At 38.0% G+C, this 288,358-nt stretch overlaps 1 protein-coding gene across 1 annotated transcript; it reads right to left on the bottom strand.

The window, feature by feature from the left end:
* Window positions 1–46,456: 46,456 nt before the first annotated feature.
* LOC129236982 (carbonic anhydrase-related protein 10) lies at window positions 46,457–190,339 on the bottom strand. Its single transcript, XM_054871326.1, has 8 exons — window positions 190,243–190,339; window positions 91,028–91,075; window positions 71,591–71,727; window positions 67,293–67,484; window positions 67,004–67,166; window positions 60,751–60,905; window positions 49,275–49,406; window positions 46,457–46,547 (listed from the first exon to the last, which is right to left on the bottom strand). The coding sequence occupies exons 1-8, from the start codon at window positions 190,337–190,339 to the stop codon at window positions 46,461–46,463; spliced, it is 1,011 nt and encodes a 336-aa protein (XP_054727301.1). The 3' UTR covers window positions 46,457–46,460.
* Between the last annotated feature and the right edge of the window lie 98,019 nt (window positions 190,340–288,358).

Genomic DNA, 288,358 nt, shown 5'->3' with positions numbered 1-288,358 from the left:
GAACAGCATAATTTTTTTCTAAGAGAAGCGCTTTAGCGTCATTCTTAGACACCATTCATGGATTTCCTTCAACTGTCTTTTACTAGCAGCTATTACTTCTCTTTGCCTTTTCTTCATATTGTTTATAATAATGAGTGTTAGGAAAGCGAACTTAGCGTTTTATGCCTGTAAAAGAGCTTTAGGTAAGACCTGGGGAATTAAACCTAAGGTTGCTCATTGGCTTTATACTGCTGTCGTCAGACCCATTCTTCTATATGGAACTGTTGTCTGGTGGTGTTGTCTAATTTATTGAATAAGGTGCAGAGATCAGCGGAATTAGCAATATGTGGCGTAGGCCGGCTCGATTTGTGGGGAGGCAAAAAAATCGCCCATTGCTCTGTGAAAATCATATTCTAGGGATCAAAATAAGAAACTTTGCCGAAGGAACCATACCTCTAAAACGAATTCTGATGTCCCCCAATTTGGGTCGAACTTTTTAGTTTCTTTTCTCATGTAAAAGCCAAAAATGGTGATATTTTCAAATGATTGTATGGGGAACCCCCCAGGGGAGTTCCAGAGGGTGTGCCACTGGCATGGATCGGCCGTCCAAAGTTAGTGGGGGTCGGTCATACATTTGGACTCGATTGGAGCACTCTAAATGGGTCAAAGTGGGATTTTTCGTTCGACCCAAATTGGGGGACATCACAATTTGTTTTAGAGGTAGGGTTCCTTCGGCAAAGTTTCTTATTTTGATCCTTAGAATACGATTTTCACAGAGCAATGAGCGATTTTTAAATCAACCCGCCCCAATGTGGCGTCATGAAAACCACGCCGTCTACGGCTTTGGATATCACATTATATCTGCCACTCCTAGATCTCTTCTGCAAATACTCAGCGGCCTGTTCTGCTTAAGGCTCAGAGCGAGCTCACAATGGAAGACTGTCACACATGGACATTCAACCATCTTAAACTCCTATACGGATATAGTCATATATGGGCCACTTGAGACACCTCCATAAAGACATACTTACATACATAAACATAAAGACATGCTTGCATACATAAATATATAAATATGTAAATCCAAATATTTACAATACGCGCGAGTTCTAAAGACGTGACATAAACGTAAACAAAATGCAGGTGTATGTTATTAAAGTTTCAAATTCGGCATGTGAACGGATCACAAAAAGCGTTCTCACGAAATGCCAACAAAAAACATATATTGTATTTCTAATGTTAGTTTTTTGTAAATTGTTTGTTTGGAAGCGAAAATAAAGTGCAGTTGAAGAAAACTACCGAAGAAGGAAGACTTCTTTCAATTCAACACATAACTGGCGACGAGGAAAAGAAAAATAAATTCGATCATAAGATTAATCCAAAGAAGGATTACTTCAAGCATCAAATTAAGCTTACAAAATTCGAACATCAAATTAAGCCAAGGAAGGACTAATTCGAACATCAAACTAAGCCAAGGAAGGACTACTTCAAGCATCTAATTAAACCAAGGAAGGACTATCAAACTAAGTAAGATACCTTTATTTTTAAGTGCAAAAAAAAAAAAAAAGTTTGAGCGCAAAAATATCAACAAGCTAAAGTATAGCACCAATGCAAATGAGTCACATGTAAATGCTGTAAGAAAAAAAATAGAACTGTGCGTTTCATTTCTTAAAACTTTGAAATTAACTTTTTATGCAAACGAGTAGCAATGTCGCATTCAATCTAAAAGAAGCTCGGAATGATAACAACAAATAAATAAATACGTACAAGTGCATATAATCGAAAGATATTTAAAAATAAACTCACACACTTTCTCTGAACTATACCAACAGAAAAAATACACATATATCTAATTAATTACTAAATAGAAGTAATTAATTACAATAATAAAAATCAATCAGTAACAATAAAAAAAAAAAAAAAAAAACATGGATGAAAATACAATAAGAATGTTTACTCTTGTATTAAACTGTATAAAACAAATAAGTGAGTTCAACGGCAAAGATGTTGATCAGTTGCCTGACTTCTTTACACAAATAGAGAATATTCTGCCGTCAGTGTAAGCGTTTGACGCAAATAATAAAAAGGTGTTGTTCGATTACATTAAAAACAAGTGTGTAGGCGACACACGAAAAGTTTTGCACCGGCACACAAATACGCGAAATTGGGCCGAATTAAGAGAAATTTTAAAAAATAACTTTGGTGAAAAAGAAAATACCAACAATTTAATGGATAAATTAAAAATGTTAAAAGTGTATGGTACTATTGAAAACTATCACTACAACGTTACTCAATTAGTAAATAGGTTACATAACAGAAACCTAACGCATAACGACGGAATTTATACGACAAACGAGATCAACAGAATAGCTTTAAAAATTTTCAAGGAAAATTTACCAGAGCCGACGAAAACGATGATATATGGGAGGAATCCGGAAACTCTAGAAGCAACTTATAAAATAATTGTAGACACCAGGCAACAACATTATACAGCGTATGGACCAACGGGAAAAAATTATAGCTTTAGACAAAATTTTAGTGATAACGTTAGAAACAATTACAACTTCAACCAAAACCAAGACGCGAAAAATCGAATTAAAAGTAATGAAGTTCGAAATTATAATAGTTATAAAAATAATTACAAAAAATTCAATTGCCCTCAGAGCTATGGTCAAGGCAGGGACGAAACAAATACTTACAACAGAAGAAGTTACAATACAGGAAATACTGGTAACTATAGTGGCAATTACTATCAGAACTACAATAGGCAATACAATGAGCGAAGTGATCAAAATCGCACGCATTCAGGCCAAACTAGATAAACTAATCGTAGCAGGTTCGATAAACCAGAGCCTATGGACATAGGTAACACACAAATAAATTTTTGCGAAACGGGAGTAAACAGCTTCCCTATATAGTGATCGAAACTCATATAAGAAAACTATATTTTATAATAGACACAGGAGCAGAATTCAGCATGATTAACGAAGGAATATGTAATCCAAAATGGAAAACGAGTATAGAAGCTATAGTAACCTCAATGACAAATGAATATAAAGTCAGAACTTTATGTACAGTACCAAGCTTTAAAGAATTTAGAGAAGAAAATTGCACATTCCAATTTCTTGAATGCAATTTTAATAAGAACTTTGACGGACTTTTAGGAAATAACATTTTGAATAAGTTGAATTGTAAAATTGACTACTCCAATAGAACGTTAAGAACTAATAATGCTGTAGTACATTTTTTTATGAATAAAGAATAAGAGCTTTATATGAACAGAAGCTACAAAGGAAATATAATAGAAATCTTTACAAATTCAGTAAAAGATAATAATGTCTGCGAATCCATAAACACAGACCATTTAAACGACGTCGACAAAAATAAATTGATAACCATTCTAAGAAAAAATAAAATAGTTTTCTATAAGGAAAATGACAATTTGACATTTACTAATCAAGTAAAGCATCGTATAGACACAAAAAATGATATTCCAGTTTATTCAAGAATATATAGGTATCCAGAGATACATAAAGATGAAATAAATAAACAAATCGAACAAATGCTAGAACAGGGCATAATTAGAGAATCTGCCAGTCCTTACAACAGCCCTATTTGGATTGTTTCAAAGAAGCTGGGTGCGTCAAATGAACAAAAATGGCGCCTTGTAATCGACTACAGGAAATTGAACAGCGTAACTACTGAGGATAGGTTTCCTATTCCAAATATGGAAGAAATATTTGATAAATTAGGAAGATGTCAGTATTTTACAACGATCGATCTAGCTAAAGGATTCCATCAGATAGAAATGGACAAACGAGACATACACAAAACAGCATTTTCTACAGCAAATGGACATTACGAATTCCTAAGAATGCCTTTCGGATTACGTAATGCTCCTGCAACTTTTCAAAGACTAATGAACCAAGTATTAAAAGAATATATTGGGAAAATCTGTATAGTTTACTTAGATGACATTTTAATATTTTCTACTAGCGTAGACGAACATTTAGAATCACTAACTAAAATTTTAGCACGTCTGAAAGAAACGAATTTAAAGGTCCAATTGAATAAATGCAATTTTTTGAAACAAGAAACAGAATTCTTGGGTCACCTGGTAACAAAAGAAGGCATTAAACCGAATCCAAAAAAAGTGGAAGCAATAGATAAGATTCTACTTCCTAAAAACCAAAAGGAAATTAAATCATTTCTTGGAATTACTGGTTATTATAGGAGATTCATAAGGGATTATTCGAAAGTTGCCTATCATATAATAAAATACTTAAAGAAAAACGTAAAAATTAATTTGCAAGATAAATATTACATTGAAGCTTTTGAAAAACTAAAGTTGCTGATCAAATCTGATCCTATTTTAATACATCCAGATTTCAGAAAAGAAGTCACACTGGTTACCGATGCAAGCAATGTTGCGCTCGGAGCAGTTTTAATGCAAAATAACAAAGTTATTTGTTATGCGAGTAGATCACTTAATGGTCATGAGAAAAACTATAGTACAATAGAAAAAGAGTTATTAGCTATTGTGTGGGCAACAAAATATTTTCGACCATACTTATTTGGTAGGAAGTTTACAATAAAAACCGACCATCGACCTCTTGTTTGGCTGAATAACTTAAAAGAGCCAAACTCTAAACTACAAAGATGGAAAATAAAATTAAATGAATACGATTTCAACATAGAATATATAAAGGGAAAAGAAAATGTTATTGCAGATGGTTTGAGTAGAATCGTTGTCGATGCAGAAGTCAATTTAAATGAACTATTTGAGGATGATTTAAATACCGTACACAGTGCAGAGACTGACAGTACTTACTTCATAAAAATAACAGAAAATTCAATTAACATATTTAAGAATCAATTAATTTTGAAATACGCGCAGAAGGAGTCAATAACTAAGAGAATATTATATAAACAAAAAATTCGAACCATAATAAATGTGACATCGGAAAGTGACATCTTAGAAATAATGAGCGTAAACTTACCTCAAAAAGGTTTGACAGTAATATATTGCCCTGACAATAAATTATTTTTACATTTTCAAGAGTTATACAGAAACTATTTCGCTAGCAATTCAAAGATGAGAGTGCTGAGATCGAATATTATACTGAAAGATATAACAGATAGAGGAGAACTTTTAACATTGATCGAAGAAAAACATTTAGAAAACAATCACAGAGGCATAAATGAAGTATTTGAGGAAATAAAGAGAACACATTATTACCCCAAGTTACAGGTAGAAATAAATAAATACATTAATAATTGCGAAATATGCAATAAAGCGAAATTCGATCGCAATCCTATTAAACATAATCTTAATGTTACAAAGACTCCAGGGAAGGCTAATGATATAGTTCACTTTGATATTTGGTATCCACAAAGAGGCATAATGTTCCTTACAAGTATCGATAAATTAACAAAGTATGCCACAGCTCACCTATTAAATGACAGAACATGGGTTTCCATATTAGATGCAATCAAACAAAGAATCCAATATTTAGGTAAGCCAAAAACTCTAGTAACAGATAATGAACTAGATACGACAATGATAAGAGAATTCTTGAAAGATAATAAAATTGAACTACATTTAACTACAACCTATAACAAAACCGGTAACGCAGATGTAGAAAGATTGCACTCCACACTAAATGAACATGTTAGAATTTTTAACGCTGATGCGAAAAATGATGATGATTTAAAAGGAAAGGTCTTCAAAGCAGTAATTTCTTATAACAACACAATACATTCGACAACAAGAATAAGACCGATTGATTTTATAAATAACTTGCTGTCTGAGCAAGATGTGAATAAGTTTTCTGAAAAACTACATAAAGAAAAGGAAGATAAAATAAAAGCCTTGAATAATAAAAATAATAGAACTAATGACCAGAATTTCGAAAATAATTATATAAAAAACTATAGAGTTAGTAAATCACAGCCTAAATATAAAAAAATAAACAACTTTCAAAGAGAAGGGGACCATTTAATTTCAAAAAAAAAGAAAGTGTGTGGTAGTTCACGGAACCCGCACGATTGAAGTGAAACTTCTTTTATCAACAAATCAATAATTTAACTATTATTTCAATATAATGCATGCAGAAGTCATGGAAAGCATGGAATGGAATTTTATTAAACAGAATTATTTATTTATTTTAATATAAAAAGAAATGAATTTATTGTACTCAATTACATTTGGTTCTCGGCATTGTCATTATCATTATTGGATTCGTTTTCCAAAAATGAAACAAGGGCTTTATGGTAACTGAAATACGTAAAAAATGATCTACATTCTAATCTATCAAGGTATCGATGAAATACTGCATCAATGGTAGTTCCGCATCTTGTTGTTGGTACTACAAATTATCACTTATCGTACAACCGGAGGATTCACTGTCACGGTGTTCAACAGTAGCTCTTAATTTTTTACGCTCCAAATACTCACGTTGCCGTTCAGCACCTGTTTTCGGTTTCCGTTTTTGTTGATTTGATGCCATATTTAACAGAAATCAATCAACAAAACAAAATATGTTTGTAAGATTTGCTCAAAACTACACACACACTCTATGACGCGTCTCGCGTTACTAATATAATATTGTGTTTGGGATAACTGTCAACTGTTTCCACCGAAATGCGTTCGCAAAGTGTATGGTCTTTGGTATGGTAAACAGATTTATGATACATTATTTTGCGCCGACAGCACAGCGCGATAGCCCAGCGGCTAGCAATGTGGGCTTCCGATCCGAAATCCTTGGTTCGAATCACAAGAAATTTTTTTTTTTTTTTTTTTTTTATGCATTTATTTCATTTTGTTTTATGATATGTTTATGAGCAGATTTTTTTCATGGCAGAAATACACTCGGAGGTTTGCCATTGCCTGCCGAGGGGCGACCGCTATTAGAAAAATGTTTTCATTAATTTTGCTTTCACCGAGATTCGAACCAATGACCTCTCTGTGAATTCCGAATGGTGATCACGCACCAACCCACTCGGCTACGGCGGCCGTCAATTAAATGTCATATTTACAAATTACATTCGATAAGAATGCAATAATAAACGACCGCATTACATTCACGACGACACGCCACGCCAGTCTTTTAACAGATGGCGCTGGCATAGCGTGAGTTTTACGTAGTTTAGCGTAGTTTTACTCCTCACAGCGTTTCATCCACGCCACGCTTTTAACAGATGGCGCTGGCGTAGCGTCACATATCGATGAAACGCTATGGTTTTACTCCTCACAGCGTTTCATCCTTCGAGACAAAAGAAGTTTCACTTCAAAAATAATAACTTCAAAAAAGTTTACAAAACACAAGTAAAACGAAAATTTAAATTTCAGGATGAAAATGTTGACTAAAGCTATGACATTAATTACAACGCTGGTAATCATCAACGCATTACTTCAAATAAACCAGATAGAAAATGAAGCAGGATACGCAAGAATACAAATAAGGGAAACAGAAATTGTTAATAAAACAGCAACAATTCTTCATATTATTCATCCTAAAGAAATAATATATCTAATCGATAAAATAGAAAATAATATAGAGAGTAACTTAGACCAATTTAATATAGATGGTAGAAATATGCTTTATGGAGAAATAAAAACAATTAGAGCCAAAATAAATACTCTGATTCCAGTAACTAGCGCTAGGAAAAAACGGGGTTTAGTTAATATTGTAGGCACAACTTACAAGTGGTTATTTGGACTTATGGACGAAGACGACAGAGAACAAATATTAAACCATTTAGAAATAACAGACAAAAATAACCATAATATTATAAAAACTGTAAACAAACAGATCCATATTAATGAGAATTTCAATGAGACTATTAATATATTAAAAAAGGCTATAGAAGATGACAGAACAAAAGTATTATATGCATTTAATGAATCACGGTTAACAAACAACAGAATAGCCAAACAAATGTTATTTACAGACCAAATGCTCAAACTTAAATATTTAGAAAATAAAATAGAACAATTGCAAGACAATATAGCGTCTGCGAAATATAATATTTTGCACCCTAGTATTTTATCGGCGGAGGAAATTAAAACATTTAACATAGATTTTTATAAATTAAAATTAGTTGAAATGGGACTTCTAACATACAAAGATGACTCTTGAATATTAGCAATAAAGCTGCCCACTTCATACATTAAAGGAGATTTAACATTAATAACTCCATTACCAAACAAAAATTTTTTAGAAATAGCAGAAGAAAATAAATATGTTGTCAATATAGATAACAAAATGTACGAATATAAAGAAGGCGTTAGTTTTAAGAATCTGAAGAAAACAAGCATTTGCAACTTAAACACATGTAAATTAAGATATAATAATAAAACAATTATAGAAAATATTGGAGAAGATACCTTAATTATCAAAAATGCGTTCGATATGAAAATAAAACAAAATTGTGATAACCGAAATATCGTAATAAAAGGAAATGTTTTGATAAATTTTTATAACTGTAAAATTGAAATATGTAATGAAACATTCTACAACACTAAAACTATTGTAAACGAAAAGTACTTCTATCCAGAAACACCATCTAATGAATTGTACTTTGAAAATCAGATAACTTTCTCAGATATCCTCATTAACCAAGAAGATAATATTTCAAAAATAGACGAACTGAAAATGCATAAAAATGCAAGTTACGCAATAAATGCACTGATCGTGATTTTGATAGGAATTATTGTAATTTATATTATCTATAAAAGAAATAAAGCTAAAATAAATGATAAAATTGTAAATCTAGAATTAAACATACAACCTGCTTCAACAGAGACTGTTGAAACTAGGGGTGGTGGAGTCATATATGGGCCACTTGAGACACCTCCATAAAGACATACTTACATACATAAACATAAAGACATGCTTGCATACATAAATATATAAATATGTAAATCCAAATAAACACACATACGTACATACATATGAAGACACTTTACGCGCGAGTTCTAAAGACGTGACATAAACGTAAACAAAATGCAGGTGTATGTTATTAAAGTTTCAAATTCGGCATGTGAACGGATCACAAAAAGCGTTCTCACGAAATGCCAACAAAAAACATATATTGTATTTCTAATGTTAGTTTTTTGTAAATTGTTTGTTTGGAAGCGAAAATAAAGTGCAGTTGAAGAAAACTACCGAAGAAGGAAGACTTCTTTCAATTCAACACATAACTATATACCCAGTGATTATGACTATCCCCCTCCCGTTCTCTGCTTCGAAAGGAATTTCCTAACGAAAATCCCTTCTAGACTGGAATGGCTTGAAGACGATCCATCATACCCGTTAAGATCTACACGGACGGATCTAAAATGGACACCGGTGTAGTTTAGGATCAGGGTTATATTGCGAAGAGCTTTCTATCAGTGAATCTTATGAACTACCGAATCACTGTGTTTCTCAAGTAGAAATAAACGCCTTATGAAGCCTTAAAATGGTTAGAGATAAACAGAATATCAGCAACAGATATCTGCATTCAGACAGTCAAGCAGCTCTACGAGCCCTGGATGCACTCCAAACAACATCAAGGAGTGTCTGACGTTGTCACCAATCTCTAAATGAGATGGCCAAACAATATCGTATAATCTTATGCTGGGTTCCAGGCCAAAGAGATATACCACGTAACTGTAGGGCTGACCATCTTGCAAGAGAAGGTACCTGTATGCCAAACATAAATAATTTTATGGGGGTACCTCTCGCAACTTGTAAGCCTCTTATTATGGACGCACTAATCAGTTATGCAAATCAAAGATGGATTAGCGTTAACACCTGCGAAATTACTAGGCAAACATAGTCAAGGCTAAATCTACGTCTGTCCAAAAATATAATATTATAAAATTGATGGGGACCTTAGTAGGGGCCCTCACAGGACATTGTCTCATAGGAAATCATGTAAGGAGATTGGGCGTTTACATGCTTGATTTCTGTCGTAGCTCTAGGAATGAGGAAGAGTTGAAAACAATTCAAAACCTTTTTTACGCATGCCCGGCTCTAGCCAGAAGCAGGAAGCGATATTTAAGATGCTACTTCTTAATGAATATGGATAATATATACACTTTAGGTATCAACAACCTTTTACGCTTTGTGAAAAGCTCAGTATGGTTCAACATGGAAAGGGAAAATGTAGTCCAGCCCCTGCGGGTCACAACGGACCCATTTCGTGGTCTAAGTGGCATCGCTGTATCTATGCGCGATGCTGCTGTCAAAACTAATCTAATAACAATGAAACAAACCAAAAACACTAAAATATTCCACCAAACAAATTTCTACGAAGAAAAACCCTTCAAAACTCGCTTGACAGCTGATTGTCAATTTTGCAGCTAACCTGTCACATATAAACGGGTAACTAAATTTTTCTGGATTTATTCGTAATCCCGGCATATGTGAACGTACTTTAACTGCCATGGAACCAACTTAGATTACGATCACAGTAATCATAATTTTGACTTTTTCAATGCTACGATTGTTGCAGGCGTAGTTTAAGTTCATTCGATGTACGATTACATTAATTGCAGTCTTGTTTTCTTAGCTTTTGGCAATTATTGGAATCATAATCATTTGGCAATCGTAATCCTTACCACTCAGCGCTTTTATTTTCTTAATACTAATTGATTCTCTAAGTTTGTGTATTCAAAATCGATGTACCTTCTATGCTGTTTCCCTAATTTAGGAGCACCAAAAATTCCATAGGAGGAGGCGATTCACTTTTGACGCCCATAGCATGCAGAAAAATTACAATTAACTTGCAAGAAACTGCAAAATTCCTACAGAAATCCTAAAATAGCATGCAAATGTACCGTTACTGGTGTAAAGCTTCACTAACCTCAAGTTAGTTGGAGTGGCCACACTTTGTAGTTGGGCCAATTTCATACATATATGCCAGTCATGCAGCCATGAAGACTCTATTTGAATTACGTGACTTAGCACATTTGACTTCCGCATCAGTGGCGCTCGAATTCGGCTTTCAAAGTAATAAGAAAAGATGAAAAAAGTCATTCAATGGGAGGCAATATAGGAATACAGCAATTAAAGAAAAAAGAATTATAAAAAATATTTAAATTTTCAACCACACAGGCAATTGTATTTTAGCCAAATTGAATTGCATGCTTTAAGGCGGACAAGCAAAATCAAATCGGAATGCAAGTATCACACATACATAAATAAATATCTGAAGCTATAAAACAAACAAAAACAAAAAACAGAATATTTGTGGTGTTGTTGCTGCTAGTGTAGCTGCACAAAAACAAACAACGCAAACACTGCAAAAACAACAAACAGAAAAACTCTTCATTTCCCCTTGGCTTTTCGAGTGCCAAAATTTTTGCTCAACGCGTATTGCATGTTTACAGGCGTTTTAAAATTTATTTAGTTTACGCCCTTTAAATGCAGCAAACGTAGCGCATATTTCTTCAAATAATCGCAGGTTTTTTATGTACCGCTGCCACTCTAAGTGCGCTTTTAAGTACCTCAGCTGCAGTTGGTCGATCCGCGCGCTGTTTTTTGCTGTTGTTGTTCTTATTGGCGTGCATAAATCGCATTCCCAAAGTAATTTTTGCTCTTTCAACATCTGCCCTCACTTGGACTTCGTTGGACGATTTACTATAGTTTGTTGTTGCTTTTGCAATCTTAGTTTCGGCCGCCATTTAACTGACTTTGAAGTGGTCAGTCGCCATCGGAGGAGCCCGCAAGCAGGTGAAGGGGAAAACAGTTGGTACGAAGAATAGTAATGTAAATGAAAATAGTAGGCGGGTGAGTACTACGTCAGTGGCGGCAGCGGCAGCCGGTTGGTAGGCATGTCTCTCGCGTATTTGTTGGCAATTCAATAAACGAATTTATTAGCAGCGCACGTTTGGCTAGCCAAAGCAATAACGTACGTTTTTGTTACTGTTTCCGCAATGGATTTCGCGGCTTCTTCTTATTGTTGCCTATCTGGTTGCGCGTCTCATCGAATTTTGCCCCCTATTTACATGAATGCTTATGTGAGTGCGTTTGTGTGTTTTTGTGCCCAAGAATTTAAGTGAATTCTTTTACGCTGCGAATTTAATGAAGTAATATTTGCATATATTTAGGCGCGCTACATATGTGCGCATAGAAAAACCACTTTAAAGCACACAATGGAAAATGTAAGATATCGCAAGTGTAATAAAATTTTAGCAGTCGCTTTTTTGCTTGGAGTGCCGCTTTAAACCGAGCTACGCATTCTCTATAAAACAAACAACTAAAAACATATTTCATCTACACACGCACACACACACACACATACACAACGAAATGAAATATCTACCTTGTGCGCTCTCTGAAGACCTCAGGCCATAAATTCTTTTCTCACCATATTAACATTTCCTTGCCTTCCGGTTTCCTTTTCACTGCCCCGCCTACTTTTAGTATCACACCGCTTTGGTCTGTTAAAATAACATTTCAGAAAATGTGATTCCCTCGTCTCTCACACTGCAGCGTCGAAAAACGGCCAGTAGCTTTGTGGCGCACACTGTGAAGATAACAAATTTTCGCCAGCACAAATTCAAGCGAAAAACCATAAAGCATATTTTTGGGCGTGCGGCCTTTGTGCGCCATTGCCTCTTGTCTGGCATTTCAAGTAGAATCTGTTGATGCAGCTGCCACTTTCCCGTTGGCCATTGTTGGCTGCTTGTTTTTATTGGTTTGTTGCAACGTTTTTGCCATTTGCTGTTGTTGTTGCTGGCATCAACAATTTGGCGCCATTAGTTGATGCCTTAAAAAATTCAAAATGTTAATAAAATATTCATAATAATCCGGATTCATGCTAAAAATCTCATTGCTGCCCAATACAAAGGGAAGCAGCAGCGGCTGTGGCGGCTAAGGAAGATTAAGCAATGACAGAGAGTAAATTCAATGAATGGGGGGCGTAGTTTATATTCTGTTTTTCTTTTTATCGTTAAATTGTTTTAAAGTAGAACTTTGCATTTGATACGGCTGACCTGCGTTTTGCAAAGTCAGCGGCAAAACAAAAACTCCGCCATTCACTCTAGATTTTGTGCACGAAATTTGAATTTGGATTTGGTTATTGCCACACGCGTCAGCCTCAGCAGTGGGTTTGCTATTCTTATTTTCATTTCCCCTCCTTGGTATGTGCTGAGAGTCGTAACGGAAGTGAAAACGGGAAGTGTGCGCTCATTCTACGTGACGGAGGCGCAAGTGGAAGTGCTAAATAAATTCACAAAGCGACTAAATTGCAAAAGTACACCTGCACTGAATTCCTGCTATTCGCAACAAGATTTTTTATATTTACATCAGTTTACACTCAGGTGGCATTGTACGTGGGAAAGTGGACAGAATAGTTATTTTTTTCGTTTGCGAAAATAATGGGTATATTTCCCTGACAATTACCTTGTCAAGAAAGGTATAGGAAAATGTTGGTTTATGCGGCAGATAATAGTGCAGGTGATGTCTAGGCGCAGCAATGATAAATACTTTAATATGGAAAGCCCTTTGGTCTGTTTTGTTGGTTGGATATTTTCACCTATTTGTGATGCTATCTTTCATAGAGCTCATTTTGCAATACTTACTTACACTCCTCACAGCCAAATATCACCAAGGTGGTGTAACCGTTTTCTGCCTAGTGCAGGACATTTACAAATAATCTGCTCTGAACTTTCAGTGTCCATTTCACAGAGTCGAAAGATGATAGTCTCAGAAAGGCCAACTTTATTTCAGCGGCATCTCAGGCTGCAGTGACCTGTAAAGTAACCAGCTAGAAGTCTTAAGTCTACTCTGCTGAGTGAAAGTAGGTTATCAGAAATTCTTCTGTCCGGCGTTAACAATTGTTTCGCTTGTCGCTGACCAATAGAATTTCGACAGTATTCCACGAATTTCTTCTACTCCCACCTTCTGAGAATATTGTTAATATAGCCCTTTGTAAGTCCACAGAAAGGCTCAAGACCAATTAGAGGCCTCTTTTTTAGCCAGATGGTGCGCTATTTCAATTCGCTCATGCCCCTCGTGCCCAGGAACCTAACCTAATATAATACTGTTTCAAGTTTTGTAAGGTTTTGAAGAGGTTCAGGCAGTCATATACCATTTTTGATATGATTACAGTTGATAAAAGTGTCTTAAAAGCCACCTGACTATCTGAAGGTTTGTAAATGTGGGTTGCTCTCAATTTGCTACTGAGACGTTCCCTCATACATATCTCAATGGTGTATTTCTGCCTGGAAAATTGTTAGGTAAAAATCCACCGGAATTGATTTTTCCGAATTTAGGTCCATTGTTTTCCGCCCCTGTTCTACCATTTTCTAATTTCGACTCATCAGTATACCATAACTGTGATCCAGGTTTGAAGATGACAAATTTATTTTTCCAGGCCGTACAGTCATTAATAAGAACTTGAAAGTTCCCAAAGCGAATGGGTTTAGGGGATAATGCATCCATTCTGTGAAGAATAGGAGTAGGAAGTCTTCTCAGATCTTTAGATGTCCTTTCATAGCTCCACTTTTTAGGTCGGAGTTGCCTTTTAATCTTAAAGCGCTCAAACGAGCTTATTAAGATGGAAAGTGGTGGTATGCATAGGAGCCCACCTAATGCGTCAGTTGGGCAGGGTTTTATTGCTCCTCTTGTACCAACGCAGATAAGGCGGTACAATTTGTTGGGATCATTTACCCCTTTTCATTGCTTAACTTTAGGCCACGAAGCTAAGGAAGCGTAAGTGACTATAAGTTTAGCAAGTGTAGTGAATGTCCACTAAACCAGTCTGGGGCTCAGTTCCCATGCTTTTCCAAAAGAACTTGTGCAGCCACGGAATGCTCTTGTGGCTTTTACAGTAACTTTCCCAAGATGAGCGTTTTGTCAAGGTTGATGCCAAGGTAGTTCGCTTCTGTGGAGAGTTGAAGAGTCGATTCATTTGGGACAGGACAGGATTGGACAGTTAATGTTGATATTCCATATCCTAGTACCTATGTAGATACCTATGAAATGAGACTTTTTTTTCAATTTCAAACATTTATTAACAAAATATGTTTACAAATTTAATCTTCAAAATAATAGCCATCGCGACACATTTTTCCTATCTCTCAGGCAGTTTGCGGATGCCGCGCCAAAAAAATTGGCCGTCTTTGGCCGCAAACCAATTATCGAGCCATTTTTTGGCTTCTTCGGGAGAATTGAAGTGGTCCTCGGAAAGTGCGTGGCCCATCAATGCAAACAAATGATAATCGGAAGACGCCAAATCTGGTGAGTAAGCCGCATGCACCAGCGGTTCCCAATCGTACGACTCTACCAATTCCCGGGTCGCTCTTGTTCGATGTGGCGGTGCATTGTCATCAAGAAAAATTACTTTGTGACGCCGATCGGCATATTCTGGGCGTTTTCGGTATATAGCGCTGCTCAAATCGGCCAATTGTCGTTGGTAGCGTGCACCGTCAACTGTTTCACCCGGTTTTAATAGCTCGTACCAAATCATACCACGCTGATCCTAGAAAACACACAACATTCCCTGGCGGCCGAAGCGATTTGGTTTGGCCGTTGTTTTTGGCTTGTGGCTGGGCGGACCATACGATCATTTACGCTTGGGATTGAAGAAATACACCCATTTTTCATCACCCGTAACGATTCGATGCAAAAAAGACTTCCTTTTGAACCGGGAGAGCAGCATTTCACAAGTGGTTTTTCGGTGCTATTGTTGCCTTTCAGTCAGTCCATGCGGCACCCATCTTCCGACCTTTAAAATCATGCCCATGTCTTTCAAACATTTGGAAATGGTTGGTTGGGTCACTCCCAACTGCTCTGCCATCATTTCTTGCGTTTGACCATCATCTTCATCCAACAATGCTTGCAATTCGGCACCGTCAAACTTTATCGGTGGCCGGCCACGGTCCTCGTTCTCCACGCTAAAATCACCACTTCGGAATTTTTCAAACCACCTGAAGCACTGCGCTCGACTAAGAGCATGTCCACCATAAGCTTCTATAAGCATTTGAGGAGCTTGAGAAGGGGTTTTCTTCAATTTATAACAGAAAATCAACGATGTCCGCAAATCGTAGTTTGAAGGGACGAAATTGTTGACAGATGACAGACGAAAATAACAAGACATTTGAAAGTCTCATTTCATAGGTATCTACCAGCAAACGCAGTCTACTATGTATACTACCAGGTCATCAGCCTGTGGAAATCAAAATTGTTCAGTTTGTAGAGAAGTTCATCTATTAGTAGTGCCCACAGAAAAGGAGAAAGTACTTCCCGCAAGGGGGATGGGTTTAGGTACGTCCTTTTGACATAGGGCATCGTTGATTGCCTTATTGTCTAAAGCTCCTGCCAATAAAGGCGCAAAGTCCGATTTGTTTTGCTTCATTAGGCTTTTCAAAAATAGTTGCAACACTGTATATTGCAGTCTTAGTATATTTTTTTTGTTGGTAGGCAAATTGAAATCTGATTGGGTTGTACTACTCCAAGATGTTTTCCATTGTTTTGAGAAAAAATGAGCTAAGGCTAATCGTTCTGTATGACTTAGGCAATTTTTGTTTCGCTGGTTTTCTGAATTCAATCGTGGTACCCTAAAGGACGAATTTCGTTCCGGTCGTTCAAAATCGGTGTTGAGCTAAGATGTGCGTGCAGAGATATGAGAAGAACGTTTTTGTTGTTATAGCAGCAATACTATGTATATCACCGGTCGTCTTCGTCTAACTCATCTAAAGGTAGGCCTAGGGAACTGGGTCCAGCGGGAGAGGGGTGTTAGATGAGTGGGTTTAGTGGGACATGTGAACAGGTGGTTAGTGTCGTGAAGGGTGCCTTTACATGCCGGACATATGTTAAGTAGGATAGGCAGGAGTTTAATCTGCTAGAATATTCCCAGAACGTAATTATGCCAGTATTATGCGGGCCTCGTGGGGAAACTGGAGCTCTTCATCTATCTGCTATAGGTAGTGGTTGGACTTCGATTACGGCATTCGGTGCTCGGGAGCTTAAAAAGGTGGTAATGGTCTCCGTTGGCTCTACGTTACCGTAATGACTCGGGTTTTTTCCCGACCAAGGGCTGCCGCCCCAGTAAACTAGCACTGTCTAGTGAACCTTTTATATTACAAGAACGTCATGTGGCATGCTTGACTATTAGTTCCACTTACATATAGTATATTCAGTATTGCATGTACCGTATAAGTTTACAATCACGCGATAATAGGACAGGTCGGGAGCATCGAAAATTGACATGCACAGATGCACTGATCTTCATGAACAAAATTTCGAAAAAACAATAAAAAATATTTTTGATCATAAATACTCATTTTTACTTGTTTATCTCAAGGTTTAGCAACCCCCCTACTTCCAGATATGCAGTCGGCAATTTCCATATTTAGTAAATGGCAGTCATTACTTTGGCTTTAAGTGGCTTTCAATAACGAATGTAAAATACAGTTGCTTCTTCTTCCATTCATAATTCGAGTGCTTAATGCCAGTATTAAATTATTTAAAAAGTGCACACAAAAAAACAAAAACAAAAAATTACATAGTAAAATAGTAAAAGCTCACATTTACAAACACTGCATGAAAGCCTGTAAATACCGAGTGTACATTTTCATAAAACCCGCATGAAATTTTAAAAATTATTGGAAATTAATTAACATACTTTCCGCGAAACAGCGTAAAGGACGAATTTGAGCAGCGCACGCTTTGTGAATTCGAGAGCAGATATGCCCAGCATTTTCGAACGCGACTACCCACTGTAGGTGGGTGTGTGTGTGTGTGTAACTACAAGGCAGCGCAGCCATTTACCAAACGCCTCATTACAGCTTCATAACTCTTTGGATAATGTAATAAATATTTTGCAGCCCATTATTGTATGCGCGGATTAACACCTTCGTTGTTGTGCATTTTAATTAGTTTATACGCCAAAAATGCGATGCCCGTGCGAGTGTGTGCGAGTGGTTTTGGGCGCTGCTCAAGTGCACAATGGACAGCGGCAGCGATGCATTTGTGCGGAAAACATGTGACATGTGCTACGTGGCGTGCGGCATGCGGCATGCGGCATGCGGCCTGTGGCATGCCACACAAGTATTATGGTGCAGCAACTTGTAGTGGCGGTGAAATCTGCCGTTGGCTCAATTTGTTCGTGCGGCAATTTCTCCGCACATTTTGCGTGTCTTCAACATGAACGAGGCGTGGTCTGGCGATATTTTCACGCACCATCGACCAAATGCATTGTTTTAAAGGCATGCGTATTAGGGTGGACCTTAAAAAGGGTAATCTGTTTTTTTTTTTAGTTTTTATAAATTTTAATTCTTTGATTTTGGTTTGTACCAGCTAAACCGCTAGCATTTACTTCACTCATTGAAAATTCACCAAAATCGCCACCAAGAAAAAAAACGAAAAAATATCAAAAATTGCGAAAAAATTATATAAAAAATGTGAACTAAAAATTTCCAACATCTGGCATTCCTCAGAGTATAATTTCATAAGTTGAATGAAATTAGCGACTACAATGGCTGGCTAGGTGGTTCTTCTGGTTTCTCGGCCTTTAGGCTGTCATTAACTTCAACCCTTAGTAGAATGCGATTCTTTTCTTCACCTCTCCTAATGACACTGCTATTCTCCGTATCATCCTCATTCTCTGGTTCATCAACTGCATCAGTATCTTTTTCTCAAATGCTGTGTGTACCTATTTTTTCGATCGCTTGTGTCTCTTGCTGCTACTGCTGCAATTACCGTTGTTGCAAGCGTTATCAGACTTGTCGGACTGAACTTCAGATTTGGCGGCTTGAGACTAATTTTTAACCAGACTCATTGAATTCAGTTGTTATTCCACTGCTTATTTTGATTTCATTTCGTCTGCGGCACCTTTCATTTTATTTGCTTCCGTGACGTCTACTTTCTGAACAGTGTATTTCTTTGTCTTGTTCCTTTCAGTTTTCTTCTTTTCAGATAATTCGGTGTCTTGTTCAAGCTGTTCTCCATCAATTTGATCGATCCCTCTTTGCTGTTTTATTATTTACTGCAGCACTGCTTCGTGGTTTATTTGTCCTCTTCCTTGTGTTTTCTCTGCTCCTACAATGTGTGCCTCATATATTATAAAATCCCCATCTGGGTTGTAAATAATAATGCCTTGGGTTGCTTCTTTTAACATTTCCTTAACAACGTCTAATTGATCTTCAGTGTCCCTAGTTTCTTTTTTTATCTGTCTGATGGACTTCGTCCTCGTCAGTTTCCCCCATTACGATGCTTAAGATGGTATTTTTCCAGCGCGCATCCATCTTCAGGGATAACTCCGTGGACATTTGAGACATCTGTTCTGAGATTTTACCGACAGCAAGGATATTTCTGATGTTATTTGTGACGAGAGTTGTGATAAAGTAGCCGTAATATCGTTCCAGTCTATTCCTGGTGGCGGTCCAGGATTCTCTGCCTTCTCTTCCATTTTTCTACTGGAACACATATTCGTCTATATCGACGATCTCTGCCTCCATAGCCTCGCGCAGCCATGTTGGTAACTCCGCCTTGTTTCTAGTAGTTAACAAGCCACAATGTTCCAACTCTTTTTTCAGTTGCTGAATCTTAAGTCTTGCCATCTTCACAACCCTGTTCTATGGGACCTTAATCCTACTTTTGACACCAATTGTTAAGAATTTTCTACGTATTTATTCAAAGAAAATCTCGCACAATAGTTCCTCTGACTTCGATCACTGAATAGTACTAATAATCGCAAGGAATATGTAATCCAATAAAAGTTCTGTCATATTATTTAAATTTTCGTGAGCTTTTTTATTTTTACAGAACGAGAAAAGCGGTGGCTTTATAAAATTTAAATATTAGTTTTTAAAGACCACCCTGATATTTATAATATTTGTAGCTTTGCATTTATTTTATTAAGCCTTAGTAGTGAGTCTTTAACCTTGTTTTCAAATTTGGAAATACAAGATTTAAGTGTTAATTTTTAAGGACAACCCTAATATGTGCACACATTTGTGTAGATATTTTTAATTTCTTAACCCTTGGCGGTGAGTCTTTAAACTTGTTTCAAAATTTTGACATTAAGATTTTAATTGTTTGGGGACCACCCTAATATACACATACTTACATATGCATTTGAATTTATTTTCAATTTCTTAAACCTTGGTAGTGTGACTTAAAATTATTTAAAATTTTGAAATACAAAATTTAGATGTTAATTTTAAAGGACAACCCTAATATGTGTACATACATGTGTAGACCTTTTTAATTTCTTAACCTTTGGCGGTGAGTCTTTAAGCCCGTTTAAAAATTTTGACATTAAGATTTAAATTTTTTAGGAACCACCCTAATATACACGTGCCTACATATGCATATGAATTTATTTTCAAATTCTTAAGCCTTGGTAATTAGTCTTAAAATTTGTTTTACAATTTTGAAATACAAAGATTTAAATGTAAATTTTTAAGGACGACCCTAATATGTGCACATACATGTGTAGATATTTTTAATTTCTTAAACCTTGGTAAATCGTCTTAAAACTTGTTTTAAAATTTTGACGTTAAGATTTAAATTTTTTAGGGACCACCCTAATATTAACCTATAACCTACATATGCATATAAATTTATTTTCAATTTCTTAAACTTTCATAGCGAGCCTACAAACTTATTTAAAAATTTTGAAATGCAAGATTTAAATGTTAATTTTTAAGGACAACCCTACTATGTGTACAAACATTTTTAGATATTTTTAATTTCGTAAACCTTGGTAGTGAGTCTTAAAACTTGTCTAAAAATATAAAAATATTTTTTTTTTAATTTCTTTAGGACCACCCTAATATACACTCAATTTCTTATACCTTCACAGCGAGCCTTCAAACTTATTAAAAAAAAATTATATGCAAGATTTAAATGTTCCTATTTAGGGACAACCCTAATATGCATACATATTTATTTTCAGTTTCTTAAACCTTCGTATCGCGCCTTAAAACTTATTTTAAAATTTTGAAATAGACTTAAATGTTCATTTTTAAGAACAACCCTTTTATGTGTAGACATTATTAAATAAGCTGCTTGTGTGGTTCCGTCATCCGACAGTTAAGTAGTTTTCTTCCTGTGATCCACGCTGGCCACATAAGTCATTTTGAAGAAAATTAAGTTTCTACTTCAAACAGTTTTGACAAAACTTGCGTCCTCATCAAATCCCTGCAGAAATCATTTTTGGCATACCTGCACTCTTTGGCCTTCATATTCTATATGATAAGTAGCTTGCGAGTTTCGTTCTCGTGGCTTTTTAGAGTGCTTTTCTAATTTCTGATTTTTTGTTGTTGTTTATGTCAATCAAAGACCCAATAAATACAATTCGCTGATCGTTTGTGCCCAAAGCCCAGTACTTGCTCGTACTCGTATACTTTCTTGTAACATTTCCTTTTACATTTACGTATGTTTCTCCCTGGTTTCGTCTTTCCCATGAGACTTTTCGTGAATAAACTTTTTGAGATGTGGTCGGACCTTCGCTGAGCACTACATCTTCTTCTACAGCACTACTATTCCCAGTCATCAGACTGAGCAGAAGAAAGTGCAGGTTCATAATTGGGATCTTGAACTGAGTTATCGCTGCAAAAATGACGAACTTCCTGATAAGTTGACTTTTCATCGCGAACAGCCTCACTGCGTTCAAAAAAAGACATGCGGCTTTCATCGTTGATCTTGGCTTGCAAAGCCTAAAAGACATTTAACTGCCTTCATCACCAAAAAAAAACATTAATTAAGTAAGTCATGCATTGTGTTTTGTACACATTTCTCTTGCCTATCTTATTGTCTCTTTTAACCATATTATATTTTTGAATTTTTATTTAGTACAACATTTAATTTTGGTTTTCCTTCTGGAGTCTTATTGTCTTAACTGAAATCATTTTCAAAGACTGGTTCAACTAGAATAGCCTAACTGTATTTTGCATTCTCTATTGTATCTTATGATGATATAGTTTTCTTTAAATTATATCAACAACAATGCATTAATACTTGATGCAGAGAGAAGTCATGTGCTTCAAAATTCTTCATTTGCAACAATCACTTAGCTTTACTTTGTCTCTTAAACAAACTCCCTTGTTTATCGTAATTCATTTTATAAAAAAAATGTGTAAAAACAGCTTAAGGCATTATCGGCTATTTATAAGTAAATAAATTCAAATTTCATGGAAATATTGGGTAGTCGAAAAAGTCTTTTCGTATTTTGTCAATAGATGTCGTTGGAGTCATCTATCTCCAGTGCGACCAATCACATTGTGTCATATCATATGGTGTTAGAAAGGTGACATTTTAAGCTTCATTTAACCAAAAAAAAATTGAATTCGGAGAAGTTGAAAAAAAGTTATAGCTGTTCAACAATGAGTGAAAATAATGAAGAAATTCGCTACATTTTGAAATTTTTGTATAAAAAAGGGAAGAATGCTATGCAAGCCACCAATGAAATTTGTGAAGTTTACGGAGACGATGCTGTATCAGTTCGTGTAGCACAACAATGGTTCGCTCACTTCCGTTCTGGAAATTTCGATGTGAAAGATGCACCTCGCTCCGGTCGACCTATCGTTGAAAAAGTCGATGAAATTATGGAAAAGATTGACTAGGACCGTCACATAACCTGCCATGACATCGCCAAGGCACTAAACATTCATCATCAAATCATCATTTTGAACCATTTAAAAAAGGCTGGTTACAAAAAGAAGCTCGATGTTTGGGTACCACATGAATTGTCTGTGAAAAATTTAATGGACTGAATTAACATCTGCGATTCTTTGCTGAAACGAAATGAAATCGAACCATTTCTGAAGCGAATGGTAACAGGAGACGAAAAGTGGATCAAATACGACAATAATGTGCGAAAAAGATCATGGTGCAAGGGTGGTGAAGCTCAACAAATGGTCGCAAAGCCAGGATTGACGCCTCGAAAGGTTATGCCGTGTGTTTGGTGGGATTGGAAAGGAATCATCCACTATGAGCTGCTCCAGCCTGCTCGAACGATTGATTCTACACTTTACTGTCAATAACTGATGAAGATTGAAGCAAGCAATCGAAAAAAGACGGCCAGAACTGATCAGCAGAAACGGCGTCGTCTTCCATCAGGACAACGCTAGGCCACACACATCTTTGATGACTCGGCAAAAACTAGGAGAGCTTGGCTGGGAAGTTTTGATGCATCCACCATATAGCCCTGACCTTGCACCATCGGACTGCCATTTGTTTCGGTCAATGCAGAGCTCCCTTAATGGAGTAAAGTTGGCTTCAACAGAAGCCTGTGAAAATTACTTGTCGCAGTTTTTCGCCGAGAAACCACAAAAGTTTTACACTGATGGAATAATGTCTCTAGAAGAAAAATGGCAAAGGGTAGTCAACCAAAATGGTACATATTTGGTTTAATAAAGTTCGTTATAAATATAAAAAAAATGAGTTGAAGTTTGATTAGAAATACGAAACGACTTTTTCGACTACCCAATATTTTCGTATGTGTCTAAGCTTATTATAAATGTAATGCGCCGTCATAACGGCTTAGGTCAACAAGTTTTTATTAATCTCCTTAAAAATATTGTTGGAGAAATGGGTATTTCACATAAATGTAAAGTTTTGTTAATAGAATGTGATAGGATATACATATAACTCAAATCGCCATACATAATTAAGTCGACTTAGGCGGTTATCGATTGTGGCCACAGTTTTAACTTCTTAAATCATGGCAGTGAGCTGTAAAACTTGTTTCAAAATATTTAACTGATGTGTATTTATTTTTCAAGTACCACCTTAATATTCATTTATACCCATGGATTGATATGTTTTGCATGCATATTTGTTGTTGCACTAATGCATGCGCGAAAATGTTAGGTTAATTTATAAACGCCATTTTGCAGCTGTTTATTTGCATGTATTATTGCGGTTTAGTGGCCAAAATTTTATAACAACACCAAAAACAAACTAATATCCCAACTCGTACACTAACAATCGGCGCGTAGTCCTTTGTGTCATGCGCTCAATTTGAAACTAATTACATAATTTAATAGACATGACACTCGTCGTCATGCTCGCCAACTGTTTTTCAAATATCATTCGCCAAACGAGTGCAGCGCCTCAATTATGCTTATAACACTTTTAGGCGCACACACACACACACACATATGAGCCCGTACAGCGCAGGTAATTGAATCGGTTGACTGGTGTGTGCCTAGCCATGTGTCAGTGACATTGGTCCGGTGAACTGAAAATTGATATCTGCCATTGTGCAATTGAACTTGCCTACGTCAGTTTGGATTGCATAATTTTAGGTGTTTAGGTAATAAATGAATGCGTATGAAATGTTTGTTTCTAGAATATTTACATATTTTGAAAATAGTTAAATGTTTAATGGCTTTCAATGAGATGTGTAGAGTCTCAATAAAGCAGCTAAGGCCACGTTGATGGTTTCCGACTTCATCACAAAGAGTTTTTCTTAAAGCGTAGAATTTTAAAGGCACCCCATAAAAAAGAAACAGGGTTCAAATTGTAGCAGCAAGGCGGCCACTTGAAATTGAAAATATCTTGCTTTTTGGTCTGGTGCGCAACCATTCGAAACCAAATATCGCTCATCACCATTTCTTTGATTTCGGAGCTATAAAAACTTAGTAAATGGGTCCATTAGGCTACTACTACGGCACGTCGTCCGAATGGATACAAACGTGGCAGCGTTGAAAGAATTCGATGCGGTACCTGCTGTTGGTAGCAGAGGAAGGAGGCCTTACTCTTGAAAAGATCAGGTGCACTTGATGCGTCCAACTGGCAATGGTTAGCACGAGAACGTGATTATCGCGTCACTTATGAAGAAGAAGAATGCTAATACAGGGTGGGCCAAATAAGACCTATTAATGTTAAGGGGGGGGGTAAGGGATAAACGCTAAAAAAAACACTTTTTTCATGAATTTATTGTAGCGAAACGGTTCAAGTCAGTTTATTAAAAGTTGTTGCATATTATAAAGTAACATTTCAAGAATATTTGATAAAATTTTCATGTAAAAATATTGCAAAATGAGCGAATGAGAGCACATTTACGTAGACGTCTTTTCAAAAATACATTTTGCAGTAGTCAGCATATCTCAGCGTAGAATCATCTGAAATCAAAAAAATCGAATAATTTAGTTAAAGTATGAGTTAAACTTCCCCCCAACGTTTTTTTGACGATTTATTTTCATTTTCAGCCATTTGGTAGTCGTTTGAAGTAAAAAGTGATTTTTGACGAAAAATGCCGCCATTTTGTAGGTGTAAAACCACCTTAATATAAAAAAAAAATGGCGAAAAAAACGTTGGAGGGAGGTTTTTTATATGTAAAATATGTGTGCAAAATTTCAAAAGGATCGGTTGAGTAGTTTTCAAATGCCAATGGCTACGCACTTTAAAAAAAAAAGGTTCGAGAAAACCGCGTTTAAAGTTTGTAACGGACTACGCGCGCAACTGCTGCGTCTCGGCAGATGTTTGAGGCGGCTCGGCTTTATGCTCTATAACTTAAAAAGTTTTGCTCGGATTGACTTAAAATTTTAACACGGTATTTTTGAAATGTTTTACTACAATAACATGCAAAAAACAAAAAAAAATCGATTTTTATCCCTTAATCATTTATTTTGGTTAATTCTTTAAATACATTGAATATATTTTATGGAAATTATGTATGAAATGTTACATCAGGCAAATGTCCACCATTTTTCTCGCCACAAAGGTTGGCTCTTTTCTATTACACCACATAATGTTTCTGGTTGAAGGCTCAGTATTTCGTCGCGAATATTTTGCTTCAGCTGTCTAATAGTCTCTGGTTTATTAAGATACACTTTATCTTTTAAATATCCCTATAAAAAGAAGTCGGGCGCAGTCATATCTGGCGTAAGAGGTGGCCAAATGAAATCTGAATTTTTGGAAATCAGACGTTTGCCAAAAATTTCACGTAGCAGGTCCATAGTTTGCCTAGCAGCATGCGCAGTTGCTTCATCCTGTTGAAACCAGAAATTAGAATACTGCTCCGCCATTGGCCCCAAAAAGTTTTCAATCAATGTTCTGTAAAAAGCTCCTGAAATCGATTTCGACGTTTCATCCACATTTTCGAGGAAATATGAACCGATAACTCTAGTGGCCATAACACCGCACCAAACAATACATTTAGATGGGTGCAACTGATGTTGATGTGTTGCCCTTGGATTTTCAGAGCCTCACAATCTACAGTTTTGTTTGTTGACATAACCATTTAAATGGAAATGCGCTTCATCCGACATCAAAACATTATTTAAAAAATCAATTTGTGTGGCTAATTGTGTTAAACGAATAGCGTATTGTAGTCGTTGTTGGTGGTCTTGCGGTAGCAGTGCTTGCACAATTTGAATTTAATATGGGTACATCTTAAGATCCAACTTTAAAATTCTACGCAATGTCGTTCTGGAAATGCCCAACTGAATGGATCATCTGCAACACTCTGCCGCACAGTTTCCACGTTGTCTTCAGTGCGAATATTTCGATGGGCACCTCGTCCAGGACGGTCGGCCACTGAACCCAGTTCCTCAAAACGACCGACCAAACTCCTAATCATGAAGGCTGTGCGAGCTGATCTGGAACTATTATTATTATTATTATTATTATTATTATCATTTATTAAAATATAATTAATATTATAGATTAATCTAAGATAAAAGCTCTAGCTACCAGGGCTATCGGCTTGAATCTGGAATCAAAATGTTGCCGATATTTACGCTGCATTAAAACAATTGATCGTTGACAAGAATAGAAGAACTTTATAACTTATATATTCTAATTAATAAAATACTTCCCAGCACTTTTTGATGTATGTGTACTAGGGCGGGTCGATTTAAAAATCGCTTATTGCTCTGTGAAAATCGTATTCTAGGGATCGAAATAAGAAACTTTGCCGAAGGAACCATACCTCTAAAAGGAATTCTGATGTTCCCCAATTTGATTCGAACGAAAAATCCCACTTTGACCCATTTAGAGTGCTCCAATCGCGTCCAAATGTATGACCGACCCACACTAACTTTGGACGGCCGATCCACCCATGCCAGAGGCACATCCCCTGGAACTCCCCCATACAATCATTTCAAAATATCACCATTTTTGGCCTTTACATGAGAAAAGAAACTAAAAAGTTCGACCCAAATTGGGGGACATCAGAATTCGTTTTAGAGGTATGGTTCCTTCGGCAAAGTTTCTTATTTTGATCCCTAGAATATGATTTTCACAGTGCAATGGACGATTTTTTTGCCTCCCCACAAATCGACCCTCTCAGATATGCATTTTAACAGTGCTTTAATTTTTTTCATGTTTTCTAAAAACACTGAGCTATATAATTTAAAGGTTATCAGGCTAAAAAATAAACTAAATTGGTCTTTATACTGAATTGCAACCTCTCTCTTTCTCTTGGCTTCACTGTCTGTGGTGGACCATTGCTTCATCAACAATCCTTCTTCAATTCTGTCTCTCTCTTGTCTCATCTCTTTAATTACGAACGTTCATCTTTTTTAAGTCTGATTCGACGTCATCAAGTCATCTCTTTCTTGGTCGGTCTGTCTTTCTTCCTCCAATTGGACGCAAAGTAAACACCCTTTTTTGGATTCTTTCGTTGGGCATTCTTATAATGTGGCCAATCCATCTAATCCGCTGCGCTTTAATAACGCGTACTACATTTTCACTTACTTTACTGAATTGGAACCACTTCATCCTTATTTGGTAAATGCACGATTCTTCAATTAGATCGATAGATTACTTCGAGGCTTGCACTTCGACCTAATGGTATTTTGTGCCCTCTGCTCATCACAGTACCTCATGTAGACCCAGTTCCTTTATGAAACTAAGGATAGAGCTGGGTTGGATTGAGCGTATGTGCCTTTCTTGTGCCTGTAGTTTGCCAAGGAGTCTCAACCTTCTCCGCGCTATAGCGCTATATTCAAGGAGGAGATGCATTGGAGTCTCCTGAGATTGTTTGCAGAAATGACACGTATCCGTAGACCAAATCCCGATCATGTGCAGATGACTACGCAGTACGCAGTAGACGACAAGAATGCCCGTGAGCATTCTCAGCTTGTCCTTTGGGAGGGTTATGTTGGTCTTTTGGTTGCATAATTCCAATAATGATCTCGCCTGGCGTAGCTCCATTTGGTTGGCAGGAAATATGATAGTGATGTGAGGTTACATGCGCATATAAGCCGGTTTGCACCCGGCAATAAACTTTGTGCCGGTGAATAGAAACAAACATTCTGAATTTAGAAGTAAAATTAAATCGTAAGTGCAAGAATAGTTTTGAAAAAGATAAGAATATTTCATATATGAAAAAGGATAAGAATATTTCATGTGCCAGCTAACCCCCCTTAGTCTTAGCTCTTCACTCCTAAGTTTATCCTTAATGGTGTGCTGCTCCATGGCAAGGAAGGAGTCTGGTGTATTAAAGGCGGGGCCACAGCCTCTCTTGTCAATGCGTCCGCTACTTTGTTTCCAGTTATACCCCTGTGTCTTGGGACCCACATTAACAGGACGCAATTGTGCGTTCCTAGTATATTAAGTTTCTTGATACACTCAAGAACCAGTGCGGACTTAATTTCAATGAATGATAGAGTCTTGAGTGCCTACTGACTGTCGCTCAAAAAGGCAATTCGCTCATTCCGGAAATTTCTGTCTAAGTTTAGCTTTGAAAATAGACAGATGGTATACATCTCGGCTTGAGAGACACTTGAAAAACGACCCGTCGTCACAGAAAGCTTGGTTTTGGGGCCATATATTCCAGCGCCTATGTCTTCTGGTGTCTTCGCGGCATCTTTGTACCAGGACAGGGTACACTCCTGGAGTTTCTTTTAAAATGCGAGACTACCCCAGTTTTACATATCGTTCAGTTCAATTCTGAACTTCAGTTGAAAAATGCTTTAAAATTAATTTTATTTTGCAAATCCGTTTACTAATAAAAATGGGCCTTTCATTTTATAAAGATTTTTGCTTCGTGTTTTTTTGTTTCCTTACAAAGCGACCCACTCTAATGTGCAGACACTCATATATAAAAGCTTCTATATATTTCACATTGTTTTTGTATTATTTTCTATTACACGCACATTTATAAATTTATTTATAGTAAAAGAAACTAAAAAAACATTTTAAATATAGAAGCATCGCTGCCACTCGGCAAATCAGCTACGCGTTAAAATTTTAAATTTTTAATTAGTTTTTGCGCAAATAACCGCAAAGAGATTTTTCACGCCAATTTTAATTTGTGAAATTGAAAATCATCTGAAATTACCAAATGTTATACAACTGTTTAACGGTCATTGGCAGTCTGCGTCAAACTCCAGCGAGCGAGCGACCACCACTGCACGCATAGGTTTGTACGCTTGGCTGTGTGTGCGTGTGCGTGTTAGTTGGGGTGCAGAGGAAATGAATATAGCGCCGAAATTAGTGGACTGAGGGGAGCTTACAATTTACTAACGGAAATTACAATTGCATATTTTAACGATTTCAGGCCAAATATTTGGCGGGTGTAGCTAGCGCCAACGTATGTTGATTTTTAGTGATTGGTTACTAGCGGGGATGGCCGGTGGAGATGGGCTGGGTCTATTCGGCGTGACTGCGGCGGAAATGTTGATTAATTAATGGCTTTGAATAGTATTTGTGTTTGTATTTAAATGAATGCATTTCATGATTTTATATGCCTTGCAAAGAGTTTGCATTTTGAAGGTTTGTACGCGAATCGACTAAAAGTTAAACATGAATTTGAAATATTGAACATCAGGTTTTTTTGTGTATATTGAAAATGGTAAATATTATTTTTGAGGCAATAAAGTTTATTAATGTGTTATTTTGAAAATCAGTTTGAAAATAAATATTTAAAAGTTAAAAGTAATATAAATACGAGGGTTGATATTTACAAATGTGATTTTGGGACTATAGTAGAAATGCGCTGGCGCAGAACGAAACTAGTAAGCTCCTGTAAGGAGGAGATCAAATCACTTGGGGGTGCGGGTAACATTTCTCTGATCTGAGTTCCAGGACATAGGAACATAGAGAGAAATGAAATTGCTGATGAGCTTGCCAGGAAAAGGACTGAATTAGCCTCAGAGACTTCCTACCCGGGCATCCGGCACAAATTATTTCTCAAGAAAGCGCAAAAAAGATGGAACTCCATTTCTTCATGTGCTATTTCGAAAACCCTTTGACCCCACACGACGATCGGCACACACCCGAGAAAGCTAGGGCTACCATTCAACCCCCCTTGCAGAAGTTGTGGGGACATTTCAGAGAAGGAGACTGTTAAACTCTGTCTCTGTAAATGTTCGGGTTTAGCAGCTAGACGATTAAGTTCACTGGGCGCTCCTTTCGTCGACAGCCTGGGGCAGTGCGCTAACCTAAATCCGATCAATCTCCTCCATTATATAAACAGCTCTGGTTGGCTGTAGATATCTGCCTGTTGGAGGATTCATAATGGTATGAAAACGGTGATTTAGTGTTACTTGAGGAGTGCCAGACTGGGATTTTAATAATTTAACCTACCTACCTGGAAATTCGCAGCTAATCAGGGAAGCGATGAGTTTGTGTCAACTTCCATTTTTGTTACACAATGCCAAGATGTGCACTATAAATAAGAAGAAAAGTTCGGTCAGCTAATCAAAACATCAGCGCAGTCTTTGTTGAGATGTGCTCCTTTAGACTCCCAGACCAGTTTAGCGTCTTCCAAGCTGAGATCTATATTATAGACAAAGCTGCAAAAACGATGAGACTAATGGACTTACTTCCGACAAACCTTACCGTTTTTGTTGACAGTCAAGCAGTCATCAAGGTACTGGCCTCAGCTTGCCCCAACTCAAGATGTGTTACGGAATGCAGGAGGTCACTCTCGCTTATCCACCAACACAACACCACGCTTTGCTGGGACCGCGGTCACTCAGGGAAATGAAAGAGCGGATGAATGGAAAGGAAAAGCTCTGAACTGGACCTTCAGCGAATGGTTCATTCAGTATTCCTCTAAACTGTGAATAACTTGAGCGTAATCGCGGAAACCAGTAGAAGTTAGTCTCTGACTCCAATTTGTAGAGTCTCCATGCGCTCCAAAACTTAATCTTAAAAGGACACAAAGTCTGTTTGGATTGACCAGATCAACTACCAGAGTCCTAACAGGTGTTAAAATGAGTCACTGCGCTATTAGCACCCTAGCCAGTAGAATGGGTGTACCTCGCAATGACTTCTGCAGGAGTTGTTGGGATGAAGAAGGAATTGAGTCGGAACGGAAGTGTTGTCCAGCACTTTAAAGAAGCTGTGTCAAATATCTTTGCGATTATTTCTTTGAAGTCCTGGGAAATTAGCAAAATATCTCACTGGAGAGACTAGTCACCTTCTTAAAAAGATTTAAGTGATTTAAGCAACTTAGTTAGGGGCTGGAAATCAAATGCAGGTATCACAAAGGGCCTTAGGGCCACCGAATGTCTTGTCTTAGACAAGCAACCTGGCTAAGCTAACCTAACCTTGTAGGGATTTTAAAATTCTTAACCTTTTAAACTTTTTGTTCGTACTTACCTTATTCCGTTTGAGCTTTTTATCCCCGTTAACTCCTAGTAAAAATTTGCACATGGAAATCTGCCGAACATTCAAACCCTGAAAGTGCCCTTTTTAATTTAAATTTTATGTAAGCTCATATAGGCTCCTTAAAAAGAGGGTCAAAGGGACCCACCAGGTAGGAATTAGGGGGTTAAAATGCTCCGTAATTTTTTTTTAAGTAGCAGTTAGAAGGTTAAAATTTAGTTGTAGGCCCCTGTAAAAGTAATGACTTTTCAACTCGATTTATGATAATATTTCAAGTAAATTAAAGGCGATTTTTAGGAAATCTATTTGAAAAATCAAAGATGATATTATAATTAAAAATTAAGTTTTGATAATTTGTATAACTTATCACCTATTCGCTAAGATCATTTCGCTTAGTATTTAAAATTTTCGTGCAACTCTTATAAGTGACTCTGTGTGCTGATATTTGGCCTACGAACATAAGAATTCGTCCATTCACTTTTTCTCAAAACGACGTTGCTCCATGGCAAGTTCTGTAACTGCCGCAGCCCTAGTAATAAATTATTAAAAGTGTATTTTCAAAATATATCTGGACTTCGGACTAAATGTTCGAATATATACTCGTATATGAAAAGTTCTTCCCTAGCCTTTGATATTTTTCTATTCCTTTAATCTTCGCTGAATGAAAACTTTTGACCTCAATCTTTATGATGTTTTCCATGAAGACCGTGACCCTATCAAATCTGGATTTCCATTGGGGGTGGTTTTCATATTACTGTTCGGTGAAAATTTAGGGCATCATTGGTAACACTAACTAATACTGACACAGTCATCTAGCAGCTTTGTGTACGTGTTCCTGACTCATCTAGAACCGTTTATGTGTGCGCATCGTATATTCCGCCAAATAGTGCTGAGGGTTTTTTTTATATTTCGCACACGCCGACAATGATGTGCCATTATCAAGCATCGCTGGTGACAGTCATCTTTGTGATTTTAATTTATGTCACTTGAGTTGGTCCCCACTTAGAAACTCGGCTGCTTTTATGGCTTCTGACAACAGCCTTAACAGAATTTTAGATTTAATGCTTATCTCCAATAATCTCAACTACACTTTGAAGGTATCCCATATCTGTAATTGATAAACATTAGGTTCCTCTTTCTCTTCCCTGCAATCCGTTGAAAAAATTAAGGACTTGGGCATTATTTTTGATTCTAAGTTGGATTTCACTAGCCACGTTAACCGCGATATAAGACGGCCATATTCGATGCTAGCATTCGAGCGCCGAAATTGTTCTGCATTTATTAGCCCACGCATTCTCAATACATTGTATTGAGCTTTTGTTAGATCAAGATTAGTGTATGCGGTTATTTGAGTATTAGAGTATACGCTGTTATTTGGAGACTACACCAAATAGGTCTCTCCAATCGGGTTGAGAGAGTTCAGAAAGCCTTTCCTCGTTTTGCGCTCCTATCTTTAAACATTTCAGCACCTTTAAAGTGATCAACGCACTTAAGTCAGCGTTTGATCTAGCTCTCGAAACATTTCTGGAGCTCAGAGAAAAAATCATAGGGAGCCATATCAGGTGAATTCAATGGCTGTTGGATGGTATTCGTCTCATTCTAGATCAAAAATTCGCAGTATAATGATGGCACTGTGTGACGTTGCCCTATTATGGTGCAAAATCGACGAGCTGTTTTCCCACACATCCTTTCATTTTTGGCGAATTGCTTCACGTAAACGTCTCAAAACACCCAAGCAATAGCCGTAATTAAATATCTGACCTTCTGGAAAAATTTGTTGAGTGCAGTACCTTTGCAAGGCATAAAAACCGTAAGCATGGAATTTTTTGGACTGAAAACGACGTTGTTCCTCTAGTCTTGGTACATTCGGAGCTTTCCACTCGTTCGCCTGATATCTGGATTGCGTGTCGTACTCATAAATCCACGCCATGTCTCGAGGAATAATGCGTTTGATGAATGTTGAGTCGGATTGAGTCATGGAAATTAATTCTTTGGCGATATCAACGCGGTCTCTTTTCTGCATGAAATTCAGATATTTTGCGACCAACTTTGCAGCAACATGGCGCAAACCCAAAACATTAACTACAATATCCATAACCAATGTTCGAGTCCTCTGTTAGCTCTCTGAGGTTTCTTCTTTCACTTTATTGATGTTTTCATCAATTTTCGTTGTCAATGGCTTGCCACGACGTTCGTCATCCTCGATAGACTCACGATCGTTTCTGAAGTGCTCATGCCACTCGTAAATGGCTGCTTCCTTTAAAATATCATTGCCGAAACAGCTAGCCACCATTTCTAAGGTTTTCAAACCATTGAATCTGCATCGCATTATTAACGTAAAATTTGATACAAACTCATTGTTACAAATTTAAATCCACTATTAAAACTGTAAAAAGTCGAAAGCACTGAAAGAGATGGATTCAAAAAACTTTTTTTTTTCATAGAATGTTAATATAAGCCTTTAAAAATATGTCAAAAAATTTTTAGAACATACATTTAAGTATTTCTTATATTATAGATCGTCAACCGTGACGACTCTATTCTCTACGTTCGAGCGCTGGGAGAGGTAAATTTACGTTGTATTCAAACTTTAGACGCGTTTTTCTCAAACTATATTTTTCGATTTTGGCGTACACGATAACTCGAAAAATTATTGACCAATCTTCCTAAAATTTTGCACACATCTTTTTTATCATATTACTCTATGTGAATTTACAAGTTTTCGAAAACTTTTGGAAAAAATAATTTTTTCGAAGCAAAAATTGTAGGAAAATCGCAACAAAATTCATTTTTTTTAAGCATTTTACTCCGCGAATTTTTTTTCCATTTTTTGTAAGTCATATAGATATTATGACTTTAAAAAACAAAAAAAATTTTGATTTTTTGTATTCAGGTCACTGACGCCGATGCTACAATGTCCGCCGCGTGAGAAGCCCCGTTGCCACCTTCCTGGAAGAATTGAGTGTACATCCGCCATTTTAAATGATTAAAATAAAAAAAAAAATTATATTATTTTAACGTATAAATAAACTGTATGCCAATTTTGAAAAAAATATATTGGCTTCTTAATTTTAAATAATTTTAATGAAAATCAGGGAAAATATGACCGTTTACAGGTATCTGTCCGCCTAATGTTACACGAGTCTTAATGCTTCAAAGATTGACTACGCACTATCCATCTACGGACACGGTTCGGCCTTTACAATGAAAAAATGTCTACACCTTATCATATTTTAATGAGAAAAAGTTTAAGGGAATTTCTGACTACTCCGCTAAAAAATTTGTTTGCAGAAACTGGTCTATCTACGATTGGCGTCAGAATAATTGATTGCACCCGTCGTTTACTGCCGAAATTTTTATGTTCCTCAAATAGCCGTCTGGCAAAAGATGCAGGCAACGAAAAAACGGCAACCAAGATTTGTAACTGTCATTTGTCGTACCTGTTAAATCTTCTAGGAGACCAACAAACCCCAACGTTGAAAATACTTCTACTCGTCCATCTTGGATAACGATAAAAACCCTGCAGCTGCCCAAAGGCAAGCATTCCAAAAGAAAATTTTAATACAATATTTGCGAAGGAAAAAGAATTTTACAGCAGAAATGGGTGGAGTTTTATGTTGACTGATGGCTCCAAAACGTCCCACAACACCTCTTTCGCTGTAACAAGAGAAAATGGAGATATTATCCGCGTAGATATACTACACCCCATATGTTCCGTGTTTACTGCCGAACTATGTAGCAGCCATACTTGAAGCAGTGATGTATGCCAAGCGCAGTAAGGGCAAGTTTATCATTTGCACCGACAGTAGCTCATGCATTGAAGCTATTGAATACCCGCTCAATGATCAAAATGAAATAAATATCATTCCCTCCCAGAAAAATCAGACTGACGTGGACTCCTGGACACGTGGGAATCAAAGGCAACGAATCTTCAATTACACAACGAAAAAGATTTCTTCGCTGCAATTGCAAGGGAGAGATACAGATAGCTAATTGACGACTCTAAAACTAACAAACATCACTATTCCGATATCAATCCATCCAGAACAAAACTCAATCTTCCCGCTGACATTTCTATTCCAAAGATAAAGCCTTTCATTCGTCTACACCTCGGATACACCATTTTAACACATGGACACATTTTTCTACGTGCCCCTCCTAGCAAATTGCCCATTTTGCGATGAGTATGCAGCGATATTACACATATTGTTAGAATGTCAAAACATCGCACACTGCAACACGCAATTTGGCGCAATTGATCCTCTTAACCTTCTGAGAGTGACAAACACTGGAAACATTAATAAGCTGTTTAAGTTTCTGAAAGAGACTGATCTGTTAAGACGAATATAATATCAATGACTAATCGATTATATTGTATGTACACCTATTATTAATTTAGAGACAGCCGAAGGCCTTTGTTGCTAGCGCTGCTAAGCAGTTATTTGTTAAATAATAAACATTACTTTACCTTTAGTAAGATGCCGGAGTTACTACACCAACAAACCAGCGCATTAATTTCCGACTTTAACAATAATTAATATTAAAAATGCTGGCTGTTTTGTCGAGTTCTTTCTTTGTTTTGTGATGTGTGTCTTGATGTTTCGACTTTGACTGATGATGTAGTGACTTAACATTTTAGGCCACCTCCGAGCGGTGGATGATTTTTAATGAGTACCTTTTTCATGCCAGAATAAACTCGCAGGTCAGCCATTGCCTGTTTCACCAAATATTTATAATACAATAATATTTATAATATTATTATTATAAGCTTACATATTACCTTACCCCTACTTGTACTTACGCGTACTTTTCAAATTTTCACTACAAAAAAAAAAAAAAACTCTCAAACATTTTGGCATAATTTTCTTTTTATTGTTTTTTCGCTTCATTTTTGCCAGTGTAATATATGCAGCTGCTGGTTTTTAAAATTTTTAATCCTCTTACTTCGGACATATCCTCCTTGTTTTATTAAACAAATTTCGCTTTAAACCATCAATCGGTTGTATTTATAACAGTTTTCGCGCGCACATATAACTTCACTCGACTTCCTTCCTTATTTCATAGATCTCATTTTATGTTCTTAACTATAATTTATGAAATAAATACCAACTTATTAATAATTTAATTAACTCGTACCTGGTAACTCAATTCTATGCCCATAATTTATGCATTGCCAATTTTTTACAAGTGTCCAGTAATTAATGGCATATTAATTACGTTCCTTCAACTAAATAATTATTTATTCGCAAATATATTTCAAGATTTTTTTTACATTAATTCATATTTATTGACGTTATGATGCATTTAACTATGAAATTAATCAACACACACTTAAAGTTTCAATTTTATTGACTTGCTTCAATTGTTTTTGGTTTTACTTTTTGGTTTTCATTTAAACTCTTCAAATATTTAACACATTTGCATGCACCGACTAACGTCTGCAGCCTTTCATCTAAATTCTAAGCCTTATAATTACCAGCTAATTGTAATGTTTTCCAACTAAATTCTTCTGCTTTACCAAATTTCATTGATTCCTACTGATAAGTGACTTTTGATGGCAACTTCTCTTCTTCAAGTAGTTGAGAGTTTTTTATGTATAAATTTAATTAAAAATTTTTTGACAATAAAAATATACGGTAAGCTCACCCCGCCTCCAGCACAGAGTGCTTGCAATTATTTTTATTAAATAATAAATGTGACTTAGATTTATTTAGCACTTAATAAATACTCTAAATAGCAGCAAAGTAACTACAAAAAATTAAAAAAACCTTGACATTCACTCTCATAGTGCGAAAATATTTTCTAATGCCCGAATACTCCGGTTTTCTATGGGTGCTTTAGCGAGAGAAAAGACAATCAAAAGTTACGACATTTAATAAGCTGCCATATGCTTTAACCCTCCATTCTTCCACAGTGCAAAAATATTCTAAAACCACTTTATGGAAACTTATGAAGAAAAACTTGCGCTTGTTTTCCTATAAAATGCAATCGATGCAGAGTTTGTTGGCTCTGAAAAAACTGACTCGCATGGACAATGCGTTTGACAAAAAATGCTTGAATTCTCGCAAATAGAACAAGGTTTTTGGAATTGACTCATCTTGAACAAATTTCACGCCCAGTGGAGTAGTAAATAAAAAAAATTGTCGGTTCTGGGGCACTGAGAATCTTCGTACCCTGCCACTTTTTGGTGTGATGTGCGCTAGAACAATATCGGGCTATTCATTTTCGAAGATGCCGAGGGCTGTACCGTAACTGTCGATGGTACACGACGAATTTTCGCAGCCATTCAACGAGGAAAATCAATTGGAAGATTATTAGTGTCAACAGGCAGACGCATAGGCTGTCTTATCCCTAGTTTTGAGCAAGAAATACTCGCTCTCACTCCGTCTAAAGTTTTAGAGCCGTCTGTATAGATGTGAAAAGTTCTATGGACTTGATTTTTGACTTTTTCAAACGCGATTTTTTGGGCAGTGGCTCATCTGAGGCCTCCCATTCGGCATTTTGACGCTTAGTTTTAAGTTCATGTTGGAAAAACCACGTTTAATCACCAGTTACAATTTTGTGAAGGAAGTTCTCGTCTTTTCTCACTTCTTTAATGAGGTCTGTCGAATGTTGAATCCTTAGCAATTTTTGGTCCTCAGTTAATATAACTTGAGCGGATTGAAACGTGCACAGACCTTTCGTAAGCCCAAATGATCAGTTAAAATGCGATTAGTCGATGTTTTGGAGATATTCAACGATGATTTCGGTTCATTTTTTATAAATTTACGAACAATTTCGATGAAGTTTTCGGTGATTTTGGGCGGCCCGTATGTTCATTCTTATTTATGTCCTCACAATCATCTCTGAAACGTGTAAACCACTCAATAACTCTGGGAGACAATCATCGCCATAAACGTTTTTCATCAATTCAAATGTGTTGGTAAACGTTTCACCAACCTTTCACTGGAAGTCAGCTTAAGATGTAATCTCCAATGCACTAACTCATTAAAAAATGTCGCCATCAGAAACATTTTTATGACGTTTATTTTGGACCTCACCTTGTATTTACCTAATGAGCAGGGTGCACGATGTACAACCCAAACATCGCACGATGAGTTCCGCGGCGGAATGGCTGAGGTCAGAAGGACTGGTAAAGCAAACCTGGCGTAGGAGGAGTCTGATCTTTTTATGGGTGTCAATCTTGGACTGCTACTGCTTATTGGTAGTCCAGGCCGGATTAGATTTTAAGACTGGGCTGGCGTATTAAATGTAGTGGTTGATGACGTGAACACACTTGGGGTCAACGGTATTAGCCTTTAGCCCGCTTAGGGTGACCAGCTGGCGCGCCTGGATGCCTTGAAGATAGGCGGGTAAGGTCGGCTTCGCAGGATAAGGAGAGAAGATCGGTGTTCTGACCGTCTGATTCAATTTATTGCCAATATTGTTGGTGCCCTAGGTCCTGCTAGGAATTCAAGGAAACAATGATGATGATGACGCTGTAGTTAGTTAACAAACTAAACGCCATCGAAACCTTTGCTTTAATATTCTCCTGTGTGTTTTACTCTGTCGCGCGACAGGCGAATTTACTAGTAAAATATTCGGACTTACCAGTTTTAAAAGTGTGTTAAGATTTTGCAGTGGCGAAAATGCAGCGATCGTGGGAGCAACGTTACTCGATCAAATTTTGCGTAAAGCTAAACAAAACGAGTACCGAAACCATTGGGCTACTCATGCAGGCTTACGGGGACCAATCTCTGTCCAGTGCCCAGGTAAAACGGTGGCACAAGTCGTTCAAGGAAGGCCGGGAGGACGTCAGCGATCTGGAAGGCTGATCATCTCTTTCGACTCTCGAGGCATCGTCCACAAGGAGTTTGTACCTTCAGAAAGCACTGTATATGCGGCATTTTACAAAGAAGTGCTCCTTCGGCTGAAAAACCACGTCGCCCGGGTTCGGCCCGACCTCGTCAACAATTGGACCCTTCATCACGACAATGCGCCGGGCACACCTCCTTCCTCTGCACCTCTGCATTGGCCAAGATCGGGGGTTCCGGTGCTTCCCCACCCTCCCTACAGCCCAGACCTGTCCCCTCCGGACTTCTTCTTGTTTCCGCGCCTGTAAAGAAAGCTGAAGGGAAGGCGTTTCGACTCCATCGAGGCGATCCAAAAAACTGTGACAGCCGAATTGGACGCGATTCCGGCGGATGAGTTTAAAAAATGTTTCTTGCAGGGCAGGGACCGCTACCAGCGGTGTATTGACACTTAAGGATCCTATTTTGAAGAATATTAGTTGTACAGGGCCCGCCATCTATCGTTACGGATTTGAACTAGGTATTATTTGAAGAATGGTAACACTTAGCTGTCATCTTATTTGACAGAAAATTAGTTTTATTCTTCCGCTGAACGAAAATGGTTGTGCAAACCGACCACCCAATGCGTTTTCGCTTCGCTTCATGGGCTTGAGATCGTCTTGAAGAAGATGAAGACTTTTACCGAAAAATCATCTTTTCGGATGAAGCTCATTTTCATCTCGGCGGGTATGTTATCAAGCAAAATTGCCCCATTTGGGGCTCAGAAAACCCGCACGCACTCGAAGAAAAGCCGATGCATTCACAACGAGTCACTCTTTGGTGAGGATTTTGGTCGAGAGGCATCATTGGTCCATTTTCCTTCGAAAATGAGCGAGCAGTGGCCGTAACCGGGCCATGTTGAACGAATTTTTGTTCCGAGAAATTGAAGAGGAGGATATTGGTGGCATTTGGTTCCAACAAGATTGCGCTACTTGCCACACAGCGAATGCTACGATCAATCTTTTGCGCACTGTCTTCGAAGATCGCATTATCAGCTTAAATTCTGATATCGTTTGGCCGCCTCAGAGCTGCGATTTGACGCCGTTGGATTATTATCTTTGGACAAGTGTTGCCATTTAGACCAGTGTTATGCCAACAAACCAGCAACAAATGATACACTGAAGACCAACATACGCGACGTCATAGCTGAAATACAGCCGCATACAATCGAAAATGTGTTGAAAAATTGGACCGATCATATGGGATGGTGCATAACTAGCCGAGGCAGCCATATGAATGAAGTTGTGTTCCATCATTAACCGGAAGGATTGTACTTCAAAATAAAAAAAAAACAGTTAGGAAAAATATTGAGTTGTTTCTTTTTTATAGCATTTTTAATTCCGTAAAGTTATATGGCGGACCCTGTATAAGCCAAAAGGTTTAATAAAACTGCTTAAAAAAAATAAGGTGCATTACTTTTCAATCAAACCCTGTATTACAAGATGTCTACTACAAAGAAACGTAAGCGTCCAGCTCCATCCGGTAACACTAACCACCAATAGGTCTAAGTGATGGCTTTCAGCCAGCCAGGTCAACCTAACCTAACCTAAATGACATGCAGTTGATTGTGAAGCCTCAGGGCCCATTTAGAATAGGGCAAAATCAAGAAGAAGTTGCTTGGGCTATTAAATATTTTCGCACTCTAAAAATGAACAAAAAAAAAAACAAAATATGAATCGCTTGAAATGATTCGCTGGCTGTCTAGCTAAATACTATAATACACATATACATATACATCTACATCGATATGCAAGCTATTTGTTGTAGTAAACGAGTTGTAGTTATGATGTTATGACGCTATGACGATATTTGTAGTAATCATTTGAGGTTTAACAAGTGAATACAATTATTGAATATAAGATTAGACCATAACTTCTGCTTATTGGAGGATTTCGGTAGTTAGTTTATTTTTATTTTTATTTTTAAATTATTTTTTTATTTATGGTATTTCACTATAAGTAGTTTGCTTGCATAGTATAAGTACATATTTACGATGTCCATTATTTTTTATTTTGCTAGTTATTTTGTAGTTATTGTCCGCCCATACAGTATGCATATGAATAGTTTTTGTTTGTTTTTGTTTTTCTTTTTCTTTTTTGCTTGTGTGTGTAATGAGTTCTCTTCTGCTATATGTTCGTAATTATACGTTAAACTGTCTGTCTGTATGCCGTAAGTGCATACAAGTGACTTAAGCAAATACTTATAGTTTGTGGTAATTAATAGTTATTGCAGCCATACTCGTGTTCCGTTAGTGCTCATTTATTATTTCACATTATTATATAAGTATATGTGTTTACATGTATGTGTGTGTGTTCATATATGTACAACATATCATATGAAGCTTATAGAGTTGGCTATGCGTCAGTATATGTGCCTGCTGCAGCACCATTCATTTGTTGCATATGTAAGCGCGTATTTCGTGTGGGTGTGTGTATTTCGTTAATTATTGTTTTTGGTTGGGCACAGTATTGCCAAACTGAATTGAATTGCATTTTAATTTAATCACAAGAGCAGCGAATACATAAATAGAGTATGCAAATGTGTCGCACATACACACACACACACACACACACAAGCATATTCGCATACATACACATATGAGCCGTTTTCTTTGAAAGTGGTGTAAGTCGATTTTTACAAAAAATGAGTTAATGCTAAAAATGAATACAATTTAGTATGAAGTTTTCATTTATAAATTTTTTCCAAAAAAATCTGTTAAAATTTTAATTTTTTTATCATTACAAATTTTCATTACAAATATTCTTATTGTTGTTGTTGTTGTAGCAGTAATTTTACCCCGCCAGTGTGGTGTAAATCACTGGTCGTCTTCGTCTAGCTCCTCTAACGGTAGACCCAGGAAACTTGCTGTTTCGACAGGTTGGGTCCAGAGAGGGAGAGGGGTGTTAGATGAGTGGGTTTTACATATGTTGGGGTCAATTCTAAATAGGTAAGAGTTTAACCTGCTACAGTATCCATCGGGGAAGTATCTCGGGGAAGTTGGAGCTCTTCGTCTGCAATGGGAGGTGGCTGGACTCCGATGACGGCATTCGGGGGTCGGCAGCTTAAGAAGGTGGTAAGAGTCTCCCGATATATATATATAATTGGCGCGTACACCCTTTTTGGGTGTTTGGCCGAGTTCCTCCTCCTATTTGTGGTGTGCGTCATGATGGTGTTCCGCAAATGGAGGGACCTTCAGTTTCAAGCCGACTCCGAACGGCAGATATTTTTATGAGGAGCTTTTTCATGGCAGAAATACACTCGGAGGTTTGTCATTGCTTGCCGAGGGGCGACCGCTATTAGAAAAAATGTTTTTATTAATTTTGCTTTCACCGAGATTCGAACCAACGGCCTCTCTGTGAATTCCGAATGGTAAGCACGCACCAACCCATTCGGCGACCGCCGTACTTTTAGTAATTTAAAAAATGGCGCTGAAATTGACCGTCCCGAAAAATTGGACCAAGACGGTGTTGTCTATTTTGGCTCTTCTATTTGTCTCTATTTTCCGAACGGCAAGCGGTTTCTATGAGGAGCTTTTCATGGCAGAAATACACTCGGAGGTTAGCCATTGCCTGCCGAGGGGCGACCGCTATTAGAAAAATGTTTTTCTTAATTTTGGTGTTTCACTGAGATTCGAACCTACGTTCTCTCTGTGAATTCCGAATGGTAAGCACGCACCAACCCATTCGGCTACGGGTGCCGATGAATGTCGTTAATTGTTTGTTTGTACACTGTCCGATCCAGTAATTGTCGGTCTGTTTTGTCCTGGATCTTGTCCGCGCAATTGAGAAGGTGCCTCCTGATGTCCCTGAGAGGTGCCTCCGGATCAAGCAGTTTATTATGCTCCTTTACAGGGAGCATAAGGGCCTCGTCGTATAGATGTTGAAGTGGGGGCATAAAGAAACATCCTGCCGCAGTCCTAATGGCAGTGTTTTGACAAGTCTGTAGCTTCGTCTACTGCGAATCACTGGTTCCAGGTGACCAGACAGGCACAGCATAGTTTAAAACTGTTGCCATGGCAGGCGGTTTTACGTTACCGTAAACAGTGAACTAGCCCTGTCTAGTGTACCATACCTTACAAATATTCTTCTTCTTTTTGATTGGCGCGATAACCGCATATGCGATTTTGGCCGAGTGGATTGTTGCATATGTAGAAGTCCAAGAGTCATTGATTGCCATTCAGTTGGAAATGGCCAGGACGATTCTTCTGCATATGGTGCGACCAGCTCACAACTTCCAGGCTTAGCCCAAGGATCCTCTGGGTAGCTTCCGAACATCCATTCGAGAGTGAGCTAATGTGAGAAGGCGAAGCAACCCAAAATAGCTGGTTGTGCGCTAGGTTTGGGGCTCGCTACGTAGAAGCCCCTCCTAATGAAAACGAGGCCTCGGATGAGAACTACCTATGCTGCTGACGACCACTGCAAACAAATTAAGGATCACGATTTGAAGGCATGCACCTCGCATTCTCGTAAGAACAAAGGCTGCGATGTAGGGGGCAAGGCAAGAAAAACATGTGACCTTGCGACGTCTACAAAAGAAAGTAAAGTATCGATCGTTCCCACGACAGTAGGTTCTATGTAACCGGAACAACTCGGGTTTATATCCGGCCAAGGACTGTCGCTGCAGCAGCATTCCCCCTATATGTATTGGCCAACAGAGGAGGTGTTGTGTGCCATCAGAACAACGCAAGGCCACACACATTTGTAGTGACTCGCCGTCTGTGTGCTGTCTCAGCACTTGTTTCACCTGGTCTAGAACCTAACTATGCGACAAACCTTCGTTAAGAGAAAAGACATTTCTTGGGGCTTGGGCGGCAGTCTAGAAGATCTAGACTATGCGGACGCTATTCCCGCACAAATACGGGAAACGATGTTGCGCCAAAAACGAAGGTGATGTGCTTCAATGTCACAGTAGCTCAATCTTTGCAAATATGCAGTAGAAACATCGAAGAAGTAGAAGAATTTATTATCTATAGAGTTTCATCAATAAGGAAGGCTGATATATGTAGCCGAATATCAAAATGCATTGCAGTGCGTGCCATGTTGGACAAGGTGTGAAGGTCAACACATATATCTAAGCCCACTCCGCCAAAGTCTCGTAAGTGGTTATCACACCAATCAAGAAGAAGAAGAATGTCAAGTCAGTTGTCTATTGCGGATGCGAGACTTCGAACGCGTGATTAACACCATGTACAAGTTTTGATCAACCGCAGCCTTCGTAGGGTCATGCGTATTTTTATATCTGGGCTATGACAAAAGAAAACGCCTGCCCATCGTAAAACTTCGGAAATGGAAATGGATTGGTCCGAGGAAATTCTATGGAGATATTGGCAAAGCAGCTTCAGACTAGAAACCGCAAGGAAGTCGCTGATGTGCCAGACCATAGAACACGTGGAGTAGACTAGTCGAAGCAGGTGCGCTACAAGCAGGCCGCCCTTGGAGACAAGGGAAATTTCTAGCTTCAAACATATTTAATTATAAATTGTTTATGCAGGCTCTATGTTCCACGTAGGAAGGACGGGAAAATATATTATATATATACATACATTTGCTCAGTCCGCCAAGAACGTTGTAGAAATTATCTCCTACAAATTTTTGTATTCTGGGCACTTTTATCTACCTATTTTGGAAGTATAGAGTGTACTATAAGAAAAAAATGATTTATTGTAAGCCCCTAAAGGCTATTATCCTTTCAAAAAACGCTGCCGAAAATATAAAAAGTTTATTTTGGTCAAAATGAAAAAAGCTGATTTTGTTTCTATAGAAACCTTAGAAGATGCGAAAAAATATGAGTGGTGAAGAAGTAGATTGGTTGAATGTATGGTGGATAAGGGTTTGAAAAAACAAGCCATATTCAATAAAACTTCATTTAGTGAGAACGAGGATTTTAAATCAATACATTTTTTGTTTAACGGGGGTCATTCTCGACCCATTACATACGAAAAATTCACAGGTATGATTGATTTATTACCCTCCAATACATCATAACTATTTTCGAATATTGGATCATAACGAAAAAAGATAAAATATATTGAAAGTAAGAGCATAAATAATTTGTGTTAAATAGTAAATATTGAAATAAAGCCTTTTTACTTTATTTTCTTTTTTTTTTTTGTTGCGAAGTATTTAAAAAAAAAGGTCATAAAAAAATGGTTTGTTTCCATTGAGATCCCGCAGTTAATATTTTGCATATGTAAGATTTTTACGCTTTGCTGACTTTGAAAGTGAGATAAGTTTTTTAGCAGTCACTAAAACTATAAATTTTTGTTAGTCACATTAAAAAAAAAATATTCCATTATAAATTTCTTTTAATTTAATATTGAAAAAATGCAAAACTAATGTAATCACATATGTATACATTTCCATATTTTTCAAATTATTCAAATGCGAAACCTTAAATATCTGCATATAAAGTAAAATACAATAAAATACACTTACACCACTTCCAAAGCAAACGGCTCATATTTATCTGTATGTGTCTCATATGCAACTGTACACTCATCGAAAATTATAATGAAAAATTGTGTGAAATTAAGCAACGAAAAGAGGAGAAGTGTTTGCATGAGTGTGAGTGAATCGCTCGCTCATTTCCACGCTTGTAAAATTGGTAGCAACAGTTGCGTTTGCTGCGATAGCACAAAATTACCAACTTCATTGCTGTGCCGCTCTGTCTGATTTTCATAATAATGAATTCGATTATTATGGCGTACATTTATTATCGTACGAAAATTACCGACACTCACCGCGTCAGTACTAGAGCATGTTGTTGTTAGTGTTGTTATTGTATTGTTGTTACAATTAAATTTGTCACTTGCTTTGCTATGGTTACACTCGTTACTGCTGTTGCTGGTGTTGTAGCATTTGTGGGCACGACCGCTGTGTTCGTAATTATTTTGCTTGTTGTTGCTGTTGTGTATGTTGCTGTTACTGCTACTGTCGTGAGTGTTACTGTTCGCGTCGTTGTTGTCGCTGCTACTATTGCTATTCCTGCTGCCGTTGTACAAATAATTGCTGTTCAAGTTATCGAAAATGTAGTTATTCCTGCCACTATTACTATTACCAGTACAATCACTATCGTTATGATGATTATTATTATTATTATTACGTGTATTATTATCATTTATTTGCATATGTCCTCTGTTGGGTCAACGAATCAATAAGCCAGTATCTGGTGACCAACGATTCGCTCTGTAATACATATCCTTGTACATGGTCGGACATGAATTTTGATTCTGCAAAAACAAAACAAAAATGTGGTGAGCGAGTTTGGTAATTTAGTAATTGCGTTATTTGCGATTTTTAAAAAAGGAAGTTGTGCGTTTTGCTGAAAATATTTCATAGTCAAAATTTGTCTTCATAAGCAGTAATACAAATATATGCAGCCCTAGCACTGAATCCCACGTGGCATAATTTTTGTAGATTCACCGATGAAAGCATCACTGAGTTCGAATGACTATCTCGTAAGCTCGAAATTCGTAGAGTGAAATTCGTATCACTGAGTTTATTAGCAGCGCCATTTTGTAGATTTCTCAAAGAATTTTTTACGACGTAGTTTAATAGTTGGAGAAAAGTTTCGAGATAAAATACAGAAGGAGTAACCACTTTTATTTTCCCAATTTATAAAAATATGGTTAATTAGTAAAATGTTAGTATTAAATTAAGAGAAGAAAATACATTTTAAGGAAATTTGTTTGCAAGTGATTGCAGCCCGTGTGGAGTTGCCTGATCTCCCATCGGGGGTGTCTCAGGTGGTGGTAAGGGAAGTCCTGGCGTCACAATAGTGGCATTCCCACTAGGGTTAGGTTCCAACACTCGTGTGGTGACTCAAAGTTGCCATCTGGAAACCAAACTGGCTCGGGAGGAGTCCCGAGCAAAAACCGATAAAGGTATTGGAAAACGAAGCATTGATTACTCCAGGTGGAACCCGCTTTTATGAGCGAGAGCGCTTACTAGAGGAGTAGGGGGTTGAAATTGAAATTTGAAAAGGTCGAGCCAAGGAGCACCAGGAGATTTGATGGCTCCTAAAACACTCAGGCTAAAAAGCCCATTGTATTTAGAGCTTTAGAAAGAGAGTAAGGCGAGGAGGGAAAGGAGAATGCGACTGGCGAAGCTCAAGCGTTAGAAATCTTCATGTGGTTCTGTCGGCCCTTCTGCATCTATGTCTCACATCTGTGTACCACGATCCTCCAAGGTACGAGCGTCATTTCGGCGCCAGCCAATCCCTTTGTTCCGCCAAGCCACGGTCTAACACTGCCGCCTCGACAAAAACTCTAACTTAGTTGTCTGCCCAGCGAAAATTACGTCAGTGGAGGATGATGGACCTTTGCCCGAGCACGTTTAAAGGTGTGGCCAAGCCATCCTATAGCGAGAGGGCTGCTGGCCCACGACCTGTAACGGTCATCGGAAAAGTGTGGCCTGACCATCTGCTGACTGATGCAGAAATCAGATACTGCAAAAGCCGGCTGTTGCGTCAGGTTGTTGCCTCCGATCCTCAAGCCAACGCGAAAGGCTATGAGGCAATGAACGGCACCATAAGGGTGACGAGCGCGTCGCTTGCCAACTTCAAGTAAATCAGAACCGCAGTCAATAACGTGGCACCCATGGGGACCACTCACACATACCCCACATAACAACAGTGCAAAAGCCCTGGGTCTTTAGGGGCCGCCTCTGTGGCTTTAGCGGAGGAGTTCAGGAGTTCGAATAGACCTCGGAGCGGTCTTGTAGTATCATCCCATCTCACTGTGACGGGTCTTGAGCAATTCTGTTGCCCAGACCTGGTAGCTGCTCAGGCGTGTTATAAGGTAGAAGAGGATGGCTGAGGTTTGTGATTGCATTTGCTTATTTTCCTTACGATGCGCTGGAAGCGCCACCGCCCGGGAAGGTCACCAGTCTCGTGAGATTCTGTAAGCGGTATAATCTGGGCCTTGTTCTCTGTTACGATGCTAATTCCCAGCATACAATCTGGGGCAGCAGCAAATGCAATAAGCGGAGCTCTCGGCTATCCGAGTTTATCGCTTTCTCTTGCCTAAATATACCCAACAAGGGCAGACAGCCTACATTTATTACTGCTAGAAGGCAGGAGGTGATTGATCTCATCTTATTAAGTTTAAAACTTGGGTGATCAATCAGGAACTGGATAGTCCTTGCCGAAGATTCGTGGTCGAACCACAGGTATATTGAGTTTTAGTGTGGCGAGGAGGCAGAAATACCATTGCTCTCTAGAAACCCAAGAAAAGCAGATTGGCAGAAGTTTGGGAGGGCGTTGCGGGGCTTTGATGTGATGACAGCCTCGCAACACTAGGGGTTTCCTTTTAATTAAGCAACTTCCACTTAAATTCCTTCTCATCTGGAAGTATGCAGTAAATTGCGTTTATGCTTATCATTTCATTTGCTGGGCAATTTTTTACATTAGGCTTTTCCAATAAGAGCGACTCCATGAGTCGCCGAGCCTCAAAGCTTTATAAATTTATCGGAAGGTGTTTAGGTGTACCACACTGAGGTACATAACAAGCCTTATGAGCTATAAAGCTGAAATAAATAGTCACGCAAAGGAGCTCAACCAGAAGCTTAGGCATCATTTCCACTCTCCTCGGCTCACCCACACTCCCTAAGCTAGTCAATCTGTAATTTGAATCTTGAAAAATGTTATTATATAATACGAGTATATCTCTTTTTTCAATGTGTGAATGCAATTTCGGCAATATAAATGCGGTGCACAGGAATATTTAGACTTTTTGTAATGAATTCACCCATATTTGGCCTATAAGACTCAGTTGAATAATAGTACAAAAGTAGCTGCTTCTATATTCATGCTCTATGTTCATGCTTGAGAGGATCTATTGATTCAGTTTGAAATGCAACCTAAAGTTGTCTGAGGTGATACGACACTCTTCCAGCGAATTCGCGGAGCATAATATCACAATTGTTATTGTTGTTGCTTTGTTGTTTTTTTTACTCACCTTATTACGCTTAAAGTCTATGTTTGTCCTTACAGTTCTATGATGGAGTCCTTGTACGGGACGCGCATTATTACCTAATGGAGCTTTCGGTGTACTCTCGGAGCCTTGCATCAGTCGTCGGAGTTGATATAACTGTGGAAAAATTATAAAACAAAATATGCAAAACTTTTAATTGGATCGAATTCTAGGTTACTGAATATGGGTTTTTGTTTTTAATTAAGTTTTTAGTTATTAATTAGTAATAAAGGACTAGAGAATCGGGGGCTAGAATAGAAGCACAAATTAGGAACTCTTATCTCCCCGTTCCGCTGCATGAACTCACCCTTGTTTCTACTTTAGCGTATACTGTTTCAAGGATAATGCAGATCTTTGACTGCTATAATTTATGACATGTTAAGGGGTTACAAACGTCCAGAATTTTCCGAAAGATATTTCAAAAGCATAGTAGTTTAAGAATATACTGTTAAATTTTTATGCGGAAATTCCCTATATTATAGTTTCTACAGCCCATTAGCGCGGTCCGCGCGCTCCTGTACCTCAAAGTTTAAACTCGTTTTTCTCGAAACTACTTTTTCCGGTACGGTTTGTATGATAACTCATACAGTTTTTAATATTTTTTGATGCGTTTTTTTTAATATTTGAAAGTGTTTTCTCTATAGATTTGATTTTTGATATTTTTATTAAAAAAATTTATAAACATAATTAAAGTGTGGCATTTATGACGCGTACTTTTTTTAAATGCCGTAAATTGCAAAATTTTTCCAAAAAGCTGGTTCGACAGACTATAATTACAACTTTATTTTACAAAAAATGTTTCAACTTTTTACAGATCCATCAACATATCCAGGAGAAATGATGCAGACCATGGAAAAACTTCTTTTTCATTGTACTTTGGGTCACGTGATTTTTTATTTACTAATTTTTGTAAAGAAAAATGAAAATACATGTTTTTATAAAGTTTAAGTACTAATAAATAATGTGTAAATTTTTTGTATATTTATTTCTACTGTTATCTCTTCTAAAAACAGTTTTTCTTTTAGCGCTTTTTGGCGCTGCTGGACGTATGTAACCCTTTAATTATACATTTTTGCTTAGACAACTGATACTACAGGTTTTGATAAACTTAGTAATAGAGCCATGCGTTGAAAATGAAAATGAAAAAGGGAAGAGGTATGCACTTCGACCTTAAGATCTTTTATGCCCTCTACTCATCACATCCAAACCCAGCTCTTTCAATATACCTTAGAAGGCGTTGGTTGGATGTAACTGGACAAGATATAGGGACATCAACTGTATGTTAGTTGGCTAAATGACAGTCCAGAGTATTGTTTACAAGCGCGGAAGCATTTTGGCGAGAGTAAACGCGAAAAAAGAAAATCAGTAATGGATTTCCAAAGTAATAGTGTGATTGCATTATATTTGGCTGGAAAATCACATCCAGCGATTGTTCGTGAGCTCGACCACCTTAAAGTATATAAAGTTTTTGTTTATCGCAGCATTGCTCGTTACATTAATACTGGTAGCACCGTAAAACGTCATGGAGGTGGTCTTCAAAAGACTGCAACGTCACGTGGAATGGTTCAAAGAGTGAAGAAGCGACTTGAGCGAAATCCCCGACGAAGTGCCAACCAAATGGCGAAAGAACTGAACTAAAGAAAATATCTGACTGTAGCATCCGCCGCATACTGAACATTTAAGTTATCGATTGGCTACCACGAGGCAGAACCCGCCATAGGAAATGGTTTGGGCCGCTGTAATCGCAGACGGGCGTCAAGGTAAATGCGAAATATTATCGGGAAAATATTTTGGAGGTTGCTTTAAGGCCGTGGGCAGACCATGGACGTTTCAACAGGACTCGGCACCGTCTCACAAAGCTCGAATGAACCAAGGATGTCTAAAAAACAATGTTTCGAACTTCACAGTGTCCATACAATGGCTCTCAAATTCACCAGACGCGAGTCCGATGGATTATTCTCTTTGGGCCATTTTGGAGAGCACGGTCCGAACTAAAAGATTCACCAGTCTCGAGGCGCTGAAAAAAGCCATTGGGCCAAAATACCTACAAGTCACATTCGGGCGATTCGTTTCTGGACCGTCTCAAGGCCATAGTCAAGGTACAAGGTGGTCATATCGAGCAGAAGTAAATTTATTCTTATTTTTGTATTATTTTCACACATTTTCTATTTTGAATTGAATAGAAGTAATTTTCCAAACTAAATTCATGGCCAAAAAGTAATCGAGAATTTGGATAAGCGCAACCTGTCTTAGCAGAGGATTCGTGATGGGCAATTCACGTATACTGCACAGGTCTACAACGGGTTTGAAGCTTGATTCCTCGTGCGCAAAAAAGAAATTGTCTAGCGAGGCAGTGAAATTCCAATGCAAAATACCACTCAGCGAAGTGTAAAGTCAGAGAGATGACGCTACTGGCACGTATCGACGATATGTTTAGTTTGTAGCATCTTTTGAAAGAAGCCACATTAAGTTTCAGCCAGATCGGTCTATTTCTTTGTGTTTGGCATCCGTTTGAATCGATGGAGTCGAGTTAGCTTCCTTTTCCAGCTCACGCCTCAGCAGTTGTGGACGCAAATTTAATGGAAATATGGTTCCAACTCGTTTTATATCCCATATACTCTTCAGATTTGGCTTCCTCAGATTACTATTTTCCCCCAAATTTGAGGCATTAGCCGGCGGCAAAAAGATTTTATTCAAACGAGCTGATAATTGCAGAAACGCATTGCTATATTTCAGATTTGGCTCAATCCTATTATTCGGAAGGGATTAGTAAACTAAAATAGCGTTGAACAAAACGTTCAAACAAACAATTGAGTAGTTTTACGGACGTTACAAATGACTCTCGTTCATGCTCGTATACGAGTATTACGTTCGCTTTGGTGGTCGTTTCGAGGTGTCGCACAATGGGGATTTTTCAGTAAAATCCTAGAAAAGGCAATTTTTGGTCGATTTTAATAATGTTTTTCCTAAAGTGAATATTCTGTATATATATATTTTCCGGTGAATGTTCTTTGTTTCAACTTGAACTGACATTCAATTGGGCTCAGCAAACCCAAAAATGTATATATACTATGATACAAGAACAAAATGCATTAATAGGCGCAGGCGTAGCGGCCATCATCCTAGTTGCCATAGCGCTGAACAGTCGCGGTTTCAACTAGTGTACTGTGCAACAAAAACTCATCATCAAAAAATTCATTGATAAATTCGAGCTCATAGTTCTAAGAGCAAGTTCTTTCATTCATAAAACGAGCCGCCCATATGCTAATTTTCTCGACAATTCGAAAATAGTCAATATTGGAATATTTCGCGTAGAATTATTTGCCAATATTCAATTTTTGCCAAGTCAAGTGCCCGCGGCTCCGTAAATATGTTTGCACCCATATATGTACGTAAATATATGTTTCTAAATGCTCGACAACCGCAGCTGCCTGTTCAAGGTTACTGTACATTAGGCCGGGTCGATTTGTGGGAAGGCAAAAAAATCGCACATTGCTCTGTGAAAATCATATTCTAGGGATCAGAATAAGAAATTTTGCCGAAGGAACCATACCTCTAAAACGATTTCTGATGTCCCCCAATATGGGTCGAACTTTTTGGTTTCTTTTCTAAAACTCACATTCATTCATTTACATATGTTCTGACTAAATAAATTTCTTAAGAGAAAAAATAGATAATATTATAAATAAATAAAAATAAAGAAAAAACATAGCCATTTAGCTGATTTTTTCATGTAAAGGCCAAAAATGGTGATATTTTGAAATTGGGGGACATCAGAATTCGTTTTAGAGGTATGGTTCCTTCGGCAAAGTTTCTTATTTTGATCCCTAGAATACGATTTTCATAGAGCAATGAGCGATTTTAAAATCGACCCGCCCTACTGTACATGCAATGCTGTGCCTATGTATGTGCGCTGTGCCTATGAATGCGCGCTGGATTTCTTGAGAAATTTTACCGTATGTTTTGCTGTGGCGAGGCACATATGTACATACACACAACATATATACATATATCCGCATATATACATACACTAGCAAACCCGGCCCCCTTCGCTGGGTACACTAAAATAGAATAGATATGGTTTAGAACAGAAAATATATGATTATCATATTATTTATTTCTTTATTCTTTATTCAAGCGCTTTGGCATAAACAATATTTTTTGTTTTTCTATTTGTTTTTGAGTAAATATAAAATATAAATTGAAAATCAGGAAAAAAGAAGATTGTTTTTAAATTTCAAATCAACGCATATGAATAAACAATCGTCTTTTTTCCTGATCATCCATGAATTTTTCGTTTCAATTTATATGTTTTATTAAGCATTGGAGCTTTCTTAACCATTATCCATTTAAATTTTTCAAAAAAAAAAACGAAAAAAATTGTTTTTTCCAAGAACACATAATTTCATTCGGATTCCACATTAAATTCTAAAATTTCGTAAGAAATTATTCACTGTTCCAAAATCCACTCCAAAAAAATTCACAAACAATTTTTACATGTTGCACTTACGTTTTTTCCTTATGGCATCCAAATCAGAAAGAAATATTGACACATTGTAACTCACACTGTAAATTTGACAGTTCAGTTCCGCCCCAAGCGTTAAAAAAGTAAGCGACATTATGGCTGACTCAAAAGAACGCTGTACCCGTTGCCACTGCTCCGAATTACAACCAAACTTTACGAAACCCATTTTCAATACTTACTTAACAATGTGCATAAGTTTGGTTTAATTCGGTGCAAAGACACGGCGGGTCCACGTTTTGGCATATATTTCGAGACCCTAGTCATCAATAGGTATGAAAATTACCCCGTATTAAAGCACTTATCAACAGCTTTCATTTGATACCCATATTGTACATACACATCCGAAGGTTACCCGGGTCCACGTTTTGACCTATATCTCGAGCCCTATCCACCAATAGGTATCCAAACTATACAGAAACCATCTTCAATACCTTCTTAACAATGTGTGTAAGTTTGGTTTAATTCGGTGCAGACACGGCCGGTTACCGAACAGACACAAAAAGTTGACTTTATTTTATATATAAGATTTTTTTCAGTTTGTGTCCGAAAAATCCAAATATCTTATGGAACCCTATATTTTTCCAAAATAAAATGCAATCCATGTTACTCGTGGATAATGTAGTTTTCGAATGGTGAAAAAATTTTTAAAATCGGTCCAGTTGTTTCTGAGCCTATTCGTTACAAACAAACAAACAAACAAACAAACAAACAAAGTTTTCCTCTTTATAATATTAGTATAGATATCAATTTTTTGAAATTTTCCAGTGAATATTCTAGGTTTGTCCTTGGTATTAGTTATAACTACAATTAAATATTGTCAAACCGAATTTCAATACACACAATTTTTATTTTTAAAGTTTTTCACAGATGGAGGTATCGAAGGGTGTGATTTGATATAATAAAAAAACTGAAACTCGGGCCTAGATAATCTCTTTCAAAATCATTAACGAGCGTTACAAAAAAAATTAAAATTGGTCAACATTTTATCCTGCAGCCATTTTTGAACAAAATGTGTCAAAAAATACCCACTGCTGATTTTTTACTGGTTTCACCCCCACTGTAATGTTTTACTGTACTTACGTAATATACGTATTGGAATATAACTCGAAAAGTTGTGGGAGTCCCCAAATGAAACTTTCAGGGTCTCTGAGGTGGGATGTTTTTCAAAAATGACACAAAAATGTTTACACCCAAAATTTTTGAGCAAAAAACGTAAAAAAATTTTGCAACATAAATTTTTTTTAAAAAGTGTATTTAATCCAAAAATATTAAAAAGTAAAATAATTATAAAAATATTAAAAATAACAGCAGATATTAGACGTTAAAGAAATCTGTAGCAACATTTTTATCATTAAATCCAATAATTTATCTTAAAATCTTTAAATTTTTTTCAAAATTTGTTCAGTTCACTTCTGATTACATTCAATCCGACAAATAACTTAATTTTCAGACAAATTTACGCCAATTTTCAAAATATATGGATGACTAGGCATTTAATTCGTACTTGGATAATTTAAATTCATGTAGGTTTTTTACTTTACTCGTACATTTAAATGTGTATGTGTATGCACGTGCTGCCCTTTTTATTTTTGCTGATTGCAAACATTAATAAAACTGTAATTGCTACGAATGCATGGGAAAATCGTCCATAAAATGCTTTAAACAAATTACAACCACTTAACACGTAATTACGTTTAAATGAAGCTCGAGCGCAAGCAAGGCAGAAGTGCCACTAGACAGACGCTCTCTCAACTCTGCCACTTAGTTACTTGGAAATGACCGCCACTGTTCGATTTATTGTATTTACATATTTTATTCATGACAAATTGCCGCAATGGCGCTGTTTACGCATAGTGAAAGAAACCAGTTGGTTAAAAAGTTTAATCAAATATGCTTTTATTTTATTTTATTTTATTTTATTTTATTTTATTTTATTTTATTTTATTTTATTTTATTTTATTTTATTTTATTTTATTTTATTTTATTTTATTTTATTTTATTTTATTTTATTTTATTTTATTTTATTTTATTTTATTTTATTTTATTTTATTTTATTTTATTTTATTTTATTTTATTTTATTTTATTTTATTTTATTTTATTTTATTTTATTTTATTTTATTTTATTTTATTTTATTTTATTTTATTTTATTTGCTTTTATTTTATTTTATTTTATTTTATTTCTTGTCAACGAATGCATTTGATTTGCATGTAAAATTTTTGCCATTATTAGCGAAATGGAGTGGCCATGGAATAAAACACACGAGCGTCTCGTTTAAGCAAATTTATTTGAGTGAACAGAATATTTTAAATGACAACAAATAATAGGAATACTTAGAGAGAATATTTGAAAAGTAGTTACGCAGTTCAGTTGTATTACAGAGAAATAAGTGACTATGGTCTAACACTCGGTAATTGCAATTAGAGTGATAAAATGGGGGCAAAATCATACGAAATTTATATTTCACTTATTAGAGCACCAACATGGGTAATAATAAAATTATGGTGAAGGGATGTCCCAATCTGGCGAGAGCCTCATAGTTTTATGTTTCGTCGTGCGTCAGATGGCTTTAGGAGCATCTCATTTATAACAGAACTGTGCTCTCAGGTATGCCTTTGGATAAGGCTGGATACAAAAACAAGCTCTATTTCCGCCGCACGAGTGAACGAAGAACAAGCTACGTCATTGAGCGAAATTCCTTCTGCAAAATGCTGCTGAATCTCAACAAAATTAATGCATGTCTGAAGCAAAGGTTAACTGATGTGGCAAAGTGGGTCACTTACAACAATGTAAAGTAAATGTGGTGGAAAAGCGGTGAGCTGGCGCAAACAGTCGCAAAGTCAGAATTGATCATCAGAAAAACTTTGCTGAGTGTTTGATGTGATTAGCAGTGAATCATTTACTATCATGTACTATGAGCTGTTGCCCTACGGATAAATTTAAGTCATACGAAAGCGCTTCTTGGTCAAAGGTCGTGCGTGGATTGAACAAAGTTTAGAAAAATATTTTTTATGTTATTTGTGTAAACATAAATTTTATCTGAGCCGAATTACTTTGAAGGGGACAAAATATATATCAATGAATAAAATTGATTTTTTCGAGAAAAATAAAAAGTCAACTTACTTTTTGGCCCTACTTCGTTTTTTTTTGTCGGAACAACTAGCTAGTACAGCACGCAGACATTAATTAAGTCCATTGTACTACACTTGGATTCCCTTTTAATTTTCTTTAAATCTACCCGATCTCCGAAGAAATCTGAGTAGAGCCAAGGTGGTCGCTTCTTAATACATCAGTGCCAAAGACCTCAAACCGGATTCGAGCGAAGGCGGGGCAGACGAATAGGAAGTGGTCCGCCGTCTCATCCTCCTCTCCACAAGCTGGGCCGAGTACACTTTCTGAGATGCCTACCTTTTCCATGTGCTACGCCTACAGAAAGTGGCCCGTCATCAATCCAACCAGCTGTCTGCACTCCCTTCTGCTTAATGACAGAAGGGCTTGCGACAGTCGATTGGGCATGACAGGTAACATCAGTTTAGTCCATCGGCAGCCTCTCTCAGTCTGCCAAGCTCGCTTGTGGGTTGTAGTAACCCATTTACTAATCGTGGCTTTGATGGCGGCAGAAGGCAGTGGCAAAACGGGCTCTGGGCCAAAGAAATTCGCCTCAGAGCCCATCTTAGCTAAGGAGTCAGAGGTTTCCCACGATACCCACGTGTCCCGGGACCCATGTTAGCATCAGGCTGTTATGCCTACCAACATAGTTCAGCCTAGATTTAAAGCTCTTGACTAGCCCTGATGTGGTTGGGGGGCTGTCTAAGGCCATGAGCGCAGTTTGGCAGTCGCTGCAGACACATATAGATCTGCCTCTCCATCTGTTTTCTACAACAAAGATCATCGCTTCTTGAACCGCATACACCTCCGCTTGAAACACAGATGCATGCATTCCAAGAGCAAAGTGCGATAGCTGGATTGTGACTCCTTTTAGCTTAGGCAGAGTGAGTCCATCAAGTTTCCTCCTTGTGGTAAAGGGGACAATGCCAGTTTTGGTGGAGTTTGCCGATTTTTTGTACTTTTCTACAAATACTCATAAGGCCCGTTATCAAACAGGCAACGCCGTCCGCATTTGTTTGTGTGTAGACTCCAGCACCATTTAAGGTGGTGAGTGGAGGATCGATTACCATGCACCAGAGCAATGGAGACAGCATACCACCTTGGAGGCAGCCTCTATTAACTCTGGACGACACCAGCATATCTTCCTCCGCCCGCACCATGACGATTCTTTGGGCTAGCATTGAATTAATCCAATTCACCAGCACCCGGTCTACACCATGTCTGCTTGCAGAGCTGGACATACTGTCGAAAGTGGCATTATCAAAAAGCCCCCTCTATATCAAAAAAGATGCCCATAGCGTAGTCTCTTCTGTCGATGACCCGCTCTATCCTAGCAACAAGGTCTTGCAGTGCCGACTCGCAGGATTTTCCGTTTTGATAGGCATGCTGAAATGGAGAGAGTGGGTTAACCTTCAGCGACTTCTGACGCTTACGCAACTCCACTACCCTTTCGAGACTTTTCAGCATGAAAGAGGTCATGTGTTGCACTCCCCAAGATGAAGAAGATTGATGTGATTTAGGTTGGCGCACTGCCCTTGGCAGTCGACGAAAGGAGCGCTTAGTGACCTTAATTGTCTAGCTGCCAGACCCGGACATTTACAGAGTCTCTTTCTATGAAAGGTTCCCAAATCTTCTACAATGGGAAATAAATGGTACATCAACATTTTCAGCTACGAGTTTGGAAATTGAGTGGCGTGGAGTTTAGCATTAACACAGATAACTATGTCAGTCTTGAGATCTAACGGATAATCTCTCTTACCAACAGCGCCACTTTAGACCAATTCCCGTCCTATTGTGTGGCGCAGAAGGTTGGACGTTGACAAAATCCGATGAGACGTCTCTTGGAGTGTTTGAGAGAAAGATTCTGCGGCCGATTTTCGGACCTTTGCACCTTGCTTCAGCGAGCATAGCAGGCGATGGAACAATGAGCTGTTTGAGCTTTACGACGATATAGGCATAGTGCAGTGAGTAAAGATGCAGCTCGTTAGTTCATGTCGTTCGAATGGATACAAACGCTCCAATTATGAAATTATTCGATGGGGTACCAGTTGGTGGTAGCAGAGAAATAGGAAGGTCTTCTTTGCATTTAAAATATTAGGACATAGAGGATGTTGCGTTAGAACGATCGGGTGGAGAAGACCTTGGATGACGACAACATTCGATGAAGCGTCACATGGATTGTTTGAGAGGAAAATTCCACTGACGATTTTTGGACCTTTGCATCTTGCCTCGGCGAGTATTGCAAGGAATGCAGCATAACGGGTGACATAGGAATAGTGAAACGAACAAGTTAACAGCCACTCCGTTGGCTAGACCCTGTCATTCGAGGGAATACAAACGCTCCGGCTCTGAAAGTATTCAATGCGGGACCAGCTGGCAGTAGCAGAGAAAGAAGACGGTCTCGTTTGCCTTGGAAAGATTAGGTTAAGGCAGGAGATAGATTCTGCGAACGGTTTCTAGACCTACGATTTACGACTTTAAGTAACGCATGGAATGAGTTATAACAGCGACATAGGGCTAGGTTCCATTAACTAGGTCATGCCATTCGAATCGATACAAACGTTCCGACACTGAAAATAGATATTCCATGCGGTACGAGCTGGTGGTAGCAGATGAAGAGGAACGTCTCCTTTGTGTTTGAAAAATCAGATGGAAAAGGACTTGGCTTCACTTGGTGTGCCCAACTAGAGCCGTTAAACATGGGAAACTCAGCTTAAAACGCTTAAATGGTTATCGCCCCAATTAATGAGAAGAAAAATGTATTTTATTTACTTATATATGACACTTATACCCTTTTCGGGTATTTGGCCGAGCTCCTCCTCCTATTTGTGGCGTGCGTCTTGATATTTGTTCCACAAATGGAGGGACTTACAGTTTTAAGCCGACTCCGAACGGCAACGGGTTTTTATAAGGGACTTTTTTATTGGCAGAAATACTCGTACACTCGGAGGTTTGCCATTACCTGCCGAAGGCAGCCACTATTTAGAAACACTTTTTCTATCATTTGGTGTTTCGTGTCCGGCGTGTCAAGCCCGTGCACTTCCGAATGTTAGACACGCGTCACGCATTAACTCATTCCGCTACGGCGGTTGCCGAGGAAGAATGTATACTAAGCGCAAATTAAATGCCAATAATTAAGAAATTTGACGTGAAAAGAAGTCCCATGAAGGGACGTATTTATCTTTTAAATATCAGCTACTAAATTTTACTGCGTTTTTCCAAAATATCTATAAAAAAAAAATTGGCGTCGAGAGGTAAAACTAATTAATCAGATCGTTGACGATTTCAGGCGAACAAAATTTTATCTGATTTTTACTATTTACTTGAAAAAGGCACAAATGACTTCAACTGTTGCATTCTATATAAGAATATTTCGCACAAAAAATACATACGCACAAATATTACTAGTCGAGTCCATTCAATTTACTAGTCCCATCAAATACGAAATGTAGTAATTGCATTTATTTGATTAACACCACCGCCAGTTGGTCAGCGCTTGTGCTTGTGTTTGTATGCGTGTTTACGCTTACATTTAATTTTATTTGCCAGTTGAAAATAATACGCAATATTCAATTTGTAATATTTCCAACAAATAAACAAATTTGCTGGCGCGGTTAATTGCGTTCAATTAGCCAGTAATCAGGCGCTTAAAGTTTTTTCCGCCGTTTGCAAATATTTTTGTTTGCTTTTTCTCTCTACTTTACGATTTTTTTGGCTTCGCTCAGTCTTTGGTGTAATTCAACCAACTGATTGTGGCTTAAACAATTCATTTTAGCAATTACTAATTAAAGTCTGTATTGGCAAAGTAATTGAAAGCGAAAGGCTCACCTCTTGTTTTGTAATGTAAATGGGTTTATTTATAATAATCCAGACGGTGCTCTCCCAGCAGCCGGGATGCGTTGTCGATCCTTCGTAGGTGATGTAGTGATCCGTATTTGGCAACAGTGAACGCACTGATATGTGCCGTATGGGCGTGGAGAAACCTAGGAAATAAAAAAAAAATTAAAATACAAATACGGGTGCAATAGACAAGAATAATAGAATACAAAGAATGGGACGATCGGTATAAAAAAAATCTTCATTCGGCACATCTACGTCACGCACATCTAATATACAAGCTATGTTACGTGGCTATAACTTCCCGAAACCATTATTATTATTTTTGCTCTTTTTCAGATAAGACAAGGCGGACTACAACTTAACTCAAGAAATGAAGAGGCATGCGGTTATCGTCGGTATAGGTGCAAATCACACCGATTTAGAAACCTCTAATTATGTTAATTGCGCCCATTCATTCATTCATTCATAACGTTCGCTGTGAATTCGAAGCATCAGGCGGCAATGCAGAATCAGTTGCAAAATGCAAAAAACACGAGAATCCTTCTGACTTTGTCCGATTTGAAGAATTTATTCAGTTCAAGCAATCGTTGACGAGGAGCCTTCAAAATCAATGAGAGCTCTTACGAGAGAGCTTAACCCATTAGCGACCATGGTTGTGAAGTGATGACTTTACGGTTTATATTTTTTATTTATTGCAATATATTTTTAGTAATGAAATTTCCTAGTACAATCATTGCATTGGTATGTGTTGCGTACACTAAACATGTTTTTATATGAGTCGAGCTTGTATGCAAGGTGATATATGTACTAAGATAACTAAATGCATTCATGACTTTTATATTTTTTATTATTGATTCAGTATATATATCGTTCCTGTGCAGTTCACTTTATTCTAAATTTTTGTCTAAAATGTATTATAGTGCTCTTTCTGTTACCTAATGCATATTATTTGATGCACTATTTGAAGACATCAATGTCCAATGTGTAAGAAATTGTATTGCGAGAAACAGATTTATGGCGATTAAATGAAATTTACATTTATAACGGATTCGATACGTGCCATTTTCAAGTCGAATAAGACCGTATATTTTTCTCATTATGGATCTTTCAAATCGCAATAGCTGCTTGATATCATTAGATTTCAGTGTCCAGATTTCAGCACCATAAGAACCGAACGTATCATTCGTGATAAAACCTTTGATCTGAACAATTTTATATTTGCATAGCATATTAGCAGATTTAATTATTTCATCTATTGCAATTGATGTGTCTTTACTCGCTGATAGAACGAATCCTAAGCACCAGGTCAGTCCATAAGTTCGTGCGTTTTTTAAAGATGGTTTTAAAATTAATAAAAAAGATGTTTAAAGCATTTATTAATCAATGATATATTCTCCTTCATTATTTACAATGTCTTCTCAACGTTTAGGCAAATTTTTAATCCGCTGCTCAAAAAATTGTTTGTCTTTGGAGCCAAAATACGCTTCAATATCCCTTTTTATAGCTTCTTTTGAGGAGTAGTTCTTGTTGCTCATATGGGTTTGAAGTCCACGGAAAAGGTGATAATCACAAGGTGCAATATCCGGAGAGTATGGTGGATGCGGCATTAGCTCCCATCCGAGCTCGTTCAGCTTGTCCAATGTTTGCCTTGTGGTATGAGGTCTTGCGTTGTCGTGGTGAAACAAAACTTTGCGTCTATTCACTAAAGACGGTCGATTTTTGTTAAATGCTTCATTCAGGTTTGATAGCTGATGGGAATAATAATGAGCAGTTATCGTCTGGTTTGGTTCCAGAAGTTCATAATGGACAACACCGCCCATATCCCACCGAGTAGACAGGAGAATCTTCTTGCGGTAAAGACCATCTTTAGGTGTCGGTTCTAGTGTTTAATCTTTACCTAACCATTGGCGTTTGCGAACAGGATTATTGTAAAGGACCAATTTTTCATCACCAGTAACGATACGGTTCAAAGAAATTTAATTTTCAAGCCGTTGCAGCAGCCGAGAACACACATTCACTCTCGGCTGAAGGTTGGCTACGGAAAGTCTATGCAGAACCCATTTTCCCCAGGTTTGAAAGCTTTCCCAACTTAACCAGGTGCCTGTGAACTGCGTCATGCGATGAATTTAACCTCTGAGCTATCCTATCGACTGGTAATTTGGCTCAGCTTCCACGATTTCGAGCAAGGCATTGGAGTTAAAGACTTCAGGACGACCAGCGCGCGGGGCATCCTCTACGTCGCAGTTACCACTTCGGAACAGTGTGTTCCTCTCCGTGAACAGTGTTTATTTCTGCAGCAGCAGTTGTTGCATTTTTACCACTTTTATAAAAAGAATACATAATATGCCCCTTATACGCGTTCGAAGATCCAATTTTATTTTTTAACAACACGTGCTTCTTCCGCAACTGTTGAATGCACAATATAGTATCAAAGAAAATATAAATATTTCCGTTATATTCCGCGAATAATTTTTTGTATGCAAAAATCGTACAAAAGTGAAATTATGGGTAAAATACGCACGAACTTATGGACTGACCTGATATTTGAATTCATTTACACTTTCAAAATCAAAATCATCTATGGCTAGATTGTTGGCATCCATATTACGTGCTGAGCGAAGCACAAACTTAGTTTTTTCGGCGTTGACATTCAGTCCTACATATAATTTTTGGTTTTATGTTTATCAGAGTGGACAATGCGTTTTCTTGTTTAACACCAGACAGGACCTGGAAGGGTTCAGACACTTCGCCTAGTCCTAGCAGCTTGCTAGTAGTATTCTTCAACGTGCAAAGAACCAGTTCAATCAGTTTCAACGGAACGCCAAAGTTTCGATTTGCTTTCTGTCTAGACTATCGAACGCTTGTTTAAAATCAATAAATAGGCACTGTTGTGCTCGAATAAGTTTTTAAAAAATTTAGTTTACCAGGAAACCTTGATCAATTGTTGATCGATTGCTTCTAAAGCCACAGTGGTATTCATCTAGTTATTAGTTCATAAGCATAAACTTTGATACGCGCGTACACAATATTTTGTGAACACTTGGTAACCAACGTTCAATAGCGATATTCCTCGATAATTTCGACATTCAGTCTTATTGCCCTTCTTATGTATTGCCACTATTACACTTGTTAGCCATTCATGTGGTATTTTATTATTTTTCCAAATACAAAGATAGTGTATTTGCTTGTGCAAGGCTTGCCCTCCATATTTTATGAGCTCTGCTGGGGTTCCGTCTTCACCACCGTTTTATTGTTTTTTAATTTATTTATTGCTGTGGTTACTTCAATTATGCTAGGTCCGTCAATCAACATTTCAGCGCGGTTTTAGAATCACTCCAATGAATTATCAAAAATACGTTGTCACCTTTCACAAAACTATGGCAGTCGAAAAAGTCGTTTCGTATTATGTCAATAGATGTCGTTGGAGTCATCTATCTCCAGTGCTACCAATCACATTGTGTCATATCATATGGTGTTGAAAAGGCGACATTTTAAGATTCATTTAAACACAAAAAAAAAAAATTAAATTCGGAGAAGTTGAAAAAAAGTTATAGCTGTTCAAAAATGAGTGAAAATAATGAAGAAATTCGCTATATTTTGAAATTTTTGTATTAAAAAGGGAAGAATGCCACGCAAGCCACCAATGAAATTTGCGAAGTTTACGGAGACGATGCTGTATCCGTTCGTGTAGCACAACAATGGTTCGCTCGCTTCCGTTCTGGAAATTTCGATGTGAAAGATGCACCTCGCTCCGATCGACCTATCGTTGAAAAAGTCGATGAAATTATGGAAAAGATTGACCAGGACCGTCACATAAGCTGCCATGACATCGCCAAGGCACTAAACATTCATCATCAAACGGTTTTGAACTATTTAAAAAAGGCTGGTTACAAAAAGAAGCTCGATGTTTGGGTACCACATGAATTGTCTGTGAAAAATTTAATGGACCGAATTAACATCTGCGATTCTTTGCTGAAACGAAATGAAATCGAACCTTTTCTGAAGCGAATGGTAACAGGAGACGAAAAGTGGATCAAATATGACAATAATGTGCGAAAAAGATCATGGTGCAAGGGTGGTGAAACTCAACAAATGGTCGCAAAGCTAGGATTGACGCCTCGAAAGGTTATGCTGTGTGTTTGGTGGGATTGGAAAGGAATCATTCACTATGAGCTGCTCCAGCCTGCTCGAACGATTGATTCTACACTTTACTGTCAACAACTGATGCGATTGAAGCAAGCAATCGAAAAAAACGGCCAGAACTGATCAGCGTCTTTGATGACTCGGCAAAAACTGGGAGAGCTTGACTGGGAAGTTTTGATGCATCCATCAAATAGCCCTGACCTTGCACCATCGGACTACCATTTGTTTCGGTCAATGCAGAACTCCCTTAATGGAGTAAAGTTGGCTTCAAGAGAAGCCTGTGAAAATTACTTGTCGCAGTTTTTCGCCGAGAAACCACAAAAGTTTTACACTGATGGAATAATGTCTCTAGAAGAAAAATGGCAAAGGGTAGTCAACCAAAATGGTACATATTTGGTTTAATAAAGTTCATTATAAATATAAAAAAAATGAGTTGGAGTTTGATTAGAAATACGAAAAGACTTTTTCGACTACCCATTATTTTTGTATCAAAGCTGGCTAGAAAGTCATTCACTTAATACTCACATGGGGACATTTAATTTAGTCTTTAAATATTTTAGAGACTAATTAAAAAATTTGTAGATTATTTAAGAAATTTGCGTTGCATAATTTTACGATTTCCTTTGCTCATTAAATTTTCTCCAATTCGCCTTGCATTAGTACGTCACTTTAAGCCTCGTAAAAAATATTTCTTCCTTGCAATTGCAAAATGTAATCGACCTACCAAGCGCAATTCAGGCAACTGAAGCACAGCTAAATTATTGTTGCCGTCATTTGTTGCAAAGGTGGCGGTAAACTGCTGAATAACGGCGCTTAGGCAGCCGTCGTGCGCTCGGACTATTCCTTCTCTACGTCCTTTTTTTCCAACCATATTCTAATTTTTTTTTTCTTCAACCCACTTGTTTTATTATTCTTTCTTTTATTATTTCCCATTTACTTATTTACCTTTCATTTTTTTGTTGCTTTTTTTACTGGAAATCTTTAGGCGCTGAATTTTTCTTGGCCCAATTTGCCGGCTACTGTTACACCGGCCACATGTTCGCAAGCGGTCAATGCAGGTTGTTATGGCGCAACTTAACTGCCACTTTTACTGTTTGCATTTCTGCCATGCAACAGCACACAACAGCTGGGCGACTCTGTTGATTGGCTTTCGCGTGCTTCAATTTATTACGGACACTGTGACGGAACGGTGGCGGTTCAAATGACATGCGGCGCTGTGCCGTCGTTGCCCGCAGTTGACTTTGGTGCGGCATTTGAGCAGCAAAAGTGGAAAAGTCGGAAGGAAGTGTAGCAACTGTAAGTGTTGCTGCCATGTTATTATATTATGAGCGGGCGTTTTTATTGCATTTGGTAGCGCATAATTTTGCGACGTCCAAAGGTGGCCATCAGGCAATAAAACGTGGCATTGTTGCTCTTGTAGTTGCTGTCCGCGCCGCTGCTGGCACCGCTGAAAGTAATTGTGGACGAGAAATGTTCGTAACAAATCTACAGTCACTTCCACCGTATGTTGTGTTGTATGGCCGCTTTTGTTGTTGCACACTATGAACCATTAAAATGTAAGCACAAAAAAGAACAAAAAAAAAACTGATTTTTAGCTTCGCTTTGGTCTTTTCGCTTTCTAATTTTGATTTCGCATTTCAGGTTGCTGCAACTGCGCTAAGTTGGCTGTGGCCATAATGATTACTGCTTGTGCCGGAAAAACTCGCCTAGAACACAATTTTTAACTTTGGTTATGTACGAAAAGTAAATGGCACTAAAAATCACTTTGGTCGGCCTCTATTCTACGCTCACCTCCACCAGCCCATCTTGCGCTCATCTTTCTGCACAAATTCGAAATTCGCAGGCAAATGCTTGCACTCGTTTGTATTTGAATTGAGCTTTTGCACTTTGTTGACCGGAAATAACTTCCATGCCTTGTTAATTTCTCTTTTTGACACGCAGGCACACACTCGGCCGCATTTGAAACGCAAGTCGTTGACATTTGAAATCCACATAAACTTCCCCTTCATACCTCTATCTCTCTCTCTCTCTCTCTCTCTCTCTTCCACTCTCTGTCTTTGTCACCTGTGAGGGTTGTGCATTTGGTACGCAAACTTACCTCTGTACAAAACCTTATTAAATGTGGTGGTAATGATTCGTAGCTCGGGATTTGGTGTATCACCAATTTGCACCATCAGCGAGAGGCCCACAATACCTTGCGATTTGTGTTGCGCCTCAGACATGTTGTGGTAGAGTTCTTTGTTGAAGCCGTAAATTTGTATCTGTGAACGGCAGTTGAAAAGAAGGTGAAACGTGTTTGGATTAGTAGAAAAGTGAAAAATGCTTGTTAAGCCAACAGCGTGCAGTTGTCTCATTTATATGCACACCTGTGTATAGCACACACTTACCTCACCGGGGAAACTGTAACCCTGTATGTAGTGTTCTGACCCCCGACTGTTCTCCGTGCCGTAGTGTATGTAAATCTCTTCGAATTGATAGCGATAGGCGAGCGGGCCGCCAGTGATGTTCACCGGTTGCTTTGTGTCCTTGTCGACGCGGAAGACAAGCGATTGACCTGTGTTGTGTAGTGTACCGGAAACCTGGGCGATAACAGCCAGTCAACGAACCAATAACACAAGCAGCCAGTTAGCCAAACAAGCAGCCAGTCAAACAAGCAGCCAGTTAGCCAAACAAGCAGTCAAACAGCCAACAAAGTTAAGCATTCAAACAATCAGCCATTCGGGCGTGCAGCGCAGACAGCAAACGATGTGACGAAAATTGAAAAGAAAAGAGAAAACAAATGACTTTGAGCTATTGATTGTTTGCTTTTTTAGACAAAAAGAAAAGAAAAATTGGAACACATGAATTGAAGTTGCCTTTTAAGGAGCAAACTTCATTTAAAGCGCGATTACTGGCTGAAATGGAGACACGTTTTAGTTCGTACTGGCAAAGAATTTGTGCGTGAAAAGATTTTAAGTTTTTTCTTAATGCGAATGAGTACTCAATGCTGGGTTTTGAGGGTTGTGCTAGGGCTATCTTTCCGAGCGGGCAAGATTGGAAAGAGGGGAAAGTCGGCACAGATACAGGCGCCTCTGTTTTCACTGACGGATCCAAGATGAAATCTGGAGTGGGAGCGGGGGTTTTCTCTAAATCATATTTCAGTCTAATTTAAACTGCCGAAAACGAGCAGCGTTGTTAAAGCAGAGGTCTACGTGCAAGGTCTACCTGCAAGCATACAAAATGGTTAGGGATCGCTGTTGGGAGGGAGGCATTAATATTTTTTCCGAAAGTCAAGCTGCGTTCAAGAAACTGTCATCGCCGTATTGCAGCTCTTTTCTCATAAACTCCTGTAAGGAGGAACTCAATCGTCTCGAACGTGCAGGAAACATTTCCCTTATCTGCGTTCCTGGACACATGAATATGAAATTGCCGATGAGCTTGCCAGGAAGTGGTCGACAGAACCGGTTTCAGTGGTCCCCTCGTCAGACATCGGTGTCCCCTTGACCGTTGTTAAAGGCAAACTACACAAGTTCTTTATAAAAAAAGCGCAAGACAGATGGAGGTCTGTCTCATCGTATGCTATTTCGAAAGCACTCTGGCCTTAATACGATATAAACAGGTGATGGGAGTCCCCCGCCATTCAAATTCCAAACTCATTGCGGTGTTCATCGGTCGAGCGGAGAAGCTTGGAATTCCGTAAAACCCCTATTGCAGAAGCTGTGGGGGTCCGGTAGAAATAGAGACTGTTGAACACTTTCTTTGCATATGTCCAAGTCTGGCAGTTAGGTGCTTGGGGTTCCTTAGTGTGCCTTTCGGGGATAAACTGATGCAGTTCCCCAGCCTAGATCCCTTTTCTCTCCTCCACTACATCAACAGCACTGGATGGCTGTAGACTGTTCTCTCTTCCCTAAATTTTTTTTTGCGCAGGTAGTGGTCCACATTATGGTATCAAAACGGCACGTGAGTGCTATTTGTAGTCTGGGCTATTCTTGCCATCTAACCTACCTACCTACTTACTCAATGCTACAAGTAAGGTAGGCCAACTTTCTTCAAAATCAGAATAGAAGAATTAGTTGGTGTTTATGGGCTATAACGCAGCCAAGTACCGCAGCATAAAATAAATAAATAATTGGCGCGGACACGTCTGTTAAGTGTTTGGCGAGCTCCTCCTCCTATTTGTGGTGTTCATCTTGATGTTGTTCCTCAAATGGAGAGACCTAAAATTTTCAGCCAACTCCGAACGCCAAATGCCTTTTATCAAGAGCTTTTTCATGGGAGAAATACACTCGTAGGCTTGCCTTTGCCTGCTGAGGGCGACCGGAATTATAAAAAAGCGGTTTTCTATTATTTGATGTTCACGCACGAAGATTCAAACCTACGCACTCCCGAATGGTAGTCACGCACCAACCTATTCGGCTACGCCGGTCGCATTGCAGCCAAGTAAAAAAAAAGAAGGGGCTTTGGATTAGCGAATGACGACCAACGGTGGCTAATTGAAGTGCATTGTTATTAACGATTCAAGCTACTGATGAATTTCCCCTGGTGTGTGATATTGAAACCAGAGATATCTGCAGGTGCAGCAGAAAAGTGAGAGCCCAGAAGTCTAAATCTTTGCCCGGCGAGAGCAGGGCAGCTGAGAAGAAGTTACTAAAATAATTTCAACTCATCCGCCACACAGGAGAACTTGAAGCTATCCTACGTGTCGTCGCGTGGACACCTACCGAACAATGTCCAATAAGGACACCTACCAAATTCGAGAGCTTCGGCTTCGTTAGCACTAGAAGTCCCCTCGAGCGCACCCGTCCTACCCATTTCCAGAAGGATCTCGCGACTTTGCATGTTTGCGCACTAGCCCAGCGCTCGCTCAGTTGACGCGAGGCCCATTTTTCGAAGAGTAGACCACAGATTCTCAAGGGAACCTCAATACTCTCGTTTTGTGATGAAATCGTCTTTAGCTTATTTTTTGCTGTGTTTTTTATTTCCTCTTTAACAGTCGGTATTTTGAGATCCCCGTGAATTTGGGCGTTGGAGACATACAACGGAAAATTTATTAACTCCCAGAGTATTTTAGGCTGAATTCTCTGTAGTATTTCGATATTTGCGTTGGCTGAAGTACTCCATAGCTGGGCACCGTATGTCCAAGTTGGGTTTGCGACTGGTCTTTTACAAGAGGATTTTGTTATGTAGCGCCAATTGGGATTTTTTGGTTAGTAACCAGTAGAGAGAATTAAGTTTTAAACCCAAAGCTTTTCTTTTGGTGAAGATGTGAGTTTTCCAAATGAGTTTTGAGGCCATATGAATGCCTGTGGGATCTCGATGCCATTGAGCTTTATTGGAGCACAGTGTTCACGTCAGGTTCTAAATGTTACTTGATTAAGTCTCGTATGCTTTGATACACCAATTTTGTAGCTCTTGGGTAAAATTATCGAGAAGTTCGCAATTTAGAGATGCTTTGTTTGCGACTTCGTCTACAGCTAGGGCAACTGTATCATCGGGTAATATTCCGATTATGGCACCTGATGAGGCAATCAGATCATGCGCGAATAGCAGGTATAATATGGGATCTAGGACATAACCTTGACGCACTCCATCTTTTATTTTGTGGAGATTGGTTACTTCATCGCCTTGTTTGACAAAAATTACCTATCGGGAAGATACGAGTTAATAAAGTTATGCCAAAAGAATGTTGGCAAGAATCTGTATTTTTTTACCAAAGCAATATCTTAATTATAGCACAGATATCATATTGACCGAACTTAAACCCCTGTGACTTTTACTTGCCTTCAAAAGTGAAAAGACACACGGAAGGATGGAGAATTGTCACGTTTGAGGAGGTAAAGACTGCATCGCCGGAAGAGCTTAGCGACATACCAGAGAAATACCTTAAGAATTGGAGAAAAATGCTAACACAAGTATAGGTATTACATAAATCTGTGTCCTTGGCCCCCTTCAAATGGATTTCTTGATTAAATAAATATTTTTTGGGAATAATAAAAAGTCGCCTTTTGTTTTCAATAAATTTCATATACTGATTTAGGAGGAGTGGCTAGTTGCTGACTTCAGATGTTTCACCGACTACTTCATCGTTCATATCAGACTGAATTAGCATTTATGCCAGATGGTTCTACCTACTGGGACAGGATTTCGGCAATGAGACGTCGGCTACTTTATGTGAATTTGCAGCTTTAAAAAAAGTTGCAGCTGATTTTAATTCAGTTGAGACTGTGACTAACAAAGGCCTTTTAGGTTAAACAAGTCAGTTTATAGGTGACTTCGTTTAGTTATTGGGAAATGGACGCATGAGAAATTACGAAATATCTTCTATGTCATAATGTCTTACTGTTTCGGGTATAATCAACATTTTATCTAAGAGTCTACACTATTTGCGCTTGTACTAAGACCGGAACAGAAATATGACTCTGCAAAAGATTCTAAAAATGATTACCAATCTATAAAAGTATGCGATAAAATGATGTGGAATAAAAACTAAAGGAGAATAAGACAGACATTTAAAAATGTTTTTCATATGTGCGTACAATTACATAAACTTTTTGAGAAATGTTAAAATATGCCATATATTGAAATTTTTTTCTTACAAAGTAGAAGGGATGGAGGAATTTTCATACCAAGAATTTGTGAAAAAATCATACTTAAAATATAAGTTTTTTTTATAGTAAAAATAGTTTCATAACTTTTCATCTCTTACCTTGTGCTTATCGATGTGCAACGGCCGCAGGTATGGGTCGAATAGTAATTTGTCTGGCACTACGTCTATCGGTGACTGACGTCGCCCTTTATTACACATATTCCATTGTGGATTGATAAGGCCCCAAAAGCTTGGTCCTATAAGAAATAGAAGATATAGCATCAGCTTCAAAAATTTCATTTTTGAATGCAGAGAGTTGTTGGTTAATGTTCGTCTGGTGGCACTTTTAACGCATGTTTTATTTACATCAAGAATTAATATAATTCTCTTTGCGTCAGCTAATATATTTTTAAGATTTTTAAATTTAAATTTTGCTCTTCTGAAAAATTCTAGGAAGAAAAATGTGTCTAGAATTGCGTTTAATGAAAGGCATTAAGGGGTAACACCACTGTACACGCGTAAAATAAACACGATTTTTAAAGAATTTTTTTGTATAGAAGGAAAGGGAAAACAATCACTCTGATTTGGGAAGTTATTACTTATATACTAAAATACAAAACTACAAAGTTTGATCGAAAAATTTTACAAAATGGCGGCATAGGAGACATTTTTGTAATGTGGTTTCTCTTGAAAGAGCTCCGCGGCACGCAGCACAGAGGGTGCAAATTTTAATCTGGAACAAACAAACATTTTTTTTCTTAATCTAGATAAGAATAGCTAGAGAAACACGTAGGGGATTTAAAAAATATTTATTTTTGTGGAATTAGCAAGCATTTGAAGGAAAAAACTCTATTTTGGACTAAAAAAACGGCACTTAAATAATTATAACAATCGTTTAAATTAATCTATCGAAAATCCCCTACGCTCTTCTCTTAAGAAGGTTATTATACAGACGTAGTGAAAAACCTGATTAAAAATATTTAAAATTGTTTGAGTTATGCTGCGTGCCAATTTCAGAAAACGTGTTTTGAGAAAAACGCGTTTAAAGTTTGGAAATTTGGAGAAGTCGTTAGGTAGCAGTCACTAACGCTTGGTTAAAAGCTTAAAATATTTATGAAATAGACTTCGGTAACGTATACAACTTTTTGTTCTGTATTTTAAAAGTTTCAAAGAATTTTTTAAGCTTATAAAAAAAATCAATTTTTTGAAATTTCTACAGTGGTGTTACCCCTTAAAAACTATACTGTTTGATTTTCAACCGGGATGACTTGATTTGTTGGTGGTAAAATTTACAAGAAATACATATTTTTGTCGTAAAATATTCGCCGGGGTTTATAAAAGCTGCTGTGAACTAATACATTGTCATATAGTCGTATAGCCAATACAAATTTTATTCTAATAAAGGGTGATCAATTTAAAGATATCGGATTTTAAATTGAATTAAAACAACCGAAATGCAAATTAATTGGACAATCTTGGTAGATACCTAGGAAATAAGACTTTCAGCTATTAGTCCACAGATGTCGCTTGGAGAATTTTTAAACCTTCCCAAATGTCTTGTTTTTTCGTCTGTCATCTGTCAATAATATTCAGTTCATTATTTGTTACATTTCACACAACAATGCATTTTTGTCGCTCTTAAAAATGACGAATTTCGTGCCTTCAAACTACGATTTGCGGACATTGTTGATTTTCTGTTATCAATTGAAGAAAATCCCTTCTCAAGCTCCTCAAATGCTTATAGAAGCTTATGGTGGACATGCTCTTAGTCGAGCACAGTGCTTCAGGTGGTTTGAAAAATTCCGAAGTGGTGATTTTAGCGTGGAGAACGCGGACCACCGAAAACGTTTGAGGACGCCGAATTGCAAGCATTGTTGGATGAAGATGATGGTCAAACGCAAGAAATGATGGCAGGGCAGTTGGGAGTGACCCAAAAAACCATTTCCAAACATTTGAAATAGTCGGAAGATGCGTGCCGCATGAACTGACTTGATGACAAAGCACCACCACATCGAACAAGAGCGAGCCGGGATTTGGTGGAGACGTACGATTGGGAACCGCTGGTGCATGCGGCTCACTCACCACACTTGGCGCCTTCTGATTATCATTTGGTTGCATCGATGGGCCACGCACTTTCCGAGCAGCGCTTCAATTCTCACGAAGAAGCCAAAAATTGGCTCAATGATTGGTTTGCGGCCAAAGACGTCCAATTTTTTCGGCGCGGCATCCACAAATTGCCTGAGAGATGGGAAAAATGTGTCGCTAGCGATGGCTATTATTTTGAAGATTAAATTTCTATCATTTTTTGTTAATAATTTTTTGAAATTGAAAAAAGTCTCATTTTATAGGTATCTACCGGTAATTATTTTTGAGTAGAGCCATTCATGACATTTATTTTTTAAAGGTAATACCTTTCAAATGTTGGCTTCAACTGCGCCGTGATTCGGCTATTTGTAAACACCAATTTTGAATGACTGGGGGTAAATCGTGAATAACTTTAGTAATGTTGGCTTCCAATGCCTCAATCGAAGCTGGTTTATTTGCAAATCATTTAGGCTTTATATACCCTCACAAAAAAAAATACCAGTCTAACGGTTAGACGCGATAGAAGTGAAACCTTCCGTAAAACAAACTGAGAGAGAATGAGACAAAAGCAGCATTAGGAGCAGGATAATTATAGGTTCATTATAATATTGCTATAAAGTTCATATTTTATTTTCTTCATTTTATTGTTATTCATCCTCAATGTTTTCAATTTCAACAAATGATACGAGTGGCTTATGATAGCTAAAATATGATACAAATGCTTTGGTTTCGATGTTGTCAACATATCTTTGAAATACCGCGTCAATGGTTGTTTTTGATCGTGTTGTCGATTCAGTGCGATTGTTACACATTTTTAAATTAAATGTTGTATTGAGAACGTCAATTAAAGGAACCGCTGTGTCCAATGCAAAATTTACGTTAAAATCGCCACTTAAAATCATTGGAACTTTATCGTAATCTTTTCTAATATAAGTCACACAGACGTACTAACATACACGCAAACATTCGTAGGACGCTTGGTTTGAATTTTTTATACATATGTATGTATGCTATACTATGGCCTAGCCTATGTACGTACATACATATTTGTGTTCTGAACTTCCAGCAAAACAATGCTTATTAATATACACATATGCATCTACATACAACCGCACACACAGGCCACTCACTTTATTCCTGTAAATGCGTATGTCGTCCAAAGCTAAAATTCTATGCCTAGCGACTACAAGAACAAAATGCATTAATAGGCGCAGGCGTAGCGGCCATCATCCTAGTTGCCATAGCGCTGAACAGTCGCGGCGGCGCCGAACAGTTTCAACTATTGTACTGTGCAACAAAAACTCATCATCAAAAAATTGATTTATAAATTCGAGCTCATAGTTCTAAGAGCAAGTACTTTCATTCATAAAACGAGCCGCCCATATGCTAATTTTCTCGACAATTCGAAAATAGTCAATATTGGAATATTTCGCGTAGAATTATTTGCCAATATTCAATTTTTGTCAAGTCGAGTGCCCGCGGCTCCGTAAATATGTTTGCACCCATATATGTATGTAAATATATGTTTCTAAATGCTCGACAACCGCAGCTGCCTGTTCAAGGTTACTGTACATTAGGCCGGGTCGATTTGTGGGAAGGCAAAAAAATCGCCCATTGCTCTGTGAAAATCATATTCTAGGGATCAGAATAAGAAATTTTGCCGAAGGAACCATACCTCTAAAACGATTTCTGATGTCCCCCAATATGGGTCGAACTTTTTAGTTTCTTTTCTATAACTCACATTCATTCATTTACATATGTTCTGACTAAATAAATTTCTTAAGAGAAAAAATAGATAATATTATAAATAAATAAAAATAAAGAAAAAACATAGCCATTTAGCTGATTTTTTCATGTAAAGGCCAAAAATGGTGATATTTTGAAATTGGGGGACATCAGAATTCGTTTTAGAGGTATGGTTCCTTCGGCAAAGTTTCTTATTTTGATCCCTAGAATATGATTTTCGTAGAGCAATGAGCGATTTTTAAATCGACCCGCCCTACTGTACATGCAATGCTGTGCCTATGAATGTGCGCTGTGCCTATGAATGCGCGCTGGATTTCTTGAGAAATTTTACCGTATGTTTTGCTGTGGCGAGGCACATATGTACATACACACAACATATATACATATATCCGCATATATACATACATATATAAATTCACAAATTTAAATTTGCTTATGCCATCCTTCTGTGTGCCTGGTAATGAAGCATTTTCTATACATACATATATATACGTATATCTTTTTTCTTCTTCTTTTTGGTGTCGCTTTTTCGTTTCATCGAGTCTCAAATCACTCCCAACGATTCTAAAGAAGTTTTCACTTCAAAAGTTCAAAGGTGTGATATCAAATGACTTTGGTGGCCAACCCACTCTTCCGAGTCGAGAGATAAATCGCTCACCGAAACGACGACATAGCTGTTTCACGGCTGTTTGGCAAGTAGAGCCGCCTTGCTGGAACCAAATATTGTGGAGTGTTTGGCCTAGCTAGTCTCTTCCTATTTGTGGTATGTGTCTTGATTTTGTTCCAGAAACGAAGAGACCTACACTCTTAGGCGGACTCCAAATATTAGGTGCGCAACTAGGTTCACACTGTTTTTTTGATGAAAATATATACAACTTTATTCTGAAATAAGAGGCCGAGGCGTTATCATGTTGTAGAATCACTTTTTCATGCCTCCCCGCGTATAACGGCCGCTTCTCGCGCAGTGCTCGCCTCAATCGCATCAAATTAAGTCGATACCGAACCCCACTCATTGGTTCGCTTGGTTTTAACAGTTCATAATAAATAACACCAACATGATCCCACCAAATACATAGCATAGCCTTTGCAGCGTGAATATTCGGCCGAGGCGACGACGTAGAAGCATGGCCGGGTAGTCCCCATGACTTTTTTTCTTTGGATTGCTGTAATGAATCCATTTTTAATCACCCGTCACGATGTGATCAAGGAAACCCTTCATTTTTTGCCGCTGGAGCAGTTGTTCACAGGCGAAAAAACGACGTTCAACATCCCTTGGTTTTAGCTCACAAGGAACCCAAGTCCCCTGTATCTGAATCATTCCCAAAGCATGCAATCGCTTGGAAATGGATTGGCGGGTAACTCCTAATACTGAAGCAAGCTCTTATTGCGTTTGTCACGGATCCTCATTGAGCAATGCCTCCAATTCAGCGTCTTCGAAGGTTCTTGGCCTTCCTTCACGCAGACGGCCGTGAACATTAAAATTACCGTCTTAGAAGCGACGGAACCAATCTCGGCTCGTTGTTTCCCCTTAAAGCAGCATGAGGATAATATGAGGATAACACGTCATCGCACCGAGCTCAAATTGTGCTGGATTATTTGACCAAAACTAAGTAAATCCCGTCGTGCAAGCACCGTATTCACTTGATATGGCTCCGTGAGACTTCTTTTTGTTTCCCAAGTTAGAGTTACCACTTCATTGAAGAATATTTCAGTCGATAGAGGAGATAAAAGAGAATACGATGAAGGAGCTGAAGGCCATCCCTGGGTTAAACGTTGGTACATCTGTGTTGCTTCAGGCCGGCCATATTTTGAAGGAGATGAATTAAAATTTGCCTGAAATTTGCTACTTAATTTGCCTGTAATGCAGCAACTTCGGTACAGTTTGCAGGCAAGGCGAAGATATGCGCACGCCAAGAAAGTGTATAAGTTAACAAACTCGAAAATTCTGGGACATGGCGAGTGGGGGAGTACTGATGCGACAGGAGTGGCTCTCTTATCAAATGATGTAAGCAGTGGGTGGTCACAAGCAGATGCTACGTTCGACGTATTGCATTAGAACAGAAACTTAGAGTCTAGTACTCAAATGGCCTGTCGACGAATTACTTATCGGCAGTACGGGGGATCGGTACTTTGACGGTAGGAGATTTAGTTCGGGCTAGAGTCCCACACTGACGTGGTGAGGTAAACGCCAAAAAAATTGGGTCTAAAAAACGCCCCAAAGAGTAGACACCAAGGAAATATAACGCCAAAAAGTAGGCACCAAAAATATATTTCCTACAAGTTTGCACCAACAAACAAGCGCCAAAAAGTAGGCAGTGTTTTTTCTCATTAGAAATTAGCAACCACAAGGAAAAACTCAAGAAAAAAAAACCTATAGTGTATCTAAAACATATACAAGGTATAGCTCTCTCTCTCCTTTTCCTGTACCTTATATCTTTTTTCTCTTTCGCGGAACGAAAATGCTCAAAACGTTGCATGGCCTTGAAATTTTACTCTCCATTCTCGCTCGTCCATCGACGCCTAAGAAGTTTCACTTCAAAAACCGTTTGATCGTCATGCTACTTCAATCCACAGCCCCTTTCCTTCTTTTTTCCCCCTGTTTGGCCCCTCTCCCTCAATTTTTCCTCTATATAGCATTACAATCAAAGAATTTCATTTTTTTCCAAGTGGGCTCTTACACCAACATACATTTACCCTAACCTAACCTAACCTAGCCAGTCATTGAACTACTTAAATTCGCTAAGTTATAAATTTAAACATTTTTTATTGCAGTCAGTTAAAATTCAATGCTCGCCCTTCAAATACTTTTGCCACTTTTAATTACTCCCACTTTAAATGCCGTCAATGGCAAATGGCAAGCAGAATCGTCGTGGTGCTATCGCCAATGTGAAAGTCAGCCGCCAGTGTGCGGAAGTTTATCCAATGCCAGTTGATGGATTTGCTGGCCGCGAATAGTTGCTTGCCAACTACACCGCAAACTCCAACAATTGCAGCGACAACAACAACTCACAATCTGACTGAGGTGAATGAAAGCGCGCTGCCATTTATTATCCTTTCCCATCAAAGTGAATGCGCGTATAAATAAAATGTCATGAAAGTATATTTTGTAAATATTGCATGCCGATGTTTGTGCAGTTATTGTAAGTACAAACATGTACGTATTTGTTGTTGCACATAGCGGAAATATTAAATTTTTATTCATTGCACGCATATCCAGCTGTCATTCCTATCCAATCCAACAGCCGTTAGTCGTTCAGGCTCGTGTGTTTGTTCGTCATTCACTCCTTTCAAATGACCAGCTGTCTGTGAGTTCGTACGTTGAGATTTCAGTCATTGTGTAGTTTGTATACACATGTAAATATGTGCATGTGTAGGTACGTACGCCGCTCTGTGATTGCGCTTACATGCGAACTTTTCGACAGGTCACATGTCATTCATGTCAACTCATTGCGGCTGAGCTCACTTCTGGTAAATGGTAAATGCAGTTACGCACATACACACACACGCATACACACACACATACTTGATATACTTTCACGATATGTAGCGGGTGTTTTGTTGTTGTTTGTGGTAAACTATTTTTTGTAAGCTGTAAGCAAATACAAAACGTTAATATTTTCGCTTTACTGGCTTTAAATTTAAGGACATTCAGTGTTTATGACTATTTTTTGTCAAATGGCTACCTTTCGCATGTAGAGGCCTTCTTTGGCGGTCGCGAAGGGATGGTCGAATAATTTGTATAGTATTACTAATTTTTCCGGTAAAATAACGCTAATAACCCACCCGAGGCCGACTTATAACTAATTTGTGAGATCGGTGACCTAAAGGACTAACGCTATTTTATTTGAAGTTTTTTAATTCTTTTAGAGCTTACAAATATGGTTATTATAGCGTCAAATTGGCGCCTAAGTTCTTGGCATCTAATGCCCATAGTTTCATTTCGAAGGTAATTTGATATCAAATGGAGTAATCCAGAGTGTCCAAGAATGAAATAGGTTTTGGAGCCGGAGGGTACACAAACGATAGTGATGAGTATCATTAGGCTTTGGGAGGAATGGTAACTGTTTCTGCCATTCTGAACTACCAGAACAGATAATTGAGAGTAGCTGGAACGGGGTAACAGATTGAAGTCTTTAATGAGAGTCAGGCTGCCTTGCAGGCCTTGGAGAACTCTAGGTAAACCTCAAGTATTGTTCAAGAATGTAAGAAGAAGCTTAATTCTGTTGCAAGACACAATAAGCTTGTTCTTATATGGGTTCCAGGACACCGCAGGGTTCATGGAAATGCAATTAGCGATGAATCGGCCAACTGGAGATCAGCGGTTACCCACAGTGACCAGAACCAATAATCGAAATCCCTTCTGCGGGAATCACGAATTAGATCAGCGATTATGCATGCAATTTACATAAGGAGCGATGGTCCGGTCTAGAGCATTGCTGAGTTCAAAGTGTTTTGTGACAAGTCCGAACAGAAAATTGTAGAACTTTCTTCTAAAACTTGAAAGAAAGGACGATCGGTTGATGGTCGGTATTATTACAGGACACTACCCATGGGGGCAGCATATGACCACTATTGGAATCATTGAGGACCCGATGTGTCTGTCTTGCTTGCAGTAGGCAGATATCAGGGAGCACTTTCTCTGTGAGTGTCGTGCGCTTGCTAGAGCAAGGCTAGGAAATTTGAGTTCCGAAGTCATGAGAATGAGTCAAATTCGTTCTCTCAAAATGGAGGATGTTTTCAGATTTGCCTATAGAAAGTTATCATAGGACTAGTTATCTCTGTCTTTATCTCTGATCTATCCTATCTACTTCTTTCTGCCACTTCTCTCCTTTCCTCCTTGATTATCCTTGACCTTTTTACTCTCCACAGCTTTGAATGCAATGGGATGTTTAGCCAGAGTGTTTTAGGAGGTACCAAATCTCTCGGTGCTTCTTGGCTCGCCTTTTCAAATAAAACAAAATGTTTAAAGTTCAAGCTTTAGTTTCATATAAATTGAAGTTTTTTACTAGACTTTCGGGAAAAGGAGGGAGAGAAAAACTAGTTTAGGAACTAGTAAACTAAAAACTAGTTTTACTCTGTTTCAACGCCCAAATTTCGCAAACCATGAAATGAAGTGTACTTTTGGGCACCAGAAATGTATCAAAAAATAAATCGTAAATCAGTTTTGATCGAAAAACATAATAAAAAAAAAATCGAATAAAAAAACGATCTAACACAGGTCTATCGAACTCAGTACACTAAAGAACGATTTATATTTTTACTGCATTCACTGACTGTAAAGTGTCTATGCAAAGGCACTATCCAAATCTCCACCCTTGCCGCCAAAACTGATTGCATTTGGGAGCAAAGAATATGGCTCAGTGGATAAAACTTCAGATCATGAGAACCTTGACGGTAATGTAACAGATGAATATTTTACAGTCCCTAGCCATCTGAGAATTTATGAAATTACAGCTAAGCTGAGAAAGTGAAAAGTCTAATAGTCAGGGACTGCGAGTAGCCTATTAAAGGACGCACTAAATGGAGTATTTAATTTGGGCAGAGAAAACTTACGATCCTTCACTGGGGTGTTCTTGGTTTCGCCATGACTCTGGGTAAACTAAACTTTCTCATAGTTGGCTACTTAGATGTTGTAAACTTTAAATCATTTGAAATACGCATTAAAAAAGCCTGAGAAGGTGGTAAAATTTATTAAATACCTCTATATATAGGGCGAACGCCATGCGTCATGGATAATATTTGAGATTGCAGAGTACAGGGGCATTGTACCGGATACATTTTTAGGAGCTTAAGAAATTAAAATGATAATATAAAACACAAATATTGTTGGAATCAATTTTTTATTATAAAGGATGGTTAAGTTTCAAGGGGTGGTGTTGATTTTGAATAAATACAATTTTTTTAGAAATTATTGTCATTTCTCTTTACTATGTTAAAATTGCTATAGCTCAATTACACATGGAATAAAATATCGCGACCTCGGCGGCACACATCCATCCGATGGTCCAAATTTTCGATGACGCTGAGGCTTAATTGAGGTTCTATGCCGTTAATGTGGCGAATTATCTCATCTTTTAGCTCTTGACTTGTTGCTGGCTTATCGATGTACACCTTTTCTTTCACATTACCCCAAAGAAAGAAGTCCAACGGTGTCAAATCACATGATCTTGGTGGCCAATTGACATCACCGCGACGTGAGATTATTCGGCCATCGCGCAAAAGAGCCATTGTTTCGTTAGCTGTGTGACAAGTGGCACATCCATATCTTCCAATTCGGGCCATAAAAAGTTCGTTATCATCTCACGATAGCGAACACTATTCACAGTAACTGCCTGACCGGCCTCATTTTGGAAAAAATACGGCCCAATGATGCCGCCGGCCCATAAACTGCACCAAACAGTCACTCTTTGTGGGTGCCATGGTTTTTCGGCAATCACTCTTGGATTATCATTCGCTCAAATGCGGCAATTCTGCTTATTGACGAATTCACTGAGGTGAAAATGTGCCTCATCACTGAAGATGATTTTCTTCCAAAATTGGTCATTCACTGTCGCCATTTCCTGCCACCATTCTGACCATTGACGACGCTTGAAATGGTCAAGAGGCTTTAGGTTTTGAGTCAATTGTACCTTGTAAGCGTGTAAATGCAAGTCTTTATGCATAATGTTCATCAACGATGAGCGTGAGAGGTGCAATTGTTGGGCACGACGACGAGTTGAGGTGAACGGCTCTTAAACCACACTATCACGAACAGCAGCAATATTTTCTGCAGTACGAGCTGTACGAGCATGCACTGGTGTTTTCACATCTCCTACAGACCCGGTTTGCTCAAACTTTTGCACAATTTTTCCAATTGTACGCACATTTGGACGGTTCAATTGACCGAAAAATCACGAAGTGCGCGATATGCATTTTGATTTGAACGCCCGTTTTCATAATAAGCCTGAATAACTTTAACGCGTTGCTCGATTATGCCTCTTTCTATGGTTCAAATTGAATTAATCTGAAATTGAAAAATGTCACATCAAATGCAGAAAAAAATTTGACGTATAGGTGTGTTTCACATTTAACATCGGGCCTTAAAATTTAACCGCCCTTTATAAGTAATTTGAAAGGTGAAGTTAGCTATGGCAGTTATTCTAATGATGTTTGGCTTTGTACAATAAAATAATAAAGACATTTCATATTTCTTTTTTCTTTCTTGTTTTAGTAATTAATAAATTTTTGGGGATTGCTTGGACCTAGTGTTATCCAAGAGATTTACGGTGCCAAAGATTTACGGTGACATATACCTAGCGCAGCGAATAAAGACCCGTCGGCGTTTTTGAAAGTAGCAGAGGAAGAGGAAGTTTGCCTTTGCGTTGGAAAGATCAGCTGAAGGACTTGGCTTCACTTGGCGAGTTCTCTGACGCCGGTTAGCACGAGAAAGAAACGACTGGCGCGCTTTGTTAAACTTGGCCAAAATCGTTACTGCGCTATTCATGAAGAAGAAGAAGCTTTGACGTTCTGCCGATAAGCCAGCACAAATTTTTTTATTTTAAATTAAGTTTAGCAAACTTTGGTTTTGGTGTGGTACAGCACAGCTTGGCGTCTAACTTCATGCCCAAGTACTTTGCAGTGCAGGCATGAGAAATGTCTATAGAAAATATACGAACGGGTTTGAATAAATTTTTTTTTTTTTGTAAAATTTACGTTTCCCGATTTAGTTACATTAAGACTTACTTTCCGCGTTCTAGTCCAATTTGTTGTTTGCTTAATCAAAGCGCTCTCGTTTTCACCAATAGCGAGTACACAGGTATCATCTGCAAATATCGTTATTTGACAGTATTTTGGAAGTGATCAGATTTCTTTGTGTACAACAAGTCCGGAATAGGCCCAAGTATGTTGCCGTGAAGAATATGGTCTGTCCATGTTTTATGCGAAAACATCGATCGTTGATATAAGAAACATTATTGGTCAGTTAACTGCATCGGAAGACACTACGTCTTAAGTTTGTACATCAGTCCCTCATGCCAGGCTTTATGGAAAGCCTGTGCTACAGGTGAACGATATGAAGTGTTACCTATTCAAAACACCATCACTTTTTTGTGCTAAATTAGTTTTTAATGATTTCAAAGACAAAATTGCTAAAAAATGATTACAATTTTAACATATATTCACTTCAGCTCGATATGACCACCTCTTGCCTTGACTATAGCCTTCAAACGGACAAAACATAAGTTGCATGCTGCACGAATGTGATCTTGGGGTATTTGGGCCTATTCTCGTATAATCGCTTTCATCAGCGCATTCATAGTGACATATTTTTTAGTCCTCACCTTGCTCTCCAAAATGGACCAGATGAAATAGTCCATCGGATTTGCGTCTGGCGAATTCGAAAGCCATTGTGTGACGAAATGAAGTGTGGAACATGATTTTTTAACCATTCTTGAAGCCCAGTCCTGTTGGAACGTCCATGGTCTACGGCACTGATAAAGCATAGGCTTAGCGTGGTTTTAGAAGTGGCAGATCTACCTTAGGAGCCATCCAAGATGTAATAGTTAGCGTAGAACATGCCCAGGCAGGTAATCGATACTCCAAACGCTTAGTATTACTAGCTACACTGGATATTAGAAATGCTTTCAAGAGTTTAAGCTGGGACGACGTAATGGAAGCCTTAAAGGTAAAATTCAAGATCCCGAATAATCTATTGAAGATTATTCGTAGCTATCTCAGCAATCGCGTGCTCTTATACGAAACGCGAGAAGGGTGTAAGACTAAACAAATAACAGCAGGTGCGGCCCAAGGATAAATACTCGGACCTGAACTCTGGAATATAAGCTACGATGAAATCCTTCAAATAGAGATGCCTGAGGCTGTGCATTTAGTGGGATACGCAGAAACACCGACGAAGCCAAAAGGAAGTTAAATCAGGTGATGATCCGAGTCCACACATGGCTAGAAGATCATGGATTAAAGTTGGCCACAGAGAAAACAGAGCTAATCCTTCTAACGAACAAACGTATCTCATTAGAAGTAGACTTACAAGTACTTGATGCCACTTTGTCGACAAAAAGAGTGGTCAAGTACCTAGGAGTGACATTAGACACAAGACTAACTTACTGGGCGCATATAAACAATGCTGCCACAAGAGCTGCCAAAGTAAGCGGCATGTTAAGTAAGCTCATGGCAAATCTTGGAGATCCAACGTAGAACAAGCGAAAACTTTTAATGGACACGACGAACTCGATTCTCTTAACGGATGCGAAATATGGGCAGATTCGCTAAGGGTGCAATGCCTGCGGAAAATTCTGCAATCTGTGCAACGCACCTGTGCTCTCAGAGTACCTTCGTCATACAGAACAGTATCTGAAGCAGCGGTGTTAGTTATCAGTGGAACCATCCCTATAGATATTCTAGCACAAGAGCGCAAACGGAGATGGGAGGCAAAAAACACAGGAATCCCAGTACCACGCTTCCCCGATATTAGAGTTCAAACGCTCACACTTGGCAGGCAAGATGGAACTCTGAACGGTATGGTAGATGGACAGCGAGACTAATACCCGATCTAAAAAAGTGGGTAGAAAGAAAGCATGGCGAGGTTAACTATTACCTCACACAGTTTTTGTCCGGACATGGGTCCTTTCGCAAGTATTTGTGGCGAATGGGAAAAGTGAGCCAACCAAACTGCATATATGGAGATACTGAGTATGATGATGCGGAGTACACTTTCTTTAAGTAAAATCGATCGTTTTGAGTGTTTATGAACTGCTCAATTGGGACATTTTTTTTTATCAGAAAACACAATGTTAGGAAATTCGCTACGTTCGTGCTAGCGCAACAACTCCTTTGCTGGCGTTGTTGCGGTTTTTTTTTGGTCCACCTCTATAGCGTTTTGCATTGCTACCAGTATCATTATAACGTTTTATAGTGCGATACAAAAACATTTTATTCACTTTGAGGTGGCTGAGCTCACGAACAATGGCTGGTTGTGATTTTCCAGCCAAATATAACGCAATCTCACTATTACGTTTGAATGCTATCACAGAGAAAAAAATTCAACAAAACTGAGACCCTTTTGATGGCTTATAAACAATATATTGAACTGTCATTAGAACAATTTTGACGCTGATGTCATGAGCTGTTTTACAGTTACAGTTTTACAAGCAGTGTGAAGTTGGTAACACTTCATATCGTTCACCCTGTACATCTACAAAAATTGCGGAGCGGATGCTATTTTTCTGTAGAGCTTCTTCTATCGTGTGGACTATTTTATAAACTTGGTCTATCGTAGAAAGTTTTTCTCTGAACCCAAACTGATGTTTTGATATGAATTTTGTTTTCCCTTGTTCACTCTACTCAGGAGTAGAGTAGTAGCTGGTACTAATAGTTTGTACTAATTATTTTCGCGATATCATTGTTTTAGATGTGAGGAAAATAGTTTCCCTAAAATAGTTTCTCACAGCAGTGAGAGTAGTGAGATTGGGTGATGAGGCTGCTTCATTGGCACTTTTCTCTGGTTTAGGAATCATAATTTCAGAAATTTTCCATTGTAGTGGAATATATTTTAAACTGATGCGTGCATTCATAATCGTTGTTAGCTTGATTAATGTCTTAAATGTTAGGTTTTTAAGAATATCAGCTGTTGTTAGGTTGAAACCGGCACTCCTTTGTTTTCAATTTAGACATTTGAACTGCTACTTTCTCGGGTGTAATTGGTTCACTTTCATAGAATTCTTCGAACGCTGGAGGTGATGTGAAACTACTAAAATTCCGACTATTAACAAGAGTGCAGAAGCTTTGTATGTACATATAAGCCGCTAATCAGGCATTTTTTACATAAGATTACGAGGTATGGACTTTAAAACATCAGACATAACACAAATATAATCCACGTTGCATGGCAGATGGCGCATATCGAGGAAAAATTACGAAGAGCTCGAATACTTATAGAAATAGAAAATGCAGTAAGATGTATGAAGAGTCAAAGAATAAGAAAACCGGGTGAGAATGCCAAAAAATAAAGCTACTAGCATAACGTATCACAGACCATCGGTGGAAAAAAGTAGCAGAGAAGGACCGCGGAAAGGGAGGCTGCACTTTGTGGTGATCTAAAAACAATGAGTGACGCCAATCGGAAGGAGCTGTTTAATGATCGAGTTATATGAAGGAATGTAGCTGCGGAAGCTATAGTTTGCTAAAGACTGTGACGCCAATGATGATGCTAATGATGGTGGTGTGCAGCTGACGGCGATGATGATTGATGAGAATATTTATTATTTCTACTAGTGTCAAAATATAGCGCAGGTGGGGAAATACCCAAATACTTTTTTATTTTATTTTATGTTGTTTTTAAAGCCAGTTGTATGCTTGGAAAGTTTTCTTTGAATCACCCTGTATATGGTTTTCAAAACTTTTCTCTAGGGTAACAAAAATACAATAAACTGATGAAAAAACCCCTTACCGTTCTCCATTTCGTAATTTCTAATACCCTATGCATACATACACATATACATACACACATATACACATATTACATATACGTACAACTTGACAGCCCGCAATAACTGTCGATGTGCACTGATGTTGATTGATTTTATGGAATGCGTGAACACTTGTAACCGAAAAGCAGTTCAAAAATAAAAACAAAAATATGAAAAATGAGGAATGACATAAGTGAAAGTCAACAAAAAGTGTAGTTCTGTAGCCAGTAGGTGGCCAATGAGCAGCAAGAGGCAATGAACCTTGCACACATCGGTAATTCTAATTGATTAAAATGCGTGACACTACTTGGGAGAGTATGAAAAGCTGTTTGTAACAAAATATTGAACACCGTTTGCATACGGCAGTGGTGCAAGAGGTCATTAATATCACAATCGGTTCACAGGGAATTGTCTAAAAAGATGGCCTCACATATCTTGGCATTTGATTCGATGCAAAGCTAACGTAGCTGAATGGGTTGGTGTATGACTACCATTCGGAATTCAGAGAGAACGTAGGTTCCAATCTCGGTGAAAGACCGAAATGAAGAATAAGTTTTTTTCTATTAGCGGTCGCTCCTCGGCAGGCAATGCCAAGCCTCCGAGAGTATTTCTGTCATGAAAAAGTTCCTCAAAAAAAATATCTGCCGTTCGGAGTCGGCTTGAAGCTGTAGGTCCCTCCATTTGCGGAACAGCATCAAGACGCACACCACAAATAGAAGGAGGAGCTCGGCCAAACACCCAGAAAGGGTGTACTTGCCAATTATATATATTATATATACGTATATAAGGCTAACGTTTAAGCCACACACTGAGTATAGAGAACGCTGAAAAAGTAGCAGCGATGCTATCTCGCCTCTTGGTGAACTAATAAGGAGGGCCCAGACAGTAACGTAGAAGAAGTCAAGTAGTGAAAGAGAGTTGTTGGCCGAAGTGGCAGAGTCGGTGAAGCAATCCGTTGCACAGATGTCGGACCTTACACTTAATTCCTTCTGTGCAAAGCTGGCTAGACAACGACATGGGGAAGTGGACTTCCACGTTAAGCAAATATTTTTATTTATACTACATTTTATTTTACTTATTTATTGATTTTATTTATTTTTTCATTTACAAAGCCAATGAATATAATAGATTCTTATAGGCTAAGTAGACATATTTCAGAGTTAACAGGCATTAAAAAAGTCCTATTAAACTATTTGTAATAAATATTCAAAAATTTCAATAGGTTTTGAAAAATCTATTTCAACATATTTAGAGAGATTTTATTAAACTCAATTAAGGATCTAGTAGTAGAAGCATTTTGAGCATAATTTCACTTACATGTGACAGGGGCGTGCTGGATATAAGTGGCACCTTTTGTGCCGCAGTCCTGCTCTATCAGACGTAGACTCACCATTTTAGGTAGACAATTCTTAAATCAATTGGAAGATCTTAGTTCTGTCGAAATCAAGGATCTTCTAAAATTTTTGAAATGTACACACTGGGCTTAGGAGAGATATGAAAAAGTTTTACACGCGGCATCACAATGGGTTATGAGCCTGATTGTGACCCATAGTTGACACCTGCTTGAACCTAACCTAACCTTAAAAGAGGTTATTTGGAAACACTTATTTATGTTCACCTGTAGACGATTATTGACACACCAGTTACTGAAATTATCTAAATCAACTTGCATCAATTCAGAATCGAGAAGCTAGTGAACGCCGAACAAATCTTAAGGGGTTAGGTGGGTTTGAAAATTTCAAAAAATCGATTTTTCTTTTGTCTCATTAAATAGTACAGTATGTTTAAAATACTCTCCTACAATTTGAAGTCGATTCGAGGAAGATTCTAGGAGATAGACCCTTCAGAAGTTCCGCCCATTAGCCCACGTCAGTTGAGCGCTTCGCAGGTATACGTGTTTATCTCAAAACTCTATTTTTTAAGTCGGTGGACACGATATCTCCAAAAGTTATGAAGCGATTTAGTTAAAATTTTGTACAAATCTTTGAAATAACATTATCTAGTTATTGAACGAAGGATTTTTTTTTAATTACAATTTTTTTTTTAGCCAATGTATGTCGAAAATTTCACTAAAAAATGTGTTTCTTGGTTCAAAGCCTGTCAAAAATTCAAATTTTGATTTTTTTTTGTCCTTCGTACAACAACGAGATTTATCCATGTACTAATGAAATCCGTTTTGTTTTTTGATTTTAGATGAACCAATAATGAGTTATGCTGTCCACGGCAAGAGCATTTTTTTTGAGACGTCAAGGAAGACGAGATACCAACGGCTGAGTTTTCGAAATTTTTAAATAAAAATTTCGCAAAATTGAATTGTTTTAATAAAATATATGATTTTATATACTAAAAAAATAGACAAAATCTTCTTTTTTTAAACCTCTGAAACCCACCTAACCCCTTAACGTCATTTGCATAAAGCAGGACGAGAATCAAGAGCAAATATCATTAATAAACAGAAGAAAAAAAAGAAAAAAATTGTGTTTTTTTTAATTTTATTTACATAAATTCGGGCATGAAGACGAGCCATGCTGCCCCCGCTTGTGCAATTATTGAAGACACAGAACATAATTTTTTGTCTGTCCGTAGTTTGAAACCGAATTTGACTTTGACTTGAATTTGAACTTGACTTGAGCACTTAGGGTTAAGAACCTGGTTGCAATTACGCTTAAGTCCAAGGAAAACTAGTCCGCTGTTTGCAATGTAAATTCATTACAAAATTGCGCTAAATTAATTTCCTTAGAAAGGCAAGCAAACAGAGCAGGAGTGGGTTTTTAGTACAATGAGCCGAAAGGAAAGATGCACGGTGGACTTTTGCACGTTAGCAAATTTTGTTTCATATTAGGCGAGTTCTACCATCAAGAGAATATTTTGACTTTCCGCTAATAGACATTCACTTATATATGGAAGATTGTTTACAATTGTCTGATTAACTTGTTCAAGTAGCCTCATTTGAAATTATGCTTTTGAAATTTAGTTTCTTTATAATGAAACCTGCCTAATTCGTCTTCTTCAGGTGAATCCATTACAATTTCGTTCAAAGCCGCGTCCAGATTTGGTTGGTGTTATTAAAATTCACTATAAAAACGGTGAAAATTTGGCAGAGACGGTTCGTAAAACTCGAACATTTTAGGTCATCGTGAAGCACCTTGTTGGACTGCAATACAGAAATTGGTGAAAAAATTCGGGCTGTTGGGACAAGTTAGTGATGTGAAGAATAAAACCGGTCAGCCGAAATATTGCTGTTGTGACCGAAAGTGTTGAAGATAAGCCAGGTTTGTCCATTCCTCGTCGTTATTTCGAATTAGGCATCCCACAAACGTCATTACACCGGCCGAACTAAGGCCGGCCGATCATCAACATCGTCGTGTCTTTGCTGATCGGGTCGTTGAAATGCATGGAAATGATCCGGATTTCCATCGAAAAATCATCATGAGTGATGAGGCCCATTTCCACCTCTGTGGTTTCGTCAACAAGCTAAATTGTCGGATCTGGGACTCAGAAAAACCAAGAGTTATTGTTGAAAAGCCTCTCTACCCTCAACGTGTGACTGTTTGGTGTGATTTATGGTCCGGCGGAGTCATTGGACCTTACTTTTTCGAAAATGAAGCTGAAGCAACAGTTACGGTGAGTGGATTGCGCTATCGAGAGATGATTAACCATTTTTTATGGCCGGATTTGGATGGTATGATCTGGGCAACGTTTATTTCTAACAAGGCGGCGCTACGTGCCACACAAGCAACGAAGCCATTAATTGAATATCAAAGTAACACCTCTTATTGGAAACCAATTTATAATTCTCTCTTTAATTTTTTTCAGAATGATAAGTTACAAAATCAATCCCACTGCTGTTGGTTCTAAGTTGACCCGGATTTATATCCAACCAAGGACTTGTTATTCCAGCATCATTCCCCGTCCATGTATGGGGAATATGTGTGCTGCTATAACAGCAACAACAAGTAATAAAATTAAAATTAAATATTTGTAAACATATATACAAACTGTTAACGATTTTGAGAAAGTTTACTTGACACGAAAAATATTGCCTGTATATAACCCAATTTTCTTCGTATACTTTGGTATAGCCAAATGAGGCATTTCCTTAAATTTTATGTTTCACTTGATTGAGAGCTTTTAGACTTTAAAATAATAAATCCGCTTTTGAATTTCATTCTCTTTATTCTTGTAATTATGCCTCTGATTTTAAGGAATTTAATATGCAACTCCTTTAGTGATTTTTGGATTTTTTTTTTAATTGTTTACTTACCGGAGATGCCGTCATATGTCCACCATTCCTCCCAGCTGGCTTTGATTCCTGTAAAAATAAAAAAATGAATTATTGAAATGTGTGGAACGTACTTCGAAACAATTAAGGTTTTTATAAAAAAAATTGTTAAAAATATTTAATATATGCGAAGGGTGATCAATTAAGGCGTATCAGATTTTAAATTGAAATAAAACAAGGAAACTTCAAATTGATGGGGAATCTTTATTATTTTTGCGTACAACCATTCATGACATTTATTTTTTAAATATAATTCCTTTAAAACGTTGGTCGCAACTGTTGGCCGTAATGCGGCATCCGTAAGCTCCAATTTTGAATGACTCGCTGGAGTACTTTTGGTTGATATTTCGTGGATAACTTTAGTAATGGTGGCTTCCAATGCCTCAATCGAAATTGATGGGCCTCATATATATATGGGCCATAAGTTGATCTGGAAGAGCGATTAAAACTTTTCAAAGAGCGCCGGTTTTCGTTATACATGTTTCCGATACGTTAATGTTGTTCAGGCCTAAGTCTTTCCATGATAAAATGTTACAGAATTCTGAAAAAAATTGTATATTTCGTTTGGCAGTAGTCACGCCTAATCTGTCAATAACACTATCTGATCCACCTTACACCCCTGCAATTTTAAAACAAACTAAATATTCAAAAAGTTATCGCCTAATGCGGGATAGTAAGTGCCCAATGGACTTGTTTGTAGTTGGGGATAAAATACTTTATTTTTGCGTTGCAATTCACTTAGATCTTAGTGGGTATCTGTTTACTTACTGTGCTACTGGGGGCTATGCCACAGAAAAATTTCTTTCACTCACACTCCCGGGATTCAATTACTTATGCACCAAAAAAGTATGCACAAAATAATAAAGCAGGCGGATCTGCAAGACGTATCTGAACTGGTCGATTTAATGAACAAATATCTCCAGGATCGCCAGGTATTAACTCTTAAAGCAGCAAGACTGATAGAGGGCAATTCAAATACTAAATTACCTGATAAACTTGGATCAGCGCTGAAAAAAACTGCGACTCGTCAAGTGGCAGACTTAAGAAGGAAAGAAAAAGCAACTGGATTCAAGCAATGCTTCAGCATCCAAAGAGGCAATCACAAAGCCAAGTACGAGCAGCCCTCTGTGCAAACTCACAGCTTCAGGGAAACCAGAAAAGTGACTGGTCATACTGATGCAGGTTATCTCATAGCAGCTGCTGCTCAAACCAGAGGACCCGAAGCAGGAGCTGCTGGATCGCGCCAAATGAACTCAGGGGCGAGAAAACGCGGCGCTGCTGAAATAAGCACTGCAGAAGGCAACTATGCCAAAAAGCTTTCTATGCAGCTGTACTAACTAATTTTAACTTCAGGAGACCTGGTATTAGCAATATCATGACCGGTTTAAGACTGGGTATTCTACCCAAATCTTTCCGTACAAACTATGATCTCACGAGATGAGCAGTGAAGAGTTGAGGAACTCCTTGAAGAGGATATGTATAAGAAATGCAAATCCGAACTTAAATTCCTGGTTACACAGGCCAAGCTTAATGCAAGTCAATTATGCAACCAACGAAGTTACCAACTGACGGAGCCAATATATCGGATGTGCACCTAATGACGGCGTACCCATCACAAGCAACTGGTGTTGAAACAAAAAAAGTGCGTGTAGCGTATTACACATAACAGAAGTGAAACTTTCAAGGCAGACAAAGAAAGAGGGAGAGACCCGAGAGAGAATGAGAGAGAGAGAGAGAGAGAGAGAGAGAGAGAGAGAGAGAGAGAGAGAGAGAGAGAGAGAGAATATATATCTAAATAAATTCACAACATTTGCAGAGAATACAAAGAGACAAAATTTACAAAAAACGGAGAAGGGTCGACCGGTGTAGGTAAACGCCGGACACAAACCGTGGCAACAATGCGCACTACTCCGAGCGCTTACCACCCGCACAAACGTAGCAATTCTAGGACCCCAGCAACAGCACAAATTACCGCAAGGCAATACCAATAAATCTGACGCCGGAATGGATACCACTTTATAGTACGCACAAGCACTAGCCAGGAAACGGAAATAAGTTCCAAACAGTAGGCACAAAAAAAAAACCGCCAAAAAAATTGGGAACAAAAAACGCCCCAAACAGTAAGCACCAAGGAAATATAACGCCAAAAAGTAGGCATCAAAAATATATTTCCTACAAGTTTGCACCAACAAACAAGCGCCGAAAAGTAGGCAGTGTTATTTCTCACTAGAAATTAGCAACCACAAGGAAAAACTCAGGAAAAATAGCTTAAGCGTATCTAAGATATATATAAGGTATATATAATATATATATAAAGTATAGCTCTCTCTCTCTCCTTTTCCTCTACGTTATATCTTTTTTCTCTCTCGCGGAACCAAACTGTCCAAAACGTTGCATGGCCTTGAAATTTTACTCTCCATTATCGCTCGTTCATCGACGGCTAAGAAGTTTCACTTCAAAAACTTCTGAAGCTCATCTTCATCTATAATAGAAGTCTATGTACACAACTGTGGCTAGGAGGTGAAAACTGGGAGTCTATTAATAATATGCATAGATGACCAGTCAATAAAAGTAATCAGGAAGATGGATATTTTAAAGATCTGGCCCGATTTGTGTCGTGTGGATAATTATAGAAACTCAGGCTTAAGTGACATCGGAGGTAAAAACACCCGCAGAAATTGTGGAAGGCTCAGATAACAAAGCAAACAGTAGTCAAGCCGACATCAACACTGGAATAAAAAGCCGGTTGACGTATTGGCAAAGACAATTGAAGGAATGCCTGTGAATGCGAGGTCACTATAGATGTCTCACTGCTACTTTACGAAAGCGAGAGAACCGGCGACGTTGACAGCGAGGTGGTAGCGTGACAAACACCTGGGTAAGAGTATTTCATCAAGGGAGAAAATAAAACTCAATACAATGGGATTATTAACATTTATTGAGGGAGTTGGGTTCAGAGTAATACTTCCAATCCATGAAAGGGGTACAATGAATCTTTCAGATCGCAGAGCTAGGTCCCTTCATAATAATACATATAAAAATAAAATATTTTTTTCCAGGATCATTTACGGGATTTTTATATTATAGGCGCGTACAACCGACACATAAGCGGATTGGGCTTGCTGGATGGTTTGAGTGGACGGAGCTGGAGTGGAGTGATTCATAAGAAGTCATGAAGGGAGACAAACCATCAGAACACTAATAAAATTACACTACCTAACTTTAGGTCGGAAGTAGCAGAAATAATTTTATATTGCACTGCGCCCTCTGAGGGGGGCAAACACCTCTGGGTCACATGCGAGAAAAACTAACCAAAAAGTCAAGGTAAAATCGCAATAAGCCAACCCTGACCATTATCAAGTCCGGACTACCGGCTCTGAATGGAACAAATATTCAATTTATACCTGAATTGTCATCATAAAATGATCAGATTAGAGTAGATTAACGACCAGAAGCTATCAGAATTGTCGAACCGGAAGGGTGTTGTGTTCTAGCAACCACCACCATATATCTCGTTAAGGACGTGGCCGATGCTGCGAGAGTTTGGATGGAACAAACAACCATAACATTTTCAAAAATTTTCTCGATGGTACAAAATTGATTTTAAAAGAGGCCTGAGAAAATGAGCGAAAGTTCGCTTTAACGAAAAGAATTTGAAAAAGAAGTTTTCAAAATTAATTCAAAAATTAGCGTTACGGGGAAAATATTGCAATTTTTCAATTTTTATCTCAAAGCCTTTGCCTGTGAACCTTTGCCTTATGGATTGCTTTCACGGCATTCGAGCGTGAGAAGTTCTTTGAGAGCTCGATTTGAACACACAAAAAGCAGCTGAATGCAAATTTTTTCTGCATTGAGAAAATTTTTCTTTGTGGTACTTCAGTTAAAGGTTATTAAAAAACGCCAATTAAATATAATACACACGCATACATAAGTGCATGTTTCATAAAAAAAAATATAAAAAAATATAAAAAAAAATGTCAACATGATCGTTAATAAAGTACGCTGAGTCGATCTGAGTTCATGGAAATAAATGATTTACAAAAAAGCGAAATGACCCAAACTACAGCACATCCTGCAAATAGCAATTACGATATCCGCTGAGCCATTTTGCTACAAGGTGATAACGTACTTTTTATATTAATTCATAAAACTCATTTTACCATCTGCCATTCAATACTTTTTGACGATTAATTTTTATTTTATTTTTTGCCTGCTTTTTGGTACACCTTTGCTGACTATGATGGCACGCGGCAATACGGCTGACTTTCAACAGCAGTCTGTATGAGTTACAAAAGAGCGCAAACATTCGCACATTCGTTTGTTTGTACGTTTGTTTGTGTGTATGCCAATTGTGAGAACGAACAGAAGGCAGTTGAAATCCACGAAGCGGTGAAGTGCAACTTCATTTCAGCGCAAAGAGGAATTGCATTTACAATTATTTGCATACGGTTTTTTAGTGAGTACGTAAAATTTGTCATGTCTATTGCTGTAAGCTTTATTTATGCGCTTTTAAAGCACTCGGTAATTCAATAGCTTTAAGTATTTTAAGCAAAATATTACAACGGCCATGTAACGACCGTCAACGAATTAAAATGTCATTGCGAATATGTTACACGCAGATAAGTGGAAAAAAGCAAAAATATGGAAATAGTACCTACTTTTTTGTTTGAGCGCAATGAAATAATTTGCACAAAAATCTATTGACAAACTGTTAAATAAAAAATGCGTGCTTGTACGTAAAAAACTATGCGAAAAGAGAATTTTTTTCTGGTATTATATTTTATGCAAAATTTTTTTAATTTTTTTTGTTGCTTTCAGCTAACTAGTGTGAATGCTTTAATTTAATTTAAATGTTCGCATAGATGACAGTAAATAAAATAGAAACGAAAAAAAATTTAGTACACAGCGCGTGAGTGACACCTGGGCGTATGAGTAACAATAAAACCCCTCAACACACAGTTCCATCCGCAGGCACGCAAACATGCGAACTAGAAATGCCAATATCAGCGGCAATTGTTGTTTCCGGGATTTCGGGCTATTTTTTAATGTGATTTTGGGATTTATACGTGAACATAAATTTCTTAATTTCAGTAAATTTTCAGAATGCCTAGAGTTTTCTTTTATTCAGTGAAGTACTCGGAAATCGATCAGATGAAAATGTAAAATGTAACTTTTTTAAATTAATGCAAACAGAATATTTAGCTGGAAAAGCAAGGGAGACGTATTATCAGAAGGAAGAAACGAGAGGCCGAAATCCGTGAGTGCGTGTTCAAAAAATCGAATTTTTTTTTTTACATTTTGCGGAGGAAAAACCTACTACGGAGGAAAAATATACTACAAAAATTTCAGACACAAATTTTAATTATTTTTAAAGTTTTAGCTAAAATAAGAGAGCGCGCCGTAGTGTGGATGAAAGCGAATTCGACTTACATAAACAAAAAATTAGAATTTAAACGCGTTTTCCTCAAAACCATGTTTTCGAAATTTCGGGGAATCACTGACTCAAAACTATTCAACCGATTTGGCTAAAAATTTAACCCGTTATTCTAGACACACATATCTAGATCCAGGGCCTCTAAATCATTTAATTTTTTAATAATAAACTATTTAATTTAAACAATTTATGAAGAAAAAAAATTAGATTTTCAGAACTTTTTTCACAAGTCCGCCATTTTGTTTTTGATTTTCTCTTTTTTTGTATATTTTATGTTTGGGACCTAAAATAAAGTCTGCAGAATAATAATATCTTTGAATTATTTATATCAGATGACTTTGGAAGGCTGTGTGTTGCCCCGAACCAACTCATCTTTTCTTTAAGGACTCCACTTTGACGTCAAAAATTTTAAATAAATTAATATAAAGTTCGGCGGCATACAAAGGCTTCAAGACCAGTGCGTTTTCCTGCAAGAGCAAAGACGGCTATCTGGTGGCTGACATCCAGAGCGAACTTCAATTATGAAAGGAACACTTCTCGAACTTGCTAAATAGTGACAGCTGCGCATGTCAAACTGAATGTGAATATCCCGTTACCAAAGCCACTGGATCCGACGGACTGCCGGCTGAGCTATTCAACTTGGCAGCGAGAAGTAAGGTAAGGTGCATGCATCAGCTTCTATACAAAATATGATCGGATGAAAGTATGCCTGCCGATTGGAATTTAAGTGTGCTCTGCCCAATCCATAAGAAGGATAATCCTGCACTCTGTGTCAATTTCCGCGGAATTAGTCTTCTAAATATCACCTATAAAGTCTTAGCGAGCGTACCGCGTGAAAGGCTGAAGCACACCATCAACCAACTAATTGGACCTTATCAGTGTGACTTTAGACCTGGAAAGTCTACCACTGACCAAATATTCACAATACGCCAAATCTTGGGAAATACCCATGAAAGGAGAATCGACACAACCAACTAATTGGACCTTATCAGTGTGACTTTAGACCTGGAAAGTCTACCACTGACCAAATATTCACAATACGCCAAATCTTGGGAAATACCCATGAAAGGAGAATCGACACACACCATCTTTTCGTCGACTTCAAAGCTACATTCGACAGTACGGAAAGGAGTTACTTGTATGCCGCAATGTCTTTTTGGTATCCCCACAAATCTAATACGGCTATGCAAGATGACGTTGCTCAACACCAGCAGCGCCGTCAGAATTGGGAAATACCTCTCCGAGCCGTTTGATACCAAACGAGGTTTCAGACAGGGTGACTCGCTGTCGTGTGACTTCTTTAACCTGATGCTGGAGAGGATCGTGCGAGTCGCAGGACTTAATCGCTCAGGCACAATTTTTTATAAGAGCAAGTGCTACTTTGGACTAAGTAGGTAACTGAGCAGTAAAGTCCTCTCTCGACGAACAAAACTAACACTCTACACGGCTCATATCATGCCCGTCCTAACGTATGGCGCCGAAGCGTGACGATGACAACATCCGATGATGCGTAACTTGGAGTGTTTGAGAGAAAGATTCTGCGCAAGATCTTTGGACCTTTGCACATTAGCGACGGCGAATATCGCAGGAGAAGGGACGATGAGCTGTACGAGCTTAACGACGACGTAGACATAGCACAGTGCATAAAAATCCAGCCGGCTCGTTGGTGGGGGGTCATGTCGTCCGAATGGATACCTGCGCTCCGGTTCTGAAAGTATTCGATGCGGTACCAGCTGGCCCGAAACTTCCACGGTGGTTTTTTTATGACCTGGGGTATTTGAGCTATCGTGGCAAGACTCCAATTTGTAGAATTTTGCATAAGATGAAAACAGGAAATTACGTAAAGGTTTTTGTTATTGTTTTATTGCATTCTCGCGAAGAAATTCACGGAGAGTCTGGGACGTACCAACGGGACAGTAATCCAATCCACAGCTCTAAGTTTGCAAAGGAAATTTTCGCGCCGAATGGAGAGACAATCCAATCCAAAGGAGAACCTCTGTAGTATTCTTGCAATCAAGTTTATAACGGCACCGCAAGTTTATTAGTCCATTGCAGCTTGAAAAGGCTGTGCAAGAAAATAGGCCAAACATCTTCCTTAGTTACTCGTAACTCGATGCCACGACGACTAGTGTCAGTTACAATAAATAAAAGGATCACAGATGGCTCTAGGACCGACCACGTTTTCGGCGCTGCTGCCTACGTGGAATCCAGCGACTCAAAACTGTTGGAATGTACACATTTGTGTTTCAAGGGGAGGTGTATGCTATTCAAGAAGCGATGAACTTTGTTGTGGAAAACAGGTGGAGAGGCAGATCTGTATGTGTCTGCAGCGACAGCGCGCTCATGGCCTTAAACTACTTCAAGGGTAGTTGAGTCCTGTAAACCCAGGCTGAACTATGTCGGTAGACATAATGGTCTAATGCTAACATGGGTCCCGGGACAGGGGGGTATCGCGGGTAACGAGACCTCTGACAATTTAGCTAGGATGGGCTCTGAGGCCAACTAATTGGGGCGGGAGCCCGTTCTGTCATTCCCTTTTGTAGTTATCAAAGCCATGGTTAGCAAATGGGTTACTACCACCCACAAGCGATCTTGGCAGGCTGAGCGAGGCTGCAAATGGACTAAACTGATGTCCGACCGACTGTCGCAAATCCTCCTGTCATTAAGCAGAAGCGACTGCAGACAGCTGGTTGGACTGATGGCGGGCCTCTTTCTGTCAGCGAAGCACATGGAAAAGGTAGGCATCTCAGACAATGTACTCTGGCCAGCTTGTGAAGAGGAGGATGATGCGGCGGACCACTTTCTGTGCATCTGCCTGGCCTTCGCTCGAATCAGGCTCGAGGCCTTTGGCACTGATATGTTAAGAAGCGACCACCTTGACTCCTTGGCACCACTAAATCTACTCAGATTTCTTCGGAGATCGGGTAGATTTTAAGAAAAGGGAGCCCGAGCGGGGAACAATGGACTTAAGGGTGCCCGAATGTTGTTAATGTTATTATTTTATGGCGGAAGGTAAAGAGATTTAATCTCTGATTATTTTATTACAAAAAAATTGTATTTCAGTGTAATATCAATATTTTCGCTTAGTGGAATATCGGGATTTTCAGTACTAAAGTAGAGGAATTCCGCGAACTGGATATGTTATCCTGTAATTATCGAGATTACCACCACTAGTGCGAACTTTATGCCACAAATTAGCATTCTTTCACCAATTCATAGCATCTCAATTCAACCCAGAGCTTTGTTTGTTTAACTCTATTTAGTTGTTGCAAAATCGAGTCGCTTGTAAAACTAAATATTTGCACAGATTTTGTGAAAATTCAACTGCATTGTAATCCAAACATAGCGTAAAGGCAATAACAATTTTCTTTTCAGTTTCATTGTGCATACGGACATACATACATACATACAAATGTACGTGTGAATGTCTGTACATATATAGAGTTTATCTGTTCATGTGTATGTATTGGTTTTGCAGATGAATTCGCAAATTATATAATTTTAGTTTGTTTTGCGCTTCAAATTGTTTTTGTTATGCTGCCAACTAAAAATCAACAGAAATTAATATTTCATAATTTTGTGAACTGGCATTGAATGCGGAAACGAAAGTGCTTACATACTCGTAAATGACAACAACAGCAATGTTGCAGTCATTGTGATTATTTAATCGATTTATATTTTTAGAGCTAAGTGATTTGCATGCTTTCCATTGTTGTTGTTTTTTATACGCTTTTTCAATTAGAGCCAAGCGGTGATATTTCTGAAAACGATGTGATTTTAATCGCAGACAATTACTCGCACAAAAACACAAAAAAGAAAAAAACAACAAGGAATGACATAGACATTTATTAGATTATTAAAAAAAGTTTGATTTAAAATCCTAAAATTTATGTTTTTTTAAGTTTTTATTATTTTAATGGGATATCTTATCTTTAAAATTTGAAAACGAGCTCATTCTCGAAAAAGCTTATTATTTTATTAAATTACTTCATTTAAGGGGTTAAATGTATTGCATAAAATTATGTACTACAGTGAAACCTCTCTTGAGCGGACACTTACCGCCAGCCGAAATGTGTATGTGTTTCATATTTCATTTATGTGCATAAGGTAGTAGCCCGGTGTGACAGGTTCAAAAAATCGAATTTTTTTTTACATTTTTCGGAAGAAAAACATCTTAAAAATATACTATAAAAATTTCAGACAGAAATTTTAATTATTTTTAAAGTCTTAGCTAAAATAAGAGAGCGCGCCGTAGTGTGTATGAAAGCGTGTGACACGCCAGCAGCAGCTGCTCTGACCGTCCCCTCTTTTATTGTCGAAACTTTAAACGCGTTTTTCTCAAAACCATGTTTTCGAAATTTCGGGGAATCACTGACGCAAAACTATTCAACCGATTTGGCTAAAAATTTAACCAACATACAATTTAGACACACGTATCTAGATCACGGACCTTTAAAACATTTAACTTTTTAATAATAAACTATTTAATCTGAACAATTTATGAAGAAAAAAAATTAGATTTTGGGAACTTTTTTCACAAGTCCGCCATTTTGTTTTTGTTTTTTTTATTTTTATGTATATTTTAGGTTCAGGACCTAAAATAAAGTCTACAGAATAATAATTACTTTGAATTTTTTATTTCAGATGACTTTGGAAGCCTGTGTGTTTCCCCGAACCAAATCATCTTTTTTTAAGGACTCCACTTTGACGTCAAAAATTTTAAAGAAATTTATATAAAATTAACTTAAAAATTTTTTTTTTATATGCTTCAAAACACCAATAAAAACATGTAAAAACTTTAAAACGATCGCATTTTATTTTCTTTTTAAAAAAAATTCATGAAAAAACGTCGAAATTTCGGTCATTAGGACGGACTACTACCATAAGTGCATGTAAAATATTATATGTAATAGGTAGGTAGGTTGGTACGGTGGCTGTTGCAATGACACACTTAGACCTTTCATAGGTCCATTGTGATACCACTGGAACTTATCCTTACCCTATGGGTTCCTTTTCAAACCATCCAGTAGCTTTAATAAACGAGCAAAGCTTCGTTAGTTTTAGATGCGCTATGCCCGGTACATCAGTTAAAAACGTCGTATCAAGAGTGCGGAGCCTCCTCATAGCTAAGCTTTCACACTCACATAAAATGTGTCTGACTATTTTCTCTTCTTCTGTATTGAGACATCTTCTACAAAAATCGAAGTACGGGAGTCCTAACCTTCTAGCGTAGCTGCCTATTAAACAATGACCAGTTAATACCCCTATCACTTTTCTTATAGCTTCTCTGTTAAATCTTAACAAGCTTTTCAATCGACCGCTGTTCCATTTCGGCCATGTTTGTCTGCTTAGTTCGCATGTTGTGAGGTTTTGCCAACTTGCATCTACAGGGTTGCCCATATTCGACCGACCCGTCGGGCAACCCTGTATCTTTTGACAGAGACGTCAGATCGCTTAATGACATACCGCGTTGGAATCGTCAGTCCAAGCAGATTTTTACCATGGAACAGTACACGCCACGCGAGCGCTACCAAATTGTTGAAATTTACATTCAACAAAAGAAGTCGAAGAAGAAGAAGAAGAAAGAGCGTTATCGCGATATGATAACCACTTTTGTGATGCCAATTATTCGTCGAAAGCGTATGAGGCAGTTATGGTTTCAACAAGACGGCGCTCCACCTCACACGGCTCGCACCACAAACAATTTTTTGAAGAAATTGTTTCCTCGTCGTTTGATGTCGAAAAATGGCGATTTTGACTGGCCCTCGCGTTCGCCCGATTTAACGCCACCTGACTTCTTCTTGTGGGAATATTTAAAATCAAAGGTTTATATTAATAAGCCAAAGACCATAGAAGAGCTCAAGAACAACATCCGTGAGGAAATAGCCGCTATTCCAGCCGAAATGTTAGCTCAAACTATGGAAAATGCTGCAAAACGGGCAAAATACGCCGTACAGGCTCAAGGCGGCCATTTGAGAGATATCATATTCAAAAAGTGATGTCAACAAATCTACTTGAAACTAATAAAATGATTATTATTGTCAACATCAAAAAAATTGTGTTTTTCTTTGATTTAAAAAAAAAAACACATGGGTCCGTCGAATATGGGCAACCCTGTACCTTGTTGATGGTTTCCCTATCTATCAGTAGTTTACAAGTGGCTAAAGGCATGGGTATCAACGCCTTATCCAGTTGGATATCGAGCGTTGTACCAACTCGAGCATGGGGAGTACTTGCAAGGCGATAATATAACTTGTGAGGAATGAAATTGCATTTTGAATTTTCTGAGCATATTTCGGGACCTCTTTGATCAAGGTTTACAGCTAAACACCCGGAGATTAATTGACATACTTCGCATTTTCGATGGCAACAACTAATTAAGGGATTATTGGAGGGACTCCCATATATAGTTTTGATAATCCCGTTAATTATGATTCCTTAGATTTGTAAGCTAGGTCAGGCTGACGGGAGTAGGCAGAACCATACGGAGAAAGACTTCGCGCCACTTAGTGCCTTAGGTTTGTGTCAACTAGTGAGAAAAAATGCAGCTTTTAATCCACTAAACATTTTTTTCACATTTTTGGATCTGCCATGAAAATAACTAAAGAAATCTTCTTACACAACAAATCACAACTTATTAAATATATTCCATTAAACCTTTTTTTCATAACAATGCCAAATGTCATCAACCACATCCGAAGCAGGAACGAGACAACAACTGTATTTACGATGATGACAACAATCTTCAGAAAACAGTTAGTTTGCAATAAAAAAAATCGTAAACTGCAAATCGCTTCCATCCATTGCAAATAGTATCACATAGAACTTGGCACCGCGTAAAAGCAAAACCAAAAGCACAGCAACAACTTGAGTTGAAAAATTCGAATGCAAGAAATAAAAATAAAATAAAACAATCAATTTTAGGAAGATGTTGCCAAAGTCAGCAGTTTCGCATCTCGACAGCCTGACGCGCCAGAAAGTCTGGCGCCAGCAAAGTTTTTAAGTACTTCCTGCAAGCCAGTCGTCAGCCAGGGATAGAAGGAGAGAAGAAAAGAGTGAGAGATGTTAGTATGGGGGAAAATTTGCACGGACTTGCGTTGAGAAGTGAAAAAGTTATTGTTTTGTACGTAGCATTACACATACGAGACTGCTCTTAAACTGGTGAAAAAGTGACAGCTAGCAGTATACAGCCAGTTGTTGAAGGGAAAATGAAAATGTTTAATGTAAGTTTTAAAACAGCAGTATTTATTCTCTATAAGTGAGCAATAATCACAAATATACTATTTTTTTGTCCTTGAGTATCTTGGATAAATATTCATAATCATCAATATTTTTGTAAAAAAAGGTTATTTTGTTTATTTTAATGGACTATGAATAAGTTCGTGCGGTTTTACAACAGATGGCGTAACTTGATTATTATTCCATCGATCCACATTTCCAAACATTCATTGGAGAGCTACTGTCGTAAGGCACAAACGTCAGTATAAGTTTTTTATTTGAAGCGTAAACAACAATATTTTTACCACACTTGAAAATGTCGAGTTTCGTGCTAAATAATGTGTTTTTGCGGGGAATTCTTCTTCATTATTTTAATATGAAGAAAAAAGCAGCCGAAAGTCATCGTATCTTGGTGGAAGTTTATGGTGAGCATGCTCTAGCTGAGCGAACGTGCCAGAAGTGGTTTGCACGCTTTAAAAGTGGTGATTTTGGCTTGGAAGACGAAGAACGCGAGGGTGCGCCGCCAAAGTTCATGGATACCGAATTGGAGGAATTGCTCGATCAAGATCCGGCTCAAACGCAAGAAGAGGTTGCAAAAACTTTGGGAGTTGATCAATCAACCATTTCCAAACGTTTAAAAGCCATGGGAATGATCCGAAAGGTAGGCCATTGGTTGCCGTATGAATTGAAGCCAAGAGACGTTGAACGCCGTTTTATGGCATGCGAACAACTGCTTCAACGGCACAAAAGGAAGGGTTTTTTGCATCGAATTGTGACTGGCGATGAAAAGTGGGTCCATTACGACAATCCAAAACGTCGGGCAACGTATGGATACCCTGGCCATGCTTCAACATCGACGTCGGCGCAGAATATTCATGGCCTGAAGGTTATGCTGTGTATCTGGTGGGACCAGCTGGGTGTTGTGTATTAAGAGCTACTGAAACCGAATGAAACGATTACGGGGGATGTCTACCGACGACAATTGATGCGTTTGAGCCGAGCACTGCGAGAAAAACGGCCGCAATACGCCGATAGACACGACAAAGTTATTTTGCAACATGACAATGCTCGGCCACATGTTGCACAAGTGGTCAAAACATACTTAGAAACGCTCAAATGGGATGTCCTACCCCACCCGCCGTATAGTCCAGACCTTGCGCCATCCGATTACTATCTCTTCCGATCGATGCAACATGGCCTGGCTGACCAGCACTTCCGTAATTACGATGAAGTCAAAAAATGGATCGATTCGTGGATTGCGGCAAAACCGACCGAATTTTTCACAAAGGGAATCCGTGAATTGCCAGAAAGATGGGAAAAAGTAGTAGTAAGCGATGGACAATACTTTGAATATTAAATTTGTAACCATTTTACGTCAATAAAGTTTCAAATTTCGAAAAAAAACCGCACGAACTTATTCATAGTCCATTATATTTGTCTTTAAGTGTATTGGAAAATTATAAATTTTGTATTTAAAAAAAGGTTTTTCGTTAGAAAGAATAAAAATAAAAAAAAAGTGTTAGAAAATTGAATTAAAAAACAATTAAAAGTACAAAAAAATGTTAGCATAATTTATTTAATTGATCCTAAAAGTAAAAAAGCAATTGTTGTTAAATAATTTTTAGAAATTATTTTAATAAAAAATAAAAATAAAAACAAAATTGTTAGACATTTTTAATAAAAAATAAGAAAAAAATTATTGTTGTAAAAATGATAGTCACAGTTAAAAAAATAAAAAAAATAAATTATTGTTAGAAAATTTTTTATTAAAACTAAAATTAAAAAAGCAAAATTATTAGAAAACTTTTTTAATAAAAAATAAAAATAAAAAAAAAGTTGTTAGAACTTTGTTAAAAATTAAAAAAACAACAAATAAAATAAAAAAAAAATATTTGGAAAATTTATTTAATAAAAACTAAAAATAAAAAACAAATTATTGTTAAAAAATTAATATATTAGAAATTTTTTTTATAAAAAATAAAAACAAATTGTTATAAAATTGTTAGAAAATGTTTTTAATAACAAATAAAAATAAAAAAATGTTCGACTCATTTTTTATAAAAAACAGAAATTGTTGTTAGAAAATTGCTTTTTATTAAAAAATTCATTGCTGTTAAAAAACTTTTTAAGCATTTTTTAATACCAAATAAGAATAAAAAAACAATTATTTGATTAGAACATTCCTAGAAATTTTGTTTAAAAATTGTTAAAAAATTGTAAACCAATTTTTGTAATAAATATATTAGTAAAAATAAGCCAAAAAACTTCATAGAAACATGTTTTTAAAAAAACAAAGGAAATTGTTGTTAGAAAATTGTAAGACATTTTTTTAATAAAAAATAACAATAGAAATATAGAAAAGTGATTTTTTGAATAAAATATAAAAATAAAAGTAATTTTTTTTTTAATGTTACACAATTTTCTTAATAAAAAATTAATATAATTTTTTTTCTAATAAAAAATCATCACCTTTTTTGTAATGAAAAGAAATAGTTCAAAAATTGTTAGAAAATTTAAAAGAAAAAAATATAAAAATAAAAAAAAATTGTAAGAAATTTTGCTTAGTAAATATAAAAATTTAAAAAAATTGTTGTCAGAAAACTGCAAGAAATTGTTTTTATTAACAATGAAAAATAAAAAAGAAATTGTTTTTAGAAAATTATTAGAAAGTTTTATTTTAATAAAAATTCAAAATAAATTTTTTTTAATTGTTAGAAAATTTTCTTAATAAAAAATTTAAATATTTTTTTTTCCATTTTCGATTAATAAAAAATAAAAAGAGTTGTTCAAAGTTGTTAGTAAATTAAAAAAAATATATAAAAATAAAAAAAAAAATTTTGGAAATTTTGTTTAGTAAAAATAAAAATATAAAAAAAAATTGGCGTTTGAAAAATGTAAGAAATTTTTTTTAATAACAAATAAAAATAAAAATTGTTTTTAGAAAATTATGAGAACTTTTTTTGTTTAAAAATCAAAATAAATTTTTTTAGACAAAAAGTTTTTAATAAAATATATATATTAAATGGAAATTGCTCACATTTTTAATAAAAAATTATATGTTAACAAAGCTTGCTCAGGATTCCTCTTTAATTGAAAGTCATTTATGCAAATAATTATAAATTATAAGTACAACAACAACAAATTCAAGTACTCATGGGCAGTAAAATAGGAGCTTGACATTTTGACCAGTTTTGGCCTACCATATTTTCTTCTGTTTATTTAGATTTTACTAATTTTTTACAAAAGTTTGACTCATTATTTAACAAAACAACGGGATCCCTACAAAATGCTGTATATCAAAATTCTTTTCGTACGAAATACTGTAAATTAACGTAACAAAATTCTGCAGTGACAAAATTGTGTATTGACGAAATTCTGTATTGACGAAATTCTGTACTGACGAAATTCTGTATTAACAAAATTCTGTATTGAAAAAATTTTGTGTTGACAAAAGTCAACGAAAAAAGGAGTTCTACGCAAAAAAACGGTGGATTGCGTAGCCGGAGTCGGACTGATGAGGGTTATTTTTTTGAAGCGCGGCCGAAGGTCGCCCACGCGAAAACGAGTTCTACGCAAAAATACTGTGGATTCTATCGAAACTGAAGAAAAAAAGTGCGCACTTTTTTTATAAAATTTGTTGAATTTCTTATCATTTACTTACAGCATTTCGTCAATACAGAATTTTGTCAATACAAAATTTCGTCAATACAAAATTTCGTCAATACAAAATTTCGTCAATACAGAATTTCGTCAATACAGCATTTCGGCAATACAGAATATTTTTTACAGAATTTTGTATACAGCATTTTGTAAACAGAATATTGTATCATACAGCATTACGTACCCAACCCAAAACAACATATACATAATTTTTTCAAACTTTTTGTAAATTAGAGAATGTCTCAAATTTACAAAAAAATTTCAAAATTTTTAACCAGAACCTTTGGAATCATTTTTGGTATGCAGGTTCATAGCCGACAAATTGCAAGTCTGAGAAATTGTCAGTTGGATGTGGCTACAAAATACTGTTAATTTTGAAGAATTTACCTTTGCAGACAGTGTTTCTGATTTTCCTCCATACAAGGCACGTCCGACAATTTTTTTTATATGGAAGAAAATGTCTAGCACTGTCGGCAAAAAAAGTTGTCAAAAAACAACTCTATTTTGTAGGCATTTTCAACTTGCACTTTGTTAGACTCAACATAAATGGGCTGTAAAATTGCATATCAAAAAGTATTCTAAAGATTCTGGCTAAAAGGAATTTTGATGAAAAATAAAATAAAATTTTGGTAAAAATTTTCATAATTTTGCATAACGAACTAAACTTTTATACAAAAATTTATAGCCTCTAAAAATAGAAAAGTATATGGGATTTTTATTTAAGAAAGTATAAAAACTATTATATTTGCTTAATATTAAGGGGTAAAACCACTGTAGAAATTTCAAAAAATTGATTTTTTTTTTATAAGCTTAAACAATTCTTTGAAACTTTTAAAATACAGAACAAAAAGTTTTATTTTTATTTATTAGTTACCGAAGTTTATTTCATAAATATTTTAAGCTTTTAACCAAGCGTTGGTGATTGCTACCTAACGACTTCTCCAAATTTCCAAACTTTAAACGCGTTTTTCTCAAAACACGTTTTCTGAAACTGGCACGCAGCATAACTCAAACAATTTTAAATATTTTTAATCAGGTTTTTCACTACGTCTGTATAATAACCTTCTTAAGAGAAGAGCGTAGGGGATTTTCGATAGATTAATTTAAACGATTGTTATAATTATTTAAGTGCCGTTTTTTTAGTCCAAAATAGAGTTTTTTTTTCAAATGCTTGCTAATTCCACAAAAATAAATATTTTCTAAATCTCCTACGTGTTTCTCTAGCTATTCTTATCTAGATTAAGAAAAAATAAATTTCCTTGTTCCAGATTAAAATTTGCACCCTCTATGCTGCGTGCCGCGGAGCTCCTTCAAGAGAAACCACATTACAAAAATGTCTCCAATACCGCCATTTTGTAAAATTTTTCGATCAAACTTTGTAGTTTTGTATTTTAGTATATAAGTAATAACTTCCCAAATCAGAGTGATTGTTTTCCCTTTCCTTCTATACAAAAAAATTCTTTAAAAATCGTGTTTGTTTTACGCGTGTACAGTGGTGTTACCCCTTAAATCAGGACAAGAAAATTGTAGACTTCTACGCTAGTTCGGAGATGGTTCGATTTACTGCGGGGTTGATGATGGGTATTTCACTGCGGGCTTCGCTGGCGGCAGTCCACATCAGCGTTGTGGGTTGGCAATTGAAGTCAGAGCTGAACTACAATAAACTTGAAATTTATGTGTTGTTGTTGAGGAAGAAAGCAGCAAAAAATTATATAGAAATGTGTGAACGTAAAACTAAATATACAAAAACAATAGCTTGAGCAAATGTAGTAGTGGTAAAAAAGGAGCGAGCAGCTAAAATATTAATAGCGCACCAAGCTCAGCTAGGAGCAGGAAAATCTAAAAATCGTATAAACGGAAGCACAAACAAAGTCGCAGACACTTCCGCAACCGGCGCACCACATTAGCCCAGTGATCTGCCATAGTGACGACTCAGCTGATGGCGGCGTCGCAATGTCGCAATGCCGCGTTGTGCTAGTGACGCAGTTGTGGCGTCTATTGTTGGCATACAGAGTTGCCTCAATGCTTGGCTGACTGCGAGCTGGTTGGCACCTAAAATTTCTTCAACTCAAATGACAACTGGCTTGTGAATGAAGCTTTGCAGCTATTGAGCAGTTGTTATTTTTGTTTTTGTAATCCATATTGTTACGCTGCGAGTGTTCTTGCACTTTTTCGATTTTTCCTTTTTTTTACTTATTTTTACCCCATGCGCAACGTTTGTCTACTTAGAGCTGAAAAGTATGCTATTAAATTGGCGACTAACTGACTGCGAAGAACGCAGAGCGGAGTGATACTGCGCCAAAAAGAAAAAAATGAAAAGAAAAAAAAAAACAACTCACCCCCCAATGCGGCAACACAACAACATGGCGCGTACGACTATGTAGCAAATAATAAAAATTTATCAGCGTCCAAATTGCTGTGAAATAGCACTTAGAGAAAAGAGTCAAATGGTAGATAAGGAAAACAAAGGAAAATCGAGCAGACGCTTAGGGGTCACCCGGCAGCATTCAAAGTGGCAAAGATGAGGGCTGTTTTCCACTCCCTGCATGCCCCCTGCATTCGTTATGCTTCGCTTATTTTTTCGCCCCATTCATGCATACATACGCACACATACACATACACATACACAGTCATACAATCGTGCACATAAACTTCGTGTGTGCCTGTGTGTGCGCTGCTGTTGGTGCATATCTTAGCCTAGTTATCAGTTGAGCATTCGCAGTTTCGTCTAATAGCAGCCTCGATAGCTTCATGATAGCATTGGCAATGTTTTTGATGTTTGGGTTGTTTCAATTGTTGTTATTGCTGCTATTTATTTTGAGTGTATCAGGTTGCACTCCATTCAATTGCTTAAATGCATGGCGTTTATTTATTGTCCTATTTGGCATTTTTCGCCATTTCGGTTTAGCGCTAGACGATGACGCCAATGACTCACCGTATTTGGTTGGTTAGCCGAGGTGGATGAAGCGGGTGGTTCGAGAAGGAGTGCGGAAACACAATTGGCAGTGCTTGTATGTGTGTGTGCCAAATGCGTCGGTGAAGCGACTGGTTGGGAAGCGACTTTGCGCTGCCGCGCGCCAGTGTGGCGCCGCAGTTTTTTGGTTATTGATGGTTTTTGCCGCCGCTGCTGCTGCAGTCAACTGATTGTGAGTTACGTATTTTCGTTATTTGCCACATTTTGCTGCAGCATTTATTGTTGCATATTTTGCTCGTTTGTGGCATTGTGGCATTCACTTTGCACCGTTGCAATGGTTTTTGCCGAATAGGTTTTATTTGTCATTTGCAATATATTTTCGGTCGTTTGCACTAGAACAACTGCAGTGTTTACAATCATTTACTCTTTTATGTTCACTGTTGTTTTTTGTTTTTTCTCTTTTAATAAATGAATTTTTAAAGCAAAATGATGTTAGTTGTCCTTTTATTTTTAAAAACCATCGTAAGCTTATATGCAATTCAATGTGCAAAATGTGAATTATAATTTGGAAGTTGACAGTTTACTACAAAAGACAATTAGCTTCCATATTTTTTATTCTTAATTAAGTCGTTTTTAATCATAGCCAGGCAAGTAAATGGAAAGTGGTGGTAGAGGTTTTCAGCTATTATTTTCAGTTAAGTTTTGCAAATGAGATGAGAATGAGAAAATGCGAATATTTTTAATGCCATAATAAGCTAAATTGTGGCAAGTAAAGGATGGAGTCGAACTATATAAGTGGTGCGCTCGCATTCAACGAAAAGTAATAGCCACAGCGACAGTGATACTTTTATATAGGGTCCGGCACTCGAAGTGTAACTAATTAAAATGTCCATAAATTTAGTTTGGAAAATTAATTTTATTCAATTTAAAGTAAATAATTTGTGAAAATAATACAAAATTAAGAATAAATTTACTTGTCCTCGATATAACCACCTTTTGCCTTGACTATGGCTTTGAGACAGTCCTGAAATGAATCCCAAGCTGTTCGAATTTGATCACGGTTTCAAAGCAACCTCCAGAATACTTTTCCGATAATATTTCGCATGTATTTTGACGCCAGGCTTCATGAAAACGATTAGAGAGCGCCCATCTACGGTTACAGCGGCCGGAACCATTACCTGTAGTGAGTGATGCCTCCTGATAGCCAATCGGTGGCTCAAATTCTCGTATGAACGGTCGGTCAAATAAACCTTATCATTTTAGGAGTTTACGAATTGCTCAGTTTAAAAAATTATCTCTTCAGAAAACACAATGTTCGGAAATTAACCGCTTTGGGCCAAGCGAAACAACTCCTTCACCCAGAAAAATAACATTGGTTAAATGTAACAATTTCCGTGGTTAATTTTACTACCATGTAAATTGTTGTTGCAAAAATTCTCAGCTAACTGCAAACGTTGGTCAAAGTAACAATTTTTTTTCGATTAGTGCGCGCTCTGTATAATTTGTTGCTGTAATTTTAACAATTTTAGCTTGTTTGAAAAAGTTAAAATTTTCCTTACATTTTGTTGTTGTTTTCTTACCAACAAATATGGTAGAATTAACCAATTCAAAAATTGTTACTTTCTTCACTTACTATTTGTTCAGTAAAATTAACCTACGTAAATCGTATTTTTTTTCTAATGTTATTTTGTTAGTGTGATTTAACTGATCTTATTTGGTTAATTTTACAATAAAATTGTACATTTGAAAAAAAACTAAATCAACCATAAACCTTGGTTAATTATACCAGTACCAATCAGTTAAAATATTTCTCCCTGAAAATGCCTTTTAACAATTTCAATAGGTTATTTTGACAGTAGCAAATTGTGCCACTACTATTCCTTGTGTTAAAGTAACCATTGATACAGCAGTTAAAAAATAAACGATTGCAATAATAGAAGCGGACCATGTTGCTGCTGTTGTTATTGTTTGTAACGGAACTTCGCCGACGCTCGCTGCAATTGCTCAGTTGGTTGAAAACTTTGAGCAAGCCGGTTGAATGTAAACTGTGTGTGCAAGTTATAAAAATGGAAAATAATATTTTGGAATCTGCAGAAAAGAACGGACTGGAATCTTTATTAGACTCTTGGGGATTCAGCTACATTTTACAAATATGAATTGGTAGGTTTATTAAAAATAACTTTTGTAAATTAACAAAAATGCTGGTGAAACGGCGTCATGCAACCATTTCGTTATTTGGCTTTGGTTGTGTTGTTGCTTTTATTGCTCATATAAAAAGTGTGAAAATAATTGCATGCATCGATTTCTAAACTTATTAAGTAAATGTGTAATATTTTAACAAATCGTTGATGAATCTATAACACTTGAACGGCTAAGATATTTGGAAGAGCAGGACTTGACATACTTATTCCGGGAACGTAAGTTAGGAGAAAAAGTGGAGTTTCGTTTCAAGCTTCAGCAATTCTAATAGGTTCTATGGTAACTTGGCACTTGAGACATAAAATAAAACTTGGAAGAAAAGAATTTGAGCACATTTCTATTAAAATTGAAGAAACATTCAATGATGACAAGGTTTGTCTTTTATTTAAAACGATATTTTGATATTTTTATTTGGATATTTTCTACATAGGCAGTTTATTTTAATTTAATTGGATCGCGGCCTTCAGGAAGATTGTATGACAAATATTATAATACTGCAAAACGTTTAAAGAGAACGGGTGAATTTGTTTATGAAAAAAGCAATATAGGTAGTGAATCCACAAAAGCTGATATTTCAAACTGTGGAGAAGAAACAGGTATACTGAAGCCGAATTTTTCTACGTCTTATGTGTAATATTATCAACATTTTGATTTATTCCTTAGAAATTGCAAAGGCTCAAGAGTGGCTAAAAATTTTTACGGAGCCGTGGAATGACGTGCAGGAAAATTGGCGAAAGTGTTTTAAAAAACGAAGACAAGAAATTCTAAGCACAAACGGTACACAAAACAGAATTTTTGAAGCCTTACAAAATTGGAAGCTCTTTTCACATTCATTGGGGTATAACCCCAATACAATATATAGTAACAGTATCAATCTATTTTTAGATTCAAATCGATTTTAGTTATTTGCATCCACATTCCACATCCATCGTCGATAAATGGAAGACCTTTAATCTCAAAACTTGCAACAATTGGAAACAATAAAATCACAAGAAAAAGGTTTGCCAAGGCATTTACTCAAACATATATTTATTTATATTTACATATCTTTACTATTTCTAAACATATACATAGGTTCAGAACAGATCATTGCACTACTGCTTCATGTTTTGCTGCGTCCAACAATAAAACGAAAAGCAAATACCGCAAGAAAGATTTACCGGTCTACTATCAAAGATTCGCAGATGTCCTTTATTCTTTATGTTGTTACGGCAAATGATGTTGAAAACTGTTTAAACAAGCTGAAGACTTCCCTTTATGATCGCGGGGAGACCTTACAACCAATAATTATTGCAGTTGGCTATAATTTATGTGACGCTAAATTTTATGTTTACTTTGATGAAATCAAATATGAGATGCCCTGTTTTTTGAGTGCGTTTGATACTTGCCTTAAGACATTTCATGCCCTTCATTTAAAATACCCCAGTGATAGCTTAGGATTTTGGTTGTTTGTTCAAAAGTATTTTTATTCGATAAATTTAGAAGGCGACAAAGCATCCCAAAATGTACTGTGTTTAATTAACGATCTTAAATAATATGTTAAGAAAACTTTGTCAATAAGCGTATATATATGTATGTATAATAATTCAATATGGTATCGTGCTTTTTGTGTGAACAAGTTTTTCAAAATGTGGATTTTCTTGCAATCCACTTTAAAGTTTTACATAATTTGACATCTTCAAGCACCTTCTTTGCAGTCACCATTTTCAGGGGCCATTTAAAAAACATTTTAAAAACATAGGGGTTTTAAAAACATTCGATCCTCCAAATTGAAGTCATTTTTTAAAAGATGTTTTGTGCAAAACGAATAATGCAAACGCCATATAATTTTTGTAAAGACTGTTATGGATAATTAAAAATATGGTTTAAAAGCTTTTACTATGCTACATATTGTTTTTACAAATTAAGTATGTTTAGTTTTCCTGAAAAAAAAATTTAATGTACTTTCTTTATATAAAGGTATCTGAGAGAGATTACTGAATAATTATAATTTAGTTATAAAACTGAAAACTTGTGGTTAAAACTACATTAAAAAAGCTCGAAGAGATTTGTAAAAGGTTCTGATTTAACCTTTTTTTTATTTGTACGTACACTTATATATTTATGTTTAAAACGTGATCTTAAAGACTGTTAGGGATAACTTAAAAAAATCTCCAACATTGTTACTTTTTGTGAATTATTTTTATTAGAATCCATTTAAAAAAGACAAAATAAATTTTCCTGAATAAAATACAAATACTGTTTTTATCTTTACAACGTTGATGTTTAAATCAAAACGATATAGAGTAGAAATGTAACTATAAAGATTCTAATTGTATAATAACTATTCTACAAAAATTTTATTGTACCTAAAATTGTGGTAATACTAAACAATTAATATTGTTATCACACAATTTATATTGTAGGATTACAGTATACATAGTACTTTGACAATTTTAATTGTTTATGTGCCACAACTTCAGTAACAATACAATTTTTATAGTAATGTAACAGTAAAAATAGTTAATTCTACAATTTTTGTGGTTATATTACAATTTTTACATTAGTTTTTACCAACTTTTGTGGTTAGGTGGGCATTACTATAATATAATATAAGTTAATTTTACCAATTTTTATAGGTTGGAGCCATACGAACCTACTTTTGTGGTTAAGTGAACCAATTTCACATTGTTAAATTTCAACCATTTTTTTTGGTAATATTAACAATTTTTAACCACAACTTCAGTAAGGGTTGCTAACTATTTTCTATTGGTTGGTTTCACCCATATTTATAGGTTGGAGCCGTTTTAACATAGTTTTTCGGTTAGTTTTACCAATAAAATTTTTTGAGTATTCGCTTTCTCAAGTCTGACTTGTTATTGCTTTGGTTTGAGATCAAGCGCCTTTTGGATCTTGTAAGGCTTGCCTTTGAGATTGTTTTTCAGTATGCGGCGGATGCTACGGTCAGATATTTGTAGTTCTTTTGACATTTGATTGGCACTTCGTCGAGGATTTCGCTCAAATCGCTTCTTAACTTTTTAACCATTTCAAGTGATGTTACGGTTTTTTAGTTACCTCCTCCAAAACATTTCGCGATGCCACCAGTATCAATGAACCAGTAATGGTGCGGTAAGCAAAAACTTTATTTACCTGAAGGTGCTCGAGCTCACGAACAATCGCTGGTTGTGATTTTCCAGCCAAGTATAATGCAGTCACTCTATTATCATATGTTTGAAATCCATTACTGATTTTTTCGAGTTTACTCTAGGGCAAAATGCTTCCTCGCGCTTGTAAACAATACTCTGGTCCGTCATTTAGCCCGTGCATCAGCTGCGCGAGCGGTCAGAAGTTTGTTACACTCCGAGTGCCGGACCCTGTACAGGGCTACTAGTTGTCCAACATTTTTAAAAGCGGCAATAATAATCGGCTTGGAATTAGCTTCCGTCCTTTCTTATCCAAAGTGACGAACTAAGAAATATTGTGTGGGAATTTGAAGTGAATCCGACAAATACTTTTCGAGTTATTCAACAATTAACAAAGGGCGCTCGGGTGCTCCAAAGCAGATAGCAAAAAATTAAATGCGTTTTTCTTTAGACTTTTTTGAACAGCTGATCAATGTAACCTAAAAGCCACATGGTAGGTAGGTAGGTAAGATGGCAAGAGTACCCCAGGTACACTTCAAGTAGTACTTACGTGCCGTTTTGTTCCATAATGTGGACCACTATCTGTGAAAAGATTTAAGGAAGAGAAAAACCGTCTACATCCATCCAGTGCTGTTGATCTAGTGGGGGAGAAAAACGGGATCTAGGCTGGAGAATTTCTTCAAGCCATCCCCAAAACGCACGCTAAGGAATCTCAAGCGCCTAGACGCCAGAGCCGGGCACTTGCAGAGAAAGTGCTCAACAGTTTCTTTCTCTGCAGGATCCCCACAGCTTCTGCAAAGGGGGTTGTACGAAATTTCAAGCTTCTCCGCATGATTACCGATCACCCAGTGACCAGTGAACACCGCAATGAGTTTGGAAATTGAACGCCGGGAGATTCCCATCACCTGTTTATATCGTATTGAGGCCAGAGTGCTTTCGAAATAGCACACGGTGGGACAGACCCCCATCTGTCTAGCACTTTTTTTAGAAATAAATTGTGTAGTTTCGTTTTAACAACGGTCAAGGGGGCACCGATGTCTGAGAAGGGGAAAGCTGAAACCGGTTCTGTCGACCACTTCCTGGCAACCTCATCGGCAATTTCTTTTCCCTCTACATTTCTGTGCCCAGTAACCCAAATAAAGGAAATACTTTCTGCAAGTTCGAGACGTTTAAGTTCCTCCTTACAGGAGTTCACCAGAAGAGAGTTGCAATACGGCGACGACAGGGCCTTGATCGCAGCTTGACTATCGGAAAAAATGTTAATGCCTCCCTCCCAACAGCGATCCCGAAGCATTTTGCATGCCTGCAAGATAGCGAAGACCTCTGCTTGAAAAACACTGCTCGTTTCTGGCAATTTAAATTAGACTGACATATTGTCTGATTTAGAGAAAACCCCCGCTCCCACTCCAGATTCCATCTTGGATCCGTCAGTGAAAACAGAGGTATCAATATCCGTGCCGACTCTCCCCTCTTTCCAATCTTGCCTGCTCGGAATGATAGCCCTAGCACAACCCTCAAAACACAGTTTGAGGATGGAGAGGTCAATGCGAAGAACAGAGAAGGATGCTACTGCTTCAAGATGCTACTGCACAACTACTGCACGACTAGCACAAAATATTATTGAAAATCATCATTTGTTTGGGCTTCTGACTACTCTTAACCCTTTTATTGAAGTAGTTTGCGATGCTCTCGTAAGTAGTGAACCACTCTCCAATAAGGGTTGGCTGCATTGATCGGAACAGATAGTAATCCGAAGGTGCAATATCCGAGGAATACGGTGGATGGGGCAAGTTTTCTCAATTCAGTCCCTCTAAACATTTCTGGACCGATTTAGCAACGTGTGGCCTGGCGTTGTCATGCAGAAAAATCAGTTATTTTCTTCCAAATAAATTTCCTGTTGACTCATTGGTCCGAATCTCTCACGTCTTGCGATATAGCTATCGTTAAATAAATGCTTCTTGTCTAAGTAGCCTGTTTGTAGTGCTTTGGAAACATCACTCATCAGTTATTTTGTCTCATGAATTTTTTACCCCATTCACAACTTCTTGTAAGCCTGGTTTTACAAAATTACATCGATGATTTCTCACCATTCTGTTTCCAATATATTCATTGATCTCCATCCGCAAATGACCCTTGAATGGCTTGTTTATTGCAATGTCAAGTATCTGGAGGTAACCAGTGATTCCTACTGGAATCATTTTTTGATCAATCTTCCTCTCAGCAAGATAGTTTTTCATGTCTTTAGCGCGGTGAGTACTGGCTTAATCCCAAACTAGTAAAACTCTATTCTGACCCCTCAACAGTGGTGGCAGCAAAAAACCAACCCACTTTGTTATAATTACTTGGGTGCAACAAGAACACATTCTGTGCTTCTGTCCGGCATTATTAAGAACGCGTTTAAAATGCCTCGGAGCCCCATTGTTTGAGGGTCTGGAGGACGTCTCAAAAGCGATTCTCCCAGCTCTGCTTAGATTCGCCAAAAGCGCTGACATCCTACATGATGTCTACTTTCAGTATTCATAAAGGTCGGTCTCCATCTGGTATCGCTAGGGACCAAAAGATCTATGCGTGGCTTATTGCCAACCAGGCTAACCTAACCTAACATTGGGTGCACCAGGCTTTTTCACTTTAAATGACATAAATTCCTGAAACTCGTTGAATCTGGTCTTTTATACCTTTAGTGATTAAAAATGGCGATACTTTCTTTCCATCTACACGAATCGCCAAAATACAGGTAACACGTGCACTATCGTAACCAGTAGAAGGAACGTGAATTGACGAAAAGGCCTTGCGGTGAACTGCCGTTTGAGTTCCTTGGCCTAGGAATATTGCGGTCTCATCCATGGCAATCATGTTGGAGATTAGATTAGTTAGTGTTTCGAAAAATCGATGCCATCAATAAAAAGCTTAAACGGAAGTGCACGCCTAACAACTTTATTGTCTTCCAGCTTAAACAATGCTGCTGATCTTCTTAGAGACAGTTCATATCGTTTAAGGAAGTTGTCCAACCAGACGATGCTTTAAATTTTTCTGTGGATATATCAAATTCAATTGCTGTTTCAAGGGCAAATTTTTGTATATCAGACCTACGCACAACCGAAGCCATTGCTCTCCTGCCTGCAATCCACTCCCAGATGCAATCTTCCAACTCAGAAAATAACGACTGCCGACCTGATCCAACTTTGCATTTTTTCTCATTTCGTTGGTTCACCAGTTGACGCAGGTAATCGTAGTCTGCATGCCATTTACAAACCCTACGGAGATCCAGTATCTTCTCTTTACAGAATGCTACAAGATTTACACCCCTGGAGTTCTCCACTACTCCCTTTTTGTACTCGATGGAATAGCTCTTTCGTTTTGTACTCATTTTAACTGAGGTTACAAATTATTCACTTTATTTTTAAATAAAATTACATCATTCCACGAACAAACTAAAGAATATTTTACACTACATTACCCAGAAGTCTAGAGGCTAAAAGGTTAATAAGCAGCTGCCGAGCGCTTCAATGACAACTCGCTTTCTGCAGAGTTAACAGCTTATTTTCATAAAAGAGATAAGAAACAAAAATACAAAGCAGGAAAGACATAGACAGACGAAGAAAGTAAAATGCTAAATACTTAATTTTAACTTACCAGACGAAGTACAGCAAAACAAACAAAAAATCAAGGAAACCAACGCGTAGAACGGAAATTAAAGCAACGACAAACCAAAGTCAGCTAAAGAAACCAAAAAGAAAACAAAATTAAAAGTTGACTGACAAACACAAACACAGCCTCATACAAACGAATAAATCTGCATACATGCATAATGCAAACATGCGCTCATACACACTCACACACACACACACGCACTGATACAATGTCAACACGGAAGTCTGAAGAAACGATTAAGAAATGCAAAACGAATTAAGCAACAGCGGCGAGTAGCGCGAGTGTCTGCAGGAATAAATGAGCGTCAACTTATGCAGACGTGATTATCTATAGACGCCCGCAGCTCAGTACAGCAGCAAGCAGGACTTAGGTGATAGTGAGAAAGAAAAAATTTGAAAAATCATTTACAACTCACACCCACACCCACACACACACACACATTTTGTCTGAGAAAGTCATACGCTTTAAGAAAAGTCAACAAAGTAATTCATCACTCGACTGGAGTTGCGCTGAGTTGACTTTGCGATTGCGATTGTGATTGCGAGGCTTATCGGCGACGGTTAAAAACGGAAGTGGAAGTAATAAATTCACCACACTCTCACGCCACACAAAGCCTAGACCATAAACGACGCTATTAACTAGAAATACATTCATATACTCGTAGACGCATAGCTGCAATACAGTAATTAATAACGCTACACATATCAAACGCCTAGGTGTATGCCTCTGTGCATGCCATGCCGTAAGCTGTGTGCGTGTGCTTGTGTGAGCATAGAAATTTTAATTAAAATCGATGACATAACGGTAATTCAATATCTAAATGTCGCCTATTAATTTCGAAGCACATTTCCCCCACTGTATTGAGCCAATGTCAATATTAGACGCCAAACGCTGCCAAACACCATAATTCAACGCAGACCTAATGAAAATGAAAGATGGATGACTGGGTATGGGGTTAATGACGGAATGACGAACTGTTATTGATGTGATGAGTAGGGTGGGAGGTTTTCTAAAGAAACGTACGGTAGTTGGGGCGATAATAATGCAGCCGAAATAATGCCATTGATGGTTTCCTATAGTTCGTTCTCATATTGGCTGGTCAGCTGTGATGGATGTGCCTACATATGTAAGATGCAAGTATGTACATATGTGGCAAGGAGGAGAAACTGGGCATGGGGGCGCAGAAAGCATAATATAATAGATAGTGAAAGTGGGTGTGGCAGGAAGTGATTGGAATGCGTACAAAGCCTCGCATGTATTTATATCTCGACGATACATATTTACATGTGGCTTGAGGGCAAAGTCTGTGCAAACACTTGCGTGAATGTGGTATGTGCTCATTTCTCAGTTATGTAAAGGGTGATCAGATTGGAGGTACTTTTTCTAATAGGGGTTTTTTTTACAGATCACGCGTGACTACTGTCAAACTAAATACATAATTTTTTCCAGTATTCAGTGACATTTCGTAATGGAAAGACTTACACCTCAACAACGTTTACAAATTGTATATTACAAGTTTGTACGAAAATCGACGCTCTGTGAAAAGTGTTCATGTCGCGCTCAGGCCAAATTATGGTGTACATAATTGTCCTACAAATCGCGCTATTCGGCAAACCATTGGCGAAATTCAGAATAATTTTATATTATTGGATGATACTCGCCCGAACTGAAGAAAACATTGCGGCTGTAAATGAGAATTTTGTCTAAGACCCGGAAAAATCGATTCTGCGTCGATTTCAACAACTTGGCCTATCTTATGAAATTACTTAGGCGAGTTTACTTAAAGATTCCGATTTGAAAGCACATAAAATACAGCTAGTCCAAGATCCGAAGTCGGCCCATCTTCCAAAGCGTCATAACTTCAGTCGTTGATCTCTTGAAAAAACTCGCCGAAGATCCGCATTTTGAGACCCGAATTTTGTTCAGCGAAGAGGCCCTTTTTTGGTTTAATGGCTATGTCAATAAGCAAAATTGCCGTATTCGGACTGAAGAATAATCCGAAGCCGTTCAGAGACAGCGATTAGATCCATTAAAAACAGCCGTTTGGTGCGGTCTATGGGCTGGAGCATTACTCCATATCATCGGCTCATATTTCTTTAAAGACGAGTGACCAATGGCGAACGCTTTCGCGCCATGATAAACGACTTTCTGATGCCGTATGCCGTAAATTGGAGTCCGTGATCTCCACAAGATTTCTGGGCAAGATTTTTGTACCTTTGCATGTTGGCGACGGTGAATATCAGAGGCGATGGAACAATGAGCTGTATGAGCTTTACGACGACATAGACAAAGTGCAGCAAATAAAAATCCAGCGGCTGCGTTGGCTGGATCATGTTGTCCGATGTGCTCGGTCTCTGAAAGCATTCGATGCAGTACCAGCTGGTGGTAGCAGAGAAATTGGAAAGCCTCCTCTGCGTTGGACAGATCAGGTGGAGAAGGACTTGGCTTCACTTGGGGTGTCCAACTAGCGCCGGTTAGCATGAGAAAGAAACGACTTGCGACCTTCACAACATTTGGTCCCATCAAGATGGCTCCACTTGCCATACAGCCCATGAAGAAATAGATTTTCTGCGTTGTCGTTTTGGTGAGCGATTGATCTCTCATCTCGGACTAGTCAGACAAGTTTGTCCATCAAGATCGTGTGATATCACACCTGTGGACTTTTATTTGTGGGGGTATGCAAAGCCTAAATGCTTTGTGGATAAACCAGCTTCGATTGAGGCATTTGAAGTCAAATTACTGAAGTTATTCACGAGATACCGACCGAATCCTCCAGCGCGCCCTTCAAAGTTGGTGTTTACGGGTGGCCGAATTATGGCGCAGTTACGGCCAACACTCGAAAGGGATTATCTTTAAACAATAAATGCGATGAATCGTTCTACACAAAAATACTAATGATTGCTCGATGAATTAAAATTTTCGTTGCTTTATTTCAATTTAAAATCCGATACCTCTAATTTGATGACCCTTTACATGCGAGTGTACGTATGCACGCCTAAAAGCACATTGCGTGCCAGTAGCATTCATTGCTAAGTAGGTGTGTCTAGTGACTATAATACGTACGTCTGCTCGAGGTTTTGTCTGTCATTTGTTCGCTTCATTTTGTTCATTTTATCATTTTATTGCCTCAATAGCAGCTCTTATAACTCTGAGCCATATTTACTGGCACGTAGTTGGTGTTGTTGTGACTGCTATTTTGTCTGCTGACACATCTGTGTATTTATTTAAAGGTATTTTCCAGTTGTTGTAGTTGTTCTTCTGCCCTCAAATGTGTTTAAAGTCTCACATTAGTTTGCTTTTATCTGGAAAGTGTTTACGCAATAAACTAAATTTGTCGAATTTGTCGATACGTAACTGTGTACGAGGTGTGGCTAATAAATAATGAGATTTACGCTGAAAACTAATTTAGTTTGACTTCTTATGTACACCTCTGTTCACAGTAATAGCAGCGCAACATATTGCAAATTTTTAATTACTTATTTACTTTTATTGTTTTTTTTTTAATTGCCAGAATTAGGAATTAAAAGCTAAGTTAAACATTTTTTTTGTTTATTTACATTGTAACTAGTTAAGAAATTATAAACTAACGAACAATTTGGATATAATTTTGTGCAATACAACTAAATTTAATAATGCTCTGCCCAAGGCTTGCAGAGAAGTGGGCTACTTTTTTCGTTTCAGCCTTTCTTTTCACTTACCGGGATCAATTAGGGCTGAGGCTTCGCTATTCACATGGTGGCGTAGTCTTTCCATGTGAGACTTAGCGTTTATGTTGATCGAAGTGGCAACTGATTCGATGCCAAGGTCGTGTTCGATATCGGTGTTACGGACGTACCAAGGTGCATTAACAGCGCATCGCAGTACCTTATTTTGGAATTTTTGTATAGATTTTATATAGGTTGGAGCTGGGCAGCCCCATAGCTGGATCAAATAGGCCCGAATTGGTTTAAGCACCTGCTTGTATAAAAGAATTTTATTGTATAGGGATAAGGCTGCCCATAAACCAGTACATATTTCTAAATCTGATTTCTAACTGTTCTTTTTTCTTTTTAACGTCAGCATTCCATCTAAGCTTGGTATCGCGGGTCATACCTAAGTATTTGGCGTTGTTGTGATACGGGATTTGCACGCCGTTTATGTACTCTGTGGGCAAAAAGTAGGGTGAATTTATTTGCCAAACTTCGCGGGATTAAAATTTCGCTCTAGTTATTTTTTTCCTGAATTGGCAGCACTGTTAATAACATCTGGGCCAACTTTCATGTGAATGTCATTATTAGTAATATATTTACGCTTGTGTTTACCAAACGACCAAGAGTGCATTTTTCGATTTTTACAATGTCTGATTTGATTGAGCAGAGAAGTGCCATCAAAGTTTGTCTGCGGAATGAAATTTCGGCTGCGGAAACGTTTAGCATGCAGAAGGCATTTGGTGATTCGACCATGTCGCAGAAAAATGTTTATAAGTGGTACAAAGACTTGAAAGAGGGTCGAGAACGTGTTGATGACTTGGAGCGCTCCGGACGACCATCGACGTCAACAGATGACCAACACGTCAATAAAGTGAAGGAGTTAGTGCTCAAAAATCGTCGGTTGACTGTTAAAGACCTTACTGATATCATCAGAATATCAGAAGGATCTGTGAAAACCATTTTGAAATACCATTTGGGACTACGAAAAGTCAAATCTCGTTTGGTACTGAAAACTCTCAATTTCTTGGAAAAAAATCGTCGCGTTGATGTGTGTGAAACAATGCTTTCAGACTATCAGGACAAGCTCAAATGCATCATTACGGGAGATGAGACTTGGATTTATGCTTACGACCCTGAAACAACCGACCAATCAAGCGAATATCGTGTTAAGGGCGAGGCCAGACCGAAAAGAGCACGTCAAAGTCGTTCAAAAATAAAGGTCATGATGACAGTTTTTTTCGATTTTCGTGGTGTGGTGCACTATGAATTCCCTCCACCTGGCCAAACTGTTAATAAGGAATTTTATTTGAGCGTTATGCGTCGTTTACGTGAAGCAATTCGTCTAAAAAGACCAGAATTATGGGCCAACAACTCTTGGTTTTTGCATCACGATAATGCACCGTCTCACACTGCACTCGTTCTTCGTACCCAATTCGCCAAAAATTCCATGCATATCGTTCCGCAACCACCGTATTCGCCTGATTTGGCTCCGTGTGACTTATGGCTATTCACAAAACTCAAGAGACCACTCCGGGGAACGCGTTTCGAGTCGATTAAGGAGATAAAAGCTGAATCGAAGAAGGTGCTGATGGCTATACCGGAAATGGACTATTTGGCATGTTTCGGGGATTGGAAAAATCGTTGGCATAAGTGTATTTCCTCGAGAGGGGATTATTTTGAAGGGGATGAAATTGATTTACAAGAATAAATAAAGATTTTTCATTTCAAAACCAAATTAACCTTATTTTTTGCCCACAGTGTATAGTGCCAGATATTGGATTTTCTTCTGTGTGAAGTCTAAATGAACCGATTTTGTTTCATTTAGTTTTATGCGCCATTTAATGGTCCACTCTGAGATTTTATTTAAATAAATTTGAAGGTTTTTGATTGAGTTTGGGTTATGGGTTTCTCCTCACATCATGGGAAAAGAATATACAGAATGGGCCCCAGCACGCTGCCCTGTGAGATGTGGCTTTAAATTCCTTAAGTTCGGAATATGTGTCTTCGTATTTTATTCGGAAGAAACGATCCGATAGGTACGATTTTAGAATATAAGAATATTGTGTTGGTAGAAGCGCATTTATTTTGTTGAGGAGCCCACTGTGGCAAACTTTGTCAAACGCCTTAGACACGCCCAGAAAGATGGCAGAGCACAGCTTTTTTTTCCTCAAAGGCGTTTTCAATGATGCGAGTAATTCTGTGCACTTGATCAATGGTAAAGTGTTTTGTGCGAACACCAAATTGATGCACTGGTATTATATTTCTTTGCTTAATAATTATGTTGAGACGTTTGGGTAAAAGCTTTTCCATCAGTTTTGATATGATTGGTAGGAGCGAGATTGGCCGATACGATGTGACATCATGCGTTGGCTTCCCTGGTTTATTAAACATGATTATTTCAGCAGTTTTTGAATATATAGAGATGTGGTGCAGTTTGAATGTGGCGTTCATTATTTCAGTAATCTTGGATATTGTGCATCGAGGAAGTTGTTTTAGAATTTTAGCAGTAATAAGGTCATACCCAGGCGCCTTTTTTGATTTTAGCTTATTTATTTCACCAAGCAATTCGGAATCCGTAACAAGGGGAATTTCGGCATCAGCTTCATAGTTAAGTGGCTGCAGTCCAGCTGCGCTGGATGTGCCATATGGCTTAAAGATGCCTTCGAGGCACTCAGCAAAAGCATTAGCTTTTTCTTGATTGCTTTTGGCCCAAGAACTGTCTTCTTTTTTGATTGGTGGGTGCTGTGTTACTGGCTGTGAAACGATTTTTGTGCCTTTCCAGAGCGCGTAATCATTGCTGCTCTCGTTTGGTAGGCCCTTTAGATAAGTACTCAGAGATCTATTTTTAAAATTTGTTTACCTTCTTGGAAATTCCTTTCATAATTATAGTTAGTAATTTTTTGTCGGATGGACGTCTTTGTTTGCTGCCATCGTCTACGTACCTAGCGTTTTTCTGCGACCATATCTTTCATATCTTTGGTAACGTTGATGTAACAAACGTTTTTTCCGAAGTGCTACTCCAGGCTCCCTGTTGTATGAGTTTAGATAATTTTAATATTTCATCATCTAAATCGGAAGTGTTGGTAATTTCTGCATTGTGATTATCCGCGGTTAAGACATTCTTAAAATATTCCCAATCGGTATATTTTTTCGTTAACGTAAATGGCAATTTCTTGATAAGCGCATTTTCGTTTAATGTTAATTAAGTTGGAGAATGATCCGAGTTCATGTCCAACCCGCTGTCTATGCGGATATAATTAGCTGATGATTAAAAAATATAGGGCGGGCCATGCAAAATTTTCTTTTTGAATCGGCTATAAAAAAAAAATAATCAATATTTTTTCAAACCTCTTTTTTTATTTTGAAGATTGAACATTGTCATTTATGAATAAAAAATAATATCGTTCAAATGACTGCCACGACTGGCTTTACAGTAGGCCATTCAATCAACCCAATTTTTAAGCACATTTTCGATTGTTTGCCAATCGTCTCTGGATGGTTCGCATAGCATTTGTCCTTAACGGCTCCCCACAAAAAATAGTTCAATGGGCTTAAATCACAGCTCCGAGGCGGCCAATTGATATCGGAATTCAAAAACGGTAGCCAAAAGTTCGAGTGTAACTTTGATAGTGTGACAAGTTGCACCGTCCTGTTGAAACCAAATGTCGTCCATGTCATCCTCTTCAATTTTTGGAAACAAAAACTCGTTGAGCATGTCACGGTAATGCTCGCCATTTACTGTAACCGCGGAAGAAGAAGAAGACTCACCACTTTGGAAATAGATTTTCAATATTTCCCAATTTTGTTCAAGCGTATAGCGTCCCATTTCGTAATTGTCGAATCTTTAAGTAAATTGTGAACACATTTGACATGTCATTTGTGATATCATTCTCAAAAAAATAGGTGGTTCAAAAAGCAAACGCTATATGGCCCACCCTGTAATTATATATATATATAATTGGCGCTGATGGGTGCTTGGCCGAGCTCTTCCCCATATTTGTGATAAGCTTCATGATGTTGTCCGGCAAATGAAGGGACCTAAAGTTTTAGGCCGACTCGAAACGGCAGATATTTTTATAAGGAGGTTTGCCTTTGCCAGACGAGGGGCGACCGTTATGAGAAACAACTGTTTCATTTTGGCGTTTCGTGCACGGAAATTCGAACCTACAGTCTTACGTTAGTTTCGGTAGGATGTATGACGTTTTCATTCCAGATAGAGACCAATGGTGAAGTCAAGCGAATCTATCATCGGGGTTCCCGCACATTTTCTACACCGATGCATCCAAAACCAGTGATGGTAGCGGATCTGGATTGTACTTAGTCGAAGACACTAAGTACTTCTACGCTAGAGGACAAATGGCTACGATATTCTTTACAGACATCTATGCCAGTCTATTGAGTTGGCTAGTAAACTGGTTAGTGAAGGCTCTGCTAGCATACCACTAGGCCCTGAACCCTTTCTAGGTGTCAATTCTACATCGATTCAACTATGGATTAACGACTTCATTAGGTCTACCCATAGAAGACATTGGTCTGAGATGGACTCCTACAGAATAGCCAATTGCTTTGTGAAAGGACCAATCATCAAATTAGCGACCTTTCTCTGCAAGACACGGCAGAGCATTTTCTCTGTAGCTGTCCGGCGTTTTCTAAAATCAGACTTAGGCTGTTGGGTTGCGATGTATTGTTAGCTTAGGATAAATGGCTGCTCTTGCGAGGGACCCATTTGGACAAATATTCAAAATTCGTCCGTTGTGATACCATACAGGGAGAGAGGAGAAGGAAAGGACCCAGGCAGGTTGAAAAAAGGAAGAAAGTGCTTTGGAATTAGAGTTTGATGACGATCAGTGGCTATTTACGGTAAGGTAGCAATCCTTACCCTACCAAATATTAACGGACAAACCCTCTCACTTTTACACAGTGCACAGTACTTAGGGGTAATTTTGGATTACAAACTTAGCTGGAAATTAAACGTCGAAGAACTGATAAAGAAAAGCTCAAATTGCTTTATATGCCTTTAAAAGTATGCTTGGAAGAAGATGGGGTATTCAACCCAAGTATACATTATGGCTGTTATACGACTATTTTATCGTATGGTTCGGTAGTTTCGTGGAAAGCTGTAGGGAGAGATTTAAATACCGAATTACTCGGCAGAATACAAAGATCAGTCTGTGAAATAACGGTCGGTGCAATCGGATCAAGTCCTAGGGAGGCTCTTAATGCACTGACATGCGGTATTCCAATAGACCTACACATTAAGAAGACGGCAACCATGAGTGCATTTAGGTTAAACGAAGCGGGACGCTGGAAGGAAAAAGCTCATGACCATGCCAGTCTACTATTGCGACAAACTCAGTTCACCTCGGTGAGGACTGACTACATCGTCCCGAGGGTAACATTCAATTGGGATTTTGCCACTCTCTTTCCATCTATGGAGGAATGGAATAAGGGATTCTCACTAAACAACTTCGACATGACAGGCTATACAGATGGCTCTGAAATGGATTGTGGTGTTGTAACTGGTATACATTCTCATAAACTTAAAATTGAAAAATCTGTGCGTCTCCGTAATACCAGCACTGTCTTCCAGACGGAAGTACTGGCAATTGGGGAAGTTTGTAGGCTACTAATAGCAGATCCCTCTTTTAAGTTTAATATCGTTATTCTTTCGGATAGCCAAGCTGCAATCCAGGCACTGGATTTGGCGACAACAACCTCTAAACTGGTGGAACAAAGCAGGACAGCCTTTCCACCTTGAGCGAAAACCATAATGTTACCTTAATCTGGGTCCCGGGACATCGGAATATTGAAGGTAACGAAAAAGCAGATGAACTGTCAAGAGGGGGATCTGCCATGAATAACGCTCTTGAAGAATCGGTATTCACACCATTAGGTGCAGTCAAGAGTACAATTTTCCTAAAATACCTCCGAATCGCGGATTGTAGATGGAGAGACCAGACGAAATGCAAAATCAGCAGAACGTTATGGCCCACCTACAACCTCAAGCAAGCCGCCAAAATGGGCATCCCTCGCAACACGTACTGTCACAGTTGTAAGCAACCGGAGAAAAAGGAAACAATCTTCCACTTCCGCAGTGAATGCCCTGCCCTATGGAAGGACAGAGTGTTAACCCTGGACAAACCGCTGTTCGAGAGTCTCGAACAGCTATCTGGCTTGGATGTCAACAACCTAGTAAGGTTTTAAACCGCACAGACTGGGTATAGTCATGCCGTAAATAACTGGTAAACAATGTGGTAACGAGGATGTGGCAATAAAATAGTGCGGAAGGCCTAGTTGGATTCTGGAAGAATCACCACTGAAACCAACCAAACAACCAACCAACGGGACATAGCTACAGCCATAGTGATTAATACTTTTTTTGGTTTTTGTGTTTCAGATAAATAGAAGAGGCTAAATGGGCAACACAGTCCAGGTACAATTTTTCGGGAGGGTCTACTTCGGGGAAATTTAAAAATTTTTAAATTAAATTAATTAATTTTACTTTTTTTTTTATTTTGAAAAAAAGTCCAACCACCGGGACCCCTCAAACAATTTCCAAATAAATAATTGAGACAAATGGAGTAATAACCTTTGCTTAGAAAAAATTGTGATTTCATTTGAAAGCCAAGCTCGCTATTCCAACTAACTGAACTGATTTAATAGAAAATGTTCCATTATTAAATTGAAAATGAATTGTAGAGCAAAAATGCAGAGCATGCAAAGCTGCAGAGGTAACTGTAATTGAAAAGAGAACAGAGCGCGAAACAATACAATTACACCAAAAAAAGAGTGCTCACCATTTCAAAGCTACCAAATTGGGGAAAAAGTGCAGTACGCAAAAAATGTAATAGTAACCAAAAACAAATCGACTGCAGTACACACACACACATAAGTGCTTGTGTGCTGCGTAGGTATTCACGGATGTGTATACGACTATTTATTCTAGTACAAAACTACTCCATCTGTATGTACTCGTACGTAAGCCGATTGCCTTGCCACCTCATGTCGTCTGATGAATGGCGACTAGCACGCGCGTGACCTTTTCCACGGCAAACGCCACTGCAATGGTCAACAAAATGAGAATTACGAAGCAACATATAAAACCAATGGCTAAAGTGGAAATAACAACAAAATACCAAAAATAATGTAACTCACGGTTGGCTGGTGAATGTATTCCTGGCGCACTTTCACAAGGTGTGTGTTTTCACATATTTGGTTTCATGTACGTATGTGTGTGTGTGTGTGCGTGTGTATGCACAGGATATTCTCATGTTGCCGGCTTGGTAATCGTGGCACACAACGGTCACTACTTGTAATGCTCACTAAATTGTGCAACTAACAACATTTTTTTGGGCAGCGAGAACAACAACAATGTGGAAAACATCAATCGCAATAATTCACACCAACAAAAAGTAGGCGGATACGTACAAGCAAATAGTGCATAAACTAGTGGCAATGTATTGGTGAGATGTTGATGTTGGTGTGATGAGTATAAACGGAAAGTTAGAGAAGGTTGCCAAGTGGTGTTTTGATCGGCTCTCTATTTACTGTTCTTTTTGTGATTCAATAGATGAAACTTGTCTTTATTATTTTATTATTTCTATTGATTTACATTCTTCTTCGCGCAATAACCCCTTAAGCGATTTTGACCGAGTTTAACAAAGTCGTTTTTTTCGCGCTCATCGGCGCCAGTTAGAAACACCAAAGGGAGCCAAGTCCTTCTCCGCCTGATCTTTCCAACGCCGATTAGATTAGATTAGATTGGGGGGGATTGGATAAGCCCAAGCACTCAGTCAAGAGACCATTGTACAACACCCGGTTAGATTTCAGTTGAAAGAATAGAGGTAGGAAAGATAAAAAGTGGATGGTATGACGAATTTGTTTGAGGTCACTTTTCCACAAATCTCTTGGACTCATTGATGAATCTTAAGAGATCCGGAAGAGTATGAACTTTACCCATACTCAGTATATTACAACCCAATATTCTAAGTCTGATTCTGGAAAACGCCGGACAGCTACAGAGAAAATGCTCTGCAGTATCGTCATCCTCAAGACAGGATAGACATATCAGACATTTTCACCCAGCAACAGGTTCTCTATAGAGCTACGTATAGAGCCCGACGAGAATGCAATGCTCAATGGATGTCCATTTTCAACCAGTAGCTCGCTTTCTCCAGGCCCTGATTTTCAATCCTGGTCGTCTTGGTGGTGAATGAGTTTTGGGCCTGAACATCCGATGCCGATGCCGAAGCCCACATCCGAAGCGCGGGTACCCCGTCCAGAGAAATCCTGGTTTCTACTAATTTTTCCATTTGTGGAGTGGCCCTATTTATGCTCTTCAAGGGAGCCACTGTTGAAGAGGAACCCGTTATCGACAGTTCATGTCTAGATCCGTAGTGTTCTATTTTAACTCAACAATCACTCTATTTGTCATCTGACAGCAAGGGATCTTACTGAGTTAAGTAGCGGATGTAATTCTTCATCACGCACTAATGGTCCTGGCTTAGTAGGGGCTATGGAATTGGAGAAACCGTTTGTATTGCGCTTATCTATGCCCTGTGCCGTCCTCATAATAGTCATAGTCAATCCGTTTCGTTTTTTTCTGCTAGCACCAGTTGGTACCGCATCGATTACTTTCAGAACCGGAGCGTTTGTATCCGCTCGGACTACAAGACCCATCCACCGAAGCCGCTGGATCTTTATTCGCTGCGTAATGTTTATTTCGCCGTAAAGCTCATAGAGCTCATCGTTCCAACGCCTGCGATATTCGCCGTTGCCAACGAGTAAAGGTCCGAAAATCTTTCGCAAAATCTTTCTCTTAAACACGCTTCATCGGATGTTGTCTTCATCCAAGTTTCCACGCTATACGATTGGACGGACATGATGAGAGGCTTATAGAGTGTTAGTTTTATTCGTGGAGAGAACATTCCTAATCTGCTGTAATTCTCACACCATCGACTTTTGCCACATTTTTGATTTCCATCAGTCTGAGAGAAGTTACTTGGAATTTGATATCCTTCATAGAGATTACGATATTCCGGTTCAGTTCCATTCCACAGACGGATAAAAAATTGGTATTGGATCAGGATCTGGAATTTTTGCCCAGAAACTCCCACTGAGAGAAGCTTACAGAGTACCAGAATACTATAGTTTTCTAAAGTTGAGTTCTAAGAGAACGGCGTGGCAGCGAAGTTCCCTCTCTCTCTCTCTCTTGCAGAGCGCAACCCAATGATCGGTTAAACTTACGAGAGTACATCGATACTTCCAAATGATGCATGATAGGGGTTTGAGTCAAGAATTAGGGAATAGAGCCAAAACATTCAAGCTATTTTGAGGTTCTTATATTCAATAATTGAGACAGAGCTTAGAGCAGCTACTAATAGTAGGTGGGTTAATTTGGACAGGTGAAGGGTATGTTAAGTTGGCTCGCACTCAGTGAAAAAGTTTTCAAAAACAAAAAGTACGTCTCTCACAGGCATAGTAACTTTGTTCTAACCATTTTCTTTTTAACTGCCAGAATCGTAGCGCTACATAATAATTTCTTCAGGAGCTATAGAGATGACGAATAAATGGATTCCACTCTACACTTCCTTTGCTAACGACTTGCATTTCAAAGAAGATCTCTAGTGAATAGGTATTATCCGAAGAACTGGGTATGTACAGCTCTAGCTGGAAAGGCTGACAAAACTAAAAAAAAGTATGGAGGAAGGATGAGGATATTATAAAGGGGAGCTATTTTGAATAGCCCGCTATTTCGGTAGATGTCACTTTTGAAGCTGTCATTTTTTGATATTTGACAAGTAGAAACTACGCCATTGAGAAAAATGGAAGGATACACGCTTAAACAACGCATTGAAAGTATTAAAGTTCACTATAAAAATGGTGAAAATTTGGCAGAGACGGTTCGTAAAACTCGAACATTTTTGGGTCATCGTCAAGCACCTTGTCGGACCGCAATACTGAAATTGGTGAAAAAATTCGGGCTGTTGGGACAAGTTAGTGATGTGAAGAATAAAACCCGTGCACGTCGCTCAAGAACAGCCTAAAATATTGCTGTTGTAGCGGAGTGTTGAAGAAAACCCAGGTTTGTCCATTCCTCATCGTTGTCGTTCTTTGGAATTAGGCATTCCACAAACGTCATAACACCGTATTTTGCATAAAGATTTGGGTCTTAGGGCTTATAAAGTCCAGTTAACACAAGAACTCAAGCCGGCCGATCATCAACAACGTCGTGTCTTTGCTGATTGTGTCGTTGAAATGCATGAAAATGATCCGGAATTCCATCGAAAAATCATCTTGAGTGATGAGGCCCATTTCCACCTCGGTGGCTTCGTCAACAAGCAAAATTGTCGGATCTGGGGCTCAGAAAATCCAAGAGTTATTGTTGAAAAGCCTCTCTATCCTCAACGTGTGACTGTTTGGTGCGGTTTATGGTCCGGCGGAGTCATTTTACCTTACCTTTTCGAAAATGAAGCTGGAGCAACAGTTACGGTGAATGGATTGCGCTATCGAGAGATGATTAACGATTTTTTATGGGCGGAATTGGATGGTATTGATCTAGACAACGTTTATTTTCAACAAGACGGACCTACGTGCCACACAAGCAACGAAACCATTGATATTTTACGGGAATAACATCTCTTATTGGAAAACCCTTTAAATACGAGTATATACTATATTCCTTTTATACATAGTAACTAGATCGATGGAGTTAAAAAAATGTTTTAATAGAATCGGGAATCTTTCTTTCCTGAGCACCACAACGATTCTCTTTAAGACACTTAAGAGCCCAGCATAACTAACGACAGTATTGTATTGCTTAACTAGTAGGCTGTTTCAAGGTAAAGCTTCACAGATGTGCATATAAAACTCATCCTTTGAACATTTTTCTGGATCATTGGTTTCAATATTCAAAGGCGCCCTTAGAAGCTCCTTTGAGCGTCTTCGACCCCTTCGATGCCTAAAAGGAGCTTGCAGTCTAGTAAGTCAGTGTTCTTGCTTAGCGCTTGCTGAGTTGATGCGAAACTCGTCTTTCCAATTCAATTCGCGGGCCTCTTGCTAAGCCAGCTCATCAGTCAAGCCGTTTCCTGTAATACCCCAGTGATTAGCTACCCACACAAGCTTGATGCCAAAGTATTCGTACGCAGCCGAAAAACAAGTCAAGTGATAAGTTGGAGTTATTTGAATACCAGTGCACTATACATAAGAGTAGACCTACTGGCCAAAGGTAATTTAATAGTGATACCTCACACTTTTCCATTGACTGGTTTAGTTGTATAGCTGTTGACCCATTTTAATTAACCAAGTACAAAATAGAAAAATCACAGAGCGTACTTTCCATGACACTGTACGGATTGTCTGCATCCATGTTGAATATACTTTGCTTAAGCCTTTGAGCGATGTAGTTGGTTTCACGCTTTTCAGAGTACCTCATCTCCCTTGACTGTAGGCGGAAAAAAAGAAAAACCGCTGAAAAACTTTTGCATTTTATTTTCACCTCATTTTTTCAACTCTCAATAAACCTCGCTTCATTTTATTTCCATTTGTCGCATTTCTTTATTTACCCGTTCAACTCGGTCACCATTGACGGCGATTTGTCCGCGTTTCCAACTATCCATCGATTACTGAGCTCAAATTACTAAATAAGCAAATTTCTTCTGCTGCTAAACACGTGCCTTTGGCGTCGCTGGGGCTCATTGCTATGTGCAGCTATGAGATGATTATTTTGCTTTTATTGATATTCCACATCTTCTCTGCTTTACGGGGTACTTTCTTCTTTGCATTATTTTTTTACGATTTTCCAGCAATTTAATTCAGAATTGATTGATAGTTCTTTGATACTATTTTTATTGTATAATGGCGCCCGGTTGGCTTTGTTTGTGCAAGTTTTGGACACGATTGAAGATTTATTGAAGTTTATTCAATTCCATTAAGTTGTGGTACAGACTTACATATTTACGCATAGGAATATTTATTTAATTACTTGTACAGTGATGGCTGGGTATGAAGAAAAAATTTACATTTAAGTGCCAAAGAGGAATATTGCAAGCACTTTGCTTAATATTCTTTCAGATAAGAACTATAAATTACTTCAATTCATTTTTAAATCATTGGAAATAAAGATCCATTAACCAGAAACTCAATGAAGTTATCTTAGGTGGAAGCCATATGATAGAAGAAGAGCAAGGGCTATTCTCACAAGTATAAATATAATTTAGGAGTGTGCGATCTGCATTGGAATGGAAGCTCCAGGAGTGTACCCTGCACTGGTACACAGATGGCTGGAAGACACCGGAAGGCATAAGCACTTGAATATATGGCCTCAGAACAAAGCGTGCTGTATACCATCTACAGAGATAAACTTAGACAGAAATGTCCGGAATGAGCGAATGGCCATTCTGAGCGACAGTCAGACGGCACTCAAGACTCTATCATCCTGTGAGATTAACGCACAATCGCATGCGACTAATTTGGGTCCCAGAACACAGGGGTATAACTGCGAAAGATGGAGCGGACGCACTGACGAGAGAGACTGTGGCTCGCCATCAATAGTACCCGAGCCTTTCCTTGCTATGGCACAAAATACCATCAAGGAGAAACTTAGGCGTGAAGAGCTTAAGCTAAGGGAGGTTATCCAGCACCAAACTATGGGGCTAGGCCAGCCGAAATCCAAGAGAGGGTACAATAAAAAAATGTTAAAAAAATGCATAACCCGCATAAGAATGCTCACGGGAATTCTTACAGGCCACTGCAGACTGCGTAGTCATCTGGCCATATCCCAGTCTACTGTTTCTTGTCGTTTCTGCGACTAAGTCCAGGAGACTCCAACGCATCTACATCCTCGAATGTAGCGCTATAGCGCGGAGAAGATTGAGACATCTCGGCCAACTGCAGTCAGAAGAAGGGTGCATACGGCCAATCCAACTCAGCTCTATCTTGAGATTAGTAGGGGAACTGGGTTTGGAAGAGGTACTGTAATGAGCAGAGGACACAAAAGGCCATGAAGTGGTAGTACAAACCTCGAAGTAATCTAAAATCTCTACATGCATTTGAGTTAGTCAAAATGCTTGCGTGGATTTTGTGAAGTTCAAGTCCCATCAAGCCAATTCATCTTCGAGAATTTGTAAATGAAATACGAGAAGATTAAGCCACGAGAAAATTTTTTTATCGACATTCATTAAAGTCTTCTGCTAACCCCAAACAATGAATATAACGTAGCTGCCACAAGTGAAAGCACCCTCCAGTTTTCCTCCTGAGGTAATCCACTCAGCACCTCGGTTACACATTTATTGATCCTACTTGCAAGTTGTGGAAGATTTTCGATGACCATTGGTTGGTTCACCATTGTGAGCTTAAGTAACTTAGGTTAGGTTGGGATAAATGGTTGCCTAAAGAGACGGCATACTTGGACGAGGGGCATACAAACGAAATTCGTCGTTTGTGATACCATTGAAGAGGAAATCAGGAGGAAGGAACGAATGAGACAGAAGATCAGTAGTAGTGATTTTGTAGATCACGAACGAAGGATGAGTGTGTTACGGCTGCGTTAAATACTGAATGCTGCTGATTAAGTTCATCATGAAAGTAGGATGGTATTGAGATAATTCCACCCCTCCTTCCATACCCTGACTATGCATGCCACACGGCAATGCCCTTTAAGGGCACCTCCCAAATTCGTTAGTTTTTTTTCGACAACCTGTTCGCCAGCTCATCTGACTCGCAGTTTTCTGTAATGCCACTGTGGCTAACTATCCAGATTAGCCTTATAATAAATCAGATGGATGCGATCGAAAGTAAGGTCAGGCATTCATCCTCCAGTTTCGAATGTACCATCATCGATCCATAGTATCTAACTGCTGCTTGGAAGTTATTAAATCGTGACAGTTATTACAGAAGTGAGCAGCCAATCAGCTGCTTCTTTGATTGTGGTTAGCTCACTTGGAACACACTGCAATGGTTTGGTAACATGAACTTGAGTCTGGTGGAGAGCTCCTACCAGAACACTTCTTTCCGACATCTCCATACACTGCACCTCGCCTACTCTTCTCTTGCTGAAATGTAAGCGGAGAATGTCCCGCTTGGACTAAGCGAGAGTACACATTGAACAGCCACCAGGTGGATGAACCCAAATGTTCTTGAATGTCTGTAAGTGAGATCAAGCCTGTAGCCCGAGCTTCCAAGTCTGATTGTAGCACGTGCGGCGGCAGTTTTGCCAGCGATGTCTACAGGTACCACGTTTAGCATTGCGTTATGCGCTAGATACTTGGGAGATCTTTGAACTTTCTCCACCTTCTTCACCGACATCGTCCTCTCCAATTTGTTCTCCTAGGTAAAGACCTTACAGCCTCTTGTCATCAACCTCTCCAGCATGTCATTGGCAACGACAATCCAAAAAAGTGGTGGGAACACACCACCTTATGGAGTGCCTCTACTTATCTGCCGACGGAGACGGAGACGCCGCCTCACTCCTTCACGATATATGGATATGTGGATATACCTGATCAGGTCGGTTCCGATCCGCACTTTATCCAGATATTTGGGGATGGTGATACTCCAAAAGGACATTATTCAAAGCCTTTCTCATATTTTTTTGAGCTCGCAGAAAGAGAGAGTGGAAAAAGACGTGTAAAATTATTCACCACAAAGTTTAGGGCATGAACGCTGAATCTGCCTTGAAAGTTGCGGTTAATCATTTAATCTGCCATCTTGATAATAAAACGTGGATATCTGCTTTCGAAGCCATACCGAGAAATTAAAGAAAAAGCTTTTGTACTTTTCCAATGCGCGCTTATTGTGCAAACGAAAACAATTGCTTTAGACTAATTGGGATCACCAAAGTAAAATTGTTCCATTTTGGGGATTCCCGGATATAAAGGGTGGTTAAGGTTCAAGAGCCGGTGTTGATTTTGAATAAAATACAATTTTTTGTTTAAATTATTGTAATTTACCTTTATTACGGTAATATTGGTACGGCTCAATTACATATGGAACAAAATATTGGCCAAATAGGCGCCGCGGTCTTGGCGGCCCACCCCCATCCGATGATCCAAATTTTCGATGACGCTGAGGCTTAATTGCGTTAATGTGCCGAACTATCTCATCCTTTAGCTCTTGAATTGTTGTTGGCTTATCGACGTGCACCTTTTCTTTCAAATAGTCCCAAAGAAAGAAGTCCAACGGTGTCAAATCACATGATCTTGGCGGCCAATTGACATCGCCGCGACGTGAGATTATATGGCCATCAATTTTTTCGCGCATAAAAACCATTGTTTCGTTAGCTGTGTGACAAGTGGCACCGTCTTCTTGAAACCACGTATCGTCCATATCCATATCTTCCAATTCGGGTCTTAAAAAGCTCGTTATCATCTCACGATAGCGAACACTATTCACAGTAACTGCCTGACCGTCCTCATTTTGGAAAAAGTACGGCCCAATGATGCCGCCGGCCCATTAACCGCACCAAACAATCACTCTTTGTGGTTCGCCCAAATGCGGCAATTCTGCTTATTGAAAACTGAAGTGAAAATGTGCCTCTTCACTGAAGATGATTTTCTTCCAAAATTGGTCATTCACTGTCGCCATTTCCTGCCACTATTCTGACCATTGACGACGCTTGAAATGGTCAAGAGGCTTTAGTTCTTTAGTCAACTGCACCTTGTAAGCATGTAAATGCAAGTCTTTATGCATAATGTTCATCAACGATGAGCGTGAGAGGTGCAGTTGTTGGGCACGACGACGAGTTGAGGTGGACGACTCTTCAACCACACTATCGCGAACAGCAGCAATATTTTCTGCAGTACGAGCTGTACGAGCATGCACTGGTGTTTTCACATCTCCTACAGACCCGGTTTGCTCAAACTTTTGCACAATTTTTCCGATTGTACGCACATTTGGACGATTAAATTGACCGAAAAAATCACGAAGTGCGCGATATGCATTTTGATTTGAACGCCCGTTTTCATAATAAGCCTGAATAACTTTAACGCGTTGCTCGATTGTGTATCTTTCCATAGTTCAAATTAAAAAATGTCAAATGAAATGCAAGCAAGAACTCGACATTTACGTGTGGTCCACATTCAACATCAGCCCTTGAAATTTAACCACCTTTTATTTTCACTTGCTGCCAGGTCATTGTTTTGACTTTGGGGGTTCCAGTCCAGCGCTTGTCTGCTGATTTCAGTGCCACACTTCTGTAGGTATGGCCAAGCCATCTCCATTTACGTTCTCTTACTTCAGTTACGGTTGGTTTTTGATGGCATCGTCGATGCAAAATGGTATCATGATATCCAGTTGTCTGGCCACCACAATGCGTTTCAAGCAGCGGTTCACGAACACTTGAAGCTTCTGTACTATTTGGGATGATATATTTTTATTTATGTTGAAAAGTTATTTTTCGACTTAAGCGAAACTGTTGATACGACTTTATCTCGAACATAAACTTTGCGAGATAACCTGTTCAAAAGTCGGATCTGCGCAGATAAGGTATTTTAGCAGCCCGAAAGCGTTGAGAACGCAGAATTTCCTGCTAAAGAACGTAGATATCTACAAATTTGTACATCTTTCCATCGAATTCATGCGTTACATATGTCTTTCTGAGGGGCGTATAATAACAAAATTTACTCAACTATTTTTGAACTTTGTTTAAATTAATTTAAAAATTTGTAAAATACGGTTACTTCTGGTCGCTTTCAATTTCTTACAGGGCTTTTGAATGCACAGGCACATTCATCATACGAACTAAAATAAAAATCAAATTAATCGCCATTAAAGTGTGTTTTGCACGGAGCTTACATAAATATTCATATACCTAAATACGTACTGAATAATTAATTAAAATAAATGAGAATAAGGACCTTTGATTATAAAAAAGATGGATTTGATTTGAAGCTTAATTATTTACTACAACTGATGAAACTTTAATAGCAGATATTCAATTGTTAAATTGCAAATTTAATGTATAAAAAATGCAGCTGGAAATGCAAAAATGTGTAGTAAAACTGCAAATTGGAACGAGAACGAAGCAACAGAAATTCATTATAATAAAAAACTAGTGCACCCTTTGTTAAGGTTACCGTTGTTTGTTGTTGAAAAAACTTCGTGTATGAAAATAGTTATAAAAAAGAAACAATCGCAAAGTTTAATGAATTCTAAGTTATTCATTGATTTCCACTAATGTCATGTACGCGATTTGTATTGTTTTTGTAGTAGATAGTATTTTAGAGTTCACAGAGGGCGCGCCAATAATCACCAGTTGCAGCTCAAGAGAAAACTCTTTGAAGATGTGAGGACTCACCAAAATCTATTGATTTCAAATTGTCTTATACAATCGATAGAACCTGTTATCATCAAAATTATAAAAAAAAAATTTTAAATAGATAATAATAAAATAATAAAAAATAATAATAATGATAATAAGATTCTGGCATTGGAACATGACTAAGAGAGCTAAGGACCAATTATTATCACACTTTGCTTTGAAGTTTGTACAAGTATTTGATGGGTTTTTAGGCTGTGAAAGCTTATCTCTTCTCACGAAATCACACCTGAGGTATAAAAATGTTCATTAATTTTATATGGACTACTGTAATATTTTTGGACACACAGTGCCGGTGAAAATAATAGCACCAAAACAAGCAGCTCACTTTATTTCACAGTAAAACTTGACTAAAAGGAATTTGGTTTGCAGTTACTTTTCTCTTGTCTTACTGACAGTCTCTCTGCTTTGGGTGAGGAAAAAACAGAACTAAAAGGATAACGGTTATTCTTAAAAGAAGCAAAATTGAAAGGGGAATACCAAATCGAGCGGTTAAAATAAAAGCTCTAAGCATATGTTTTTGTCGAAAAAAAGCATTTGCGTGAAAATTATCATAGGGTAACACACGTTTTTGTTAGAAAAGGTGTTATTTTTTAAGACAAAACAGATAAAACATCTAATTAATACCTATTTTTCAAATATGAGCCGCGGAAAGCACTGCAGTGAAGAAAAAAGGACAATTATAAAAAAATGCTTGAGAGGGGCAAAACCTTCGCCGAAATAAGTTGGTTACTGGTCTGATCAAACAAAATGATTAGTACTGCCAAGAATTATTATATTATTAACCAAAATTATGGTTATTATATTAGCCAAAATTCTGACGTGAGCTGCTACCCAAAATTCAGAATCGAGCTGTTTGTCAGATATTAATTTTTGACACGATATTCCGTTCACGAATGCTTGCTATTTGAAGAAAAAAGTAGAAGTTTGTTACACAGTGCAATGCACTAAGTCAAATTAAAAAAAAAAATTGGATTATGTTGCACAGTGTAGTGAAAAAAAATATTCGAATATTAATTGAATTTACTACTTAATTTATTGATTTACTGATTATTACTAGATATTTACTATTTATTACTTGACAGATATTTCCAGAAAATTAGTTATTGTTGCACAGTGTAATTAAATAAAATGTTAATAATGACGTCACTGAATTTACTACGGTTTACTAGACAGATATTTCCAAGAAGTTTGAGATTTGTTGTACAGTGTAATTAAAAGAAAAAGTAATCGAAAAATAGTCTCATAACTGCATTTTCTATGTTCTACGGCACAGATTTTCCCAAAAAAATGAATTTTGTTGCACAGTGTTACGAAAAAAGTGTGTGAAGAAAAATCTCGTAGCTGAATTTACTATGTTTTACTAGACAGATATTTCTAAAAAAATTAATTTTGTTGCACAGGGTAATAAAGAAAGTGTTCGAAGAAAAATATCATGACTGATTTAGCTATATACTATACCATATATACATATGTATATATATTATTTTATGACTCAAGTAGATACCTATTTTCAGAAAAATTGGATTTTGTTGCACAGTGTAATTAAAAAAAAGTGTATTAAATTAACAATAAAATTAAAATGAGTTGTAGAATCATCTCATAACTATCTTCGCTACATATTTCATTACTAAAGTAGACAGATATTTCCAGAATAAATGGATTTTGTTACACAGTGCAATTAAAAAAACTAATTGAAACATAATCTCAAAACTGATTTTTTTTATGTTTTACAATATAGATATTTCCAAAAAATTGGGTTTTGTTGCACAATGTAATTTAAAAAAAAGTATATAAATTAATAATAAAAATAAAATGAGTTGCAGAATCATCTCATAACTAACTTTGCTACATACATAGGTATATGTATTATTACTTAAGTAGACAGATATTTGCAGAAAAGTTCGATTTTGTTGCACAGTGTTATTGAATAAAATAATTCAAATGAAAAGTGTTAGAAGAATAATCGCATAACTGACTGTACTACGAGTACATATGTATGTACTTAAATATACAAAAATTTTCAGAAGACTTGGTTCTTGTTACACAGTATAATTAAAAAAAAAGAATAATATAAAAGAGAATAATCTCATAACTGACTTAAATGCATATTTTATTACTCAAGTAGATAAATATTCGCAGAAAAGAGGGATCTTGTTGCACAGTATGAATGAAAAAAATAATATAAATAAAAAGTGTTAGGAGGATAATCTCGAAACTAAATTTACTAACTACAAAAAATTTAGTTTTGTTGCACAGTGTAATTAAAAAAAAATAATCGAAAAATAATCTCATAACTGAATTTACTATGTCTTACAAGATAGATATTTACAAAAAGTTTAATTTTGTTGCACAGTGTAACGAAAAAAGGGTTCTAAGAATAATTTCATGGCTGACTTGGCTATATACATATTTCATAACTCAGTCGATAAATATATGCAGAAAAGTTGGATTTTGTTACACAGTGTAAACGAAAAAATAATATAAATTAAAAGTGTTAGAAGAATAATCTCGTAACTGACTGTACTATTTACTTTATTACTCAACTAGGAAGACATTGGGAGAAAAATTTGTTTGCACAGTGTAATTCAACCAAACAAATAATTCAAGAATAATCTCATAACTGACTTAAATACATATTTCATTACTCAAGTGGATGAAAATTTGCAGAAAAATTGGATTTTGTTGCACAGTGTAATTGAAAAAAATAATATAAATAACGTAGCTGACTGCACTACATACTTTATAACTCAAATAGAAAAATATTTGTATAGAATTTTTGTTACACAGTGTAACTAAAAAATAAATTAAACAGAGGAATTGAATCTCAATCTCATAATTGACTATACCATTTTGTTAGATAACTTTTTATCAACAATAAATTTCGAATATTTGTCATTCCTAACAAAACTTCCGTTTTCCAATAACCTTAAAACAAATATTAATAAGTTATATTACTTGTATGTATGTGTGTATGAACTTAACTAAAATTTGATGAGTTAATAAAATTTTATTAGAAAAAAAGCTACATACTCGTACACACATTTAAATTCAATTAGTTGATGCTAGTTGTAAAAGTTAATAGTAAAAAATCACAACAATAATAGAGATGTGATGAAAATGAAATTGTGTTCAAACTTTGGGGCATTGCAACATTGAAATGCACGCAGCTGCAGAGTTCGTGGTAGGGGAACACACACTAAAATTTGCCATTGCAAGCATCCGGGAAAGTTCGCACTTAATTAAAGCATGAAAAGTTTATTTTTTCAGCTTACACACACAAAAAAGCTTTGGTACATCAGAACCTGCTCACATACATATATAATTGTGTGAAAAAATTAACGCGCTAAGCGCAAACATATCTACTTATTCATGCATACATTCGAGCATTTTTACTATGCGCACACGTACATTTATATAATATATACGAGCATATATAACTATGTATCAGTACAAAAAAACGGGCGTTTGTTGCTCGTGTGTGTGAGCACGGAAATCAGTGCTGACGCATTGGTAGTGTAAACAATAAAATTTTTCGCAACTTGGCTTTCCGGTCATTTATAATAAAAAAAAAAAACAATGAGAAGAGTTTCAAACCAAAAAGAGAAAATTAAAGCCTGGGATGGATTTGTTTTTTAACCCACTGGCAAATGTTCACGTGCTAGGCTTCATCAAGTTTTTAGGCTTGTTCGTTTAAAAATGAAGCTAGTTTTGGTAAAAAATAAAATTTTTTGTGGATTAAGTAATTAAAAGCTGATTAATAGTTGGCTTAAAAATTTAGTAAATTACTACTCCACGCTTGGCTTTTGTTGCTGTGATTACCCATGTAAATTTTTGAACATTTTTAAGCCTTAAATATTTAGAAAATGCTGAGTTATTTTGTGCTTTTCTATGCATTTTTCTACATATTTACTTTGCTACGCCCTATGTAAGGCAGTTTGGTTCTCTTTATTTGTGTGTAAATGTGGCAAAATTCCGTTAAGATCGGAGCTTTAAAGTTAATTTATTTTGATTTAACAGAAAGCATTTAATCGGCATTTAAATTATGTAAAAAGTTTTTTTTTTGTATTTTAACTTGATTTTACTTTAATTAATCAAAATTTTAAAGTATTAGTTTTTCTATTGCTCAATATACGACATTCGACCAACTGAAATTACATTGATGGGGATAAGTTATTAAAGTTTTTTAATAACTTGTATTTTTTTTATTTTAATTTTTTTTATTTCTTATAAATATATTTATTTTAAGGCACCTTACCTTACCACTATACCAGAGGAGTGAAAATTGAAAATCGTTTTTATTCATTAGATAAATTCTTTATTTACAAAAAAACAAAAAAAAAACAATTTGTTTTCAATGACAATAAACAAAAACTGGCGTAACTGATTGGGCTGCTCAGGTCAATTACACAGTCCTGCGAGGGTGAGTTTCTAGAATGGCTGTACTTGTTTCTTGTAGTTTTTTATGCGCTGAAAACGAATCTGACCTTCAAAATGCTCCATCACGTCAGGATTTTTGGTAAATGAAGCCTAAAAGGTCAAAAAATGGCCATTTTAGCCATTTTTGATAATTTTTTTTTTTCAATTTTCGACGGAAAGGTCGCATAGTACAACTCTTTAGCTTTAAAACCCATTTTTTTAATTATTGTACGATTTTTAAAAAAAAAGTTATGACATTTTGAAATTAACAGTTTCAGTTACGTATACGTTGGGTATAACGTCTATTGGCGTAACTGAAACTGTTAATTTCAAAATGTCATAACTTTTTTTTAAAAAATCGTACAATAATTAAAAAAATGGGTTTTAAAGCTAAAGAGTTGTACTATGCGACCTTTCCGTCGAAAATTGAAAAAAAAATTATCAAAAATGGCTAAAATGGCCATTTTTTGACCTTTTAGGCTTCATTTACCAAAAATCCTGACGTGATGGAGCATTTTGAAGGTCAGATTCGTTTTCAGCTCATAAAAAACTACAAGAAACAAGTACAGCCATTCTAGAAACTGAAAAAAGTTAAATTTCGCAGGCCTGTGTTATTCATCACGAGATATGTCGCTATGGTGGGTAGCAGATTTACAAAAAAAAAACAATTTTTCTGGATATTTTATCTGGTTATTGGAAAAATACAAAAAAAAGGATTTTTTCACGTTCTCGCTCGTAAAAAAAAATAGTAAAATTGATTATAAAATTTTAATTCTGCTACCTGCGAGAGCCACAAGTCTACTCAATAATAATAACTACTTTTTGAGAAATTACTAACGCCAACTCGGAAAAATAGTTTCGAGAAAAACACGGGTAACACGCTTATACCTGGGTATCGTAATACAAACCGGTCTCGTTTTAAAGCACTGTAACGTCTAAACTACAACGAATTTCAATATAAGAACTTGCGAGTATATTTTTGAAAGTATAAACTATCATAACATGAAAAAAATCGATTTTTTCGAAATTCTAGACGAGAAAGGTGCCTTAAAAAGTCAAGAAAATATTATTTCAAACTGACTACTAAAACAAAAAAACAATGCAAATATGTACACCTAATTCTCTTTTTACACTTTTTACATGAATGTGATCTAACACAAGTTAAAAAGCAAATAAAAAATACTTTTTACACGAATTGTTCTGTTTTAAAAGGATTTTCAATATTTTATGAATTTTTCTTTAATCTAATAGAGTGAGATTTTTCGACGCTTGTATGAAGCGTTTGAATTAGTCTCAGGCAAAGCCTTTGAGGCTCGGTAGATTTTGCTCTCGACGTTAAATAATTTTTTATTAAAATATATTTAATGAATTAAAATGTGTAAGCACGAAATAAATTCTTAAGTGAACTCTAAAAAGAATTTTCTAATATTGGTTATACCCTCAACAATAAGGGTATAAAACAATATAGTAACAGAAATGTCATCTTTCTGTTATAATTAAAGGCAACCACGAAAAGACCATATAGGAGTTAATGCAGGATGCCTTAAATATAGCCTGGGAGTGGTGTGGAAAAGAGGGATTATCAGTCAACCCTTCCACAACTACTATTATCCCATTTACCAGGAAAAGGGTTCTAAATATACCCATCCTGGTAATAAATGGGAAGTGGAAATCATATTCTGTGACATTCTAGGCAGGCAATTTTTTAGCGATTTGGAAGATGTCAGTTCTGCAGAAATAGGAGATATTCTAAAATATTTGAAAAGCACACACTGGTTTTAGGAGAAATAGGGAAAGCTCCCCACGCGGTATCACAATGGGATATGAGCCTGAGTGTGACCCACAGGACAACCACTCCAACCTAACCTAACCTCAAGTTTATTCTTGCTTCAAAAGTGATGCCCAGATGCCTGTAATGAATAATTCCTACACGGCACCCAGACAGATGTACCATTTTACACGATAGAACAACGCGTTAAAGTTATTGAAACTTATTATGAAAATTGTCGATCTTTAATAAGAAAATAGCGTAAAATTCGTTATTTTTTTGGTGAAAATAATCGATCGAATGTGTAGACAATTCAAAGGTTGGTGAAAAAATATATCTATGGAGGGTAGAAAAAAGACTGGGAGACCAAAAACTTGAAAGAATCTAAATTTTACAAAACAAAAAACAACAGCTGGGCGCTTCTTTTGAAAGAGCGTTTTTATTATATGAAAATTGAGTGAACAAATACAACAACAAACAATTTTTATATAATCACCTTTTTTCACAGAACTGACCTTATCGAGTTTGAAATACCCTGAACTACTTTTATCAGCTAATAAAACTTTTGTATCAAAGCAGCTTCAGATCCTGATGCTTGACAAACTCCTATTCACTACAACTCGGTGGCAAAGTAAAAAGTGAAACGCGAAAGAAACTCTGGTATATCCACTCTGCCACTGCTCCGCACTCAGCAAATCACGAATAAACTGCTAGGTTCTGCATCATTTTCGACCTTAAAAAGCGTGGCAGATCAAAAAATGTGCAGCCTACTTTTATGTTCTAAACTGTGTATTAATGTCAAGCTATAAAGTTCTTAAACTCTCCATACAAAAACTTGGTATCACTATTTTCCAGGCGGACGTCCACGCCTTAGAGCTGTGTGCCAGCGAATGTCTACGGAGAGGCATGCGCGGTGCCAATATTAACATTCTCTCTGACAGTCAAGCAGCTCTAAAATCACTGAATTGCTTCTCATTCACATCAAGGTTGGTCTGTGATTGTTTTAAAATCCTCCACACCTTAGCATCAAGAGACTTGATGTTACCTTGATGTGGGTCCCGAAACATTAGGGGCCCGAAGGGAATGAAATTGCGAACACTTTGGCGAAAAAGGGGGGAAACACTCATTTCATAGGCCCTGAATCTTTCAGCGGGGTAAATAACAGCTTCAAAAGGCGAAAAGGCTCTTAGATCCAGAACGGATAAAGGCAGAAGCAATCCCTCACCTAAGCAGAAAGGACATATAGTACCAATTTACACTGAACTACTAACAGGGCACTGTAAACTTAATTATCACATGAAAAAGATAGGTGCGATAGAAAACGATTGCTGTAGACTCTGCAAAGGGGCACAAGAAACAGCAAAACATGTTCTATGCGGTTGCCCAGCAGTGACACAGCACAGTCTAAATTACCTGGGAAATGGGGCTATAGATCTAAACCACCTGGTAGAAATTAAGCCTACAACAGTTTTAGAATTTACTAGCATTTCCCAGTGGGCTTCGCACCACCATACATAAAATGTTTTTTTTATATCGCAAGAAATTTTTCATATTAAGTTTTCTTTATAGAACTCGTAAAATGTTTAAACAGTTGAATTAGTTGATTTTTTTCAACATACTTTCTAAAGATGTCAGAATAGCCTTTTCTGTACTTTTTTAAAATTTGATTGTGGTGGTCACCTGTATACAGGTAAGGTGAAAGAGCCGATAAAAACTTGTAATTAAACTTTGATTCTTTAATTTCCATTTAAATTTTTTACGCTAAATAAATTATGCTAAAATAAATAAAGTTAAAAATGTTTTTCCAGTTCCTTGAACGCTCCAGTTTTTATTATATTTTCGTCCAAAATTAATATTAACATAATACCCTTACAACCACAACAGTACAACAGAAACGCTCATAAGCGGCTGTGTATTTGTTGTTGTTTTTCCCATACAGACATTTCGTATGAGAGGAAACCATTACTCACATAAAATGTCATAACTCAGGAACGGCTGCACCGATTTCAATCAAACTTCACACAAACCAACTCCTCAAAGATAGAAAAGAACTCTTTGTGTCAATCGGTTCGGCGGTTCTTGAGTTATAAGATTACCAAGGAAATGTAACTTCTTTTTATATATATAGATTAATAGCCTAAAACTGTTTGAGTAGGCTACATGGCTGCACAATAGATCTCTTCAGATCACAGTGCACAAACAGCCAATCAATGTTAATAATAATCACTGTGGATTAATTTCTGATCTAGGTATATGCACCCTACAGGATAAGCCGAGTCTAACTTAATCAAACCTAAAGTGAAAGAAAACGAAAAATTCGCATATCAAGCAGATGGGAAAAGTCAGCCATTTCTTGTAAGGTCTTCAGCTGGAATAGATGATTTTTTGGATGCTTATCAAAGCATGTTAGGAAATAGCTAATTGGGCTTTGTGATAAGCTGATTTATTTTTGCGATAAGTTGATATTTTTTAACCGAAAATTCGTATGTGCCGTGAGACCGCACCTGTAAAGTTTGAGGATAATGTCTTGATATGCCAGTAAGACTTAATGGAAGGAGCTGATTTAAAGTGTATGCCATTTGAACTCTCTTCACCCCTTTCGCATAGGCAACAGCTATAGTTAATATTGCTAATAAATATGTATTTGCTTGCCAACAAATTTAAAAATTCCGAAAATGTTCAATTATTCTCGATTAACTCTTTTTGTTTGGAAATTCTAGCAGGAAGCGCTAAGTGGAAAGAGAATTAGTAAAACTGAAATAACCGAATTAAGGAAGCGCAGTGGTATATTTTATTCTATTTTTTGTTGAGCTAACAATTTGGTAAATTGAATTGTTACCGAGAGCGATGATAAGTGCAGTGTATGAGTGAGATAGTGGGTATATGTGCATATGTATGTGTAAGAGGAAACAACGGCCTTTGCATGGAGGAGGAATTGCGCAAATGATGAACGAACACAGGCGCTTGTAATACTCGTTGTAGCAATTTTTTTTCTTTTCCCATTCTGCACTCCAAATCTCCGCACTAACACACCCATATAGATATGAGCAAAGACAGACATAGCCACGCGCATGTGTATAGGTGTGTATGAACTAACAATTTCATGCACTACGTTTTGTGGTCACGTCATTAGACTCCAAACTCCAAACTCTCTGCGCTCGGTACTCAAATCCAACTTAAAATCCGGCGAAAATGGCATGAAAACGTAAAGCGAGAAACCATGAAATTGTTTTGTTGAACTTTTGTGTATTTTTTCTAATGTTATTTGTTAGTATTTGCTTGGTGTTGTTTTTGTTTTTGTTTTTTTTTGCAAATTCTCGGTCGTTTTTTCTTTTCAACTAGTTTGATGCATTGAAAAAGTTTTCATGTTAACTCATCGCGTGAGCAGTTTTTAATGTTTAAAACGCAATTACAGTCGCATCCATCCGGTAGAACACATACACACACACACACAAACATACACATATGATTGTAAAAATAAAAATAATAATAATAATGGTGGCGTAGTGCATAGATACTGAGACGGGTTTGGGCCGAATTGTTCTCCAAATTGTTAGCATTCGTTTATTTATTCCTTTAAAAAAAATGGGTCTAACTGCTTTGTTAGGCCGCAAATGCAGCTTTAGCAACAGTCTTTTTAGCTCCTCAAGGTAAAGTACTACTGCTGAAAAAGCGCTGATAAAGTTGAATAATATCGACCTTGAATTTATCAGCCCTCTTAGTTTTTTTTTGCTGAAATACTGCTACCGATTATAGAAGACTGAAAACTAATACCCAGTCTTATTCTTCTTTGAAAAGGACGGATACCGCTAAACAAATTTACAGAAATTTTGACCAAATTTTTTCTACAGCTGAACAAATTCACAAAGATTTTGATAAAATATATTTTGCGTTCAACTAAAAAAATGCTGTACAATTGAATTCATCGATATTTTGCAAGAATTCGATCAAGTTTGGCTCGTTGTTCTCTACGTTAGAAAAATAAAAGCCGTTTTTAAGATTAATTGTTATATATTTATTCAGTTCCATGTGAAAAGAATTGTCTTCTTCGTCTAATAAGGCTTAGAAATCTGAAAAGTGGAAGGCTCATCATATCATGAGATCCACAATGCACCTATGCTGTGCAATACATCTTCCTGCGACAGACAGGAAGAGCCTTTGTCAACTTGAAGCTTGCTTGAGAATTAAGTCTCAACAGTACCTCTAATTTGTCATATATAGTGTCAGTCGCAACCAATAGGCCATTTTTTGCATGACAAAATTATGTTTTTTAACTTGAGCGGCACTGATATCAATTTGATCTCAAAGGCGGTTCTTCATTTGGTTTCAATTTAAGAATTCGAGACGCCATAAACCACAAATAAGAATCGATGATGCCGCCAGTACTCTACATATTTACTTCGCGAACAGATTTAGTTTATTTAATTTTCTTTCAAAGCACATCTCCACTATTTGGAAGCGGGTGCTTTCCATTTCAATTCAACCGGGCTATTCGGGTCAGGTTCTTCGATTTCGATGTAACTCAAATATTATGCTCTCTGGTCAAAATAATGAGACACGTATTTCTTTGTTCGCTCGAAAAATTTTTTTTTCAAGATTTATCGGCAATTTTGTTCTTCGGCTCAAAATCGATTTTTTTTTATTATAATATATAATATAAGAATTTTTTTTTAATGCTCACAACTTAGTCAAAAATGAACCGATTTTAATGATTCTGGGTTCAAAATGATCATCATTACTTACACGAATGCCTTCATGTAGAAATAATTGCAAAAAAGTATTTGAACATTTTTTATTTTCCAAAAAACAAAAAGTGTGAAACAGGTTTTTTACTCAAAAATTCATTACCCAAAAACAACTCATTTTAGCTACTGGGCATTCAGCTCAATTGAAGTTTGAGATGTCCTCTTGATTTGGAAAAGGTTAAAAAAAATACACTTTTTGAAATATTGAATTTCGAAAAAATTTCGATTTTGTTTTTTTTTGCAAAATAAAAAATTGTCAACTACTTTTTTGCAATTGTTTCTACATGAAGTCGCTCGTGTAATGACGATCATTTTGAACTCAAAATCATTAAAATCGGTTCATTTTTGACTAAGTTATGAGCATTTTAAAAAAGATTTTCTTATATAACTAAAAAAAAATCGATTTTGAGCCAAAAAACAAAATTGCCGATAAATGCTGAAAAAAAAAATTTTTTTTACCAGAGAGCAACATATTTGAGTTACATCGAAATCGAAGAACATGTCCCGAATAGCCCGGTTGAATTGAAATGGAAAGCATCAGCGTTATTCTGACATTAAACGATTTCTTACGACTTGCCAAACCTTACTGAATTGAAATACTAACACAGTTTTCCATTCTCAGCCGTTAAACTGTGGTTCGATATCGATAGTTCTCATGCAGCTAAAAAAAAAAACCTAGAACACGGTGGTGCAAAATTATTTACCCTATCGAAAAACTTTATTATTATAAAATGGCTATTTGTGCACTGCGACCTAAAAAGATATATTGTGCAGCCAAGTAGCCTACTCAAACAATTTTAGGCTGTTAATAAATCCTAGAACTGCTGTAGACTTAATTTCTACCAGGAGACTTCAGACTGCCTCTACCTTTATACAATATGTTCTGGATCAATCAGTCTTTTCGATTGCCGCATGCCGGTTTGGGCTTTCCAGTATTTGATTAGGCTTTGTTGTTTCCGCTCACTCAAAAACAACAACACTTTTGAATTTATTGTTTACCTCGCAGAAAGGTTCAGGACCGATGAAGGGAGCGTTTGCAGCCTCTTTTGCTAAAGTGTCCGCAATTTCATTCGTGCCGCTCATGTCCCGATACCCACATCAGAGTAACAAAGTTTCTTGATGCTACAGTTTTGAGAATTTTAAAACATTCTCAGACCAACTTTGATTGAAATGTGAAGCTATCTAGCGATTTTAAAGCTGCTTGACGAAGACTGGCACATAGCTTTAAGGCATGGACCTCTGCCTGAACAATGGAACTCATTTTCCCATTGCAATTACCTTTTTGAAGTGTGATCCGACAACTCCAGCCCCGGCCCTGCCGTCTTCCATTTTGGACCCATCTGTAAACTACACCTGTGCGCTCTGTTTTATAGATATTTCATTATTTTTCCACAACGAGTGATCACTGCTGATGCCTTGAAGTTCTTGAATAATACTAGTTGCTTTTCTTATACCGTAAGGCACGGAGAGTTTAGGATTGAACCCAGAATTCTTTCATGACCTGTAAGATTGCCTTCTTTAAGATGAAATAGATTAGAAAGCCTTAAGGCTGCACTGACTGGCGACCCTTTGGATACAAATTAGAGTCTTAATTTGGTCTACTTTTGACCACCGCACCAAAGAGGCGTAGGTGATTATTGGCTCTATTTTTGTCTAACAAGACCATGCCATCATATTTAGTCACAGACCCTATATTTTAGCGTAAAGCCTTTGACACGTGTATTTTGCTCTCAAGGCGATAAATGATTTTTCGGGTCAAGGTTTTATCAAGGATTGCTCCCAGATATCTTATATCCCCGGATAGAGTTAAGCTTGCGTTCCCTATTTTTAGGGTCCGTAAACCTAGCTTCTTTCTTCGGGTGAAGGGTACAACACATGTTTTGTTCGGATTTATCGAGAATCATTTCTCTTGACACCGCAATATCGGGAGTTAGTTGCATGCGATCGGATATATTAGAGTCAAACTTGCCTCTAACTTTAATAACTAGATCGTCAGCAAAGCCCCGAACTTCGTATCCGAGATCATCGAGAGTTTGTGAAAGCTCGTCAATTGCCAATAGCTAAAGGAGTGGTGATAAAACACCTCCTTGGGGGCATTCTTTGGCTGATCGAACACATAATCTTTTCGGCCCAGTTTCAAAGATTATTGTCCTCTTCTTCATAATTGTTGAGAACCCACATTATAATTAGTATATCTATTTCCTCCCTAATCATTCCTTCCTCAATCGAGCTGAAAGCTTTACCAGTCAACGCTTTATCGATCTTTGTCGTAAGGCTATGTATAACAGTCTCAGTCAACTTGCCCGACTGGTAAGCGTATTGTTCAACATGGACAGGTGAATCGCTACGTTAATCATCTCTAATGTAGTATCAATTGTTTTATTCATGGGTTTGAGAGGAAAAAATTAATCTTATCATCGTTGAAACCAGATAATACAAAATCACTTAACGCACTTGCCATCCTAAATCAAATATTTTTGCCCCACTGAAAGAATGCTCCTTCTGCTATTTCAAAAACCCTTTGGCCCCAGTGAAATATACGATGGACTCAGAAAGTCCTTTGGACTCCTCGCCATTCAATTTCTAAGCTCGTAGCTGTGTTTACCGGTCACTGGACGATTGGCACACACGCGGAAAAGCTAGGGTTACCATTTAACCCCCATTGTAGAAACTGTGGAGACCTTTCAGAGAAGGAGACTGTTGTTCTCTATAAATGCCTAGGTTTAGCAGCTAGACGATTAAGGTCACTGGACATTCCTTTCTTCGACAGCCTGGGGCAGTGCGCCAACCTAAATCCCATCAATCTTCTCCATTAGATCAACAGCTCTGGCTGGCTGTAGATATCTGCCCGTTAGAGGTCTCATAATGGTGTCTAATGGACGCTTTAGTGCTACTTGAGGAGTACCAGACTGGCACTTTAACCATTTCACCTACCTACCAAAGAATGTTAATAACTGATCTGTTATGTACAGGAAATCTATGCGCCATTGTTTATTAAAGAAAACATGATATTATAATCTGCACAGACTATAGTAAAACTAGGTTCAAAAATATTTCTACAGGTCTGCTACGCCCGAAAGGCGATCGTTTCAGAAAACATTTCTTGCTTCTTTCATACCCAAGAGCTGAGTTTCGCACCCACGGCTCCAAACTAACTACCCAAATACCGTGCTAAAAGTACATCTGACCACACACGCACACGCACATACACACACCTTAAGTAAGCGTAAATGTACAGTGATTTTCTCGTGTGTGTATATGTGTGAATATTCACTTCAATTAAAAAATAAAAATAAAAAATGTTGCGAATTGCTTTGCATGCCGGTCTAGGCAAGACCAGTTGCCTTGGCTCTAACTGCATAAATAGTCGCCGGCCAGTCGGGAAAAACTTTGTCCTGCTGTGCGATGCCACTTTCTTTCTTCTGCATGTGCAGTTATGTGCTGGTGCTGGTGTGCGCGAAGTTATTCCCACTAAATGGCTAAACAACCGAAATGTGGCTGTCGACGGTCCACGCTAATGGTAACTTTTGTACTTTTTTAGACCCCTACCCCTCACTTGTGGGAGCTTCCACTCACTATCCGCTTTCGGCTGTTGTTTGTTGTTCGGTATTAAAGCATTTTGGTCACTTGGCGGTCATTGCGTTCAGCTGTCTAACCAACCATACTAAATGGTAAGCCAGTAGCCAGCTAAGCCCGTGTGGCCAGATATGGCCTGATAAAAAGGTAAAATGTAGTTTCAACGCGTCGTGTCACGCGTGTTTAGGGAGCACTTTTGTTGTGATAAAGAAACTTATGTTGCTGATTTTGTGTGTATTTTATTTTTATTATTATGGCTTAATTAGCGTTGCGAAAGTCTTATTAAGCTGCTAGCCTAAAGATTCCCTTTGAAATTGGTAAGCGCGCAGTTTTTTGCAGGCCGTCTTGAGCATTTTTTCCATATAACGAATAATGGATATTTCGTTTTTAATTTTAATATATTAGTAAAATAATTTAAATAATTAAAAGAAAACTCCCAACACTGCACTATGGGTCGAATACTACTTTTTCTGTGCAGAATTAATTACAGCTAGAAAATCATGATACTCAAACCAAAACTAGTCAGCAATTCACTAGTAAGTAATAAATTAAAAAAAAAGGAATTTAACCCATTCACGACCATAAATTAAAATTAACCCATTTACCCAATGTCACCCATTAACATTATTATTTTCTTAAATCTAATTCATTTTGTAAATTTAAGTTAAATATGGCATCTTCACTTTCATTAATTTCATCCTCATGGTTGCTAAGATTCAATTCTTCGCAACATAATATCATAGTTCAATTACTTCTGAAGGAAGTGTGGAACGTTTGTGCTTTTGTAAGCATCTATTTAAGAATAGTGTGGAAATTAAGAGATCTGAAGTATCGACAGCCCTATTAAATACGTCTAACAGATTATTGGTGCGGTTGTTTCTTTGCCATCAATTAGGGTCAAAAATAATTTAAATGATACTTCAATAGATTTTCCAGCACCAATTGAAATTCATAGATTTTTTCAAAGCGTTAATTTCTTCTCTCAATGCCAAGTCTTCCTTCCTTTATTTTGTCTCCTTTACGAACTCCAGTTTAATGGGCCGACAAAATCTTACAGATTGCGGTGAGCGATTGGTCAAAATTGGTTTTCCCGAAAAGAGCAGTAACCTTATTGGAATTACTGCAGTAGCGAAAAGAGAGGCACCATTGCTATTCGACGAACTCAACCTTAAATTGAGCTTCACCAGCACTACTATCAAATCCACAGCTTAATAATAATTCAGACTTCAAAAAATCCGGGCTCCCTTCTTCCATTATTGCTTGAAAAACTTCTTTTTACATCTCAACAATTCTTTCAGCCGAATGCTCTAAAATAGATTGCAGTGAAACTTTTACAAGGGTCTCATTTGCTTTGCTATACCCTGAGGTCGGCATTTGAATTTAGCGGCTGAAATTTTAGAATATTGTGGATAAATGTCGCAGTTTCTTAACTTATTTTCGTAGCGTATTGCCTTGTGCCGCTGTTTTGAAAAATTATTTTCAAGAAGGAAAGATAAAGCCTCATCTGCAGAAAGTTGAGTTGGGGATTTCTTAATAGCCGTATTGGGCTTTCCACACTGTCTCTCAGGATTGCAGCTAAATCGGTATCCCCTTGCTTATGAGCCGATGTTGCTGCTGCACGAACAAGAATATTAGTTTCGACTCTCTCAGTTGAAAGATCTGCAGCTTCTTTTCTTTTGCCAATTCTGATTTTTCGCTTAATGGCAGACGCAGACGACCAAAAATGGCAGTAGTGTCGTTTTTGGGAATGCTATTTATCACCAACCCTAACTCCGAATTTAGCCACACATGATTTTGATCGTTAAAGACATTTTTTTTTCTGTGGCATTTTTTCCACTTTTGCGTTAATTTTACAGTAAAAAAATGTATTTTTTGGATTAAATCCTTTTTCATTTCATCAGATTTGTACAAAAAATTACGTCGATTGATTTTGACGCGTGTCTGTGTAACGCTGCTTTTTATTAAGTAAAAATAAAATCCACGCACCTTTGTTTTGAAGTATTTCTAATTACAAAATAACAACGTAAAACGCAAAAGTAAAACGACACTTTCATTCTTATCACTTTTGCACAGCAAAAACGGTCATTTGATTTAATGTTCACTGTCTGAACGAAAAAAAAAGTCAAAAACTAACGCGATTTTGAGCAACCCCAAACTTGCAATTTATTGTACCAAAATTAAATGAGCCAACATATGACCCTGCGCGTTTGAAAGTTAATGTTCTAAATATTCTGAAAAGTAGCGTTGAAATTTTGATGAAGATTTTTTGATTTTTTCCATTAATATACACAAAGTTTGAATCTTGGTTTTGTATGGCTTTTGTGGTGAAATGAACTATTTTTGTAAGGAGACTCTTCAGCACGTTTTCGTGCAGCTAATGCAAGCTGCAAGACCAGCGAACCTCAAGATAAATTAAGAAAATACGAAATACATGACACGGTATAACCACGAGCTCAGTGACTTAATCGTGGCACAAAATATAAGGCGGTTTATAAAGTCGCAGAGATTACGGTGGTATGAACCCGCCCTAAGAATGAGCAGCAAAAGAGCGACCAAAAAATTTTTTGAAGCAAATCTTGAAGGAACAAGAAAGTGAGACCGGCCAAGGCGACGATGGTTGCGAGACATATCACATGAGAATCTCTCAACATAGAGCAAAAGGGGGTTGTCGAGAAGAATGGAGACGTATTATTGAGGAAGCAATGTTTCACCCCGAGCTGAAATGGTAATATGATGCTAATGAACTATTTTTATATAAAAATGTATTAAAATTAAATAAGAAATAAATAAATCGTCGAAACTGGTCCCAGAGCGACGGGGAACTTTGAACTTAAAATTTTGAACCTTTGAAATTTGAAATTTTGACGAATTCTTTGGGCTTTTGTCGAATTTTTTTGGAGAATTGCTGGATAGGCCAAAATTTATTTATGCAATTATAATTCGACCAGCTGGTATTGAAATACTTAGGGAAAGTTCACTTTCCCACTTTTTATCAAGTAAAATGGCAGTCCACTTAAAAGTTCCTATAGGAAAAAACTATTTCATAATAGTTTCTACTTCTTCTTGATTGGCACGATAACCAATAAACCGATTTTGGCCGAGTTTAACCAAGCACGCCAGTCGTTTTTTTCTTGTGCTAAGCAGTGCCAATTTTAAGGTAAAGTCAAGTCCTTCTCCGTCAGATCGTTCCAGCCCAAAGGACGTCGTCCGCTTCTTGTTAAACCATCATCAGCTGGTACTGCATCGAATACTTTCAGAGACAAAGCGTTTGCATCCATTCGTGACATGACTTAGCCAGCGGATCCGCCGGATCTTTATTCGCTAAACTGGGTATGTGCTGCCGTAAAGCTCATACAGCTTATGTTTCCATTACTACGATACTTGCCGTCTCCAGCGTGTAACGTTACAAAAATCTTCTGCAGAATCTCTCTCTCAAACAGTCGAAGGGACGTTCTGCGCCCTATTTATGCTGGTATAGTTAGATCTAAAATATGTATCCCTAATATGATTTGTCAAGTTTTTTTGTTGGTTGGGTTAAAAATGCAGTCGCACCATATAGTACCCGTCGTTACTACGTGTGTGGTGACTTCACTAAAAACATTCTTCCTCTTTTGGATTTTTCCGTCGACCCGGGACTGTTTCCGCATTGCTTCGAGGTAGAAGTCCAAGACGGCGTTTTAAGAAGAACACATCCACTTACTCACCTGGCGTCCTGGATCGTCTGTTTTGAAACCCGTATGCTTAATACATTTCTCAATGCTCATTTCACGCCTCTTTTTTCGGATAATATCGTCAACGAAATTTGCGACGGCATCTCATTTTTCTTCATCTATCATCATTTCTTCTATTATTTCTTTAGGTGTACTTCACATACACCAATAGCTCATTGCGGAGCTGTTCTTCTTGTGTTCAGAGTCCCTTGTTTGCTAAAGTGTGAACTTATGAATTCTAATGTCGGAAAAGTATAGTTCCGGAATTCCTGAAGTGTTGACCTTCCATCACCGTTTGCGTTCTTGTGCTAGAAGATCTATGTGGATGGTTCCGCTGATAACTAAAACCGCTGCTTCTAATACTGTTCTGTATGATGAATCCACTCTGAGAGCGCAGATGCGTAGCACAGATTGTAAAGTTATTCGCCGGCATTTCACCATATTTCACATCCGTGTAGAAGAATCGACTTCGTTGTGTCCATTAAAAGTTTTAACTTGATCTGATTTGACATTCAACGTTTTCCATGCGCTTACTTAACCTGTCGCTTACTCTCTCTCTTGTGGCAGCAAGAATTATGTGCACCCAGTAAGTTAATCTTAAGTCTAGTTGCCCTCCTAGGTCTGTTTTCTCTGTGACCTGTTTTAATCCGTGGTCATCTAGCTATTTCTGTACTCGGATCATCACCAGATTTAACTTTCGGTTTCGTCACTGTTTTACAGCTGCAATGTCTTCTGCGTATCCAACTAGATTCACATCCTCAGGCATCGACACCGTCAGGCAGGATTTCATAGTAGCTAATACTCCAAAGTTCAGATCCAAGTACTCGAAACCCACCGTGTGATCTGATGAAATATATCTATTTTTTATTGTATAAGTCTTGAGCTATGATTCACTATAAATATTGAATAAGATATACCCAGAACTTTTACCTTGGCCTAATATTTTTGCTATTTTCCTCCTTTCTGTCTAAAATTTTTATTATTATTATTTTTGTTTTACTTGTTCACTCCACTTGGAAGCATAGGGTCTCGAAAAGACTCTTCCATCGTACAATTTACGGGCTGATTTGCGCCGCCCCTTGTGATATCGGCATCTGTTAGCTCACACAACATCGACCTTCTCTAAGTATTCTTTGGCCGCACGCGACCTCTGCTGCCTTACGGATTCCAGTCCAGTACCATTCTCGTGATGCTAACTGGGGGATTTCTAAGAGTGTGACCTATCCATCGCCATGTTCTGCGTTTGATTTGCCATAGGATAAACTTCTCACTCGTTTATCTTCACAGCGAGTCGTTGCTGTTTGTGTTCGGTCAGAATATTCTACAGATGATGCGGAGGCATTTGTTTGCGAAAGATTGTAGCCTCTGTGTGATGGTTTTAAAGACCAGCCATCTTTCATTTCCGTACAACAATACTGACTTTACACTAGAGCTGAAAATTCGCAGTTTAGAGCGCTCGAAGAATTGCGAACTCGCCCATACTGTATGTACGAGTATCCGCCCGAACGCTGTCCTTGCTTTGTTGAGCCTGCAGGTGACTTCTTATCTGCTGCGCCGTCTGCCGTGATAGTGCAGCCGAGGTAGTAGAAGCTTTCAATAAATACCAGAGGCTCCCCGTTATTTGACTTGTTTCATTATGATTGACTCTCATAGCTTTGGTCTTGGCGATGTTGACCTCCAGTCCGACACTGCGTGGCAGCGTAACTAGTCTACCCGCCTTCGCTTGCATGTCAGCGAGTTTGTAAGAGAGGAGGCAGATGTCATCGGCGGAGTTCAGGTCCAAATTAAAAATTATACTAAACTAAATTTAATTAATTAAATTATACTCTTATTTTATTACTTTGAATAATTGATTTGAGCCTTAAGACAGCTAATAAATTACTCAACCACAAATTTCAGTCGTGGTCGATTTTCCCACTCGGATCAATTTTTTTTTAAAGAAATGAGTTGAATTTTCCTGTGCTGAATATAAGTGAGTAAAAATTAAAAATCATATCAGGTTTTTTTAATTCAATGAAAATTATTTTATTATGTATAACTACTGGGTAGAAGAGTGACTGTATTAATAGTAGGCGATCCTTGTTTTTGGAATGATTTATTAGTGTTGAGCCAGAGGAAAGTTTATTTGAATTAATGTTTTTCCTTTTTTCCATTACAATACTTCGATTTAAACCCGCATTTGCAACTAAAGAACGCAGACAAAAATTGTACTGAATAAATCTTTTAATTCAACAGAAATGAGAACAAAATGAAGTTCACTGGCTGCTGCCTGATAGAACTGCATGAAATATAAGTTGATGGACTGGGTGTGTGTTAAAGTATATGCATTTGCTCATGTATGGTAGACCAAAGCGCAAGCTCTTATTTATTTAACCTTTGGTAAACAGACTGGAGTATGAGATACACTACAAAATATTGGTCTTGCTACAAATACTGTGACAAATTTTACAATGCATACGGCGAGAAGAAATTCGGAGAAAAAAGTTTCGTTATTTTTGCTTCTGTTCATATGCATTGTATACTCATAAACTATACTCAGTTTTATGCCAAATTTCGTTAGTTAACAATGGAGTGGCGAGCTTAGGAAAATCGCATTGCAGTGGTTGCATTCAAACGTGGGGTAAAAGTCCAAGTGAGATTTGCGAATTGCTGAAAAAACCTAATATTTCGAGAATGTTTGTTTACTGCACGATCAATCGCTTTTCCCAAACGTCTGAGGTGCCAGAAAAAAAGTGATCGTCCTGTGTGCTTCGAACCAGTGCAGCCGCAAAAGCCGTTCGAGAAACAACTCGTAAAATCCCATTAGAAAGCAGAAAATCATGTCCAGGGAAATGAATGTATCGACCTGATCCATGCCAAGACTAATTAGAGATGATGTCCACATGAAAGCCTTCCGTCGCAAAACTGGTCATCTTTTGACAACGGGCTTGTAGAAAATGATGCAAGCAGCTTCTTCGGTGGCACGCGGTCTACGGCCGTAAAAATATTCTTTTCACAGATCAGGAAATTTTCACTGTTGAAGAAGTTTTCAATAAGCAAAACGACAAAATCTATGCTAAAACTTCTAAAGACGCAAAAATGTTGTTCCAAGGCTTAAGCATAGCCACCATCTACCCTCCGTAATTGTTTGGTGGTGAGTGTCTTGTAAAGTCGTTACATCTCTTCATTTATGCGAAAAGAGTTTTAAGATCGGGGCAGAAGTGTACCAGGAGGATGTCTTAGATGGCGTGGTGAAGCAGTTGAGCAGTACTCCTTCAATGGAGAGCATTGCATCTTCCAGCTAGATTCCGTTCCAGCCCATAAGGCAAAAACCACCCAGCAGTGGTTAAAAATCAATATTACAGGGGTCATAGCCGCAGAAGATTGGCCATCTAGAAGATCTGAATCCATTAGACTACAGTTTGTGGTCAGAATTGCAGAAAATTGCCTGCCGAAGACCTCACAGAAATTTGGAGAGTCTCAAACAATCTTTGTTCCGAGCAGCGATGAGAATATCTATGGAAATCTAGTTTGCGTATAAGCAATGATTAAATATTGGGTAGTCGAAAAAGTCTTTTCGTATTTCTAATGAAACTTCAACTCATTTTTTTATATTTATAATGAACTTTATTAAACCAAAAATGTACCATTTTGGTCGACCACCTTTTGTCAGTTTTCTTCTATAGACATTATTCCATCAGTGTAAAACTTTTGTGGTTTCTCGGCGAAAAACTGCGACAAGTATATTAATTTTCACAGGCTTCTCTTGAAGCCAACTTTACTCCATTAAGGGATTTCTGTATTGACCGAAACAAATGGTAGTCCGATGGTGCAAAGTCAGGGCTATATAGTGGATGCATGAAAACTTCCCAACCAAGCTCTCCCAGTTTTTGCCGAGTTATCAAAGATGTGTGTGACCTAGCGTTGTCTTGATGGCCGTTTTTTTTTCAATTACTTGCTTCAATTTCATCAGTTGTTGACAGTAAAGTGTAGAATCAATCGTTCGAGCAGGTTGGAGCAGCTCATAGTGGAAGATTCCTTTCCAATCCCACCAAACACACAACATAACCTTTCGAGGCGTCAATCCTGGCTTAGCGACCATTTGTTGAGCTTCATTACCCTTGCACCATGATCTTTTTCGCACATTATTGTCGTATTTGATCCACTTTTCGTCTCCTGTTACCATTCGCTTCAGAAATGGTTTGATTTCATTTCGTTTCAGGAAAGAATCGCAGATGTTAATTCGGCCCATTAAATTTTTCACAGACAATTCATGTGGTACCCAAACATCGAGCTTCTTTTTGTAACCAGCCTTTTTTAAATGGTTCAAAACCGTTTGATGATGAATGTTTAGAGCCTTGGCGATGTCATGGCAGCTTATGTGACGGTCCTGGTCAATCTTTCCCATCATTTCATCGACGTTTTCAACGATAGGTCGATCGGAGCGAGGTGCATCTTTCACATCGAAATTTCCAGAACGGAAGCGAGCGAACCATTGTTGTGCTACACGAACTGATACAGCATCGTCTCCGTAAACTTCACAAATTTCAATGGTGGCTTGCATGGCATTCTTCCCTTTTTAATACAAAAATTTCAAAATATAGCGAATTTCTTCATTATTTTCACTCATTTTTGAACAGCTATAACTTTTTTTCAACTTCTCTGAATTAAATTTGTATTTGGTTAAATGAAGCTTAAAATGTCACCTTTCTAACACCATATGATATGACACAATGTGATTGGTAGCACTGGAGATAGATGACTCCAACGACATCTATTGACAAAATACGAAAAGACTTTTTCGACTACCCAATATTATATGATTAAATAAAATTTACTTCATTAAGAAAAGTATTAAGTTCATATCTATAACGGACTTAACTTGTTGCAGAACTTATGGCAGGACTAAGTATATAGTTTTCTGAAATCTAAAATAATTTTCCAATATATTTTTTTCTTTCATTTCTCCTTATTCTTCTTTTCTTTTATTTTATCTAAACACTTCCAAAACAAAGTATAAGAAAACACTTTAAATCTGTTAAAAAAAAATGTATGAAGGTTTGGTGAAACTTACCCCAGTATCTCGTTTACGTCTAGAAAAAAATAGGTGTGCCCACCGAAGGTTAAAGTGTGACGGCCATAATTTGACTAATTCGGTCTAGACAACCAAATGCTACAGTCTTTTGTATGCATCTACAGACACTTGTAATAGATGTACACCTCATAATTACTACCAGCACAACAGCGAGTGAGTTGCTCATAATCTGAACAGAGGTTACAAATTTGAGAACTCTTGCACAATGTCACAGTGATAATGAAAATGCTTACACGCACGCTTGAACTCACACGCTTAGCCAAGTTTTTGTGGTCACGATCCTATTGACATTCCACTTGCACATAACGGTACTTACACACATGCGAGTACAATGAGGTCCTTGCAAACAAGTTGTAAGTTGTAAGTTGACTGGTAAAGGAGGAGTGTGAAGCACAATTCGGATAATAAATGAGTCAGAATTAAATGCGAAAGCATGTCAGTTGCAAGCTGAAAAGCGGCACATAAAGATATGTGGGCGTGTGTGTGTGAGCGCAAATGTTAGCAACCTTTGCCTCATGGTGTTACAACATATTTATTTGTGTTGTTGGATGGAGAACAGCTGCCACTGAGGTGCTTTGCATGGCGTTAATGAGTACAAACGACCAACAACGCCAGAAAATGCGAAACGTGCTGCTGCAGAAGGGGTTGGGTATTGGAGGTTGTGGTGGTGCCGCTATTGCTGGTATTTTGCTCGACACTCGAATGTTGACATGATTTAATATTTAATTAAATTAGCGTTAAAATTCACGGCTTTGAATGAGTGAGTGAGCATGCGGAAGTCAAGGTAGTTGACAGGTGTGAAGTCATGAATAGTTGGCTTAGCCTTTTGTACGATTCACTTTTGTTATTTTACAATACCTGCACTAGGATTTGCTAGTGCGACTTAGTGGAAAAGCAACAACTTTGGCATGCCTTATAAAATGAAATGTAGTTGTTCAGAGATACACACCAGGATTAAAAATCTGCTGCGCATACCTATTCTGGGGGCACACAATAGCTCTTCTTCTTTTTTCAATACAAAATATACAAGAAATTCAGGCTCTGCGGATCCAATGTTAATTCTTCAGCTATTTAGCCCATTTTTCACTTGTAAAATCATACACAGCATTGCTATTGCATCCATTTCTAAGATAGGGTATATATAAGTGGTCTTAGAAAAGCGACCTGACATCGCTTTGCTTAGACAAACATTTATTTAGTATGCTACATTTTTTAGAGGATTTTTAAGCGTCGTTCAAGGAGTACAGAAGAGATGATCATATCAAGACTAATGAATACTCTGTTGTGTGGTTCGCTGGGCGGGGGTAGAACGAAATGGAACTTTTTCTTTAAAATTATACAACTCCGCAGTTGACACGTATAAATTCGATGTGGTCAAGAACTTCATTTGTCTTGATGCCGCTATTATCAGCAACAACGATGTCAGTCTTGAAACCAAGCGAGGGCTCTTGCCAACTGGTGCTACTTTGGGTTAAGTATACAACTAAGTAGAAAAGTCCTCTCTCGACGAATTCAACAAGGCTCTCATCATCCCCGTCCTAACGTATGTCGCAGAAGCTTGGACGATGACAATGTTTGATGAGGCGTCACTTGCAGCATTTGAGAGAAAGATTCAGCGGAAAGTTGTTGGATCTCTGCGCGTTGGTCACGGTGAGTATCGCAGCGATGGATTAATGAGTTGTTTGTGCTTTACGACGACATAGACATAGCGCAGCGAATAAAGATCCAGCGTCTTCATTGGCTGTGTCGGGTCGTGCGAGTAGATACAAATGTTCGGGCTCTGAAAGTATTTGATGCACTACCCGCTGGTGCTAGAAGAGGAAGAGTAAGGCCTCATCTGCGTTGGAAAGATCAGGTGGGGATGGACTTGGCCTCACTTGGTGTGTCCAACTCGCGCCGGTTAGCACGACAAAGAAACGACTGCCAGGCTTTATTAAACTCGTCCAATTAAGAATGAGAAGAGTAGTATGCCAACTTTTCTAGAGTAATTAGTTGCGAACATGGAAGATGAGTCGCATTTTGTCAGCTGCCTGACCAAGAGACCACGGCAAGGCAGAAGTAAAGTACCACTATTTTGCTGAGGCTGGTAATGAACGTGAAAAAACTTAGTTACGATTTATTTATATTGCCTAATTAGTTGTGTTTTAGTCTGTTGCACTTCTCTTAAGAACTAACTGCATATATTAAAGGGCATATCAACTACTTAACCTTTAAATTAATTCCAGTAGCCGAAGGAAGCTTTTGAAAGAATGAAAATGTGTTTATTGGCATGAGAAAGTGAGATGTGAGAGACTAATTCAAAAAATGGGGCTGTGGTGTTACTTCTGGAGAATAGTTTCGGAAATTTCCCTTATGGGAACACTTAAATGGAAAACAGACGGTGCACCCCAAGAATGATAGAAACAAGATTGCGCCCATCAGAGAGTGCGTGACGTCACAATGACCGAGTTGTGCAGTGTTGCCAACCATTTGCTCTTCGCAATAAATTCAGTGCTTTTTTATATATCAAAATGCGAAAATGTTTAAGTTGGCGTTCGTTCCTTATTTTTAATTGAAAGCTACCGAAACTATAAGTTAAAAAAAAACTTTATTATTAAACAAAAGCATGTTTAAAAATGTCACTCTGAGAAGATTTTAGTGTTAATGAAAACTTGTTGGTTCTTATAAAATTTGAAAGAGTAATTTAATTTTTTGCTTCTTTTAAGGTTATGCAAGAATATTACATCTTTTCTCAACTCTTCTTATCATTGAAACCCTTTTTACACATTTTTAAAAGCGTTTGAATTTACTGAATGCGAATTAAAACCATAGAGGTGTAATCTTTTCTTCCGGTTCTCAATCGTTAGTGGGGCACAGGGCATCAAGAGGTGTATTCACAATAAAAATAAGCAAAAAAATACCAATAAATACTGAAGAAACCATAACGACATTTTTACAAAAAGAGTACCTTATCTTGTTATTTACATAACCTCAAATATAGCAAACAAGTCGTTCTCTTAACAAAAAAACTCATAACCATAACACAGGTATTTAAAAAACGCACTTTTTAAAATACAATTTGTCACGCATACAAAGTTCTTTAAGTAATTCAATAAAAATTTGGTGTTTTATTTTTTTCACATGGACATTTTGGAGCGTTTTTATAACTAACGCTAAGCAACACTGCAGTAGCGTGAGAGAGGTCTGACTTCTGAAAGCAAAAGAACACCAACAAAAACTGCAATCGCGGGCAATGCGACCAGATATTCAAAAAAAGTAAAGCTAAATAAAACAGTGAATTATTGAACTAATTTTTAAAAAATGTTTCCTTTACAAAATTATAAACATTACTTTTAATTAGAACAAGCTAGAACTAAAACTTCGAGACTAAATAACAAAAAAAACAAAATGCTAACTCAAAAGTAAGAGAGCGGCATCATCCTTCCTGACCTCATATTTTGGGCAATATTTCAAAAAACCAGCTTTCCCCCTTCCCATGCAATTTTTTTTCATACAGTTCTTCACTTATATCTTAATTAGCGGTTAGTATTTAAACACCTCTAATTTACTATTTGCGGTTAAAAGAGTTTTTCGTAGAGTTTTTATACCACTACGGGTTTTCTGCACTCAATTGGAACGCGACCTTTAAAAGTAGACCTGCGATGTAATAAAGGATAAAACTTAATTGGATTTCACATTTTAAAATCCATGCAATTGAATGACTTTCATTTTTCAAATTAAAAGATATGCCTTTGAAAACAATTGACTTCCCTCACGGTACCATGAAATCATGAAAAAAGAAATAAAAATTAAAGTAACATTTGCTAAAAAAAATTCACGAACAAAGTCATAGCAAATAAGTGTCCATTCATGCTATATAAATCTGTGTAAATATTTAGTATGTTTATATGTAACTGCCTAAGCAAATGTATCGGAGTGCGCTGACCATTAACTCACCACACAAACAACTAAGCACATGGACTCGGCATGGTTGAATACAAAAAAAAAAAAGGCAAGTAAAGGCAGCTCACGTGCCACTGAGTGAGTGAGCGCCAAGTGCCTGTGGCTTGATTTCATGCATCGCCAGCACACTCGCACCCACACGCCCACACAGAATAAATAAACTGGCGCACATCCGCTTAAACAAATATACTCTCTCCCCTGCACAAACATATACAAGCAGATGTACGCATATGTATGCATATGTGAGCAAGCAGTGGGCGCTCATGAAGTTAATGGGAGAATTGTACAATGGAGGTGTGCAGTCAGCGTCGACTGGCGCTGAAAAAAGAATGTGGAAAGGGTGTAGGTGGAATTTGTGTAAGCGCCACCATGTCTCTGGGGCGAATTTAACGCAATAATTTGCACAATTTGCCGAAAATGCCTTTAAGCTAAATACCAAGCGCACACTTTCGTATGCACACACACACACGTCGCACCAACAAATAACCATACATTAAAGGGCAAACATTGTATATTACCCAGCAAGCATTTAGGTGTGACTTCAGGTACAAAACTATCGTATTTTTGAATCAGCGAATCAACATTAGAGTTCTCTAGAGGGTCTCAGCCAGTGAACTACACCTAACTCTTTTTTTACAACGCAGATACGTTCCTTAGAAAGGCGTGCAAAAAAAGTATGGTAAATTTGCGGATATGTTCCACAACTTTAAAAAATCGTGTAAGATGAAAAAGTACTAAATATTTTCCCAAAAAACTGTGAAATGAATTCTGCTTACATAAGTATTTATAAAGCAACAACAATTCATTTTTATTACAAAACCAAAAAATTAAAATTATTGTACAGTGAAAATTCAACCCCGAAAGGCAAAACAATACAGGGCCCGGCAGGCGAAGTGTAACAAATTAAAAAGGCAATAAGTTTAGTTTGGAAAATTACTTTTATTCAATTCGAAGTAAAAAAATGTGTGAAAATAATACAAAATTAAGAAACAATTTACTTTGCGACTTAAATTCTCGTATGAACGGTCGGTCAAATAAACCCTATCGTTTTGGGAGTTTACGAGTTGCTCAATTTTCTCGTCAGAAAACGCAATGTTCGGAAATTGACCGCTTTCGGCCTAGCGAATCAACTCCTTGTAAGGCTTGGGTTTAAGATCATTATTCAGTAAGGAGTGGATGTTACGGTCAGACATTTTCAGCTCTTTCACCATTTGGTTAGCTCTTCGTCGGGGATTTCGCTCAAATCGCTACTTCACTTTTTGAACTTGAGTTTACCGTTCGACTATCAGACTGCTACAGCGTCTATCAGGCAGAAGTACTAGCTATAAAAGAACTGACTACATATCTAAATACGCATGCCGTAACAAGCACTACGATAAATATCTTCTCGGATAAACAGGCGGCCATTAACCCAGTGAATGCGGCTATACTAAGATCAAAGGTTGCAGAGGAATTCCGGGCAGCCCTAAATGATATTAGCGTCGTATTCAATGTCAGCCTTATTTGGATTCCGGGGCAAGGAGATATTGAGGGAATTGTAAAGTCGATGAGCTAGACAGGAAAAGTACTACTCTTTAATTTCTCCGTGATAGAATAAATATTGTAGTATCTATGGCCACGACCAAATTAATAATTAAGAGTAACTTTAACCAAGAGCCCAATACGATGATATTGACATCATCGGCCTTAACAACCGCGCTGTTAGTTCTGCCTTCTCCAAACTTTATAAAGAGGCAAAGCGAATGGGTCTGGTGGTGATCGAGGACAAAACGAAGTACCTCCTGTCTTCAAACAAACAGTCGGCGCACTTGCGTATCGGCACCCACGTCACTGTTGACAATTATAATTTCAGGGTTGTAAAAGACTTCGTGTATTTAGGAACCAGCATTAATACCGATAACAATGTCAGCCTTGAAATCCAACGTAGAATCTCTCTTGCCAACAAGTGTTACTTTGGACTAAGTAGGCAACTGAGCAGTAAAGTCCTCTCTCGACGAACAAAACTAACACTCTACAAGGCTCTTATCATGCCCGTCCTACCGTATGGCGCAGAAGCTTGGACGATGATAACATCCGATGAAGCGACGCTTGGAGTGTTCGAGAGAAAGATTCTGTGAAAGATTTTTGGACCTTTACACGTTGGCAACGGCGAATATTGCCGACGATGGAACGATGAGCTGTATGAGCTTTACGACGGCATAGACATAGCGCAGCGAATAAAGATCCAGCTGCTACGTTGGCTGGGTCATGTTGTCCGAATGGATACAAACGCTCCGGCTCTGAAAGTATTCGATGCGGTAACAGGTGGTGGTAGCAGAAGAAGGGGAAGGCCTCCTCTGCGTTGGAAATATCAGGTGGAGAAGGACTTGGCTTCACTTGGTGTGTCCAATTGGCGCCGGTTAGCATGAGAAAGAAACGACTGGCGTGCTTTGTTAAACTCGGCCAAAATCGCATAAGCGGTTATTGCGCCAATTAAGAAGAAGAAGAGCCCAATATGGCATGTAGAGATGAAGGCATATTCGTGACACCTGAGCTACTATGACCGCAACAAAATAAGAAAAAGATAAAGGAGAGGAAGAAAAAGGAAAGGAAAAGGGTGAGCAGCCTTTCAAGAGAGGATATCTAGAAGGTCGTGGCTTGTATAACCGGTCATTGGCTATTTTGCAGACATTTCTTGAGACTAGGAGTTTTCTGCCATGAATATTATAGAAGTTGTAGAGATGAGTTCAGCACTTCCTTTAGGTAAATATCTTTTCAATTCTCTTACAGAGCTGTCTGGCATGGGAATGGGACCAATCCTGCGCTTCATAAGAATCACAAAATAGTTCGACGAAGAAAAATAAATGAGGCTTCCGAGTCGTACAGTGGTATTACAATGGATCTGTAAGGTCTAAGTGAGTTGGCCGTACAGACCGACTACCACCATTACCTAATCTGATCTGTGACTAAAAACCAGTTTTGCAACTATTCATCGTTACTTGTTAGCGTGCACTTTTATTACGGACTGGACCAAATATGCCACTCATCAGTAGATATGTCACGTTACTATATCAGACATGATTAGCCCATCTGTCGGAGTTTACTCAAATAATTAACGACTTCTGTTGGTTTTTTTATTGGAACAAAGTCTATTACTAGCGACGTTTTTTTTGCTTCCTCAGATTGTTTATACAAGGTGGCCCAAAATTAATCACCCTATTGGAAAACTTATATAAGCCCATAAAATTAGACATCTGCAGCATACAAACAGACAAGAAATGGAGCGCTGGAGCGCGTAAAGGTCAAATTAAAGATTTCCGTTACTGAAAATTATGTTTTTTTATATTCGGCTGCCAACTAAGTAATTGCGGATTGTTTTAGAAAATCAAAGAAATTTTTTTCATGGGACTAAATAACTTTATTCTGTAATGTATTGCCCATTTTGGTCAAAGACCTTTTGCCATCTTTCAGGCAGCGTCATAATCCCACGTTCATAAAACTTCTGGTTTTTATTAGCAAAAAACTGAAACAGGTACGATTTGCCACCATCATCATTATTGAAATTTTTACCATTCAAGGAGTTTTGTGAAGATCGAAACAAAAAGCAATCAGATGGTGCAAGGTCAGGACTATATGGTGAATGGGGCAACACATCCTAACCAAGCTGCAATAATTTTTGCCGAGTGGCCAGAGATGTGTGTGGCCTTGCATTTTTGTGATGGAATGCAATATTTTTTCGATTTGTCAATTCAGGCCGCTTTTCTTCAACTGTATTGTTGAATTTCGTTAGCTGTTCAATGTAGATATCAGAATTGATCGTTTGGTTGGGTGGTAAGAGTTCCTTCGTAATCCCACTAAACTGATAACAAAACCTTCTTTTGATGAATATCAGCTTTTGATGTTGTTTGAGTTGGGTCACCTGGCCTGCTCCACGATCTTTTGCGCTTGATGTTGTTGAAAACAACCCATTTTTCCTCGCCAGTTATCAGTCGTTTTAAAAATGGATGATTTTCATTACGTTTCTTTAGCAAATCGCAGCTGTTAATGCGTTTCTTTCAGCTCGTGAGAAATCCATGTATCGAGCTTTTGAACATAGCCAAGTTGTTTTAAATGATTTTCAATGAAGCCTCTCTGCAATCTCAGGTGTTGTACCGTGACAATGCGAATTGATTATTGCTTTGATTAGGGCGCCATCAACTTCAACTGGATGACCAGAGCGTTTTTCATCTATGAGTGAAAAATCACCAGAACGAAATTTGACAAACCAATTTTGACAATGCCGTTGTTTTAAGGCTTCGTCACAATAAACAGCACATAACTTTTTATGAGCTTGCGATGCGGTTTTTCCTTTGCGGAAATAAAAAAGCAAAATATGACGAAAATGTTCCTTTTGATTTTCCATTTTTCAACGAACGCCAAACGAAAACCGAACAAAAAACTTTTTTTACTGATTGAACGCTGAATTGCCAACTGTCAAATAACAAAATATGTTTTACTTTTGTACTGAAGCCATCTATGAGTGAAATCCGCAATTACTTTGTTGCAAGCCCAATATTTAGAACAAAAGTAAAAGTTAAAAACAACATTGGATGATTAATTTTGCGCCACCGTGTTCATTAAAATGGGAATTGACTTTTGAGAAACAATTTTCTAGGTGTTTGTTGGGTACCCCAGGTATTGAATAACCACACAAATAAGCGGATGTAGTTGCGCAAATACGCACACAAACAAACAGACAAACAAATAACAAAGTGTGCGTGTGTGCAGTTACAGTTACTAATATTTACATTTGCGTTTTTTGTAATACATGCACACATACACACATACGTACGGTTGTGCTTGTGTTCGTGAGCGACCGACTCATTCATGGCTGCTGAATATTTACAAAGATACGATAAAGCGACGACTGTGGCGCAGACAGAAGTCAATTGTTTGCGGAGATTTTACAGCAGATTTGCCGATTGTTGTTATTTGTGTGCTTTATTCTAGAATTTATACACATACATACACATTTATATGCTATATGGGAGGGTGCATTGCTACTTTTATTTTATTAGCATTTGGAAGACTTAACGGTTTTTGCAATTCATATTTGTGTGTTGCCTTTGTATGCAGCATTTTTTCTTTTGTATCTCTATGTGTGGAGTGCATAAAGATGACGCGTGTGTTTGCGTGTTTTATGTCATAATTTGCGTTCTAGTTAAAGCAGAGAAATAAGCGGACAAATTACTTGGTCGGACATTGTTCGACAAATGGGGGACAAATGTGCAGGCATTCCAACATTTAAATATGGGCCTTTTGGCTATTGTCCGAAGCTCGCTCTTCACATATTCATACATACATACATTCTGTCAAAAAAGTACCGGGAATTCTTCAATAAAACGCAAAATAATTGTTTAATCATCAAAATTTATTTTGTCGCCTTCAAAATAGGCGCCATTCGAAGCAATACATACACATTTGCCAACGTTTAGTCCAGTCATCAAAGCACCTTTTAAACATGTTTGAAGAGATCTTCTGCAGCTCCCTCAGCGAATTCTCGTTAATGGCCTCTATCGACTCAAAGTGGCGTCCGCAGATTGGCAATATAAGTTTTGGGAAAAGGAAAAAGTCATAGGGGCCAAATCTGGCGAATGCGGTGGTTGTTCGATGATATTTGTCGAGTTTTTAGTGAAAAAGTGTTCATAATACGAGCCTTGTGAGACGGTGCGTCATCATGGTGCAAGATCCATGAGTTTTCTTTCCACAAATTGTGCCGTTTTCTACGCACATTCTCTCTCAAACGGCGCATAACTTCCAAGTCATATTCTTTATTTGCCGTATTTACCGTGGAACCATTTGGGACGAATTCCGAACGAACAACACTATGATTATCAAAAAAAACGAGTAGGAAGACTTTCACTTTTGACCGACTTTGACGTGGTTTTTTTGGGTTTCGGTTCATGTGGATAGCGCCATTCAGCCGCCTGTTGAGTGTTGACTGGTTTGCATCTACCCACGTTTCATTGTTGTTGTTTTTGTTGTTTTAGCAGTAATAGAAGCCCCAGTGTAGGGTATATCACCGGTCGTCTTCGTCTGGCTCATCTAAAGGTAGACCCAGGAAACATGCTGTTTCGACAGGTTGGGTCCAGAGGGAGAGGGGTGTTAGATGAGTGGGTTTTAAAGGGCATGTAGAAAGGTTGTTAGTGTCGTGCGGGGTACCTTCCCATGCCGGACATATGTTTAGTATATTGGGGTCAATTCTGGGTAGGTAGGAGTTTAACCTGCTACAGTATCCAGAACGTAATTGTGCCAAGGTTACGCGGGACTCTCGGAGAAGTTGGAGCTCTTCGTCCACAGTGGGTGGTGGTTGGACTCCGATGACGGCATTCGGGAATTGGGAGCTTAAGAAGGTAGTAAGAGTGTCCTGCTGAAGTTCGTTAATTGCCTGTCTGTACACTGTTCTGATGCGCTGGATAAACGTTGGGTCCGAAATCACTTGCTCAAGCATGTCTTCAGCCACCTTCTTTCGATGAATTTTTTGAAAGAAATTCAACTCTCTTGGCACGAATCGAGTAGCCACGCGTCTCATACGCAATTGATGGTGTAAAATGTTGGGAATTGATTCGTGAGACACGCTAAGGTCACGAGCTACCTCCCTCAAATTTAAATGATGGGTTTCCAGCGTCATTTCCTTGACTTTATCGACGTTTTCATCCGTTGATGGGCGACTAGACCGGGGCAGATGTTCCACGACTTCTCGGCCCTCTGCAAAAGCCTTATACCACTCGTAGACCCATGTTTTTGATCAAACACACTCGCCATAGGCTTTTTGCAACATTTTCAACGATTCGGCCACCGAAATCCGGTTCAAAACACAAAATTTAAGACAAATTCTTTGTTCGAAATTTTTATCCATAGTGAAAACGCAGAGCACACCTACGGTTGACTGATATATTTAAATGCCAAAAACAAGCTAATTAACAGATCTCACTCAAACTCTGCGACACTGTAGAGGACAGATGTACCAACATGCCAGCAAAAAAGAATTTAGACATGCGCGCTTTTTAAACGAAGAACTCCCGTTATTTTTTTGACAGAATCTACTTGCGTATGTAAGTTTTATCTGTATTGTTATTTGATTTGTTAGTGTGCAAGTATTGTATGTTTGTATGTAATTCTTGTTGAACTCTTGAACCAGATAGTGGATTTCAATGAATAACATAAAACAACCGACAATTGTTTCCGTTCTTGTCAAAGCCGACCCCAATTAGAAAAAAACCAAAGATGTCAAAAGCTAATCTATTTTGCCCTTCGTAGGCAAATAAAGCACCTGGTTTGACAGCGAATAGGAAATTTTTAAATTCAATTTCTGATAAGACATCAGAGCCTTTGTATATAAAGACTTTAACTATTGTTGTCACTCAAGGCTATCAATAATTTTTGGCTTCGTAAAAGCACAGAAAGTACTCAAAATATTCGTTGTTCTTTAATTTGTTTTCCTGATAAGTTTTTCCATCCAACTGTTGTTAATAATTAAGAACAAAGAAATTGACACCAATTGTATGTAATCAGATGTAGTGATACATAGCTCTCGTCAAGAACAAAATTTTCCTATCACAGAACACAGTTATCCTAAAATTCGGCAACTCAAGGCGTCAACAAAGTCTAATGTAGGTGGGCTAACTTGAGCCTGATCGAACTTTTTTTCAAAATTAACAATAAGGCCGCCTCAGGAAATATTTTTCAGATTTTCAAGAAAAAAACGGTCAATTATTGTTTAAAAAAATCGAAATTCTTGAAACAAAAAATAAATCTTTCGGTCAGGCACGAGTTTTCAGTTTTTCAAAAGCAGTATAAATTTTATTGAAATCTATCTACCAAGCGGTTTTTGAGCTACAGTGCTCACCAGTTGAAAAAACATAGTTTTATGAAAAACGCATTTCAAGTTTTGCTATCTGCTCCGGAGCGCCCGAGCGAACTTTGTTAATTGTTGAATAACTCGAAAAATATTTCCTGGGATCACTTCAAATTTTCACACAATATTTTTAAGATATTATACTTTAAGGAAATGCAAAAAAAAAAACATTTTTTTTGACTACCCCTAACCCCTTAAGGAGACAGATACCTGTAAAATTTCGAAAAAAAAAAATTTTGTTTATAAAATGTTAATATAATCATTTAAGAATATGTCAAAAAAATTTTAGAACGTAAATTTAAGTATTTCTGTGACGACTCTATTCTTTGCGTTCGAGCGCTGCGAGAGGTATACTCGTAGTTACATTGTATTCAAACTTTAGACGCGTTTTTCTCAAAATTATATTTTTCGAATTGGCGTACACGATAACTCGAAAAGTTATTGACCAATCTCCCTGAAATTTTGCACACATCTTTTTTATGATATTAATTTCTATGTGAATTTACAAGTTTTCGAAAATTTTTCGAGAAAATAATTTTTTCGAAGCAAAAATACTCGTAGTAGGAAAATTCGCCCCAAATTCAGTTTTTTTAAGCATTTTATACCGCGAATTTTTTCCGTTTTTTTTGTGTAATGGATATGGAAATTATGACATTAATAAACAAAATAAAATTCTGGGTCTTTGTATTCAGGTCACTGACGTCGATACTACAATGAACGCCGATTGAGATACCCCGCCGCAACCTTTCTGGAAGAATTGGGTGTACATCAGCCATTTTAAATGATTAAAATAAAAAAATAAAAAAATTATATTATTTTAATGTACAAATAAACTGTTCGCCAATTTTGAAAAAAATATATTGACTTCTTCATTTTAAATAATTTTAATGAAAATCAGCGAAAATATGGCCGTAGGGATGACAAACGAAAAAGATAATATTCAGATCCTAAAAATTTTTTTTCTATTTTGCGTCAGGAAAAATATAGCACAGTAATGCCCTTTGAGAAATGTATCCTTAACCCTACGTTGGCTACCCGGGTTTGGCCAGACTTTTGCGACTTTGGACGTTGCTTTATCATAATTCTATTATAGCTAACGACTTGAGCTTCCAAGTAACTTCCTAAAATTTAATTTTCCATCGATTTGTGGATATAACCTTTTAAAAAAGATCCTTGAAAAGGATGAAAAAAGGCCAAACGCGCGTGGCCAACCGGGGGTTTTAAAAACGTGTCCAATGGATGGTTAATTATCTTTAAAATATCTAGTGGATTATTGAAAAAAATATATATATATGTTAAATATTTAAATTGTCGGCTAATTCGGACGATTATTTGTTGTTCTCAAAGCTCGACCACTTTTATAATAAGGTTCAGTAATATTAATGCGTTGTTCTATCGTGAATTTGACAAATGCCAAAGGTGACATAAAAAACGGTACCATCTAGAAATTATTTAATACTAACATCTCATTTGATGGCCACTTTTGAAAGATCAAATATCGTTTTTCTTGCTCTTTTCTAAGCACACAAAAAAATAAAAAATTGAGCTTTCCTCCTATGAAGTACAAAATAAACAATACTGGCGTCATAAAAATGTTTTTGATGGCGCTATTTTTTTAATGACTTAGTGCATTGGAAGTTACATCCCTAACTGACTTCTAGTGAAAGTTTGGTGTCATTCGGTTGAGTGGAAGCGAAGTTATTGCGTCTAAAGTGTCAGTATGTTCGTGTCATCGGTACAAAAATGAGTTTCGAACAAAGAGCTAATATCCAATTTTGTTTTAAAATCGGTAAAACCGGTTTACCGAAACATTTGAATTGATGAAAAAAGTTTATGGCGAAGATTATCTACTTCGTGCCAGAGTTCATGAGTGGTTTACACGTTTCAGAGCTGGTTTTTCTTGTTCTTTTTTGTTTTTTTTTGGTATGCGGACGTGGGAGGTGGAATCTTCTACAGATATGTATGAGCCCACTCATACGTATGCCCGATTCACATGCGATATTCCCCGGCTCTGTTTGAACTAAGTTTCATAGTGCCTGCGGACTAAACCACCCCATCGCCTCGCTGTTCTGCTTGTTCCCCTCGGTATTACGAGTTAAGATATTCCTTGGAGGCGCCATGATGTGTTTATTCACTCATTTATCTGCGTTCATTATCATCATGTCTCAGCCTGCGCATAATTGTTGAGGCTACCGCAACCATAGTTCCACGTTTCTTCAGATTCTAGCATATATTGTACTAGGCTAGCAGCTGTCATGCTCTCGCCGATATTTGAGCGCCACGTGCTTCGTTCCCCATCAAATCCAGAACATTCTAAATAGGGCATGCTCAGGAGTTTCATATTTTCAGAGATTGGTTGTGAGGACATAAATGACAATGAACATACAGACCACCCAAAATCTGTAATCACCGAAAACTCCATCGAAATTGCTCGTAAATTTACCAAAATTGAACCGAAATCATCGTTGAAATTCATGGAATCGAAGTTGAATATCTCTAAAACATCGATTTATCGCATTTCAACAGATCATTTGGGCTTACGAAAGATCCGTGCACGTTTCATTCGGCTGAGGACCAAAAATTGCTCAGAATTCAACATTCGAAAGACCTCATTAAAGAAGCGAAAAAAGAGGAAAACTTCCTTCACAACAGTGTAACTGGTGATGAAACGTGGTGTTTCCAACATGAACCTGAAACCGAGCGTCAAAGTGCCGAATGGAAGACCCCAGACGAGCCACCACCCAAAAAATCGCGTTCGTAGAAGTCAAAAATCAAGTCGATGCTGATTTGTTTTTGGAGTTCGTGCCAACGGGCCAAACTGTCAGTGCATTTTTTATATTGGCGTTTTGAGGCGATTGTTGCATCGCATTCGTCGAATTCACCCTGAATACCGCAAAGGAGGAAGCTGGTGCTTATTGCATGATAATGCACTATCTCATCGACCCATTTTGTTATTGATTTTTTGACTAGGAATTGCATTTTAACCATCAATTACTCACCTTTTCCACTTGTTTTTAAAGAAATATTTAAAAAATATTTAATTTGTGATAAAATTAATAACTTACTCTGTGGGCAAAAAGTAAGGGGAATTTTGTTGTAAAATAAAAAATCTTTATTTATTCTTGTAAATCAATTTCATCCCCTTCAAAATAATCCCCTCTCGATGAAATACATTTATGCCAACGATTTTTCCAATCCCCGAAACATGCCAAATAGTCCATTTCCGGTATAGCCATCAGCATCTTCTTCGATTCAGCTTTAATCTCCTCAATCGACTCGAAACGCGTTCCCCGGAGTGGTCTCTTGAGTTTTGGGAATAGCCAGAGGTCACACGGAGCCAAATCAGGCGAATACGGTGGTTGTGGAACGATATGCGTGGAATTTTTGGCGAAATGGTCACGAAGAACGGGTGCAGTGTGAGACGGTGCATTGTCGTGATGCAAAAACCAAGAGTTGTTGGCCCATAATTCTGGTCTTTTTAGACGAATTGCTTCACGTAAACGACGCATAACGCTCAAATAATATTCCTTATTAACAGGTTGGCCAGGTGGAACGAATTCATAGTGCACCACACCACGAAAATCGAAAAAAAACTGTCATCGTGACCTTTATTTTTGAACGACTTTGACATGCTCTTTTCGGTCTGGCCTCGCCTTTAGCACGATATTCGCTTGATTGGTCGGTTGTTTGAGGGTCGTAAGCATAAATCCAAGTCTCATCTCCCGTAATGATGCATTTGAGCTTGTCCTGATAGTCTTAAAGCATTGTTTCACACACATCAACGCGACGACTTTTTTCCAAGAAATTCAGAGTTTTCGGTACCAAACGAGATTTGACTTTTCGTTGGCCCAAATGGTCTTTCAAAATGGTTTTCTCAGATCCTTCTGATTTTCCGATCGTATCAGTAAGGTCTTTAACAGTCAACCGACGATTTTTGAGCACTAACTCCTTCACTTTATTGACGTGTTGGTCATCTGTTGACGTCGATGGTCGCCCGGAGCGCTCCAAGTCATCAACACGTTCTCGACCCTCTTTGAAGTCTTTGTACCACTTATAAACATTTTTCTGCGACATGGTCGAATCACAAATACCGTTGCCGCAGCGGAAATTTCATTCGGCAAACAAAATTTGATGGCACTTCTCTGCTCAATCAAATCAGACATTGTAAAAATCGAAAAATGCACTCTTGGTCGTTTGGTAAACACAAGCGTAAATATATTACTGATAATGACATTCACATGAAAGTTGGCCCAGATGTTATTAACAGTGCTACCAACTCACGAAAAAATAACTAGAGCGAAATTTTAATCCCGCGAAGTTTGACAAATAAATTCACCTACCTTTTTGCCCACAGTAGTAGTATGCAGCATTACTACAGGAAGTCCCTAATTTCACGTGCATATCAAATGAAAATTCCTTAGTTGCAATTGCTTCTAAAAATTAAAGTTTTTTCTTTTTATTAACGATTCCAATAAAAAGAAAAAACTTTACTTTTCATATATAACAAAAAATATAAATTATTGTAGCGCGGTGTAGTAGATATGATAAATTATAACTGAGGGCATTCAAACAAAAGTAATGCAATATGCACACAGAAGTACATAAAGCTCTAATATGTTTTCGTACATTTTGAGAATACTTTTGATTGAATTCTCTTCTGCCAAATACTATCTGATTCTAGGGGCATTAACGATATTTCAAGTATCACTACAACGAATCCAATTTGGGTTTAACAAATCCGAACGAAATGCTAATTTCCGTTCATTTAGCATAAAAGAATGGAAAATATAAACAAAAAGGATGGATATTTTTCTTATTTTTGGATTTCCAAAACATGAACAATGGCACGAATATATTCACAAAACATATGCACACAGAGATAATGCCATTATTGCCATATAAATACCAACAGAAACTAATCGCACTAATCTGATGAGTAAGCTTTTACTTGCATCTACCATTTCCAAATATCCGTAGTAGCAGGTGCAAATGTATATGTAGGTGTATGTTTGTACTTGCACTTAAGTATTTGTACATCTATTTGTAAATGTGTAAGTGTTTTTTCATGCAATTATGTAGACTCCATGTAAGTGAGCAGAATAGTACGAGTACCTGTGGGTTGCCGTACGTGGACTAAAATATGGTCAGGCGACTCTCGAGTACGTACAACAACACTTGTGTATAGACATACTTACACACACATACATATGCGCATAAGTTCACTTGTGTAATCCATTGCTTTTGCTGCAGATGAAAGTAGCGGAAGATGAGAATAATCCTTTTGGTATTCTTTGTGATGAATTGCATATCAAATAGCAAATGAAGAAAAGCAAAGCGGGAAGTTGAGAAAAGTTGTACGGTGGACGGTTTGAATAGTTGCGCCGATAGGGGAAAGTGGAATTGAAAAAATGATTTTCTGAGTTGGTAGTTGCTATTTAGTTTCATATTTGATATTTGGTTGTACGCTTAGCGGCAATACAAAGCAAATAAATATGTTCACGAGTGCGTGCAAGTGGTTGCGCTAACCCTGCAGGGCAGAGTCACAAACTACAATAATATAGGATTTTTCTAGTTCAGGTACTGGTAGAGGACGAAATCGTACTAGAACTTCATTGACAAGAAAATTATTAGAAGTAAAATTTACAATTTCTTTTATTTTTTTAAAATAAGAAAATTTAAGACTCGTCTATGGGAGCACCAATTCATTGCATTGACTAGAAGATTACGGGTAAGTAGATACTGATGAATATGATGATTGGAAAACGGTATAACTGAAATTTGTTAGGATGAAGAAAGAAAAGGATCCAGATAGTTGCTTGTGAGGACGATGTAGTCATCCTGATGAGAGGAAAGTTTCACTCGACTATCAGCGCGCTCATGCAATCAGTGTTAAGGGGTAGTCAAAATTCTCACAAAATTGGATTTTTTCTAATTTTCTTAAAATATAATATCTTAGAAATATTTTATGGTGATTTGAAGTGAATCCGACAAATACTTTTCGAGTTATTCAAAAATCAACAAAGAGCACTCGGGAGCTCCGGAGCGTTCGAGAGCAAGTAGCAAAACTATAAATGGTGACACTGTAACTTAAAAACCGCTTGATAGATTTCAATAAAATTTATACTGCTTTTGAAAAACATCGAACCGGATGGAAGGATTTTTTTCTCAAAACTTTCGATTTTTTTAAACAATTAATTGTCGTTTTTTCTCTCAAAAATCTGAAAAATACTTCCTGAGGCCTCCATGTCATTAATTCTACAAAAAAAGTTTCGATGAGGCACAAAATTATCTATTAATAAAACTAATTTCTCTTGTCCGATTGATTTTAAGTGAGTCTCCAAGGACTTGTGATGATCACCGCAAGGGACTTCTGGAGAAACGGACTCCATACAAACAGCGATTAACTTTACAATTATTAGTATTATTATTTTTTAATTTTGCTGAAGCAAAGTCGAAACAAAGTAAAGTAAAGAAATTGATTGGCAAAAAAAATTTTTTCGGGCCTCTGACTACCCCTAACGCCTTAAGGGAACTCTCTACGTGGGCGACCTCAAAAGGTCTAATGGTTAACCCAGCCAAGTCCGCAGTAGTTGTGCCTCCTAGAAGATATAAGATGCCGAGTTTTCAGTTACCGTCCATAGATGGAGTAACACTAATCCTATCGAACGAAGCCAAGTTTTGGCATAACTCTGTACTCAAAGCTTCCTTGGAAAAGGAACACCGAGGAAAGGACGAAGAAAGCTTGTAATGCCCTATTTATCTGTAAGAGGATTGATTGGTAAAAAATGCGGTCTGAAACCGCGTATCAACCATTGGGTGTACAATACTAAGATCAGACCAATTTTCACTTATGGAGCTTATGTGTGATGGGAGGCGGTGCAGACACAATCCTATTTAAAGAATCTCGTAAAAGTCCAAAGACTAGCTTATGTACGAATAACAGCTGCGCTCCGATCGACGCTCGGGTATGGCTGGTAGTGATCCTACATATGTATTTCATCCATTAACATATATGTTAAAGGGAAAGCGACCAAATCTGCTTCCAGTATTAGAGCAGCAGGTACTGAGGAACACTTGAAAGGCGCATCGAAAACAGACTATCTGGTTCCTAAGATAAATCTGAACAAATACTATAAAATACGAATACTCGACCGAAAGGATTGGCAGGCTAGAGTCATATCAGGTGGCAGTATTCACCATATTTATACCCACGGCTCAAAGATGGACAGTGGTATTGAATCAGGAATGTACTCGGAACAATTACCCTTAAATTGCTCCTACAAACGACCAGACTGGTATAGCGTCTTCCATGTTGAGATCTATGCTATAGACCAATCAGCAAAAAGACTGATGGACATACTTCCGGCAGTCCTAACCATTTTTGTTGACAGTCAAGCAGCGATCAAGTCACTGCCCTTAACGCGCATCAACTCAATATGTGTTAAAGAATGCAGGAGGTCGTTCTCGCTCATCCAACAACACAACACCACACTTAGTTGGGTTACCGACCACTCTGGAGTAGAGGGAAACGAAAGAGCGGATAAGTGTGCAAGGATAGGCTCTGAGCTGGACTTTAAGCGAGTGGTGAGGTCATAAGTGTTCCTCTAAACGAGCTGTTTACTGCGATTGACTTGAGTGGGATCGCAGAAATCAACAGAAGGTTGACTCGCTGACTACTAACAGCAGGATCTCCAAAGCGCCCTGACCAAAATTAAATCTTAAAAGGATAAATGATTCAACAGATCAACTACCAGCGTCCTTACAGGTGTTATAACGGGCCACTGCACTATTGGCACCCTAGCTAGTGGAATAGGTGTACCTCACAATGACTTCTGCAAGAGCTGCAAAAGGTCTCACTGGAGGGACTAGTTACCTTCTTAAAAAGATCCAATTGCCTTAAGAAACTAAGTTAGGGAATGGAAATCAATTGCAGATATCACAATGGGCCATATGCCACCGAGTGTCTTGTCTCAGATAAGCAACCAGGCTAATCTCACCTACACCATTTCCGTATAGTACTGAGTTTCCCGTGGAATGGCTGACAAAGGGTTAAAATGCACAAGCAGAAAAAACTGACAGTTTGTTTGCGAATGAAGTGCTTGAGTTCGAATACTCCGAAGACATGGCATTTTTCACCGAAACTTTTTCGCAAAGAGTATAAGTAAATATTTATACCAGTTACCGCGAAGCACGACGAAGATATTGGGAGCGAAATTCTCTTAAATGGCCTACGAGGAGATTTAAAAGCACCAAAGAAGTATCAATGAAAAGTTATTTTATTTTACTCTATTTTACTTTTATTGATTTTATTTTACAGAGTCCGGCACTAGAAGTGTAACCAATCTCAGACAGTCCAGAGTATTGTTTACAAGCGCGCGGAAACATTTTGCCGAGAGTAAACGCGAAAAAAGAAGATCAGTAATGGATTTCAAACGTATGACAATAGAGTGATTGCATTATATTTACAATCAGCGATTGTTCGTGAGCTCGAGCGCCTTCAAGTAAATAAAGTTTTTGTTTATCGCACCATCAATCGTTACAATGATACTGGTGGCATCGCGAAACGTTTTGGAGGTGGTCATCACAGGACTGCAACGTCACGTGAAATGGTTCAAGAAGTGAAGCAGCGACTTAAGCGAAATCCCCGACGAAGTGCCAATTAAATGGCGAAAGAACTGAAAATATCTCACCATAGCATCTGCCGCAAACTGATAAATGATCTAAAAGTCAAGCCTTACAAGATCTAAAAGGCTCATGACCCCACACCAAAGCAGCAACAAGTCAGACTTGAGAGAGCGAAGGAGTTGCTGCGCGTGGCCGAAAGCTGTCAATTTCCAAATGACGTGCTTTCGGACGAGAAAATTTTTTAAATTGAGCAATTCGTAAACTCACAAAACAATAGGATTTATTTGACCGACCGTTCATATGAGAATTTGAGTAATCGATTGGCCACCGGTAATGATTTGGGCCGCTGTAACCGCAGATGGGCGCCTCGCCAATCGTTTTCATGGAGCCTGGTGTCAAGGTAAATGCAAAATAGTATAGGAAAAGTATTCTGGAGGTTGCTGTGAAGCCGTGGGCAGACAAACATTTTGGTGCTAGACCATGGACTTTTCAACAGGGCTTGGCACCGTCTAGCAAAACTCCAGTGAGCAGAGTATGGCTAAAAGACAACGTTCCGAACTTCAACCCGTCCACACATTGGCTCTCAAATTCACCAGACGTGAATCTGATGGATTATTCTTTTTGGACCATTTTGGAGAGCAAAGTCCGAACTAAAAGATTCACCAGTCTCGAGGCGCTGAAAAGACCCATTGATCGCGATTGGGCCAAAATATCTGCAAGTCACATTCGGGCAGCTTGCAATTCGTTGCTGGATTATCTCAAAGCCATAGTCAAGGCAAAAGGTGGTCATATCGAGCAAAAGTAAATTGATTCTTAATTTTGTATTATTTTCACACATTTCTTACTTTGAGTTAAATAAAAGTAATTTTTCAAACTAAATTTATGACCTTTTCAATTGGTTACACTTCGAGTGCCGGACCCTGTAGTTTAAGTTGAGCCAATTTTGGAATGCTTAAGGGGGGAAACCGGTTTAGGAGGCCGTAATTTTGTTGTTTTTGTGATTTTTTTTATCAAGGAAGGAATTATCAGAAATTAGTTAAACTTGGAGGGTATTTTAATCATATTTTTAAGTACACTTTTATATTTTTTCAAGTCATTTCCGCTGTCTACGGACGATCGCCGTCCCAGTATCTTGCGGGTGGCCATTCCTGAAGTTGCAATTTTTCTCTGTAATCAACAACAATTTTTTTTCTTTCAATAACATGTTTCCTAAGAATATGAACCTAATTGGGATAAAATAATATTGAAAATTGCATGTTTTTAAGGCACTTCATTTCTTCATACCATATTTTTCATCTATTTTGCTTAAAAAAAAGTTTTTAATGATAAAATAACACCAGAATTAGGTTCGCTTTGATTAAATTGAATTAAGAATACTCCGAAAGAATTTCGTAACGGTTGGTCGATAACTTTTTGAGCTAGATCGCCCACCAGTTGGAAAAAGTCGTTTCGAGAAAAACGTGTTTGAAATAAAGCAACGTATCGTAAGGGCTACGGTGCCGAATCGACGGGCACTCACTTAAGTGCACATAGAATCGGGAATAAAGCGAATTTCGCTTTGAAATTTTTACAACATTTTTTTGAGTAGCTATACTAACAGTTTATGCAATATACAATAAAAAAAGTCGATTTTTTGATCAGTCTAAACTGGTTTTCCCAGTCGCCCCTCGGCAGGCAATGGCAAACCTCCGAGTGTATTTCTGCCATGAAAAAGCTCCTCATAAAAAATATCTGCCGTTCGGAGTCGGCTTGATACTGTAGGTCCCTCCATTTGTGGAACAACATCAAGACGCACACCACAAATAGGAGGAGGAGCTCGGCCAAACACCTAACAGAAGTGTACGCGCCAATTATTTATTTTTTTTTTATTTTAAACTGGTTTTCCCCTTAAGCCATTATTGTACCTGGAAAGGGTTTCATTTAATTTTAAGAAAAAAACCAAATTAATCAATATTTTAAAATATTATATTTATTTTTTCTAACGTGAATATAATTTTTTAATTTTTCTTTATTTTGTCACTGGTCTAAAACTGGTTATTTTGACAAGATATTGAACTAGAATTTGTTTAGCTAATAAGAATTGATTTTCTAGCTGATTTTTAACTTTTTGCTAATTCATGGGCGGCTAATTATCATCTCGTAAGTCTCACTGACAAGGAAAAGAGATAGGTAAAAGCCCAACTCGTTAAGCTGAAGAGTGAATGGGTGGTGTTCTAATTCACAGCTATCGGGTCTTCTTCAGCTGCATAAGAATTATCGATTTCGATAACTGTGGTTTGACAGCTGAGAATGGCAACTGAGTTGACATTTTCGTTCAGCAAAGTGTTCCATGAATCATTTACCGCCAGAATAGGCTTCAAAATGGTGGCAATATACTTGAAAAAAAAAAAAAAAAAAAATCTGTGCGCGAAGTTCATAGAGCACTGGTGGCATCATTGGTCCTTATTTCATTCGAAATGAGAAAGGAGCTGCCGTTACGGTGAATGTGAGCGCTATCGAACCATGCTGACTGAATTTTAGTTTTTCCAAAAATTAATCAGCTAAACATCGACGACATTTGATTCTTATAACTTGCCATACAGCGCGCTTAACAGTTTCGATTTATTGCAATATTCGAGCCATCATTGACGTCATACGCCAGATTTATTGGAAAAAGTAGTTAAAAATTTGACTGATCGAATGGTCCATGTAACTCGTATCCGTGATGGACATGTGTCGGTTGTCATATTCAAAAAATAAATGCCATGAATTCTAATAAAAAAGTGCATTCCAAAAATATTTCTGTTTTCGATTATCATTTTAAACCCTCATCCTCTTGAACAACGTCGACTAGTATTTTTTCCTGCAGGGATAGTACAAATGTAAGCAATAGGAGCACAGCAAAAACTTTTCTATATAACAAGAATTTGTGTCACGTACAAGGAAGGCAATGTTAAAACGCAGGTGAGCTAAAGGAGAGGAGTTCAATAGAGTGAAACGCATTAATGTGTGGAAAATGGACTGTTATGGTTTGGATAAGAGTGCATTAGGAATGTTGCACAGTGAATGTTTCCTTCAGCGATGTTGAGTTTTTATGAATTTGCTGAAAATGCGTAGAACCTATTCGCAGACGGTTTAAAAATAAAGGAGAAGTGGAAATTTGTTAAGGCTTCTTTTGCCAGCGAAAATAGGGAAATCAAGGGAGTAGCTTTGCTTTAGAAATCGCGGCTCATTATTGCTACACCCTTTATACAATATAATTTAGCTAAAAGTGCACTTGAAATTAATCAGGTAAGGCCTGACTTTTTTTGATTAGATGGGTGAATGTAAATATCAAGTTGTGAATACCAATTCAGAAAGATATGGCAAGAAATATATTCAAGGTGGTGCAATAATAATCACCCTATCGGAAGATTCATAATTTTTGCCAATGGCATCATACGCCAATCATGATTTACACTTGTGAACTAGACAGCTGCATTACACAAACCAACCAGCAACGGAACTGAAACGCAATGGGAATCGGTACGGCCCCTGTCCGGCATTAGACAACAGAGTAGGCATGGACTTCGATCCAACGATCCTCGCCATGACCCTTGACTCCATGCCATCCAGAGTCGTGCTTGACAAGAGATACAGTGTGGAGCTACCAGAGGCTCAACTGTGGTCAAGCTCAAAAAATAAGCCCGGTAAACACTGTTTTCGCATTTTCACGAATGGCTTCAGGACCGATCACGGCTCCGACTCTGGAGTCTACGTGAAATCCAGCGGGACAAAACTGCACTTTTCTCTTGGAATGCATGCCCCTGTGTTTCAAACGGAGATGTATGCTGTACCAGAAGCGATGAACTTTGTTGTGGAAAACAGTTGGAGAGGCAGATCTGTATGTGTCTGCAGTGACTGCTTTAGACAGCCCCCCAACCACTTCAAGGGTAGTCGAGCCCTGTAAATCCAGACTGAACTATTTCGGTATATCGGTGTCGTGATATCGCGGGTAACGAGATCTCTGACTCTTTAGCCAGAACGGGCTCTGATACCAACTTTTTTGGTCCAGATACCGTTCTGCCACTCCCTTCTGCAGCCATCAAAGCCACGGCTAGCAAACGGGTTACTCTAACCCACAATCGAGTTTGGCAGGCTGAGATGGACAGAAGTGATGCGACTGTCGCAGTTCCTCCTGTCACTAAGCAGAGGAGACTGTAGAAGGCTGGTTGGATTGATGACGGGCCCTTTTTTAAGAGCAAAGCAAATGGACAAGGTGGGCATCTCCGAGTGACCTCTGTTTAGCATGTGAAGAGGAGGATGAGACGCACTTTCTGTGCGTCTGCCCCGCCTTCGATCGCATCAGGCTTGAGGTCTTTAGCACTGATGTATTAAGAAGCGACCACCTTAGCTCCTTGGCACCACAAGATCTACTCAGATTTCTTCGGAAGAAAGAAAATTAAAAAGTAAATTCGAGTGCAGCACAATGGACTTGATTGTGTCTGGGTGCTGTACTTGCTAGTCTGTCCCGGCAAAACAAAAAAAAAATGGTACTCGCAAAGGTCAAAAGAAATATTTCTATCACTCTAAATATATTTTTTATTAAGTAAAAAGTTATTCAAAAGCAAAATTAGATGGTTAAATTTGCGCCAAAATATATAACTATAGCTTACACCCGTTGTTTCTCGAGTGTGTCCGTACGAGGTGTGTTCAAAAAATTACGTGAATTTTCTAATTTCGCGGGTTATGTACATTCGACTTTTTTATTGTTTTTTTTTAATTTTGGTATACTCGTCTCGAAGATATGTTCGCGGTTTTAGCAATAAAGCATTTTAGGTTGTTTGTGAGAGGCATAAATAAGAAAGGTGTTTTGCGTGTTCGGCGATTTCAAGAAAAATGTCAACAATGAATAGGTAAATTGGCTTAAAATTAAGGTTCTCCAAGTAATAAAAAGTGAAAAGAGACAGTTATTATACAAGGAACAATGGAACGAAGACTTCAAAGAGATTGATGGCTCGAGAATGAAAAAGAAAGGAGTCACAAATTTTACATTAACTCACAAATATAAAAAAGAACTACCAATTTCTGACACAAAATTGAAGGATCTCAAAGATTTATGCAAAAAAAATGTAATTCCTCCCGGCTCACAGACATTTTTTTTTTAATTTACAAGGAGGAAGTAATCGCGATTGCTTAGATGAACCAGACAGATTCGAAGAAGAGGACGAAGACGACAATAAATAAAGACCATGCTAATAATTTACGATCTTACTGTAATTAAAACATAATTTTATAGTAATAAAAATTCATATTAAATTTACTTATTATTCTGGTGTATTTCTTGAATAAAATAGTATATACCATGCAAAATAAAATAACGTATGAGAAACTTAATAGAAAACATTAAAAAATAAAATAGCCTATCTGATGTATTTGTAGTTTACACCTCTTTTTTGTTCACTAAAAGGATGATTATAATAATAAGAATTGGTCAGTTAACAAAATAGACTCATTTTTATACAGTCTTAAAAAAAAACGTCGAAAATAATAAATATTTACAGACATAACGAGATTTGAGTGAGAGCTACTTTCGACAAAAAGTTTGAAATCCATTTTCTCAAAACATCAAAAAATTTATAGGCTATTTTAATACTAAGGGGACGATTTGTTATTTTAGTTTAGGATCAAAAGAACAACAGCCTCTCTGATGCTTCCTTTCACCCGAAATACCGCAGCACCTAGTGCATCGGTAAGAAAATTGGTGCTCTATGTCAGTCATTCCATGTGTTCACTTGGTCAGTTCGTTTGACAGATATTCCGATCGAACGCAGAGTCAAAAATAAAAAAAAGAAAAATAAAAAAAAAATTATGTATTCAAGTTCGAGCGCTACTCCAAAGACGAGAATGATGACTTGGATATGCGAAGTCGAATTTGAATTGTGTAATGCCAATGGAAAATGCGAATGCATTCATATGAGAAAATAACGAGAAACATACACAGAAAAGCACACTTTTGGGCGCAATGCATGACTGAACAGAGGCATTCACACGCAAAACCAAACCGCACGTAAGGACGCCATTCCTACACATATGAATAGTTTGAGAAGCGAGAGTGCTCTGCTACGTACACGTCTATCTATTTCTTCTTCTACCTTTTAGGTTCTGTTTTTTTTTTTTCAATTCCGTTAAGAAATTGAAGCATGCAATACAAGAAGTACGCCAGTGAGAGTATCTGTTTGCGGATAGATGTGAGCCACTCGTATGATTACATGAGCATGTGGTTGAGTGCATTTCACTTACCGGAAGTGCAAAGCAAAACGATTGCTGAATAAGCGATAAATCCAGAAGAGTACGATGACGACGAGGACGGCAACGGCAACGGCAAGGATGACGGCATGCTGTTGCTTTGGCTGCAATTTCCAGTTTCTTTAACTCCCCAATAGTGGTGAGGGCTTTAGCTATATTGATGCCACTAGTGGCTGGGTAGTTGCCGTTGTAGTTGGTATTAGCGTTGAGTAATAGTTGCTGCCTCAGCAGTGACAGCTGTATGCCATGTGGCGTTGGTATTCAAGAAAAAAAGTCCGAACTGAAGACGCGCACGGTAAATACGTATGCATGCATGCATGCATGTGTGTGTGTGTCAAGTGCGTGCACTGCTATAGGGAAACTATGCAAACATTTCAACTCGGGCACTATTTTTGTCTTTGTATCGGTGGTTTTGTTTGTGTTGTTGCTTTTATTTCTGCTGCTGCCTGTGTTGCTAGCTGCTCACAGTGACACTGGCAGTGACACTCAGCAACCGCAGCGCGAAGTGGCACTTGCTTGCCGCACTCAACGACTCCGGATGGCAGACGGCAGAAGGCAGAATTGAGATGGCAAGATGCAATAATCAGTTAAATTGACTTATACGGATTTTACAAGCCGGTTGACTGCCGCACTTACTGACATCGAAACGCGCGTATGTCTGGTTGCGTGAAGCCTGCGGCGAGTGCGTGCGTGCTTTCGCGCGTCTTTAAATGTATATTTGTGTGTGTGTGTATTTACTTTGTGCCGTCACGCTTGCACTTCAGCTGCACTTACCACATCTGCACACACACACACACACACAGTCGTACAACGAAGGCTAGCAATAGAAAATCACTTTTCACTTATCACTTTTTGTGCCTGCGCGCGCTGCCTGCTACTGCACAGGCCACACAGCAGTTGCAACGAAAGTGCGAATTGGACTTTCAGCTGGAAATGGTGTTGATTTTAAGCCCGGTTTTTACGCTTTTTACGGTTTTTCCTGTTTATCTTTTTTATTTGCTCACTATTTACACTTCATTCCCAACTCGGTGGCGCTCAGTATTTTTTCTCCACATTTTCGTTGCTTCTCCGCACAACCAAAGTGCGCCAAAGCCGGACACCAAAATCCGACTGTCATTTCTGTGTGTACAAAAGCGCTCTGGCACTAACAAAAAATCCACATTTTTAAACGATATATGCCGAAAGCGTAGTAGAATAAGCGCAAAGTGCTATGTAACTGTCAGCCGTTGCAAGAATTCAACTCCTTTCACATGCAAATTTTAATTTCCTCTGCTTGCTTCCTCGACTTTGATGTGGCGCGTTGTTGTTGTTGTTGCGATGATATGTGAGGGCATAAAGTGAATGAATGAATGCGGAATTGGGGGAGAGGGAGGAGGGAGGAAATAGCAAAGCCAAAGAGGTACAAACGCCTGTATCGGCCGAGGTGCTGATGAAAAGTGGATGAGTTGCTGCTAACGCTGCTTTTGATGCTGTTGCTGGTAGTTATTCGCATTTATGTCGCTGCAATTGCTTCTGGCTGGTGTATATCTGTTGTTGCCGCACTGTTGTAGCAGCCGTGTACACAAGTTGCATGCTTCATTTCCGCCAATATTTTCATTTTTTTCTTGACACGGCTGTGTGGCACGTTGAGCAACACTACTGTGGCATGTTTGGCGCCACAGTCGATAATTTTGACCGTGTTTTTTTATTTCCGCTATTCTATATAGCAGACAGCGGTTAGTAGTTGTGCAAACTTCAACCTGCTCGCCACTTAGTTGCACGCTTTTGGTTACACATTTTGGGTTTTTGTGGCATCTCTTTTCACATTTTTACAATTTCTGTTTCAAGTTTTTCTTGTTTTTTGGATTTCCTCAAAGTGCCGTAAATATTAAGTGTGGCATGTGCTGCTGTTGTTGTTGTTGCAGCTAGTTGCCGGCTATGCAAGCGCAGCTGCTGCAAATTTGCTTTGTAGCCGCAGTGGCAGCTGCTGCACTGATGCGCTGGCCAAACTTTCGACCGTTACAAAGTGTGCAACTTGCTGTGCGAAAGTTTGTGGTCAGTTACGGGTATGAGAAGCGTGCAGCGTAAATTTTAAATTTTCTGCAACTTTTATTTTTTTCTCTCTCTACTTTTCTACTCGAGTACTTTGTAAATATTTGAATATTTGAATGCGTGGATGCAACTGGGCAAAAAATTTACTACAAGTTTTACTAATCACAAAAACTTTCTTCTATGTATTAATAGTCACTCGCGCCTAAACGACCAGCTGTCGCAATTCGCCTCGATTTCCGTTTCGCATGTCCTTTTGGCAGTGCGAGCTACGTCAAACTGAATTTTTCATTGCCAGTCGGCGCCGACAAAGGACAACAAATCGGACACATACACCGCACACCAGCATAGCGGCATACAATTGCAAAGAAATATAACGGTTCTACTACATTTCCCACTATTGCGCGCCTGAAAGCGTGCTACACTCATTTGTTTTCTGTTTACACACCGTTGGCGCTCTCACACGTCTGCGTGCGCTCTCTTCACTCATTTCTATTGCTCATCCATTTCATTGCCTAGTTTACGGCGCTCTCTTATACTGTTTGTTTTGATTTTGCACGCAGCCAAACCGCAAATGACAGCCGAAATCGTCTGTTATCAGCCGTCGGTGCGACACTAAGCGCCGGTCACCAATCACCCATACATCGGCACTGTGATAGGAAAGCAAAACAACCGTTTTTTTAGCTGGCTCGTGTGGCTACGGCGGCCTCGTGCGAGCACGTTGCCTTTTCTTAGCCAGCCAGCGAGGCAAGCAGCTGTTGGCAGTTCCGGTACAGCGCCTGCGTCATACCCGATTTCGTTTTCAGCGAATTGCAAAGCGTTGCGTACACGTGCCGCCGCATGCCGCACGCCGCTGCGTCGGTTGTAGGTGGTAGACTAGAACTTGCAGCCTTGTGGTTGTGGTGTTGGACGCAAGCATTCGCCTGGGTGCGCGAGAGTGTCTCAACTAAGCGATTGTGTACGAGTGTAAGTGTGTGTGTTTGTACGTTTTTGCTATTGTTGTGCGCTTGTTTTTGTATTTGTTCATATATTTGTGCAGATGTTTGTTGTTGCTCTTATCAACGCTTTATGCGTGTTTGTTGGCTGCTTAGTGTCGACGTTGGCCGGATCTTATTGGTGCGCCTGCAGGCCTCATATATTTGCGTTTTTTTGCTCGCTTTTGGTGTTAGCTTATGCGCCTTCATATTCCCATTTTGGCATTCATATTTTATTTGATATGCTTTGTCTTTCGCTCCAATTTGTGGCTGTAATGTGCGTATGTATATGTATGCGAGTGTCTATGCGAATGTGTGACTAAAAGTCGAGTGCTTTGCTCGGCTCTTTCCTCTACTTTTACATTGGCAATTTTTGTTAGATTTTATGAGCGCAAATTAGATTGTCAGCGTGAATTGTTAGTCACTGTTGCATGCGTTTGTTCGAACGTAAATTTTCGTTAAATTCAATTTGCAAGAATTTTATCTGATTTCAGTCGCACTTTGCTGTACGCCACACGCTCAAAAGTACACAACACACACACTGAGCCACACTCATACGCCCCTTTGGTTAGGCCAAGTGTGAGTTTCCCTTTAGTTGGTAGCGAAAACTTCCTCCTTTGCACTCTAAATAAAAGCATTCATTTGAAATTTAATGCCTTCCATATTCCACATGCACCTACAAAGCTTTGCCTTGAATTGAATTCAATTGCTGAATCGAATAATTGCAGTAGAAGCCTGCACACACAGACCGAAACCACGTTAGCCAACACTATAATTTTCAATTCAACACAAACTCAATTGAAAAATGTGGCATTAGCGGTGCGGCCTTTAAATAAACCAAAAAACAACAAAAAAAAAAGCTACGAACTCTGACCAAAAGCAATAATTTAAATTACATTATAGTTATTTTGGCTATAAAAACAACAAAGTGAGAACAACAAATTAGCAACACAGCTAAAGCAACATTCAATATTTTATGCAAAATACGTAGCCTTCCACCGTGGCACAAATTCTTGAGAAAGTGGGCAAAACATTTTATTTGGCTGTGCAAGTTTGTCTCAAGAAATTTTCACATTGTTCACTGAAAATACATTTGTAAATATTTATTGTACTGCGTATTAAACCCAAGGCGAATCTATTAAAGGTGGCATCGGTAAATCAGCTGACATATTTTTTTCTTTCGCCGTGTCCACGTGACTGTCAGCCCAGTATGAAACAAGGCGAATTCGTTCTTTGTTTTCTACTTTGCCAATACTTTGCTTTGACAATCAAACGTACAAAAAACTGTTGTTGGTCTAATGCCACCACCTTTAATGAATTTGCCTTCATTAAATTTATCCATTTTGCGGTAATTTTTTAAGTCAAAACTTGTTGCAGGTGGACTGTTTGAATGGAAAAACAAAAAAGACAAAAAAGGAGAGAAACTCGTTTAGAGCTGAACATTTTTGGTTAATCTGATCCAGAGGCAATACATTTATTTTAGACAAGGCGCAAAATTAATCATCAAATTTGGTTTTCGAATAACTGTTTTACTAAATGAAAAAAAATTATTTTGAGTGATAGAATAATTTATTTTGACTTTTACTAGTTCTATTGCTGGTTTGTTTGTGTAATGCAGCTGCCTCGTTCACAAGCGTCAAATATGATTGACATACGACACAATGGGGTCATTAATTTTGCGCCACCTTGTTTATATGTATACGTACAAAGTAGACCTCTCACATAATGAATTGATATCCAGTTATAGATATTTTCTTCCTAATTTTGAGTCTGCTGTTAAGAAGACCATCTAAAATATAATTTATATGTGAATGAGAAAAAGCTCCTCAAAAACACCATTTGCCCTTCAGAGCCAGCTTAAAACTGTAGGCTCCTCCATTTGCGGAACAGCATCAACTCGCACATCGCAAATAGAAGGAGAAGCTCAGCCAAAGACCTAACGGAAATTTACGCACCAATTATTTATTTTTTTGTGGGAACGACTTTACAAATTTGTATCTCGGTTATAAAGGGGTTTTCAATTGGCGCGGGTCGATTTTGGCGCCCTGTGGCAGCCATTTTGTTTTGGTGACATCTGTCAAATTTTTTGTTTATTATTCAGTTGTTTATGCCAAATCATCGTGGCAAGTTACACGATTGAACAGCACGTTCAAATGATAAAACTTTATTATCAAAATGAGTGTTCACTAACGCAAACGTTGCCCGCATTGCGCCCATTTTTCGGTAGACGTGGTGGCCCTTCCAATGACGACATATGGTTCCAGCAGGACGGCGCTACGTGCCACACAGCAAACGCCATTTCATTCCATTTCAACATCTACCCGCCCTTATTGAAAACCCCTTTATATTTTTTTGTTTTTTAGTTTTATTTCATTATATAATCACATTTAATTTTATCACATTTCATTTTATTTCACTAGTTTATTTTAATTTAATTTTAGCAAGCTGAATATTAGTTTTCTTTGCTCAGTTTATTTTATTCTGCTATTTAATTTAACTAAATTGAAATTATTATAATTAAATTTTATTTTATCTTATTTATCTCATTTTATTCCATCTCAACTTATTAACTAAATTTAAAATTAATTAAATTTGAATGTGTTTTTGTTATTTCATTTTATTCATAATTTTTTTTTTGACTTCATTTAATTTAATTCTTATTTCATAAAATTTAAAATTAATTATTTTATTAGGTGCGCAACAGTTCTCGCTGTTTTTTCGAGTGAAAGAGGAAAATCCACACTTCCCGCAAATTACGATTATTCGGCACAAAATCAGACATTTTCACAAAACCAAAAGTAAGTATATGATACCAAAACAAAATCACTAATGTGTCGAAGCAGTTTGCTTACCATATGTCTAAGCTTGATGTTTAGGTTAGCAGACACTGCTGGCGGCATCTATTCACAAACAGCGGGAACTTAGTTGCGCACTTAGTAATTTATCTAAATTTAAACAAATTTAAATTAATTAAATTTAATTTTTTTATTTATCTAATTTTATTCCATCTCAACTTATTAATTAAATTTAAAATTAATTAAATTTGAATGTATTTGATTTAATTTAATTTTAATTTCTTTTTTGTTATTTCATTTTATTTAAATTTTTTAATTTAATTTAATTTAAAATAAATTATTTTAATTTTATTTTATTTCATTCATTTAATTTAATTTTATCGAATATATTTTTTTTACTTTATCTCATTTTATTTGTTTCACTTAATTTAATTTATTTTATTCTCATGAAATTTTATATCAGTTTATTTGGTTGGATTTTATTTTATTGAATTTTATTTTATTTATTTAACATATTTTTTTTTATAATAGTTTAATAATAGTTTTAGCTTATTTCATTTAATCCGATTGCATTTTTTTATTTTAGTTTATTTATTTCATTACAGTTTTATTGTATTTTATTTAAATTTATTCTATTTTGGTTATTTTATATCATTTTATTTTTTTTTTAATTTAATTTGACTTAAATTATTTTGGTTTAATTTAATTTGATTTTAATTTTTTTATCGAAGATTTATTTTGGATTTTATTTTATTCAATTGTATTTAATATTATTTTATTTCATTAAAAATTTAATTTCATTTATTTTTAAATTTTTTGAAGTAATTTGTTTTAAGTTACTTTATGTTTTTTATTTTTTTTTGTTTTATGCTATTTTACTTTATTTTATGTGTTGCAATTTAATTTATTTTATTTTATTGGATTTAATTTAATTTAATTAAACTTGTTTGATTTTTCTTTATTTCACGTTACTTTATTTAATTGAATAACATATAATTTAAATATTAATTTAATTTTTTTTCATTTTATATTTTTTGTTTAATTTAATTACATATTCTATCCGCAACGAATTAAAAAAACTACAGGAGTATGGAAAAGGCAAGAAGGGGTATAATAAAAACAAGTTTACTCAACAGATACGTACTCTTATTAGCATTCCCAATCGTACTCGTTTTCGCTTGCGTATTCATATTCGGAATTGAATTTATATTCGCTTCGTATTCGTGTTCTTATCTGTACCCGTACTTGTACCTATTCGTATTTCTATTTTCATAAAAGCGAGTAACGGACATTAATAAACATTCCTCATTTCATTCGGCTGATGTTTCGTGCAATACACCATAACAGAAGATAACAGCATACCGGCTCAACAGCTAGCTACCTTTAGCGGGCATAATGTTGTTCATAAAGTACATAAAATGAAAATTGTTTGAAAGAATATCGAATTATGAATGTTTACACAATGAATACTAATGCATTAAATTTCCTTGCAAGTACCATTTTTTACAATTATATTTGTGTAAGAATATATATATTGACGCGTACTCCCTTTCTTGGGTATTTGGCCGAACTCCTCCTCCTATTTTTGGTGTGCGCCCTGATGTTTTTCCATAAATGGGACGGCAATTTTATGCCGAAATACTCTTGCAAGTCTATATTTCCTACCGACGGGTCACAGCTATAGTCCCGTGTATTACTGAAGCGCACGACATTCCACATCTATTCGATTACAGCGGCCAAATTATTGACGAAGGCTAGTAAAGAAATTAAACAACAAATGCTTTATTCGCAATCCTTCTTTAATCTGGAATCTGATCTATTCAACTTATTCCTGTCCAATTAAAAGAGTTCAGCCGAGCTTCATAAATTTTTCTTTCAAGCCACTTGACATCTCTGATTCTTTGACTTCCAATAGTGGTTGCTGTATCAATTAGAGATGAGGTCACTTGAATCAAAAAGTTCCATTCACTCGCTGTTGTGTGTTAATGATACCATTGCTGGTCTTATTGATTGCTCGGACCTATTTGAAGTGATAAGTTTCAATAAACTGATAATAATACTTTCGCTTTCAGTTTCCATTTCACGTCACTCTAATTAAAGCTAATTATCAATATCTCGACTCCATTGCAAGAATCCTTCGTGAATTCAGTAAAATATTAAGTAGCTTTGATTTAGATTACGGTCAACAAAGTGATAAGTACACAAGTATCTCCGTCACGAATATTAAAAATTGTAGTCTGATCTCGGTTGTCAACGGCTGTCGTACAACCTGTAGTAAATCGAACTTTTTCGTACGTTCGATGATGAAATATGTAAATAAATTGTACTCGTAAAAATATTTGTTTTCAATGTACTGTTGCTGCTCGTTAATTAATGGTAAATTTTTGGCTTATTTTTATTTATTTATTCATTAATGTCTAACAAAATTCAGAACAGACATTTAATTCAAAACTAAAAAAAAGTTTTAGAATATTTAACGTTAAAAAGAATAGTAAAATTAGATTATTAAAATTAAATTGCAAAAAAATAAATTTTAATTTGAAAGAAATTAATAATTATGAAATTAAAATAACGAATATTTACGAAGTACTATTTTAATTTCTTACATAGCAAATAATTTTTTTACTTGCATTTGAAGTACCTGCTTGACCCAAGAAAAGTCGAAATCCAAAAAGGTTGAGAGTTAATTAAAGTCAACCAACGTTCTAGTTCCACTGGTTGCTTTAGCACTATAAAAGGCCCTACTAAAGCCAACTCGAAAAAACCTTAAAACGACGAAAATGTCTGCAAGGTCACTATATCTATCTGAAAGAACCCGGCAGTCAATTTTGCCATTAACGAAATGAAAGATAAATTACACTGCCTGAGGAGTACCTCCATCACGTAATGGGAAAATACTAATCAATCGACAGCGATTCGAATGATGATTTCGGTTCTGGGAAATTGAGTGAATGTAGTGAGAAGCGCACAACAATATTTTGAATCCTCCCTTTCCCCTTTTTATGGAGTCATTTAGAGTATATGAGTTAGTGAATTGCGATGAATGACGTCTTACAAAAGGGAACATAGCAAGTGAATTGGAAAAGACATAATTTAAGTGCGTGATAAAATTAAGCTTTGTATCAAAGAAAACCCCCAAGTGTCTTATCACACCAGACGAAGCAAGATATGCATTGTTAATATGACAAGAGGTATTAAGGGGGTTTTTAAGCTTAGAAAAAGTGATTTTATGACATTTTTCAATATAAAAAAATAGACTATTCATAAATACCAGGAAAATAAATTATTCAGGTCAGACTGTAGGATGGCCGAATGACTAGAATTTCATATTTCAGCATAAACTTATAGATCATGAAAGAACAGATATCATTAATAAAAAAAAACAAATAACAAAGGTCCTAAAAAACTACCCTGAGGTGATATACTGTTGACTAGACAGGGTTAGTTTCATGAGGTCCGGCATGTGAAGGCATCCCACACGACACTAACCAGCTTTTCACATGTCCTCTAGAACCTACTCATCTAACACCCCTCTCCCTCTGGACCCAACCCGTCAAAACAGCATGTTTCCTGGGCCTACCTTTAAATGAGCCAGACGAAGACGACCGGTGATATACCCTACACTAAAGGGGCTTCTATTACTGTTAAAACAACAACAACAACAACTACCCTGAGTTACACCAGAGATGGCAATAAGCCCCATCGATAACTACAGTGCAGCACCTCTTTATTAAATAGGACAGCTACCTGTGCGCATCAGACTCTCGTTGGGCAGTTACTTTTTCTCCCATAACTTTATATCTATGGGTAATTTTTTCAATCGACTTCCACAGAAATACGCCTAGAACTACAGAGAGTAATAATGTGTAAAAAACATCGTTTTTGTGGAAATTCTGGACGTATGTAACCCCCTAAGATAAGTCCGTGTATAACGCGTCAATTTGATGTCCACTCTGGAAGCTTGCGTGGCTATCTTCAGAAAAAACTGATGAGTTAGATAACGTAGATCTTGCAATTACAAAACCATGCTGTCTAGGTCTAATCAGAATATGACTTGTCTTTGACAAAGCATTTGTTATATCATTTGCTCACCGGTTTTGTTCACCATCCACCCACTGTGCCATGCCAGAGATTAATGCTTCGTATTTCAAGTACACACCCACAAAAATTAGCATAATTAGCGGTTTCAATTGCCGGAATTTTTTACCAGCTGGTTTTTATTTCCCTCTTTCAAAACATTCAAAATTAAATCTGTGATTATTTTCAACTAACCAAAGAAAGGATGGGCTTTTTAGATGTTGGGCAGCAAAACACTTTGGTGGATGAAAGCAATTTAGACATAGAGCTCAACAAAGAAACCAATTTACAGAAGCGCATGGAATGCATACAAATAGAACTGATCATGTGCAAATTTATGTTAATGTGTGTGCATAAAGTTATTGTGCATTTTACATAGTATATGCTCGCATACTACATATGTGTGAATGTGTGTGTGTGCTTGTTAGTGTTTCGCAAATAATTGAAGCGTATAAATGTGCAGCTTTAATGGGTAAATAAAAACGAATTTGTTTATTTGCAATGCTAAATTGTGGTCAAACATAGCTTTTGCATGGAATATTGCCTGCGTTACATACTCACACATGCTTGCATATGTATGGCTATGAGTATTTGTGTTTGTTTATTTATGGATACTGTAATATACTATTTTATTTCTTTAAATTTTTTTTGGTGTTGCCTGCATATTTATTTCAGATTTGTATCTGTGGTTGGAATATTACTTTGCTTAAATATATTTTGAAGCGATTTCGGCCAATTATTACATTCATAATTGTAACAAAAAATGAGAAAAGCCGCAAGCAAAAATTTGGAAACCAGACGAGAACTTTCACTTTTAATGTTAAATTTTTTATATTCCACAAAATATTCATAATTTATTCTGAAATATTCACAGTAGGATATAACTTCGCTGAAATAAACGTATCAAATGTTTTTATGCGTATTTTTATGGAAATATCTACAACTAAGTAAACATAAAAAGAGGGCGACTAAAAGAAGTGTGCGGAGCGGCAAACGAAATAGAATCGATAATCTGGCTTGTGAAGCTGAGGACGACCGCCTTTCGTGGCGAGAGCGGTACAGCGTATAAAATCACCAAACAACTGATCAACCAAACAACTGATCGCCTGTTGCTTACAGCGGAAGATCAACTTGCAAGATGGAAGAGGCACTTTGTGTCGGTATTAAACCATATCTTGGTCGACGACGCCTCATATTTACTGAACACCCCTTTTGGGTGTTTAGCCGAGCCTCTCCTCCTATTTGGGGTTTGCGTCTTGATATTGTTCTACAAATGGAGGGACCTACAGTTTTAAGCCGACTCCGAACGGCAAATATTTTTTTACGAGGAGCTTTTTCATGGCAGAAATACACTCAGAGGTTTGCCATTACCTGCCGAGGGGCGACCGCTATTAGAAAAAACTTTTCCTTCATTTTGGTGTTTCACCGAGATTCGAACCTGCGATCTCTCTGAACTCCGAACGATAGTCATGCACCAACCCATTCGGCTACGATGGTCACTCTGAGTCCCCTTAACAACATAACTCGAATAATAGTCAATGATCTCAGTGTCGACGAACCAAAAGCCACTATAAAATCATTACCGAACAACAAAGCTGCAGGGATTTCTGGCATTCCTGCTGAATTCTTCACCGCGCACCCCGATTTATTTGCAGAATTGGCTCACCATCTCATCAGCAAAGCCTGGGAGAACGAAAGTTTTCCGATTGAATGGACTGATGGTATTATTAGCACAATCCCAAAGAAAGGTGCCCTGAGAGATAGTCATAATTGGCGAGGTATTTGTGTGCTGCGCGCGGTATCTAAACTTGTGGTAAAGATCATCCTGGATCGGGTAAGGGATCACATCTCTTCCTCGCCAAAGCTGGGTTTCGGGCAGGATCTTCTTGTACTGAACAGATAAATGCTGTTACAATTATCATCGAACAATGCGTAGAGCTCAAAGCTGACCTTAATTTGATGTTCATCGATTTGAGCGGCCGTTCAAAGCTTTTGACAGCGCGCACAAAAACTGCCTGTGCCATCGAGATGTTCCCAAAAAACTAATTTCAATAATTAAAACAAATTGTGAAGGCGCTAGATGCCGTGTGCTGCATGAAGGTAAGCTATCGGAGCCATTTGAAGTTCGAAGGGGAGTTCGCCAGGGATGTATTCTATCGCCTGTTATTCCTCTTAGTAATAGGAGACGTTTTTGAAGCAGCCTTAAGCCCTCTTCTCAAGTGCGGTCTTAAATGGACGATGACGACACAACGACTATGCTGACGACATATGCCACCTGACACGAAATGGGTTCCGCGCTTCATAGGGAAGCTAGGTCTGCCGGCACGGATATTGACATACGCTCCCAAATCGAAAAAGCCAGAGGAGCATTCGGGATGTTTTACCCTGTATGGCGAAAGAACAACATGAGTTCCAGTTTAAAAGTCAGACTCTTCAAGTCGAATGCGCTGTCGGTACTGCTGTGCAGTAGCTCTACCTGGAAAATCATCACCGAAATAACTTGTCGCTACAACTGTTTGTCAACCATTGTCTGAGGATTATATTATATTCCGAATTTTTTTGCCAAAAATATTGCCAAACCAGGAATTGCTCGAAGACAGGAATGGAAGTGGATTGGTCACATTTACGCAGAGAAGACGGCAATGAAATGGAAGCCACAGCGAGAGGAAGAGCACCTGGCAGGCCAAGGGAAACTTGGAAAAGAACTGTGGATCGCAAGGCGGTTCAACTCGGGTTAAGCGGGAAGCAGGTGAAGGTTTTATCCAGTAATCGGGCGAGATGGGGAGTAGGTGCTATTCGGGGCTTGGATTAGACGATGGCGACCAACAGTGGTTAATCATGTTTGTATTAACCACTTCAAGCTACTGATGAATTTCACCAGGTGTGTGATGCTTAAGCCCGCAATATCCACTGGTGTAGCAAAAAATTAAGAGCCCAGATGTTTAAACCTTTGACCGACGAGAGCAGAGCTGCTGAGAAGAAGGTGCTGAGATGATTCCAACTCGCCCTCCAGACAGCTTCTGCAGAAAGAACTTGCAGCAATCGTAAGTCTCACGGCATGAACACCTAACGGACAATGTCCAAATTCGAGAGCTACGGCTTTGTTAGCCTTAGAAGTTCTCTCGAGCGCCTCCGATCTACCCGTGGCCAGAACCATCTCGGGACTTTGCACGTTTGCGCACTAGCCCAGCGCTTGCTGAGTTGCCGCGAGGTCCATCTTTCAAGTAACAGACCATAGGTTCTGAAGAGAACTCTAATTCTCTCATATTGCGATAAAGCCAGCTCATCGGCCCAGCAGTTTCCCTCTATACCGACGAGGATCCCTTAATAACAAAGTATTCCGATGCAATCGCGAAGGAAGGCATTCCCGACTAACAACATAAAAGACATTATTTCATGCACAGTTTTTTTGATTCCGCTGACAATATTTTAAGCATTTTTTTAAGTCCTCAGATCTGATATGTTGACAAAATTCTCAGGTTGTTCCTCAAATTATGTTGTATTTAGTAATAAAAAACTACAACTTCTGTAACTGTCCAAAGTTGCTCCTTTGCATTATGGCTTTTTTTGCCAGCAAACTAAGCCCCCCTTAATACGAGTATATCTCAGCAGGTTTTCAATGGCCACCAAGGCACACAAATTTTCATATAGGTACAAACCCATAGCGTTCTCGTCAGTGATTTTAGTTAGTTGTTCAAAAATGTGTCTACTCAAAAATTACATCTGTTCAACATTCAAATTAATTTATTTTGCAACAAAATGCCAAAATATGCAAATTTTCTAATTAAATCATTTTTCCAGTAAATAGCCTGATTTAATAATGTTTTAAATGTTGTGTTTAATTGCTTTTCAATTATGCTATTTTGCATGTGTAGCTGAAATTGTGTTTACTCTCAATATACAAATCTATTATTTTTTGTTTTTATATGATATACATATTAACGTTTTTGTTGTTGATACTTTGAATGCAATTTTTTTCAAAATGCTTTGACGAGCGCTTATTCAGGCTTGATTGAGTTTTTAGTGGACAGTAATTATCAATTATTTTTTATCTTTGCCTCGTATTATTCCTCTCCTTTCCTCTATATTTATATTTAATTAAACTAATTTTTAGTTTAAATGTATTTTATATAAAAATGAGAAAAAATGGAAAAATGTATCATCTCAATTCTACGAGTTTTAATTAAAATCGAAAATTCGAAAGATTTTCGTTACGCAGCTTTAAAGCCTTATTTAAAATAACAAAGTGCAAGTTTGAAGTTGCCAAAAAGCGCCTTGGTAGTGATGTGCTTTACTGCGTACTGCGCTACACTCTTTTTTATATGGATTACGAGTATATTACGAGTGCACGATGCAAGGGCAAGAATATGTAGATTTCTTCATAAGAGATGATGATCTCTCATTGAGGATGACGAACGTAATACCAGGCTAATACACTCGACTTCTGGGTCTGGCTTCAGAATGTAAAATTTTAGTGTCGTCCACGTCATTAAAGGGGGAGCCTGGTTTATAAGGTCAAAAAAGTCAATTTTTTTTGTTCATTTTAAGCGATTCCTAATATACAGTAGGTTCTGTTTTTATGCGGTAGATACGTTCCGCAAGAAACAGCATAAAAAAAACAGCATAAAAAAAGCTACTAGTTCTATAGTAAAACTATAGATACGTTTCAAATGCTAAAACCGCATAAATCTGAAATAATGTAATAAAATCGCATAAAAAAGGGCACTAGGCTCATATTATAACTAAAGATACGTTCCATAGACCGCATGAATCTGAAATAATTAAATAAAATCGCATAAACAAAATATTATATTTTTGAAAATTTTATCTTTATTTAAGAAACGTCAGAATCGAAAAATAAATTTAAGTCAGAAATAGAATCAGACAATACCCACATGTTGCGCGTTCATTTAGGATTTGGCGTAAAATCACTTTCGTCACTTTAGGAAATGTACACGTCTGATCTAGATAGTTATGCAGGCGGTTCCATACTTGTAGGGTTAGCATTTCTGATGTAATCTGTGATGAGTTTTTGCTTAGCTGGTTTAGAATCTTGTTTATATGTACAATTCCCGATAGGTCGACATGCATTTTGTAATTAAAAAAAAAACCGCACTATTTCAAAACCGCATAAAAAAAAGCCGCATAAAAACAGAACCTACTGTATTTCAGAATATTCACACAAAGTTACAGAGCCTAATTGTCAATATTTCCAAAGGTAGGCGAGCGTTAGGTAGTTATGCTGTGACCGGACAGCTATAGGACAAACTTTATCTTCTTTTCTCGACTTTTCATTTTTATGATTTCTTTGAATTGGCGTACATGAATGAAAAAAAAACTAATGAACCTTTTGAAATGAGTCATAGCTTGTTCCCTTCAGTATTAAATTCTCTTCTATTTGAACTAACAAAATAGATAAAAAGAAATTTTTCAAGATTTTTATACCAAGTTGAAGTGAATTTTTTTTTATAGAAAGGCATTTTTTTCTTTAAAACCTCCAAAAAGTTGAAATTTTGGAATTTCTCTCAGTTTTCTTAGTTCATCTGGAATAAAAAATCATGATAATTAGAAATCCATTTGAATTTTTTGCTTTAGATAATAATTACGAGCTGTATCTTGTACGCCAGTTGGAAACTCCAGCGTTGCAGCGCTCTACTAATTTCTATGTTAACCATTTTTTTCAACTTATTTTAACCAGTTAACCACAAACATTTTTTATACTTTTTAAATGTTCGTTAAAAGATATAAAAACTTTTGCAGTGCTAAATTAATTTTTTCCTTAAAAAAAAAATCGCAAAGAGATGGAATTTTTAGACCTCATAAACCAGGCTCCCCCATAATAGAGAAAAAAACATTTTTTTTTATCAAAATTTGATTTAAAAATTTTTTCTTTCATAATTTTGTTATCAATTACAATCAGAAAATTTTTTGCTGTACAACAAAATATCTTTTATTAATAGCATAAAAATATAAAACGATTAAAAGTCAGCCAAAGTAAATATTTTTAATAATTTACAATGTTTGAAATAACTTTTTCGTATTACACGCTAAACAGAGAAAAGTAAACTTTAGAAGCTAAGAATGGATAATTACGAGCTTTCGATACTTATACTTATACTTATACTTATACTTATACTTATACTTATACTTATACTTATACTTATACTTATACTTATACTTATACTTATACTTATACTTATACTTATACTTATACTTATACTTATACTTATACTTATACTTATACTTATACTTATACTTATACTTATACTTATACTTATACTTATACTTATACTTATACTTATACTTATACTTATACTTATACTTATACTTATACTTATACTTATACTTATACTTATACTTATACTTATACTTATACTTATACTTATACTTATACTTATACTTATACTTATACTTATACTTATACTTATACTTATACTTATACTTATACTTATACTTATACTTATACTTATACTTATACTTATACTTATACTTATACTTATACTTATACTTATACTTATACTTATACTTATACTTATACTTATACTTATACTTATACTTATACTTATACTTATACTTATACTTATACTTATACTTATACTTATACTTATACTTATACTTATACTTATACTTATACTTATACTTATACTTATACTTATACTTGTACTTACACTTACTTACGTCTCTACTTTGCTCGCGTCTTCTCCAATTTATTACACCAAGCGATGATAGGGTTCCCCCGACTTGGACCTTCCATTGGAGACATGATCGGAGACGTCGTCTAACTTACCATCCCAGCACTTTCTTTGCCAGAGCTTCTCCCATCCGTACGTTCGACGTGGCCCAGCCAGCGCAAGCGTTGATTATTAATATGCTTCACTATATATATCCACATCGTTGTAGAGCTGATAGAGCTGTTGATTCATTCGGCGGTAGTAAGTATCGCCAACATGCAGAGGACCGAAGATTTTCCGAAGTTTGTTTCTTTCGAACATACCAAGAGTGGCAGCATCAGTCTGGGACACAATCCATGCTTCAGCCCCATAGAGTAGCACAGGAAAGGTCTTTCTTGTAAGTGTTAGTTTTGTCGGGCGAGAGCGGTCTCTGCTACTCATTTGTTTACTGAGAACATAGTAACAGCTATTAGCAAGCGGGATTCGCCGGTGTATATCAAGACTGGCATCGTTTGTTGTTGTGACAGCGATGCCGAGATATATAAATTCCTTGAAAAGTTCCAAGATAAAGTTGTCCGCTGTAATGCTGGAACCAAAACGCCGTGTATCCTTCCTAGTGGACAACATATCTTGCTCTCGTTAACCGCTAGACCCACTCTAGTTGACTCTCTTTCGATAGCGGAAATCACTGCGATAATATCTTGCTTGCAGTGCCCTATGATGTCAATGTCATCAGCATATGCAAGGAGCTGGACACTTTTGGTAGAAATAGTGCTATTTTGATGAGCACCGGCTCTCCGCAGAATTCCTTCTGTGAGACAGCTGAAGAAGCCGCACGATAGTGGATCGTCTTTTCTGAAACCTCGGTTAAGAGAGCTCTTTTTCTATCTTAACAGAGCTGGGCGTGTTGCTCAATATTATTTTTCAAAGCCGAATCATTTTGCGGGAATAACGAACTGAGGCATTGTGGTGTATAAAAAAAAAATAAAAATAAATAATTGGCGCGTACACTTCTGTTAGGTGTTTGGCCGAGCTCCTCCTCCTATTTGTGGTGTGCGTCTTGATGTTTTTCCACAAATGGAGGGACCTACAGTTTCAAGCCGACTCCGAACGGCAGATATTTTTATGAGGAGCTTTTTCATGACAGAAATACACTCGGAGGTTTGCCATTGCCTGCCGAGGGGCGACCGCTATTAGAAAAATGTTTTTATTAATTTTGCTTTCACCGAGATTCGAACCAACGACTTCTCTGTAAATTCCGAATGGTAATCACGCACCAACCCATTCGGCTACGGCGTATAGGCGATCCTTTATCGGACTATTGAAAGCAGCCTTATAATTGGCAAAGAGATGATGAGGTTATATCGTTTTATTTTTCATGGGGTTTTTCAAGGATTTGGCGTAGTGTTGAGATCTAGTCGTTGGTGGATTTTCAGTTTTAAAACCACATTGATAAAGTCTAATCAGTGAGCTGGCTATGGTTGGGTATGGTGTTAGTCTTTCACACCATACGATCTACAGAACCTCGATACTTTTCGATACCTCGTACCAAGATTTTTGCAATGAAATAGAAAACAAGAAATACAAGCTTTTTTGTCTTTTGCGCTGTGAAAAAAAAATGCATGGTGATATAACAATATCTTATTATATGAAAACATGACTTGGGGAGACTTAGTAAATTTAAGACTTTGAAGCCGTTTTTCTCAATATTTTGGTTTTTCAAATTCCGGCATTCTTACGAGAAATTAACAGAACAACCGGCAGGGGACGCTCTAAGTCAATTAATTTGCATTAGGTTTTATTTGCTCTTTGGTTAGGTTGCCATATCTCTGATTAGCATCCTCCCCAAAATTTTATCGTCATTGCTTGGTATTTCTAAAAGGCGTAGCTTTAAGGGTAAATCTACCTTTGGACGTGTTTGCAATTTTTTACAGTTTTAGAAATGGATTTGCAACAATGAGTTGATATTAAATTTTGCGTTAAAAATAGATTCAATGTTGTGAAAACCTTAACCTGCGTGTTTCATATCGAACTGGGAAATTTATTGAACAACTTAGTATATTGGAATATTTGCAAATGCACGTAGTGCTAAGACTAAATGAAGGAACGAAAACCTTCCAAAAAACAAGAGCTCAGATTTGGATTTTTTCCTAATTTTCGGAGAAAAAACGAAATTTTGGTCTGTGACCATTTCAGCGGCTCTTAGGTTGCACCAAAACGGTAGAGGCTATATGAAATCCTAAATATTTACATATGTAAATAGTGCCGAGGTGAAGGTTAAGTTATGCCTACAAACAAATTCAAACTGAAAATTAATATTTGCTTGGATTCGCGTCGAAATTATGAAACGGAGGTAATAAGGGAAATAAGGCTTTAAAATTCTTATTCGCTTTTTACCTTTTTCGATAGTGCGGGCGATTTTCATAATATAACCTTTTCAATTCCTAACCATTTAAAAAGTAAATAAATAATTGGCGCGTACACTTCTGTTAGGTGCTTAGCCGAGCTCCTCCTCCTATTTGTGGTGTGCGTCTTGATGTTGTTCCACAAATGGAGGGACCTACAGTTTCAAGCCGACTCCGAACGGCAAATATTTTTATGAGCAGCTTTTTCATGGCAGAAATACACTCGGAGGTTTGCCATTGCCTGCCGAGGGGCGACCGCTATTAGAAAAATGTTTTTTATTAATTTTGCTTTCACCGAGATTCGAACCAACGACCTCTCTGTGAATTCCGAATGATATTCACGCACCAACCCATTCGGCTACGGCGGCCGCCTAAGCATCTAGTAATTGAAAATACAGGTTTTTTGAAATGTAAATTTTACAAAATATATAATTTTTTTTTTTTTTAAATTACGAAAACCACTTAACAACCACAAACATTTTTCGGCGCGCGTAGCAAAAAGCATAAAACGTTGCTGTTATTTATTCATTTTTAAAGCTTTATTTTATTTTAATCCAGGAGTTAGAATAGCTCTTACCAACAGCTAAACAAAGCAAACTAAAATTGACCGCGCTAAAGCGCAATTAAATTGTGTTTCAGCCACAAATGCGCTTTTAATGTGGCCGCCACAAACGGTATCCGCACAGATAAACGTAAATAGATATGTATGATTATGTTGCGGGAATTGCAAAAAACAGTAAAAAAAAACAAGTAAAAACAGTAAAAAAAACCAAAAACTCCTAACAAAATGAAAAGCGAGGTATATTAGACACAACTAACTGCAGCCAACCGGAGCTTTTATAGGAACAGTGGAGCCTGTGTGGCATAACGTGTGGAAAACGGCGGTGATGCCCGTGGATCTACTCAGAAACAGCAGTATTTGCTAGTAATGCAGGAATTTCCACAAACATACGCACTTACGCACACACACACATACATACATACGCGCATCATGGCAAGGCAAAGCCAACTCCAACCCAGCTCCACTTCAGCGCATACACTCGAGCACGGCTTTGTCACCGAAGTCAAAAGTTGTGCAAACTTTCGCACACACACATCACAAACAGCGTTCACAGAGTATGCTCAACTTGTGTTGTTGCATGCCACAAACTTGTTGAAATGCTCGTTAAGTCAACGAGCACAGAACACCAAACACCGAACACATTCTAATTACATTTTATTTGGCAATTTTGATACCGGATATGCAACTGCGGCTACAGAGGAGTCCACATAGGCATGTGGCAAGAAGTTAGTGTGCGAGTGCATGTAAATGCAATACATTTCTTTTTTTGCTTTCGATTCTACTTCATTTTACAATGCCACTCAACACAATTTTGCGACTAAGTGGCAGTCATTAAAAGTTATACTTGCACATGTGTGTGTATGTATGGGTGTATGTATGCATGGTGAGATGGAGTTAGATTTTTGATTTGAAAACTTTCCATAGACAAGCGTTAACGCTTATGCAGCAGAGATTTATGAAAATGGTATTACAAAATGTTACTCATACGCCCGCGCCCACACACACGGAGTAAATATATTTGTGTTTGTAATTGCGTTATTTGAATAGCTTTAGCCAATATTATATTTCGCAATTTGCAAGTGCGTGATTTAAAACTTTTTTATTGCTTTCCTTATCACATTCCGAAGCTCAACAGCGCACACAGCCACACTTTTATTGCAACACCTCGGGCATCCACCGAACAAACGGCAGCCAAACAATTCAATCAATGCAATTTCCGTCTGACATTTCAACAACATTTCCTTATGCCAACTTCGCGTGGGGTACAACAAAAAACAACAACAATCTATCCTATGTTGAAATGAGGCTTTGTTGTCGCCTACTGGCAGTAGCTGCATTGCATATTAATTCCAGGGAGTAGAGTCCAGGTAACATTGGCAGCAGTTGCCACAGCAGATATGACTTACATTGCATTGCTTTCAACTCAAGTATCGAATTCCCTGTCGTGCGGAATGTGCACTCGATTGAAATGGTGTTGCGCTCGTCCATCGAATTCCGCATGCCGCTTTGAGTAAGCAAATATATATGTAATTGTGTCGGTACACTCTAGCGGTGAGCGGTGATATTGAAGCTATTCTGCAGGAAAAGACTGAAATAGCAAAATTGATGATGATGATTCTACATATTCGTTGTTAGTTTCCCAATATGTAAAGGAAGTTTATCAATCCTAACAGTTTTAGCTACGAATATGGTGGCGTCAACGATGAAATTTCACTGAACTGGAAAAAGTGACTATTTTGGTGTTTCTGTAACTTATCAAGATACTTCATGTTCAACATGCATAAGCATTCTTATATGTAGATTGGCCAAAAACGACGCCTTCGGAAATCCATATTTTGGAGAGAGCCTGTATACCACGTTTCTGATTGTTACTTTTGTTTGACTAATATAAATGGGGTGAATATGGCATTGGGTTGTAAAATGTGACTATACTCCCACATCTGGGGATCACCTTCAGTTATCTGCTTCCCAACTACCTCATTGATCTGGAACGGGAAACACTGCCAGGCGACTGGAACACAGCAGTGATACTCCTCATTCACAAGAAATGCGATAAATTAAACTGCAAAAACTATAGCGGGATTTCTCTACTCAAGACAACGTAGAAAATCTTCACAAGAATTGTTAACAAAACACTTATAGGCCACTCGGAAATAGTACTTCCAGAGTATCAATGCGGATTTCGCCCTGGGAGGTCAACAACATACCAAATTTTTTCTCTCAAACAGTCCATGGAGAAATGTTTTGAGCATAACATTGGGCTGCACAAACTGTTTGTTGATTTCAAGCAAGCTTTCGATAGCATCAACAGGAGGGCTATCCCCACAATATTTCATAAAAGCAAAATCCCAGACAAACTAACCAGAATAGTGATGATGACTCTGAAAGAAACTGTATCCAAAGTAATGATACAAGATAAAAAATGCGACCCCTTCAGAATTAAAACTGGAGTAAGACAATGGGATACGCTCTCATCAACAACCTTCAGCCAGCCATCGATGAAGTAAGTGACGCAAAAAGGACTAGACACATTTTAAACAGAACTACCCAATTATTCGCAGATGACATAGCAATTTTCAGCAAAAATATCTACGCCCTAACCAAAACCTTCGCTGATATTGCAATTGCTGCTAGTAAAATTGGTCTTAAAATCAACGAAGATAAGACGAAATATATGATGATGTCCAGACAAAATAAACCAACATCAGGCACACTGAAAATTGGCGATTTTTCTTTTGAAATCGTTGAATCCTTTACCTATTTAGGCTTCAAACTGAGTAGATACAATTCAATGAGCCTCACCATCGGTGAGAGAATTCTAGCAGCGAACAGATCGTATGCGTCGTTAACGAAACTCTAATCAAAACTACTAAACAGACAATGCAAATTTACTCTGTATAAAACCATCGTAAGACCAGTATTATGCTATGCAGCTGAATCGTGAACGCTAATTGAAGCAGATAAAACAAAACTGCAAGCCTTCTAACGAAAAGTACTCAGAAGAATTTTCGGAGCAATCAAAGATCACGGCGAGTGGCGGATAAGATGGAACGACGAGCTAGATCAACTGATAAAGGGCGAAAATCTTATACGTTTCTTCAAAGCGCAGCGGTTAAGATGGCTGGGCCACATTACAAGAATGGACGGTACGAGGGTGCACAAGAAAGTCGTAGAAGCCAGAGCGTTCAACATTAGAGCAAGAGGAAGCCCGAGAACAAGATGGACCGACGAACTAGAAGACAACATCAAGAAACTTAGGATAACGAACTGGAAAAAAGTCGCAAGCGTTGGAGACGTACGAAGGTCCCACGTGCAGCAGGCCAAAGCTCACAAAGAGTTGTAGAGTTGCTGGCAATAATTAAAGCCTGGACATTGCTGCAGTGCGATGCAATACCGAGAGATGATATCTACATTTTCACTGATAGCCAGGCGGCGATAAAACTCTTTTCAAAGTCAACATAAAAAATCTGTCTTTCGAAGTCGTCTTTGAACTGAATGTCCTCCATATGTGAAAGAACATTAAAGCAGAATAGGAGGAAGAGCTCGGCCAAACACACATATAGGTTTATAAAGCAGTCAACAACCTCCATAGCTGAGTCATTTCACCTAAAGGTAGTATGGGCTCCAGGCCATTATAACATTAAGGGTGACTAAGGCCGATGAACTAGCGAGACTCGGCACGAAGTTAAACAATGAGTACACAAACAATGGCATATCTATACTTTACAGACTTGTGAACTACTTATTTTTGAGGAAATTGTAAGAGCAGCGAATGGAAGATGGCGTAATGAAATCACATGCAAAATCGCCCGACGATTGTGCCCAACTCTCAATGCGAAACGCACAGAATCTTTGCTAAGACGAGACGATAACAGAACACTGTCTAATAGATAGACCCGCCTAGAGAATGGGGAATATTTTGATCAAACTTTTCTTCATATTTTTTGCTAATATCGCCTAGGTTCTTGGTGGTCAAAAGTGGTGGAGGGTTAGGCTAGATTGAAGTATGAATTCCACATTACTGAGATATTTCAATTACTTAAAAATGTTACCTTTGGAAAGGGGCAGAATAGTGGTACAGAAAATACAAATCTTTCGCTTCTTCTGCTTTATTTAGACAGATTCTGCAGAAGCCACGTGCCTGCGCAACTATACTTTGTAGTGTCTGCCTATTATAATAACAAAAGGTTAAGTAACTTCCTAATCAAGAAAAATTGTTGGATTTGAAGTAAAAAAGTACACGAGGGATTTGTGAGGTGATTCTACACTCCGAAAAATTCACAGTTTGCTTCTGTTTTTTTAAAGGTATCATTGGCCTATATCTCTCTGAGGATGAGCCAGGTGCAGACATCACAAGGAATGAAGACCGATCAATAATATATTATAAGGTGTCATGATAGGTGGTTTCAACAGGATGACGATACTCGCCATACTGCACGAAAAATATTGAAATGATCAAATGAAAGTATAAGATCTTCGCCATTTTGTATGGGAGCGACATTCACTGGTCACCGCTACCGTGTGGTTTAATGCCGTTCGACTATTTTCTGTGATGCTACGTGAAAGCTCAGGTCTGTGCAGAAAACCGAGAGATGTTTGCCGCCAAATATGATGACAGATTTACAAGGTTTGCTTGTTGACTGTCAGGAAATAAAAATTGTGAGCGAAACTTTGGCAGCCACGTCACTTGGGAGAGGCGAATGAAATGCAAACAAAATGCATAAAAAAAGTGTAAATTGTGGTTACTTGAATATAAGTCCACGTCAAAACAATTATGGTTAGAAAATTGTGAAAAATTGTGCGTTTTTAGTTTAATTTGGGAATTTGGAAAAAAAGAAACAGCATAATTCGTTCCCCATTTCGCAGGTATACTTGCGTTGCAGTGCAGAATTTCACAAACATGTTCAAGGGATTTTAGATAAACGGTGTGGCACTCAACTTCAGCAGTTCAAGGCAAAAGAATTAGCAGGAGTGGAGTAGCGAATTCTGGCAATCGGTTGGGATTGCAGTTTTTCGATGTCGAACATTCTTTGTGCAGTTTGATGTACGTTTTTTGCTGCACAGAGTCGTGTGCGTAGTTTGGTTGCAACAAAGTAGTGATCCGAGTCGATGTTGGATCCTCCGATTGTTAGTACATCTAAAATACTAGAAGTGCCTTCCATCCCTCGCGACATGATCGGTCTGGTTTCGTGTTTTTCGATCAGGAGACAGCCAGGTAGCTCAGTGTATCTTCTTATGCTGGAATCTGGTGCTGCAGACTACCATGTTTCGTCCCCCAGCGAAGTCGATCAGCCTCTGTCCGTTACCGGAGTTTTCGTTGTGCAGGCTGAATTTTCCGAATGTGGGACCAAAAATTCCCTCTTTGCCAACCCTGGCCTTAAAGTCGCCAAGCACGATTTTTATGTCGTGGTTTGGCGGCGCTCATATGAACGTTCCAGGCGCTCACAGAAAGAATCTTTGATCGCATCGTCCTTCCGTCGTTGAAAACTCTCGCTTTAATGAGGAATATTTCGAGACGCTCGTCCACCGGAGTGAACGACCGTACTTAGCGACGAGGTCTCTCCCACAACAAATCGGACAACGAATTTGCGCTCCTTCCAGCTGTAGCAGATGTCGCAAAGTCCTATAATTTCCTTGCCTTGCCCATCTACCGCATCTCTTGAATGGCAGTGATGTCAGCCTTTGCTCACACGAGGACATCAACAGGTCGGGCAGAGGTATCTTCCCCATTAAGGCACCGGACATTCGTTCGTTTGCAGGGTCGTCAACAGAAAAAGTAGTTCTCATCTGAGGTTTTGTTGTCGGTTACGTGGCGGGTCCCAAACCCAGTGCATAACCAGATATCCTGGATTGATTCGCCTTCTCACATTAGCTCGCTCTCAAACCGGTGTTCAAGAGTTATCCAGAGGATATTTGGGCGAAGCCCGGAAGTTGTGAGCCGCTTGCACCGTATGCAGAAGAATCGTCCTGACCACTCCCAAGTGAATGACAATCAGGTACTTTCTTCACTTGTGTGAACTTCTGCACACGGAATCAAATTAAATTACATCCCATTTTTGATGTCTTCAATTGAAAAATGATTAATGCATATGCGACTCGTTTTCAGGTTGAATGCATCTTCTCTCTAGCAGAACTGAATCCACTTTCCTAACAAAGCTGCGTACGATGGAAAACCGAAAAACTTTAAAGATTTGTTACTTACGGTTTTTAGGCTATTACAATTTAAAACCGCGCACTTCATTTAGATGAAAATATTAATTTTAATTAAGCAAAAACTCATCTAAAATAACGCAACTTTTGCCGTATTCGTAACCTTTGCCATGGCATGAGCATTGGTTGAGTTAATCTTTTGGTATATCACTAATACATCCTAAATTGTCTTAAACACTTATTTTTTTCTAAGTGACGTGAGCCCATCCGCCGATTCTGTCAAATTCCCTAATCACTTCTACAACCTCTTTTCAACATGGGTTTCTACGCTGAAATCCTACATAGTTATCATTATTCATGGAATTTTAACTATTTATGTGAAGATATCATCTACTTACATTCTGTCAAAAAAGTACCGGGAATTGTTCCACAAAACGCAAAATAATTGTTTAATGATCAACATTTATTTTGTCGCCTTCAAAACAAGCTACATTCGAAGCAATAAATACACATACACCAACGATTAATTCAGTCATGAAAGCCCTTTTTAAACGCGTTCGAAGAGATCTTCTTCAGCTCCTTCAGCGAATTTTCCTTAATGGGCTCTATCGACTCAAAGCGGGGTCCGCTGAGTGGCAATTCAAGTTTTGGGAAAAGAAAAAAGTCGAAGAAGGCTAAATCTGGTAGATGCGGTAGTTCTTCGATGATATTTGTCGCGTTTTTGGTCAAAAAAGTGGTCAAAATAGAGCCTTGTGAGGCGGTGCGTTATTGTGGTGGAAGATCCATGAGTTTTCTTTCCACAAATTAGGCCCTTTCTTACACACATTCTCTCTCATATTCTCTAATACTCTTTACATACCGTAGAACCTTTGGAACGAATTCCGAAATTCCGTGTGCACAACACCAGATTGTATTTTTTGCAAGGAGCTTGACTTCTTTCCAAGTTTTTTCTAATATAACGTTTGAACTTCCTTCTGGAGAGTTCTTCTCCAAGGTATTTTTGGATGGCCAACCTTGCGAGCACCTTGTGGATTCCGATCCAATTCTTGACGAGAAATTCATTTGCGTTCTTGCGAAGCGTATGCCCAGTCCACCTCCTCTTTCGCTGTATTATCATGTTAGCTACCGGCTGGATTATGCACCTCTCGTATAACTCGACGTTACTTATGGTGCTGGGGCACTGTCCGCGGGGTATGCATGCCGTGAGACTCGGAATTACTTCGAGTCCTTTTTGCGTCAGCTGTATGGAGGATGAGGTGGAATCATCTCAGCACCTGCTTCTCAGCTGCCCAGCTCTCGCGGGACTAAGATTAAAGCATCTTGGTTCTCACTTCTTTTATGTGCCTGCTGATATACCTGGTCTTGATAATAAAAATCTGATGAGCTTCATCAGCAGCATAAAGAGGTTAACACAACCGCAGACTAGTCATCGTTCATAGTCCACAAACACTCAACCCTCCCCATCCCTTTCCCTTTCGTTCTTTTTTTCTTCACCTCTTTTCCCCCTCTTGCAATGGTATCACAAAGGATGAACCAAGCTTCTTTCGTCCAAAAGGGCTCACTCTCTGGGCAACCTAACCTATGGCGTTGGGCCACCAGATCTTCAATATTCTGCGTAAACATCTGTTCGCACAGCTTTGAATTTTGCTTTGGGTTCAATTATTTGTAGGCCAGGTTTGCAATCCGTACAAGAGTACTGATAGTACATTTGTCTCAAAGATTCGTAATTTTGTATGCACGCTGAGGGTGCTCGAAGACCAAATGATCGGAGCTGTGCATACGCGCCGTTCGCTTTATTTATGCTGGCGCTAACATGTAATAAACGTTGGGTGCGAATTCACTTGCTCTCGCATGTCTTCAGCCAACTTCTTCCGATGAATTTTTTGAAAGAAATTCAACTCTCTTGGAACGAGTCGAACAGTCACGCGTCTAATGCGCAATTGATGGTGTGAAATGTTGCGAATTGTATCGTGTATCCCTCAAACTTAAATGATGGGTTTCCAGCCCCATTTGCTTAACTTTGTCGACGCTTTCATCTGTTGAAGACGTTGATGGGCGACCAGATCGAGGCGAATCTTCCACGACTTCTCGGCCCTCTGCAAAAGCCTTATACCACTCGCAGACCCGTATTTTTGATAAAGCACACCCGCCATAGGCTTTCTGCAATATTTTCAGGGATTTGGCACACGAAGTCCGTTAAAAACACAAAATTTAAGACAAATTCTTTGTTCGATATTGTAGTGAAAATCGCAGAGCACACTTGCGGTTGACTGGTATAATTAAATGTCAAAAACAAGCTAATTAACAGATCTCGCTCAAACTCTGCGACACTATAGACGACAGTTGTACCAACATTCAGGGGAAAAAATTTAGACATCTGTGTCACGCGCGCTTTTTAAAGGAACAATTCCCGATATGTTTTTGACAGATTATATATTTTCACGAAATTATACGCCTCACATATTGTCGTGCGTGTATGAAAGAAAATCAAGTGCTGCAATATCACTTCCTTGTTTTACTTGATTTTAAAGGCCGAGCGGTCTTAATGAAAAAATCCAATATTTTATATGTAAATATGTAAGCAGCTTTTAACTATAAAAAGCAATGGAGATTCGGGTGGGCCACACCTTACTGACCTACTTTTCCAGAAGTGATGGGAGAATCGTCAACAAAATATAAAATAAATTCAGTAAGTGGCTTTGCATGTAAATATATGAGTACATTTATGAAGAGACTTCAAGTGTATGTATGTATGTATGTATGTATGTATGTATGCAACCACACAATGTAGTGCTTCATGGGCGCCAATTTACACATACCCTTATCAATAATACGTACAACTTTGATGCTGATCCTCGCCTCGTCTCCATGCGTCTATTAAAAATTTTAATCTCCTTCTTCTGCGGACAGCTGCCAACAACAATGGCCAATGCCTTGGCCAAAAGCAAATGCATTGCATGATTGAATACAGCAAAATAATAAATATTTTCATATATGCGTATGTGTGTGTGTGTGTGCACATGGAATGCAAGTTTGTTTGAATATTTTTGCATAGCTTTCAGTTTCAATTTCAATTTCACTCAGCCGATCAATCAATCAGCAGGCCATTACTGAAATGGAGGAGAATGTAAAGACTGAAATTTGTGTAAATACACTACAGAGTTGCGTATTTTGTGTCGAAAGTAAGAACAAGACAATCCATGGGGAAATCAGTGGGCGAATAGAGTAGAGAGGAGAGAAAACACAAATATTTGTGAAAGCTCGAAAATAACAGATGTAAACAAATTGAAAAATATGGCAAATCGAACACATGCAAACAAACACACAAGCACACACACATATTGACTGCCTTCATTTGTTCTCGGTGCAACAGAAAATTGTGCAGCGCCACAAGGTACGCAAAAAAGTTTTGAAATGTTTTGAGATTTCACTGAAAATAAAAAACAAAATACTTCTGGTTTGCCATGAAATGCATAAAAAGCGCAAAGAAACTTCTGTTGAAATTCTTAAGTCAAGTTTAGTTTTGTACTTTTGCCCAGTTTCACTAAACGTCAAGAGTCGCCTTGCCAATGATCGGCGCTTTAACAAATATTTGCTTGCAAGCGCTGAAAATTTGTGTTTTTCGCAATGGACGAGCAGCCAGCAAAGAAACAAGGCTCCAGAGAGTCAAGCAGTCAAGTAGTCAAGTAGTCAAACAGCCAAATGGTTGAACGGTCGCACCGCACAACAAACTATTGATGTAATCGAGAGCTGCAATCGCGAAATAAACGAAACGCCCGTCCACAAGCAGCGCTTGCCTTTCATTCACTCCTCCACCAGCGAGTGAAACTATTTTCTTGTTGTTTGTTGTGTGCGCTTCGCATCTACTTTTTCACCAGTTTTTATTGCAGAAAATAAACATGCATAAATTGAAGCCAAAGTCAAGTCAACAAGGGGAAAATTGGCGTTGGAAACCTTTTAGTTATATTAGATTGGAAACACTAGCAGCGCGCAAGGCAGAAACAGCACACACACACATACACATATGCACGGGATACTGTGCGACGAAGGTCATCAGCTAGCGGTATGTTGGCGCAATATTTCATAATAATCTACTTGAGTACGAATAGCGTTGGCTGTGTGTGTGTGTGTGGACGCGCATGGCGGTCGCGCTTTCTGTCTACTTATCGCTATTTTCTTAATTTATTCTATTTCAATAACTTTCAGCTAAAAGCAAGAGGATATGGCTTTTGATATCAATAGTTTATTGATGTATACATGTGTGTGTGTGTGTGTGTAGCTTATTGATTTCACTACTTTGAGTTACGGCATACGATTCCCTTCTATCGGCGTTATTCCACCATGGAAATTCGCTCGCTGCGTGGAATTTTTTCCATAAAATTCCTATTAATTTTTTGTTCTCTATTTTTGTAATGCATAGATGTGGATGTGAAGATTACATATGAAATATTTTTCAGTAAATTGTGAGCCTACTTAAGCTGAAAATTTGCGCTCAAATCGCTTTGAAGAACTTAAAATTATTTATACTTTTTTATTTATAGACTAGCGGACCCGGCCCCCTTCGCTGGGCACACTAAAATAGAATAGATATGGTTTAGAACAGAAAATATATGGTTTTCAAATTATTTATTTCTTTATTCAAGCGCTTTGGCATAAACAATATTTTTTGTTTTTCTATTTGTTTTTGAGTAAATATAAAATATTAATTGAAAATCAGGAAAAAAGAAGATTGTTTTTAAATTTCAAATCAACGCATATGAATAAGCAATCGTCTTTTTTCCTGATCATCCATGAATTTTTCGTTTCAATTTATATGTTTTATTAAGCATTGGAGCTTTTTTAACCATTACCCATTTATATTTTTCAAAAAAAAAAAACGAAAAAAATTTTTTTTCCACGAACACATAATTTCATTCGGATTTCACATTAAATTCTCAAATTTCGTAAGAAATTATTCACTGTTCCAAAATCCACTCCAAAAAAATTCACAAACAATTTTTACATGTTGCACTTACGTTTTTTCCTTATGGCATCCAAATCAGAAAGAAATATTGACACATTGTAACTCACACTGTCAATTTGACAGTTCAGTTCCGCCCCAAGCGTTAAAAAAGTAAGCGACATTATGGCTGGCTCAAAAGAACGCTGTACCCGTAGCCACTGCTCCGAATTACAACCAAACTTTACGAAACTCATTTTCAATACTTACTTAACATTGTGCATAAGTTTGGTTTAATTCGGTGCAAAGACACGGCGGGTCCACGTTTTGGCATATATTTCGAGACCCTAGTTATCAATAGGTATGAAAATTACCCCGTATTAAAGCACTTATCAACAGCTTTCATTTGATATCCATATTGTACAAACACATTCTAGGCTCCACGTTTTGGTCTCTATCTCGAGACCCTAGTCACGGAGCGGCATGAAAAATACTCTGAACTAAAGCATTCACCAACAGGTTCCATTTGATACCCATATTGTACATACACGTCCGAAGGTTACCCGGGTCCACGTTTTGACCTATATCTTGAGACCCTATCTACCAATAGGTATTCAAACTATACGGAAACCATCTTCAATACCTTCTTAGCAATGTGTGCAAGTTTGGTTTAATTCGGTGCAGACACGGCCGGTTAGCGAACACACACAAAAAGTTGACTTTATTTTATATATAAGATTTTTTTCAGTTTGTGTCCGAAAAATCCAAATATCTTACGGAACCCTATTTTTTCCAAAATAAAATGTAATCCCTGTTACTCTTGGATAATGTAGTTTTCGAATGGTGAAAGAATTTTTAAAATCGGTCCAGTAGTTTTTGAGCCTATTCGTTACAAACAAACAAACAAACAAACAAAGTTTTCCTCTTTATAATATTAGTATAGACTAGCGGACCCTCACCCGCTTCGCTGGGTGAAACAAAAATATAAATGAAAAGTGTTCTTTGTTATTTTCTTGTTTCATCATTTAATTCATGCTCGGCCATTATTTTGTTACTTATTCTAATAACAATGTTTTATTTATTTTAGTGACTTACTCTAGTGATTGTAAACTAACAACTTATTCTAAAGCCTCCCGATACACAAAATTTTTGGTTTTATTTTCATGCGGTGTATAAATATAAAGTAACGATGGTTTCCCTACTCGAGAACATCCTACATACAGTTGCCCATGTCCAAAGCATGGATATGTGTCAATTCCACATAATTGAAGTGCTTGACCTTGAGACTTATTGATTGTAATAGCAAAAGCAAGATGAATGGCAAATCTGTTGGAATCATTGGAATGCGCGGAATCAAAACATCTTGACCTTTAAATTTGCCTTTCAAAATTGTTGCTTCAATTACATTGTTCATTGTCCGTTTCACTGCTAATCTTGTCCAATTGCATAGTTTCGACTGATTGATATTTCGCAACATAATGATCACTGCGCCGACTTTCAATTGCAAACGATGTGGTGGCAAGCCAAGCAAATTAAGTGAATTCAAAAATTCAATTGGATAATTCACTACATCGTCGGGATTAGTGATTGGATCAATTGATTTATACGTGACAACTTCACCTGGAATTTGAGTCGAAATACTGGCAATGATTTCATTGACATCGACATTTTTGGCAGCTAATATAGCTCTCTCGCTTAGCCCATTTTGATTTCGATAGTTTTGTGCAATATTTGGGAATACATTTTGCACTAATTGTACTCTTGATTCTGTTACGGTACAAAAATTAGTTGGAAGTGTGATCATGCCTGTATTCTTATCAATTGGCTTTCGTCCATTTCCAATTTGCAACAAATGTTCGAAAAATTCACCAGCTGTTGGCTCATTCTGTAACTGCACACGAACATTAGTAGTTAATGTGAGTTTTTGAACATATCTTTACAGATTAGAAGATTTAAGGCACGCTCTCAATTCATCAGCTGCTTTTGATTTGGGAATAACAGGCAAAATTTGTCAAAAATCACCGCCCAATAGAATTAGTGCACCACCAAATATGTTTGTGTTAAAATCGGTTGAGCCATTCTCCGAAAAGTTCATCACAACGCGAAAAACGGCTGAATTTTTATATATATATATTAATGTCATTAACAATAACTGTAATAATAGTACTCGTAAGATTAGACATAAAAAATTAACAGATACCGGCCGCATCTGCTGCGATGCATAGTGGGGTAGTGTGCACCTGAAATCGGACATTAAGTTATGAATTATTTAAACAATTATATAATACGGGATGAAGTATGTGCCATTGGAAATTACAAATTCACTCCATCTTTCAGGCAGCATACGGATTCCTCTGACGAATATTCGAATTCTTTTGATTTTATCCATTCATTGAGCCAGTGTGCGATGCTCTCGTAAGGAGTGAACCGCTCTCCAACAAGGGCTAACTGCATTGATCGGAACAGATGATAATCCCAAAGAGCAATGTCTGGGTATACGGCGGGTGGGGCAGGATATCCCAATTCAGTCCCTCTAAATATTTCTGGATCGATTAAGGAACGTCTGGCCTGGCGTTGTCATGCAGCAAAATCAGTTTGTCATGTCTACCGTCCCATTCCGGCCGCTTTTCTTTGAGAGCTCGATTCGAACGGATTAGTTGCAGTCGGTAACAATCGCCAGTGATGGATTGAGATGCTTTAAGGGGTTCATAATAGATGACACTCTTCTGATCGCACCAGTACGCGATATTTATCACTCACGTCGAAATCTCCACTTTGGAAGCGTTAAGAGTTGTAACAAGTTGTATTTGATGGAGCGTGATTACTGTAAATACGAGTATTGATCAATATACGACACGTCTCAGCTGTACCTTTCTTTAAATGGTAATAAAGAAGAATGACTTCCCGCAAGTGCTGTTTTTTCAAGACGAACGTAGACATTTTTGACGTCAGATAACTACTACGATCGAGACCTCACATATACACCTTCAAATCACCAGAATATTACGACAGCAAACTCAAAAATAGTATGGCAGTGACACCACTTTTACGAGGGCGGAAACTTATTTCCATACCCAAAACCTTGTCCGAAAATTTCCCGGAACAACCGCTAGGGAACGAAATTTTATCGCCACTTCTACGCCAGACATCACGCGAGTGAGTGAAGAGCTCCGAAGGAATCAAAACCAAAAAAACCACGTCGTTTTCAGTCAACAACAAAAACAATGCTTACGGCGGCATTGTATACCAAAAATTTTTGCCAGAGACTTTTACGTGAAGCAGACGAAAGGATGTGTGGGAGAACAACTCGTGAGGTTTGCACAATCATAACGGATCGTTGCTCAGTGCCATCATTATTCGTGAATTTTTTACCAAGAACGAAACGGATACCATCCAGCAGCTATCACATTTACTGATATGGAGCTCAGCGAGCTTTTTTTCTGTCGAGTCAAAAAATCATTAGGGGGAATGCGTTTTAACAGCAAAAAGGAAGTAATAGAAAAATTGAAGACGGCTCTGATAGCTAACCGAAAATAGAGATCCGAGAACTGGATGAAACGCTGGCATAAGTTCGTGGAGTACTTTGAAGGCGATAATTTTACTTTCGAGGAATAAACTTGTATTTCGAATTTTCTGAATATATTCCGGGAACTTTTTGATTAAGGTAAATGCTTAAAATTGATTTTTAACATTATATATTTATTTGCGCTTAAACTTTTACTTCAAATATATAATACTACTGTGGGCAAAAAGAAAGGTGAATTTGGTTGTAAAATGAAAAATCTTTATTTATTCTTGTAAATCAATTTCATCCCCTTCAAAATAATCCCCTCTTGATGAAGTACACTTATGCCAACGATTTTTCCAATCCCCGAAACATGCCAAATAGTCCATTTCCGGTATAGCCATCAGCATCTTCTTCGATTCAGCTTTAATCTCCTCAATCGACTCGAAACGCGTTCCCCGGAGTGGTCTCTTGAGTTTTGGGGATAGCCAGAAGTCACACGGAGCCAAATCAGGCGAATACGGTGGTTGCGGAACGATATGCGTGGAATTTTTGGCGAAATGGTCGCGAAGAACGAGTGCAGTGTGAGACGGTGCATTGTCGTGCTGCAAAAACCAAGAGCTGTGGCCCATAATTCTGGTCTTTTTAGACGAATTGCTTCACGTAAACGACGCATAACGCTCAAATAAAATTCCTTATTAACAGTTTCGCCAGGTGGAAGGAATTCATAGTGCACCACACCACGAAAATCGAAAAAAACTGTCATCATGACCTTTATTTTTGAACGACTTTGACGTGCTCTTTTCGGTATGGCCTCGCCTTTAGCACGATATTCGCTTGATTGGTCGGTTGTTTCAGGGTCGTAAGCATAAATCCAAGTCTCATCTCCCGTAATGATGCATTTGAGCTTATCCTGATAGTCTGAAAGCATTGTTTCACACACATCAACGCGACGACTTTTTTCCAAGAAATTGAGAGTCTTCGGTACCAAACGAGATTTGACTTTTCGTAGGCCCAAATGGTCTTTCAAAATGGTTTTCACAGATCCTTCTGATATTCCGATCATATCAGTAAGGTCTTTAACAGTCAACTGACGATTTTTGAGCACCAACTCCTTCACTTTATTGACGTGTTGGTCATCTGTTGACGTCGATGGTCGTCCGGAGCGCTCCAAGTCATCAACACGTTCTCGACCCTCTTTGAAGTCTTTGTACCACTTATAAACATTTTTCTGCGACATGGTCGAATCACCAAATGCCTTCTGCAACATGTTAAACGTTTTCGCAGCCGAAATTTCATTCCGCAAACAAAATTTGATGGCACTTCTCTGCTCAATCAAATCAGACATTGTAAAAATCGAAAAATGCACTCTTGGTCGTTTGGTAAACACAAGCGTAAATAGATGTTATTAACAGTGCTGCCAACTCATGAAAAAAATAACTAGAGCGAAATTTTAATCCCGCGAAGTTTGACAAATAAATTCACCTTACTTTTTGCCCAAAGTAGTATTTTACTTCTTCAGAATTACGTTCACGATTATTATTATTTCCACTTTCTATTAGAATCAACTCGCATGCTTCTTGCGGAAAATCCTATCCTTTATTTTGCGGAAACTTTCTTCTGGTTGATATAAAGGGAGTGAGAAGTAATTAAAAGTCTGATCAACAACACAAACAATTACAATACTTTTCCTATGTTTTGCTTCACATTTCCTTTGAAATGTGCCCCATATGTTATTGTTCTGACTCTAAACATAAATAAATAAATAAAAATTAAATTTCATTCGCACTTCCTTATCGGTAAATCTTCGCTATTGCAAATTAAATTTTAATTCATGCACGTAACTGATTAGGAACTTTCACTAGATTATCTACGATTGAATTGAAACCCCAAATCTACACCTTAAAGCAGACAATGAGCGAAAATATGGCTAATCCACATTGGCATTGAACTTCGCGCAGTTACTCTGCCACATTTAGTAGCCGCCTAACGTAACCTAAGACGTAATGAGCTACGCTCCACTAGAAAACCCACAGCGACAGCAAAAAAGGCACAAAACAATGAACGGATCAGCTTGCCAATAATGCGATTATATGCGAGCACAGTAGCATCGCCATTGTTAACATTCAACTTAGACCAAAATTAATTCCCAGGAACTGTTGTCCATAATAACCGCGCCGCCATATCCGAAATTGTTTTACCGCATGCGTTTATGTGTTTGTACATCGGCGCTTCTGTGCCGGCAATTACACCCACAATTACATCAATGGCACCAAAAGGGCGCTGTGGCGCACATCAACAACATCCATTTCAATTATTACTCACCTGGTGGAATTAATTACAGTTAAAGCGAATGGCCACGAAGCCGCATTTGCGCACTCACACAATCCACTCAACACAAAGCGATGGCTAGTGTATGAGCATCACAATGCACAACAACAACAACAACAATAGCAGTAGTTGGATTGGAATGTGATAGAGAAAGTGGTGAGAGAAGGTAGGTTCGGTCGCATTCCGAAATGTGCTCTGGTGTCCTTTTCGGTATTTTTCAACCAAATTTTTCATGTAACATTTCCGTATTTTTTCGTTTCACTACTAACGGTTTTTATTGCATAGTTAGCACGAGTTTCCCGCTGTTCTTCGCATCCAGCATGCACACGCCTGCTTCCCCAGGGAAAACGTGCACATCACCGTTACTTACAACACACCGCATGCCACTTGTAATTGTTAATGGCCTTGGGACTTTTATTGTGCTCTTTGGCATAGTTCGCGCCCCACGCATTCACACATAGAAATTCGCGCGCGACTGGAAAGAACCGGCAAATGATATCTCTAACGCCTTCGCGTTGACCTTTTGCACGTAAATCGAAAGTTCGCCAGTACAAACCTAAATTGTAACATACTTTCCGGCACTGTGTGGATTATTAGTGGCAGCAAGCGCAACCATTTCCCCATGGCCCTTCCCCAAAAGAAAGATGCTGACTTCAGACAGCAGCGGATGCACAGAAATGTTCAGATAGTTGGAATCTATGAGTGCATGGGTGATTTATCCACTTGTTTGTGGATTTGTGTCCGCAGTTGCTGCCTAGGAAGCGAGTAATCACCGTTACGGTAATTGGACATGCATCAACATCAACTATAAAGGCCGAAGGAAGGCAGCGCACCTACATAGAGACCTGTAGTACTCTTCCAAAATACATTTGGGCATACATACAACTGCACACAAGTATGTAAATACGGCTTTGAGAGGGAAGAGTATTATGTGTGTGTGTGGGTGTGCATTTGTTGGTGTAAATTCAAGTATGATCGTTGAGCTGTTGCTGCGGAAGTATTTAATGTTTGAAATAAACAGATTGCGTTGAAATTAAGGAAGTGAAAAGTAGTTTACGAATAAATAAATATCTGAGCTGTTTTAATGAATTTAAGGTAATACAACTTTGACTTCAGGGGGCTTCAAAAATCGATTTTTTCGTGGATTTTTTTGGGAAGGAAAGAAACATTCGATTGAAACGAAACTCTTAGGTGTTATTTTTATATATTTCAGCAGTCTTCTCAAATTTTTTCATTAAAATATATGTCATATTATGCGTGGTATAAGCATTTTGCCGAGGCGCTTCGAGTGTGCATGTGTCGTGCAGCGGGAAAGATGCAGGTCGCAATTTTCGTCTGAAACCAAAAAACCCAAAGAATTTTTTATTTTAGTATAGTATAGCTTCTAGCTAAACCAAGAAAATTAAACAAAAAGTGAGAAATTCAACAAGTTTTCGCTAATTAAAAAAAAAATCATTTTTTGGAAAAACAAATTCACTTCAGATTGTTTAAAAAGTGGGTTAATCGTAACTTTATTAAGGTTTTTTATATTCAACTAGAAGAGAATTTAATTTCGAATACAATCAATGTTATCTCGTTTCGATAGGACGTTTAACTTTTTCCCTATCTTTCCCGCCAATTAGGAGAAATCGTAAAAATAAAAAACCGAGAAATCGCGCGTCAAAGTTTTTGTTTATAAAAAATCTGCTCGTATACTGCGAAAATATTTGGAATTTGCTTCTGAAATTTTGAGAACACATTCTTGGATAGTTTGGGAAGATATTTATGCAAAAAAAAAATCGATTTTTTGAAGCCTCTAAAGCAGGCTCCCCCCTTAAAAAAAGCAAAAAAGTGAAAGTCAACAACTTAAATAATTAAATATACACATTTTTACATCTATTAATTGCTAAATTGCTGAGAATAAATATTTTATACTTTTTTTGGAAGCAAATTACTAATTTTTGTCTCTAGTGTAAAACAAAACATAAGTTAATTAAACCTGTTCCCACCTTTCGACAAATTTGTTGATGCCGTTCCGCCAAAAATCGCCTGGTCTGGTATCAAAGAAGTTGTTGAGCGAGTTTTTGAGGATCTCTTTGTTGTCGAAGGTAACGCCCTTCATATAGTTTGACAGGGAGCGGAAAAGATGGTAATCGATCGGTGCAAGATCCGGAGAATACGGCGGTTTCTGAAGGACCTCCCATTCGAGCTCTTGGAGTGCGGCTTTGACGACTTGTGCAACAAGAGGCCTGGCGTTGTCGTGACCCTTCACGGTTGAGCGGACGTCGATCAAGTCTTTTCAGTCGAATAGCCTCATTCACGAAGTATAGCAGGATAATGTAGAGTTCCTTGTTGATCGTGGTATTCTTTTCGAGCATTTCGCAGAGCATCAAGCCCTCCCAGTTCCACCAAACACATATCATGAACTTCTTTGGATGAAGATCCGGTTTGACTGTCGGCTTTGGCGTATCTCCTGGCGCCACCCACTACTTTTTTTACTTCATAATGATATATAGGCACCATTTCTCATCTCCCGTGACGATTCGGTACAAAAAGCTTTTTTTATGACCGCATGCTGCTCGATGGCGGGCGAGAGGCTAAGAGGCTTGGCTCGATGATATTGCACTCGAAAATGTTTGGGGAATGTCTGACTTAACTTTCGGTCGTACCCGAATTCTTCGATATAAGGCTAATCTGGGTCATAGCGACATTGCAGAAAACTGCGCGGCAGATGAGCTGGCCTGGATGAGTTGGAGACCTGCGAGGTATTTACCCCCTGAATCGAGATGATTGGGGTCCCGTTGATTATCTGCGGTCCGCTCCTGGAGAGGTGGGCTTCACGTCAACTCAGTGAACGCTGGGAAATCAAAGCTTCTAATAGGTCGTGCAAAATTACTATGTATTAATCAGTAGTCCGATCAGTTTTTCGCTACGGAGCAGAATCGTGGACATTAATTGAAAAAGACAAAGCCAAACTCCAAATATTTGGAAGTAAAATGTTGAGAGAAATCTTCGCAGCAGTCAAGGACAACAACAGTGACTGGCGCATAAGATGGAACCCTGAACTGGACCAAGCAATAAAAGGAGAGAATGTTGTGTGTCTCCTTAAAGCTCTAAGCATCAAACGGCTGGGTCATGTCATGAAAAAGGATCCAACGAGAGCTCAACGGAAATAAAATTCACGTTAAATATTTATGCCGAAAGCGAAAGGTAGACCAACATGAAGATGGATTGACGAACTGGAGGATGACATGACTCAAAGTAAACAATTGGGAGGAATCAACCAAAGATGCGGTAAAATCGAGGCACTTTGTTCAGCAGGTCGAAGTTCACACAGAGCTAATGTTGATGTTGCAATTTTACCCAAATAAAGGGAGGTTAAATTTCAAGGGCCGTTGTTGAATGTGAACCACACCTAAATGTCAACGACACCGTTGGACTTCTTTCTTTGGGCTTATTTGAAAGAAAAGGTGTACGTCGATAAGCCAGCAACAATTCAAGAGCTAAAGGATGAGATAATTCGGCACATTAACGGCATAGAACCTTAATTATGCCTCAGCGTCATCGAAAATTTGGACCATCGGATGGAGGTGTGCCGCCGAGGCCGCGGCTGTCATTTAGACAATATTTTGTTCCATGCGTAATTGAGCCATACCAATATTATCGTAATAAAGAGAAATGACAGTAATTTAAAAAAAAAAATGTATTTTATATAAAATCAACACCGGCCCTTGAACTTAACCACCCTTTATATAATATAATATTGTATATTTTGGTCACCCAACATTTTGTTTCGTTCTAGTTTCAATTCAAAATGTAAACATATTATTCATAATTCATAAGAAAATAATTTCTGTCTACTAATAACTGACCTGCTCGAAAATGTTTGGGTTAATGTATTTCGGAAAATTTTAATTATTGTTCCTGTCGATTCAATTTCAGTGCGCATGTTATTGACCGATTTTTGCAGTCGATATATTGAAGTGGCTAATCAAAATTTGACTACGTCTATAGCAGAAAATTCTGTTCTTGAAAACAGCCTATCAATGTTAGAAACAGAAGTAATGTTTTTTAGAAAGTAATTATTCTTACTCAGCTAATATACAAGGTGAAGTCCAAAATAAACAAGACTGAGCTAAAATAGAAACGACAGGAACTTTGTTCTGATAACTTCGAGTTTATTTATCCAAAGTAGTCCCCTTAGGCCTCGATACACTGTCTCGCGCGATCTAAAAGCTTTTCGAAAGAGCGTATCAGGTCACTGACCGGAATGTCCTTCAGGATATCAGCACAAGCCATTTGGATGGCCTCTACGAACGCAAAATGTTTTCCTTTAATGGCCAAATGCAATTTTCCAAATAGAATATGGTGAGTGATTGATGGTCAAAATGCGATTTTTAGTCAAAAGATCAATCAAAAGAGTGGATCGATGAGATGGTGCATTATCTTGCAATAAGCGCCAGCTTCCTCCTTCGCGGTATTCAGGGTGAATTCGACGAATGCGATGCAACAACCGCCTCAAAACGACAATATAAATAATTACACTGACAGTTTGGTCCATTGGCACGAACTCCTTTGGGACAATTCTTTTGGAATCGTAAAAACATATGAGCATCGGCTTGATTTTTGAGTTCTCCAAACGTGATATTTTGGGTGGTGGCTCCTCTGGGGCCTCGCGTAATTTCATGTTCATGTTGGAAACACTACGTTTCATCACCAGCTACAAAGTTGTGAAGGACGTTCTCGTCTTTTCTCGCTTCTTTATTGAGGTCTTTCGAATGTTGAATTCTGAACAATTTTTGGCCCTCAGTTAACTTGTGCGGAATGAAACGTGCACAGACCTTTCGTAAGCTCAAATGATCAGTTAAAATGCGATAAATCGATGTTTTGCAGATATTCAACTCCGATTCTTTGAATTTCAATGATGATTTCGGTTCATTTTTGATAAATTTACGAACAATTTCGATAGAGTTCTCGGTGATTACTGATTTTGGGCGGCCCGTATATCCATTGTCATTTATGCCCTCACAGCCACCTCTGAAACGTTTTAGCCATTTATGAGATAGACAATCATTGCCATACACTTTTTTCACCAATTCAAATATTTTGGTAAACGTTTTACCGATTTTAAAACAAAATTTGCTATTAACTTTTGCTCGACTTTAGACGCAATAACTTCGTTTCCACTCAACCGAATGACACCAAGCTTTCACTAGAAGTCAGCTAGGGATGTAACTTCCAACGCAATAACTCATTAAAAAGATGGCGCCATCAAAAACATTTTTGTGACGCCGGTCGTGTTTATTTTGGACTTCACCTTGTGTTACATTACGTCAGTTAAATATTTTATGCTGTTATTATAACCGTTTGTTGATAACTCTTTAGTATTGAAAAAAAGGGCGTAACTGAAAAAAAAAATCTTTAATTTTTTTTACTGTGCTGGCTCGTTTTAAGTACAGGGTGGCTGATGAATTTTGCTACATTAAGAAACCCAAATAACTTTTTTTTTAGTGTATGGAATTCATTTTTTTTTTTTTCAAGTTGAAGGTCATTAAATTTTATTAAATGTAGCTTAACTAGTTTTAAAAATAATTGAATTTAAATGCCCCCCATGCTCGTTGACACAAGTGCGGCAGCTTAGTAAAAAGTTGTTCTTTGCTGCTTTGAGAGTTGCGACAGGAATAGCCGCAATTGTTGCCCGAATGGATTGTTTTAGTTCATCCAAATTTGTTGGCTTTGTTTTATAAACTTCTTGTTTACATAAACCCCACAAGAAAAAGTCAGGTGCAGTAAGGTCAGGCGACCTGGGGGGCCAACGAAATTCGGAGTTTCTTGAAATCAGTTTATTGGGAAATTTTCGTCGCAACTCTGTCATAAAAGTCTGGGCTATGTGAGACGTTGCCCCATCTTGTTGAAACCACACAGAGTTGAAAGGAATTCTCTTTCGGCGTAGTTCTGGATAGAAAAATTCTTTCAGCATTTTCAAATAACGGTCTCCAGTAACCGTAACGGTGTGACCATTTTCTTCAAAAAATAAGGCCCGACAATACAGCGTGAAGAAACCGCACACCACACTGTCACGCGAAGAGGATGCAATTCCGTCTCGTGGAGTATCTGTGGGTTAGAAGTACTCCATATTCGACAATTTTGTTTGTTCAAATTGCCGTTTAAATCGAAATGAGCCTCATCAGACATGAAAAGGCAGTTTAACATGTTTTGGTCTTCTTCCACCATTTGCAGGATCTTCTGGCAAAATTCCAAGCGTATCGGCAAGTATGCTGCATTCAGTTTGTTAACCTTTTGAATTTTGTAGGGAAATAAGTCTAAATCTTTGTGCATTATTGTTTGCAAAGACTGTCGGCTGACACCAAGTTGAGCAGATAAGCTTCTTGTTGAAACCCTTGGATTGCTTTGTATAGCTGCAGCTACAGTAGCGATCGTTTCCTCCGTCCGAACTGGTGGGTTTCGATGATAAGGCCTTCTTGCGACTGTTCCTTGCTCAGCAAAATTATTCACCAGTCTCATTATGGTCCATCTGCTCGGGGGATCGCCGCCAAACATCCGCCTGTACTCTCTCTGTACCAAAACTACGGACTCCAGTGCGTGATAGCGGTGGACTATCCAAATTCTTGTTTGCGTGTCCCAGTTATCCATTTTAATAAATTTTAAAGATAATCTGCAAATTAAAACAAAAATGGAACAGATAACTTAAAAAGAAAAAAAGTTATTCAATTTTTTTTTGGTAGCGGCTTTCATCAGCCACTCTGTATTTGAAAAACAGAAAGTGATTTTCCATTATCCAGTAGATGATTGTAATAGCTTTTAAATGAACTTGAATTTAAGATATAAAGAAATAGTCTTTTTTAGACTGTCCATTCACAGTGAGGCGAGATAAAAATATAAATAACTGCCATTCCTTTGCCATTCGAGTTGCACGTCAACACTTAAGTCTCTTTCGTCGTGAAATTAACCATAAAGTGTAACTTTAATGTCGACGACAGAGCACTTTGTGTATGCGATTACTGGGAAAGTCATTATAAAACCTCAAGAAGATTATTATTTAGTGGTCGAGTGTAGGTCGTAGGGTAAAAGTACTAATTTTGAAAAAGTTGTTTTCTGTTGCCCAGTGTAATATCCACTCACCTTTCCTTATTCTAATCATTTTGCGCTGATATCTTTATCCAAACAAAAATTGGGTATGAGAGCTGCCAGCTAATGAGCAGATGACATTTATCATTTTTGGGCACGCCACACACACACACACAACACTCAATATATGTACATAAATGCGCACTTCCTGCATAGATAAATATGAAAAAGTATCCACAATAAATTATAAAATATATTTTTTCACAGGCATCTTCCCAACACTAATGAATTTAAGAAGCGGGTGAAAAACATCATTAGCGAGCGCTGTTTGAGGCTCCTACAAATATGCTTCGATATAGAAACACAAATATGCAAGTAAAAATGGCAAAAACAATTTGTGTATGAAAAAGCGATGAAGCGAGATGAAAAAGTAGAGCACTGAATAATGATAAAAAAACAACAAAAACAAAAACAAGCATGTAAAAAATGCTAAATAAGATAGCAACTATGTACGTATGTATGCGTGTCTGTGTGTATGTGGGTATGTTTGTGTTTAAGGGCCAAGCACAGGCAACGAGTTTTTGATGGTGGCAAGAAAAAATCATTCTGCTGTTAAGTGCAGATTGTCGGAAATTGTCACACGCGCGAGTAGATGATAAAACAAGCACTCTGCGCGCTTTCCGCACCCTTGCGCTGATCCGCTTTTGCTCGCCTGCTTAACACCGCCGTTGCTGGTTCATCTGGGCTAAGTGACTTTGAATTTGTTTTAGAATGCTTTAAAGCAACACAGAGGGAGAATCGCGGATGATAGCTGGCAGCGATAAAAGCAACCGCAAATGTGTGGATAATATTTAATGCTAACTCAACTTAACTTAGCTTGACGCTCAACTCAATTTCGTAAATGAACAAATCAACAGCGAGTGCCGAAAAGAAGTGCAGGCGGCGAAGAAAGTGAAATAGCGGGGGTTGTATGAGTGTGAGACTATGTAGAGACTATATGTGTGTAGATATAAGTGTATATGTGGTTGTGTGTTTTGGTGAGTATATACATGGGAGTACGAATTATGTGTGTGTGTGTGTAAGAAAGCACTTAAAAGTTAAATCACTGATGAAAAGCGTAAAATACCAGCGCCCAAGTCACCCAGCTGAGTGCGATGAAGAGACACGGTGGCGCCACAGGCAGCACATTTGCAGCTCATTGTTTATGTGGGGTAACTATAAAGAAAGACAAGGATATTTTGGAGCTTACGTTGTGAGAGGTGAATGTACGCGCATCATACTGAGTTGTTGATGACAAGGTTGCGCCCTAATGACTCGCTAGCCGACAGAATTACAAACTGACACGCTGCATACATTGATGGAGCCATCAAAGTGAATGAGTTTTTTTTGCTCTTTTTTCTGTTTGATAATTTTTTCCACAATTCTTGCTAGGGTAATTTGAAGGTGTCAACATATTTTATTTAGCATTTTTCGAACACTTTTTCTCTTGGTGTTGTTGTTATCGTCGTTTTATTCGAATTATGCTTTTTAGCCCATGTTGCATATTTTCTGCTTCGCCGTACGTACACCTACTCGCATGTGTGCGCCCAAAAGCATGCTTCTTACAAATGTCGTGCGGCATTATTCACGTTCAGTGCGCTTCTGAATTTAAATAAACATATTTTTGAGTACGTGTGAATGTGTGGGTGTGTTTGTGCTCCTGCGATTCTTCTCCTTGTGCGACTTGTCATTTTAAGCGCATTTATTGTTGAAGCCATGACAGGTTGCACGTTTCAAATTGTTATGCTGTACCACAACATACCCCACCGCTCATCATCGCCCTCATCTACCCTCTAAGCATTTTCCCCCCCATTTCCCTTCACCTCAACACAACTTCGCTTTCAATTTTTCTGCGCAAATTGCACAAATTTGTCTTTAACCATCGCCTGCTCACGCCCATCTATTACCTTTGTAGCGCTCCCACTCTCCTCTCGTCTCTCCCCTTGCCGTCGGCAGACATATTTGCATGACATATGCGCTGCCACAAGCATTTTCTGCGGCGGCAGCTACACAAATTCGCATGCATGTACGTTTGCATGTGTGCGTGTGTGTGTGTGCGCCCGTACGTGCAGCACCGTCATCAGCCTTTCCTTTAGCATTTGCGTTTGCTTGGCTGTGTGTATGAGTTGCCGTATGCATTCAAAGACACGAATTTGTTTGTGTGCGCGGTTTAGCTTGTCTCTCCTTGTTTTCAAATGTAAATAAAATATTGCGCCCGCATTAAATTTCCATTTTTATGCGGTTTTTATTCGCTTTTAAAGATGATTGAATCACTTACATTTAAGTAAGTGTGCGGAAAATGTCATTTATTTTTTAGCGCTGCTGCGGCGATTATTCAGTTATTGTTTTTGTTGTTCTTCACTGTTATTAAACATGTTGATTTTATGGGCTTTATATCTACTTGAATTACCCAGACAATTTGTCAACTGCGAGTGAGGGCTCAGTGCAATATTTAGTCAGTTGTGATTTAGAGATTTACCAGCACGGGACAGTTTGGCATGAAAGTATTTTTACGAGGTGAAATAAATGGTTTTTAACATTTGTTTTGTAGACAATATTGCAAATTTACTAATTTAAATGTTTTATTTAGGTCCAAGACAAGGTACTCGGTGGCCTTAAAGTCCATTGGAATACCTGCATTTAATTTCCATAGCCTAACTAAGTTGCTTAAGCCACTCGAAACTTTTTAAGAAGATAACTGAGACATTTTGCTAATTTCCCACGTCTTCAAAGAAATAATCGTCAAGATATTTAGCACGGCTTCTTTCAAGTGCAGAGCATTCACAGAGAAGGCGTTGTACCGACTCAATTTCTTCTTCATCTTCACAACTCCTGCAGAAATCATTTTGAGGTGCACCCTTTCTACTGGCTAAGGTGCCAATAGTGCAATGACCTGTTATAACACCTGCAAGGACGCTGGTAGTTGATCTGTTGAATCCAGTCAGACATTTTATCCTTTTAAAATTCAATTTTGGTCAGAGCGCTTCAGAGACCGTGCAGTTGATAGTCAGTGACTACCTTCTGTTGGTTTCTGCGATTACGCCCAAGTCAATCGCAGTATATACTTCCTTTAGAGAAATGCTGATGTTTTTATTCACTTATAATTATTGTAGTTCCAGCCGATTGCTGCCACGGTAGCCAATGGCTAGCAAAAAGGTAGAAGAAAAACTCAGCATCACCATCATAATCATCGGCTTCAGCAACTAGCCCTCTCCAAGTTACACGATTCAACGCAGCAGACCACAAGTTAGGTATTCTCAGTTTCTAGATATCTTCGATAACGTCGTCGAACCAGCGTTTCCTAGGTTTTCCTTTACAACTGGTGGTCAGTGCGTTCTAATTTAAAAAAGATTTTTGGGGGCTTTCCTTACCAATGCGCATGACATGACCTAATCATGGAAGTCGTGCGATTTGACGAACTTAACAACATCTTCCGCTTTGCAAAACTGCAGCAGCTCATATGACAAGTGAGGTGATTTCCCCGCGAAGGGTGGGATTGGGATCTCCTTGACCACCTGCGGTCTGCTTCTGGAAAGATGGGCTTCGTGCCAACTCAGCGAGCGTTGGGCAAGTACACAAACTTGTAAGGTCGCGAAATCCTTCTGTCCACATGTGGATGGACGACGCTCGAGCGATTTTCTGAGGTTGACAAGATCTCAGCTTTCATACTTTGAGGGTGTTATCACAGGACACTATCCACAAGGTATGCATGCTGGAATCATCTCAGCACCTTCTCTAAGATTTAAACTACACTTGCTGATAGGGTAGGCAGGGAGATAGGACTCATGAACGTTATCAGCAGCATAAAGCGGTTAACGCACATACAAAACAGTCATTATTCACAATCCACACACAGTAAGCTTATCCTCCTAATCACACAATCACACCTCTCTCCGTCCTTACCTTTCATCCCATTGGTATATCTCCACCTTGTTTACTTTACAATGGCATTACAAAGGTTGAACTCGTTTTGTTGTATCTGATTCTATAACAACCATCCGGATGCCGGATTGCACCATACACTTTTCATAAGACTCTTCTTTCGAAAGTTCTGAAATTTTGCTCAGCCTTGATTGACATTACCCATGACTTACAGCTATGCGGCAAAACTGGTCTTATTATTGTTTTGCAAATACTGTGGCGAGATAGTCTGGATTTTAGAGGTTTCAGATTGGCGTAGGAAGCTCTGTTTGCTGAAACAAGTCGACCTTGGATGTAGTCGTGAGTACTATTGCTATTTTTTAGTAGTACTCTTGAGTCTCTAGTACTTTAATCTCTCTACACCTTCAAAAACATACTGTCCAATAGTTATAGGTATTTTCAGGCTTCCGCCTTTTAACATCACCAGATATTTTCATGTATTTTGTCTTATCGGCGCTGATATGCTTAGTCCGAAGCGGCTGAATATATGACCAGATTTCACCTCGTCCTTGATTGCGTAGAGCAAAAGCAAATTGAACAAAGTTGTTGAGAAGCTGCAACCTTGCTTGACATCCCTTTCGATGGCAAAGTGTTCTGAGGTTGACTGTTGTACAAGGTCTTTTCCTTTGGTGTAGTTAAGGATGCCCATCTTTAGGCTTGTAGGAGGCCTCTGAGACTAATTCAGTTCCCTTCTTCGCAAGCTCAGCAGCAATTTCATTTCCTCTATGGTCCTATGTCCTCGAACCCAAATCAGAGAAATGTCACCTGCACACCCAAAAGATTTGATTTCCTCCTTACAGGAGTTGACTAGTTTGGATCTGCTCCATGGCATTGTCAAAGCCTTGATCGAGTATTGGAAAAAAATGTGATATATCCCTCGCTTCCACGGTCCCTAAGCATTTTGCATGTCTGCAGGATTGCCAAGATTTCTGCCCGAAAAATATCTACAAGTAGTATTCGGCAATTTTAAAGAAATAGATAAATTGGCTGAATTACAAAAAATTCCTGCTCCGACTACCGATTTTATGTTGGCGCCGATGGTGACGACAGAGGTACCAGCTTCGATGCAGATTTTTCCTTCGTTCCAATTCTGCTTACTTGAAAAGTCTGTCTTGTCACGACCCTCAACTTCCAGTTTGCGGATAGAGAAATTTGCGCGAAGTTCAGAGAAATACGGTGTTATTAGCCCAAAAGTGCTACCACATCCCTTGAGAGATTGTCTCCAGAGGCCAACCCCCTTTAACCTGGTTAGACTTTGAGCAGCGATGGAAATCACCTAATGGATAGCAAGTGCAAGACGCCATTCAGGGCAGCCCTGGGTCGAACTCTACGTGCTCCCATGATGCCAATCCATGCAGTCCATTGCCCCTTCCCAGTTTAGTGATCTTATAGCGCTTCCGAAGAGCTTTCCACCAAACTTAGAAGGTGTTAGCATTGGTGTTTTTGAGTTGCGAAAGGAATTTTGTTTGTGGTTTACTGGTAAACTGGTAAAACAATACATATATTTATTTATTATTTATTTTTTTATTCTTTCAACAATACTGTGAGATACATTAGTCACAATTCAAAAAGTGTATCTCCAGATTAAGTTTTGATTTGAAAGTCTCTCGTGAGTTAAAGAATATATCTAAATTTATTTAATTTATCTAATTGGTTAGACTGCGATGCAAGCGGTTCATTTCGACTAAATTGGTCTTGTGATAAGGTAAATGCAACATATTGCTGAGTGTAAGGTTACAAGTGGGACAATTAAAAAGTATTAGCTCCAGCAAGAAATGACATTTGATATGATTCGTAACTATGTCCCCCTTATAAACATTAACGATGAAATTTTTCTCCGCATTTCTAAAGTTGGTAATGATAGCAAAAGACATCTACTTTTATATGCAGACAAACTGCAAGGCCAACGAAGTGAATGAGTAGCAAATCTAGTGAAACGTTTTGAACCTTCTCAATTCTTAAAGATGATCCCATCCAGAATGGATCCCAAATAATACTGCAATATTCGAGGTTTGGTCTCACAAGAGAAAAATACCAATTCCTTAGCGTAGAAATACCGTGGAACTCCATTGAATTCCGTATTACTAAGCCAAGCAAAGATCTAGACTTTGCCATCATAGAGTCTATATATTTAGAAAACGACATTTTCGATGTAAATACAACCCCTAAGTCTTTTTTTTTATACATTTTTTTGAAGGTGGTAGTGCCCAATTTGTAATCGAAATCAATCGTAACTTTGCGTCTACTGAATGGCATGTGCTGATATTTAGTAGTATTAAGAGGTAAGGAGTTGTCATTACACCAAGCTACCAATTTTGTTAAGTCTTCTTGAAGTCTTGTGCAGTCAGTTACGTCCCCTATTCGACAGTACGTTTTCAGGTCATACATCAGGCAACATACATACATCAGGCAACGTGTTGGCTCGATAACGTCTGGAATGTCAATAATAAACACTAAGAACAATAGTGGCCCAAGATGGCTACCATGAACTACGCCTGAGGTAACTGTGATGGCATCAGATTTTATGTTACTTGTACGAAGGAATTGTATATGTGAATATAATATTATCGTAACCTTTTAGGTCAGCTGAAGGAAAAAATTCGTTAAAAAATATCCAGTTTCCAAAAAAAAAAAAATTCTTTACCATCAGGCCAATGCACTGTGACACAAGAGCATTTTGAATTAAACTTCTTGCTGTTTGAGCGTCTTCCGTATTCGTCAGATGTGGCTCCTACTGACTTCCAGCTGTTTTCATACCTAAAACAAATGTATGAAATAATAACTTCCCTTCAATAAAATAAATAAAAAAATATCTGTACTAAAAGTAATAGTTTTCTGCCAATAACTCCTGATGTGCGCTCAAAATCACCCGCAGTTTTAAAAAGCTGGTGGAAAAAAGCTTGAAAAGGGGAGCTTATTAAAGCGAGCGTACACTAAGTTGTTCTCGATGCAACTGAGCCATGGAACGCAGTGCAGTGATTGTTAAAATAAAATATTCGTTCAGCTATTTTAATTACAATGCTTTTAACTTCAACTTTTTTGAAAAGAAGTGAAAATTCTACAGCAACAGAAAACATTTCAGCTTTAAAACTTTTCATTTGCACGCCTTTAAAATCTTGTCGATATTCGCATCGCTTGAACGCTATTGAACTTGATTTCAACCCAGCTAGACTGAACTATCGCTCATGTCAATCTGCCGGAAATTGAATACTTTCCCAACTCTGCGACCGCAAACGAAAAAGCACTAACAAGTCTACACATACACACACCCACATCGACATACAAGAATACCCGTATAAACTTAGGAATAGCACGAAGAGAAAGGTGTGTAACCAAAGAGAAATTTGTAGTTTCAATAAAAAAATATCAGCGTTTCACCTCTGTTAAAAAGCGCAACAGCATAAAAAAGCTTATGACGATACTTATTTAGAGATGCAAGGGATGTCTAAATGGGTGCGGAAAAGAGGTAAGTAGCTGAGTAGATGAATGAATAAGTAAGTAAATGACTGGGTGGAATAAGAAGGGCCAGCGTTTGAGAGAAAGCCACTGAAAATACCACAGAAAGGTAAAGGAAATGCCGCGTAATAGAGAAGTAGTGGAAGGGATTTGAGAGATTGATTTGCGCGATAGAAATGCTTAAATTGACGTATTTTCAGTAGGGACGCCGGGTATAAAACTGTAGAGGATAGCGCAAGCATAGTAATAAAAGAGGAGGAATAAAAATAGGCAAATATAAAATTCCTTCGACTGGGCGCCACGAGTCACTTACCATTCGAAGGAATCCATCATTAAAATTTCTAAACAAACAAAATCGAGGAATAGCGCGGATGGGGTAAGCAAACGGGAATTCAATCAAGTGAAAACATCTAAAAAATCGGTAATTTGAAAAAGGTGAACTACTGCTAAGGTTTCTTATACCCATTTTAACACTTTCATTTTATTCACTCTTTTGTTGCGTGGAGGGAGTAGGAGAGTCGCGCAAATTTAATGTTGCTCCAACCGGGCAGTATTAAGTTAAGAATCAACAGTTGCAGTTGGTGGAAAGCCGCATTGATTTAAATTTGTTATAAATGGGTCAAATATATATAAAGATTTATTTTAAGCTTGATTTTCATAAAGATTTTATTACAAAAGCTAATTGTAGATTCCGACTAATTTCGCTAATTACATTTGCAATACTTTTCCGGAGTCATAAATGTTACTGTCAGTGTCATTAACTCCTCACCATTTCGGGCTTTTTCAGGTTTTTTATGCAGTCTTGTCAATGTTTGTTTTCATTTTTTTAGTAGGTTAAGAACTTGAGATACTAAGTAAAGTATTGTAGTAGATATGTGGGGCACACAATAGAGAACTCAGCTCGGAATCCAATACTACAAAGAAATTAACAAGAATTAAAGAAAAAGTGTATGAGAATGGAAAGCAATTATTTTCGTGTCTTCATTTAACTATTTATTTGTTTATTTATTCATTTATTTAATAATCTAAAAATTTATTACAGGCAATGGAAAACAGTGTTCAGTATTTTAGAACAGAATTGCATTTATAAAAAATTATATTGTAAAACATATTTAATTTGAAATATTTTTTTTAATATTTTTATTAGTCATAAATAATAATCACTCAGTTTAATTTAAAGCTGAAGTTTTGATGTTTTGCATCAGCGCGCAAGAGTGAGAGTGTTTCGCTTTGTCCTTCAGGCTGCCAATTACAAGTCTACCGGCCATGAGTGGTGAGTAGGGTGGTGAGTACCTACCCATCATTAAGCTTAGTACGCTGATCAGGTACATGTTTCATATCCTCAACAAATAGACTAATGCTAAACAATTCAATGAAAAATTAATTAAACTTATTATTCACTCACGTAATTTTAATGAAGAGATTATTGATTATTATTGATTGGCTGTTTGTGCACTGCAACCTGAAGAGATCTATTGTGCAGCCATGTCAAACCTTCTCAAACAATTTTAGGCTGTTAATAAATCCTAACACTGGTGTAGGCTGAATTTCTACCTGGCGATAAACCTTTTCAAATGACCTTATCACCTTTTGAAACTTTAGATAATTTGGGGATTTATCTATAATTGGAAATATTATTCTTATTGCCACTTTTGAATGCAATCCCGTTCAAGGGAGTTGTTGAACATTAATAAAAGTGGATAGGCAATTGCAAAGCAGTTTTTAAAAATAAAAGAAAATTCCATTAATTCATGCCACTAAAGCAGTTTGATCCACGATTTCTTCAAATTACCTAAACTCATAATAAGTTTATGTGCAAAGTTTTTTATACCGATATCTTTCTTGATAGTAACGGTACATTTTTAATTCGTATGCCAAAGTCTGTATTTGTAGTCTAACTTAATTATTCGCTTGCAAACTTCTTCTTTAGTCATTATTCTTAGTACCGTTATTACAAATTTGTGTTGCGAGATTTGTTTATCATATGAAATAAGTACTGTGGGCAAAAAGTAAGGTGAATTTGGTTGTAAAATGAAAAATCTTTATTTATTCTTGTAAATCAATTTCATTCCCTTCAAAATAATCCCCTCTCGATGAAATACACTTATGCCAGCGATTTTTCCAATCCCCGAAACATGCCAAATAGTCCATTTCCGGTATAGCCATCAGCACCTTCTTCGATTCAGCTTTTAAAAATCGACTCGAAACGCGTTCCCCGGAGTGGTCTCTTGAGTTTTGGGGATAGCCAGAAGTCACACGGAGCCAAATCAGGCGAATACGGTGGTTGCGGAACGATATGCGTGGAATTTTTGGCGAATTGGGCACGAAGAACGAGTGCAGTGTGTCATCATGACCTTTATTTTTGAACGACTTTGACGTGCTCTTTTCGGTCTGGCCTCGCCTTTAGCATGATATTCGCTTGATTGGTCGGTTGTTTCAGGGTCGTAAGCATAAATCCAAGTCTCATCTCCCGTAATGATGCATTTGAGCTTATCCTGATAGTCTGAAGGCATTGTTTCACACACATCAACGCGACGACTTTTTTCCAAGAAATTGAGAGTTTTCAGTACCAAACGAGATTTGACTTTTCGTAGGCCCAAATGGTCTTTAAAAATGGTTTTCACAGATCCTTCTGATATTCCGATCATATCAGTAAGGTCTTTAACACTCAACCGACGATTTTTGAGCACTAACTCCTTCACTTTATTGACGTGTTGGTCATCTGTTGACGTCGATGGTCGTCCGGAGCGTTCCAAGTCATCAACACGTTCTCGATGGCACTTCTCTGCTCAATCAAATCAGACATTGTAAAAATCGAAAAAAACACTCTTGGTCGTTTGAAACACAAGCGTAACTATATTACTGATAATGACATTCACATGAAAGTTGGCCCAGATGTTATTAACAGTGCTGAAAACTCATGAAAAAAATAACTATAACGAAATTTTAATCCCGCGAAGTTTGACAAATAAATTCACCTTACTTTTTGCCCACAGTATAAGTGCAATCAGAGATCAGTATTGAGTTGGCAAGCAGAGAGAGCAAACAATTTTGTGTTAATTGCATTGGTATTATAAAGCAAAATGTAAGTAAAATAATATAGATTACTTCTTTAGAATAAAAAATAATTGAATTATTGATGGGTTAATCTGTAGAATGCCACGTGACAGTAAATCTGCATATAGAAATGCCTTGCAAGGAAATCAAGCACTATTTAAGTCTTAAAGTCGCCGATAGACGAAAACATCAAATTTTGGCCGAGGATGGAACACTTAAATATTGTTTGTGGGAGCTGGTACCACGACTAGACCATTTTTGGGTGTTTGGCCGAGCTCCTCCTCCTATTTGTGGTGTGGGTCTTGATTCTTGGATCTTGTTCCACAAATGCAGGGACCTACAGTTTCAAGCCGACTCCGAACGGCAGATATTTTTATGAGGAGTTTTTTCACGGCAGAAATACACTCGGAGGTTTGCCATTGCCTGCCGAGGGGCGACGGCTATTAGAAAAATGTTTTTCTTAATTTTGGTGTTTCATCGAGACTCGAATCAACAAAAAAGTTTAACTAAGATGGTCTAGATGGTTGCCGGAAATATTGGCGGGACCTTAGGCAACCACGGTAAACGTGCCATATTATAAAATGGTATATGGTGGCGTATTTATAAAATGGTCGGCAGTTTGTGCCAATTAAAGTTCTCAAAGGTGCTTTAGTGGAAGGGTGGGATAAGATAGGTGATTCCACTCTTCAAAACTTGAGTAACTCTATGCCTGAACGTAAAGCGCTTTTCAGTAAGAGCGCTTCAACTTTTTTTTTAAATAAAACACAAACGGTTTGACTTTTTTAACTAATTTTTTTTTATTATCGAGTTTGAACATATACATTTAAGTATAAAATTCGATTTCTTTTGCATGTACCCAATTTTCGACCACTCTTTTGCATAAATCGGTCGAAATTCCACCAATTTCGCGTTCAATATTGGCTCTGAGCTCACAAATCGTCGCCGGCTTGTTACTGTAGACCAATGACTTCACATAACCCCAAACAAAATAGTCTGGAGGCGTCAAATCACACGAGCGCGGCGGCCATTCGACCGGTCCATTTCTAGAAATAATGCGCTCATCGAACTTACTCTTCAACAAATCAATTGTAGCGTGTGCTGTGTGGCTTGTGGCCCCGTCCTGTTGAAACCACATGTCGTCTAAGTCCATACCATTCAATTGCGGCCAAAAATAACGTTTATCATGTGGCGGTATCGATTTCCATTCACAGTAACGTAGCGATCGTTCTCGTCAACGAAAAAATATGGGCCAATTATGCCGCCGGCATGTAAGCCGCACCAAACAGTGATTTTTTCTGGATGCAACGGTGCCTCATGAATCACGTGTGGATTGCTTTCTGCCCAGTAACGCATATTTTGCTTGTTGACAAAGCCATTGAGCCAAAAGTGAGCTTCATCACTGAAGATGATTTTTTGGAAAAAATCTGGATCATTTTCGAGTTGATCTTCAGCCCAATTTACAAATCGACGTCGCTTCAAATGGTCAAACGGCTTCAGTTCTTGTGTCAGCTTGATCTTGTACGGATGTAGGCCAAGATCTTTTCGCAAAATTCGCCACAATGACGACACAGAAAGGCCCAATTGTTGAGAACGTCGTGTGAGCGACACATTTGCGTCTTCTTGAACTGAAGCCCTGGCGGCAGCAATATTTTCAACTCTTCGTGCACTTCTTGCTCTCACTGGCACCGGAACATTATGTAGCGAAAACGCAGATACAGATTTTTTCACTAGACGGTCGATTGTCGAACGGCATGGCTTGTTAAATGGACCGTAAAATGGCCGTAATGCTCTTAAAGTAGCAGCAACAGAACGATTATTTTTATAAAAAATTTGCACGATTTGCAATCGTTGCTCAAGTGTGTAGCGTTCCATGATGAAATGTATACTAATGAAGTTTACAAATGACAAGCGAAAAATAAAAAATATTGCGTCGTTCGCCCTCCCTATCGGAAAAAAGTTGAAGCGCACCTATTGAAAAACACCTTATAAATGATGTCATTTCTCGAAATGGAAAACATATTAATTATTAGAAAATCGAAAGTTATAGAAGCGTTGAAAAAAAAAATGTAAAGAAAGGCCAATGCACATACTCGTATACTTATTTCATATGAAGTTATTTCTTTTTTAATTTGATAAGTTTAGTCAAGTTGAATTTTTGTTGTTTAATTTTTTTGTTTCTATTTTTTCCTAAATATATATTAAAATTATTTGTTGAACTTTTCTCCTGCCTCGCACATACAGGGTTGGCCATATTAAACTGACCCATTGAGTAACCCTATAACTTTTTACTGTAATTTGAAATCTAAGGTTTACGTCAACAAGCCAAAGACACTAGGCGCACTTAAGGCCAATATCCGACGGGAAATAGCCGCCATATCGGCCGAGACGCTGGCCAAAACTATGGAAAACGCCGAAAAACGGGCACATTACGCTATACGAGCTAAGGGCGACCACTTGCGCGATATCATATTCAAAAAGTGATGTAAACGAATCTCCTTGAACTAAATTAAAAGTTTTTCACAATGAAACACAAAAAAATGTTTCTTTTTTCAAATTTTTTTAATAATCACATGGGTCAGTTTAATATGGCCAACCCTGTATACTTTTTTCTGTGAGGTATTATTGAATAAATAAAATAAATAGCAGTTTACAACCAAAACGTTTTTTATCTTACAACTTCCTTTTGCTACCTTAATCAAGTGAGTCAGAAGTGATCGTTTGTCGAGGTAAGATAGATTTTGATTTGCAACTACCATCGAGAGAAGGGGATTTTTTTAATTTTCACTGCTTAGAACATAACTGAATTAGTCGCCTTAAATCTCACTTTTAGAGATTAACAATTTTTTTCAAATCCTTTTATGCGCTTTAAAGATTGGGACCCTGAGGCGATCGATAGGATTATGAGAAGTTATAATTTTGATTTATAGAGTAATTTAAAGCTGATTTTACATAAAAACTACTGTTTTTATAGTTTTGTATTTTAAGCTCTTAATACTTTTTTGTATGTATACCATACATTGAATTGGCAGCCATGCACAGTATTTGATCTTTTATTTGAGAGGCGAAGTGATTACACAACATTCATTAACCACAAAAAAAAAATAAACAAACTTGCATATGTTGCCTTGCTATTCGACGTTAAGGTTAGCATTTGGCAGAAGCAATGTCTAGCGATTAAGAATAAATTTAAAATTTTTTGCTTCAGAGTTTCAGTATTAGCCCTCCATTGGGCACCCGGGTCGGCACAAACTTTTCAGGTAGCTTCCTAAAACTTAAACTAAATATTTTTTCGATTTATGGATATAACCTTTTAAAAAATATCCTCCAACAGGACGAAAAAGGCAAGACCCGGATGCCCAAACGAAGGTTTTGAAAAAACGCGTCCAATGAAGAGTTAGGATAAGCAAGAATGTAGCCTTACAGAGACGATCAGAGAATTCTAAGTAATGCGTGAATTAACGTAAAGGAATGGAAGAGAAGTTTTCGCTACATAAAAAATTATTTAACCCAAAGTATAGATGCTCATTTCTATCACGAAGTGGTTTCATCACATGAGGAGTTAGAGGCAGGAATTGAGTCCAACCAAGTGGTATCACAATAAGCCTACAGGCCTGTGTGTGCCCTCTCAAGCATTTGTGTTCTGTGCAGCCAGTTGTGGGTTGCCGCGTAGACTGAATGAATTGTATAATTATAATGCGTGACCGGGTAAATCGAAAAATATTACAGCATTTCGAGTCCGGTTTCTTCCAAAAATGACAGCTTACATTCTGTGCATCTCATGTTTCCTGTGCAAAAGCGTTTGCTCATCTACACTTTTCATTATTTAATCATTTAATAGTGATGTCATATTTCCAGTTTTAACTTTTTATTGATTTGATAAATTGTAATCTACTTATAAAATCTAATATATGAATGTTTGCTCTTGAATCTGTTATATTTATTTGCAGCAGAGCAACGTGTGATGTACGTAGATATATTTTCAATTAAATTTGTCAATATTTCATTTATATTCTTTATGTTGTTTTAGCAGTACAAAACTGTTAACGATTGTCATCGCTTGTAGCTTTGCAATAAACAATTAAGTACGTGCCCTCAGCCATTGGCCATTCACGCAATTCCTGCAAATCCACTCAAGTTATTCAAATGAACTGATTTTCAAATTGAGTCGTGACAATGCGCTGAGTGCATAAATCCAATTTTATGCAATCGAAAACAACAACTATTTTTAACAAAAACAACAATTTGAATGAGATGAAATGAAAAGTTGAATATTTTCTATTGTATTGTTGCTGGCTGCAGCGCTTTCAATCACAGCAGAAGTGAAATGAATCAAGTGAATTTGACATTAAGTACCGCTAACTGAAGTTCATTCCAATTACTAATCGAGGAGTGGACATTTTTGGCGTGTGGATGTACAGTTGCGAACACGAAAATAGAAGTACCAAAAAATATTAATTTTTTTCACAAAAAAAAATTGAAATATTATTCTACCCTTTTACTGAACACATATTTAAATCAATTCTATAACGAAGAACAATTTTTTTTTATTTATAGGTAACATTAACATAGCAATGGTCGTACGTATAAGTTACGCATTCTGACCAAGTTTTTAAAAAAAATTCAAGAGGTACTGCATTGACAAAGAGGGCAGATACAAAGTTGAAATAAATATTTAGTTGAATTTCCTAATATTTTTATTACAGCAGCACAACGGTGGGGCGTTGAGTCCACCAATTGCTCACATTACTGCTTCGGAATCTTCTGCCACGCATCTTTAAGAAAGTTGTTGATTTTCACTTGGTTTCACATTGCTTACAACTCTCTTTAGGTTAGGTTAGGTTTGGCAGCCGCATCGCACATAGAGACAACGATACCACTTAGACCACGAAATGGGTCCGTTGTGAGCCGCGGGGGCTGGGCTACATTTCCCTTTCCCTATTGAACCATTCTGAGCTTTTGACAAAGGGTAAAAGGTGGTTGATACCTAAAGTGGATGGATGACCTATATTCATTCAGAAGTAGCATCTTAAATATCGGTTCCTGCTTCTGGCTAGAGCTGGGCATGTGCAAAAAAGATGTTGAATTGTTTCCAACTCCTCCTCATTTCTGCAGCTACGACTGAAATCATGCATGAAAATGCCTAATCTCCTTGCATGATTTCCTATGAGACAATGTCCTGTGAGAGCCCCTACTAAGGTCCTAATTTGAAGTCTACTCAGTTTTATGAAACTCTTGAACAGACGTAAATTTAGCCTTGGCCATGTTTGCCTAGCAATTTCACAGGCACGACTGGATAAGAGAGGCATACGGATTACTTTTGTTTTGCCGCCGAGCCAAGAAAGACTTAAGCCTATTAAGTGTCGCCATCGAAAACTATTTAGCTATAAAAAAGTTCATACCCTAAAAAACCTAGAGCTATGCCGTGAATTATTTATTCCGAGAGCATAGTATCGTTCTCGCAGCGGTGGAAAGAGAATCCAATTCATTAAAAATGCTGGATTGAGAATTAAAGACTGGTCATAAGATTCGAAATGGTTCCCAAAGTTGTTGTAATTTCTCCTGCTTTATTTCAGTCAAACAAAATAATATATTAATTTCATATGTTGCCTTGCTATTCGATTTTACTCGGCGTTAAGGCTTGCATTTGCCAACAGAAATGGGCTAGAAATGTAATAAGAATTTAGAATTGTTTTCTCCAAAGCTGCAGTATTAGAATCATAATAAAAATTAGCTCCAAGTATAGGTGCTTGGAATGTTACAAACAAAAAAGAGCAAAAGAATTTTTTTAGCGCGAAATGTCGCCTTGACAACCAGCATAAACTTTAGATTGTTTGATCGATAGTTTACGAGATATCGATCACTATAGCCATCTACCGAGAAAATAAAGGATTTATTTTACTCCAAACTAATATTTTGTGAGCTGAGGATTCTCCATTCGCTTCTGTATAAGTCATTGATGGCCCATTTTTTATTAACCAAAAAAGCAGGACCTTCTCCATTTCTTTCTATGGATTCTTTATTCATTCATTTCTCTAAAATCATTTAAGTGTTTTCCTATTGAATTAATGCCTTCCAGATGTACAAGGGTAAGCAATTTCCTATATTTGTTTCGGTTCCACTTTAATTTGTGTGGAAATCGCGTTTTTTTGTTTTTTTGATTTTCTTGTTTGCTGGGTTGCTCTATATGGACGACTGCATGTGTTTGGTATGCATACTTATGGCTTTGTCCACCGCAGCTCATCGCGCTGCCAAAGTTGCAGTGACGCAGCTTACAAGCGAGAATTGACAAATGTGTCAATATTTTCCGCGAAGTTGACCAAACAAAATGTAAAATGCACGCATCTCTGCTCCGCGCACTTATGAACCCCACTTGCAGCAATGGATGTGTGAAAAAATTAGAAACGTGCTTTTACAAAATTGGAAATGTAAATTGTGTGTGCAACACTTGTAAATTTGCTGTTTTAATTTTCATTTTGGATTCTCTGCTTGTTTCAACGTCAGCCAACAGCGCCGCTTGACAAAATAATTAATTTAGTTAGGACTACTACAACTACGCCTTTAAAGCTTAAAAGGCTGTACGCAGATTGGCATGGAAATGCGACGGTTTCAAAATTTAATTTTTTTAATTTTTTTTTTATTAAAAAAAATTTTTTTATGCATTCCTCCATGTAAGAAAGTTCTTCCAGGACATTCCTCCATAGAGGATTGGTACAGTAATTCTTATTTGAAGCAAGCAAATGAAGAAATTTCGTTAATTTCGTTAATGACCTTAAATAAATACGAATAGTAGTCATAAGTTCAAACACTGTAAAATAAGTTTTTGGTTGTGTGTTTGATAAACAAATAAAATAATCTCAGCGAAGTGACATATGGAATAGAGGTACGACTAGTGCATGGCAACGTTTTAACAAAAGGGCCGGTATATCGTCAACGTCTGCCTGAGAAGAGTTTTTTGTTTAAAAATGCAAAAGATTGAATCAATATCAGTTGAGTAGCCAAAATGAGAAGCATCATCAGCACATACAAAACTGGATCTGAAAGAGCCTGTACACGGGTGAGCAGCAACACTGGAAGTGCTTGCAAATTTATTATTGAAAGAGTCAGTTGAGGGAATCGATGTTCATGATTTTTTCGACTTTCTTTAATTCCAAAACGCTACAAAGTTGAATTTTGTAAATGCTTCCAAATTAGGGATAGGATTTCTGTAAAGGAACTTGTCCAAATAGTTGAATTCTTTCACAGAATGCTGGTATTTATCTTAGGAAGATTGGTTGTTGATCTGTGCAAATTTCTTACAACTCTGCTTAACTCAGCCCACAATAGTCACAAATTATTTCAGTAATGCTGCAGTCAATTTACTACACGCTTTGTTGAACACCCATCTTTGTTCTTACACGGTAGATACATTCCTTAGAATAAAATCGTTTAAGGGGGGAGTCTGCTTTAGAGGTTTCAAAAAATCGATTTTTTCGTGGATTTTTTTGGAAAGGAAAGAAATATTCGATTGAAACGAAACTTTGAGGTTTTATTGTTATATATTTCAACAGTCCTTTCAAATTGTTTCATTAAAATATATGTCATATTATGCCTGGTACAAGGATTTTGCCGAGGCGCCTCGGGTGTGCATGTGTCGTGCGGCGAGAAAGATGCAGATCGCAATTTTCATCAGAAACCAAAAACCCCAATAAATTTTATTTTAGTATAGTATAGCGTCTAGTTAAACAAAAAGTAAGAAATTCAACAATTTTTCGCTAATTAAAAAAAAATTATTTTTTTTTGGAAAAACAAATTCACTTCAGATTGTTTAAAAAATGGGTTATTATTATTAGAAGGCCATTACGCACTGCGACCAGAGTTGATCTATTGTGAAGGCCTATTTTGTAACCCTAGAGTTTTAGGCTTTTTAGAAATTTTAGCACAGTTTTGGGTTTGTTGTTCCAAAGATTGCATGGAGATACTACGGTACCACCAAGGTGGTGAAGTCTTTGTCTGCCCAACGCAGGACATTCACAAAGCACATGTTCTGAGCTTTCTATGTCCATTTCGCAAAAGCGGCAGACATTGGTCTCGGATAGACCAATATTATTTAGATGGTACCTCAGGCTGCAGTGACCTGTAAGGTATCCAGTTAAAAGACGCAGATCTACTCTGTTTAGTGAGAGAAGTTTGTCAGATATTCCTTTGTTGGGACTTATGAATAGTTTAGCTTGACGCTGACCGGCACAGTTTAGCCAGTGTGCGGCAAGTTTTCTTTCTTCCCATTTCCTAAGGAATTCATTTATGTGGCCTTTTGTTAGTCCACAGAAAGGCTCAGGACCAGTAAGTTGCATATTTGCTCCTTGTTTTGCAAGGTCATCAGCCATTTCATTTCCCTCATGTCCTTCATGTCCCGGAATCCAACATAGTGTTACTGTGTTGAGGTTTCCTAACGTATTTAGAAGGTTTAGGCAATCATTTACCAATTTAGAGGTGATAGTTGTTGATAGAAGGGCTTTTAGAGCCGCTTGGCTATCTGAAAGTATGTAGATGTGAGTACCTCTCATTTTCCTTCTAAGGCATTCTCTCACACATATTTCGATGGCATGTATTTCTGCCTGGAATATAGTTGGGTAGGATCCCATCGGAATCGATTTTTTGAATTTGGGCCCATTGATTCCTGCCCCTGTTCTACCATTTTCCAATTTGGACCCATCAGTAAACCATAGCTGGGAGCCAGGTCTGAAAGTGATAGAGTTAGTTCTCCAGTCTGTTCGTTCATTGATTATAACTTGGAAGTTCCTGAAGAGTATTGGTTTGGGTGATAGTATATCATCCCTATGAAGAATGGGACTGTGTAGGAAGTCTTCTAAGATCTTTAAATGTCCTTTCATATTCCCACTTTTAAGTTCAGATATACCTTTTAGTCTTAAGGCACTCGAGCGAGCTTCCCTCTCAATTAGAATTGGAAGCGGTGGTATGTTCAGGAGCACACCCAATGCATCCGTGGGACATGTTTTCATAGCCCCTGTAATGCCAACACATACCAGGCGATGCAGTTTGCTTAATTCGTTTGCCGCCTTTCTTTGCTTGACCTTGGGCCACCATGCTAAAGATGCATAGGTGACTATGGGTTTTACAACTGTGGTGAATGTCCAGAAGGTCATTCTAGGGCTTAGTCCCCATGTCTTGCCGAAAAGCCTTGTACAGGCAAAGAATGCCCTTGTGGCTTTTGAAGTAACTCTCTCAATATGGGAGTTCCACGTAAGCGTTTTGTCAAGACTAACGCCAAGATAGTTCGCTTCTGTCGAGAGTTCAAGTGTTGTTCTATTAAGGGTCGGACATTTGAGATTTATGTTCCTTCTCCTAGTAAACGGTACAAGAGTTGTTTTGGATGGGTTGATGGAGAGCCCTTTTTCCGTGCACCATTTGTTTATTATTGTAAGGGCTTGCTGCATGCGATCCGAAATGGTTTCCTCATGCCAGCCTAATACATAAACTACTAGGTCATCAGCGTAACCCTGAGTGTGAAATCCTAGGTTATTCAGTTTGTGGAGAAGTTCATCTATGACTAGAGTCCACAGAAGAGGTGAGAGTACGCCACCTTGAGGGCAACCTCTTGTGGCTTTAATCGATTTGAATGTTCCTCCTAGTTCAGTGCTGATCGTCCTAGATTTCAGCATGAATATTATCCATCTAGTGATGGGTTCAGGTACCTCCTTTAGATATAGGGCATTATAGATTGCCTCATAGGAGGTGTTATCAAAAGCTCCTGATATGTCAATAAATGCACATAGAGCTATCTGCTTGGACTCAATAGCCTTTTCTATAACTGTTACCAGGCTGTGTATTGCAGTCTCAGTGGATTTTCCCTGTTGATAGGCAAATTGAAGTCGATGCAGTGGGAATTTAGCTAGATTGTATTCCCTAATATACTGATCGACTATCTTTTCCATTGTTTTGAGGAAAAATGAGCTGAGACTAATTGGTCTGTATGATTTAGGCAATTGTTCGGGTTTTTTCCCTACCTTTGGAATAAATACGACCTTAACCTCAGCCCATTTTGTAGGCAAATATCCTAGCAGTAAGCTTGCTTTGTATAGCCTGGTCAAGTTAGGGATAATATGGTGTGCACCCTGCTGTAAGAGACAGGGGAATATCCCATCAGGACCAGGAGATTTGTATGGACTGAATGTTGATATCGCCCATTGTACCCGCTTTTCATGGAATAGCTTGTTTGCTAGTTTTAAGTTCTCAGCACCCGCAGATGTAGTAGTTTCTGCCGGTACAGAGATCTCGTCTAGCACAAGTGATCCAGGGAAGTGAGTGTCCAGCAGAAGTTGACTGGTTTCCTCTGGATTCCTTGTGTAGCTTCCATCTGGCTTTTTCAGGGTACTAATGCCGTTTGAGTGATCTTTTAGTAGGGCTTTTTGGATTCGAATAGCATCCGGAAGACTACAGATCTTTTCACAGTGATTCCTCCAAGTAGCCCTTTTAGATTTCCTCAATTCTTTATTGTAGTTGGTTAGGGCTGTTGAATAGGAGGACCAGTCCCCCATTGCTTTAGCTCTATTCCATAGGGTTCTTGTTTCTTTACGGAGGTTGGAAAGTGTACTATTCCACCAAGGAACATTTCTTTGTGGCTTTTTCACTTTTACTGGGCAACTTTCCTGAAACGCAGATATTAGGTTTGAATGTAGTTCGTTCGATTCGAACTCAAGCTCAGATATAAGCTGAATGTGACGCTTAGAGCAGTTAACACTTTGTTCTAGATAGAAGTGAAAGTAGTCCCAGTTAGTTTTTCTGGGGTTTCTGTAAATTGTCGTTTGTGGTTTGGTTGCACCTATATCGAATCTAATATGTCTGTGATCCGACATAGATGTTTCCTCTGACACATGCCAATTTGAGATTTCGGACAAAACATTATGGCTAGAGAGAGTGATGTCAAGGACTTCACCTCTGATTGCATTAATGAATGTAGGTTCGTTGCCTCGGTTTAGGATTGATATATTATACCTAAGTAGAAATTCAATAAGGTACTCACCTCTTGGATTGATGTTTGTGCTCCCCCACGCTGTGTGGTGCGCATTTGCATCACAGCAGAGGATCCACCGGAGACGTTTTTGCTGGCAATATTCCACCAGGGCTATAACCTCCCTTGTTGGAGCAGTGACCTCATCTCCTGGAAGGTAGGCGGAGGCAAGTACTACCTCATGCTCACCTTTGCTCGTTGGCACTTTTACCCAAATCGCCACCAGGTCTTCTGTAATGAACTGTGATATTGGGATAAAGGTTAGTTGATTATTTATTATCAGCGCCGCTCTGGGACGGTCTTTGTTGGCAGCATATATCAACTTACCGTTTACGCTCTGGAGTCCCAGAACGACTCCTTTACGTACCCATGGTTCTTGAATGAAAGCTACATCCAAGAGTTCTTGGTTAAATCTCTTCGTAAGCACGTCCGAGGCTGCTTTTGCGTGATGGAGATTTATTTGAAGGCATCCGAGTTGCCTTCTGGTGTTGTAAGAATTACGCTTAGGCCAGGTCATCTAGTGAACCTTCGTTTGGCAATGGCTGCCTTTTTTTTTGCCTCGGTTGCTTTTCAGCAGGACTGCTTCCTCAGCGGACATCTGATCCCCTCTTCGATCCTTGTTGTGGCTGTGGCTGTGGGCTTTTTTATCAGCCTGCAGCGGGGGTCGCATGCGAATACCCTCGGCCACGTTATGGCGCCATGTGCCGGATGTTGTTGGCTTTCCTGCCTCTTGTCTGGAGCAGCTGGCCTTTTCGTCCTGGGCTATTGAAGCCGTTGGAGTCAAAGTTCCTGCTTCCTCAGAGCTTTGTTTCGCCGAGGGTTCAGAGTCCTTTTCGGTAGCCTTAGGCGGATCAATCGGGCCTTTAGATTTTGGCCGAAGTTGGGTTTTACCGAACCCGTAGTTCAGCCAGTTGTTGGAAGTCTTTATGACTTCTGCGGAGATAGGGTCGATAGCAATGGTAATTTCTACCACAGTACCCTTGCGCACTCTGTTGAGCACCCGCCAGTCATTAGTGTTGAGGCCCTCGTTTTGGCCGTCGAGGAGGCTAATAATATCCTCAGTTGTGGTGCTGTCCAATTCTGGAAAGTGACCAACGAAGATTTGTGGGCGCGGTATGTCCGCTTCCTGCACAATCTTCAGCTGTGCATCTTTCCACGGCTTCAGCTTAGGAACTACTTCCTTTAGCCAACTAGCCGTTTCATCGCAGCCACATGATATAACTATATATCCTGGGCGAAAGGTGCAGCTATTAAATTTGGGCTTTGCAGCCCCAGTCTGCTTTTTCCTTATCGCCTCCAGGATAGCATGTTGTATGGCCGTTAGTCTCTCCGTCGACCATATCGTAGTTGGATAATCGTGAGGAATTATTCCCAACTTCGTGCTGCACGCCGCGTCTTTGTAAGACATTTTTGTTGAGTCTACCTTGACTTCTGGATTAGGCACTGCTGCCTTTGGTCCTTCCGTTTCGGTAGTCTCTACTGCCTTTTTTCCAACGCTAGAGCTCCCCTGTAAATTGGCACGCTTAGGGGAGCTTTGCTTTGGCGTGGTGCTGCTGGAGCGTTGTCGCTTCAGATCAGCTGGTTTTTGAGCCAGCTCTCTTGCCTCGTCGATGCTGTGACCTTTTCTCAGGAAGTACTTCAGGCGTTTTCTGGCGGCACCGCAAAGCCGCACCTTGTCTTCGTCCTTTCTTCCGGTGTCACAAGTGGGAGAAGATAATAGTTTCTCCTCTTCCTCTGGTGATATAGTAGCTTTGCCATCTGGCCCCAAGGCCACGTCGTCAACTTCCATATCGGTGATTTCGCTGACAGTTGGAGGGCATTGTTTGCCCTTAGCTGCCTGCGATGTTGAAGGTAGTTCGGCACTATTTACCGAAAGGTCGTTATCGACCTGGTTTATATTGGGCACTCCTGCCTTTTTTAAAGAATTGTTTAACTCTGCCATATGGTCCCACGAGTGAAGGGGAAAGGAAGGTCGAGCCACGACAGTGCCCCGGTGTCGCGGTAAGGCTAATTACAACCAGAGGGCGCCCGATATCTGGAGGTCACCGTTATAAGACACACTTACGTAGTGCCATTCATCCTATAGGCACGGTTCGAATTACACCTAGGATTACGGGTTTTTTCGAGTTATGCCTCTCTAGATCCGCCATTTTTGGTTAAAAAGCAGGGGCACCTCGTGCAGGAGTGGCATTCTGCCACAATGGTCGGTCTTTAGGCTACTGGCACAACTGCCATACGCCTCTGTGTGCATTCCCCCAAGAAGCAACGTACACTTCACCCCCAAAAAAAATGGGTTAATCATAACTTTATTAAGGTTTTTTATGTTTAATTGGAAGAGAATTTAATTCCGAATACAATCAATGTAATCTCGTTTCGATAGGACGTTTAACCTTTTTCCTATCTTTCCCGCCAATTAGGAAAAATCGTAAAAATAAAAAACCAAGAAATCGCACTTCGAGCGATCCGGCCGCTCGTATACCTGCTCGACGCTTGCTCACAATTTCTTCTGTAACTCCGAAAATATTTGGAATTTGCTTCTGAAATTTTGAAGTCACATTCTTGGATATTTTGGGAAGACATTTATGCAAAAAACAAAACATCGATTTTTTGAAGCCTCTAAAGCAGGCTCCCCCCTTAAAAAAGTACATGCGGCATGCGGTAAATTTGCGGATAGGTTCCGCAACTTCAACAATAGAATTACCGGACAAGTCAAACTGACTTGCTGCAAGTATAAAATTCTTGCTGCATACAATATTTTCTTTATTTATAATTTTCTTTATTTATTTATACATTAGAACTTTCCCCAATATGTATTTTACTTTTATTTGCAATAAATACTACTACTACTGCTACTGCTACTATACTCAGTAATAAGGCTGACTATCCCTCTAAGCAAATTTACGTAAAATTCCACTTCCTTTATGCCGTTAGAAAGTGCTCAGTTAAGCCACTCAGATCAAAAATTTGCATCAAACTATTAAGATACCGTAAAAGTACTAAACTTTCAAAATATAAGTATTCACAGCACTACTAGTGATAGTCGCCATGCAGGACTTGCATAGCAGGCGCAAGAAGTCTATACAATTTGCCATATTTATGAATTTTGTGCGACCTGCAATGCCGTTTATGATCAAGTTTGTCCATTTGTGAAGTTAATACACATTTTGACGCAAAAGTTTTGCAACTGAAGTAACAAAGCGCAGAGTTTAAGCCAATTTAATCCACTTAAATAGTTTTGGCATAGAGTAAAAAGTACAAAGAAGAGATGCCATACCCAAACAAGGAGTCAGCGTAGCGTCATTTTCACCCTCTTGACCTTTGCCTTAGTGGCACTGAGCACACTGTTGGCTTGATGATATTAGTAACATTTTGTGAATTGACGTGAATGCAATAAAAATATCGAAGTGTGTGTGTGGGCACTCATTTGCTAGGTCACTTGGTGCGCCATGGCGTATACGCAATATGGAAAAGTGCTCGCATTTACGGAGATAAATAAATATGCATGCGCATATATTTTAAGCGTCGCTCATTAGAATATTTTTTATTTATTTTTTAAGTTCTTTGTGCGCTGCCTTTTCGACTGAAGGATGTGCTGCAGCGTTGCAGTGGCATTTAAGTGGGGCATTGTGCTCATTAAATTTACATTATCGTAATTATGCACGTTCTTTTCACTTTATTACAATAGTACTGCGAGTAATCATTATGCATGTATGTGTGTATGTGTGTATGTTGGCATGTTTTAGTACGAATTTCTACGCAAATGACCTTAAATAAAATCACAAAATTACAAGTTGCTGCAAGTAAGTGGCAACCATCGCAGCCATCGTAAAAACATTGTGCATATGTAAAACAGTTGGCAACAACAACCCACCAAATGATGAAGTATTTACTAACAAAGAAAAGCCACTTCAACACAGCAGCAACAAAGTGCGCTAGAGTGCACTCTGAAGAAGGGCAAATGTGCAACTATGCGATGGTGTGTGTGTGTGTGTGTGTGCTTGTGTAAGGTCATAAAACATAAATATTCTTGGAACATTTGTGTTGCATGCCCCTCGAAAACGATTGCGCCGTTGCCTTGTTGCTGCTGTTATTGTCGCTATTTCCGCCAACCGCTTTGCATTTCACAACTTCCGCCGGCTGCCCGAATTGCTATGCTTTTGTCTCCATTTTAGCTGCACTCCCTCCTGCTCTTCGCCCTTGTGCGGCATGTTTGCCTAATGCGTGGCATGCAACGTTGCAATCTTAATGAGGTTTGTGGCCACTTTTATTTGCGTTTGTCATTCGCACTTTGTTACACTTTTGTCTCTTGGTTAATTTTCGCATTTACGCTCGTACAAGTGCGGGTATTCCACCTTGTTGTTGTTGGTTTACTGAAACTGAAACTAAAATTAGGTGTCGCATTTGCTTTAAATGCTGTGCGGTGACCTTCAATTTCCGCTTCGTTGGGTTTTACTTTCCAACAGTGTAATTAACTTTTGTTTTCATTTTGTCAACCATTTTTTGTGCAGAATAGAGGGAGAGAATGCGCGGGATTGAAAACTATGTTATCCGAGTATTATATTTCTAAATGCAGTTAGATCTACTTTATTTAAGGGGCGATAAGGTTAACTCGGTGAAAACAGGCGTTCTTTTTTTATTTTTACTTTTATTTTAAAAGGGAGCGCCAGTTTACTCAGGCAATCTTCATATGAAAATGCAGCGTCTGAACAAAATACTTCCTAAATTTTGCTAGAAAAATATTGAAAATAGAGTTAGAACAAGTAAATTTCACTTTGCTGGGTTCCGGGCCACTCTGCTTATGAAGTCAGTAGGTCGGCAGCAAGTTTTCACGGGAAGTCACTCAAGAATTTTATAAAGCCAAAAGGCTTATACGACCTTTTACCAACATTGGAGAATTGTTCGGCAAAGTAGACATAGCAAAATAGTCGATTTTCTAACAGGTCTCTGTTACTTATCATTTCTCAAACACTCATATGGGGGAATGAAACAGAGTGTAGACTTTTTTAGAGGTTGATGAAACCACAGAGCATATTTTGTGCAACTGTATTGCCTTCGCAAAGACAATACTGCCCACATTTCAACGAGAACAAATGGATCCGAATGAAATCAAGAAAGCTCCTGTTACATTTATTTTGAAATTTGTCATTCACTGAAAGAACTTGTCTTTCAACCGATTTCCAGTTAAATTAGGTTTTTAGGGGATGTGAAATATTTAAGGCAGAAGTGCCAATCGATAGGACTAGTATTAAGTAGTTCTCAAACATGTAGTAGTGCATAAAAGATCTTTTATGCCGAGGAACCGGCCATTCGGCACACTACCATTACAAAATAATTATTATTATTAAGAGAAAGGGAGTCTTAAGAGAAATCTTGAAAAAAAAAACAATGGACATCATATCTCGCAACATAGTAATCGTCTGAAAAAAATTATTAAAGTGCATTTCATGAATTACAAAATGAAGTCCTAAATAAACAACAGGATACTGTTCTGATAACATCGAGTTTATTTATTCAAAATAGTGCCCTCTGGCCTCTATACACTCATTTGCGCGATCTAAAAGCTTTTCGAACGAGTGTTTCAGGTCATTGACTAAAATGTCCTTCAGTATGTCGATACAAGCCTTTTGGATGGCCTCTATGGACGAAAAACGTTTTCATTTCATGGCCCAATGCAATCTCTCGAATAGGTAGAAATCACAGGGAGCCATATCAGGCGAATACGGTGAGCGATTGATGGGTAAAATGCGATTTCTAGTCAAAAAATTAGTCACAAGAGTGGATCGATGCCATAAGCGCCAGCTTCCTCCTTCGCGGTTTTCAGGGCGAATTTGACGAATGCGATGTAACAAACGCCTCAAAACGCCTAATTGCAAATTGCATGGACGGTTTGGCCCATTGGCACGAACTCCTTATTGGCAATTCCCTTGGAATCGTAGAGCCAAATGAGCATCACCTTGATTTTTGACTTCTCCAAACACGATTTTTTGGGTGGTGGCTTGTCTGGCGCCTTCTATTCGGCTCTTAGTTTAAGGTTCATGTTGGAAAAACCACGTTTCATCACCAGTTGCAATGTTGTAAAGGAAGTTTTCGTCTTTTCTTACCTCTTTAATGAGGTCTTTCGAGTGTTTAATTCTGAGCAATTTTTGGTCCTCAGTTAACTTGTCCGGAGTGAAACGTGTACAGACCCTTCGTTAGCCCAAATCATCATTTAAAATGCGATAAATCGATGTTTTGTAGATATTAAACTCCGATTCCATGAATTTCAACGATGATTTCGGTTAATTTTTGACTAATTTGCTAACAATTTCGATAGAGTTCTCGGTGATTACTGATTTTGGGCATCATTGTCATTTATATCTCTGAAACGTGTAAACCACTCATGAACTTTGGCACGAGATAGGCAATCATCGCTATAAATTTTTTTCATCAATTTAAATGTTTCGCTAAACGTTTTCCCGATTTTAAAAGAAAATTTGATATTAGCTGTTTGTTCAAAAGTCATTTTTGTACCAATGACACAAAAGTAATGACACTTTAGACGCAATAACTTCGCTTCCACATAACCGAGTGCCACCGACTTTTCACTGGAAGTCAGCTAAGAATGCAAACTCCAATGCACTAACTCATTAAAAAGATGGCGCCATCAAAAACATTTTTATTCGGCCATCTTTTTTTTTTTGCTTAATTTTAAAATTGTTCGCAACAATTAGAAGTCAAAAAGCGGATTCTCGCTCATAAACTACCATATTTGTTATTCTAAAATTGGTAATTATTATTTTTAAATTCCATTAACATTGTAACTAATTAACAATAAATAAACTAACGAACAATTTCTTTGGTTTTTGTGTAATACAATTAATATGATGATGTTTTGCACAAGACTTGCAGGGCTTGATTACTGCATGAAGTGTTGCGGCTTTTACGCTTTAAAATTTCAAACGGCTTGTGTGAGAGCTGAGGCTTCGCCGTTGACATGATCAAGTATTCTATTTATATAAGAAAGGGCATTATTTCTAATTACGACGTTAATTCGTTCTTTGCCTTTGTGTTAGTGGCGCTTTGCAAGTCTTTATTCTGGTAATTATTATTAAAATTAGCAACTATTTAAAAAAAGTTGCCTGAAGAATTATGTCAAGTAATAATGCAAAGCGACTGATCCAATAAATATTGAGTTATGGCGTACACGGAACAAATTTTAGAAAAACGTTTTTAGGGTGAACAGGTATAGGGTTTTTCAGTAAGAGCGCTTCAACTTTTGAACTTTTTTGAATAAAACACAAACGGTTTGACTTTTTTAACTAATTTTTTTTTTATTATCGAGTTTGAACATATACATTTAAGTATGAAATTCGATTTCTTTTGCATGACCACCGCGTGCACGTTTTACGAAGTCCAATCGTTGAACGCAATTTTCGACCACTCTTTTGCATAAATTGGCTCTGAGCTCACAAATCGTCGCCGGCTTGTTACTGTAGACCAATAACTTCACATAACCCCAAAACGGGACGGCTTGTTAAATGGGCCGTAAAATGGCCGTAATGCTCTTAAAGTAGCAGCAACAGAACGATTATTTTCATAAAAAATTTGCACGATTTTCAATCGATGCTCAAGTGTGTAGCGTTCCATGATGAAATGTATACTAATGAAGTTTACAAATGACAAGCGAAAAATAAAAAATATTGCGTCGTTCGCCCTCCCTATCGGAAAAAAGTTGAAGCGCACCTATTGAATAACCCTAACACCTATTGAAGAACCGGCCTGCAGCAACGGACGCGCAAATACTTATAACTTTCGTAAATTTTACCCATATTAACTTAATTCTGATTCAATATTCTTCTTTCAGTGCTGATAATATTATATTACGTAAGCTTGTAAATCATTTAGAGCGCCGCTATGTACTTTAGTAATCAAATACACGGTTTTTTTCATTACATACTCCTCTTTACAAGTCTGAATATAACCCAAAAAATGATGGGTATTCCCATATTAAACTTTCATTGATTACTTAGCATAGTCTCATAAAGCAATGAAAGAAGCAAAAATAAATATCAGAGAGAGGGATTTTTTCAAAAATTACAAAGAAAAGTTTTTTATTTTCTAAAAATCTTCAACAAATAAATAAAAATTTGTTTCACTGTCGAGATAGTGAGAGTTTTGTTGTTGTTATTGCTGTTGTCGCAACATAAAAATTCCCCCCCTTGGCCAGATTGAAATCCGGATCGTTCCAGTTACGTTGAATTCGAGATTCGAGATTTACATTTAAAGCGAATTAATTCAAATTGAAGTCTCACCTGTGCAAAAAGCCAGAAATATATTTAACATGGCAGTCATCGACTGGCATTCGTCGCATTCGGTTGTGTCTATCGCTTTCAGTTTGACTACAGTACGAGTTCGTTGCGTTTTTGCATCCCACCTTATTCTCTTTTGTGTTTTGTTTTTGCTTTTTCGCGTGTGACAAAAAAAAAACAATAGTTAACTGCTGCGGTAAGAAAAACAATAATTATGTCTCCCGCACTCGGGGACAACAGGTTTGCTGCTCTAGCAGCAAGCCCCCACCGTAAACGAAAAAAAGCACAAACAATTACAAAGGACCTGTTTCCAACACTACCTTGTTTAAAAAAAGAAAATCCGAAATATGTAATTGCAAGTACAATGGACTCTTCCAAGCCACTTAACGCCTTTTCTTGTTTTTTGGTTCATAAAGCGTTGAAGCATATCAGCGCTGATATTCTCAATATCTCTGAATTAAGAGACGGAAATTTATTATTATTTGTAAAAAACTCGAACATCGCTAACAAATTTATTCAAACAAAAAACCTTGCCGGTATCTGCCCCGTAAAATTTGAGTTACACAAGAACCTCAACTCGTCCAAAGGCACAATTTATGCTCCCTGTTTGAACTATGTTAATGAAGACGAAATAGTGGAGAACTTAAAAGAACAGGGTGTTACATCAGCATACAAGTTCCCTAAATATGTTGAAGGTAAGCCAACTCCTTCAGGAGTAGTCTTACTCACTTTCGATCGCTATCACTTACCTGAGGAAATCGAAGTATCGTGGTATACAGCAAAGGTGAAACAATATTACCCCAACCCAATGCGGTGTAAGAGTTGTCAAAAACTCGGTCACACGCTCAAACGATGTGATAAAACACCAGTATGTGTCACCTGCGCATACCCCCCTCACGCTGAAACCCCTTGTGCCCGCACCCTATGTGCAAACTGTTCAGGTGCCCACCCCTCCTCAAGCAAAACATGCCCAAAATTTATGCAAATGAAAGAAATCATTACAATAAAAACAGACAGAAAGTGCACTATTCGTGAAGCAATAAACATACATAAACAGCAAATACCAAAAAAAATAAACGAAAATTCTACCTCTTTCTCTGAAATGGTACAACAACCACAAAATATGCAAAAAGTCAATAGCCTTATTAATAACACCACAGTTAACCCAAACTCAAATGCATATAGCAACAATAACAGCCCCACTTCAAATATATCCACAAACAATACAATAAAAAAACCCGATAATTCAATAACAAACAACAATGCAATCATTAACAGCACGCCTGAACCAAACGCCACCAACATAGCAGCACCGAACTCAACCTGTAGTCAAACGGCAACCAGAATGTTAGTTGAAGACTTCATCTCCCAAATATATTCCCCTTCTCATAACATATTTTCACTCCCTACTCTTCTTACAAACCCTTCCCACTCCAACTCTTCCCAATCTTCTCTTACTTCAAACCCTTCTCAGCCCGATATTCATACCAACTCCTCTCAATTCTCTCCCACTTCAAACTCTTCCCAACCCAACCTTTTCCCTTTTACTGCTACAACCTCTCTCCCAACAACTAACTCTTCCGATACACAGTAAAACATGAAGATATTACAATGGAATATCAACGGTCTCATTAATAATTTTCCTGATCTTAATATACTAATAAACGAGTTTTCTCCTGAAATTATTTGCCTACAAGAAACGCATATTCCACATAATAAATCTGCGTACTCACCACTAAAATATGTTAGTTACTATTACAATAGTCCAAACAACAACACTTGCAAACAAGGTGTTGCCCTATTGGTAAAAAAATCCCTTTTTCACAAATTCATCCCTATAGTATCCGATATTCAATCTCTAGCAATTGAAGTAGATGTAGGCTTCAAAATTACTGTGATTTCATGTTATATCCCACCTCACCAAGTTTTTAGCAGCAAAGACCTAATCCTCATTCTAAACTCTTTTTCCACGCCTTTGATCCTATTGGGTGATTTTAATGGATGGAGTCCCCTTTGGGGATCATCCTCCACCAACAACAGAGGAAAAATTATTGAAGACGTTGTTCTCGCAAAAAACCTCATCATCCTTAACGATTGTTCCCCGACCCACTTTTCCACCCACAAGACTTTCTCCCACCCTGACATTTCCCTCGCCTCCGCATCCATAGCACCAAGATTAACAACTAAAACATTAGATGACTTACACAATAGTGATCATTTCCCCATAATAACTTCCGTTTCTTTACCACAAAGTTTTCAAGTTAAGCCTAAGCCAAAATTCAATACGGAAAAGGCGAACTGGGAAGCTTTCAGTGCTACACTGGTATCCTTAGCACACAACATACCAGTCTCTGCCAACGTAAATAAAGAAGCTGCGGCAATCAAATCTCTCATTTGGTCAGCTGCCAACGTTTCAATTCCACAGATCAGTACTAAAAAATATACAGCCAGACTTCCGTACTGGTCCAACTTGCTTTCCATCCTAAGGAAAAATAAGCAGTCCTCATGGACTCAATTTAAAAGAAACAGGACGGACGAGAACTTCATTGCGTATAAGAGACACAATGCCCTATTCCGGCGTGAGTTGAAGTCTTGCAAAAGACAAGCACTTGAAACTCTCACAGCTAAAATTACACCACAGTCCAACCCAAAAAAAATTTGGGCTGACATAAGAACTCTCACTGCCTCTTCCCAACCTAACCATATCCCATTTATTCATCTCCCAGTAGGGCCAGTTTATTCCTCACAAGAGATAGCTGAAAAATTCGCAAGCACCTGGTCAAACTACTCCCACAGCTCAAACTTCCACCCCGACTTCAAGAGAAGAAAAGACAATATAAGCGCCTTTAAATACCATAACCCCTCCCCCTCCTCTGACAGTGTAGCAATAGATTCACCATTCACAATAGAAGAATACGATTTAACGCTTTCTTCTCTGAAGGGTAAGACTCCCGGTGGTGATAGAATTAACTACGCGATACTAAAAAATATGCCTTCCTTCTTAAAATCCCGACTCGTTAACTTATACAACTCAATATATAGTCAAGGATCATTCCCTCAAGCGTGGAAAACTGCCGCAATTATCCCCATCCCCAAATCTAATAAACCCAACTCCCTCATATCTAGTTATTGACCTATATCCCTTCTCCCTTGCATGTCAAAAGTTCTAGAGAAAATGATTTCCCGGCGAATCATCTGGTTTGCCCAAAAAAATAACCTACTTAGCCCACACCAGTTTGCGTTTCAAAAAGGACTTAGTGTAATAGATCCACTTCTAATACTTGAACATTTCGCTAACTCAGCACTTGCCGATAGAAACCATGTATCTGTGCTTAGCTTAGATTTTGAAAAGGCATACGATCGAATAGGCTCTCACAATGTATTGGAAGAGCTAAATCGTTGGAAGATTGGAGAAAAAATGTATAATACTATCAAATCGTACCTATGCAATCGCAAATTTTATGTTCGTGCTAACAACCATAAATCCCAAATCCTTCCCCTCTTTAATGGCATTCCTCAAGGATCACCTCTATCTGTCATTTTGTTCATCATAGCTTTTAATGAAGTTAACTCTATAATATCCAAACATCTGCATGTCGAACATTTCATTTACGCAGATGATGTGGTAATTTTTTCAAATACCAAAAATTTAGCAGAAGTTAAAAGTACATTTAGCAGTATCCTTGTGGACCTCGAAGTTTGGGCACAAGCTTCGGGAGCCAGTATTTCTATGAATAAAAGTTCTACATTCCATATATGTCGCAAGCATAAATGCATATTCCCACCTATATCCTTCTCCAATACCATAATCCCCCACACCAACACACTTAAAATATTAGGCATTATCTTTGATAAGCGACTAACTTATAAGCAACATTGTGAATACGTTAGGTTAAGCCTATTATCTAGACTAAACATAGTTAAATACTTATCCTCAAAGCACTGTTTGATACATACAAGTACATTATTAAGTATCACTAGGTCTCTAATCTTATCTAAAATTGACTTCGGTCTGGTTATATACGGACACTGCGCTAAAACTCATCTAAAGCGCCTAGAAGCACCTTACCATGCTGCAGTCAGGAGAAGCATCAGAGCCTTCCCCACCTCCCCCATAAACGTTACCTTAGCGGAAGCTGGACTTCCCACCATCTCGGAAAGAGTGGCCAACAATACAAGGACAAGTATTTTGAAGATAATTCAATGTAGAAACAGACTTTTGTTAAAACACATCAACTCGAGTACTCAAAAATTAAACAGAAAGAGCCGGGAATCAACAATCTCCATCATTCTAAAAGAAGCCGAAAAACTGGATATCATTGCTCAGCCAGTACTTGTGGAACCTGCAATACATCCACCGTGGGTCGTTCCCAACTCGATGATATTGAACAATCTATCCAAACATTTAAAAGATTCGACTAATACAAACGAATACAACCAGATTTTTCTCGAAACCATTTCCCCATTAAAGAAAGATTGGGAGATCATTTTTACCGACGGATCAAAAACCGACACCTGCACATCATTTGCAGTGACAAACGCAAAAGGTGTTACCATCTATGCCGGAATTTTGCCAAGATGCACTTCAATATTTACAGCTGAAGCAGCTGCGATACTTGAAGCAGTAATCTTTGCCTCCCAGAAATGTAGCAAGCACTTAATTTGCACCGATAGCAAATCCTCAATCGAAGCTATCTTAAACCCCACAAATGACACCCCGATGATAACAAAAATCCGCAATATAATTTCAATACACACAGGTGCAATCAAAATTATGTGGATTCCTGGGCACTCTGGAATAAATGGTAACGAAAAAGCTGACAAGAGAGCGAAAGAGGCGAATAAGGAACCTCTACACACATTTGACTACATCACTTGCAATGACATAAAGATACTAGCGAAAGAACTTGCCGCAGATAACGCAGCAACTAAATGGAACACTTTTCAGCATCCTTATAAAAATTTTAACCCCTTTGGGGAAAAAAATATCTACCCTCCATCTGCACTATGTCACCAAGCAAAAATTTTTACTCGACTGAGAATCGGTCACACACTCATGACACATGCCCACCTGCTCAGCGGCTCACCGAAGCCTTCATGCCCTTTTTGTGGCTCCAACGAATTTACTACACTTCATCTGATAGATACTTGTCCTTCCCTACAAAATATCAGAACATCCTTTTTCTCAAGCATCAAACCATCGGAACTCCTCAAACAGACAACGGTATACAATTTAAATAAGATTAGTGACTATGTATCTAGATGTAAGTTAAGGCTATAAGACACGCTGTCATCTTTATTATACTAATAGCCGAAGGCCATAGTAGCCAGTGCTTTAGCTCTTTAAGTGGAATAGTTATTTATAATTGTTACTCTTTTAATAAATAAATAAAATATTTAACATGGAATTAGCGGCAATGGGCGGGCAGTAAAGTTTACTGCTGACGTCGGTATATACTCATATGATGCAGGGCCGGGATATACGAGTACTGCTAATAAATAAAGTTCTAGAGATAAAATATAGCACACCCAATCAGAGATGCTGTAATGCCGATCCTGCCTCCAAGTCTTGGCGAAGTGAGAGTTGTAATGCAGTGACTCAAAAACAACAAACCTGCCGGCAAGCTAATGCCCTGCCTGGCAAGCTGTTTAAAGCTGGACGAGATGAGTTGGTAGGGAGTATGCACCGACTTATTGGCTTTATATGGCAAGCAGAAAGTATGCCCGGCGATTAGAGTTTCAGTACCCTTTGTCCTATTCTAAAGAAAGGTGACCCCATGAACTGCGCAAACTATCGAGAGATCAGTCTTATCTTATACCAAGCGGAATGTCACCGGCGGTTTTGCGGCTATTGAAAAGAAGTCCGCACGATTGGTTCTCTTGGTAAACGAGGGCAAAGCCAAGTATTTGCTGGCGTCATGCAGGGAGTCGCAGTGTCTTGAACCACAGTCCGAAGTTAACCCGTATAAGTTCGATGTGTCAAGCACTTCATTTATCTTGTTCTATTACTAGCACAAACGATATCAGCCTTGCAATCAAGCGAAGGATAACTCTTCGCAACAGGTGCTACTTTGCGCTAAGCGCGCAATTCAGTAGTAAAGCCCTCTCTCGATGAACGAAAACAACACTCTGCAAGACGCTCATCACCCCGGTGCTGCTCTATGGCGCTGAAACCTTGACAGTCAAACAATCAGATGCAACCGCTCTTGGAGTTTTCGAAAGGAAAGTAATTTGTAAGATTTTTGGGTCTGGTCACATAGATGATGGTGACCACATTCGAATGAACTGCGTGCTGTATGAGATTTATGGATATATTGGCATAGTTAAATGAGTCAACTTGCAGCGACTAAGGTAGATGGGTCATGTCGTCCGTATGGAAGAAACTGCTCAGGCGAAGAAGGTATTTGAAACGATAACTGGCGATCGACAGCGAAGAGGATGTCCGCGTGCCCGGTGGAAGGATAAATTGAAAATGACCTGGCTTCTCTTGGTTTAAGAGACTGGAATGGTGTGCGGAAAACAGGGACACCTGGCGAGACATTATTTCACAGACTGTAACTCGATAACGGATTGTTCCGGCCAATTAAGTAAGTAGGTATATAATATAAAACCTAGACAAACCACAGCTATCGGTTGCGATACCAACACCAGGTATCCACTTTGGGAGAGCGGCACTTAAAATGAGAAAGGTGAGTAACTGCACCAATGAGTTCGTTGTTTATTTATTTATATATTTCTTTACTTATTCATTTTTTGTTTATTCTGCTGATGTTGTTACATCTTCTCAGGATTAATTTTGTTCTTAAATATTTTCCGCAGTTTATCGTTCGGTACAAGTCGAGAACAGTTATGTTGTGATAAATAACGAACTATAGCGAAAAACCAAAAATTTTGTGTAAAATTTTATGCCCTTTTTGTTAATTTCTTGCATCAAATTGACATGACAGAAAATACTTAAATAGTGGCTTCAATAGTTTAGCAAAAAATTTTAAAAATTCTCTTCCTCGATTTTAAATCTACTCTCAATGCACTTCGTCTCAACTTATTTGAAGTGTCGATGAAATAATTGGATTACGTTTTTGTATGCACACCAATGAGGCAAATATAAAACATTACGCAGCTGCATGCATGCACACACTGACTCGTATGTAGATGAACACATACAAGCACACAAACCTGCCTGCACGCATCCGAGTCTGAATGCACTTATCAAGTGCAAGTGCGAAATGTCAAATACAAAATACGAGAACACACAACATAAATGGAATTCGGTAGTACTCCCACCACTTCTCGCTCTCACAACAATAGAAATTCGAATTGAATTGAATTGCAGAGAAGTGCATTGAGTTGAAATGAGTGGAGTGGAGTGGAGTTGAGTTGACTTCAATTGTATTCGTATCGTCGATGTCAAGGTGTGAATTTGAATGTCACAGAGTAAATGCGAGTAAAATCTGTATAAAAGTTTTATACCATGCAGTGAATCGGGCTATCTTCAGATTGAGACTCCAATTTTGGGTATTTTGGGAGAATTTTGAATCAATATGAGACTGGATATAATAACTTTCTTCTTTATAATATACTTTTTGATGGGATTGAGAGAAGTTAAATGAAAATAACTTAAACGTTTCGGTAGATCAAACTCTGAGGAAAGTTTGTGAAAAATTTGCTGTAAAAAACTCGAATGCCAAGCAATGGATTGCTATTTTTGAAAACGAGTGTGAACAGGAAAGATTGAAATCCTAAGATCGTTTTTAGAAAAATCGTGCAGGTACAGTTTTATGTTAATTAAATTCACTTTGAATAATATATGCAAATAAGGAGAGGTCTGCAAGTATATACGCAATCTCTTTTGAATGTAAAACTGGCTCATTGCTGGATTATGTTCTAAAAAAGACAGAAAATTTTGAATGTAAGGAAATCAATTGACTCTCGGACTTAAGTTGATCTATTTGTAGAAGGCTTATAAGAAAGGCGCAATAAGAAAAACTGTAACAAAACTAGAAAATTTGAGAAAAATAAAAGTGAAAGTTATTCCCATGAGAATAATGTTACTAATTTTTTCATTATTCATACTTCAGCAAATTTGAAAGTTTTTATAAACTCTGATGCCATGTTATCTAAATCTCGTTTTGAAATGGACCACAGATTGCGAGTTCTTGGTAATTCCTCTGAAGACGGAGCTCGTCTTATTTACGAGGAAATATAAATTACCTATAGCATTTCTCCTCAATTCTCTCTGCGCTTCGATATCCCTTTTTATAGCTTCTTTTGAGGAGTAGTTCTTGTTACTCATATGGGATTGAAGTCCACAGAAAAGATGATAATCCCAAGGTGCAATATCCGGAGAGTATGGTGGATACGGCATTAGCTCCCATCCGAGCTCGTTCAGCTTGCCTGATGTTTGCCTTGTGTTATGAGGTCTTGCGTTGTCGTGGTGAAACAAAACTTTGCGTCTATTCGCTAAATACGGTCGATTTCTTTTAAGTAGAACAGGATTATTGTAAAGGACCCATTTTTCATCACCAGTAACGATACGGTTCAAAGAAATTTAATTTTCAAGCCGTTGCAGCAGCCGAGAACACACATTCACTCTCTGCTGAAGGTTGGCGACGGAAAGTCTATGCGGAACCCATTTTCCCAGCTATGAAACCTTTCTCAACTGAACCAGGTGCCTGTGAACTGATCCATGCGATGAATTTAACCTCTGAGCTATCATCGACTGTGAAATTTGGCTCAGCTTCCACGAGTTTGAACAAGGCGTCGTAGTTTAAGATTTCAGCACGACCAGCGTTCGGGGCATCCTCCACGTCGCAGTTACCACTTTGGAATTTTGAAAACCACTTTTGCGCAGTCCTTACACTCACGGTATCCTCTCCGTGAACAGTGTTTATTTCTGCAGCAGCAGTTGTTGCATTTTTACCACTTTAATAAAAAAATAAAAAATATGCCCCTTATACGCGTTCGAAGATTCCATTTTATTTTTTAACAACACGTGCTTCTATCCGCGATTAAATTCACTTGTTGAATGCACAATTTATCAAAGGAAATATAAAAAGTTCCGTTATATTCCGCGAATAATTTTTTGTATGTAAAAATCGTACAAAAGTGAAATTATGGGTAAAATACGCATGAACTTATGGACTGACCTGATATATCTCTTCTACTACAGTTTCAGGTGATTGCATACAGAATGGGCGAGTTTGCAAATCTTCATTCTCTAAACTGCAAAAATTCAGGACATGTGTGAAGACAGTATTGTTGTAGAGAAGTGAATCAGGGCTGGTCTCAAACTTCATCACTCAATCTTTCTTCAGCAAATGCCTATGCATCACCTGTAGAATATTCTGGCTCAACTGCATCAGCAACAACTTGCTGTGAAAATCAATGAATGAGGACCCCATCCTATGGCAAATCAAACGCTGAAACTCCTGATGGATAGGTCACACGCTTAGAAAACCATAAGATAGCATTATGATAATTACACTAGACTGAAACTCGCAAGGGAGCCAAAGCATACTTGGAGTAGGTCGATGCTGCGCGAGCTTGCAGATGCCGATAGTTGAGCTCTTCCACCAACTTGTGGTGTGTGCCCTTTGGGACTTGTCGAACTTCATGCACTAGTTGCAGGATAATAATGAAATTGATAATACAGTATCATCACTTTATGCGACAATCCTCTATTCACCACAGGGTTATTTGCAGGTGAAGAGGTTTACATTTATGTAAAAACGCATGTCGTACACAACGTCATTTATGTATTGCCCATGCATGTGTGTGTGTGTGTGTGTGCTTCTCTCTGTTGTTGACACAAAATTTGGGCAATATTCTGTTGTCTTACCGGTCTTACGAAGTAGCCCAAATATAGTCTGCCACCGACCAGGCGAGCGATGGACGTGCTACACCTCGTTCGAACATTAATTTTTTATATATATGTGTGCGTGTGTGTATGTCTATTTCCCGTAGTGTAGCCATAGCTCACATGCACACAGTAGAAATCCACGCCTAATGTTAGTCTATTCTATTTCAAACCCCATCCGTCCACACGCATTCGCATTGAATTTGTGAACGCTCATATTCACCTTTTTGTAGGCACACAAAGCCTCTGCCGCGCCACACCAGCACTCACTGACATTTGTTATGTCCTATGCAATGACATTTTCAGTGCTTCAATTGTTTTCTGCCTGTAAAATATATCCTTCGTTGTTGGTTTGGTTATGCACCTGTGCATGGGTGTGTGAGTCCATTATTGTTGTACGTTCTGCTGTTGCTGACCAGCGACGCCTATTTCTACGGCGTTCGTATTTTAAATGCCTGCAAAGCTTAGCATTTGTTGTGGTTGTGGGTTTGCGTAGAAGTAAAAACTGTTGAGTTCCATCGAATTTTGATTTAATGTTATTGCAATTCTGTTTTGAATGTGTTATTGACCGGTTTGTCTCTGCTCCAATAAAGTTGAGGTGTAAAACATTTCTAAGGAACATCTTTTGCAGCTGTCATGCGAACTCAGATGTAAAGGCTTACTCATGTATGTGTGTCGAAGAAGAGGTGTGTGTGTGTATGTCTAATTGTGCCTAATAAAGATATAAATTAATGGCATTCGATTGCAGTTGACTTAGTCCCTTTGTCTTTTGTGGCATAAGTAAATCGACTCATGAAGCACATTTTCGCAAGAAATATATTTTTCAGGTACGTAAGCTAATGCCGTATTAGATATATGTATTATACATATATTGGGTTGGGAAATAAGTTCGAAGTGCTTTTATCGAAGGTTTTTATTTAAACGGCAGGTGCAAGGCCCGGAGAGTATAGCGGATGCTGCTGAGCCACCCATTCGAAGTGAAGTGCGGCTTTTAAAATGCGTCTTTGACGACTTGTGCAACATGGGGCCTAACTTTGTCAAGAAGGAGTATTGTTTGACCATGTCGACCTGGTGTAGGTGTTGGCAATGTGGAGCTCCATGTCTTTTCAAGCATTTTCCAGTGCACACCGCCCTTCCAGGCCCATTGAAAACATATCGTAATCTTCTTTAGATGAAGAATTCGAATTCAGAAAGCCTTCCGCGATGGATCGAGTTATCGACGTCAAAGACGTAATTTTTCAACAATCCAAACCATTTTCGTGCTGTAGACTCGCCTATGACGTCGCAAATGTCTTGGGCTACTTCGACAGCGTTTTGACCTCGATAAAAAGCAAAGAAGAGCAGGGGTCGAAAATATTGATTTATACCTCGAAGGTTTTCAGTTCTAAGCCGAAAAACTAATAAGAAATTATGAGGTGCGCAACTAAGTTCCCGCTGTTTGTCAATAGATGCCGCCAATAGTGTGTGCTAGTCGATTCTAACATAACCTAAGCATCATAAGCCGAGCTTAGACATATGGTAAACAAACTGCTTCGACATATTCGTGATTTTGTTTTGGTATCAAATACTTTTGGCTTTGTGAAAATGTCTGATTTTGTGTTGATTTTTCTCTTTCATTCGTAAAAACGGTGGCTGAAGCGCATCGAGAGCTACAAAAGTTTGTGGAGATGCTGCTTTAAGTGAAACCACGTGCCGAGATCGATTCCATCGCTTCAAAGACAGTGATTTCAATGTTGACAACCGTTCGCGGGAAGGAAGGCCAAACACCTTCGAAGACGCTGAATTGGAGGCATTGCTCAATGAGGATCCATGTCAAACGCAAGAAGAGCTTGCTTCAGTATTAGGAGTTACCCACCAATCCGTTTCCAAGCGATTGCATGCTTTGGGAATGATTCAGAAACAGGGGACTTGGGTTCCTCATGAGTTAAAACCAAGGGATGTTCGCCTGTGAACAACTGCACCAGCGCCAAAAAGGAAGAGTTTTCTTCATCGCATCGTGAAGGGCGATGAAAAATGGATTCATTACAGCAATCCAAAGAAAGGAAAGTCATGGGGACTGCGCGGTCATGCTTCTACGTCATCGCATCGGCCGAATATTCACGCTGCGAAGGTTATGATATGTATTTGGTGTTATTTATTATGAACTGTTAAAACCAAGCAAACCATCACTGGGGATCGACTTCAATTGATGCGATTGAGCCGAGCACTGCGCGAGAAGCGGCCGCAATAGGCGGAGAGGCATGAAAAAGTGATTATACAGCAACTCACGTTGCCAAACCCGTTAAAACCTTTCTGGAAACACTGAAATGGGAAATCCTACCCCATCCCCCATATTCTCCAGATATTGCGCCGTCCGATTACCTCCTGTTCCGAGCGATGGCACGTGATATAGCTGACCAGCATTCCATTCATATGAAGATATCAAAAAATGGCTTGATCCGTGGATACCCTCAAAAGATGAACAGTTTTACCGCGACGGTGTACGAGATCTAGCAGAAAGATGAGAAAAAGTAGTACCCAACAATGGGCAGTATTTTCAATGATTCACTTGTAACCATTTTTTCAGAATATTTTTATCAAAAAAACAAAAGAACAGCGAGAACTTAGTTGCGCACCTAATAAATTACTTAAAAATACAATTAACATAGTTTTGTAGAGCAGAAAGAGTTATATCCAATAAATACTTACCCTTTGCCAATCCAATATTTGAACCCAATATTGCTTATGCTTGAGGATTATTATTTTCAGAATTGTGAGAGATATTCTCTGGAAAATTTTAATAGGAGGTCTTCTCAGATGAAAACAATGTGTGATAATGGGCAAAAGTGCAGAACGATCAAATTTCATGTTCTCCCAAATAATAACGGTGCTTTTATTTGTCACATGTCAAGTTTCAGCACCAAAATTTAAAGAGGCTGTAAATGTGGCGTTTCAAAAACGTGACGTGATGGAGCATTTGTATCCTCAGGTATGCGTTTAGTATGAAAATCTCGCTCGCGAACATTAGCTGCTTTCCCATTTGCTCAACAGAATTAGACTCTTCCAGAGCTGTGTTTTTGTTGTTATATGAAAATGAACTGGCACTGTCTGAATCTACCTTTTGCTAGGAAAGGTGTATAAAATAAACATGCAAATATAAAATGTAAAATTTCACTTCTGATTTCCGCATAAAAAATGTGAAGCACTTCTCTGGAAAGTTGCAACACGTAACAAATGTAAAACACCTGCGTGACAAATATTATATTACATTTTAAGTACGGAATATCCCGAAAGTATGCCAAATATGCCATTTATGCTTGAACTGGAGAGGAGGCACACGCAAGCAAACGCATACCAAACAAGCGGAAAGTTTCAAACTATTTTGATAAAATTTCCTGCATCACAGCAAACCCTCATCAAAATGGGTTCAACAAGAATTTCATTTATATAAAATTATATATAATATTATTTTTTACCATTTTGATGTAAGAGAGAAGATACAATAATTTTAGCCTCCAGCAAAAGTTACAACTAAGCAGCAGATGGGGGAACGGGTGGTGGTGGAATATTAAAGGTGCCGCTTACATGACATGAATACCTGCAAATGTTTGTGTATGCGTGTTTTTAGAAAAGGTAAATGAAATGACAACGTTAGCATATTTGGAGCTCATATTAAGGGTAAATAATAAAGAGCGGCGGCAGCAGCCAGTGGCCTGTGAAAAAGGTCGCGCTTATTACATTTGACAGTTGACATAACTAAGTAAGTGAATTTTAATATGAAAACCAGCAATATGCCGCCTTATTGAGTTTTCCAAGTGTTACAGGGCAAAGGAATTTTGCGAGCAAAAGTTTTTTTGCCTTAATAAGATTTGAATTGTTCAAGGAATACGCAGTAACAGAACCACAAATTCGGCGCAGAAGTTTGCATGCAAAATAACTTCAAGGCGCTTGGAATGACATTAATGGGAAATGAAATGAAGTCATATTTTTGCTTAGAGCAAAGTGTATTATTTGTATTTTTTTTCATTAGAGGAAAAAATGAGTACAGGCGAAACGTGTCTTCAAATTAATTAAGCATTTAATTGATGCCCGAAATTGGATGGAAAAGTAAGTAAATGGAAACGAGCTACCCTATGTACGAAAGTACCCGGAATTTGTGAGAAGTATATGGTATGGGACTTAAATATTCACTTATAAGTAATTTAACTGAATTGAAAAACGGTCTCAAAATTTTTTCGCTTTATTTCGGCCAGGAAATTAACATATTTAGTTATAGTTATTCTTGTGCAAATAGTTCCAAAAAATTTTTAGCTTATCTGCAATTCACGAACAATGAAATAAATGCTCACACGCCCATGCGACTCGACAGTTCCATGATTTTTTAGGAATTTGTAACAATTGGCCATTCCTACGGCAATCGGTTCTACGTTACCGCAATGATCCGGATTTCTATCCGGCCAAGGACTTATCACTCCATCTACAACAAAAACAACAGCTCCAAGGTTTCACGATTTTATCGAAATTTTGAACGTATGGCCAAATTTTTTCTTGCCATCCTCCGCCTTTTCCCCATTCTCGTAATATTTAGTGCTAAAGAATATATAAATTTAACTGCATTTAACGCTGTAATACACGACTGATTCACCAGACACAAAACAATTCTTTCAAGTGTGAAATCACCTTTAAATCGCCTAATGCAAGGTTGCCCAAAATTAGTCATCCAATTTTGTTTTATATTTTGAGTGATTGTAATCTTTATTTTGGCCTTTCGCTTTTTTTGATTTTTTCTCTCCATTACTTGTCACAAGTGTCAAACATGATTGACATACGACACCATTTGCGAAAATTATAAAGCTGTCCATAAGAAGATTCAGTTTCAAGGACCTTTTACTATTATCCGATGCAGGCTGTACCTCGCTATAGCTTGGGTTAAAATTCAATTAATAAAATTCCTAGAAAATATAGAAAATATGTAGGTAGGTAGGTAGGTAGGTAAGATGGCAAGAGTACCCAAGTTACACTACAAGTAGCACTTACGTGCCTTTTTGATACCATAATGTGGATCAGTACCTGCGAAAAAATGTAGCGAAGAGAAAACCGTCTACAGCCATCCAATCCTGTTGACGTAGTGGAGGATAGAAAGGGCATCATCACCAAGGGGCATGCTAAGGAATCTCAAGCGCCGAGCCGCCAGAGCGGGACATTTGCAGAGATAGTACTCAACAGTCTCTTTCTCTGCAGGATCCGCACAGTTTTTCTAACATGGGTTGTACGGAATTCCAAGCTTCCCCGCATGAGTACCGATCACCCAATGACCAGTGAACACCGCAATGAGTTTGGAAATTGAATGGCGGGGGACTCCCATTAACTTAAGCATTCTATTTCTATCGTATTGAGGCCATAGTGTTTTTAAAATAGCACACGATGAGACAGACCTTCATCTGTCTTGTAGTTTCCTTTAACAACGGTCATGAGGACACCGATGTCTGAGAAGGGGACAACTGAAACCGGTTCTGTCAACCCCTTTCCGAGCAAGCTCATCGGCAATTTCATTTCCCTCTGTATTCCTGTGCACTTTCGAGACGTGTGAGTTCCTCCTTACTGGAGTTTACGAGAAGAGAGCTGCATTACGGTGACGACAGTGCCTTAATCGCAGCTTGACTCTCGGAAACAATATTTATGCCTCCCTCTCAACAGCGATCTCTAAGCATTTTGCATGCTTGCAGGATGGCGAAGACCTCTGCTTAAAAACGCTGCTCGTTTCCCCCGCTCCCACTCCGGATCCCATTTTGGATCCGTCAATGAAAACAGAGGTACCGATATTCGTGCCGACTCTGCCCTCTTTCCAATCTTGCCTGTTCGGAAAGATAGCCCTAGCACAACCCTCAAAACCCAGTTTGCGGATGGAGAGATCAGTGCGAAGTATAGAGCAGGAAGGGGAGATCTGCTTCAATATGTTAATATGTCCTACAAGAAGTTGCCTCCAGAGGTCAATGGACTTAATTTGCAGATCCACGGGAAGTAAGTGCAGAATGACGTTGACAGCAGCAGTGGAACATGTCCTACAAGCACCAGTGATGCCCACATATGCAGTTCTCTGCACTCTCTCTAGTTTATGGTGGTTTAGTTTATTAGGAACTGATATATTTCAAAATTCTGCTTTTGTGTATTTATTCTCTATTATTTTTCCTTTCCAATCTTATGATCCAAAGTAACATAGCTTTAGAACTGATTTCACACTTTTTCCATAAATTTCGCCCGAAAGAATATTGTAAAATAGCGTTTATAACCGCTCATTGTCGCGAGATATGCCTTTCAAACAATATCTAGTAAAACATTTAGAGAGTTTTACTACGCATAACATTTTTTTTAATCTAGAAAATAAGTCCCTATAAGCTGAATTACAAATCAACTACGACAAAACCAAGGTTCTACTGCGGACCAAATCAAAAAGCAATCCAGCTGATCTTGTTATTGGCAATGAGCATTCCGAAACTGTAGCAGAATTTATGCATCTTGGAGTGGTGCTAAGCGCCAACGCCCTACAAGCAGCAAATAGGGCATACTTCACGCATATGCAATTATTCAAGTTGAAACTCTTGTCAGGAAATAAAAAAATTGTATATGTATCAGGCACTCTTAAGCCCAATCATGGTTGGGAAGAGTGGAGGATAAAGATGAATGACGGGTACAAAATAACAGAGTTCGAAAGGAAAATATATGGTTCAATGAGGCTGGAAGGTGGCATATTTCGTATTATTTATAGAAACAATAGAATTTTTCTCTCGAAGGTTCCCAAAACTCTACTTCTCAGTTGCCTACTGAGCCCAAAGTAACACCTGTTGGCAAGAGTTATTATCCGTTTGATCTCCAGGCTGACGTCATTTCTGTTATTAATACTGTTCCCAAAGTAGACAAAGTCCTTCACAACTTCGAATTGTTGGCTGTCAGCACTGACATATTTTCCAATACGCGAAGACTCCCTGTGTGTTGTTAGCAGGTACTTAGTTTTACCCTCATTTACCGCAAGACCCACATTGCTCGCCTCTCTCTTTAAACTGGAGTATACTGAGCATATAGTACAGCGCGGTTGGTTTCACCGATAATGTCGATGTCGTCGGCATATGCTAGATGCATGGTACTCTTATGAAAGATAGTACCAGTTCGGTTAAGCTCGGCAGCGCGAAAGGTTTTTCCCAGCAAGAGAAAAAATCACAAGATAAAAGTCCATTGTCTGAAACCTCGTTTAGTATCGAACTGCTCGGAGAGGTTACTTGGTGTATTGTGAATATCTGGCCGATTGTGGGCATTACAGGTCTAAAGCTACACTGATGGGGCTCAATTAATTTGTTGACGATGGGCTTTACAATACGCTCGACAGGACCTTGAATGCAATGTTAAGCAGGCTTATCCCGCGGTAATTTTTGCAGATTCGAGGATCACCCTTCTTATGTATTGGACACAGCACACTCAGGTTCCATTCGCTTGGCACGCTCTCATCCGACCATATCCTGCAAAGGAACTGGTGCATGCGGTTTGCCAGCTCTACACCTCCAGCTTTGTATAGCCCGACGGGAAGTTCCTTAGCTCCAGCGGCTTTGTTGTGTTTATTTAATATTAGTTTGGGGAAAAATAAATCCATTATTTTTGGGCAAATGGTTAACAACCTTAGTACGACGAGCTTTGAACTTTCTCTCCTACTCACACTTGGGGAAAAGATTTCTGAGTTCGTTAATATTAGACCGTTAACCGGCTCTCAGCGCATTTGAAATACCCAACTGATTGGCTGCTATCGCATGGGTCATAACAGCGGTTTGTTTAAAAAGAGAGAAAAACTGAGATGGTGATATACGAAAAAAATGGACATAATCCTCGCTTCATTGCCGACAAACGAAGTGTGTAAATATGTGTGAAATGAACGGGCAGAATTCTGCTGCGGAGTACCCGATGACGTGGCAACCGAAGTTGCGCGCACAATTTTGTCACTTGGGGATTCGGCAGCCGAATTCTGCACGATCATTTCACTCACTCGTCCAATCAGCCTTTGTTCAGACAGCAACGAAGTGTCATTGGTTAATTTTTTTCGTATATCACCACCAGAATCTCAGTTTTATGGTAAGCAGACCCTGACGTCAACCATCAGGTGATTCTGTCAAATTTGCACAGAGCCAAATAACGGTGTGTTAAAGAGCTCACCTTTAACATCTTTTTACCATAGCGAATGACCAAACTTGTCCAGCTTAGATAACTTCACAAATTAAATATTTTGATTTTAGAATTATCAACTTTCAAACAGTATTTTGTAAATCAAATACCACGTAGCGACTCATTTTGAGTAATCTGTCGGGCTTTAAAGTGGCATGTTTTTTTCCTTGTTCACTCTCGGGAGCAAAGGGTCTCGACAAGACTCTTCCATCGTACACGGTTCTATGCTGTTGTTTTTGCACCGTCTCATGAGAAGTCGGTATGAGCTACTTCGCGCAACATCGACCTTCTCCAAGTGTTTTTCGGTCGACCTTCACCTCTGCTCCCTTGCGGGTTCCAGTTCAGCGCCATTCTCGAGATGTTATCTGCTGGAAAGTGGCATATAAGCAACTCACAAATGTGACCAACCAAAAAAAAATTTTTTTTTATATTATCCTAAAATATTCGGGTACTTTTGCAACAGAAGTTATTTAGTATTACGTCAAACCAAACAAATGCACTCATTTATCTAACCAGTTATCCTCCAAATAGAAGCCGACCGAACTATGTTTGTTTGTTTGCTTCTTGTTTGTTGCCAGTTGTTTTAGAAAAAGTGTTCACGTTGAGCTCAATAAATGAAAACTAATGCCAAACTGTCAGTGTCAGTGTCATTGCCGCAATAATAACTAAAGTCGTAACACTCGGCTGTCATTTGTCACAGCAACGCGGCGGAAAGAGTGCAGAAAATATTCGTGAAAATATGTGCAACTTCAAGGCAGCACTCTTCCAAGCCAACCTCTGCCAACTTTGCTAATATTTATTACTTTTTTTCGTTTTTCTTTCTCGCTATTCTTCAACTCAACATGACAACAAACATTTATTCAAGTGTACCGCATAATTAAAAACGAGACTGAGTGTCCAGCCCAGACTGTCCTTAGTCCTTACAAAATGACAAGCCAGAAAAAAAACAAAAAAAACACGAAAACTCAGCAGTGATGAATGAGACAACTGCAGCGGCAGCAGCTTCATTTAGAGTTTATTGTATATTTTTTAGTAATAAAGCTGGTTAAATGCGCATAACCAGCTAAAAGTTGAAATTATAATGAACTCATTAATTAGACCGACTTAGAAGCGGTCAAAGCCGAAGTGGCAGAAGACGGACGCGAAAAAAGTGGCAATAGAAAAGGAAACGCGCCTGAATTGCTGCAGCGCACAAGCGGGCACTGAGTGGGTTAATGACTGTGATACAATGGAGAGCTCAGGAAATGCTAAAAGGACTAAACTAAATGTAGCAACTTAAAATACATTTGAGTGGAGTGAAAATTAATGACTGCAATAAACTATGAAAAAGCTCAGACTAAGCATTTAGTTAAAGACTCTTCGCTTTGAAATGGAAAAATTGCCGTCTTGCTTATAAATATTTACAACACTCAAATATATTTTTATTCATAGGTATGCAGGGAGTTATTTGCATGCCACTCAAACGTATATACTGGCGTCACGAATTTGTGTTACGGCTGCCCTAATTTAATTTAACTATCATTATTAAAAATTAACTGTCATAAACAGCTGTTTGACGCTTCATCTGAGTTCATTAAGTTGGCCATTGTTTGTGTATATAATATATACAAAAGTTCCTATGGTTCCGCGAGGGCCCAAAGGGCCACGTATGTATGTACGTTCATATTCGGTGGCGGATTAAGTCACGGAGGTGACATCAGAATTCAGAAAAACATATAAAAATAATAGAAATGGTAGGTTTTTTCTGAGGTTATTAGTTAAAATTCGAAAAAACAAAATTATAAATTTAAAATAATTTAATAATAAAACTTTCTTCTTTAAAACTTTAGCAAATACCGTTAAAGAAGTAAAGGGTTTTCCAATAAGAGTTGTTATTTTGATATGCAAAGAAAAATGCAATTTTTTAATATAAATGATCGGAAGTTTATTTCTTTATAGAGAGGAAGGTATGCCGTTAATAGTGGAAAATAACACCAGGCAAATGACCACCACGAACACGCTTACAGGACAATATCCTTTTCATTGCAAAAGTGGCTGTCCTTCGCCCTCGATAGCCTCACAAATTCCATCTTTGAGGTCTTGAATCGACCCTGGGCTGTTAGTGTAGACCTTCTCTTTCACGTGGCCACAAAGAAAAAAGTCACAAGGTGTTAAATCACAAGATCTCGGTGGCCAATTGTGATCACCTCTTCGAGAGATAACACGGTCCGGAAACTTTTCCACTAAAAGATCAAAGGTTTCGTTGCTTGTGTGGCACGTAGTGCCGTTTTGTTGAAAATAAACGTTGCCCAAATCAATACCATCCAATTTCGGTCATAAAAAATCGTTAATCATCTCTCGATATCGCAATCCAATTCAAAATAACACCTGTTATTGGAAAACCCTTTAGCTGCTTATATGAAACTTTCTTGCTTTAATTGGACCAGCTCACGCAAAATTTTTCTTGGTAATCTTATTTCTCGAAACAATTATTTGTAAACTCTTATTGAAATGTAAAATTTTTAGCACGAAACCGAGATTGAAAAATATTTTCTTAAAATTTCACGCCGAAAAAATATATTTTTGTATATCGTTTTTCACTCCGCCCGGGAGCATAGGACCACGACAAGGCTCTTCCATCGTACACGATTCTGGGCTGTTGTTTTTGAGCTGTCGCATGAGATGTCACCATCTGCCAGCTCTTGCAACATACACTCTACAGACGATACGAAGGCATTTATTGACGAAAGATTGGAGCGTCTGTGAGAAGGTATAAGAGGCCAGCCAAGTTTCACTTCCGTACAACAATGCTGCCTTCACGCATCCAGAATCTATTTGAATAGTACTGAGAGAAGCAAATTTAATAAGACTTTCGTAAACGGAAGAAATAAACTTATTTGGACCAGATGGCAGACTGTTTTTCATACACTAGACCGAGGCCAATACGAAGATTAAACCACAACATTTGCGAGTTACCATAAAACAAGGTGGTGGCAACTTTGGGCTTGAAAAATTGACCTTTAGCGAAGAAACAATGAACAAATATTTTTAATTAAATCTTCTGCAAGAATATTTGGTTCAACGCTACGAAATTTCAAATTGAAGGTGACTTTTGCCTTTATCAAGATAACCACTCTAATCACAAGCAATAAAAAGATGGTCAATATATAAATGACCCCACATTGTGGAAACTCCTGCACCATCAACGGATTTCAACGCCATCGAAAATTGGAGGTCGGTTTTGAAGACCAATATAAGAAAATATGACATCCATAACAAATCTAATCTTAAGCAGTCGATACTAGCAGAGTGGAACCAAAGCACCCAATAGAAGTGTAAGCGCCAATTATTTATTTAATTTTTAAGAGTGTCGAAACAAAAAAGATCAAAAATATTAGTTGATCAACTAAGTTCCCGCTGTTTTTTGATGAAAATACAACTTTATTCTGAAAAAATGGTTACAAGTGAATCATTGAAAGTACTGCCCATTATAGGGTACTACTTTTTCTCATCTTTCTGCTAGACCTCGTACACCGTCGCGGTAAAACTGTTCATCTTTTGAGGCTATCCACGGATCACGCCATTTTTTGATGTCTTCATATGAATGGAACTGCTGGTCAGCAATCGATGGAAACAGATGGTGATAATCTGACGGCGCAATATCTGGAGCATATGGCGGGTGGGGTAGGATTTCCCATTTCAGTGTTTCCAGGTAGGTTTTAAGGGGTTTGGCAACGTGAGGCTGAGCATTGTCATGCAGTAGAATCACTTTTTCATGTCTCTCCGCGTATTGCGGCCGCTTCTCGCGCAGTGCTCGGCTCAATCGCAACAATTGAAGTCGGTACTGATCCCCAATTATTTGGATTTTCGCTTAGTTTTAACAGTTTATAATAAATAACACCAACTTGCCCCCACCAAATACATAGCATAACCTTTGCAGCGTGAATATTCGACCGAGGCGACGACGTAGAAGTATTAGCGGGCAGTCCCCATAACTTTATTTTCTTTGTATTACTGTAATGAATAAATTTTTCATCACCCGTCACGATGCGATGAAGAAAACTCTTCCTTTTTGCCGCTGGAGCAGTTGTTCACAGGCGAAAAAACGACGTTCAACATCCCTTGGCGTTAACTCATAAGGAACCCTAGTCCGCTGTTTCTGAATCATTCCCAAAGCATGAAATCATTTGGAAATTGATTGCCGGGTAACTCCTAATACTGAAGCAAGCTTTTCTTTCATTTGACACGGATCCTCATTGAGCAATGCCTCCAATTCAGCGTCATCGAAGGTTTTTGGCTTTCCTTCACGCGAACGGTCTCAACATTAAAATCACCGTCTTTGAAGCGACGGGACCAATCTCGGCACGTTGTTTCACTTAAAGCAGCATCTCCATAAACTTTTTGTTGCTCTCGATGCGCTTCAGCCGCCGTTTTTATTTTCGAATGAAAGAGGAAAATCAACACTTCCCGCAAATGACGATTATTCGGCACAAAATCAGACATTTTCACAAAACCAAAAGTATATGATACCAAAAAAAAATCTTATGTGTCGAAGCAATTTGTTTGCCATATGTCTAAGCTTGGTTCATGACGTTTAGGTTATGTTAGAATCGACTAGCTGGCGGCATTGACAAACAGCGGGAACTTAGTTGCGCACCCAATATGTATTTCAGAAAGTCCACTCGCCCACGCCCTTTGAACACTCCTTAGAACCGCTGCTGTACTTTGCATTCCACCCATACTCCTTCGGCTTGGGGTTGCTGTTTGTCGTTTACGCTCATTAACTACAATTTTCCTGTCAACAAACTGGTAAATCGCTAATTTTGTCAAACTGCCAGCTATGGCACGCTCAGAAATAATAATCCACGTCTTTTTACCTTACCTCCTTTGGTTTTTGCTCCAAGGCAGAATCCTTTCACCTTACCAAATATCAATTCATTTAACCCAAATCGTGTCACGTATCACACTGAGCGACGACGTGCACTACCTCAACGCCGGTGCGGCTATGAATTCTCCCACGCTATCAGCAGAATCTGCCAAAAATGAAGCATTTAAAACACCACAAAAACAATTTAGCATCACATTTAGCATTTGGCAAGACAAAGGCGTTTATGATTCGGTCGAAGAAAACTCATTATTTGTTACTGTATTTGCTGCTAACACAAAGTTGCCGTTGTTGTTGGAACACCCCTGCATTGTTGTGTTGTATTCGTCGGTTGCTGCTGAGCAAAATAAATTAGAATATTTTAATGAAAACACTTAATCACACAGCCGACCCCCTCACCACTTCTTATGTTGGCGTAACAAAACTTTTTAACCACACTGTAAAAACTTGTTGCTTTTCCAGTTGAAAGCTTGGTGCCTGCAGATTGTCATCGCCCGAGGCATTTTGCATGTTGACAGGATAATCAAGTAAAAGTGTTAAGGAAGAATTTTAATTACAACTTTAATGGGCCATAGCAGAGTTTTAAATAGAAAATATTTGTTTGTGTGTGTGTGCATATATGTATGTGTATAAATTATCCGTTGTAAATGTACAAGCAAACCATTTTAGCTACAATTTCAGCTACTTCGAATTTGTTTTTTTTCTTGTTTTTGGAAAATGCACAGCGTTTGCTTGGAGGCAGAAGTGAAACGGCAAACGCCAAGCCGCAACCGTTGGCTGACAGCGGTTTCGATTGTGGATTCATTTGCATAAAATACCAGCTGTCACACTATTAACACAAAGCAATAACAACAACAACAACGGCAACGGCACCAACAAACTAAGCGCCGACAATGAACATAAATGGTTGCTGTAATAACTGTAAAACGAATAACACAACAATAATAACAATACTAACAACAATAACAAACAATAATAATTATGTTGTTTTAATAGCTTGTAATTATGTGACAACTCGTGACAGCTTTTTAGCAGCCCACGCAGCGCTGGCTCAGATTGCTTTTAGACAACACAAAGCGACTCTTTGGGTTGACAGCAAAGCGGAAGGATATTTAAGGGAAGGTTGGTTTGCGTTTGGCAATCAGAATTTTCATTTATCTAAGGCAGTTATTTTGATTATTATTTCATTAGTATACCCCAGCGAATAGAAAGCGGAAACGGAGGAAGGAAATTGTTGAGGAAGGAGCAAAAGCAACGCTGCTTATTTTTCGAATTGTAAATCTGGAACACTTCTGGGATTTAAACAAAAAAAAAAAAAAACACCACAACAAGGTATTACACTTTTATTTAATTTCTTCGGGATCTATTTGGGTTATAAATTTATCCAACGCAAAAAAATGCGAGAAATATAGGCTCATAAGTCTCATGAATCACTCATTACAATTGTTAAAAAAATTTACACAATAGACTTTATGAAAAATGTGAAGAAGCCATGGTCCCTACGCAATTCGGTTTTAGAAATGGCATGCGAACTCGTGTAGCGCTGTTTTGTGTCCATGTTCTTATACAAAATTACAAAGATGTGCAAGAGGAAGTATTCATATGTTTTCTAGACTATGAAAAATCATTCAACACAGTGCAACATGACAAGCTCTTTAACATCCTACCATCACTCGATATTGCCACAAAAGAGTTGGGATGCTTAAGAAACCTTTATTGGAACCAGATTGTCGTAATTAATGTTGAGAATGAAAAATTACAGGGAATCCCCATTCTTAAAGCCGTTAGGCAAGGATGTATATTATCACCCAGCCTTTTTTTCCAATCTTCCAAGAAGCTCTTTGGGATTCACATGAAAGCATTAAAGTTAATGGTGAGCCTATACGAGGTGTGTTCAAAATGTATCGGGAATTTTGAAATTTCGCAGGTTAC

This window comes from Anastrepha obliqua, chromosome 2 (genome assembly GCF_027943255.1).
Source record: "Anastrepha obliqua isolate idAnaObli1 chromosome 2, idAnaObli1_1.0, whole genome shotgun sequence".
NCBI lineage: Eukaryota > Metazoa > Arthropoda > Insecta > Diptera > Tephritidae > Anastrepha > Anastrepha obliqua.
The sequence above is the reverse complement of the archived record's forward strand: the minus strand, read 5'-3'. Positions and strand labels throughout refer to the sequence as shown.

What these genes read in the sequence shown, in the direction of transcription:
- LOC129236982 (XM_054871326.1), bottom strand. Translation starts at nt 190,339, where the DNA reads ATGCCGTCATCCTTGCCGTTGCCGTTGCCGTCCTCGTCGTCATCGTAC. An exon ending in CGTTTTGCTTTGCACTTCCG is followed by an intron (nt 91,076 to 190,242) that starts GTAAGTGAAATG and finishes TTATTTTTACAG; the next exon opens with GAATCAAAGCCAGCTGGGAG. An exon ending in GACATATGACGGCATCTCCG is followed by an intron (nt 71,728 to 91,027) that starts GTAAGTAAACAA and finishes TATTTCTTATAG; the next exon opens with GACCAAGCTTTTGGGGCCTT.